This window comes from Neomonachus schauinslandi, chromosome 12 (genome assembly GCF_002201575.2).
Source record: "Neomonachus schauinslandi chromosome 12, ASM220157v2, whole genome shotgun sequence".
Taxonomy (NCBI): domain Eukaryota; kingdom Metazoa; phylum Chordata; class Mammalia; order Carnivora; family Phocidae; genus Neomonachus; species Neomonachus schauinslandi.
Window position 1 is genome coordinate 48,506,566 of NC_058414.1, and position 288,358 is coordinate 48,794,923.

The following is a 288,358-nucleotide window of genomic DNA, read 5'->3' on the forward strand; positions in this document are numbered from 1 at the left end:
AAAACTGTGATGAAAGGCAAAACAGTGCCAAAAATGAACGTAACTCTTCAATAGTATCACAATATTTATACTGATGACCAGAAGTATTTGAGAGCTCATAATCGCAGACTTCCCAAACTCACTACAGATACCCGTACAAACTGTTTCTATCACTTCTTTAAACAAAACTCGTACTGCCTTGAAAGTGCATATGCTAGAAAATAGACTTGTTTAGGTTTAGTTGCTGACTTTTTACATACTGGTAGGTTCATGTTTTCATGAGAATTTTTTTTTAACCATAAGTTAGTATGTGGTTTATTTTATTTACAGTTGAATAAGGAAAATGTCCCTTCCTGAAATGTAAATTGCCTAATTTTTTATTTACTAGAACCTAAAATTATATCTTCATATAATTAGGTAACCATCTATTTCTGCAAACTCATTTTTCAAATTTATGGGTTCTTGAAATTATTTTTGGGAAAAGGGATTGCATATACTCGCCTTTATCAATAATTACATTGTCTTAATTTAGATTCCCCCAAATGCAGATCCTAAGACATGGAATTAGATTTATTTGAAGGGCAGTCACAGGAAGCAGAAGAAACAGGAAGAGAGAGAAGACAAGGAGAGGCCAGTCCAGGCTTGTGTGTCTGAGACTGCTGCTGTAGGAAACAGAGACTCCATATTGCCGGGACCTCAGAGACAGACAGAAGGCCCCCTTTTCCTTTGGAAGGACAGGTGCTGAGTGTTGATCCCTTAGCTACAGTTCTCCATTAAGTTGAGGGTTCCTGCTGGGACATTAAAACCTTTTCACTGCTGGGCTGCAGAGGTACAAGTTGAGAAAGCTCCCATGGCTTCAAAAAAAGCTCCAAGACAGAAAAGTAGAGACCTTCCTGGCTAGGGGTGCCAGTAAAGTACAAGATGCCCAGTTAAATTAGAACTTCAGATAAATAGTAAATACTTTTTCATTATATGTATTACATGAGACATATTTACACTAAAAAATTATTCATTATTTTTCTGGGTAAACTGTCTTTCTTCTTCTTTTCTTCTTCTTTTTCTGTTCTTTTTCTTTTCTTCTTCTTTTCTTCTCTTCCTCCTCCTTCTCCTTCTCCTTCTTCTTGATTTTCTAAATCTGGTAACTCTTCTCCTGGCACATGCCTGAGGTAGGATGCTGTCGTCACGAGTCAGATCGTCCAGAATCGTCCACCCCTGCCACGGTTAAAATCAGAGGTGGGCCAAGGGCAAGATGAAGCAGGGCACCCAAGCATCTGCTACATGTAAGTATTCTTTATTTTAGATGCCTAAATCTACCTCACTTTATCAGACAGAACACCACATATCCCATCCTTATGTATCTTCATTTTTCAGATCACACTTCCATTGCCAATAGGACTCCTCTTACAGTCCTCATAAATAATCTTTGATTTGTTTCTAAGCACAGCACCAGTGTTGCCTAACCAAAATTATACAACCTGTTACTTATCTTCTGAATCCTCCCCAAGTCCTTTTAGGTTTGCTCATGACATCTTGTCACACTGTCATCCCAGATGCCCCGTGTGCTACCATACGTGCTAGTCCATGCCTTCTAAGGAGCAGATGCCAGGACAGAACTAAATATGCAAGAGATAAATTTGAGTCAACAACATCTGTGAGGGGAATCTGGAGAGGGACAGGCGAAGGGGGTGCCCGTTAGACCCTAATGCTTGTCCCACCTCAGGTGAATGAGAGAGGCAAAGAAAAAGAATGGGAGGGAGAGGCTTGGACTGCGGTGTGGTAGTAAGAGATTTTGGCAGGGCCTCATGGAGTCATCCGTCAGAGGGGTCCTGCAGCCCACAGAACAAAGCTTCCCATTTGTGACCCAGCCAACTCACTCACTGCCCAGGAATGGCTCCTGGGAAACATGGCCTCAGCGCAGACAGGGACGGACAGAGGAGCACGGAGCTGGTGCCCTGGCTCAGCTGGGCTCCCTGCAACCGCAAACACAGCAGGCTCTCTTTCACAGGCCAGGGCGACACCCCAGCTTTCACCGGAAGGGGTACAAAGCACGCACCTGCTGAACATATACTCATTAACTGACTGACTACCCTGTGTAGAGATAATTTTGAAAAACACTTAAGGCTCATACGTATGAAACTGAAGTAACCGTGCTATCTGATTTGTAGGCATGTTTTGGGGTAGAGAAATTATGTAGCATTTTTTTAAAAAATCACAGCTACTTAGACATCGGCTTCTTTCATCCGCTCCTTCAAGGTGTCTACTCCTTTTAAGTAATAGATTCTGTGGTTGTGGAGTGATGGCTCTAAATCCACCCACTCTCCCTGCCATGTCATCTCTGGCTGCCTGACCAGTCTCTCTAAAACTTAGTGGTTTGAAACAATAATAAGCGTTTATTACATCTCAAGTTTCTGTTGGTCATGAACTCAGGGCTTTTGTGGGCAGTTTTCACTCGGAGTCTTTCCTTCGGTTGTAGTTAGCTGTCGCCTGGTCCTGCAGGCATCTGAAGGTGGGGTTGGGACTGGCAGATACATTTTCTTTTTTTTTTTTTTAAAGATTTTATTTATTTATTTGAGAGAGAGAATGAGACAGAGAGAGAGCATGAGAGGGGGGAGGGTCAGAGGGAGAAGCCGACTCCCTGCCGAGCAGGGAGCCCGATGTGGGACTCGATCCCGGGACTCCAGGACCATGACCTGAGCCGAAGGCAGTTGCTTAACCAACTGAGCCACCCAGGCGCCCCGGCGGATACATTTTCAAGGGGACTTCGTCATGAGACTGGCAAATTCGTCTCGGCGGTTGGCTGAGGGCCTCGGTTCTCTGCATGGGGCAGTTGAAGCTTCCTCACAGTGCAGCTCTAGGGACCTCCAGAGCAAGTTCTTTAAGAGATGAAGGGAAAGCTGCACGTGACTTATACGACTTAGCATCGGAAGGCACACATCCTCATTTCCACCATATCCTGCTGCTCACACACAGGAACACACAAGGGTATGAACACCAGGAGACAAGGATCACCGCGGGCCATCTTGGAGCTAATGTGTACATTAAAATCTCCTGCAGAATATTTGCATCCAGAAGAAATTATATTATAATAAGAGTGCTCAGAGGACTGAAGAAAACAGATGACATCTTTCACCAGAGTTAAACTAAGACTCGGTTTTCCACTTGTATACACAGCCAAATGCAATCTTACTTCCATGTTCTACCCTTCTAGGAAGGTCTAAAGCAAGGATGTTAAGTGGGTAGCTCATAAGCAGAATTCACCCCAAAGTCATATAATGTGCATATAATGACTATGCAATTAAATGCCTTCAAAGGAGCACTGGTTCTCCACTCTGACACCACTCCTTACAATCTTAAATCCTTTAAGTTAGATATTATCCATCTGATCCCTAAAGGCATTGCACTCCCTGCCTTAGAAAGTGAAAATTATAAGTATAGAAAAGGCGGGGGGGGGGGGGCCGCAAGGGGAAGAGAGGGACAAAGAGTTCCTGAAGCAAGATGAGTCGGCTGTCCTCCTTCCGTGTAGAGGAAATTATAAGAACAAATAAAATCTTGGCAGTATCATGAAAGATTTAACATAGGCAAGAGAGCAGTGTTCTTGAGAGTGAAGCCTGTTAAATACTAAAGTAAGGAAATGGAAACTCCTTCTCAGGAGGTCTTTAGAAATAAGAAAGATTCTAATCTGTCTGGAAGAATTTAGGTGTGGTTTTTCTTAGGGGTAAATGGGTTGGTTTATATAACTCACAAAGTTTCTTCTATGATTTTTTTTACCTCTTTCTATGACATTTTAAAAAGTTATCACCCCCTCCCCTCGCCCTCCCCACACACAGAGGCCCCTTAGGTGCAGAGTACATCATGACTATCATGAAGTTCAACAATTCTCTATTCTGGGAAATGGGAGACCACCCAGGCAAGCAATGATAGGCTACTACCTAAAATCTACGTATCTGGCTTGCTGTAAATTGTCGTCTTATTCTCCCATTTGTAGAATAATTGTCAGAATCTGATCATTAGTATTATTCACAAAATGTTTCTATTATTTTATATCTTTTCTCCCCAAAAGTATTCCCTATGCAAAAATATTCTGATTTTTAGAATACCCAATAATATATGCGTATTTTTTAAGCTCAACCCTTCTAAGTAAGGAAAAAAGAGCTGTAATTTATGCTTTATCCAAGCCTCATCATTTTCAATGTGTGTGTTCTCATGTGAAGAAATCCAACGCTTCTAACATATTCTTCAAATGTTATGTTTTCTTTTCTAAACAAACAATGTGATGATCAATTTCAACCTTATGCCTAGGCTTCTATACAAGTATGTTTCCCATTAAACTTCATCATAACTTTTCAAAATGTGTTTCTCAAACAAATCAAGATTCTTTTATCCCTGCATAGCTAAATAGTCTTGATTTAATTTGAGAAAAATTTCCCATATCAGAGGTCAACAGACCTTGTAGATGTGTGAGTGCCACTATGAAAAATGTCAATGCACTAAGGGAAAGATAGACTATACATCTCCTTCTATACTCAAAATCTAAAAACTCCTTAATTCCTTTTCTCTTGTGTGATGCTACAACTTTCAATGCATTCACTAAATGAGGCTTTTTCTTCCAGATTTATTGAAGTATAATTGATAAATACCATTGTAAGATATTTAAAGTACACATCGTAATGATTTGACATACATGCGTATTTTGAAAGGATTCTCCCCATCAAGTTAATTAACAGAGCCATCACCTCACACATTTACCTTTTTTGCAGTGGTGGAAGGGCAGAGAACATCTAAGTTCTACTCTTTTAGCAAATTTCAATTATACAATACAGTGTTATTGACTATAGACACCATGCTGTAACGTTAGATTCTTGAACCTTATTTATCGTATAGCTGAAAGTTTGTATCCTTTTACCAACCTCTCCATCACCTCCCAGCCCCTGATAACTACTTTTCTACTCTCTGTTTCTATGAGGTTCCACACAGAAACAACACCATGAAGCATTTGTCTTTCTCTGTCTGGCTTATTTCACTTAGCATAATGCTCTCAAGGTCTATCCATGTTGTCCCAAATGGCAGGATTTCCTTCTTCCTTGTGGCTGGATAATATTCCATTGCATATATATGCCACATTTTCTTTATCCATTTATCTGTTGACAGACCCTCAGGTTGTTTATATATCTTGGCTATTATGAATAATGCTGCAGTAAACATGGGAGTTCAGGTATCCCTTCGAAATCTTGTTTTTATTTCCTTTGGATACATACCCAGAAGTGGGATTGCTGGATCATATGGTAGTTCTATTTTTAATCTGAAGAACTTCCATACTGTTTTCCATGGTGGCTGCACCAATTTATGTTCCTACCAACAGTGTACAAGAGTTACCTTTTTTTCCATATCCTCACCAACACTTGAGATCTCTTATCTTTTTGATGATAGCCATTCTATTAGGTATGAGGTGAAATCTCACTGTGATTTTGATTTGCATTTCCCTGGCGATTACTGCTGTTGAGCACCTTTTCATGTACCTGTTGGCCATCTTATGTCTTCTTTGGAAACGTGTCTATTCAGGTCCTCTGCCCGTTTTTAAATAGGATTATTTGGCTTTTTTGTTATTGAATTGTGTGAGTTCTTTAATTTTTTTCATATTGACCCCTTATCAGATATAGGAGTTGCAAACATTTTCTCCCATTCTGTAGGTGGCCTTTTCATTTTGTTGATGGTTTCCATTGCTGTGTAGAAGCTTTTTAGTTTGATGTAGTCCCACTTATTTATTTCAGAGTATTAACTTAGTATCCAAGTCATTTATTTTCTTACTTGTGAAAAATTTCAAACTTATAGCAAAGCTGAAAGAATTTTATGGTGAATACACATATGTCCATTACCTTTTACCATAATCTTATCATTAGTTTTTTACCATACCCAGGCCCATTTTCATAAACATAAAACAACTACCAACCCCTACTCATCATAGTCTGACACACAGGTGACCTTAAGATTTTCTGGTGTGTTACCTGTGTGTGCCCACCAGATAAGAAAATTTGGAAAAACCTAATATACTGTTATTTGAACTATAATGACAGTAGAATAAAAAATAAGAATGACTACAGTGGATTGAAAAACATGAAAATCCATGAATTCATACTAAAACTTTAACAAAAATTCATTGGTCATCCTTGGAGGTTTCTACTACCAATCCACCGTTCTGAAAATGAATCAATAAATTGAAAAACATAAAGCACTTTTTCTGTTGTGCCAGTACGAATGGTATTTCTGGGTAACACATCGTTGACAAGAGAAAGTTATTTATAGAGCTAATAAGTACAGAGAGACTGCAAGAAAAGTCACCATTTTGCAACCCTTGATGGAATAAAGAAATTAGGCAATATCAAAGGTGCTAAACCTTTAGGGAAAAGGTGGGTAAGAATGTTACAACGGGATCATCTGGCTGGCGACTCCTGAATCTGCAGATCCTTCTTAGGATCACCAAAAACAGGGACACCTGGGTGGCTCAGTCGGTTGAGCATCTGCCTTTGGCTCAGGTCATGATCCCAGAGTTCTAGGATTGAGTGCCACATTGGGCTCCTTGCTCATCAGGGAGCCTGCTTCTCCTTCTGCCTACAGCTCCCCCTGCTTGTGCTCTCTCTCTCTCTCTCTTTCTGACAAATAAATAAAAAAAACCAAAAAAAAAAAAAAAAAAGGATCACCAAGAACAGGTCAGAAGACATTGTAGGTCCCCTGAATGATGTAACAAGACGTACAAAATGCCATCTATAAAGTATTTCTTTAATAGGATGTTAAGAATTTAATGATCTATTTTGTAACAAATGTGAACCAAGTAAGGAATTTTACACTGACCAGTAACAAAATTGACTCTATTTTGAGAAAAATAAGATTCCTTTAAAAATTTTTGCAGTTAGCCAATATAAAATTACTGGAGCATAACTTTTTTTTTAAAAAAGCAAGACTTTTTGTTTATTTTAAAAATATACAGTAATCTTATAATAGTGAAAAGTTTTTAAACGATTTCCCAATTCCAGGGATTCTGAGAGGTTCTGTATGCTCTCCCTCCTACCCCAACTTCCCCTCATCACCAAGTTAAGAATCCTCATTTAATGGCAGGGGTCAGGGAGACAGCAGACAGAGAGCCGAGAAGCAAGAGGTCCCAGGACATCAAAAAGTGAGATACAGAGGCAGAATGAATGTGGGAGCTACCCCCAACCTCCTTTACCTGAAACATCGCCATTTTTTTTTTCACTACAGGATATAGAGACAAAGCATCAAGGGAATCATGCCCAGACAGATTTCTGGCAGGGTCTGCCTGTGGCTGGAACAGACAGAAGAAGAAGATGATCTACTAGATCCAAAGCAAGCAGATCAAGGAGAGGAAATAATGACACTCTCAAGTGGGGATTGTAGATATCAGGTTCAGGGAGCATGCAGCCCCTCCATCAGCCTCCTTAGACAAGCAGGAGCTTTCCCTAAACATGGAGGGCTCAAGTGACTCATTTCTTGGGAATGCTAAACAAAGCTTCATTGGGTAAATCACTGCAAGGAGTCCTGGGGAGATTTAGCTGCAGCTTCAGGCTTCTCAGGGGTCTTGTGGAAGCCGCAGAGAAATGAGGTCTCACAGATTAGGCAAAGCCTCCTGACAGAGGCAAGAATTTGAGATTAGAGAAGAGACACAAGTGGCCAGAAAGGGTGGTAGTGATGATGAATGGAATAAATGAGCAGAAGTTAGGGCAAGTGCTGCCCAATGTGCTGATCTGGCGGGTGGAGTCTCCGTAGCAGGCAGGGGACCAAAAAAATGCTGAAGGCTAGAGAAAGATGAGAAAAAAAGGAGAGAAAATGTCGGGGGGTAAAAAGGATGTTAGGAGGGAGAAAGGAAAAGCACATAAGCATGGAAGTGGATACTATAGAGTATCTTTATACATCTTTGAAGTATAAAACACTTATCCCCCAACATACCCTAGTAGAATTACGTTGAGGTACAATATCTAGGTGGACTCAGGTTACTTTCTCCCTAAGATGTGTCATTTTTATGAGATATTCAACTGCTTGAGGTTTTTTTCCTCATAAATGAACAATATTCTTTGCCTTAAAAAAAAAAACCCTGTAATATAGCCCTATTGTATTATTCAAGGAGAATAAATACAGAAGCAATTTTGCTAGAAGGCTGTTCTTATCACTTGTTAAGGATTGGTTTCTATTTCAAAATCTGCCCCATGCCATCTGCTCTTTCCTCCCAGCCCGGGCTCAGCATACTCTCTGACGGTGGCTGTCCCAACAACGGAGCTGGGTCTCTCCAGCCTAGCTGTAGCCTGGTGTGGGAATTCCATCCTTCCCTCTCACCTTTGCTCAACTCCCCGACTCCATTCCAGTGTCTTCCTGATTTTTCATACTTCAGGCTTTGCCTCTCTCACTGGACTTTGCAGTATGATTCTGTTCACCTAGATGTGACTTTTAAATATTTGCTAGTAGCTTTTCATGCTCTGGCTGCAGCAGGAGAGAGGAGAAGAAGCCCGCACAAATTATAGAATCCTGGCAGTCTTCAGGTGGGTCTAAGCCCAACTTCGTTGCATGTCAGGAGCAACACTTATGGCAGGTCAGTCTTTGCTGGGGGGCCCTGCAAAACTTTATCTCCTAGGCCTTGTTCTCCTCTCGGTCCTCCTACTGCTAGTTACGGAGGTTACCTGCCTTCATCTGACCCAGCACTAACGTCTGAAAGAGTGATTCTCAACCTCGACTGCCCATCGGAGTCAAGGGGTGGGGGCGGCTTTAACAAATACTGATGCCAAAGTCCTGGCCTCAGTAATTCCATTGCAATCAGTTGGGGTGCTGCCTGGGCTCTGAGATCTTTTAGATCTCATGATTTTTATCATACAGCCAATGTTGAAAAATACTGCCCTCAAAACATACCCCAGAGTTCTAGTTGCCTAAGTGGTCCTCCACTATTACCAATCCCCATTCATTTAAATTATGGAGGAAAGTGGACAGGACATAGATAACTAAAATATCATTTACTAATAAAGTAATAATGCTGGAAATGATAGTCAGCCTAAGTGTATCAACATGCATTGGAACAAAGTAGTATTACCTTAGCCCACTCAGATAAATTAACATGTCATCTAGACTGTCCTTTTTGGCTGCAAAAAAAGATGTTCATGTTGTACTTGGCACAGTGTAGCATATAGAAAGACTGAAACCAGAAATAGACACCTATTCACAATAAAAGGTCAAAGCCAGATCCAATTCAAGTGTTACAAAGTATATGAAGAGACGGTCTCAGGCACTAAACAGGGAAGGACCCAGAGCTGTGAGCACAGAATGTGGGGCCAGTGATCAGGAACAGGAAAATGGAAAAGACAAGAGACAGTTACTAGATGATTCCAGTGAATTCTAGTGGAAGGAATATTGTACAAAGCCTGATCAGTATCTGCCTACTTGTGCTGTACAAGTATAATTCCACACCTGATGGCTTGCAGGTCCTCATATAAACTGTTTCACTTCATTTTCCTTCAAACGTGTTCTATCAGTGGGCGTAGGCTGAGCTATCCTGCAGTAACAAACAATGCCTCCCCCACAAAATCTCAGAAGATCAGTATCGGTATCACAAAATGTCTCAGCCATACTCTCGTCGGTTGGGAGTAGCTAAGGGGGAAGCTGTCTTTTTGTGTAGTTGTCCTTCGGGAGCCCAGACTGATGAAGCAGCCACCGTCTCAAATGCCGCCCACCCTCATGTCGACAAAATAAGCGTCCTGGATGATCTAATACCTCCATTTAAATGCTCCCACCCAGAAGTGACCCAAATTATTTCTATTTACAACTCATCAGCAATTATTAGTCACCTGGCCCCATTCAATCAGAAGAGAGCAAAGAATTTAACCACGTGCCGCAAAGGGCGGGGCGGGGCGGGCAGAAATAAGACACACGGCTTAAAGGGTACTACACCTTCACTGGGAAAGAGTCAACTTCTTCCTGTTTTTCGCAGACCCATCTATGGACAAAGATACATCATGCTGTATCACTGAATTGTATTCACTAAAATGTAATCTTAAGGAGATTTTTATTTTTTATTTAAGTCCCCAGGGCTTAAAACAGTGCTTCTAATATAGGAGAGTTTAAGCAGATATTTTTGGGTAAATAAAATTCTTGTGAGAAATAAGAATGGACAGAAAGAAGAGAGCTAATAGTAATGCTATTTAATAAAATCACTATGGCTAACTTGCTATTCATTATTTCAAAAATCACCATGTAAGAAACTTCCAGAGTCAAAGGATTCACCAAAGATAATTGGAATAATGCTATCACCACTTCCTCAAATTGCTCCAGAAGGCTTACCCCAATTAAGATCAAGTACAAATTCTGTCATGGACTATGCCCAATATCCCATGTTTAACCACAAATAGCCAAGTCAGCCTTAAAATTTAAAAAAGGGTGGGGGGGGGAAGCAGAAGATGATCTTGACCTCTGAGATATCAATCTCAAATCAAGTAAGATTTCATGCTCCTGCACCTGGCTGGGAAATCACAGTAATTTATATTGATCTGAATTTTTCCTAAATTAACCTATAAATTTAACACAACCCCAATTGGACTTTTTTCTCCATAAAATTATTTCTGTTTCAATTTCATCAAGTTTCTAAATTCCATAGGTTATCAAATTTTACCCAAAATGGTATTTGCTAAACAGACAGATTGATTTAGGAAAATGCTGAAACTGAGTAGTGAATTTGCTAAGAGATGAAACCATATGAGGATAACCACATTACCATCTTGGGAGAAGCCTTGGAGCTCTAACCTCTCCCACCCTGGGGCCACCGTCAGAGGGTAGCAATTGGAGACTTCAAGCATGGGGACCTTCCCCCTTTACCAGTCCCCAGGACTCTCCCGACTATGTTGTGGACCTTGTGACCAGTTAGAGGGGCCTCAGAGGGGCCAGGCTGAGTCTTCCCTTTGATCCTAGGCTCAGGTTCTTGGCTGCATGGGGATAGGATCTGCCTTTGTGCAGTTTAACTCCAGTAGGGAGGCCCAGTGTTACTCATATGTTGACAAGTAACATCGTATGATAACTGATATGAAAACAGAAGAAGCTACTATGACAGAAGGGCTCCAAGACTTACCTATTTGACCCGGCATTCTGGAAGTTGGTCCTCATCGTCAGAAAGAAAGCATGACCTCTCGAATGGAATGGCACAAGGTTCAAAGGCAAGAGACTGTCAAATTAACCCTAGCCACTCACTCCCATGCCAAGAACTGAGTCTCAATGCTGTGTGAGGCCCCCCACACCAGCCACCTTCCCAGAACATGATGGAGGTTCCTGAATTCTCCTGAAGCCAGGTGAGAAGATTCTGAGTAGACCTTTCATGAGTGAGGGCTGGCCAATCCCCAATAGAAGCTCCACAAGGGACAGCTGAGTCTCTGGGACCCATTTGAGCTTTTCCATCTGGTGAGGGACCCTCCACAGATCCAAGCTCTGTGCAGCATTTATCTGAGATGGGCTGGTAGGCACAGGTTTCCTGCTAACCCTGAAAAGATGAGGGACCCAGCTGAACACACCTGGCCTAGATATGCCTGATATCACCTTGGATCTGGTCTGGGCAGCTGATCTCCATGCATGAAACTGAGATATGAGAGTCCTCACCTCCAGCCTGTGGGATCCACCCCCATCATCCGAATAGCATAGACCTCCTGAGCATTATTCTTCTTCAGCTGACCTGTTCAACCTTTCCTTTCTGTTGATACACCTCCATCCCCTGACATTCCTCTTTTCATATCCCAAATTCTGCTCTCCTCACCAGACTGTCCACCAGACTGTGGACATTTGGCTGGAATCTTTCTACCCTGCTTTGGGCATTTATGGGTTTATCCAAATGGCTCTCTTTATAATCTGTAGATGGTCCTTACTCAGTTTTTACAGCAAACATTGTGAGATAAACTAAACATCTTTCCCCGTCAATAAATGCAACTTGATTGCATCATTCCTCAATAGCTGTTTCATTTCCACAGAACGGATGATTCATTAATCCTTTCTCTTCTACAGTTACTTCCCAGTTTTCTCCTATTAAAGATAATAACCGCAGTCAGGTATTTTTCCCACAGATCAGCACACACTCTAGAGAAGAAGGGCAAAGGAGCCAGGCTGCTCGGGGGTGGGTCCTGCCTGTTCTGTTTCCCTGATGTGTGACTCTGCACCAGGTACTTAACCCTCTGCGCCTCATCTGTAGGCGCTCATCTGTAAAATGAGCCTGTTGGGGAAATCTTGCAGGTAAGGTAGCAACCTCAAAGGTTAATTGCCGCTCAGAGTTGCCTTCTTGCAACACACTTATGCTGGGGACTGATCAGAGGTACCATGACATTAACTCGTAAAAAAAAGCAACTATTTTCTTTTAAATTCAGTGTGGGGGCCAATGAGACCACATTCTTATTCTATTTCCAACTTACAGGGATCACTACCCAGTTTTAAAAGTTAAAATGTCCTTTGAAATTGCCATTCTCCATTTCTATAACTTGAGATACTGCTGATGGGTGGGGAAATAGTTATATATTTGTCTTAATGTATGAAAACCACACTTATTAGCTGTCTGTACTCTAGTGACAGGGTGCACGAACTATCGCAGCTTTCTGTTCTGACACCTTTTTTTTTCCTGTGAGTGGAAAAATTTCATTGCTTTTTTTTTTTTTTTACTTTGTACATAGCTATTTGCTGTTCTTTAAATAGATAGCTATTTGTTATTCTTTAAATAGACTGCTATAAAAATTGCATTGAGCAAAGTTTAACTCTTTCTGGAACAGAACACTGTTGGGCCAGCAGTCGGTCTCCGTAGGATGAAGGAGGGCACAGGTGTCGGAGCCCAAGGGGGTAAAGAAGGTGTCCACGCATACAGCGGGCCCATATGGGGGATTCAGAGCCTCGGCCCATTGCCGGAGCAGCCCCAGGGGTTGGGAGAGGGTAGATGGGAAGACAAGTGTGTACAGTGTGAGAGTTCAAGCCACATGAGGATCATGTCCTTGTGGAAGAAGGGCAGCCAATGGGTGGTGTAGAAGCTCTAGCAGGGGGAGGAGGGCATCTATGTGCATCTATGTGGGAGTCCAGGCAGATGGGTGTGAACTATCCACTTCCAAGTGAAGTGAGGGATGAGTCCACCTGGCAGGGCAACTTGAGAACACATCAGAGTGGATTTTGATTATCTACCAATCATAGCGATACCACTCCCCCTGTCAGTGACTGATTTTAGGCAGGCATGTGACCCCATTCTGGCCAAGGACACGTGGAAGGGAAGCATTCAGGGAAATGTTGCCCCTCTCCTAAGGTGAACATAAAGGAAGCCCTCTTCTTCCTCTCAATAGTGGCATATCAGAATGTAAAACCTGGAGCTGCTACTACTGTCTCGTGAGGGGAAAGGCTAACTGAAAACCTGAAAACAAAGCCAACTTAGAGGAGTGCAGGATTTATTTTATTTATTTATGTGATAGATAGCAAGAGAGCATGAGCAGGGGGAGCAGCAGGCAGAGTGAGAGGGAGAAACAGGCTCCCCGCTGAGAAGGGAGCCCGATGCGGGGCTCAATCCCAGGACCATGGGACCATGACCTGAGCCGAAGGCAGACGCTTAACCTACTGAGCCACCCAGGCACCCCGAGGAGTGTAGGATTTTTTTTTAATCTTTTTTTTTATTTTATTTTATCATGTTATGTTAGTCACCATACAATACATCATTAGTTTTTGATGTGGTGATCCACGATCCATTGTTTTCATATAACACCCAGTGCTCTATGCAGTACGTGCCCTCCTTAATACCTATCACCAGGCTAACCAATCCCCCTTACCCCCCTCCCCTCTAAAACCCTGTTTGTTTCTCAGAGTCCATAGTCTCTCATGTTCATCTCTCCCTCCAATTCCCCCCCCCTCATTTTTCCCTTCCTTCTCCTAGTCTCCTCCATGCTATTCCTTATGTTCCACAAATAAGTAAAGCCATATGATAATTGACTTTCTCTGCTTGACTTATTTCACTTAGCATAATCTCCTCCAGTCCCATCCATGTTGATGTAACAGTTGGGTATTCATCCTTTCTGATGGCTGAGTAATATTCCATTGTATATATGGACCACATCTTCTTTATCCATTCATCTGTTGAAGGGCATCTCGGCTCTTTCCACAGTTTGGCTATTGCGGACGTTGCCGCTATGAACATTGGGGTGTATATGGCCCTTCTTTTCACTACATCTGTGTCTTTGGGGTAAATACCCAGTAGTGCAATTGCTAGGTCATAGGGTAGCTCTATTTTTAAATTTTTGAGGCACCTCCACACTATTTTCCAAAGTGGCTGTACCAACTTGCATTCCCACCAACAGTGTAAGAGGGTTCCCCTTTCTCCACAACCTCTCCAACATTTGTTGTTTCTTTCCCTGTCCATTTTTGCCATTCTAACTGGTGTAAGGTGGTATCTCAACGTGGTTTTGATTTGCATTTCCCTGATGGCTAATGATGATGAACATTTTTTCATGTGTCTATTAGCCATTTGTATGTCTTCTTCAGAGAAGTGTCTTTTCATATCTTCTGCCCACTTTTTGACTTGATTATTTGTTTTTTGGGTGTTGAGTTTGAGAAGTTCTTTATAGATCTTGGATGCCAGCCCTTTATCTGTAGTGTCATTTGCAAATATCTTGTCCCATTCTGTGGGTTGCCTCTTTGTTTTGTTGACTGTTTCCTTTGCTGTGCAGAAGCTTTTTATCTTGATGAAGTCCCAAAAGTTCATTTTTGCTTTTGTTTCACTAGCTTTTGGAGATGTATCTTGAAAGAAGTTGCTGTGGGCGATGTCAAAGAGGTTACTGCCTATGTTCTCCTCTAGGATTTTGATGGATTCCTGTCTCACATTGAGGTCTTTCATCCACTTTGAGTTTATCTTTGTGAATGGTGTTAGAGAATGGTCAAGTTTTATTCTTCTGCATGTGGCTGTCCAGTTTTCCCAGCACCATTTATTGAAGAGACTGTCTTTTTTCCATTGCATGTTTTTTCCTGCTTTGTCGAAGATAAGTTGACCATAGAGTTGAAGGTCCATATCCGGGCTCTCTATTCTGTTCCATTGGTCTATATGTCTGTTTTTGTGCTAGTACCATGCTGTCTTGGTGATCACAGCTTTGTAATATAGTTTGAAATTGGGCAACGTGATGCCCCCAGCTTTGTTTTTCTTTTTCAACATCTCCTTGGCGATTCGGGGTCTTTTCTGATTCCATACAAGTTTTAGGATTGTTTGTTCCAGCACTTTGAAAAATGTCATCGGAATTTTGATCGGGATGGCGTTGAAGGTATAGATTGCTCTGGGTAGCATAGACATTTTAACAATGTTTATTCTTCCGATCCATGAGCATGGAATATTTTTCCATCTTTTTGTGTCTTCTTCAATTTCTTTCATGAGTGTTTTGTAGTTCCTAGAGTATACATCCTTTACCTCTTTGGTTAGGTTTATTCCGAGGTATCTTATGGTTTTTGGTACTATTGTAAATGGAATTGTTTCTTTAATTTCTCTTTCTACAGTTGCGTTGTTAGTGTATAAGAAAGCAACTGATTTCTGTGCATTGATTTTGTATCCTGCCACATTACTGAATTGCTGGATGAGTTCTAGTAATTTGGGGGTGGAGTCTTTTGGGTTTTCCACATAAAGTATCATGTCGTCTGCGAAAAGAGAGAGTTTGACTTCTTCTTTGCCAATATGAATACCTTTTATTTCTTTTGGTTGTCTGATTGCTGTTGCTAGGACTTCTAGTACTATGTTGAACAATAGTGGTGAGAGTGGGCATCCTTGACGTGTTCCTAATCTTAAGGGAAAGGCTCTCAGCTTTTCCCCATTGAGGATGATATTCACTGTGGGTTTTTCATAGATGAATTTTATGAACTTGAGGTATGTTCCCTCTATCCCTATACTCTGAAGAGTTTTAATCAGGAAAGGATGTTGTATTTTGTCAAATGTTTTTTCTGCATCAATTGAGAGGACCATATGGTTCTTCTCCCTCCTCTTATTAATGTGTTCTATCACATTGATTGATTTGCGAATGTTGAACCACCCTTGCATGCCGGGGATAAATCCCACTTGGTCATGGTGGATGATCCTTTTAATGTATTGTTGGATCCTATTAGCTAGGATTTTGTTGAGGATTTTGGAATCCATATTCATCAGGGATATCGGTCTGAAATTCTCCTTTTTGATGGGGTCTTTGCCTGGTTTGGGGATTAAGGTAATCATAGAATGAGTTTGGAAGTTTTCCTTCTGTTTCTATTTTTTTGAAACAGTTTCAGTAGAATAGGTATTATTTCTTCTTTGAATATTTGGTAGAATTCCCCAGGGAATCCATCAGGCCCTGGACTTTTGTTTTTTGGGAGGTTTTTGATCACGGCTTCAATCTCGTTACTGGTTTTTGGCCTATTCAGGTTGTCAATTTCTTCCTGTTTCAGTCTTGGCAGCTTATAGGTTTCCAGGAAGGCCTCCATTTCATCCAGATTGCTCAGTTTATTGTCATATAGTTGTTGATAATAATTTCTAATAATTGTTTCTATTTCCTTGGTGTTAGTCGTGATCTCTCCCCTTTCATTCATAATTTTATTAATTTGGGTCCTTTCTCTTTTCTTTTGGATAAGTCTGGCCAGTGGTTTATTGATCTTATTAATTCTTTCAAAGAACCAACTTCTAGTTTCATTGATCTGATCTACTGTGTTTCTGGTTTCTAATGCATTGATTTCTGCTCTAATTTTAATTATTTCTCTTCTAATGCATGGCTTAGGCATCATTTGTTGCTTTTTCTCTAGTTCTTTAAGGTGTAGAGTTAGTTGGTGAATTTGGGATTTTTCTAATTTTTTGAGTGAGGCTTGGATGGCTATGTATTTCCCCCTTAGGACCACCTTTGCAGTATCCCATAGGTTTTGGACTGATGTGTTTTCGTTCTCATTGATTTCCATGAATTGTTTAAGTCCTTGTTTGATTTCCTGGTTGACCCAAACATTCTTGAGCAGAGTGGTCTTTAGCTTCCAAGTATTTCAATTTCTGCCAAATTTTTTCTTGTGATTGAGTTCCAGTTTTAAAGCACTGTGGTCTGAGAATGTGCAGGGAATAATCTCAATCTTTTGGTATCAGTTGAGACCTGATTTGTGACCCAGTATGTGGTCTATTCTGGAGAAAGTTCCATGTGTGCTCAAGAAGAATAAGTATTCTTGGGGCGCCTGGGTGGCTCAGTTGGTTAAGCGACTGCCTTCAGCTCAGGTCATGATCCTGGAGTCCCGGGATCGAGTCCCGCATCAGGCTCCCTGCTCGGCGGGGAGTCTGCTTCTCCCTCTGACCCTCCCCCCTCTCATGTGCTCTCTCTCATTCTCTCTCTCTCAAATAAATGAATAAAATCTTTAAAAAAAAATAAAAAAATAAAAAAAAAGAAGAATAAGTATTCTGTTGTTCTAGGGTGGAATGTTCTGTAAATAGCTATGAGGTCCATCTGTTCCAATGTATCATTCAAAGCTCTTGTTTCCTTGTTGATTTTCTGCTTAGATGATCTGTCCATTGCTGAGAGTGGAGTATTGAGGTCTCCTACAATTAACATATTCTTATCAATATGACTCTTTATTTTGGTTAACAGTTGGCTTATGTAGATGGCTGCTCCCATGTTGGGGGCATAGATATTTACAATTGTTAGATCTTCTTGTTGGATAGACCCTTTAAGAATGATATAGTGTCCTTCTGTGTCTCTAATTACAGACTTTAGTTTAAAATCTAATTTGTTTGATATAAGAATTGCTACCCCAGCTTTCTTTTGAGGTCTCCTGGCATGGAAGATGGATCTCCATCCCTTCACTTTCAGTCTGGATGTATCTTTAGGTTCAAAATGAGTCTCTTGTAGACAGCATATGGATGGGTCCTGTCTTTTTATCCAACCTGCAACCCTGTGCTGTTTTATGGGAGCGTTTAGGCCATTCACGTTGAGAGTGATTATTGAAAGATATGAATTAATTGTCATCATGTTGCCTGTGAAGACATTGTTTTTATAGATTGTCCCTATACATTTCTGTTGTATATCCCTCTTGGGGTCTTTCTCCTTTTATAGAACCCCCCTTAATATTTCTTGCAGGGCCGGCTTAGTGGTCACATATTCTTTCAACTTCTGCTGGTCGTGCAAGCTCTGCATCTCTCCATCCATTCTAAATGAAAGCCTTGCTGGATAAAGTATTCTTGGCTGCATGTTCTTCTCATTTAGTACCCTGAATATGTCTTGCCAGGTCTTTCTGGCTTGCCAGGACTCTGTGGATAGGTCTGACGTTATTCTGATGTTCCTTCCTCTGTACGTAAGGAATCTCTTCCCCCTGACTGCCCTTAAGATGGTTTCCTTGGTTCTAAGATTTGCAAGTTTTACTATTACATGCCGGGGTGTTGGCCTGTTTTCCTTGATCTTGGGAGGGGTCCCCTTTGCCTCTAGGATGTGAATGTTTGTTTCATTCCCCAGATTAGGGAAGTTCTCAGCTACGATTTGCTCAAATACATCTTCTAGTCCTCTCTCTCTCTCCACTCCCTCTGGGATTCCAATTATTCTGACATTGGAACGCTTCATGGTGTCACTTATTTCTCTGATTCTATTTTCATGGATTCTGAGTTGTTTTTCCCTGGCCTCCTCTTTTCCCTTTTTATCTATTATATTGTCTTCCAGGTCGCTTATTCGTTCTTCTGCCTCAGTTACCCTAGCTGTTAGATTATCTAGATTGGATTGGATCTCATTGATAGCATTTAAGATCTGCCAATTCGCCTTTCATTTCTGCCCTTAGAGACTCTATGTTGCCATTAATTGATTTCTCCATTCTAGCCATTGTCTTCACAATTGCTAGCCTGAATTCCATCTCTGACATCTTGGTTATATCCGCATCCATTTGTAAATCTGCAGCATAAGTCATAATCTCTGAGTGTTCTGTTTTGGGGGCTCCTCCTCCTAGTCATTCTGTTGATGGGTGTTTGAGGGAATGTATAGAGTCCAAATTATTGACCAGAACCCAAGCAAGATGCACCTGTTTTCTTGGGACCTTAGGGTTGCTGGCCTCTTGTTTTCACAGCCTGTCTTCTGCGGGAGGGGCCTGCCGCGCTGTTACTCAGGCCACCCTGTTTGGGCGGAGTTGCCCTGTGCCCCTGTGATGGGGGATGGGCTCAGCGGGAATCAGTTTTGGGGGCTTTTGTTCTCTGGTGCCTTTCCCTGGTGGCTTCCTGTGTCTCTTCCACGTGTCAGAGCAGAAGAGACCGTTTCCAACCCTCTGCCAGAGAGACCTCAGTCTGTTCTTCAGTGAGCCTTCCAGGCCACACAGTCTCCGTTTCTGTCCGTGCTGCTATAAACTGCAGCGTCCTGGGTTGTGCGCCCCTCCACAGCGCTCCCAGTCCTGCCTCCAGGTCGGGGCATGTCTCTGCCCTTTGTGCTTCTAAAACCGCCAGCCGCTCCCAGTTCGCGACCGTGCGACCACACCGCTCCGGGTTTCCACCCCGGGGGCTGCCCTAAAGTCCTTTCCCCGCTGTTACCAGTCTGCGAGTCTGTGCCCTTCCCCAGTGGGCGAGGCTGTCGCTCACCGGAGGTGTAGGATCCCCACGGCCAGGCTCCCTCCCGCTGCCGTTTATCCTCTGATATCTGCCCTCGGAATCACGGCTCTCCGCTTCGTACCTCAAAACCAACCGCCTGCGATATTCTGTTTGTAGAGATCCAGATCTTCTTACATCTCAGGTTGGTTTCGTGGGTGCTCAGAGTGTTCTGGTAGATATCCAGCTCAATTCTGGGGACCAGTTGAAATAGGGTCCCCTACTCCTCCGCCATCTTTCCCCCCTCCAGAGTGTAGGATTTAAAACAAGCAGAGATCTAGAGCTCTGGTCCTAACTATTTAGAGCCTAGAACTGATCTCCCCCTGGACTTTTTGTTAAGAGATGCAAGATATTTCCATGCTGTTTAAACACGTAAAGCTTAGGGTCCTGATACTATAATAAAAAACATCATAGCTGATGATAATCCCTTTACTCCAAAGCTGACACCTGTCCCTGACAATGAGTCTGCTAGTGGTAGTGTGCATGATGAATCAGAGGGACTTACACTCAGGGTTCCTGGAAGGAACCATCAAGAACATTTACAGATAAACAGTATACAATCCAGTGTATGGAAGCTGCCGTAGGAAAAAACTATAACTAGACTGTGATTTTCCAATGGGTCTCTCCTAGGTGGAGTTCGAGATGACAGCCTCAGGGTCATTCTATCAGTTAAATAAAGCTTCTTAAATTATCTTAATTCATACAAAGTATGAACTTGTTATGTTACCATAGCTGTACAGTTTAGGTATGATCCATATCAAAGTAATAAAATGAAGTTAATAAAAAACAGTTTATTCAAACAAGAATAGTATATGAAGACAATGATGCGGGAGGAAAAAAATAGCTGCAGGGTAAGAAGAAGTTAAGCTCTGGAAGCTAGAATTTCCTAGCAAAGAAACTGTCAAGTTTACCAGTGCAGTAACGTCTTTGGTAAATTTCCTTGTCAAGGGATTTCCGACAAGCAATTCCTGAACTTTTAGAGAAAACATAACCAAAAAAAAAAAGGAAGAGATCATGTCAAAGAAGAAAATAATTTTGATAGTAGCAATAATATTCAGCATGGGCCACACCAAGATAAACAATTATGGGAGTGCACATGTAATACCTTGAGTCACTAATTTGTAAATGACAAAGATCGGAAATAAGGGATTTTCTTCACCCAAAGACATCCTAGTTACTAAAGCTATGATACAAAATATAACAAAAGTCAACAAAAGGAAATTGAAAAAGAATGTACAGAGACAGGATGCAGGACATTTTTCACCACCTAATATTATAATAGGTAGATGGATTAACTAACTATACAATCTGACTTTGAAAATATAGAGAAGATTATTTAAAATAATGTTATATAAAGGGCTTAGTTGACTTCCTTTTGTTGAATGGTATTCACACTTTAGTGACAGAATTTTTAAAGTTTATGAGCAAAAGTAGGAATGCAGTGAAATAGTTTTTAGACCACCTACATTTAGCACACATTAAATTACACAACACATTCCTTTTAGTAAATGCTCTTTCTATAACATTCATTCCAGTTACTGATAGAAGCTGCAAACAGGATTATGATATTTAATTAATTCAAAAATGCAGCTGTACTTCAAGCTCTTGGCAGTTATCCAATTACTGTAATGTAGATTTTTAGAGAGAAAGAGAAAGATACAATGCTACCAGAAATAATTTCACATTTTCCTTTTAGTTATTAATTTAGTGGAGGGGAGGGGCAGAGAGGTCAGTAGATACAAGCTCTAGGCAAGTGTTACACTAAAAATTAGGGTCAGTGTGGGCCAGATGTAGACCCAAGAAACAACATATATATGTGAAAATGCCATGACATTGTGAGGTTCACCCTCACGATAATGTTACCACATCAACGAACTTGGTTGGGCTTTCGATTTAAAGTAGGGAAATCGAATGCAAACTAGCTTAAATCAAAAGGAACGTATACTGACTTGCGTATAACCAGACTGCAGTCAACCAAACACAGGTGTGGAGCCACTGGCAAAAGGGGGGACTACCATTAGACTTGACCTTCTCTTGTTCTGTATGTTAGCTGTATTCTCTTCTACTGCAAATCCACTCTCTACATAGAAACATGGCGAACAGCAGCTTCTAGGCTCATACACTAGTAACTTAATGATAAGACAATAAAAAGATCTTAGGCAAAAACTCTGATTGTACTGGCTTCTGTGGCAGACCAGTACTTATGGCTAGGTTGTGAAATACAGTTACATTTAGGTCCCCACATTTGGACCAAAAACTGTGCCCACGGAGGTAGGGTCACGTCCTGCCTCTTCTAACTCATTTATGCTTTAACCAAACTTCTCATTATAAGGATAAAGTATAAAAAAGAATACTCAATAATAATACACATAGGATAAGTTCTAATTAGTATTAATTAGAGAAGGGGAAGAAACAGTATGTAGAAAATCATCGAGTTATAATGATAACCTGGAGAATGGGAGAAGATATTTGCCAGTTATGTATCTGACAAGGGTCTAGTCTTAGGAATATACAAAGAACTCTTAGAGCTCAAAAACCAAAACCAACCAAACAAACAAAACAATTTAAAAATGGGCAAAAATCTTGAATAGACATTTCTCTAAGGAAGATACACAAATGGCCAACAAGCACATGAAGAGACTCCCAACATCTTTAGTCCTTAGGGAAATGCAAACCATATTGAGTGCTGACAAGGAACAGGGAAATTCAAACCCTCATACATTGCTGGTGGAAGTAAAATGGTGCAGCCACTATAGAGAATAGTTTGATGGCTCCTCGAAAAGTTAAACAGAATTACCCTATGACCCAGTAATTCCACTCTTAGGCATATGCCAAAAAAATTGAAAACAAGTGTTCAAACAAAGATTTACAAATAAATTTACATAACAGTGTTATTCACAATAGCCAAAAGATAGAAACAACCCAGGTGTCCACCAACAGTAAATGAATAAACAAACTGTGGTATATCAATACAAAGGAATATTATTTAGCTTTAAAAAGAATGAATTTTTGATACATTGTAAAACATGTATGAACTTCCAAAACATTCTTCTGAAGGAGAAAAGATAGACCTATATTATTCCATTTATATGAAATATCCACAACAAGTAAATCCATAAAGAGAGCAGATTAGTGGTTACTGGGGTGGGGGTGAGGTAGTGGGAAGGGAGAAATGGGGAATTACTACCTAATGGGAATGTGGTTTCCTCTGGGCATGATGAAACTGTTTTAGAACCAGAGAGAGGTGATGGTTTCACAACACTGTAAAAGTACTAAATACCAATGAATTGTTCATTTTTTAAAGATTTTATTTATTTATTTATTTATTTATTTATTTATTTATTTATTTATTTATTTATTTGATAGAGCACAAGCAGGGGGATCAGCAAGCAGAGGGAGAGGGAGAAGCAGGCTCCCCACTGAGCAGGGAGCCTGATGCGGGGCTTGATCCCAGGACCCTGGGATCATGACCTGAGCCAAAGGCAGACGCTTAACTGACTGAGCCACCAAGGCACACCTAAAATGCTCATTTTTAAATGATGTTTATGTGAATTTCACCTCAATAAAATTTTTTTTCTAATGATCATCAGCATATAAACTTTAAGACCCCTTCATTTTCTAGACAGAAAAACCATGGGCCTTGCAAAAAGAATTTCAGTGCTTTTAAATATAACTACTACTTGATAGGTTATATTCTAATTTCTTAATACTTGACTTTCCACATGGGTGATTGTTAGGAAGGTGATACCTTCCTATCCCACTATAGAATATACCTTATGTATCTAGAGACCTTTTTTTCCTTGTTCATGGTATTGGATTATCACTAGCCTTCAATACCTGTTATGTACTTTCTCATTCTAAAAGGAATATATAAGTCACACACATTAAGTAAATAAAGGCCATTGATTTGTATTCAAATAAAGGCAACCAAATATTGATTTCACTGATTAACACTGAGGTGACTGTTACTGGTTCTCTATTCCAACTGACCATGTACAACTTTTCTTTTTTTCTTTTCCTTCTTCCCCCTCTTTTCCCTTCCTGCTTGCATCCATCTGAACTCTTGGATGCCCTTGAAAGAAACCCTAATCAAGCAAGGAGAAGCAAAAAAAAAAAAAAAAAAAAAGAGGAAAAACTGTTGGAAAGGCAGAACCTCAGTAGTGATGGAGACAGAAACTAAATCTGCATGCGTCCCTCACCCATTTTCTCCCAATTCTACCACTCTTTGTGTGCTGGCTTTTCATTCCCAGCCCTTTACATGGCTGGAAACATACCTGGCGGCTCCCAGTTCATTGCCTTCTCTTCAACTCATTGGGAAGAGAGGGAACCCCAACCCGGGCTTCTGGGGATGACCAAATGCATGACACCTGACTCTGGAGAGATGTGACTGACAGCAGTTTATCAGTCCCCTGTCCTCACAGCCCAGGGGAAGAGGTCACTGTTGGCCATGCAGCACTACATGGGGATTGTGCTCTGGAAGAGAGTGAACAGCCAGGGCCTTTGGGAGGCAGACTTTGTAGTAACAAGAGGGTGAGATGCCTTGGTTCCTACACAAGGAGGTGACTGGATTGTTGGAATAATTCTTTGAGCTTGCAGGGAAGTGAAACCTGCTACTGAGGGGTAAGCGGCAATTGTATTTGTTCTGTTGGATAAGGATGGTTGCTTGGCTAAGAGACTGTATCTGTAGGAAGAGAGTAAGGAAGGGAACATGCAGTTCAGTCATTTTAGGCCCTCCCAGTTTTAGATATTAAGGCAACATGTAATATTAACTTTAGGTCTTACACCACATAGCTTCCTTTCCCCTTAATTCCAACTTGAAAAATCTAGGAGTAATTATTCTGCTTAGCCTATCTTGGATTATATTCCCACCCTTGATGCTAGGAGCTTTGAGAGCTATAATTATCAGCCTCCCTGGGCCATATAATCAGGGATAAAGCAATGCCCCTAAAGAAGGACATCTCTTTTCAAAAGATGAGAGGATGAGGGCGATCAAAAGACAATAATATAATTCCTAATCACAATTATGTCCCTTCCTTTGCTACTCTCTTCCCTTTCTCTCTCATCAGCTTCTCTACATTTGTTTTCTTCTCTTTTTTCTTGTCTTCACCCTCTGTCTTCTCTTTTCTCTCCACCCCCTTCCCTTCTGTTTTTCTTCCCTTTTGCTCTCTCCTCCTTCTCCTTTGTTCTATTCTCTCACTCCCTCTCCCTGATTCCCCCACTGTTTTTAATAGTCCCTGCTTGCAAAAGCCACTCACAGCCATCACCTATACAAATAGTAGGAATCTGGTGGCCTTGAGCTTGATTTCTGCTTCTTACTTCATAAGCCAGATCACTAGGTAAAGGGTAAAGAATTGGGCAAAACCTAAATAAGCTGTTTGTCTATCTTTTCTATCCAAATTTAAGGAAAATTGCCAAACTTCTTGGAAACTGTACCCTAATTGTGGAAACACATTTTCTTTCTTTGTTATAATGTAAAATGAATTCATGAAACAAAAATTATTTTCAAAACTTTAGAAGCATTAAACTTGCAATGCAAAAAGCCTCTTCATGTCTTTGTACTTCTTCTGAAAAAGATTTCTTCTGAACTATTTCCAAAATGTAGTGCCTATAATTAAAATGATTATTGAACTTTTGTCTCCTATTTGCTTTGTGTGAAAAGTTGGTAAAGAAAGCGTCATTAGTAAGAACCTTACAACTGAATAAAGGCAATAAAGGGCACACAGTTATTAGTCAATAAGACAGTTTGGAATTCTGTACCAGGGTAATTGAAACACTTTGGGTTCTAAGCAAATAATAATAACATCTTTAATGATCCTTTTGAATGCCAGTCAATATCAAGCCGAACCAAGCACAATTAAAGTATATTTACAGCTATGGGTGCTAATACTATTTGCTTTGTAACTTCCTTTCTTTAGAGTGTCTTATTCACATTCTCCATTCCTTGGGAGAGAGTGTGATTTATGGGAGGGATTCAGTCAATTTCAATGCCTGACTGAATGAATGAATGCTTAAATGAAGGATGTAGGGTCATGTAAAGTAGCTTCCTCATGCAGAAAGAAGAGCTCTTTAAATGGCTTGATGGCCCAAGTCTGGCCACACATGGTAACCCAGGCTTCCTGGAGCTAGTTTGGGAGTCTCTTCCTGTCACTAGAGTATGTAAATAAGAGCAACAAAAAATCTGTCCCCAAGAATTTTGGATGCCACTGCTAACAGCGATCTTATTATGCAAAACTAATCCAGGCCGTAAAGGAAAATGACTTCCAAGCTGAGTCTTCATTCTCAAATGTACTTTAAAAGTTATGGGAGTATGGAGAAGAAAATCTCAGCAGTTTCAGATGCTTGAGTTAGAGTCTAAGAGAAACCTGTTATGTTAAGAGGTGAAACGGAACCCCAACATTTTAAAGTATATATCACGTTTGAAAAAGTTTTCATAAAGAGATGGAAAAAAACTTATTGACTTGCTAATAGTATTCATTCAGTAATGGTTTTTTTAAGTCAACACAACTTAGATTAAGTTGTAGTTTAATAATAAATATCTTAAAAATTATCTTTCAAATTAATTTACCATCTATTATGGTAAAAGAGTTAGGTTTATGTTTACATCTAAGCATATGGTTGCATGTAGCTAACATTCCAACAGTAAATTTGGCTTTCCAGATTTAAATATTAATCTGGAAATTGTTAGGATGAGAAATTTTGTCAAATTTTTAATACATATGGTAACAGGGGACAAGAATTTTTTTGAGAAGAACTGAGTTGACCATAGAAATATAGCTTTTCAGACCTCTTTGTACTTGTAATTTAAATTCATATATACATATTTAATATACATGTAATACAAAAATAGACATATAAATGTATAATTAGTTATGTATTGCTGCATAACAAATTACTTCAAAATTTAAAAGCTTAAAACAACAAACATTTATTATCTCCATTTTGAGCGTCAGGAATCTGGGTGTGGCTCAACTGGGTGCCCTGGGTCAGAGTCTCCCACAAGGATACAAGCCAGACGAGGGCTATAGTTATCTGAAGTCTTCAGTGGGGGGGATCTACTCCCAAGCTGACTCACATGGCTATTGGCAGGCTTCAGGTCCTCTCCAGCTTTTGGCTAGTGACAACAATACCTTCTCACGTGGACCTTTCTCTGTCAGCTCACAACATGATAGCAAGTTTATCTCAGCAGGCCAGAGAACAAGAGAGAGGGGGCCCAAGACAGAAACCACAGTCCTTTTGTAATCTAATCTCAGAAGTGATATCCCATCCTCCTGCCATATTCTGTTTATCAGAAGCCCATAAATCTGGCCCACACGCAAGGGAAGGGAGTAACACAAGGATGTGAAAACCAGGAGGTAGGGATCACTGGGGATATTTTAGAGGTTGTCTACTGTGTGTGTGTGTGTGCATGTGCATATGTGTGTGAACATGTATGTACACACACACATGCATGCATGCACTCACACATGTGTGTGAGTATATATGGGTATATATACACACAATCCCCACACATTTATATAGAGAATTTATGCTTCAGATGCCTGATTGTGACATCATATGTATGACAAAACACAGCCCTCCTGCTAGTATTATCAAGACTTCTCTGCCAGTTTAGGATAAATTTCTCTCTATCAATAACTCAAGAAGTCTAAATTGAACCCAGTGAGGGAAGGGTTGGTAATTTTAATGATACCACACAATGAACTCCTATGATGGAAATTGATTTTAAAGAATTGTATGACAGACATTTCCACCCAGTTGCCATTTCTAATTTCAGGCAAGAGGTCTTCTGTCCTAGGCCCCATGATTCAAAAGCCCTGCTCAGGTCTTCCTCTGAACTCACCACCCCCAATCCTGCCCACCCCAAGGGGCAACTGGACGAACCCACCTGGAGCTCTTTCCCCCTCATCTTTTTCATAGTCTATATCTAGAACCCTGATGGGCATGTGCTCCTCTAGGCACAAGGAATAGTCAAAGGGTGGCTATGTGAGGTCATGGATAGAGCTTAGACATGGGACCCATTGATCTTGGGAGAAAATGTGAAATCACACCAAAACCAGCACAGGTTTGGAATTGAAAATTATACTATTTGGTGAAGCTGTAGTTCTGTCTAGAGGTTTTTAGCTTTTCCAAAGAGTATAGAAATGTTTCCAAACTTGAACCACTTCCTGTTCCTATTCAGGTAGCTATTTGGAGGATTGTGTGTGAATTTTGAGAGGAAATAAGGTATGTAAGGAAGAATTGGAAATGGCTATCTTTCCGCGAGAGTTCAAGAACTAATATATATGGGCAAAGTTCCTTCAGAACCATGATGATAAAACATGTCATGGGGTTGGGGAGAGATTGATGCTTCCCTATTAGCTTAGAACCCACCATCCTTCCCATAATTTAAACAATGGCAACACTTAGAACATCAGGTGATAGCATCCTGGGCATGGATCCCAGAGATCAGTGAAAGAGTACTTTGGGGACAGAGAACTAAAGTTTATCTCAGCAGTCTGAAGTGCAGCAGGCATTAGCCAGGGAGAGAGAGCAAGGGAAGACAGTTGTGCAGGATGCTAAAAGATGACTTGAGTCATTGGGTGACTTCAAAGAATAACTGGGAAACTCTATAGACCTGGCTTGTAGGGCTTCAGTCATTTCGATCTGCGTGTTCAAAGTTAAGCAATTAACATGAAATGACAACTCACAGAAAAAAATACAAAGGACCAATAAGCATTTGAATGACAGTCAACTTCACTAAATAAGTACAAATTAAAACATCGAGATAAAATTTTTCTTCAATTAGATTGGCAAAATTCAACAAAATGTCATCCTATAGAGAAAGAGACACACATATATACCTCATTAATACCATCAAAGAATTTCACCTGATGTAATACCCAGGAGCACAAAGACGCTTCTTACGGCGTTGATTACCATAGCAAAAAGAAAAGAAAACTGGACAACATAAATGTCCATCAATAGAGTAATGCTTAAATAAACCATAAGAAACATTACAAGGGAACATTATGCAACAATTCAACTCAGTAGTTTGGGTTGAAAGATGGAAGTTCATGAGATGGTAAAGAGAAACATGAAAGCTGAAGAACAAATTAGAAGGATGTATTCCATTAAACAACAACTTCAACAAAAAAAACCTACACAGGCAGAAGCAAGTTAGCAAGCCACAGTTTCATATGTGCTGGCAGATGATAGGAGACTTCTGGGTCAGAGACTAAGGACAGTTTACTACTCACAGTAACAGCACAGCCCAAGTATCAGTATTTGTACCAATTCCTCCAGCCACAAATTCCAAAGGGCAATGAGAAGCAGGCCAGGTGATGTGGTCACATCCGTGGGTTGTGTTAGAGGAGAGGAACACTAAACTTAGGAATCTAATCTTTTACACTGGGCAGTAAAAGCCTGCCTGATCTTATCTTTATTATAAGGGAAGGAGACATTGCCTTTACTATACTGCTTAGTAAAAAAAACAAAAAACAAAAACACACCAACTATTTGTTCAGGAGGTAGACACTATATCTTCCAAGGGTGTTCATTATAAAAATTTAAAATATAGTGCTGAACAAAGGCAGTCAGTGTCTCTTCCTATAAGACTTAGAGTAACATGAAAGACTCATGGAGAATTCCAGGAATTCTCAATATTCCATTTCATTCTCATTTTGTGTAAGCAAAAAAAATTGTAACTGTCAACTAAAATGATATTTTACCTAAACTTATAACAATGAAAATGTTGACACTGTGCTTATCAAATATCATAAAAAAGATATATTTTTATACATATAAGAATATGTTTTGATTGTGGCTGATATGTTGCTCATTCAATGCAGATTCTCCACAGTAGAAAATGGCTGATAATGATTATTTCATACAATAAGTATTTTTTCACTCACTTGGAAAAATAGCATCCAGGCTGATTATTGGAATTACTCAAGGCAAAATTAAGAATATTTTTTAAAAATTATTTAGCTTTCATGATAACCATCACACCCATAATTTTTTTTCTCACACATTTTCCACTGGAAAATTCTTCTTAAAAAACAATCGCATGTCAACATCTCAACATGAACCTTTTACTCTGTGAACAGTACATACTATTTGTCTAGAGGAGTGTTAAATAGTAGATTTTTGAGCTAAACTTCCAACTTGTTCATTTTGCTACTGAAGACACTGAAGCCCAGAGACATTAAGTGACTTCAAAATGGCCAACAACTAGTTAATGTCAGAGCTCAGACCAAACCCCACATGCCCTGACTTGGAGCACAGGCTCTTTCTTCTTATCCAAAGCCACATACATGATATGATAGAGCTTTCAAACTGGGGTATGCACACCCCTGCAGGCAATGGCAATATGCCAGGGAGGTAAAGCCACAGGATAAACACAGGGTGTCTTGCTTCAGTGTAAATATTACTCAAAGATTTGAGGGGAGGTAGGAGAGCAACTTTATTTTTATATTAAAAAAAGATTGATTGTAAAGCAGAATGTACATTTTACATGGATTTTTAAAATTTCAAGCTGAATTCTTCAGGCTCTAATCCCATCTCACACGAGGTAAAAAAAAAATCTCTCTGCTCACTCTGCTAGGGATACTTCTTTTGTAAAAATTTTGTGCCGCCAATGTGAGGATTTCTAGGAAGTTCCTTTTTACCAAAAAAGTGCTTCGCTAACCTCCATCTTTGACATTCTGTAATTAAATTTGCATTACTTTAGTCCTTGTGATCAGTTAAATTGTGAATTTTGGGGTGCCTTGGTGGCTCAGTCATTAAGCGTCTGCCTTCAGCTCAGGTCATGATCCTGGAGTCCCAGGATCAAGCCCCACATCGGGCTCCCTGCCCAGCGGGGTGTCTGCTTCTCCCTCTCCCACTCGCCCTGCTTGTGTTCCCTCTCTCGCTGTGTCTCTCTCTGTCAAATAAATAAATAAAATCTTAAAAAAATAATAAAATAAATTGTGAATTTTTCTCAAAGAGAGAATACATTAAGACCTTATAATAAATGAGTTTCTGAGTTCCTTTACTAAGAATAGGGCTTTTTTTAAAATTCTTTTTCTCTTCTTAATATTGAGTAAAAAGATTTAAAAAATAAAGCTTACAATTTTTAAATGTGATTTTAGTAGACATTAACTGACTAGTAGTTTACTTATGTAAGACGCTCTGTAAAAGTATTTTGCATATGATTCTAAAACTCACATTTGTGTAATGTACGAAGTTGAACAAAATATATTTCCATTTTTTCATGTAGCAGACACATGAATGATATTTGAAATTCTATAACCCATATTTAACAGCAAAAATGGGAGACAAGAGACCAGAAAATTATTTTATGCATTTTCTCAGTGGATCATTCCTCTCAGCTGATTTTTATTTCTGGGATATAAAACCACTTCAACAATCGCTTTCAAATGATCCCTCCTTCTGTGATAACTTGGAAGACTTCTACCCACCCACCTCTACCAGACCCAAACACATTTCAGAAGTACTAAAAGAGTGTGTGTTTGATTTCCCCGAGACATTTTTAAACACTCTATTCCAGCACCAGCATTTTTTTTTAATGCAAGTAGCCTGACCCATTTCTAACAGCTACATTTAATTCTCGATTGCAAGTTCAAATTTGGACCCAAGAAACCAACTCATTCAATTGAATAAACATTTACTGAATGCAGTGTACTAGGCCCCGGGGCAGAAAATAGTGATGACACGGAGAGAATCCTGCCTCCAAAGTGTCCCAAGCTAGTGGGGAACAAAACTCACATAAATAAGATCATAACATAGCCTACACAAGAGGTTCTAAATTCAACAACAACAACAACAACTTGAACATTGGAAAAAACTTGCCAAATAGTGGCTCAACTTACCCATTTTCTGCCAGAGGGAGGACTTTTCAGCTGCTAAACCAAAATGCACTTACCCTTCACTATACGATCAGCCAAGAGTTGCAGTTTTCTGTGCGCCTGGGACCTGGGGCTCCTTGATAACTGCCACCTCCACCTGCATCCTGGGACTGGGGCTAGGATGAGCCAAGTAAGACACTGGCCTTAGTACAAAAATGTAAAGCATCCAAACTCAGCAATCAAAACAAATGTCTTATGCAATATTTTTTTTAGAAATTCAAAATTAATACAACAACATTCATGATGAGCAGAATGTCAAAATTTTAAATGAAGGCAGGATGAGCAGCCCTGATTTCTTTTTTCTTTTTTGCTTCAGGCTCCGCTAGGATTCTGCAGGGCATTCCTTCACCCCCACACTCCATATGCGGCCAGTGGTACATCTCATCTTGAGAAAGCTAAGTTTTCTGATATTTAGAGTTCAGATCAATGAAATGATTGTTAGTGGGTGATTGCCATTGGGGGTGCTCTGGCATAGCTGATCACCCGACCTCTGGCACCCACAGCAAGCTTCACCGAACACTGAAGAAACGTGACGGTGTCCGAGGTACGACACGGTGGGCACTGCAGGGCCACATGTGAAAACGTCATAGAAGGACCGGCTTCAAATCTTCCCTAGTTTGGATTGGCTTTTAAGTCGCCGAGATGGCGGTAACTGTTGGTAACGGAACAATGAGCTGTGGGGCTGGGTTGGGTGGATGGTAGGTGCTGCTCGTCTCCCTGGTGCCCCGATGGCCTGGGACCTGAACCGTCCGCCCCGCATCTCCCTGCACCCTATGAGCTTAGTCAGGGCTCCGGAAGTTGCCCTCGAGATCAGCCGCAGGGTAAGCGGCACCCCGTTCTCCAGGCCACGAGCCCCCCCCCGCCCGCGTCCCTGCGCCAAAGCCCCAGCCAGCGCGAGGCTGCCCCTGGGGTCGGCCTGAGGGGGTGGAACAATGGCAGACCCTGGGCCCTCCACTGGGGCGAGAGGTTTGTCATCTCCAGGGTAGCGTTTGGGGATACCTCTGATCCCCGCTGGTGGACTTAACGTGAACCTTTTCTGGCTTACCATCTGCCCCATATGTAACAATGGCCGTTTAGAGATCAGATAATAAAGCCCTAAATTTGGAGTCTTGACTCTCCCACAAATATAAATAACCCAGAAATGCCGTTCCCCTAAAGTGCAAGTGGACACACGGAGGAGGAAGGTTTCTTTGATGAGCAGTACAACAGCGTTGAGGGCAGTTAAGATCGAGGCTTCAAGAACGCTTGAGCGGGAAAAGCTGTCAGAATTGTTGGCCACAGGAGCTAGCCAAGGGCTGAAGAGTTCTGGGACGTGTCTGGGGAGGCTTGGGGCTGCCCTGTAACTCAAGGCTGGGGCTTCCGTAAGGATTTGAAAGCTGCTAGCACTGAGTCCTAACGAAGCTGCGGTGCGTGTGGGTTGCATGCAGCTATAGGAATCTATCATTACAGTACCTGAGTCAGCAAAGAGAATGTTTTCTTCTATAGATTTTCATACAGACTTCACTCTTCTGGGATTTAATAATCCCACAATTTTCAAATACATTTTTTCCTGTTTTATCTAGATCCTCAGGCAATGGGCAGGGGAGGAAACCTCTGTTCTCCTCCCTGTGCCAGAATCATCCACACCCCACTTCCACGTTGGATTGTGTTTGGTTCCCTGTTTGGTTAATGAGTTAATTTGAAATCTGACTGCCCCCCCCCCAGCACCCTCCCTCCATCAGACAACTGTAATTGTCCGAATTCAATACCTTTTCTGAGTAATATCCTCTACTCCCCTACACAACACTGCAGATTCAAATTCTACCTTCTTGAAATTTGCTTTCTGGGCTCCCATTGTGCCCTTGTTTCTCCTTCTAACTTTGTAACCATCCCTCCAAACCCCCTTCCTTCTGCTTTCGCAGCTTGACTCCCTACTCTCTCTAAATGTGTACACTTCCCAGCGATCGAGCCGGGGTCCCACTCTCTTCTGTGCACTGACCTGACTGGCCAGGCTGTCCATCCCCAGCCTGTTGCCTCTGCTGAGCTCCTCTCTTCCACAGGCAGCTTTCTGGTGGACGCCTTGACCCCTCTGTCTCACCAGCACCACAATTTCAGCATTTCCAGCTGAATTCATCTTCCCTTCCAAGTCACTTCTCATCATCACATCATCACATTAGCATCACCACTTGTGACTTTGCTCGCCCTTATTCTCTGCCCCACTATTTGCCAGTTTCTATCAATTCTCTCTGCACACCCTCTGTCACATCTGCTCACTGCTCCTTCCCACTTGCCACTCTCCTGGCGCCTTGCCTTGATTGGGCAGAGGCAGCCTTGCTTCCTGTCTGCAGTTCTCTCAGCACCTCGGCCCATCGTACACGTTGCTCTTGCAAAGCTGAGGCCTTGCTGCGTTGAAAGATCCATGCGACCCAAGTGTGCATAGACAGATAAACAGAAAAGCAAAATGTAGTATATACCTACAATAAAACATGATTCAGCCTTAAAAAAGAAGGAAAGGCTGACACGCACTACAGTTTGGATGAACCCTGAAGACCTTATGCTGAGCTAGATAAGCCAGTCCCACAAGGACAAATACGGTCTGATTCCACTTAGATGGGGCACCTGGAGTAGTCAAATTCATAGAGACAGAAAATAGCAGGGTGGTTGCCAGGGGCCGGGCGGGGGGGGGGGGGGGGAAGGGGAAGGGGAAAATGGGCAGTGAGTGTTGAATGCATACAGTTTCATTTGGGGAAGATGAAAAACTTCTGGAAATGGATAGTGGCCATAGTTCCACAGAACTGTACAGTTAAAATAGTAAATTCCACATTCTATATATTTTACCACAATAAAAGAAATAGTTCAGGGAAAGAATGCTTGTTGTGCTCATTTAAATGAAAGGACTATGCTGCTCGTGAAGTTGTGTGTTGATTGGGAACTGCAACTGTTCCACCGCAGATTCACTGAAATTCGAAACTTCTTGGCACATTTTTGGGTTCTTTGGTACTTTGACATTAATACTTGTTACTAGATTCATATGAAGTTTTCAGTTGGAAAGAAACATACCATGATAAAAAGCTGCGTAAATAAATAATTAATTATACCAGGGATTTACATATTCTGCTGCAAGTTTCAATTTCCTTTTTCATCTCTGAATTTTCAAAGTTTGACTTAAATCCTTAAATATTCATCCCATGGCTAAAATTTTCAAAATTTGTATTAATTTCTGAAGACTAACCTAATAGGTGTTTATTTTAAAATATTCAAATATTATTTTTATTTTTGTCAAATAATTATTTTTAAATGTATTGCTCAGAACATGAAAATCCCGCATGATTTCAAGTGATAATTTTATTAACAATTTGGAGTGTGTGCATTTGTATGCATATAAATGTCTTTGGTGGCACAATTGGTTAAGCTACGGGCCCAGGTCGTGATCTCAGGGTCATGAGATCCAGCCCTGCATGGGGCTCCACAGTCAGCACGGAGTCTGCTTGAGTTTCTCTCTCCCTCTCCGTCTGCCCTTCCCACTTGTGCTCTCTCTCTCTCTCTCTCCTTCTAAAATACATAAATAAATAAAAAATAAGTGTCATTGGTAACAAAAATAGTGTTAGACATATACTGCCAATGGCATTTTTACTTTTGGATGTGTAGATATCTATCTCTGTATATTTTTAAGCTACTACACAGGATTCTATTATGGAGTTACATGTTAATCTAACCTCTATTCCCATTAATGTGAGACATATTTCACAAATGTAGATAATGTATGCTGAGATAAACAGTGAAAATCAAATCGTGTATGTGTGCTCACGCACACCCTGCTATATTTTTGAGTGCTGGATGTAGAATGGCAGGATCGAGTTAAAGGCACGTTTATAACTTTCATAGTGATTTGCAAAGTTTTAATTCTACTTTGACTGGTCTTTGATATCCCAAACACTTTGACACAGCTGAGAGTGACTGTGTATAGTAGAAGCCGATAGTTTAGATGTTTAAGTTAAACCATCCAGACCCAGATGCGGAAGCCTCCTCCAATGGGCTTTTTCCAAGCCCTAAATTCATCTTGCTCTTTATTGAGTCACAAAATACCCTGATGGAAATGCCTCCACCTGAGCCAATGAATTCTCTGAGCCCCAAGATTCAGCTTGTGTGACAAGATAACAAAGGAAGTTTGGGATATAAATTAGCAGTGACACTCAATCCCTGATATATCTATCTTCCTCACTTCTTTTGATATGTGTTCATCCCATTAAATCTAACTTTTATTAAAAGTCTTCTACTAAATAACAGAACTCTTGTCAAAATTTCATCAATCACTTGCTGACATCACAACCTCACCGCCCACAACAAATCCCAACTGAAATTTGGTCACTGTTTTGACTCTGATAATTACAATGTTTTTCAGATTCCAGTAGTGCAACAATTATACTTTCCACTTTTGTTGTGTCTTGTTAGCTTTACTCCTTCATGGCAAATTATAGATGGGATTTAATTTTTCCATATCATCTTAGGCCATGTGGCTTGTAAATGTTATTTTGTAATCTAGCAAAGGCTCTTAAGAAAAAGCAAAGCGCTTAAATTGCTGTTGTTGGATTTGTATTTTCAAAACAAAGCCTATGGGAATAAAAATTACTCTCCAGCAAAAATTCCCACGGTGCAAGTATGTTAGTAACTGGTGAAAAATGAAGACACGGTTCCTTTGCAAAGAAAGGGAAATGACATTTATTCACTGATGCATTCATCTGACATTTATTGAGAACTCAGTGTCAAGCACCTATATGATAATGTGCATTGTATCTTATACTCCACCTGCAATCATGATACCAAATATCTTCCGTAAATATGAATTCTTCATGTTTGAAAGAACATTTAAGAATATTTAAAGACCAAATCACTTTGCCTCATAGAGAATCGAAAACTTGTGCATATGGACACATACACATTTTTTTCTCTTTGATTAAAAATTATTTACACATCTGTGCCCAGGATTAAGGATAATGAAATTCAACCACAAAAATGATTAAATAGTATATAATTGTAGTGTTGGAATTTATCAGTTTAGAGTGGTTGCCTCCATATTCACCTTTCTTTTGATCTTCTTGTAGACATTATTGTTATTGACTGCAAATGTCTCCGTATTTTTGCTCAGTGGAATGTGGCTTGACAGATTAATTATATGTTATCAGGCAGTTGAAGATCAACTAAAGATATGTGGCTTCAAGAGGGATGCTGATGTCTTTGAGCTGTTCCTTTCTCAAAAGTAAGTGTACTTTATATAAGAAGTAGAAGAGCATCATATTATGTTTCACAGATTCAAATGTTTTTTTTTTAAAAAAGATTTTATTTATTTATTTGTCAGAGAGAGAGAGAGAAATAGAAATAGAGAGCAAGCCCAAGAAGGAGGAGCGGCAGGCAGAGGGAGAAGCAGGCTCCCCCCTGAGCAGGGAGCCTGATGCAGGACTCTATCCCAGGACCCTGGGATCATGACCTGAGCTGAAGGCAGACACTTAACTGACAGACGCCCAGGTGTCCCAGATTCAAATGTTCTTTTCCATTGTTTTCCCCAAGGACTGGATAGGCAAGTACCACACTCTAATTACTTTACCATTCATTGGTGTCCACAGTCTCTATTAGAGAGGCAAGATGGAAATGGATAAAAACAAAGATTATGGAGCCAGGCTGAGTTTGAAGCCCAGCTCTGTCTCTTCCAGCTGGGTAATCTTGGGCATGTCATCAACCTCCCTGTTAGGGTTGTCAGGTTTAGTAATAAAAATACAGTAAGTCACGTGTGAATTTCAAAGAAACAAATGAATGTAATTCTTCTTCAGTATGAAGTTTGTCCCACACTTCCTTGGGTTTCTCTGAAATTCACATGTAAAAGGGTCTCGTATTTCATCTGGCAAGACTCCTGCCTGAGTATAATCATGCTATCTTCGTCACAGGGTTGTTAGGTGAAGATTAGGTGAGTTAGTAGAAGATAGAAGAGGGCCTGGTACACAGTAAGCGCTCAGTGAGCATTAATACAGTTAATAATATTACTATTATTAGAGAATAATGGCTCATTATACCCCTACATTATAATAATAATCCTATGATACTATACCCGTAGCCAACAACCCCTGTTCTATTTTACTAGTAAGTAGGAAACCTTCTGCTTATGTAACAACCCCCTCCAACTCCCCAAGGTGGCAGCCAGCAAAGTGGGTTCTTCTTCTGCAGAGCAGTCACAGGGCCTGAGAAAGAACCCAGGGGTAAGAGGAAGAGGAAGTTATGGGTTGGGTGGGACTCCGACCCCACAGTTTTTACTTGCCTAAAAGTGACATCTGTGCAGCTAGACTTTGCATTTAATAACAATGATCCTATTCCTACTCTTCTTTCCCCCTTCATGCTTTTTAATCTCTATGAACTCCATGTATGATTTTAAAATAGGTTTGACATATTTCTACTCATATGTAAACTTTGGAACTCAGCTACTCTTTTTCTTTTTTTTGAACTCAGCTACTTTCTCAAGAAGATGTCCTACTTTATCATTGAGGTTAATCACTTTATCTCTGGTGATATGAGGAAATCCTTTATTAATAAACATATTTCTTTTGTTATGTATATATATATACACATTTTCAGATTATAAGTGCAGAGAAAAATATTTATCTTGGTAACAGTCCCGAATCTCTTGGTAGTAAGGGGAAAAATAGCTGGCCAATTTAAGATTTTTAAAAATATATATTTTAGAATGGAACAGGTATGGTAGATAATTCTGACACACTTAAAGTCACTCTTTGAATCTTTCTATAGATAGTTTTACAATAACAATACATATTTTATGTGGTCAAAAGATTGCAACTCTAAGCCTTTCATGATTTTAACAACAGTACACTGCAAGGGTAAGTAGAGAACAATAAGAAAAGCTTTAAAATACTAGAAAGAAAATAGAAATATTGATCCACTGACAGTGGGAAATTAATGGTCTTCTCCAGTGAAAGACAATACATTTTATATCCCAAGAATACTAAGTTACCATTTAATCCATCCGGATACAAAAAAAAAAAAAAAAATGTTTCTCAGTCCAGACACCAATACACTGGGTAAACTAGGTTATTTGCCTGAGTCTCTGTTGCCCTGGGTGTGTGTGTGTGTGTGTGTGTGGAGGGAGAGATCTTATCCAATATCTCCTTGAGTAATCATGGAGAACACATACAACAGTGCTGACATACTGTTATCAGCACGAGTCATTGCCATCATTAGTAGAATTTCCTCTTTGTCTTCCATCGGTGTCACCTTGAAATGCAACAGCCCATTATTGATTTCGAACAGGTTTATGTGCAGGACTAACCCTTCTAACTTGAGTTAAAATCCCTTTAAAAGGGAATCACTTTATTACATTATGTAAATAGCTGGAAATTCAGCATCAATCTCACAGGAAAATTTACAGGAAAATTCATGACATTAATTTGACACAGGTGATATTTCAAAGTATTAATGTGTTAAAATATCTTTTCTGGGAAATCCTTGGGGAAATCCTCTAAGTGGGGCTTGAGTTTCTCTGCTACCACATAATAATTGTTTTATTTTTCATGGGAACGGATGAAGCCAATGTATTATCTTTTTTGCCCAATGCAATAATTTAGGTGTACCAGGATCTAAATGCTTCTTCCCAGAAATAGGCTACATATCTACAGTGAGAGAGGAGCATGCATTATGTGTATAAGTCTCCTATTAGAAGTTGCTTTTGGAGAGTCTGGAATATTTCATTGTGCCAGAGAAGCGCTCAAAGACTAACAGCACATGTCTAAAGGACATGTAGTCTGCTTGAAGTCTTTTGTTTGGGATAATTTGAGAATTAAAAAAAAATGGAAAAGGATTAAGAAAAAACTTCAAATACAAGTACGGTGGGAAAGAGAGAGACCAAAAGAGAGGAAGGGGAGGGGTGGATGTTCTTTCCAAGTTTTTATTGAAATCGCAGGTAGTTAACATACAGTGTAATATTAGTTTCACGTGCAGAATTTAGGGATTCCTCACTTACATAAAACACCCGGTGCTCATTACAAGTGCCTTCCTTAATACCCATCACCTATTTAACAGAATAACAGCTAATAAGTGTAAAAAGAATAAGAGCATAGGAAAAATCAGCATTGTATCATCCCAAATATTCTGACTGAGCAAGGACCATCAGCTGAAGCGAAAGCTGTGTTGTGTTTTTTCAATCCAGAATCCCATCGACATTCGAAACACTATTGGTTCCTACTTGGACAACGTCCAAGTAATATGTGGGTCCAAGTAATATGTGGGTAAGTGGTTGGGGCATGAGACATACACATGGTCGTTGGAGGTTTGACCCACGTATTACTTCTCAGTGACAGCATTTGTACCCTTACAATGGAGAGACTTGGCAGATGCAGCCCAAACCAAGGGGCTGACCTTCCTTCACCAAGAGGGTGGGACAAAGTGACATTACCTGCCTCCTCCCGTGATGCAGTAATCACCACCTTTGTTCCTGAAAAATGGTCCACCTTGAAGTTAATCATGAGGAAGCAAGCAGACAAACTGGGAACGTGAGACATTCTATCAGACAACTGTCTGGACTCTTCAAAAAGTCAATGTCAAGGTAATAAAAGGAGAGTATTCTAAATTTAAGGAGACTAAGGGATTATATCAACTGAAATGCAATGCATGAATGTCGATGGGATTCTGGACTGAAAAAACACAAACTATTAAAAAAATAGGGGCAACAGGGACAACTTGAATATGGAAAAGAACGTTAGATGATATTTTTGAATTCAATTTAATTTTTAGGTGTGATAACAGTATTGTGGCTATGCAGGAGGATGTCCCTGTTTGAGGAATATGCTTGCTGAAGCATTTAGGAGTGAGAGCCCTAACGATGATAAGTCAGCAATTTATTTTCAAATGATTCAGCAAGAAAATTATCAACCAATAAGTACATATATTACATAAATAAGAGAGAGTGACCTTAAGTGTGGCAAAATATTAAACATTATGAGGGCTATACAACCTTTCATTGTATTATTCCTTCAACTTTTCTTAGTTTTGACATCCTTCAATATAAAAACGTTGTTGAAAGGGGTTTCTTTCATTTAGAAATATTGTTTGCATGATTGAAAAAGTATGTTTTCCTAAAAATTTTCCTTAAAAATTTCATAAATTTTCATTAAAGTATTTAAAAAAAAATATTAGCCCCTCAGTATCTCAAAGTTAAAAAAAAAAAACACTTGTGAAAGGATGTTGCCACAAATGAGTTAATATATGTAACATTAATGAACCTTAGTATTGGTGAAAGGCTTGGAAAACTGCCTGGCACAGAGGGTGTGCTCCATAAGTGTTTGATGCATAGAGACATACATGTATACATACCCGACCTGGGCACAGTTTCTGTCCTGAGAAATAAAAGAGATCTGAATATTCGAGCCCACAGCAATCAAGGACCAACTATCCTCAGGGCTTTGCCCGATTTGCTGATCACTCCTCCTCCCCACCCCATGCCTGTCCCTTTGCTAAGAGAGCAGCATCAGCGACAAGGTTCAGGATCACCTGCACAGTTCAAGAGGGATGGTAATATTTTGACCCCATATTTAATAAACAACAAAGGAAGAATAAAACACTTCACCTGGTCTCTGTCTCTTGGCACACGGTCATTTCCACATCTTAAATACAACGTGGCCAAGATCTGGACAAGCCCAAAGTAACAACCTTGCAGACGTTGTCCAAGTAGGAACCAATAGTGTTTCGACATTTAGGCGCAAATCCAATGTCTTCCACACTTACTTTTCCCCCTCTGCCCTGTCCCCAGTAAAATCTTTTTTTTTTTCCAATTAAGGTCCCAATAAATGTAATCATAATGAGGTGTAAATTTCTAGTAATGTGATAAAGTGTTTCCTTCAGTATTTCCTTTAAACTGGTTGACAAAAATCTTAATCCAAATGAATGAAGTTTTAATGATGGTATTTCGGAAATTAGTAGGTAGATGTGCCAACAATTGTGAAAGAACAAAGAGAGAGGCCTTTCTAGTTATTCCAAAGTCCTACTATATAACCCACCTTACCCATGAATAAATTAATTATTGCTAATGCTTACTTTTTCTTTCCTTTCCAGGGATCTGACAGAGGTCATCGATCTATCTAGGTTTAAAAAATTAAAATACTTATGGCTACAGCACAACAAGGTAGTGTTATATTTTATCTTTAAATAGCTCTGTAACTAAATCACTATCTATTCTCATGTTTATAATGGAATTAATCTTTAAAAGTATTAATATTTTATACTCCTAACTTTAGGTAAGAAACTTTATACACACACACACATACATATACTGCTATATCGACTAGCACAATTTGTGAGATGTTATCAGATTGCAACTTTACTTTCGTCTCTCATGTCCTGTCAAAACTGCCCAGTGGAGGTTATTTCTTCCTGGACTCCTGGAAGAAAACTTCGACAGTCTTAGTGACTTTTCTCATCTCTCTTATGTAATTCAAAATCTTATCGTCCACTGGACTCCTAGTCATGGTTCCAGTTCAGAAATGAGACTGTCAGGGTGCCTGGGTAGCTCAGTTGGTTAAGCGTCAGACTCTTGGTTTCAGCTCCAGTCAGGATCTCATGGATCGTGAGATTGAGCCCTGAGTAGGGCTCTGTGCTCAGCGGGGAGTCTGCTTGAAGATTTTCTCTCTGCCCCTCCCCGCACTTGCTAGCTAGCATGAGTACCAAAATAAATAATAAAAGTCTAAAAAGATAAAATAAGTCTTAAAATAAATAAATAAATAAATAAATAAGTCTTTTAAAAAGGCAATGAGAATGTTTAGAAGAGTATATTAATTCACTTTCAATCTTCATTTGTAAATGAGACATCTCCCTACATCCCCTTGCTTATCCAGCTGGGGTTGACTGCAGGTGCCTTTTTCATTAGCTAGGAAGGTGTACCTGGTTGTTTTCCTCTCCTTTCCCTCTCCCCAGCCTTACCCAAGGTTGATATGGAATTAGGAGGTGTGGAGGAAGGGCTGGAGAGAAACAAAGTTCTTATCTGATCTGTACCATCTGGTACTAACAGATCTTCAAAGTCAACTTCTTTTCTCTCAATGGATTATTCAGAAGTAGGTTTCTTCAACTCTAATTCCTCTTCGCTGGCCACTCCTGACTTCCCCTCCCCTTTTATCCCAGTGGTACCTACAAGGGACAGTCCCCGGGCTGTGGCAGACTACTCTCTTGGGCGGGATTCCTTGTAAAGTACCCCAGATCAATATGCCTTCCGTGGCCTGGCATGCACTTTCCAGCACTCACACATCTTTGTCCGGCTGTCAGAAGCCAAGGGAGGTGGTTACCTCCCAGCTGCTACCCAAGCTGATCTAGTTTTCTCAGGAACTGCCAGACATTAAGCCAACATGTCCCCAACTGCAGGGAGCTCTCATCAAGGTCACTGAGTATGACCCTTAAAGCTTCTCTTAGAGGCTAAGGTACAGGAGGCGATGCCCTCCCACTGTGGGTGTCTGACTGGGGCTCCAAGTTCCCTCCACGGCGAAGAGCAGGGCTGAACTAAAATGCAAACCCAAACAATCATTAGAGTTAACTAGTCAGTTGGTTATTCTCAACTTTCAAAAATTTGATGTTCCAACAGCTTGTATTTTTGTTCGTTATAAATCGATGATCCAGTCTGAACATTTTGAATTTAGACTTTCAAACACTAGTTGATTAGAAAGAATTTCACTTTTCAGCAGTAGTCTGCTTGTCAACAGTAGCCCAGACTCACAGCCCTGAATCCCTAAGCAGCTATGTTTATAAAAGCATTGCAATATTACATGACATTTTCAGTCTTCTTTTTTTTTTTAACCAACTAAGTGGGAAATGGAAAATGAAAGTGCTTTTCGTATTAAGTGTAAGCATAAATCTCATAAGCTTGAAATCATTTCTAGGAGAATAAACGCAATTACCTTCAAGACCCAGGCGACTAGCAACTGAAATGGAAAGTGCACGCACCACTTAAGGGCACAGGAGTTTAAAACTCTTTTAAACACCCTGCCAGAAATTATCCTGGGTCACAGTGTGTGACCTCTGATTAGAAAAAGATGGAAATCATCAAAAGCATGGCACAAATGACTAATCTTTGTTTTCCACGTGTGCCTCTTGTGAGGGTTCAGTTCTTAAGGGAAGAACATGGGGGAGATATAATTAGGATTTTTAAAACTATTTTTTGGCTTTTGGTAGTGAACACTACCCCATCTCCAGCCATTGAATTTTCATACAATTGACACAGATACATTAGGTCCATAGGAAGGGATTGTATATGCTGCCAACTATTTCACTTTCTTCTGTTTCTAAAGGGCAGTGGGTGGGGAAGGAATGCAACAAGAGGCTGAATTCTCTTCTTGTGCTTGGCTCTTTCTGTTCAACAAACTAACTATATTATTTCCAAAATCATCATCATTTAACTTTGTTCTTTACAATAACAGACTTACTTAGTTCATAGAACACTGAAAGGATAAGCTATCCAAAATAAGTTTTAAGTGTTACTTGGGTAAGTAAAAAAGCTCATTTGAGTTTTCCTATTGGTCAGTAATTGACTGGTTGCTAAGCTGCCTGAGTACTCACATTTCATGAAAAATTAAAGTCTTGGTGCGCCTGGGTGGCTCAGTCAGTTAAGCATCTGCCTTTGGCTCAGGTCATGATCCCAGGGTCCTGGGATCGAGCCCCGCATCGGGCTCCCTGCTCGGCAGGGAGCCTGCTTCTCCCTCTCCTCCCCGCTTGAGCTCTCTCTCGCTATCTCTGTCACTATCTGTCTCTCTCTCTCAAATAAATAAATAAAATCTTAAAAAAAAAAAAGAAAAATTAAAGTCTTATTCAGAATCCCAAACTCTGGTGAGCATATTAGCTATGAGAGTACTTTACCAAAATTCATATGTAAAAATTTGATTATTACTTTTCTTTAAAATCGAGACAGCACTAGGATCACCACTAAGAAGTCATTATACCAACACAGAAATGGTGTGAGAAATATGGTGAAAAACATTAACATTGACATAAGAATGTAAATATTTAGAATTGCAACGTTTTGTTAACAATGATCTGAATTTGTGATCAGCATTGTTCTTAAACTAGTGAATATCTTAAAATTACCCTCTATTTGGGAAAAATGAAGGCACAAAGTAGTAAAATGAACCCGTCTTTGTTGTTTATTCATTTATTCAACCAGTAATTTTGTGGAGGTGTACGTACTGGATATTATTGGTTGTCCATTCAGTATCTATTTTCTCCTTTTACCTATCCAGCAGAATCTGGACTTAGGTTTTGGTATATATGTCTCCTTTTTACTCAGGTAGGTGACCCCATCCCCAGTTCCAGGGAGTGGATCCTGAACTGTCTAAGCCATTCAGTATAGTCCCATCATCCTTGTGAGTAGCTAGTCAATGAATGGGAACATATCCCAATTATGGTAATAGAGACATAGAATCTGCAGGGAGGTTTTGTGAGGGGCTTCCTCATTCCTAAAAGAGAGCACTAGAAGAGAGGTCCCTCATTTCCCTGATGTTTTCTTGCCTGGATATGAAGCAGGAACCATCCCATCATCCTGAGAATGTATGTGACATTTAGAGAAAAGCACAGCCCAGAGAATCATTGCAATACTAAGAGTGCGGCTCTCACAACCACTGGACTTCTTGGTATGTGAGATAATAAAGGTTCCATTTATTAATGGGCCAGTTTGAGTTGAGCTCAGAGATTACCTGGCGCCAAAAGCCTCCTACCTGATGTGGCCTGTTCTGTACTTGCATTAGGCCATTGATAGAACATGTAACAATAAATGTGACGGTACCTGTTCTAATAAGAAAATTAAGGGCAGAGGGAATGGCTATGCTTGTGGTGAGGGCACGGCATTTGCGAACTGCCCAGAATGGAATGCCAGAAAGTAATAGACTTGGGAGGCAATGAACACAGTTTGATGTATTTGGAACCTAACACGCTAGGAGAGAAGGCACTTCTCCCCATTATTACCTAGTGGGTGATCAAACTGGAGCTTCTGGTCTGACCCTGGACTAGTAAATGAAGTAAGTACAAGTTGTTTCCCATGTCCCAGCCTTGCTAGATTTGCTCAGGCAACTCTGGTTCCTTCAGGATGCTCTCTGAGGGCTTACTTGCTCCTTGTACGGCATCGTCAGTCGCTAGTTCTGCATCACCTCCATTTCCGGGTCACCTTTTGCTCAGCTCCCCTCACAGAATCAGTGGGAGGCAGCTGCTCTTAGATGCATATTGACTGAGGCCTTCTAAAGGCTCCCTTCCTTGTCTCATCTTCCAGTAAGCCTGACCGAGGGAATTTTAGGTCACCGTCCATCCTTTCCAACCTTCCATGAGAAGTAGAGTGACTTGCCTTTAACACTACAATTTCAGATGGTCTATTCATTTGATCCATTTGTGTTTGGGCTCATCACCTCAAAAATTTTCTTTTACACATATTCAATAATGAACTCATAATGCTGGCGCCACAATGGTGGTATTCTTCCATTTCTGGAAGAACCAGCAGTCCTTTGGTATATTGCATCTGGCTCAGATTAGAAGAAGCATGTGATTAGACCAAGCAACAGTCCAAAATGGAATCTGAGTTTCTGCCATGTAGCAAAGACCAAAGAGGTGACAAATTTTACAAACCAAGTTCAAATAAAAATACCTCTTCTGGCAAAGTCATTGTTTTTAAACTTCATCATCTAAAAAATCATTGAAATGCTTATTTATAATACCGTGTTCCATACTAACTGACCAGAGAATGCTCTGATTAAAATAAACAAAATCACTTTAAGAGAGATCCTGGACTCATTCTTCTATGCCATTAAGATATGTTACTGTTTCCCAAGATGAAGCCAGAGAGAGAGACAAACCGTAAGAGACTCTTAATCTCAGGAAACAAACTGAGGGTTGCTGGAGTGGAGAGGGGTGGGAGGGATGGGGTGGCTGGGTGATGGACATTGGGGAAGGTATGTGTTGGGGTGAGCGCTGTGAATCATGTAAGACTGATGAATCACAGACCTGTACCCCTGAAACAAATAATACATTATATGTTAATAATTAAAAATATATATATATGTTACTGTTTCCTATCTCCTAAGCAGTCAGCACATATTGAGAATTTGGTAAATAGCACAAATTTGTATATATTAGAAAGGAACACTGATGTACAAAATTAGCAAATCACAATTTAAAAAATGAAATAATAATTTTTAACATGCTATGTTAAATAGTTGTAAAGAATTCTTCGAATTACTACTTTTTTCCAAGTACCTGTACAACATACATCATGGAATTTTAGTTGGTTCCTTCAATAAGGTTTAGGTATCTACATATTTATTCATTCATTTATACATAACATACTTTGTTCTAAAAAATGATTTAGAGCCACACAAATCCCATAGTAGAGCACAAGAGCTGTTAAAGAATAAAATGAACTAGCATGCATTCCACATAATTTGGGCTCTTACATGTTTCTGTTGCCTCAGGGCAACATTAATTCTATCCTTTATGTCAACTTTGTTGAAAGAATTATATTTTGCCAAATATTTAAAACCTCTTCAAAAAAAGTAAATCAACATAAATAACCTAAATAAGCCTTCACTGCATGCTTGTAAAATTCATAGATATCTACACTATATATCTAGTTATGATTTAAAATGATTTAACCTTAAAATAAGGTAATAATAGTACTCATACCTCATGAGTTTGTTGTGAAGATTAAATAAGTATATATTTAATATATATATATACCATCGAGAAGATGTTAATTTGAAAATATTTTGAATAAAAAATATTAGTAGTTTGAGCAATGGAAAATTTTAGATTGAGTATTGGAAAATACTCCATATGCCAATATATACAATTTTAGTTCATTCCTTCAATAAGGTTTGGGTACATATATATTTATTTATTCATTTAATACCAAATATACCTTGTTCTAAAAACAGCTTAGAGCATTTGAAAAATTAAATGATTTTTAAGGTGCTATTTTAAATATTTGTAAAGAATTTTTTGAATTGCTACTTTTTTTCCAGTAACTTTACAACATACATTATGGAATTTTAGTTGGTTTAGTATATGTATAGTACTTTGCCGGACATATATGTTGAGAGATGAGTTTTCTATTTTTTCCCATTTTATGCCAAATATTTTTGGATGTATTTTAAGCATGATTTTTGGTGAAAGACATTGCTGAAATAGTAGAAAAAATAATTTATAGAGTATTTTCCATTACTCAAACTAACAATATTTTCCATTACTTCAAAGTATGTTCAAAATTAATGTCTTCTGGTTGCTTTATATAGAGGTTCCTCTATTTTAATGAACCCAATTATGATGTACTATATGACAGTTTTTGATCTGAGAATCAAACAGACTTGGATTTGAATCCTTGCTCTGTTACCTTGAGAAAGTTGTTTAACTTTGCTGAGCCCAGTTTCCTCCTAGGTAAATAGGGATAAAACAAGTAACACAGGGCTATTGTAAGCATCATATTAGATAATGTCTGTGAAGCCATCTAGCTAGGGGCCAACTGATAACTAGCAATTAATCAGGATGACTCTCCCCTCTTCCCTTGACTCTAAATCAGCAGTTCCCAACAAGAAGTGACTTTGCGTGCTCGCGCGCACACACACACACACACACACACAATCTTTCCCTTACAGCGGACATATGGCAATCTCTGGAGACACTTCTGATTGTCCCAAGTGGAGTGTGTGTGTTCTACTGGCATCTAGTGGGTAGAGACTAGATTTGCTCTTAAACATACTACAATGAACAGGACTGCCCTCCCAACCCCAACAAAGAATAATCTGGCCCTACATGTCAATTGTTAGAGAGGTTGAGAAGCCCTGTTCTAAAAGAATGCCTCCTTAATTTTAAATTCATGCTGGCATATTTTTTTCTCCACTAGTACCTCAGGGGCTACCTGTAAGTGCTTTACATTAAATGGAAGTACTCTCAGCTCTCTCTATTTCTCTCTCTCTAAAAAATAATGGTTAAGTAATAATTGCTCTTGTTTATTGAGCACTTATGTCCGAGCCCTGAATTAAAATAAATGTTTTGTGAAATGTCACATTCAATATAAATCCTATGGTGATCCTTCAAATTAATAGTGTAGATTTTTCTAAATGGATAATTATAACACTATATATATTTTATATATACCATTTACTTTAACAATGGCTTGAGTGTCAGAACCATCAGCATGTCTTCCAGTTCTCATTCCTAGATGTTGACTTCAACAGCTTGCTACATTGCAGTATCTATTCAGTCCTGTGAATTCTACCTTGGACCTGTCTCTCAATTCCCTCTACTTTTCTTCTCCCACTGCAATTACTCTCCTCTGGGACGCCACATAGTCTTCTGAATTAGTGTAACCCCCTTCTCATTCAACGCCTGCCATTATACTTACTCTCCCTTCTAAACCATGTTCTTCCCTGCCAATTTCTTTCTAAAATAAAATTAGACAGTCACAGTCCTCTGCACAAAATCTTGTAATAGCTTCCAGGGTCCTCATGAACTAGCTTTATCTCTTTCCACTCCATTCTCCTACCCATCCCACCCAACAAACCACGCAGTCTTGAAGTCCCAGTAGTCATGGCCCAAAGATTATTAATGCTCTTGGGAAAACCATGATTCTATAATCAAGATGAAACTATGGAGTTTATTGGTATTCTTCATGTGTTAATAAGTAATGCAAGAGGAATTAAAGTCTTGAGTCATTAGAAACGTTCTGTTGATGTGTGTTCGGGCAGGCAACTGGAAGAGAAGGGAAGAAGTCATGGTTCCAGCTCGGGTTTGTTGTCTATACTTGTGTCAGGTGTGGCTACCATTCGATCAGGGAGTGGTGAGCGGAAGGAAGGATGGAAGGCAATGAGTTGCCGTCAGGAGGCCAGTAGGAAGAGGAGAAAGGCAGAGGCAGCCAGTTGGGACCCCCGCACCCTCTTTGCGTTGCATGGTCTCCTACCTGGGAGGAACGTAGTCACTCTCGTGATGTAAGAAAAGCTGTGGGAAATTGCTGGTGGTCCTCCTGCATGAGGGCTGACATAATTGGGTGCAGATGAATCTGTGAAATGATGAGATGAGCAGCACACGTGCCTTTTATAGCCTCATAATTTGTGAATGCTGCAAACGCACATTAAAGAAAAACGCATTAAAAGAAATCAGTTTTGAGACTTTGCATACAAACCTAAAATAGCTTTTCTGAGCTATGTCTCAGGACCAAAATTTGCAATAAATCCTCTAAATCAGATGCATCGGCATCTCTCTGAATCAATCCATGGAAGGCCAAAACAGTTCTACTTAACTGATAACGATAATCGCTATGATAAGTTTTAATAAACTCCTAAAACTAGTTTATAATCATGAGCATATACTTCTGTATAGAAAGTACTAAGCACGTGGTCAGTAACTACTTAATGGGAATGTTCTCCCTGATAGATCCTGTATTAGGTAGAAAGATCGCCTTATATTTAACTTACCTGCTGCTTTTAGAAGATACCTGCCTCACCTCCATGGCTCTACCATCCTCATAACTCAAACAAATTGTTAAATTGTATAGAGGTCATAGAGTCAATATTTTTTTTTTTAAAACAGAGTTCTCCTTGCAGAGTAACAGTCACTTCTGACCCTCAGTCTAGAGTTGAAGACCCCGTTTCTTGTATACAGTACTTCATTTGGGGAATTTTCAAGACTGCTTTTGACTATTTGCAGTTCATAGAACTAAATTTCGAATCTAATCTTAAAAGTAAGATATGAGGGGCACCTGGGTGGCTCGGTCAATTAAGCATCTGCCTTCGGCTCAGGTCATGATCCTGGGGTCCTGGGATCAAGCCCTGCATCGAGCTCCCTGCTCATACTATATCCCAGAGGAGGGGCTCCATCCCAGGATCCTGGGATCATGATCCCAGCCAAAGGCAGACCCTCAACAACTGAGCCACCCAGGCATCACTTTGGGGATGTTTTTAAAATTTTGTTTATTTATTTATTTGAGAGAGAGCATGTGCACATGAGCAGGGGGAGGGGTAGAAGGAGAGCGAGAATCTCAAGCAGACTCCCCTCTGAGTGTGAGCCCCGAGCTTGGTCTTATGACCCTGAAATCATGACCTAAGCCAGGCGCTTAGCCAACGGAGCCACCCAGGCGTCCCTCAAGCATGGTTTGGTATGCCCTGTTGGACAAGGGCTGATGCTTAAGAATGATTGGAAACGTGGGACGGCTGGGTGGCTCAGTCGATTAAATATTGGCCTTCAGCTCAGGTCATGATCCCAGAGTCCTGGGATGGAGTCCCACATCGGGCTCCCTGCTCAACAAGGAGCCTGCTTCTCCCTCTGCCTGCCACCCCCCCTGCTTGTGCTTGCTCTCTCTCACTCTCTCTCTCTCTCTCTGACAAATAAATAAAATCTTTAAAAAGGGGGGGAGGGATGAGCCTGGGTGGCTCAGGCGTTAAGCGTCTGCCTTCGGCTCAGGTCATGATCCCAGGGTCCTGGGATCGAGCCCCACATCAGGCTCCCTGCTCAGCAGGAAGCCTGCTTCTCCCTCTCCCACTCCCCCTGCTTGTGTTCCCTCCCTCGCTGTCTCTGTCAAATAAATAAATAAAATCTTAATAAAAAAAAAAATCAGAATTGCACCAGGGAGAAAGTCACGCAGGCAAGAGAAGGCATGACTCCTACACAGATGCAGAAATGGCTTCAGCATTGAGGAGAAAGCCCCTGGCACATACCAGTCCCTAAATAATGTGTGATGGTGAGTTAGTGGGTGTGGGGGGCCAGATCCACTGCCAGGGGCAGAACTGTGAGAAGCAAGGTTAGAGCAAAGGGGTCAGGCCAGATTACAGAGGTATCTAAAACTATGCAAGAAGTTTGGGAGAGACAGGATGAGAGGTTTGTCTTCAATTAGCTGAAAACATCCTTTTCATTGCAATGCCCTCAAAGACAATCCAGATGGAAATTCATAGCCCAGACCAAATGGTCAGAAATCATCATAAGAGCAAACATCAAACTTCTATGATCTTATTATAATTTTATAAATATATATACTCACATTTATTTATAGATATATAGATATATATACACATATAATTACTATAGAAAGTATATTATTCTCTTTCATTTTCAGCTCCAGGGAATAACGTTTTTAACTAGAAACTATTGTCTGGTAGAGCTGTATCTGAACAACAATGCCATATTTGACATAGGAGGTATGTCTTAAATGTTTTCTGCTGATTGAATAGATTTTCAATTGAGTAATAACTGGTAACTATCGTACTGCTAATGGTATGCAAAAATCTATTTGAACATTTCTGTTGAAAATATGTGATGAAATCCATTTTTTAAAATGTTCTTATTTACATTTCATTTTGAAAAATGTGCTTCGGATTACAGTGTTAATGTAATATTGTCACGTGCCTCATTCAAAATGTAGAAGAATCTTTTTTTTAAATAGAAGTTTTGCCATCCTCCTGCACAGTTGGACACAAAGTGGGTATTAGGGAAGCAAATTTTAACAATATTTGGGAGCATTAATAAACATAACTTTATAAATGGTCTTAATGTTTTCAATGGCTATAATTTTTACCAGCCAAATTCTTTCTCTTTTCACTCTGAGTTAATTTTACATGTGTAACTATCTCTAAGTTGACAATTTCAAGTCAGGTACAGAAGTACATGATGCACTAGGATCATGAAATACAAAGAGATACAGCACAAAACATTTGTTTTAAATATCGTGTATCATAGAGTCAAAATGTCATAAATTTTAAGATCCACAATGATTCCATGTACCATGGAGAAGGAAAATCTTGCCAATTGAACTATGATGTGGCTTTGTAAAGACACAACTCACTTTCATTTCTGTTAAAAATGTGGGAATATGTGAAATTTAGAATCAACAACAGTGATATGAATATGTGGCTTCCTGTTGTGTAAAGAAAATATTAAGCTGAGCAATTTGGGGGAAGGTATTGAGTTAAGTGAGCAATTTTTCCCTTGATTGGCCTTCTGAATCTAACACTGACCAAACAAAACACAACAAAAAGAAGAGTATGGAAAATAACCCCTCTGAAATCAAACAAAAAAAAATTATTGCTACAGAGAAAAAAACAGAAAACAATAATAGTGGAAAGAAGTTGGCTCTCCATGTCCACATCACACTCAATTATTCGAATTCTTGTGCTTTGTTATATTCTTAATGATAAATCACATTATTATTAATAATGACTCCTTATACCAGCTGAAATGTATTCTTTGCTTTTGTTTAGTTAGCATGTTTAATTAGCATTAAAAATGTTTAAAATCTTGTAAAAAAATGTCTTTCAGGCCTGCACTCTCTGCCTTCATTGTACTTACTTCTGCTACACCACAATGAGCTAACAAACATTGACGCCACAGTGAAGGAACTAAAGGGGATGCCAAATCTGAAGATCCTAAGTATTAGTTTGTTTGTTTCTATGGCCATAAGTTAAAATAGTAATAACACAGAGGACAGGTGTCATTTTTTAAGTTTAAAATCGATCAGTGTTTATAGCAAAATACTTAAATATTCTTGAAAATAAGATTTAATCTTACTCTCTTTTAAAACATGTTGTTGCAAGAATAACAGGTGGAAAAAATGTTTTGAGAGATGACATGGCATGCCAAAGGGAAGTGACGAAAGCAACAAAGTTTTACCTGTTTAAATCTGTGTGTTTGGTTTTATCTCAGAAGTAAGTTTTAGCACGCATTCTGTGATTCCATTTACATGACATGTCCAGAATAGACACACCTATGGAGATAACCACACTGAGCACTAACTATTTTTAAATACATTCTTGTTTGTCCAGGACTGGGGGACAGAGGGGACTGGGGAGCCATAGCTAACGAATAAGGGGTTGGGGTTCTTCTAGGGGTGATGAAAATGTTTTACAATTGACTGCGGTGATGGTTGCACATGTCTTCGAATATACAAAAAACATGAATTATATACTTACAATGGGTGAATCGTGTGGTATATGAATTATATTAATAAAGCTGACACCAAAAGAAAAAAATTAAGTTTTTTTTAAGTTTTCCAGTGGGTAAACAGCAAATTTTATTCATGTATATTGAATCACACCCAACAAGGAGGTGACCTACATAGTGGAAGAAAGTGTGAAATGGGTTGGAAAAATAAATAATACAAAGTTCTTGCTCAATAAGCTTATAATCTTGAAGTGTAAATAACCCATGCACGATTGCAACAGAGGATAAATGTTTCTGGGTGTACCAAGGGAAAAGACACTCAGACCGATGAGTGGGTTTCCAAATTTGAGAGTTAGGAGACTTGTTTATATAATGTCATGAAATAGATGTGTTTTTTTTTTTTCTATTCATTTTCTATTCATTTCTCAGAATTGCCTGAAACAATGTTTTGAATATGTGCAAAATGGCGTTGATGGTGAAGGTTCTGATCAGATCGATACATAGAGTAATTATAGTTTTCATATGCTTTCAGTGCTAATCAGGAACATCTATTGTACTGAGGAGAAATGACTCATGTGCTTATATGTAGATTGTTCAAACCCAAATATTAAAATTATACCAAGTTCATGGGATTCCATGTTTTTGATTTTGTTTCTGTTTTTTGTTAATCTAAAATCGTGTTGATTTTCCCTTTGGAAAGAAGTTGGAGACAGATATTCATAAACATACAATAATCTGAGTTGATTCCCACATCCCACATCTCCCCTCAGCATATCCACTCAGGCCAGAAACTGGGCAATTGGTCAAGACCATCCACCCTCCCTCACCGTCCTTACTCACTCACTAGTTACTATGTACCTATCACCAGCCTTTCTTCTCTGCTCCCCCCCATTTAAATGGGTTTTCATTATCTCTGGTTACTTCCCATCTTGTTCTTCTCAGAGCACAGGTCCAAGGGGCGCATTTCTATTGACTACACACAGGATGATGTCCCCTGGAGCTGGCAACATGGCCGCCTTGCCACCTTAGACATCTTTTAACATGCAAATAATCCCATGCTTATTTTTGAAACGTGATAAGGTCTATGAAAGACTCAGGACCGGCCCGTGTACTGGAATTACCTGGCCCTTGCATGCTGAGCAAACACTTCTGTGATGAAAAGACTGACTATGCTAGGTCTGGAACTCTCACGTATCTTCATTTTTCCATAAAATGGGCTACTAGCTAGCTCTCAGGATCACCTCAATTATTAAGCTAACTCTGTAAGACATGTTTTTAAAGAGCATTTCTTGACATTAATGTTATTTTGAAGCAGCGACAAAAACAAAAATAGTTTTACTGTGGATTATGTAAATTAGATGATGAATTAAGATGCTCGCAAACTAGAAAGTCTGCTAAGTAGTAAGCAGATTTTAACAACATAACTGACATTTGAAATAATAATCGTTAAAACAACAACATATTTGATTGTCTTTCCTGTTGAGAAAATGCTTTCTTATTATAGTCTCATTTAAATCTTCACAGCAATCCTATGATGTGATTAGAATGATTTCCTCTTGAGCGGTGGGAATGCAAGTCTCTGAGCTTTAACCAAATGACTAAGAAATGTTGAAACTTAAACGCACGCCTTGTTTCTTTGTTTCACATTTATTCATTCACTTGTTTAATAAATATTTATCATTTATTCATTCATTCAGTAAATATTTATCATGCATTCACTATGTCACACTGTAATACATGGGGACACAGAAGTCCCATGGTTTATGGTTTTATAACATTCAGCCTAAATATTTTTAGAGAGCTGAAGGAGCTTGATATGAAACTAATTGGAAGATGTGCTAAATGTAAGAACTCAATAATTTAAGCAAATTTATTTTACAATACAAGATTTGGAAGTTAGTAATCAAGGTTGTCCTATCATAGTCAACAGGATTATGCCCTGAACAAAGGTGCCTGGCCTGGGAGTGAGCAGAGTCTGAAATCCAGTCCATGCCTCCCTTGTTAAGCGTGTGTGCGTGAACACAGAATTGTGTCAACCCTGAGGTGGCGTACAGTAGTGCCTTTTCTAGTTCTCTGAAAGGCTGTTCTGCCAGCCTGGTAGTATAATGTCCCTATCATTACTTGTCACAACAGTTTAAGCGACCTCTACTTAAAATCATAGTGATTGTGGCAGACTGCCTCTGAGACGTTTCCTGTCCGTAACAGAATCACCATGATTCTCCAGAGGCTCTTTAGGTTCTCCTCTCTCATTCGGTCTGCAGTCTCAGTTCATTTGAGGAGGAACATTGTTGTTACAGCGGTGGCATTTAATAAGGAACTTGATCCTGTACAGAAACTCTTCGTGGACAAGATTAGAGAATACAGAACTAAGCAACAGGCGTCTGAAGGACCCGTTGATACTGGCCCAGAATACCAGCAAGACCTAGAGAGGGAGCTTTTTAAGCTTAAGCAAATATATGGTAAGGCAGACATGAATATGTTCCCGGACTTCAAATTTGAAGATCCTAAATTTGAAATCATGGAAAAACCCAGTCCTGAAGAAAGAATGTAAAATTGATTTGGTAATTTGTCCTAGATTAGTTGTACAACTATATCAGAATAAACATACATTTCTCAGCAAAAAAAATAATAATAATAAATAAAATAAAATCATAGTAATTGTAATTCAAGTTACGTAACTACAATGGTTCCAACTGAGAATCTTTGTAGTGAGATCTTTTTTTTTTTGAAATGGAGCGAATGCTCTGTCCAATTTCCCAAAAAAAGCATTTTTAGAAAAGTTTTGGTAGCAAATAATGCACTTGACCCATTTTAGTTAAAGATATTATATGGGAAAAATGTTCCCAAGTACTAGACTACTAATTGTATTCGGGCAGTAATGTGCCCAGATTCAGTTTCTGTGAGCCTCATTTGCAATCACAGATTAGATTCAGCTCATTAATTAACATGAGAGATCCATGCACTTTCAAGTGTTAAAATTTTTGCCTTTTCAAGCCCTAAAACTGTATAAAATGCTAAAGTGTTGTTATTATTCCACTCCAATTACAAGGTCTTCAGAGGGTGAGAAAATAGCCTGGAGGGGAAACCTTTAATCCATTTCAGCATTTTCCCCTCCACTGGCATTTATGAGGAGGATTGCCAAGAGATGGCCCAGGAGACACAGGGCTGGGAGCTTCAGGGAGGCCTAACGCAGCTGCCGAGTGTGAGGTCCTGGAAACTGAATTCCCGACTTCCAGGCTGAGTCAGGAGGGCCCCACCTCTTCTCTCCAGGCGGTCTACCTTTCCACACCCTTCCTCTCCAGCTCTGTTTTCCTCTTCCCTCCCTTTCTGCAAAGTCTTTCTAAGTCAGGATCTACTTCCTGGCTGATGACTTTCCCTGACCTCCGGTTTCTGCCTTTCCCAGCACATGGGGAAAACACCACCACCAGCAGCCACAAAATACTTTCTGCTGTTCCTAAAGTTTTACTCTCCTCATTTCTCTCAAGTTTTCTTTGTTTCATTAAGCTCCACTGTTGGAAAGTACACTTAGACACCTGCGTTCCTTAATTTTTAAGAGTTGCTTCCTAGCAATGCTTTAAGGATTCACCATAAGAGACAGGGTGCCCCTTTCAGGAGAGGGTCTCCATTTTCTTCAGGTTCTGCTCTTAAACGTTTTCTTTCCTTCTTCACTTGGCCCCAGTCCACTGCTGATGGCAAATAGCCAGGGGCTGAAGAGGGACACTGAGATCAGGGTGGGACTATGATCTCAGTGGTCTCTTCATTTGAGCCTCTACCTTAAATGCCCTTCAAGATAGGACAACTCCTCCCAAACAACAGAACAGAACAATCACCAAATAAAAAGACCCAACTGGGTCTTTGCTGTTTGTGTTGAAGAAGAGAATATTCTGACCCCTCCAACCCTCTTCATCCCCTGCTTTAGTCCAAGCTCGCCCTTCAAAAATCGGGGATGATTTCCATATTCAGTACAAGCATATGGTGTGCAGTGGCCCACAGATTTTAAAGCAAGATGGTGGTAACAATGGAGATGCTGACCTTATTAAGTAACCTTGAGCGAGAACCTCAGAATCGTAGTGTCTGAACTCACTCCTACAGGCTGTTCTGCATAGACATAGAACACAACTGCTTTTAACTTCTCTGTGTCATTTTCCCCACCTATTAAAATGGATTTTGGGGGCACCTGGGTGGCTCAGTCGGTTAGGCGTCCGACTCTTGATTTCAGCTCAGGTCATAATCTCAGGGTCGTGGGATCAAACCCCGTGTCAGGCTCCATGCTTAGCAGAGTCTGCTTCTCTCCCTCTCTCTCCTTCCCTCTGCTCCTCCCCATGCACTCTCTCTCTCTCTCAAGTAAATAAATAAATCTTTTTAAACAGTGGATGTTTTGGTACATTATCAATCACATCAATTTTCTTCAAAGGTGGTCTTAAACCATCATTTAAATGATGGTTCTTAACTTAGCTTTTAAAGTTTTAAAAAATTGACCGAAGTCAACTATCTAGATTACTTTTTTCTCCTCTGTTTCAATAATAAGTAGCTTCATACATGTGACTCATGTAATTCAAGCTTGTGCAGTAAGGTAGTACAGACATTTTGATATATTATTGGATAGATGTAAATTGCTTAGACTCAGAATCCCAAATTAAGATAAGCAAGACAGTGCTGGCGCCACCGAGGTGTACTCTATAAGTAGCCTAGAGGGAAAGTGGATTAAATAGTATTAACCTATTGAAAGTGAAAGTGTAAGCAATTTCGCTTCATAGTTTCTAAAGGAATGTACCCATACATCACGGAAAGCTTTCAGAACTTTCAGACACAGGAAACCGATTTCATATCTGAGAAACTTAATTTATGGTAATTTTATAGCATCAATCCAAAACTCATAAATCCAAAATGTTAAATGTTTAATAGTATGAAGGGGGGGAGAAAGAGTTGAAAATAAGATTACTTCTTTCTAAAACTTAAGAGCAAAGAAAAAAGTGAAAAATCTTAAAGGTGAGATGCCTCTCAAATTATTTAATTCTATTTTTTTAAGTTAATTTAAGCAGAGGCCGGGCTAACAGCCCAGTGTTCTGACCTGCTGTCCCGTAGATTTTACATTAGGATGAGATAAACGGAGGGCCACAATAAGCTCATCAAGTTTTCAGTATTGGGGACACGTTCTTAATAAGTCATGTAACAACAGTAAATCTAAATTTGATGTTTTGTTTCGCTAAAGCTAGAAGGTTTTCAATTTACATAAAGAAATGACTTAACTGAAGACTAGGAGAAGAAGCCAAGAAAAGAAATGAACTAGGAATGTTCTCAGAGGGAAAAGAGTATGAAGGGGAGGCAGAGTAAATGTCACTGGTACATGTCCTATGAGCATCACAGGCAGACTCGACTCCCGGCTGCTTGAACGCACAATAGGGTAATGAGTTGTCAGATGTGATTCTCCAACACAGCAACCGCAGAGCAGACTTCTGCAATAAAGCCTTTGTGACTTTTTCTTCCTCCTAAACTCTCATTAACAACGATTGTGTTTTGCTTTTCCATCACTGAAGGAGGTTCTTTTCTCTTTCTGGCTCAAACTACAATGCATGATCCCTGTGGATCTTTTAAAATCTGTCCTTATTACTGGTTTAATATACATCCGTTCTACTCTCTGTCCAGTTGTTATAATTATTGGTTACCACTTTAAATTCATTCCCTTTAAGATTAAAATGTAAACCCTTTTTGTCACTTGAGAAATCTTGCCAATCATCCATTTCATTGTTCCTCTCCTCTCCACCACTGCATACACATTCCCTCTCTTTTTAAATTCTTGGTTGCTCCTGGCTCTCCAGTTTCGTTTACGCCTTCCTCATTCTGGGAGCTTTTGTTTATGAGCTACCAGGTGTCTTCCATTGCCTGCTTTAAGTCCTCCTAAAGTTCAAGTTTTCCACAGGGAAGAGCGATATGTAATGATTTCATTAGCCAGAAAAGTTTGTGTTTATATGATAAATATCAAAATGTTTTATAATCTACAGGGAAAACATTAACATGATTAACTTTTTCAGTGTTTAGCAAAAATTCTCGTGCTCTAAGCACGCCCCCGTCTTCTTTACGTTGCCAATTGTTCTTTCCTGGGCTTCTAATGATTGATGTTTTCGTGCTTTTATCAAGCCTCTCTCTATTTTACAGTCAAACGTCACAGCACTACTCCTAAATTTAATATGTGCCATAAATGAGCCCCATTCCGTGATGTGGTCATACAATGGCTGGAACTCTTTCTACTACTGCCACCTAGTGGTTCTCCTCCCCACATGTATTTTCCAGAAGTGTCTGGAAATTCCAATGTAGGCAGAATCCAGGAGCTAAAGATGCCCTAGTGGCAATCATAATAGTGTTATTTCACATTACATTAAAGTAACCCTGTTTAATATATTCAGGGAAGAACAGAGAAGAGACTTTACTCTTTCCCTAAAAATGAAACTCTCCCGATTTCTAGGTGAGGGTTTTTAGAAATGTACCTACACGTGGACGTGTAGGGCGTGTGACGTCGGCCACGCCAGGAGCTCTTCCACCTGTGCTTGCCTCCCACCTGCAGCCACCGGCAGAGACAGCATGATTCATTAGCGATCCCGGCACCTGAGCGAAGGAAGTCAGAGGCACGTGCGTCTGGCCAGAGGGAGACACGATGCAAGATCAGCACCTGCTCACCTCAGCTCCTGCTGAGATCTGAAGCGGCTACTGACCTTTACGTACTCGGAACTCTGTGCAATAGTTTTAAGTGGAGAAAGAAAGCTATATTAGGTCAGTGTCCTGCGTCTCTGCCCATCTCCAGGCGGCACCTGTGCGATCTTTGAGACAAGAAGAGAACCAAGAGAACAAATCAAAGAACAGCATCAAGACCTCCACAGAGGGATCGCCTGGGTGGCTCAGTCGTTAAGCGTCTGCCTTCTGCTCAGGTCATGATCCCAGAGTCCTGGGATCGAGCCCCGCATCGGGCTCCTTGCTCAGCCGGGAGCCTGCTTCTCCCTCTCCCTCTGCCTGCAGCTCCCTCCGCTTATGCTCTCTCTCTCTCTGTGTCAAATAAGTAAAATAAAATTAAAAAAGACTTCCCCGGAGGTGTTTTCTTGCTCTTCCTTTACTAACTTATGGACATGTTAAAATTTTCCTCGTTGGTGGTAGATTTGGGTCAACACTATGTATGTCCCCAGCACCTGGCACAGTTCTTCGTATATATATATAGTAGGCACTCACAAAATATTTGTTGAATGAATGAATTTCACAAATGGGAAATAGAAGTGCTGCTCTGAATAAGTGAGATCAGTGGGGCCACTGGTTTGGTCTGTGAAGCAGAGTTTTACATGTTCAGAGGTTTCGTATTAATTCTGCAATTTCCTATATTTCATCAAGTGATAAATGAAACCAGTTTTGAAACCTGACATCTTAATTTGGATTCTTTCTTTGCAGCTCTCCACCAAAACCCTTTGTGCCAATACAACCTGTACCGTCTATATATAATCTGCCACCTTCCAGAAGTAGAATTTCTTGACCGAAAACGTAAGGATACCTCTTGCAGAGAAATATTTGAAAGGCAGTCTTATAACTCACTAGTTTAAAAATTCTGAAAGTCTTTGAAAATAATCCTCTTTGTAAGTGAAAGTTTTTCAATGATTTATTTTTGAAATTTTTGTTCTGTGAAATTTGCCCTAGGTTAGGAATTCATTTCTCTTGATCTCTGTATTGAAAAGGCCATCTAACTGAGTGTGAGAATAGGTCTCCTCATCCTGATTTTGACATGAATGTGTTGAATGCCAAATCATCTATTCCTGGCATTTTAGTGTTTTATTTCAAAAATGAGAGAATTGGACTAAATCTCTTAAGGCTTATTTAAGTTCTAAAAATTGTATTCTTTGCAATTCTCTAAATATATATATATTAAAACTTATATATTCAATGATAACTTCTTTATGAATACATCTTAAACATTATAGATCAACTAGTATGTCTGATTTATATAAGCCACAACTCACCTCATTACACTTTACATTTTGGGGGAACCTTTTTTACCTCCAAGTATATTACCCATCTCTCTACCTACCTTTCTATCTCTATAGGTTTGAACAGTCTTTTTTTTTTTTTTTAAGATTTTATTTATTTGACAGAGAGAGACACAGCGAGAGAGGGAACACAAGCAGGGGGAGTGGGAGAGGGAGAAGCAGGCCTCCCACTGAGCAGAGAGCCCGATGCGGGGCTCAAACCTAGGACCCCGGGACCATGACCCAAGCCGAAGGCAGACGCTTAATGACTGAGCCACCCAGGCGCCCCTCTTTTTTCTTTTTTTAAGATTTTATTTATTTATTTTGACAGAGAGACACAGCAAGAGAGGGAATATAAGCAGGGGAGTGGAGGAGGGAGAAGCAGGCTTCCCGCTGAGCAGAGCCAGATGTGGGGCTCGATCCCAGGACCCTGGGATCATGACCTGAGCCAAAGGCAGACACTTAATGACTGAGCCACCCAGGCGCCCCTGTAGGTTTGAACATTCTTAATAATTAATTACTAACTTCCTAATGAGGATATATAAAACCTACATTTATTCCTGTTACTCCTCACAGCCCTGAGGAAATGAAGGAATGTATCATAGTTGTGATTTCAGTCATCCATGGTGATGTGTTAGAAAGTGTTTGGGGTGCATTAGGAGTATCTGTGCCTTGTGACATGATGGCATATATTGAGCATCAGTAAGATCATGGAAATAACTGTGATTGCCCTTCACAGTTTTGACAGGGTGTTCACATATAGCATAGCCCAGATAAACACATTATTGAAAGTGTTCAATTGTATTCTGAAAGCCTCTGCATCTCTATAATGCTATGCAATAACATTACTATTTGCATTTGTCAGAAGTTACAGAAGATGAAAGAAGAGCAATGATTACTGTTTTTCACCATGAAAAAACTCATATTATTCAATCAATAGCATTCAGAGGAAGAGTAGATGCCTCGTGGAATCCTAGAGCACCATTTAAGCAAAAACCAGCCCGGAGAGTACCTCCAGGTATTTTGAAAAAAGAAGAAAAATGAAATTAAAATTCCTCAGACTTTGGCTAATTTGATTATAATAGTAACTGCAATTTATAATAAGCGAAGCACCTACATAGTGAAATGAATATTTTCCAATTTTATTAGTCTAATTAAAGTAATATGCAATTTTATCTTCATGTGTTTAAATTATTAAATTAAGTGAAGTAATGTGATAACAATGAGATATTATCTTGAAGTTCTTCAGTATCTAGTAGGCTCAGTAAATAAGCTGTGGTTGTTACTATTACCACTATCACTGGACCATTTCACCGATTAAATCTATAAGTTGTTGATAACATGGAAAAAAATATTAAGAAGAAATAAAGATCATCTGCAATTCCTTCACCCAGAAATAATCGCTGTTAATGTTTTGGTTCGATTCATATACACAGTCATCATATACAAGTATAACTTGAATATCTTCAGTGATGTTTCGTTTGTTGGAATTGAATTTCTTCTATGTAACAGAAATCCAAGTTCAATGACTTAAGGAAGCAGAGATTTTTCTCACACAGCAAAGAGTACAAAGGTAGGGTATTCAGTGCTAGTGCAAAGTTCAATGATATCATCAGTGTTCAAGAATATACCTATCTTTTGTTCTACTCTAAGTGTGCTTTTCGGTTACAAGGTGGCTGTTACACCACCAGGCATCACAGGATGTACAAAAAAAAGGTGCAAAGACAAAAACCTTTCCTCGCAACACTTTGCCCAAGAGACAAACATAGGTTTGCAAAAAATAAACCAAAAAAGATTTTCTAGAAAGGAAGGAAAAAAATGTGAATGGGGAAATAATTTTGAAGAAATTACCCAGAATGCAGAATAGAGAAAGCAAGAAATAGAAAATATTAATTAGCTGTTGACACAAGGAGACACTGGAAACAGAAGGTCCAGTATCAGCTTATTTTTCCTGCAAGGAAAATATAGAGAAATTGGGCAGAGGGTGATGTTTGAACTGATAATGACTGAGGATTTTCCAAATTTGATAAGCTATGAATCCTTACATATCCAGAGACATAAATACTGTACAATGATGACAAAAATCCACACCAAAGGCAAAATGATCTAAAAATAGAATGCAAATGGACATTACCTATAAAATAATAATTTATAGATTCACAACAAGCTCCCCAACTACAATTATGGAAGTCACAAACAGCGATCCAAGACCTTTAAAATGCTGAGGAAAAGTAATTGTCAACCAAAAATTCTACAACTAGCTAAGTTAGTCAAAAATGAGCAAGAGATAAAAAAAAAAAAGTCAAAATCAAGACTTTCCCCTCAACTTTTTAATGTGAAATTTTCCTAATACAGGAAAACTTGAAAGAATGTTAAATACCTACATATACCCATATATAATTTAATTATTAACATTCTGCCATTTTCACCCTTCATATATGAGGCTCTGCCTTTTTATTCATGAAGGACCCCCTCAGAAGATTCTCATTACATCTGATTGGACATCACCAAACTCAATGTAAACTGGAAAAATCAAAATATCACTGAACCATTTGAATGTTTCACTGGTAGACATCATGACTCGTCACTCCTAAATAATTTAGCCTATAAGTTTTAAAAATAAGGATAGTCTCCTATATGCCCACAATGCCGCCATCATACCTAAAAAAATACTTTTTGTACTCGTATTATTTAATATATAATAATATTCAAAGCTTCCCAGTTGTTCCAAGATGGTTGCTATCTGCTTTTTCAAACCAGAAATCAGTCAAGGTTCATAATTACATTTGGTTGTTATGGACCTTTATTCTTTTTAAATTTAAAGTAGATTTCTAAATTTGTTGCCATGCCTTTTTTAGGGACTCGGCCAGTTACATTGTAGAATGCATCAATTTGTATGATTGTTTCTACGAGGTGTCATTGAACTTGTTCCTTTAGCGACTCCATGTCCCAGAGAATGGAAGAAATGTCTGCAGGACATGTTCTGGATGCAGAAGTGTAGTGTAGCACAGTGGTTCTCAAAGTGTGGTCCCCAGACCAGTAACAGCGGCATCACTTAAGACCTCGTTACAAATGCAAATTCTTGCCCCCAAAGAGATCTACTAAATTAGAAGCTCAAGGGGGGCGGAGCAAGATGACGGAGGAGTAGGAGACCTGGATTTCGTCTCCTCTCAGGAATTCAGCTGGATAGGGATCAAACCATTCTGAACACCTACAAACTCAACAGGAGATCGAAGAAAAGAATAGCAACAACTCTCTGAACAGAAAAACGACCACTTTCTGGAAGGTAGGATGTGCGGAGAAGTGAATCCGAGGCAATATTCGGGAGGATAGACGGCGGGGGAGGGGCCTCCCTCAGTGGCTTCTGGCAAGTGATAGAGCCGCGGAGAACAAAATCAGAACTTATAGAAGTCTGCTCTGCTGAGGGACGTCACTCCGGTGGCTAAGCGGGGCGTGGAACCATCGCGGGACAGTGTGGTCTCAGGACCCTCAGGGTCACAGAAAGACCGGGGGTGCCTGAGTGCGGCAGAGCTCCCAGGTATCGGAACGGGGAAGCCGGCTGCAGAGACGGAGCCGAGGTGCGGGCTCTCAGCTCAGGGTTGCCATAAACCGTGATCTGCAGCACAGTCGGGCCACTGCTCCTCCAGCAGGGACCCAACAAGCGGCAGATCCGGGGAGACTCACCTTCCTCCCCCGGGAGGAGTGGTGTGGGAGCGCACCGCAGGGATCTGCTGGGTTTGGAGATTCCACCCGGGGTCGGGTGCCAGAGATAGAAACGCGCGGTCACAGGCCGGGTGAGCACGGAGTGTGGCCGGAGACGGGGAGACGGGAGTGACTGATGGCTTTTCTCTGGGGGCTCACTGAGGAGTGGGGCCCCGAATTCTCGGCTCCTCCGGGGGGGAGATTGGGAGGCCGCCATTCTCCCTCTCCACCTCCAAAGCTGTGCGGAAAGCTCACAGGGAACAAAAGCTCTGGAGAGCAACCAGAGCAGATTACTTAGCCCAGACCGGGCAAGGGCAGGGCAATTCCGCCTCTGGCAAAGACATTTGGGAACCATGGCAACAGGCCCCTCCCCCAGAAGATCAGCAAGAACAGCCAGCCAAGACCAAGTTTACTGATCAATGAGAATGGCAGAACTCCAGCGCTAGGGGAATACTACACATAGGATTCATGGCTTTTTTACCATGATTCTTTAGTCTTTCAAAGTTAATTTTTTTTTAACTGTATTTTTTTCTTTTTTTTTTTTTGAATTTTTCTTTTTCCCTTTTTCAACCAACATCTTATCAATCCCTTTTTAAAAAAAACATTTTTATTTTTCATTTTTAGAGTCATATTCTATCCCTTCATAGTAGTTACCCGTATTTTTGGCATATATATATAAGTTGTTCTCTCTTTAAAATTTTGAGATAGTTTCTTCTAACAGATCAAAATATACCCTAAATCTCTAGTACATGGTTTTTTTCTACTCCCCTGCCTGATCACATTCTCTCACTTTTTTTTTCTTTTTTCTTTTTTTAAATCCTCTTCCTTCTTCTTTCAAACAACTTCTTATCAATTCCTTTTATAAAATTTTTTATAATTTCCATCTTTACAGTCATATTCCATCCCTTCATCATATCAACCCTTATTTTTGTACATATATAAGTTTTTCTTTCTTTAAAATTTTGGGAGGCACTTTCTTCTAACAGACCAAAATACACCCAAAATCTAGTGTGTGGCATTGATCTATATACCAGCCTGATCATATTTGATCACATTCTGTTTTTTGTTGTTGTTGTTGTTGTTTTGTTTTGTTCTGTTTTTGTTTATTTTTATCTTTATCTTTTTCTTTTTCCTTTTTCTCTCTTTCCCTTTCTTTTCCCACTGTTTCAGGTCTTTTCTGATTTGTTTAGAGTATATTTTCTGGGGACATTGTTACTCTGCTAGCATTTTGTTCTCTCATTAATCTATTCTCCTCTGCACAGAATGACAAGACGGAAAAAATCACCTCAACAAAAAGAACAAGAGGTAGTACCGACTGACAGGGACCTACTCAATACGGACATTAGTACGATGTCAGATCTAGAGTTCAGAATCATCACTTTAAAGATACTAGCTGGGCTTGAGAAAAGCATGGAAGTTATTAGAGAAACCCTTTCTGGAGAAGTAAAAGAACTAAAATCTAACCAAGTCAAAATCAAAAAGGCTATTAATGAGGTGCAATCAAATATGGGGGCACTAACTGCTAGGATAAATGAGGCAGAAGAGAGAATCAGTGATATAGAGGACCAAATGATGGAAAATAAAGAAGCTGAGAAAAAGAGAGAGAAACAACTACTGGATCACGAGGGCAGAATTCAAGAGATAAGCGATACCATAAGATGAAACAACATTAGAATAATTGGGATCCCAGAAGAAGAAGAAAGAGAGAGAGGGGCAGAAGGTATAATGGAGCAAATTATAGCAGAGAACTGCCCTAATTTGGGGAAGGAAACAGGCATCAAAATCCAGGAAGCACAGAGAACCCCTCTCAAAATCAATAAAAATAGGTCGACACCCTAACACCTAATAGTAAAACTTATGAGTCTCATAGACAAAGAGAAAATCCTGAAAGCAGCTCGGGAGAAGAGATCTGTAACCTACAATGGTAGAAACATTAGACTGGCAACAGACCTATCCACAGAGACCTGGCAGGCCAGAAAGGACCAGCAGGATATATTCAGAGCACTAAATGAGAAAAATATGCAGCCAAGAATACTCTATCCAGCTAGGCTGTCATTGAAAATTGAAGGAGAGACAAAAAGCTTCCAGGACAAACAAAAACTAAAGGAATTTGCAAACACAAAACCAGCCCTACAAGAAATCTTGAAAGGGGTCCTCTAAGCAAAGAGAGAGCCTAAAAGCAACATAGACCAGAAAGGAACACAGACAATATACGGTAACAGTCACCTTACAGGCAATACAATGGCACTAAATTCCTATCTTTCAATAGTTACCCTGAATGTAAATGGGCTAAATGCCCCAATCAAAAGACACAGGCTATCAGATTGGAAAAAAAAAACAAGACCCATTGATATGCTGTCTGCAAGAGACTCATTTTAGACCCAAAGACACCCCCAGATTGAAGGTGAGGGGGTGGAAAACCATTTACCATGCTAATAGACACCAAAAGAAAGCTGGGGTGGCAATCCTTATATCAGACAAATTAAATTTTATTTTATTTTATTTATTTATTTTTAAAGATTTTATTTATTTATTTGAGACAGAATGAGAGAGAGAGAGAGCACACGAGAGGGGGGAGGGTCAGAGGGAGAAGCAGACTCCCTGCCGAGCAGGGAGCCCGATGCGGGACTCGATCCAGGGACTCCAGGATCATGACCTGAGCCCAAGGCAGTCACTTAACCAACTGAGCCACCCAGGCGCCCTGACAAATTAGATTTTAAACCAAAGACTGTAATAAGAGATGAGGAAGGACATTATATCCTACTTAAAGGGTCTATCCAACAAGAAGATCTAACAATTATAAATATCTATGCCCCTAACATGGGAGCAGCCAATTATATAAGGCAATTAATAACAAAAGCAAAGAAACACATCGACAACAATACAATAATAGTGGGGGACTTTAACACCCCCCTCACTGAAATGGACAGATCGTCTAAGCAAAAGATCAACAAGGAAATAAAGACTTTAAATGACACACTGGACCAAATGGACTTCACAGACATATTCAGAACATTCCATCCCAAAGCAACGGAATACACACTCTTCTCTAGTGCCCATGGAACATTCTCCAGAATCGATCACATCCTAGGTCATAAATCAGGTCTCAACCGGTACCAAAAGATTGGGATCATTCCCTGCCTATTTTCAGACCACAATGCTTTGAAACTATAACTCAATCACAAGAGGAAAGTCAGAAAGAACTCAAACACATGGAGGCTAAAGAGCATCCTACTGAAGAATGAATGGGTCAACCAGGAAATTAAAGAAGAATTTAAAAAATGCATGGAAACCAATGAAAATGAAAACACAACTATTCAAAATCTTTGGGATGCAGCAAAGGTGGTCCTAAGAGGAAAGTATATAGCAATACAAGCCTTTCTCAAGAAACAAGAAAGGTCTCAAGTACACAACCTAACCCTACACCTAAAGGAGCTGGAGAAAGAACAGCAAATAAAGCCTAAACCCAGCAGAAGAAGAGAAATAATAAAGATCAGAGCAGAAATCAATGAAATAGAAACCAAAAGAACAGTAGAACAGATCAACGAAACTAGGAGCTGGTTCTTTGAAAGAATTAACAAGATTGATAAACCCCTGGCCAGACTTATCAAAAAGAAAAGAGAAATGACCCAAATCAACAAAATCATGAATGAAAGAGGAGAGATCACAACCAACACCAAAGAAATACAAACAATTATAAGAACATATTATGAGCAACTCTATGCCAGCAAATTAGATAACCTGGAAGAAATGGATGCATTCCTAGAGATGTATCAACTACCAAAACTGAACCAGGAAGAAATAGAAAACCTGAACAGACCTATAACCACTAAGGAAATTGAAGCAGTCATCAAAAATCTCCCAAAAAACAAAAGCCCAGGGCCAGATGGCTTCCCAGGGGAATTCTACCAAACATTTCAAGAAGAATGAATACCTATTCTTCTGAAACTGTTCCAAAAAATAGAAATGGAAGGAAAACTTCCAAACTCATTTTATGAGGCCAGCATTACCTTGATCCCAAAACCAGACAAAGACCCCATCAAAAAGGAGAATTACAGACCAATATCCTTGATGAACATGGATGCAAAAATTCTCACCCAAATACTAGCTAACAGGATCCAACAGTACATTAAAAGGATTATTCACCACGACCAAGTGGGATTTATCCCTGGGCTGCAAGGTTGGTTCAACATCCGCAAATCAATCAACGTGATACAATACATTAACAAAAGAAAGAACAAGAATCATATGATCCTCTCAATAGATGCAGAAAAAGCATTTGACAAAGTACAGCATCCTTTCTTGATCAAAACCCTTCAGAGTATAGGCATAGAGGGTACATACCTCAATATCATAAAAGCCATCTATGAAAACCTACAGCAAATATCATTCTCAATGGGGAAAAACTGAGAGCTTTCCCCCTAAGGTCAGGAACACGGCAGGGATGTCCACTATCACCACTGCTATTCAACATAGTACTAGAAGTCCTAGCCACAGCAATCAGACAACAAAAAGAAATAAAAGGCATCCAAATCAGCAAAGAAGAAGTCAAACTCTCACTCTTTGCAGATGATATGACACTTTATGTGGAAAACCCCAAAGACTCCACCCCAAAACTGCTAGAACTCATACAGGAATTCAGTAAAGTGGCAGGATATAAAATCAATGCACAGAAGTCAGTGGCATTTCTATACACCAACAACAAGACAGAAGAAAGAGAAATTAAGGAGTCGATCCCATTTACAATTGCACCCAAAACCATAAGATACCTAGGAATAAATCTAACCAAAGAGGCAAAGGATCTGTACTCAGAAAACTATAAAATACTCATGAAAGAAATTGAGGAAGACACAAAGAAATGGAAAAACATTCCAAGCTCATGGATTGGAAGAACAAATATTGTGAAGATGTCAATGCTACCTAGAGCAATCTACACATTCAATGCAATCCCCATCAAAATACCATCCACTTTTTTCAAAGAAATGGAACAAATAATCCTAAAATTTGTATGGAACCAGAAAAGACCCCGCATAGCCAGAGGAATGTTGAAAAAGAAAAGCAAAGCTGGCAGCATCTCAATTCCGGACTTCCAGCTCTATTACAAAGCTGTCATCATCAAGACAGTATGGTACTGGCACAAAAACAGGCACATAGATCAATGGGACAGAATAGAGAGCCCAGAAATGGACCCTCAACTCTATGGTCAACTCATCTTTGACAAAGCAGGAAAGAATGTCCAATGGAACAAAGACAAGTCTCTTCAACAAATGGTGTTGGGAAAATTGGATAGCCATATGCAGAAGAATGAAACTGGACCATTTCCGTACACCACACACAAAAATAGACTCCAAATGGTTGAAAGACCTCAATGTGAGACAGGAGTCCATCAAAATCCTAAAGGAGAACACAGGCAGCAACCTCTTCGACCTCAGCCGAAGCAACTTCTTCCTAGAAACATCGCCAAAGGCAAGGGAAGCAAGGGCAAAAATGAACTATTGGGACTTTATCAAGATAAAAAGCTTTTGCAAAGCAAAGGAAACAGTCCACAAAACCAAAAAACAACCGACAGAATGGGAGAAGATATTTGCAAATGACATATCAGATAAAGGGCTAGTATCCAAAATCTATAAAGAACTTATCAAACTCAACACCCAAAGAACAAATGATCCCATCAAGAATGGGCAGAAGACATGAACAGACATTTTTCCAAAGAAGACCTCCAAATGGCCAACAGACACATGAAAAAGTGCTCAATATTGCTCGGCATCAGGGAAATCCAAATCAAAACCTCAATGAGATACCACCTCACACCAGTCAGAATGGCTAAAATTGACAAGTCAGGAAACGACAGATGTTGGCGGGGATGCGGAGAAAGGGGAACCGTCCTACACTGTTGGTGGGAATGCAAGCTGGTGCAGCCACTCTGGAAAACAGTATGGAGGTTCCTCAAGAAGTTGAAAATAGAGCTACCATATGATCCAGCAATTGCACTACTGGGTATTTACCCCAAAGATACAAATGTAGGGATCTGAAGGGGTACGTGCACCCCGATGTTTATAGCAGCAATGTCCACAACAGCCAAACTATGGAGGGAGCCAAGATGTCCATCGACAGATGAATGGATAAAGAAGAAATGGTGTATATATATACAATGGAATATTATGCAGCCATCAAAAGGAATGAAATCTTGCCATTTGCAATGACGTGGATGGAAGTGGAGGGTATTATGCTGAGCGGAATAAGTCAATCAGAGAAAGACCTGTATCATATGACCTCACTGATATGAGGAATTCTTAATCTCAGGAAGCAAACTGAGGGTTGCTTTAGTGGTGGGGGGTGGGAGGGATGGGTAGCTGGGTGATGGACATTGGGGAGGGTATGTGCTATGTTGAGCGCAGTGAATTGTGGAAGACTGTTGAATCCCAGATCTCTACCTCTGAAACAAATAATGCAATATATGTTAAGAAAAAAAAAAGAAGAAGAAGAAGGTAGCAGGAGGGGAAGAATGAAGGGGGGGAAATCAGAGGGGGAGACGAACCATGAGAGACGATGGACTCTGAAAAACAAACTGAGGTTTCTAGAGGGGAGGGGGGTGGGAGGATGGGTTAGCCTGGTGATGGGTATTGAGGAGGGCACATTCTGCATGGAGCACTGGGTGTTATGCACAAACAATGAATCATGGAACACTACATCTAAAACTAATGATGTAATGTATGGGGATTAACATAAGAAAAAAAAATTTTTTTAAATTAAAAAAAAAAATTAGAAGCTCAAGGATAGGACCCAGAAAGCTATGTTTCAACAAGCCTTTCAGGGGATCCTGATACACATGCTAGTTAAAGAACCACCAGTGTAGAGGCGAGAGCACAAGCTTTGGGATCAGATTACCCTAGGAACACCAACTGTGTTAGTAATTAGAAGTTTTATTAATCTGGACATTAATTTTCTTCAGCTTTCTGATTTTTAAAAATGGGGACCATATCTTCCTCTGGCTGTGATGACACTTAGTATGGAAACATTAGCACACCTGATCAGCCACCTATCAAGTTCATGATAAATTGAGCTGCTCTTAGTCTCGACCTTGGTTTTCCTTTCACTTCACGTTAAGATGCGCAAACTGAATGTTACCGGATTAGTGCAAGTGAGCCATGCCTGTGCTAGGCAATGACTCTCTGGATAGAAAATCTCCACTCCTAAAAATAGCTTACACAATAACAAGCAATGTAAGACCACCCCCTGTGTTACTCAGTGCTACAGTTGTTACAGGTGTGAGGAGAACCGCTGATCACCATGTTTAGCACTTTTCTTTGGTGCAGATTGCTGAAAAAACTATTAGCATTTTATTCTCTTTACTACTTTTCCATATTAAGCCTCCAAAAACAAAATCAGAGGAAGAAAGAATAGGAGAATGTTTTATTGCATTTGAGAGTTGTTCTTAATTCATAGCTATGTTGACTATAGCCCTCTTAAAAATTGGCATGACTCTAATCTTCTCGTTTCCTACAAAATGCCAGTATATCATAGCAACTACATAGTATTTTTATTCCAATACTTTAGCTTGGCTTACTTTAGCTTATCTTAATAGCTGACCATGTATAATGAAACTAATAAAACCCGCTATGTAGGTTTTTAAAATATGGCTTATAGTTTTATAGTTTCAGTATTTGCTTTGATATAAATCTCATCTTGTTGTGACATGAACATTTAGGATTCTGAATTCTTTTACTGGAAAGAAACCATACCTAAAACTGTCCATAAGGCAATTTTAACACCACATTTTGATTTCATTATCTTTAATCTTAAATTGGGAAAGAAACCAATTATATTCAAATAGCTTGAGAAGCAAAGGTCAGCTTGGAGTTTCTTCAAATCCCAGCTATCCATACTTGTCAAATAGATATGAGTAAAACACAGGCACCTGTTTCCATTAATGTCTTTGGTGCTTATTGATTGAAAACCAATAACCTCACAATCAAAATGTTGTGGGCTCTCTATGGCTTTAAAGAGGTAGATATTTGCAGGTTTCCCACCAGCTACCTAAACGGGGAAAGACATTAAGGGCGATTAAAAGAAATGAAAATAGGGGCACCTCAATGGCTCCGTCGTTTAAGCAGCTGCCTTCGGCTCAGGTCATGATCTCAGGGTCCTGGGATCGAGTCCCCCGATGGGCTCCCTGCTCAGTGGGGAGCCTGCTTCTCCCTCTCCCTCTGCTTCTCCTTCTGCTGGTTCTCTCTCTTTCTCTCTCTCATGCTCACTCTCCCTCTCTCTCTCTCTCAAATAAATAAATAAATAAAATCTTAAAAGAAAAGAAATGAAAATATCAATAAAATTTTTAAATGTCTACTAGTGGTCCAAGTCAAACTGCTGGGTTTCTGTGATATTTGCTCTTTTTCCCTAAACAAGACAGAACTCCAGGTGCTGAGACCAGGCTGGGGGATGATGTCCCAGAGCCTGGGCCTAGCACTGAGGCATGTGTTAGGAAGAGTGAAGAAGAAAACCAAAAAGAAAGTCAGGTAGACTGTTTAAAAAATGGTAGTTCATTACAGTGGGTGAATCCAGATACAAGGCAAAAGGACAGATTCCAGAGAAAAGTAAAAACTAAAAGTTTTTTTTTTCTAAAGATTTATTTATGTATCTGAGAGAGAGAGAGCAGGAGTGGGAAGGGCAGAGGGAGAGAGAGAAAATCTCAAGCAGATTTTGTGCAGAGCACGGAGTCTAACGCAGGGCTCAATCTCACAACCCTGAGATCATGACCCGAGCCAAAACCAAGAGTTAGATGCTTAACTGATTCCGCCACCCAGGCGCCCCCCAAATTAATAGTTTTGAGCTGGGGGATCGAAGGCTTGGGAAGCCAGCCTTTAAAGACATCTCCGATTCTGGGTAGGAGTGACACCAGGCATACCCCGGAAAGCAAACGCCAAGTGTTCTTTGAGCATGAAGCCTCAGAGAGGTACCAGAGGCCAGTGTAAGATCTGGAGATTGGTTGGGAATTGAGTAAAAACTGCAGAGTCAGAAGAATTTGTGAAGGCAAAAATCAGCAGTCAGCAGAGCATGCTGTGGAAGCCAGGTAGGCACCATTTACATAGAAAATAGTAACTGGGGGCCCTGGCGTTGTGCCATGGAGCGTCCTGGGCTAAAGACATAAACTAAAACTGGGGCACCTGGGTGGCTCAGTCAGTTAGCATTCCAACTCTTGATCTCAGCTCAGGTCTTGATCTCAGGGTCGTGAGTGCAAGCCCTGTGTTGGGCTCCATGCTGGGTGTGGAGCCTATTTAAAAAAAAAAAAAAAAAAAAAAGGAAGAAACTAAAACCACTTTCTTAGGGAGACATCATAAGTAAAAATACATTCCAGAGAGATTAAGAATCTAAATGTAAATGAATTGAAAAGTACTGGAAAAAAAAAAAAAACTTTTATAATTCTGAGAAGGCCAGTCAAAGCTTTACATAAAACCCAGGGCCATAAAAATGAAATGTTGACAGATTTAAACTACATATAAATGAAAAGCATTATATGATGTAGGAACAAAATTAAAAGACATAATAGAAATAAATCTTTGCAATATATACAATAGGCTCCCATTATATTAAAATGTTTCTATAAATCAATTTGTAAACTCCAAATTAAAAAAGTGACAAAAGCTATGGACAGGACATTTAGAGAAGGAAATAAATGTGTCATCTAATGATCAGCCTTACTAGTGAGCGAGTAAATGCAAAATAAAACAATGAGATATTATTTTCATCCTGCAGATACATAAAAGTTGAAAAGATTAATAAAAGTTAATAATTAAGAGAGAAAAAGCACAACTTACACATTATTGGTAAGAGTATAAACTAGTTCAACTTTCTTGGCAATAGGGCAGCATCCATCAACATACAAAATGTGCAAAGCATTCAACATAGCAATTAAATATGAAGTCTCTTTTACAGAAGTATTTGCACCTAAGAACAAAGATTTACATGTAAAGCTGTTCATTGAAACATTTTGTGTAATAGAAAAAATAGTGAAAGTACTCTGGTCCTTCATAGAATATTAAGTTACGGTACATTCATACAATATGAACTGTGGTATTTGAGAACTATTCTATGATAAATTGAGTATAAAAAATACATCATGGAGTAATGTAATGCAGAGTACTAACAAAATTGGAACTGGGTATATGTATGTGTGTGAGTACACGTGTGTATGCACATAGGAGGCTGGAAACATACATACACAACTCTCAATAGTGATACCTCTGATAAGAGGAATGAGAAAGGTCAAGAGAAGTTTCACTTTCTACTATTTTCCTGTTTATATTCATTATAAGCAAAAGGTGCACTTTGTAACTTAAAAAATGTAGGAGGGGCACCTGGCTGGCTCAGTTGAAAGAGCATGGGACTCTTGATTTGGGGTTGTGAGTTCAAGCCCCACAATGGGTGTAGAGATTACTTAAAAATAAATAAATAGAAATTCTAAAAAAAAAAAAAAAGTGTAGGAAAAGAGTCTGGGGAGATCAGAAAGGGAACGGGAGCCTTGGGTTACCCATTCGTGAAGGGAACAATGCCATGAACTCCTCTCCTAAGGCAGAGGCTGTGTGCTCCCTGCTGCTTGTGGATTGGCAGGACTCATACTGTGGGCTTTGGTGGCCCAACAGGTGCTGGTACATTCCATGTCTAGCCTGGCACTAGCCTTTGGAGAGGAATGAACAAAGCAATGACAGCCTCTGGAAGATACCATAAGAAATCCCGGCTTTGAGGACTAGCCTTTGAGCTCCCAAAGCTAGGGAAGATGGAGATTCTTGTGATCTAGGATTTGTTTATTCGATTTCTTTGAAGTTAATGCCAAGAATCCAAATGGTTTAAACTGCCCTAAGTATTTCTCCTCATTTGGTCTGTTAGTCCATTTATAGATGTGTGTGTCTATCTGAAAAAAAAAAAAAAGAATTTGTTTCTGCATGAGACTCAATATCTTACTTACAAAAATCCCCACTTGGATTCCACTGGTAACTTAATTGATTAAGCATTCTGTTCTCAGTTTTGAGATCTGTATTGAATTAAAGAATTTGCCTCAAAACCTAAGGCAAATCCAAGGCACTATAATAGAAAAGTTCAGTTTGAGTTTAGGTATCAAGGCATTTTTGAAGGATTGAACTATTCATCTAAATAACCATTCAAAAAGCAGAGAGTTGTGCTCTAGACTTTTCCTTGATAGCATTGTTCCATTGTTTTTAAATGCTGAATAAACATTTGAAAAATACTAATTTAGAAATGTATTTTTTTTTAGATTTTGCATTTGCGAATAATGTAGACAAGTAAGTGACTTTTTAACTTTACTTTTATTATCAAATTATTTCATGATTGTGTTGACTTTAAATTATCTTCATTTTCCAAAATAGATTTTAATGAGTTAAAAAATGACTAACTTCAATAGATGGGGGGTAAAATGCCATCTTTCTGTGATAAATAAGCTCAAGCTATTTATTCATATTTGATATACTTATGTTTTTAATATTATTATTATAACCAGAAAAAAATGAAAGGCTGATTCAATGCATAAAAAATGAAACCTAAGACTTACTAGCAAATTACAAATGTTTAATATTCCCCCAAATATGTTCAGTGAGAGCAGTTATGTAGATTAACATTTTATATTCTCTGGAATTTACGTTTTCAATAGCAAATACTTCATTAAACTATGGAAAACATTTCAAATTCATGAATATTGATAAACTTTAAAAATCATCATTCTTTTTCGATTTTGCACTTTGGTATTTTTTTCTTTGGATTCAGGTTGAAAAATATTATCCCCAAGCACATTTATAAAATAATAGCATAATGTAGAGAAATCATAACTTTCTAACAAAATGTTCTTAAGATACTAATATGCATATGACATCTACAAATATTTTAATCATCTCATTCAACACTGGTTTCAAATCATAAACACATTCACGTGTGAGACCTAAACTGGAATAGCCGATCCCAAATATGTTCAAAAACTGAATTTTAAAAAATAAACAATATATATGGTAAAACTAGCATTCCTTATTCTACAAGTCATTTGTCAGTAGAGGCCCAAAGTTATTTGTTAGCGGTATGAGGTTAAAAATAGCATAGAAAAATATGGCATTTGTTTGTCTGAATGAAAATTTCACTGTGGCTTAATGGATTTTTTTTCTGACGTAAGTGCCATTTTTGCAGAACTGTGTTCGATGACCCAGAAGATGCTGTGTTGGTAAGGTCCATGAAGAGGTCCGCTATGGCTATTACCTCCCTGAACTGGGACACAGTTCCAACACGAGAGGAAAAATACCTTGACGAGAAAGGCAGAGAACCTGCTCAAATGCTCACAGTTACACTAAGATAAACTCTAGTATTTCTAGAAATCCTAGTGAATTTCTGTTGTTTATTAAACTTCTCTGTGATTAAGCATGTTATACATTTCTTATATTATTTGAACCACGTAAACGCAAGCAGAAACACCAATAATATAATCCCTACACATTTTATGTTTTTGTTAAAGTAAAACATGTATACAGGAATGTACACAAATCATTAAGTGTTCAGCTCAACAAATTTTCCAAAAATGATCATGTTCATGTAATAGCAGTCTTGGATTGGGAGAGAGACTATTACCAGCATGTGAACGGCCTCTTCATTCCTGTTACCAGTCCTATTCCCTATTAGCCACCCTTGAAGAGGAATCACTGTTATGAATTCTAAACCATAAATTAATTGTGTCTGTCTTTGAAAGGCATATAAGTGGACTCAGAGAAGTTGAATTATTTTGTGTCTGGCTTCTCTTACTCAATACTGTAAAAATCACCCATGTTGTTGCTAGAGGCGATAGCTCTATCATTCTCATGGCTGCATGGCATTCCACTGTACGAGGATACCACAATTTATTTATCCAGCCTCTTGTCTTTCCACGTCGCCTTTGAAGGCATTTGCCAGTTGCGGGTGTGGGCTAATGATGTGAGCTTGGCCTCACCGGAAGCCAGAAGCTCAGGGGAAAGAGAAACCAGAAAAGCTTTTAGCAGTTGCCTGGTGCTGAGAGACAAAATGCCTTGCTGGTTTTCCCCGGCTGAGCTAAAGAGCTAGATCAAAAGCTTACAAAAAGCAGAGTGACATCTCCTTCTGCTCAGACCACCACCACAGTGTAACACAGACAGGATAGAGACACACTGGACAAGTGGGGCTGAAATCAGACAAGGGACGGAAGCCCTAGAGGGAACAGTGAACTGTCCCTGAGAATCTCTAACCTCCTTTCACCCGTGGGCACTTCCGATTCTATACAAAGCCAGGGTCTGAAAATTCAGGTATGATCCCTGGCAGAGGTTAAGAACAGGCAGAGATTTGGGCATCGATGTGGATGAGTGGCTCGAGACAAAAGTGATAGTGCTTGGCTTCCAAGATTTGGTCACAGAAAGGATCGGCATGTTCTCTTGTTCTCTCTTCTGGATCACTTATTCTGCAAGAAGCCAGCTACCATGTTGTGAGGACATTTAGGCACTCCTCTGGAGAGGCTCAGCGGGGAGGAACTGAGGCTACTTTCCAAAAAGCCAATGAGGGACTAAGGCCTGTTTCCACAAATATCTGAGGGAGCTGTCCTTGCCAGCAGATCCTCCAGATCTCACCAAACCTTCAGATGACTGAACTTCTGGCCAAAAGCTGCTCCACATCCTCCTGAGAAACCCCAAGCCAGAATCACCCAGTTAAGCTGTTCCTTTATTTCTGGCCTGCAGAAATTATACGAGATAATGCTTATTGAAGGTTCAAGCTGATACATTTTGGGGTAATTTCTTACACAGCAATAGATAACTGTTAGGATAACTCAGTATAATCCATGGTGCTAGAAGTATTTGTGGTAGGTAAGGAGGCTTTGTGGAGTCTTGCAAAGTCTAAGAAGTCACGGTGCAGTCTCAAAAGGTTCTTGAATAAGGCCATTCTACCTTCAGCAGAGAACTGGTCATTGTTCGAAGAGCAGTTTCAGGCATGCTACTTCATCCACCCCAGTACTAAGAGCCTGACCAACAAACATCAAGTAACTTTGACCGAAGTTACTCACCATGAGCTGAGTACTATCAGCCCCATGAGGCAATAATGTTGGGTGGGCAGAGCAGTAACCTATTTCATGATGGAAAAGGTGCATTTGGGATCAGACTTAAGCTGGCCCGTAAGTTGCATAAGCAATATTAATTTTGAATTGGATTGCAGTAAATTGGATATTATAATCCCCAGGTTAACAACTAAAAGAATTGTAAAAGAATGTGTAGCCTGATATTCTATTTTTAATCCTACAATCACTGAAAAGGATGAAAAAGTATTCCAATTACAAAAGTATAGCTAGCAAATTTTACTTACTTTCCTTTTTAAAGAACTAATGGAAATATGTCTCCTTTGTATGAAGAAAAAGATTTGCTTTAAAATGCACTCCTCAGTATTTTATATTCAGTAATGAAGGGCTACTGAATGGCTGTGATTTGAAAATACTGTAATAAATACCATTTGGGGAGAAACACAAAATAGAAGACAGGGATCCTTACTTAAGTAACCTAAACTCTACCAAAATGCAACACACAACTGAGAGGGTGTTTTAAATTCTTTAAGCAACAGAGAACCATTCAAGCTGATTCAAGTGAAAGTCGATTTCAGGATCTATCAGGAGCTCTCATGACCAAGAAACCAAAAATACTATTTTATAGATCTATACAGGGTAGCAGCTAAAAGCTGGTGCTCTGGAATCACACCTAGCTTAGCTCTTCACTTACTAGTTGTTACTTGGACAAGTTCGCTAAGTTCTCTAAGCTTTCATTTCCTCTTATTTAACATGGTAATCATAATTCATAAAATTTCAAAGATTTAAGTTAGATAATGGATGTAAAGTGTCAGAGCGGCTTTCTCAAAGTTAGCACCTGATAGATGTCAGCTAATACTGTGATTCTTATCCCTAGAGCAGTTGTGCCCTTTAGGAACTATGCCTGATATCATAGACGGAAGTTTGTGTCCCCACCCAAAAAATCGGTATATTTTAATCTAACCCTCAACATGATGGTATCTGGAGGGGGGGACTTTGGGACCTAGTTAGGTCATGAGAGTAGAGCCCTCACAAAGGGGATTAGTGTCTTTTTAAGAGGCCAGAGAGCTGGCTACCTTTTTTCCACCATGTGAGGACAGAGCAAGAAGACGGCCCTCTGTAGACAGGAAGAGGGTCTCCACCAAAAACTTGACTATGATCTCATCTAGCCTCCAGAATTATGAGAAATACATGTTTATTATTTAAGCCATGCTAGTCTATGGTAATTTGTTAGTGGCCCAAAGTAAGACACCTGGTGTATTAGTCAGGGTTCTCCAGAGAAACCGATCTAATAGGGCATATGCATAGAAAGAGAGTGACTTGAGAGAGTGACTTATTTTAAGGAATTGGGGGCTGGCAAATACAAAATTTGTAGGGCAGGACAAGGCAGACTAGAAATTTAAGAATGAGTTGATGTTGCAGTCCTGAGTCTGAAATCTGCAGGGCTCTGCAGGGCAGGCAGCAGGCTGGCAGACCTTTGTTGGGATTTATTTTGGTCTGTAATGTTGGTGTTTCCATGTTGTCAGTTTCTTTGGCATCGTGACTGGGCTACATGAGGCAAAACAAAAACAAAAACAACAACAAAAAAACCAACCCTCAGAGAACAAATGAAATGTCATTGCCTGGATCCCGAGATCCCCAGCCAGTCTGCCTTCTTTCTCCCTCTTACAGAGAATCTTCTTATGTTTGTTTGATATATAATGTCCAGGGATTTTAGTTTTACTTAGCAGAAGGAATAGAGAAAAGTATGTCTATTCTGCTTCCCAGAAGCAGAAGTGTTCAGATTATTTTTTTAAAGATTTTATTTATTTGAGAGAGAGAGAGAGAGTACAAGCAGGGGGGAGGGGCGAAGGGAGAGGAAGAAGCAGGCTCCCCATTGAGCAAGGTGCCTGACATGGGGCTCGATCCCAGGACCCTGGGATCATGACCTGAGCCTAAGGCAGATGGTTAACCGACTGGAGCCACCCAGGCACCCCAAGAAAAGTTTCTTGATAGCATATTGAAAATAATTCAACATGGCTAAAACCAGAATGAATGGGATGACCACCTATTTTGTTGGTATAATAATGGAAACACCTATTTGAGATTATGTATGACGAAGGAAGGGATTATAATCAGAACCAACCCCATTGTCTCTTAAACTCCATTTTCAGACCACCTCTTCCCTGAAATACAAGGGTGGAAAATTGTAATGTTGACATGGCTTATACCTGAAGTCCTCTTCATCCCCTGGCAGTTACAGCGGTATTAGATTCTGATTTCTGTCAGCATTCCCTTCAACAAAGGGAAGAAGTTCCTCTCCACTGCCACATGTCTCAGCTTTCCTATTTCCTCCTGCTTTTTCATAACCCTCTATGGTATCCGAAGACAGGCATGATAATGATAACACAAAATGGTGGTAACGTGAATACAAAACAACAACAACAACAACAATTAAAAACCAGATAATGGGGCGCCTGGGTGGCTCAGTTGGTTAAGCGACTGCCTTCGGCTCAGGTCATGATCCTGGAGTCCCGGGATTGAGTCCCGCATCGGGCTCCCTGCTCGTTGGGGAGTCTGCTTCTCCCTTTGATCTTCCTCCCTCTCATGTGCTCTCTGTCTCTCTCATTCTCTCTGTCTCAAATAAATAAATAAAATCTTTAAAAAAAAAAAAAAAAACCAGATAATGCACATGAAAACACTGGTGGGAGAGGGCAGCCTAGCAGGATGATTTTACTCATCAAAGAGGAATGTTTCTCAGTGTGTAGATGCGGTACCTTGACCGGTGAAGACAGGCTTGTCGTGAGTGACAAGTTTAGGTGCAATCCGCCTGCCGAATTCCTCCCCAGCTAACCCTTCACACTGAATTCACTCATAGGAAGTCTTCGTGTAACAGCACGCCAGAGGGCGTGCAGAAGGTGCGGAAAAGTCACTGAGTGTAGGGAAGAGGAGAACCAGCAAAACAGAAGAATATGATCAGCGAAGCGAGGTGGGTAGTCATTTTGATTTGCAATTGTACACATGAAAATACTTCTTTCTTCTCTAGTATTTGCTGAATTTCCTAAAATGTAAGTTCTCTAATATTTCTCTAATATTGGCCATCCCTCAACAGCAATAAGCCAGGAAACAAGATGTGGAGGTGGTTATATCAGTAGGCATGATTTATTTTACAATCATCACAAGAAACTCTGAAACAAGCGCTGTCTTCGGTGATCAGGCCCTAGCTCTGCTTCCATACTGCATACGCTAAAAACGGGTGTGAGCACGCTCTAAAAGTGACAGTTATAAATCAGTTGCTGGGCAAGAAGAGCCCCACGAAAAGCTCACAGGAAGAAAAAAGCCTTTCAGGTGGAATATGGCACAGGAATTGGCTTTATAACTGGGGACACACTATGGTTAGCCATTATTTAATGAGAGATTTCATGAAACATCCTTTTTAATGCACATGCTGAGATAATCGTGGCTGTGCTTTAGTTCCGACAGTTATGAAGGTACAAATACTGTAGATAAAATGTCACCGCAGGAACTATATGAAGTTCAGACTGCTCAGGATCATTTCTATATAAAAACTACAATGAGCTGAACTGTGACAGAGCCTGTAACATACAACTTTTCTTCATTTCACTGCATCTAAGTAAGTAGGACTTCACTATTCTAAATGCTATTTATATGCATCTTATTCACATATAAGCTATGATTCGTTTAACTACCCATCTCAGTGGCTAGAAAATTCTTCTTTCCTGAAAATCTCTCTCCTACACCTGTTCTGCTTGCCCCTCTGTTCCCCAGAGCCTATATTTCTTCTTGAAGGGGATCTCTTTTGCTTTGAGAACAACTGCTGGGAAGCTGGCCTCAGAAAGGGAATAAAAATGTTTCTGCGATACTTTGAAATACAAATTTCTCCCTTGGACTATCTGTCCGACTACAGTACAGAAATCACTGGGAACTCAGGGCATGGTAGACAGAGCTTTGCCTGAAGGCCTCTATTCTAGGAGACATGGAATCCTGCCACGGTGCCATGCAGGGGTCACAAGGCATGAGGACACAGTCACGTGAACTCTCTGGCTACCTGCTAGGGCACGAACCGTCCACACCGGCACCTACTCTGCCTTTCACTCCTCAGATTCCTGTGGACCTGCAGGAGCATCCGGTAAACCTTCCAACCCGCCTCCATTCTGAGGACAGTCTTTCTCCGCCTCCACAGACTCCTTCGGCTGACAATCCTCTTGGGAGACCCCCGCTTCAGCCTCGAGCTGCTCTGCACGAACACAGTTAGAACTGACATCAAGTCTGCCATCTGATAAAAAGAAAAAAGGAGGAAAAAAAAAAAAGGTCATTTTGTTGTTCCTACCACGTTGTTGGGCTCTCTTCTGGATGCTTTCCGAGTATGAAATTATCGAATCCCCCAACAGCCACGTGAGGAAAATGATCCCTATTATCATTATTATCATGATTTTTACAAGTGCGGAAACGGAGAAGAGAAGGGTTTGGCAACTTCCTCAGAGCTTCACGGCCAGCGGAGCAGCAGAACCAGGGTCTGGACTCAGGCCTCTGGCTCCGCAGCCAGGCCTTGAGATGGACATGCTCGTCTGGGAGCTGCCTTCAAAGACGGCTTTGCCGTGAATGAGCTTGAGGCCTTTGGGTAGGTAACTGCCCACGCAGGGTGCTTTCCTCACCTGTAAAGTTGGGGGGGGTGCGGTTAATAAAGCCTCACCTACACCGGTGGAGAATAAAGGTGCCTGTGACATTTAGAAGAGTGTGCGGCACCTGCTGACGCTTACCAACCGGGAATTCCCAATCTCCTGACCATCTTACTCTTTCCCTCACTTGGTAACAGTACCGGAGGTCAGCCTCTGTCCTCCACACGCAGGCTACAGAAGTTTGGCCCGGAAAACAGGAGAAGCATGGCAGTCAGAAAGCCTGATGATTCTCTTATAAATTTATTTATATGAATTAAATTTTGTACAACTCGTTCAATCCTACTCCTAGTGTTTCTCAAGCAGGTGGTGAAGGCAATTCAGTCTGCTGAGGAAGGGTGGAAGTGCTTTGTATCAGTCAACTGGGCAACTTTTCCACAATAGATGCGTTCCGCAGAACGTACGATACATTCTCCGGGGTGGGGCGCAGGCGTGGAGGTGGTTTCCACTACAGTCTGTGAATCACTGCTGAAGCAACTCACTGTTTCTGATGAAAATGAGTCATATACCTCATGAGGGAGGGAGAGAAAAAGTAATGTGGAATTCAATGCCCAGATACTTGGAGAAACCTTATCTGTACATTAGAGCTGCAAACTAATCTGTAATTTATAAATTTACTCTGTAATTTCACCTACAGCTTTGGACTTTAATTAAAAAAATTAAAGGTTCCCAACCTTAAGATCTTTGAGTAGCCATGAGGGGAAATTTAACTATTTCCTTAGTCAAAGACCTTAACATCCCTTGTTAGTCGGGTGTAAGTGAACACTCATTATGAGTCCCACCGTTGCAGGGCATTCTCATGAGTCAGGAGGTAGAATACGGAATAAACCATATTCTTTAGAATTCTATGCCTCTCTGTTTTCCAGCAACTTCTAGGCTAACCGTATTCTATACATTATCCCAAGAACCCCAAAGAGGGACACACTTAAATGTGATTCTTATATTGGTTAACTCCAAGTTTCCTCGGTCCCCAGAGAAGACTCAGTTCCTTGGGGCCTGTGTTAATATCATTAATAATATCAATCCTATTCCCAATGAGAAGCAGTATGAGCTCGCTTTTTATATACATACTGTTTTCCTCTTCACTCTTTTCTTTGGCAGCTTCCGATTGTTGTTTTTCATAAACGTCCTTTAGATCCTTACAGATTTTCTTATGTGCAAACCAGTGTGTTTTCTGGCAGGTTTGATCACAATATATAACCTGAAAACAGTCGTAAGTTTACTTCATTTCAAGAGCTGTGATTGCATGATATCCCAACCATGACACTACACCAAGAACTATGCTGTAAAAAATGTTGTTTCCTATGCTTTCCTTTATTTTTATTTTTAAGATTTATTTGTTTTGAGAGAGAGTGAGCAAGCGAGATCGGCAGTGGGGGCGGGCAGAGGAAGAGAGAATCCCAAGCAGACTCCACACTGAGTGTGGAGCCCAACACAGCGCTTGATTCCACGATCCTGAGATCATGACCTGAGCCGAAACCAAGAGTCAGATGCCAACTGACTGCGCCACCCAGGCACCCCTATGCTTTCTTTTAAAACCGTGATGGGCACTAATTTATATTTGTAATTTTTAGCTTACGCTTCATAACAATGGATATATAATAAGTGGTCTACCAAAGACTCTAACAAATGATTTATGGAGAACCCACTATGTGCCAGGATTATACAATGACAAGAAGACATAGCTGTCTCGGAGGAAACTAGGGTTGAGAAAGAGCTGGATGGAGCAGCATGGAGAGAGGCAGATACCCAACAACATGATTCACATCCTAGTATAGGTTGTAACAGCAACAGGGGCAGAGAGGAAACTTGACTCACTCTTTATAAAGGGAGTCAGTCGACAGAGAAATGGGAAAGAAGCATTCCAAGCAGAGAGATTATCTCATACAAAAATGCAAGGGAAGTGAATTATATGTTCAAGGACAGCAAGGAGTTTCTGTAAATGGAGCTTAGGTTTTTTGCAAGATTATATGCCAAGCACTGTGCTAAGCCCGTATATACAGAGGACACGTATTGTAGATTGTTTCATTGGTCCCGATTCTTTAGTTTTCCCTTCATGTGTACACTTTCTCATGAGATTTCAAAGTTCTTTTCACCGAAGGGAAAGGGAATTCACCTTAAGTTTGGCCGTGTGACTTGTTTGGGCCAAAGGGATTTGAGAGCACGGCAATTTCAAGACTAGACTTCTAGGGACCTCGTGTGTTTCTACTTGTCCCCTTTTACCTCTGCCACCATTATTAGAACAGCTCAGCCTGGCCTGTTGGTCCAAGGAGGATAAGAGACACATGGAGAAAAAGCGCCCTGGCTAATCCCAGCCAACCGCCAACATGGGAAATTAGCAAATGATTGTCGTTTTAAGTGTTTTACGTGGAACAACAGTTAACGCATGTAGATGGTCTCAATGAATTCTCACAATGCTAACCCCATTTCACATACAAAGAAATTGAGGTTCAAAGAAGTAAGTAATTAAAGGAGATGAAGCTGGAGAAGTAGGTTAAAGCAAAATGTGATGGGTATTATTAATATGCTGAAGAATTCCAACCTTGAAAATAGGAGATTAATATAATTAAGTAAATTAATTAATATAACTTATAGGGTAACGTGAATGTACAGATGAATGCTTGTGGGTAATATCTGTGAGGAGAAGATATGCCCTTTACAAAGATCATGCTGGCAGAAGTGGGGCCCGAAGAGCATAAAGATTGGTGGCAGTAACAAGGGAGTTGGAGTTTTACAAGGAAGAGATGATGAAGAGTTTGTAGTTCAAGTTACCATCAGAAGATTTAAGATGGCATATTTATGAACTGTCCTGTTCTAGGCTCTCATATCTGCACCAGCCTCAATCCCTTATGGATAATCTTTCTCTCATTCATTCACTCAGATTCTTTCTTTCTTGGAGGTGGTCTGCACAGAAGCTGGGGCAGCCTGGAAGTTTGACAGAAGGTAGGGCACAGAACTACACAGAACTACATTTATCCCATACTGCTCTTTCAAAATTACTTTTAAGTATTAGATGCACAGAATTAGAATTTATATTAGGATGTATTAGAAAACTAATGTCAACCATTATACTTAGAGAATATTAAAAGTCAATTATCAAGTTGGATATAAAATCTAAACCAGATCAATGAACTTCAAAGAACTTCATTCTTACCATCTTGCAGACGGAACATCTTTTACTTGCTCCCTTTTCTCCACAGGTAGTGCAAAATTCCACATCCACAAAACCCACCTGACCCGTGATGGCTTGGGTAAGTACAGAGAATGCAGTGGGATCAGAACCCTAGAGTAGGTATGAAGGAGAGGAAAACACACTTTAAAATCACTGTGGAAAGACTACAGAGATGACACTCCATGAACAATGTTGTCCAGAAGCAGGCACACAAGAGCCAAAGTCCTGAAGGCTGGCGGTGACACAGACTTTATCTAAGAGCATGGCTGTTAGCGTCAACAATGGCTTCAGAAAAGAATCGATGGTACAGCTGAAGAATGACATGGAATCTTTCTTGTCATTGCCAGGTGGCAAGAGCTCTTTCTTGTCATACAAAATCTTGTCACCTACTTTGTTAAATAAGAATTTGTTTAGGCACCAGAGCTACTCCCATGGAAAGATAGTCAACTTAAAGACAAACAGGATGCTTTACTCAACATAGTCTGTAAAATCAGAAACATTTAGCTAGTCTTCCAGAAGTCAAATTATATGCTGGCAAGTGATAAAGCAAAACATCTGTAAGAGTATACTCTGTTACAATGCGGATGCAACACTTCTTAAAGGCAGCCATGCCTCACACTTCCTGCGGAGCTTTGTGATAGGGAGAAGCCGGAGGGGACCCGAACCTCTGCAGGAGGGCCCAGGCATCAGCACTATCATTAAGTGCCACGGATGATCCTCCTCATGGCAGCCAACCCTGAGAATTACCCTGCAACAGGAAATGGTGAGTATTGCTCCAGTGGCTTGTGAACTTGTGAGTGTAACAAAACCCATCCGGAAGTAAAAGGCGGCTTCCTGGGACATTCACAACCACAGGCACTCCAGATAAATAAAGTTTTCCAGAGAGAACATATAACTCTTAAAGAACAATTTTTAAAGAGAGAAAAGTTTTCAAAGATGCATTATATCCTCTCTTCTCTCTATTGATAAACCTTTTCTCCATGACTCGGATCACTAGGATAAACACTAACAATTATACTGCATCATCTCGAACGACAATTATTCTATGATGCAGGGCTACAGTGAATTGTTCAACCCCACATTGGTCTGCTTTGACTTTTTTGTAAGTACTCTGGGCTATTTTCAGTTTTGCTGTTTTCCCCTTTGAGGGTGGAATGTCAGCTACCACTTGTTAATGTTGGAAACAGCCCACAGCCGGCAGTCCTCATTGTTTCTCTGATGTCCATTCCCCCAACTTCTGCACTGAGAGAAGCACAACTTCATTCAGAGTAGCAGGGTCTAGACCAGCCGAAACTGCTCATTTCCCCAGACAACCTATGAAGCTAAGAGTGGTCACACCGCTCAGGCCGTGGGTTTCTGGGACAGCTCGTACTGGCCAGCTATAAACCCCCTTCCTTTACTTGCCTGCCTGGGATAAAAATGTGAGCTCAGCATTGCAGCCCTGACGTCATAAGCACGTGTATGATAATCTATATGGCTAAAGAATATTGGGTGGAAAAAATGGGAATCCATTTTTGAGCCACTGTGACAGATCTGGTCTGCCTACCTCTGAGCTTCTGAGTATACGGGAATGAATAAACCCTATTGATTTAACTCACGGTTAGTTGGAGTTTGATATGTGTACCAAAACACATTCATAATTGATAGACCACTCTCAAAATTTGCTAACTTTAATCTTCCAAAAGCTCAAATACCAAAGAGCCAAGTATATTAAAAAGAAAGGGTAAAAAATCTCTACATTAAATCATGGAGAACTCTCAGGGAGAAATCAATGCATGAACTTCATGAAATCATCTTGTCTCTTCAGGTCTTTCTTACTGCGTAGCTCTGAATAGATGAAGTGTTAATGTATGAAGGAGCACCAAGATCCCACCTCTCCTCATTTCCCACCCCGAGAGGGACGGGACAGCCCAGAGAAGGCAGAGAAGAACCAACATTGCCGGAGGGCGGGGAGGAAGCCATGGACAGGACTAGTGTCAGGATCAGCTTCTTACCCAATAGACAAAGGCCGATAAAGGATTTGACTGAAATGTAGAAAAGCATGACTGGTGTCGATATGGTGAACAGAAATGCGTTCAAAACAGGGAAGTCAGGGAGTATCTTATGAAATACTACTTAAGTAAATATATGATAAAAGGGCAATAAATAATTTAAAGAACAGAGAATAAAGTTGAAATTTGCTTCCTATAGCTGGGAAGTATAAATGGAATTTTAAGTATGGAACATTTATAATCAGAGGCATTAAGTGGAATATGAGAAGCTGGGAAATACTTTGAGACTCTTTATCGGGACATACATTGAGCCTCCCCACGACTCATCCCTTCACATCCCCACCGACCAGAAACCATCAACCTAGACAATCAATTCCTACTTCCATCTAGTGCGGGACTTTGTACTGGTTTTTCACGAGCTGCAAGTGTACATGTGTGTATCTGTATTACCCACCTTTACAGGTTTCACAGAGGTCTTTAAAATGTAATTTTCCATGTAACCATCTACATTCCGACATAGGGGAATACTATTTATTAAACCATGAGCTATATAAAAATGAAAGAAGAGGATCAAGAGAGGGGAAATGGATGAACAAAAACAGGGTTAACAGGTACACCTACCACCATGTCTGTTCCTGAAGACTGTCTAAAATAACAAATAATTATTTCTCTACTACATAAATAAATTATTAATAAATTAATGCTAAAGAGAACTTGCCTCTAATTGTACAAAATACGGTAATTAGGTCTTACTGGTAGAGTTAACTTAGTTATGAGGGGCCTTACAATTTCAACAGGAGCAATGCTTCGCACCAGCTGCTGGAGGAGTGTGGCTTCACAGTAAGGAAATTTTCTGATACTTTCTCTTATGATCTTTTCTTGATATACCGGAAAGCCATCTGAAGCTCGGCCTTTTAACAAGCTGAAAGATATTTTTTAAAAAGTAACTGGAGTTGAATATCTAAGCATTTCCTCCCAGATGAACCCATGAACTTTTAGTAGTTTCTGTGCTACCTGAGATTTTCACTGTCTCTCCCAATCAGGATGATAGACTTAATTCAAACTGCTGTTCTACCTGCAGGTTAGGCTAGCCCTTATCGAGTTTACGGGCCCTGGGACGAATTTATAAAAGGGACCCCTGCCATAAAACACACTAACTGCCATTATCAGGGCAACCAGTTACTTATTACCATGCCAGTTATTTGTACAAAGAGTGAAAACTCTCATTAAGTTACACCTTTCTGACACAGTTCACTCTTCTCAGTAAAACTATGTGGGAATTTGACCCCTGATGGTCAGAGGACAAGGATAACACGCAGCTCTCCCAGGTTCAGTAATGGAGATAGGTGGAGCGCCATGATGAACTCAGAGCAACAACCTAAGGAAGGCATGGCATACCAGTCCTCAAAGCTGGACTTGGGCTACTTTCTACATCTTACACATGCTACCTAAACTTCTCCAAACTTCAGATCCCTCACCTGTAAACCGGGGATGACAAAAGCATCGTTGTAAAAAGTAGAGAACTGAATAATCACTCAACCTAAACATAACACTGCTCTTGTTTCTTGCAGACTAAATGTGAGCCCAACAATAACAAGTGCTGCTAAAATGCTTCATTTTTTAATCTACGAGGAGGCTTCATATAATAAAACATTATCTATTTGAGTATATTTTGCACATGACATGGTAGAAACGGTACCTTTTGACCAGAGTGTCCAGTTTATTCTCTCCATCTTTTAAGAAGTTAATGCATTTCTGAAAGATACAGCTGATGTAATGCATTTTCATAGCCAATACTTCATTCATGTCTCTTTGCTTCATACATTTCTCACAGATCAAATCCATCACCTTGTAGCATTTATTCAGAGCTGCTTCTTCTGCCAGCAGAGGATTCTCATTTACAAGCATCACGATCTAGAAGAAATTCCAGTGAGCTTAGAAATTCCATGAGAGACTTTTCCATGTACATATTAGATACTTAGTTTTGGTTGATGTCAACAGATTACCAAATAAATTCTTTCTCAGGGTCATATGTTTACTATGTTAATTCAAATTAGAATGCAAATTGCCAGTGATCAAAGTTATAAAACTAATACAGAAGGACCTCGGCATCGTGAAATCTCTTGAACTCTGTACATCTAAGTTATCCCGTGATCTGCCATCAAGCGAAACCAGGGTGTTAGTATGCTACTCAGAGTCATGGTTTTAGATTCTCTGTTAAAAGCACTTTTACTGGGGCGCCTGGGTGGCTCAGTAGGTTAAGCATCTGCCTTCAGCTCAGGTCATGATCCCAGGGTCCTGGGATTGAGCCCCACATTGGGCTCCCTGCTCAGTGGGGAGCCTGCTTCTCCCTCTCCCACTGCTGCTCCCCCTGCTTGTACTCTCTCTCTCTGTCAAATAAATAAATAAAATCGTAAAAAAAAAAAAAAAAAGCATTTTTACTAAAGATAAACATGACATATTTACATATCCTTTATATACAGAGTCAAATCACCAAGCAATCACTACTTCTGGCTAACATTACTAGAATTTCATGGCTAGGAGTACTGTGATTCTCATTAATTCTTACTAATTATAAGAAAATGAGATTTTCACAGACAGATGTCTAAAAATAAAAGGTGTATTACTTTCCAATTAACTACATTTCTCTGTGGAAATTTTTATGATATGCTTCTAATCATCTATGGTAATGAGAAAAGGTCAAAGAGGAAATCAAATTAAAAGGCTTCAAGGAGGAATATTAGACAGTTATCAAATCTGATGCATTATGAGTCCCACACTTCTCATATAGGCACAGATTTAAGCACAAAATCAGTGTAATGAGGAGTACTTTTTTTTTATTGGCTTTGTTATCGGGTAAAATTACCTACCTGAAGTAGGTCTGAACAGGGCAACTGTAAACATCCATGGTGACATAACAGTAATGTAAACACATGTGTAACAGGGCACAACTGTATGCACGGGGCAGAAAGTCAGTGTTTGCTAACCTATGTGTTATGGTGAAACACCTATCCTGGGGAATGTAAATGTCAGGGAATCACAGACAGCAGATTTCATGAATTAGATCCTTTTCTTCCAAGAGGAAGGAAGATCATTTGTTGACTTCTATGAATCCCATGCCTAGCCTCCTACCTGGAAATTTAACAAAGATTAAGTGTTCTTGTGAAATGTATAATGAGAAGCTTTGTTGGTAAATTTGCCGGCGACTTTCCCTACAATAACATGCATCAAAAATTAACTTTTGGCAGAGAAGTCTCATTAATTACATGTTTATATTTCTACTGTCAACTGTAATCATTTGAAACTGTTCAATATTTTTGTGTAAAGCATTTATAATCAAAGCATAGGATCTTAAACTTACAAGTAAAAACTTCAAAAAAATCTCAGAACCCAGACTAATGGTTTTTTTTTCTTTGTTAAGACATTAGGCTTTACTTACTTCAGAGTATACACCACTATACCCAAAGAAAAATGATACATAACCACAGCTCTACTACGAGCTTACTGAAACATCTCATAGATACGCACAAAAGAATAATACTTGAACTAGCTTCCTTCCTCTAATTTCTGCAGCATTATAAGTCATCCATTATAAAGAAAATCTCATTATTATTGAAGAGGAATAAATACATTCCATTAAGTAGAAAAGCCTGATACAGCTCATCTCCTGAAGAATGTTAGAATATGTTTATACAGTGGCATTTTGAATTCTTTTTATTTTTCAAATACCCTCTAAGAAAAAATTACCGAACCAACAATTCTGGGCTTAAGAAAGTTAATAATCAGAGACAGGATCACTTGTGTACATCTGTTTCCTGACCACTTAGAGACTCTGCTCACTTCTGTTGTCATTTTTCCTGTGATTTTGGTTTTTCTCCTTTAAAACCTCTGTATTCTGGGCATCAGCACAACTGCCCGAGTCCCTGCTGAAAACAAATATCCGTGATGCTCCAGGAGCTGCTTACCCTTGCCACAAATGCAGATGTGTTAAGTGCACTGTAGTGAAAAGGTGCGTTGTGTATCGAGGAGGATTTCTGTGCTGCTTTTAAAAGGTCTTTGACTTTATAGAATGGCTGTTACTTTTTTATGATATACCCCGGGAAGACCGTTGCTGGCTTGGAAAGCGGTAAAGCACGAAAATAAGGCACCACAAAAGCGCTGCACAACTTTTATCTGAAGTGTGGGGGGAGGGGGGAGAGGTTTTCAAGTGAATAGATCATTTATAGCTACAAAGAACAAGGTCTGGTCTGAAGAAAGGTACTATAATCATAGAATAATATCTCTTATAAGACCAAGTGTACTAAAAAAATAGAATTTAGGTTATTTCGGTGTCTATAACTTTACCATTTATTGCCTGTATAAATATACCCTTATTCTAATTTACTCAAACAGGTGCTCTTAAAGATAATTAGAGATACACTAATTCTTAGAACATTTAACCCTGGGAGTCTAGGTTCCTTGTGAACACCAAAAATGACTCCACAGACTCAATTATCACAATTATTGAGATTAGTGCAACCTCAAAGGGTAGAAACATAGATATAAAAGACAGTAAATCAGAAAAACACAGGGAATTTCTTCAAATCTGTCTAAACCTGAAGATCCTATAATGCTCAGGACAGAGGGAGAACAAGGACCTATAAAACCACACACATTCTCTACACTGAGAAATACTATATCCCTAGGAAAAATCCTGTCTTCCCACCCCAGCCTGCCCCACCACTAAGAGAAAGAGTGCCATGGACAGGGATAGCTCCTATATGGAAGTTCTCTCTTCACCTGTGTATGCCGGGAAAGGAAAACAAAAACAAAACACCACTGATACAGAAGAGGCTGAGTACTTTTTAAAGGTTAAATTCTGAGTTCCATATAATCACCACCATAAATACAAACATATGGTTCATGGCTGAATTTCTTTTTTGCCCTCTTAGGATCACAAGTGTTACCTCCTGGGGTTCTTTCAGAATGTGAAGGACATTTGAGTTTTGAAAAATAAAAACAGAACAGGCTCCATTAGTCTATCTTCTGGAAAAGGCTCTGAGAGTTTGTCATCTCTCTTGCTGGCCCAGAAAAGTAATTCGGGTGGAAAGCCACAGGACAGGTATGTTTTGTTGGTTTGTTTGTTTCTTGAGCTTCAGAGTCTGTATGCTAAGGGAAGCATCAATAAAGTAAGAACAATACATATAATTTGGAACTTATATCTTCAAATGAGTGCCAATCTCCAAAGAGTTACTTTATGAGAACTGTCCACTTATTTTAATGGTGTTTGGTATGTTCCACAGACTCACTGTAATAGACTTTAAGGGAAATATAATTTTACTGCATTTATAATAACATTTTGTATTAAGGGAAAATCTCAGTGTTTGATCCAGTTCACCACCTTGCTCACCAAACAGTCCTGAATTACTATCAAATCTACACATTATGAATGAAGATATAGATGAGTGAAATTTGAAAAAGAACAGCATCACTGTAGCATACATAGAGTTTTCTGTAATGATTCATTGAGGAAATTATACTCATTTGGATTGATTTATAAAAAATAAAGATAAAAAAATTGTAAACAAACTAAAAAGGCTATATGTAAACTATGAAGAAAAGAGCAATGAAAATAGTTCAGAATGGCTCCTGAAGTTTCTCCGTTAAGCCAAATGAACTTCTGGGTTGGTCTAAAAAGTTTGAAAATCTGTGTGATTTGACTAATACTGCAAGAACTATAATACTTAAAGGCATCAAATAGCTACTTGCATTAAAGTATATGCTCATGATCACATTTCAGAACATTTCCTGGAAGGATAAATATTGTAGTAGATGCTGCTGATTCCCCACCCAAATCCCCTTACCAGCCTAGGTACCCGGTCCCAGCTTCTGGGAGTGTTGGCTGCTAGGGGCTCAGAGCTGCCTCCTGCTCTAGGGAACTGCCTTCATCTATCAGAAGCCACCTTCCTGGGCACTACATGGGAGCCTGTCCTTTTCTTCCGGGAACAGGCTTCAGCCAGTGGCAACTGAGTGATCCAAAAGCCTGGTTCCCTTGCTTCTCTGGAGCCATGGACAGTCCAGAGCTCCCGGTGAGGTGAGGTGGAAGGCAGGCTTCAGCTGAACCCACCTCTTTGCCTAGCTTTTCCTCCTGGCCTAGCCTGTGTCTCTCACTCTCTCTCAGGCTTAAACCGAGAGCAGTCCTTCACTGTGCCAACTGAACAACAGAGCCCCATATCTCAAGCGCTGTATCCACGAAACCCAACCAAGACAACTACGATCTTATATAATTAAGAGCAGTTTAAACTCTGAAGGAATATTTAAATAAAAAGCAAAGACCATAAACACAACACTACCTTGACAGGATGAAGATTGGTTGTGGTAATAATTTTGTGCAGTGGGCCCGCCAACTTTGGAGGCAGTTTTGGCTCTTTATCCAGCCCCTGGGGTTTAGTGTAATAATCCAGTCTCTCACGAGGAAAGAAATTATTGATGATAGTCACACAATCATGTTGACCTTTTAATAGAAAAACAGGAAATTTGTTATTTTATTATTCAAAATACGACATTTTCCCATTTTTAATTAATTATGTTGCTGTGTTCTCATGAAGTAAACATGAATCAACTTCTTTAATTTTCAGGAAAAGTGAGTAGAAGAGGACAGGGAGAGGTAAAATGTTTTGAGGAACATTTATAAGCATGCTTTGTGAAGTCCAAAACATAATCCCCTTTTAAAGACACAGAATCCACAGTACATATGAAGATTATGTGCATTACAAAAAAATGGAGTTCAATTTGCAATTAACCCTAAATATATATATTTGATAGAAATTGCTTGTTTTTAATTAAATTTAAATGTCTCTTCTTCCACCCCTACAGAAATGATGGTCATTCTTCCCTAAATCACAGCTGGCTTTCTTTACACAGAATATAAATCTATTCTATATAAAGCTTATTATTATTATTATTACACTAATCTCCCCTCCCCTTGAATTTGAGAAAAGCTTGGCCTCTTTGTGAAATAAATTAGAGAAAAAGCTTTTGCTGGCATAAACTCGGAATTCACATTATGGCTTCTTACAGCTCCCTATGCCACTTGTCTAAGACATCTCCAGAGGTAAAACTGGTTCTAGGGAAGCAAAACTGTCCCTGGAGAAGTTGGTGACCTGAACACGTGTTCCTGTCACTTCCCCCTTCCCAGCTCCCTCGCCACTAACTCCCTGGGGCAGGGAAGTGACCGCTCTGGGCAAACAGGCAGAACCTGCTGGGCACATTGGCAGGTGCAGGCTCTTTTGGGATCTCTGTCCAGAAGGCAGAGGGACCAGCAGCAGAGAGTTCTGAGACCAGGCACGGGGGCTCCCGGAGACTGGTCTGCCCTGGCTGGCCCATGTGGCCCCAGTCCACTTATGCATGGTCCTGGGAGCGTCTGCTCGATCCTGCTGACAAAGTGACTGCACCGTGGGCAGGGTGGACTCTGGTACTTGAGGCTGGCAGAGGGCTCTGCTTGCCTGGCAGTTCTTGGAGTTCTATACCCACAGGTATAGAGACAGTGGCCCTTCTCTTCACTGCTCCATAACCGCTGTCAGCTTAACCCGGCTGCCTAGGAGAAAAGGAGTGAAGTACCCAAGGGGATCCAGCACCATGGAAGACTTATGCACTGCCTCCAACAGATGGCTTCTTTGGTGGGAAGTATACTTACAACATGGGCCACAACCACAACCAAACCATAACCATAATCACCAAACAGGAACACTTAAATTAAGTAGACCAATTACAAAATGTAAAGTTTCATGGACTGCAGAAATATTCAAAATTCTAAAATTAATAGACAAAAAAAGTAAAAATTAAAATAAAATTAACAGATAAACTGAAAGAGGGAATCCAGGTTACTACTGAGGACTAAAATAGTAATGTAGAAGAAGTGGATGAAATATCTAAAAAGAGAAAAATGAGGAAATGGAAATCATTATGGAAGAGATGAGAGCTGAAGGGCAGATCCAGGAAATGTGAAGGTGAAAAATAGTAGAAATCCCTGAAAGAAAAAGAGAAATGGATGGAGAATAACTAAACAAATGATAGAAGAAGAACACGTCCCTGATTTGAAGGGAAATTTTAGTAGTGATCACAATCTCATTTTTGGTATTTAATGCTGTTCTTAAGTGCAGAAACACCAGGGTTTTGTTTTGTTTTGTTTTTTCCTTTTTGCCTTTCCTTTTTTTTTTTAAATCAGAAAGCTCTGCTATAGGTATCTTGAGGAGAAGTCAAACAATAATAGCATTCATTTAAAGATATGAAGTGCTCTGTTTAGCAAAAGATCATCTCTACCTCCATAACGTTCATGAAGGGAAAGGCAACAACAATGAAGCAAATCCCCTACTACAAGCAGGACATGAATATGATGGCATTGAAACTAACAGGTCACTGTGTGTGGGAATTCACAACGCTGCAGGAAGGAACCAGAGCTGAGGACAAACTACACTGTTTCCTTAAAACACAATCTACATCCAGCTTCAACAAATAGATGTGTGATGCTATTTAATAAAAAAATGTATATATTCTAAAATAGCTTCTACAAGGGGGGTGGAGGGTGGGGTAACTGGGTGATGGGCATTAAGGAGGGCACGTGATGTAATGAGCACTGGTGTTATATGCAACTGATGAATCACTGAACTCTACCTCTGAAACTAATAATGCACTATATGTTAGTTAATTGAATTTAAATAAAATTAAATTAAAAATAAAATAGCTCCTACAAAAAATCAAAATCGACAGAGAATGAGCTAAAGATAAAGGAGTTGGGGGAAGTATGGAATTAGCTTGTTACTCTACTTTCTCATCAATCTCTCCACTAATACAGTCAGGAAAATCCCTCTGAGCAGTTGGCAATATTTGTACATAAAAATACCAGCTCCATAACAGTGACACTATCACAGGAGTAGAGGTCTCTTCAGATTACACCTTTGTAAGAAGGACAACATAATATTACTTTACTTTTGGGCGCCTGGGTGGCTCAGTTGGTTAAGCGACTGCCTTCGGCTCAGGTCATGATCCTGGAGTCCCAGGATCGAGTCCCGCATTGGGCTCCCTGCTCGGCAGGGAGTCTGCTTCTCCCTCTGACCCTCCTCCCTCTCATGCTCTCTGTCTCTCATTCTCTCTCTCAAATAAATAAATAAAATCTTTAAAAAAAAAATATTACTTTACTTTTACTTTATTTCAGGGTTAATCTTTTTTACATTTTTACATTTTTTATATTTTAGATAGCGCTTAGATTATTTTGATATTTTATTTTAACTAATCTGCTAATAATTTCCATTAGAGTGATATATATTTAAAGTTCATAAATTTTGGGCGCCTGGGTGGCTCAGTTGGTTAGGCCACTGCCTTCGGCTCAGGTCATGATCCTGGAGTCCTGGGATCGAGTCCCACATCGGGCTCCCTGCTCAGCGGGGAGTCTGCTTCTCCCTCTGACCCTCCCCCCTCTCATGCTCTCTATCTCATTCTCTCTCTCAAATAAATAAATAAAATCTTTAAAAAATAAATAAATAAAAAATAAAAAAAATAAAGTTCATAAATTTTTACTTAATTTATATTTAAATATTTATAACGGAAACAACTAAATATTTAGTTTTACTGATAATTAATTTAATTAATGAATTCTGAATAAATACAAATAAAATAGTACTACTATTACAGAAAATAAATGCTGGGCAAGGGTGGGTGGGCAGTGCATCCGGGGCCAGGATTACCATCGCTAGACTTGAGTCTTCCTGACTGAATGGGCTCACTGAGTCAGTCCTAGGCAGGATAACCAAAAACATGCATATACACAACTAAACACATCTTAGCAAAACTTCTTATTTCTTAGGATAAACTGAAATTGAAACACACTTCCAGAATGAGATATGGAAAGTTTATAAAGGAAAATAAATTCTCATTTCCAAGCATTTAGAAAAGCGTGAAGTAACTTCTACGTACGACTGAGGGAAAAAAACAGTGATACAAGGACCGTGAAACTAGCCCGGGTACAACTCACATTTCAGAGAGAAACAGAATTTCGGTTACGATGGGTTTCAAACCATATTCAACCTATAAACCATGCGAGAAGGTCCTGTAACCCAAACCTAAATGGGAACAGACAGCTGAAGGTGGGGCAAGGGGGAAGGAGAGGGGCGTGGACCAACCCCTGGCAGCAGAGATGGTTAATCTGAAAAATGGGTGGAGGCAACTTGACTGAGGAATTGTCTTGTTGACTGTGAAGATCAGTCAAAGAGAAGTAACCCACAATGGATGACATTCAAATAACATTTTGGTACTAAAAATACTAAACCCTCTCAGCCAAGTCCACGGCTGGTGGCAGTGCTGGAGGAGGAAAGGAAAAGCGTGTTGTCTGACGAGGCAAAAAAGAGAATGTGGAAAAATAAATGAGTTGGAAGGATTTCCTCATGTTGAAACTGCTAAATGGGCAAATGCAGTGCCTTGGGGGTGGACCATGGGGGATAGTTTTGCTCTTGCTTTTAACTAACTGACAAATACGGGTTAAACTGAGAGTGTTGTGAATAGGAGAGTAAGCATTAGTGGAATGGGAAAACATTCTCGATCTTTCAAGTTAATAAAAGAAATAAAAGAAATAAATGTACTCTAACATGACCAGGCCAGGCACATTAAGGAAAAACACACACACACACACACACAAACTACACCCAAGCACAAGCAAAAACCACCAACCACCAAGTAAAACAAAGTGTAAAAAAAATGAGGTGAAAGAGGAGGAATGCAATCAAGTTTATCAGTAATCATACATATGCCCAAGATGAGTACCTGTTAAAAGCCAGAGAGTATCATTTGGGTTAGAGAACAGAGCACACCTACATGGGTTTATAGACATATAGGTATAGTAGTAGTAATTACCCTACTAAAATGAAATAATAAAGATTGAAAACAAAGAGATGGGCAAAGAGATTATTGACAAATGCAAAAACCCAAAAAGGAATCAAGAATGGCTATAATATGCAACCTGGTGCAGCCACTCTGGAAAATAGTATGGAGGGTTCGCAAAAAGTTAAAAACAGAACTGTCCTACCATCCAGCAATTACACTACTAGGGTATTTATCCAACGGATACAAAAATAGTGATTCGAACGGGCACATGCACCCCAATGTTTATAGCAGCAATGTCCACAACAGCCAAACTATGGAAAGAGCCCAGATGTCCACGGACTGATGAATGGATAAAGAAGAGGTGGTAAGTGTGTGTGTGTGTGTGTGTGTGTATACACACACAATGAAATATTACTCAGCCATCAAAAAGAATGAAATCTTGCCATTTGCAACGACCTGGATGGAAGTAGAGGGCATTAATGCTAAGTGAAATAAGCCAGTCTGAGAAAGACAAATATCATATGATTTCACTCATATGTGGAAGAAACAAAATTGATGAACACAGGGGAAGGGAAAGAAAAATAAAATAAGATAAAAAAAGAGAGGAAGGCAAACCGTAAGAGACTCTTAACTATAGGGAATAAACTGAGGGTTGCTGGAGGGGAGGGGGTGGGGGATGGGGTAACTGGGTGACGGGCATTAAGGAGGGCACTTGAGGTGATGAGTACTGGGTGTTATATGCAACTGATGAAACACTAAATTCTACCCCTGAAGCTAATAATATGCTATATGTTAACTAACTTGAATTTAAATAAAATCTAAAAAAAAAAAAATGGCCTATCAGAAAAAAAGTAGAACTAAAAACTGAAACAAGACAAAGAGTGGCATTCAGCAATGGTAAAACCAAAAGCAATATCATAAAAAGTGAAGAGCTAAAAATATTTCCATTAAAAATAGAAAAAAACAGACATGCCAATTTTCACCATTATTATTTCTTCTTACTTTGAAGCCTGGAGCTAATTCAAATAGAAAATAAATGAAACTGAATAGCTGTGAAACCGAGGATGAAAATGACAAAGAAAAAAACAAATCAATAGCTTTCTCCTTATTACCCATAACCAGCTAGAAATGACAGAGTGTGAAAGTGGTGGTGGGAATTCTCCTTAACAATATGGGTAATAACTACCAACTATTTAGAAATAAACTTGAAAACAATGTAGTTTTATTTCAAAAAGACCTGCAGTGGAGGAATCTAATGAATATGACCAAAGGACCAAAAACAAGCAAAAGAAACAAAAAAGCAATATTTAGGCATACCATGCAATTGAATAGGATGTCATATCATACAGTTGCCAATAACTGCAAATAATTACAAAACCATTTAATGAAAGTCCAACAAGAACCAAAAATAAAAAACAATAAAAAAAAAAAAAGAAGGGAGGGAGGAAAGCATTAAAAGAGGAATAAGTGGGGACGCCTGGGTGGCTCAGTTGGTTAAGCGACTGCCTTCGGCTCAGGTTCATGATCCTGGAGTCCCGGGATCGAGTCCCGCATCGGGCTCCCTGCTCGGCAGGGAGTCTGCTTCTCCCTCTGACCCCCCCCCCCCATGTGCTCTCTCTCTCATTCTCTCTCTCTCAAATAAATAAATAAACAAAATCTTTTAAAAAAAAAGAAAAAGAAAAAGAGGAATAGGTGAAGGTAACACTTGCTTTAAAGTCAATGTGATCAGACAAAGTGGTATTAATACACAAAGTGACAAGCAGCCCCATGGAAGAGAATATGAGATCCAGAAATAGATAGCAGTTTTTAAGAGAATTTAACTTACCACAAAAATGGTATTTCATTTTCAGTAGGAAAATGTTGAGTGGTTTCATAAGTGGTGCTATCACAATTAACTAAATATCCAGGGGAAAATGAACTCTAAAAAATCAAATCTTGAAAATAAAAAAAAAAAAAAAAAAAATTCTGAAGGAAATTTAGGAGAATACTTATCTAACTCATGCTCAAGAATTTTTTTGACAAGACAAGAACCATGGAAGCTATAAGAGAAAACTAAGATTATTTAAAAATAAGTTCCCATGAAGTCAAAAGAAAAATATATAATGAGCTATTTGAAACACATTTGATAGACAAAGGATTAGCATCCATAATACAAATAAAGCTCCTCAAAGCAATAAGAAAAAAGACAACCCAAAGGAAAAATACGTAACGAGTATGAGCAGCCATCCACAGAAGAGAAAAACATAGATGACCAACAACAGAAGCAGCTGAATTTCATGAATAATGGGGGGAAAGCAAATTCACAATACAGTATCTTTTCAACTACCAAAAATGAAAGAGTGAAAACACCCAGTTCTGATGAAGATGCTCACAGGAGTATGAATTGCTATGCTCTTTTGGAAAGCAATCTAGACTTACACTAAAATTAGAAATACAGACCCTGTGTCTCAGCCATTTTACTTCTGAGAGTATGTTTTACACGTATTAAAGTAGTACTATGTAAAAATATAAGCTCAAGGATAATTATTACATTATTTATAGTGATTTTTAAAAATTGTGCCATTGGGGCACGTGGGTGGCTCAGTCAGTTGGGCATCCAGCTCTTGATTTCGGTTCAGGTTACCGTCATGGGACTGAGCCCTGCATTGGGCTCTGTGTTCCGCACGGAGTCTGTCTGTCCCTCTCCCTCTGCTCCTCTACCACCCCCTCCCCCGCTCATACGTGCTCTCTCTCTGAAATAAAGAAATAAATAAAACCATTAAAAAAAAAAAAACACTGTAAAATTCATCCGTAGGGGAGAGCTAAATGAACTGCAGGTGCTTGTATCATGGAATATTAGGTAGCTGTTGGAACAACTGAATTTAGCCCTGCTGAGATGAGACAGACTTCCACAGCACACTGGTCAGGGAAGGAAACAAGTCACAAGGAATATATCTGTATGATAAATATTTTTTAAAAGATAAAAATCTTTTTTAAAAGAGAAGAATCTTGCACACGTGTGCACGTATTTATATAAACCTTTCCGCTTGCGGGCAATAAAAGGGGACGATGACTTTTTCAAAAGACTAACCATAATGGAAAACATAATGTCGACCAAAAGGGTTTAATCTTTGTCTATGAAATTAATCTATATAGATTAAAATGGAATGAAAACATCACTCTTATTTCTCTTATTTTAGGATGGGATTGTGGACAATTTCTACCTTAGATTTTTATGGATTCTGTATTGTCAAGAAAAAGAAAAGGAAAAGAACACTGTATTGTATTTGAAAGAACAGGCTCCTCAACTTCCAGCCCTGTGAACTGAGGAAAGTTACCAAATCTCTGTCTGAGCTCTGTTTTGCTACATCGTGGACAAAAATGAAAACTTGCAGAGTTCAGAACTTCCTATGATCGAATTGCCCGGCCTCATGGCACAGATCAGAAAACAGGAGGCCTGTGGAGGGAAGGGATTTGCCTGTGATCTTGTAATGACTTAGCTGCAGACACGAACTAATATATGAGAATCAGGATTCCTAGATTAGTCTTTTCTTTTCTTTTTTTTTTTTTTTAAGAGTTTATTTATTTGAGACAGAGTGATTGAGAGAGAGCACAAGCTGGGGGAGAGGCAGAGGGAGAGAGAGAAGCAGGCTCCTTGCTGAGCAGGGAGCCTGATGCGGGGCTCGATCCCAGGACCCTAGGATCATGACCTGAGCCGAAGGCTGATGTCCAACTGACTGAGCCACCCAGGTGCCCCCTTATTTTCCCCTTGTACTGACAGCCTCAACACTGGCTTAGAGGTGAGTTGGGGGCAACTAGGGGGCCCCTAATGGTGGGAGATAAATATTATTTCTCTGACGTTTGCACTGCAAGGCCATACTTTTCTCAAATCCTCCTGAAATCGAGGTAAAATAAGAATATTTGCTCTGACAGAGCTGTCACAGAGTGACTCACTGACTATATGACTTAATCACTGGTAGCTACTATTAGTAGTTTTGAGATAATTTAATAACAAAATTTAACAAAATATACGGTTACTGCCTCCTATATCAGACTAATTCCCACTATATTTCAACTTAAATGTGCTTTCTCTCGAAACCCCCTTGGAATAGGATAAAAGATCCCTCTCTTTGATATATTTCTATGAAACCCTTAAGTTGTCCCTTGGAGTGTATTTCCACAATGCCTGTCACTGCTGCTAGTCTCTAACTGCCATGAATACATGGACAGCCTCTGTCTCGTTCAGCACTGTAACCAAAGCACAAAGTTTGGTATATACACTGTAAACATTAAGTATTTGTTTAATGATTTATTCGTCCCACAAAGGCCACTTGCTGCATTCCCAATAAATCAGATGTTTATATATCTGTTTGTCCATCTCTAGACTCTCCTTAACTGCCAACTCAGTGGGACCAAAATACCAATGACCAAATATTCACGCCATTCTCTTCCAAACCCCTCATATTATGTCCAGGAACAGGATGAATATACCAAGAAATACTGGGCATACACAATAAATGTTTGTACTTGAGGAGGATGATAATGAAGCAGCTATATATTATATTATTATTAATGTTCCTTTCTAGGAAAAAATTGCATTGTTGACATTTTTTATTAGCAACAGTAACTGATGGCATCTATGTAGTGCTACCCGTAAAGCTCCTTTGGTCAGTATCTCATTTAATCCTTTCAGGAACCATGAACCAAGGTGCAATGAGGAAAGTGAAGGTCAGAATGATTAAGTAACCTGCTATTGAGTGGCACAGCCAGAATTTCAAGTGAGGATTACTGACGTCACAGTTCATGTTCTTGACTTTAGGTTAAACTACTTCCCTTAGAGAAATAAAATATACTCATTCAAAGCATTTAACTACAACCAAAATGGCCCCACTATCTTGGTATCTCACAAAGTGGAAATTCCAGATAACCTCCTCATTTTCTCCAAAGTGTCACTGTATAGTTCGCTAAGTCAGACAAAACCTAGCAAACTGTAAACATTTTGCTTTTTTTAAAAAATAAACATGACGGTATTTGTACTCTGAGAAGCAAAGTGGTATGTTTTCATGAAGGACATTTTGGATAAAACTTAAATTTAAAGCAGCCATAAAAACTCACCCACAAAGGCTGCCATCTGAGCTGCTGTTCTTCCTACAGAGTTGACAACATCTGTCTCGGCACCGGCCTCCAACATTACCCATGTGATGTCTTTGTTACCTGACGTTAAAAAGGAACATGTCAGTTAATACTAAGGAATGCACAATTCAAATACCTCCTTCTAATTTATCTGGACGCTTTTTCCCCATTTAGTTTTAGGTTTCTATCTTGTGAACATTTTCATTTTTTTCTAAAATGTAAATCATAACCACAGTAAAGAGGAAAATGATACCAAAAATCCACACAGAAATTAACCTCATTTTTTTTAAAACCCCTCCCTCCAGGCAATACACAAATGGTATGGAATTATCACTTTTTTTTTTTAACAAAATATATTTTTCTTACAGATAAAGCTTAGTGTAAAGTCAAAACGAAAAATAGCAACAATAAAGAGAGAGAAAATGAAAAGAAGTCTCCACTTAGTATCTACTAACCCATCCCAACCCTCACACCTATAGGTCCTGGGATAATGATTTAACAGGTGATAGTCTCTCTTTCTATACTCTTTTCTCTCTAAACATCCATTTGCCTTTATTCTACTTGCATTCTATCACTAACGTAATCATTACAGACATTTTGCTATTATAAACTATACTCAGTGACCAGCTTTTTCCATTAATTTTAGCAAGTTCGAACTATCATTTCCTTAGGAACAGTTCCTGGAAAACACTGCAGAAATCAAAGTTATGCATTTTTTTTTAAGATTTTATTTATTTATTTGAGAGAGAGAGCACAAGCAGGGGGAGCTGCAAGCAGAGGGAGAAGTAGGCTCCCCGCTGAGCAGGGAGCCCAATGTGGGACTCGATCCCAGGACCCGAGATCATGACCTGAGCCGAAGGCAGCCGCTTAACCGACTGAGCCACCCAGGTGCCCAAAGTTATGCATATTTTAAATGTAGTTTGCCAGACTGACTTCCAGCAAGGCTGGGCTGATGTGCATATCCCAAAATGGTGCAGAGAAGTCCCTATGCCAATGCTGGACATTATCACTCTTTCTTATCCTCTGCCAATACGGTAAGTGACAAATGATTGTTTATTCTTCCAATTTGCCTTTGTTTATTGGTGAAAGTGTTTTATATCCTTATGAGCCAGCTGTATTTCTTTTGTTTTCTGTTCAATTTCGGTCCAATTTTCTATTGCAGCACTTGTTTCTAAATGATTTATGAGAACTCCTGATATATACTGATATGACCCTTAAAGACACATAATAAATATTTTCCTTAGTTTTTCATTTGTATTTTACTCCATATATGGTATATTCTATATTTGGAAATGTTAAAATTATATATAATCAAATTGGTCAATGTTATCCTTTTTGAATTATATATTTCATATATCACATTTAGAAATGCTTTCCTTTTATCCCCCAAGTTTTTATTTAAATTCCAGCTAGTTGACATATAGTACAATGTTAGTTTCAGGTGCAGAATATGGTGATTCATCACTTATATACAACACCGCTATTATGTAATGTTGCTCAAGTGCCCTCATTAATACCCATTACCCATCTAGCCCATCTATGCCCCCCACCGCCCTCCCATGCTTTCCTGTTCCAGGCTTATAAAAATACAGATCACTCCTTTTAAAGTGTGAGAATATTATATTACATCTTTATTTTCTTAAAAAAAACCCTACAATTATAGATAACTCCACTTAATTTTAAATGTTTACCAGTTGTCTTTATTCACAAATCATAAGCAACATGAATAAGAGTAAGTTTCTAACTGGATCAGCATAATTAGTACATAAATGTCAGGGAAGCACAGAGACAGCTCTATCATACCAGCTGTTTTCTCAAGACAACAACAAAGACATTTTCACATTACTTCAAAACACAAGGATACAGTACATCAACAGAACTAACCTGAAGGATTAACGATCTAACTCCTTAACGCTACATAAGACTGTCAGTACAATCAGGTGACTTAAATATGTAAAGAAACATTATCACCAAATTAACTATATAACATATTTCATATATTATAACTTCAAAACCCAATTCCTACTTTTTCTGTAAGAACTGATCTTAAAATTACTGTAATAAAAAAAAGCATTTAATTTAAATGTATGTACTTATACCAAATTGGTATGGATGACTAATATTAATATATTAGAATAAATGCTAAAACTTCACCAGAAAGTGCAGCAAACATGAGGGCTGTGTACCCATGCTCGTGTTGATGACAATTTACATCAGCTCCATGTCGTAAAAGTAATTTGCACATATCAAGTTTTCCTTTATAGGCCGCATGCATTAGAGGAGTCATTCCATTCTTTAATAGAAAGGAAAAAAGTATTAGTTTTACTTATTTACCTTTTCCCCTGTGAACAATTCCTGCAATTAATTTAAAAACAGAAAAGAAACATGAATTACTAAATTCATCTTTATAATCCGTAAAGTACTTTTATGTTTATTTCCTCACTTGGATCTTCCATAAACTGCTGAGGAAAAACGATGGTTTTGTTACCTGATTTTTTTTTTATTATAGGTTAGCAGACAGATTCAGAGGAGACTTGCTCAACCTCACATAACCAGTAAAATGGCCAGGCAGGCACCAAACCTAGATCATGGGGGCTCTCATCTCTACCACACATAGCTCCTGGGAAAACAAATGAACCAACAGATACAAATGCATAAATACTAAAAAAAAAAAAAAAAAAAAAAAAACCCTCAAAACAATTAGAATGCCTGTCAAAGAGAAAGTATGAATGAAGTATGTTATATCCACAACATGGAATACCATGAAGCTACTGACTGAATGCATCTATATCTAGTGAACTGGAGAAATGTCCACACATTACTGCTGATGAGAAAAATAAGATGCAGGAAATGTATATTATCATGATATCATTTTTAAAATAATGATCCCCAAACCCCATGTATATTTTAATTACATATATGATTTGATCATATAAATGATTGTATAAATATCGAGAAATGGTTGGTAGTATTTACACTACATTGTTTAGTCTCCATATGTTTTGTACAGATCCAGTGAAACATCCAAACTTATTTGTTGTGGGTATCTGATACTATTTGGTAGATAAATGAACAAGCTGTTCTAGATAAGTGAATTTTCAAAGTAAACCAGGACAAACTATATAAATGCTAGCATTTCAAAGCTGTTTTTGATAAAAACCTCTCCAAAACATTAAATCTTTTACTGTGGTAAACCTCTGAATACTAACATACTTTGACTTGTTCTTTATGATTCCACACTATTATTATGAACAAAAGCCATCAATATTCTTTTTTTTTTTAAGATTTTATTTATTTATTTGTCAGAGAGAGAGAGAGAGCAAGAGAGAACATAAGCAGGAGAATGACAGAGGCAGAGGGAGAAGCAGGCTCTCCGCCAAGCAGGGAGCTCAATGTGGGGCTCGATCCCAGGACCCTGGGATCATGACCTGAGCTGAAGTCAGATGCTTAACTGACTGAGCTACCCAGGTGTCCCAGATTCAAATGTTCTTTTCCATTGTTTTCCCCAAGGACTGGAGAGGCAAGTACCACACTCTACAAGGATGAGGTATTTCAAGGTTGGGAGTGGCTCGGGTGGGTATGGCAATCAGGATCTCACTACACAAACGCAGCTTTGAGGAAGTGGGAATGAACTATATGGTTATTACCTTTTGAATGAGGCAAAAATGTATTCAGAGCATGACTAGGGTGATGGCCCCCGAAGGATGCTATAACCTGGACGTAAGAAGCTAGCATGCAGCCGGGGAGGTGGGGGCAGGACACAGTACAAGCAGGTGGGCAGTCAATCACACAGCAGTCCCATCCTACAAGGAAAGCTTATCTAGCTCTGAGTGAATAAGCCTGACACTATAATACTGTCCTATATGTAAATAAGTCTAAAGCAGCATTCAATACAATGAGAAAAGATGCTTAAGAACGAAGGAGATGTGCAAAATTTTTGGAGGTTACATTGCAAAGTGTCCTCACCTGTTTATGTCTGCTTGTGTTTTAACTGTCCTCTGTGTTGATCACTTCTGTCCATTTACCTGTCTGCCTCCCTGCTTACTGATCCTGTTTCCTCTTTTTATTTTTTTTAAATTTCCTTTCTTTCTCTTTGCTCTTTCTTATTTACCAGCAGTCTAAATAGGGATTGGTGGGGCGCCTGGGTGGCTCAGTCGGTTGGGCGACTGCCTTCGGCTCAGGTCGTGATCCTGGAGTCCCGGGATCGAGTCCCGCATCGGGCTCCCTGCTCGGCGGGGAGCCTGCTTCTCCCTCTGACCCTCCCCCTCTCATGTGCTCTCTCTCATTCTCTCTCTCTCAAATAAATAAATAAAATCTTTAAAAAAAAAAATAAATAAATAAATAAAAAATAAATAGGGATTGGTTTTTCAGAGCCAATCCATGAGAGCTTTTTAAAGAGGCAATGAGCAAACCCAATCATATCATCTGCTATGCAATCTCTGAAATTGTTATCTTTGTCATGTCTATAATGCAGTGTATGTTTTTCCCATATCAAGTCTCAGTGCTGGGCTGGTTGATTCTGGGTAATAGAAGCCAAACATGTGTTAAGTGATAATTTATGGTAAGCTTTCTTTTCTTTTTTTTACTGAGGTAAAAATGACATACAATGTTGTATCAATTTCAGGTATACAACATAATGATTTGATGTTTGTATATATTATGAAATGCATAGAAGCTTTCCAAGTTAAGTGGATATCACATATACTTTCTTATCTTAGTTCAATTTTGGATTATAAGAACAAAAAGAATTACAAATTTTGAATGTAATTTTTACTGTGCATTATCATGGTTACAGTACTGCCTGTTATTTGTGGAAACATTTCAATGTGCAAAGAAAAAAAGGAAGTGACATTAATAAATCTTAATGTTCCAAACAGATATAAAGCTACCGTCCTATAAATTTTCTAGTCTTTCTAGTACTTTTATATATTCCAGTATAAATATCAAGAAAAGGAATTGAATAATTTAAGGGGCACCTGGGTGTCAAATAAATAAATAAATAAATCTTAAAAAAAAAAAAGAAAAGGAATTGAATAATTTAAAATACTATCAATCTACTAGACATAGAAGAGAATATCCCATGTTCAAAATAAACTGAAAATGTCTTGTTCTAGTTATAAAAATGGAACAAGTTAGTATCAGTTAGAAAAATAAAATACCTAATGTCCATCCCTGCTCAAATTAGAAAAGAGAAATAAGGTTTCATAAAATGTTATCATAATGTTATATGTAATCCATCAGTTATTTATTTATTTTTTTTTTACATTTTATTTATTTGACAGAGAGAGACAGCAAGAGAGAGAACACAAGTAGGGGGAGTGGGAGAGGGAGAAGCAGACTTCCTGCTGAGCAGGGAGCCCGATGCGGGGCTCGATCCCAGGACCCCGGGATCATGACCTGAGCCGAAGGCAGACGCTTAACGACTGAGCCACCCAGGCGCCCCTGTAATCCATCAGTTTTAAGAATCACTTTATTTTCATATTTTAAGATCTCTGAAATTGAGTTGTATTTCACAAATACTAGAATCTTACAAATTATCACCAATCTCCACCCCCTTCATTTTTTTAATATCTCTGAAATCTGGATGAGTCTTAAAATCCATGGCATCTTAGAATCACTGAAACGCCAAGAGTAAAAATCCTCACTTCCTTGTAATTTCCCAAAGGCAACTTTGGAAGAAGTCTGCTTAACTGCATGAAAAACAAGCAGCTAAAATTCTTTAGATATTAATGACCCTAAAAAGAACTGAAGCTTCTGTCCCATAATTCTTAAATGAAAGAATTTATCAATATTAGCCTATTATGTTACAATTCTGGATCATTACCTAAAGCATTCATTCATTCAGCAAATATTTATTGAGTGCCTAATATATGTCTGACACAGGTTTGTGCGCTGTGGGTAGCAATGAACTAATTCCATGCCCCTCCAGTCTAAGTCCCTGACATTTAAATTTTAGTTGAGGTGACAAGGCAGGTGGTAATGCAAGTTCTAGGAAAAGAACATCGATAACAGGGAAACAATGCCAGAGAGCAAGAGGAGATTATTATTTGAAAAAGGACAGTTAAGAAATGTCCCTCTAGGCAGGTGGCATTTAACAAATCCTTTCCTGAAAGGACTGAAGACACAAAGGGTTTAAATAACCCGTGGAAGAATCCTCCAGGTAAAGAGAATGCAAGTGGGAAACTCTCCGGGAGAGGAGTATTGCCTTCAAGGAATATCAAGGAAGCCAAATCTGTCCCCAGCATCTCCAGGAATCTCCTTGTCTTGATCCTCATTCTTCTAAGGTTTTAACATTAAATATGAGAGTGTGTCTAATGTTTTAACATTAAGTAGGATGCTATTGTTTATGGAAGGTTTCCACAAACCTTTTATCTTTTATCAAGTTACCAAAGGAAAAAAACAAACAAACCCTATTGTATCCTAATCTGTTAAGAGCTTTTACCATCCATGGATGCTAAATCTTATCATCTGTTGAGATGGTCACATTTGCTTCTCTTCTATTCTGTAATATAATAATTGAAAGATTTTCTAAAACTAAACCGTCCTATCATTTTTGGAGAAACCTTACTGGGTTATTTATGTCTAATTATTCTTTTGATATATTACTGGATCAATTTGCTAGTATCTTACTTAGTGTTTTTGCATCTGAGTTATAAACTGAATTGAGCCCAAGGTTTTCTTTGGCTTTTTCCTGTTTTGGCATGAGTGTTATGCTAGTCTTATCAAATGAGTTGGGTATCTTCCTGTCTTTCTATGAACTAACAGTATAATCTGTGTAAAATGAGAAGTCCTTGAAGGTTTTGTAACGCTTACTCAGGTTTGCAGCTTTAGAAAGTGGTTGGCATTTAAATATATTTACACAAATTTTCCTTAATTATTCCAGTTTTCTGGAATCTCATATTCTATATGAGACGAATATATTCATTTTTATTTTTCTATGAAGTTACTTTTATATAGGTTTTCATATGTATTGGCTTAAACAAAAACTTATGAAAATTTCCTTTATAACTGCAGTCATGCTCTCTCTTAGTTTCTTGGTGTTTATTTCATTATTTTCTTGCTTAGACTTTTCAAACTGTGTCTAATATTTTGGTCGTGATAACTGCTTTTTCTTTCATTTTTAAAGAGCATTATTGAGATATATAATTCACATACCATATAATTCACCCATTTAATACACACAATTAAATAGTTTTCAGTACATTTACAGAAGTTATACAAGTATCACCACAATCAACTAGAATATTTTTGTTACCCTCACAAGAAACCACATACCTATTATCAGTCATTCCTATTTCCTCCCTGGCCCCCTACTCTCTGACCCAGCCCTAGGCAACCACTAATCTACTTTCTGTCCCTATAGATTTGCCTATTTTGGACATCTCCTATAAATAAAATCATATAATATTTAGTCTTTTGTGACTGGCTTCTTTCACTTGGCAAATATTTTCAAGATTCATCCATGTTATAGCACTTGCCAGGACTTAATTCTTCTTTATGAATGAATATTCCACTGCATGGATATACTACATTTTGTTTATCCACTCATCAGTTAATGGATATTTGGGTTGTTTCCAACTTTGGCTAGTAAGAATAATGCTGCTATCAACACTCATGAGCAAGCTTTTGTGTTGATATATGCTTTACTTTTCCTAGGTATATACCTAGGATTACTGGGTCATATAGAAACTCTATGTTTAACCAATGGAGGAACCGACTACCTGTTTTCCGGAGTGGCTGCATCACTCACCCACCAACAATTAATGAGGGCTCCGATTTCTCCACATCCTCACCGATACTTGTTATTATTTCTTTTATTATAGCCATCCCAGTGGGTATGAAGTAGTATCTCACTACAGTTTGTATTTCTTTTTTAAAGATTTTATTTATTTATTTAACAGAGAGAGACAGCAAGAGAGAGAGAGAGAGAGAGTGAGCGAGCACAAGCGGGGGAGTGGGAGAGGGAGAAGCAAACTCCCTGCTGAGCAGGGAGCCCAATGTGGGGCTCGATCCCAGGGCCCTGGGATCATAACCTGAGCCAAAGGCAGACGCTTAATGACTGAGCCACCCAGGTGCCCCATCTCACTACAGTTTTGATGGCAGCTAATATTGAGCATTTTTTCATTTGCATTTCACTTTCATTTTTTTCATAGCCATCCCAGGGGTATGAAGTGGTATCTCACTGCAGTTCCCTGGCAACTAATATCAAGCATTTTTTCACGTGCATATTGGTCATCTGAATATCTTTTTGGAGCAGTATCTATTCAGATCCTTTGCCCATTTTATAATAGGGCTGTCTTTTTTATTATTGAGTTGTAGAAGTTTATAATAGTTTCTAATTATAAGTCCCTTATCAGATATGATTTGTAAAACCAATCTGTGGATTATCTTTTCACTTTTTTAATGGTATACTTGAAGCATAAAAATTTTTATTTTTTTCTTTTGTTGCTTGTACCTGGTGGCTTTTTCAAATGTTTATTTCTATTTTATTTCACTGGTTCATTTCCTTTACCCTCTGAGTATAGCCAGTCTTTTTTTAAAATTTCGAGTTAAAAGCTCAGAACACCACTGATTGAAAGTACAATAATAAATGCTGCAAAATTTCCTCTATCACTTTGGCCATATAACCCAGATTTTGATAAATGGTAGCTTTTGATAAATGTTGTTTTTAGTTCTAAATAGTAGACAATTTCTACTTCTATTCCTTCTTTAACCCAAGAATTACCTAGAATTAAAATAAATTTTTCAGGTTGTTTTGTTATTTGGATCATATTTTTGTTTATTTTCAGTGTATTCTACTGCATTAGGTGAACTTCTTTGAAATTAGCTAAAATTTCCTTTATAAGATAGTATAATACATAGACTATTTTTTATCAATGTTCCACATAAAGAAAATGTACTATTTTTTTTCCATTTTACACACAGTGCATTGACTGTCAATTAGTTATCCAAATTTTCTGTTCCCTATATTACTTTTTTGCTACTTAATCTGGTGGTTTCTTAAAGGTATTATTGTGACCTTACAAATTTCTCCTTTGAATTCTATCTTTTTCTTTATGAATCTCAAAGCTTATAAGCTTATAAGGAAGGCTTAAAGCTACTATATTCTTGGTGGGTTAATTAGTAATCTAGGAGAAAAAGTCATCTTTTTAAAATTTTTTAATTTTTTTGCTTTAAACTTTATTTTGTCTGACATTAATTTTGGTACACATTTCTGGGTAAAGAGTCAATAAAACCACTTCCCCTTTTGCATGAGCAAGTGATGTTCATCTAACTTTCTAGCACTAGAGCCACCCTGTATAATAAAGTAGACACTAGCCCCACATGGCTAATGGCTGATATTGTACAGGTCAGAAAAGACACCACCATCATTACAGAAAATTATTTTGAAGAGCAATTATTCTAGGAAGTTGAGTTTAGGTTTGATTAGCTTACCCTAGAAGTAGAATTGCTGTATCAAAAGTATGCACATTTAAAAATGACACAGATTCTAAAATTTTCCCCAGTGTGTGATGTCAATTTACACCTAATCCATCAGTATATAAAAGTCCAATGTTTCTCAAGAAATGGTATGATTTGGTTTAATTTGGACTTATTTGATTAATACAATTAAATATGTTTTTACATGCTTATTTATCTTTTGTAACCTGTCTACTTACATTTGGTTTAGAGATTAATATAACTTAAGCACAAATGCTAGAAAACTGTTACCATTACATTTCATATATTATCCATTCTTATAAAAAGTAAAGCACTTTATTCAACTTTTTAAATTTTACCTCATCCAAACAGTTGACATGGACATTCTTGCTGGCTAATAGTGTTCCGGCTTCTTGGACAGTACCTTTAAAAAAGAAAAAAAAAAAAAAAAAGGAAGGAAGGAAGGAAAGAAAAAAAAATGCAAAATAAGGTTATTTATCATTACAACAGGAAAAAAAAATCTAGCATCATGGAAACAAATGTTAAAGGGTTATATATAAAACTAAAACTAGTCTGGTTAGATTGTTAAGAAATAAAGCATCAACACATAGTATTTTTTCCACCAAGTAATTAACCAGAAGAACAGATTTATAGAAACTAAAATAGCTCCATCTTGTTTTTACTTCCACTGACCTTAGGGTATATTAAATTGGCCATATTTTCCTTTTGGCAGTGATACAATAACCACAAAGCATAAATAAGACTCTTAATACTGAAATCTTGAAGGGCATCTAGTCCAACCCACCATCTAAACCTTAAATTCCAGTCAATGTAATAATTGGAATTCTAAGTACAGTCAGTATTTCTATACTCTGTCATCACCAGACCCTGTGACTTGATGGCAGCATACTTATAATAGAATTCTTGGTTTAGAAATGCTTAGGTAAACATTTCTTTGAAGGCTGGTTCCATAGAAAAGTGCCTTATGGTCAGTACTCAGACTGTCATAATTAACGTCCTCAAACATAAACCTGAAGGTTAGTCCTTTGTAAATTTGGAAATAAGCTATAATGGGGCCACAACCGTCAGGTTTTTCCAGTCTTCTGTAAGGCATACTGACACAATCAAGTAGTTGCAAGAGAGAATGTTGCTATTATCATCGTTAATAATAGTCAGCTACTCGTTCTGCCAAAAAAATTCTGGTTTGACGGGGAAAGGAACAATGAAATTGAACGTTCTCAGGAAGAAAGGATGAGATGAGCCTCTTCTCCACAAGGACATAAAAGAATAGGAGCATCCCACAACTAGGAGTTTTTTCTTTCAACTGAAAATTATAGTTTAGGAACGTGCTAAATTCTGCTAGTTTTCCAGAGTTAAATGTGGAATGCAGAATAAAGATTAGCATGCTTCTCTCTCCCTCACCTGCTCCTTAGGCAAGTCATCTGGTTGCCTCACACCAACAGGGAACAGACAGAGAAATGTCTCCTAGATTGACAGAGAAATAGCTCTGCTGGGGAAATGTGTCAAGTGAATGATCTACAAGTCCCCGGATTCTGACAGCAGCTATCTTGTAAAAAGCGCATTTTTCTGACCCTGTACTCCATCTGAGGGCAGTCAGTATCACGGACTGAAGGGCTACGGAATGAATGGGGGAAAGCTCTCAAGCACGTAAGCAAGTTCTACGTGGAACTTATCCATATCTGGCCTTCTCATCAGAGACTTTCTCCTACATCTTTAGAAAGGAATTAAAATAGAACAAAAACTCCGGCACCCCAATTTCACTTCAGGAAGATGCTTTGGTTGATTTCCATTATCCAGTGAGAAATGACTGAAGTGATTTTCCATCTGATCAGGAGATGTTTACACAGGAAAGGGAGAATACTAGAGGGACTGTGAGCCCGTCAAAGCATGCTCCATGTTGGGAGAGGGTGGGGATTATAATAATAAACATTTGGCTCACTGTGAGAGAACAGGTCAATAATTCTATAAAATGTTTAGCCCAATGGCCAACAGTCTAAGTTAAATCTGTCTTGTCAGGAAGCAATTTAAAATAAGTAAATAAAGATGAGGCATGCACACATATACCCCTGAATACCAGTTAGCCTTTTAAAATGCAGGGACCAAGATGAAAATTTTTTTCTCAAACAGATTTTGGAAAATAGATGAGCAAAATACCCAAAGAAAAAAACTTGTGATGACTTCTAATTTTATTTTCCTAATTTAATGACATCAGTAGAAAATTATAGAAGGTTTGGAATACACTTAAATATGCACCATTTATCGTACTTTATATCTCAATATAGTTGGCTAAATAAACCTTATTGTCCAAGCCTGTTTCATAATTCCTCTTATGTAAATAATGAAAAAAAAAGCAGTAAATTCATTACTTTCTCTTTAAGTCCACAATCCCAGAGATTGCAGGTACTAAACAAGTAATGAAGATCTTCTGGTTTATACCCTTAAGGAAAGTTTAATTTATTTTGAAATAGTGCTTCCTCACTGCTTAACAAAAGAAATATCAGAACTTAGAAGAATGGGTCAATCTGCATGTCATATAAGCCCATTGGATGTGCTTCAGTGATTTCAATTTTCTTTTCTTAAATGTCATTGAATGGGTGCCATCATTAACTATGATATGAATGCTATCTATATATGAAAGAGCTTCTCAGTTTTATCTGGAACTTCTTCTTGGCATTTCTAACAAATATACAATCTATAAACTACCTAGCACATGAATTCACTTGAAGAAGAAATCATTCTAAAAGTGTCCAGGATCAATATATAGCATTCTCTAGATTGTTAAGTATCACTCACAGTCTGCTTAACTTCTGAAGGGCACTGACTGACCGAAGAGAGATACTCAGTAATTTGCTGAGTTTATTTTGGATTGGCCAAAATGACAGGTTATACTTGGCTGAAAATTTATTGTCAGTTCCAGGTACTAGTGCTGACTAATCTAGTACTTCCCAAAGTCGAGAAATATATTAAAGGGGAAAAAAAAGAATTAAGAACTCTACCCACCCACTTAAAAAAAAATGTTTCTTATGAATATAAATATAAACTTCGCTTAGGACCTTCATTCCAAAAAATATTTTACAAATTAAATGCACACAAAACCACAAAATCAGTAACATTTAGAATTAAAATGAATTTAACTTGACAGATGATACTGCGTTGCTGAAATTAAATTGCCTCTAGAAGTGACTATGGTATGGACTGCTATGGTTCTGGTTTCATTTTTTTGCTTAGTTTGTTTTCTTTTCTTTTTTTTTTAATTTTATTTATTTGACAGAGAGAGAGAGAGATCACAAGTAGGCAGAGCGGCAGGCAGAGGGAGAGGGAGAAGCAGGCTCCCCACTGAGCAGGGAGCCCGATGTAGGGCTCCATCCCAGGATCCTGGGATCATGACCTGAGCCGAAGGCAGATGCTTAACCGACTGAGCCACCCAGGTGCCCCTGTTTAGTTAGTTTTCAAGTCCAGTGCATTTCTAGGACTATAGGCCAAATGCTATCTCTGCTTTGCCACTTATTTCCTGTGTGACACTGGACAAGTTATCTAACTTCTCAGTTCCTCAGTTTCTGTGTCTATAAATTGGAGATCACTGTCTTTACCATAATAACAGACAAGACAAACAGCACTTTAAATGCTTTACAGACACTAACTCATTTGATCCTCCCAACAATGTTAACCAAGGAGAACCGGAAGCTCAGAAACAGTAACTTGCCCAAGGCCACATCACCAGCAAATGATTGTGGTAGGATTCCAAATCAGACCTGCATGGTGAACCAACACCCCATATAGTCTCTCATCATGCTGTTGCTTAAAAATAATTCCTAGCTCATCAAGATCAAATGTATCAACATATGTAAAGTGCTAAGAATTATGCCTGGCTCATACCAACATTCAATAAAGGCTGACTATAGTTGTTATTTTCTCATATCTCCCATTATTTTTCTTTGAGAGTACAGTGATGTCCCAAGGACCTTCACTTGACAAGAATGTATCACAGACTAAGTCCGTCTCAGTTATTTTCTCATGGCTTGGGCCAATGAAATTGGTGAACCACGTTGTCTCGGCTCGAATGCAACTTGATGTACAGTGTGGACCCAGAAACATCACAGCACTAACCAGACTAAACTTGACATTAATTCTCTTTTACACCATCTTTAAAATAAAAACTGGTGTACACCTAAGAAAATATCCAAGGATCCCTCCCCATCCCTTCCAGAAACCCACTTTATAAAACTGCTCACTTGTTTATACTTTGAAAAACTGATAGCTCTGGACTGTTTAAAAGCAGAATGTGGGTGGATTTTGAGTGGATCCTGTTTCCTTTTGCCCAGCACAGTACCTGGCACACAGTGGGGGCTCCCATGATTTCTGAACTGAATCCCAGAGCCACTGAGGGAAGGGAGAAATTACCCAGAGACAGGAGGAACAAAAGACTGCAGTGCTAAAAAGGTCGGCCAGAACTGTGCAGAACAAACAATAAAAGCACCAACTCCACATCCCATAGTTCTAGGCAAAGAAGACTTGTGATAAATGTAGATGTGACTGATTTAAAATTGTTGAGATCAGATGAGGTGGGCTCAGCTCATCAGCACCTGCTGGGTTCAAATCTGATTTTTTTTTCTCTTTTACATTTAGACTTCCCTTGTCAGTATGAAGAATAAATTTGCCTTACTCTCTGGGGGGTCCAGATTTGAGCCTGGCTGCTTAAGAGAAAGAAGACTGGAAACTGGGAAGCCTTTATGCTGCGATAACTGGCCTCTCTGCCATTCCAGGGCAGATGTGGCTATCTCACTCTTGAGCGTAAACCAACCACCTTAACTCTGTCCGCAGTCCCACCCATGCCCATCCCCGAGCTGTGACTGTGCAGGAGAAGCCACGTAGTCACGCCCTTGGCACCTGCCAGGTAACGGGACTCAGCAGGGAACTCCTCCGGGACATCCACTCGGGGACTGAAGGAGAAACATGGCTTCTGGCTCGTCCCGGCGGCCTACATCTCCCTCCCCAGCACCCGAAGCGGCGGAAGTGGGACAGGCGTTGGGAGAGTGGAAGGGAAGGCGCAGAAGAGCGCGGGGAGAAGATCGAAGCTGTGCTAAGTGCGCCGAGGGCTGTGGACGCCTAGCCTACCTCTTCGCTTCCCTGCGGGTTCCTGCGGGGGCCGGGGGCTTCTGGAAGGAAGCCGGGGAGGCCCGGACGCAGAACCCTCAATGTAGCGAATTACAGACCTAGTTCTGTGCCCTTATAAAGAACCCTTCTCCTTAGGAGTTCCCTCCACCCCCAGGCGTGGGCGGGGACAGCTATGGGATCCAGATCTTTCGGCCTCCGGAAGTCGAAACGGCCCTTTAGACACCCTTCTAAGAACCTGAGGCCACTGTCGCCAAGACAGACGGTGGTCAAAATCACCTGGAGAGTTTCGAAGCATGCGCATCATGGGACCCACACACAGAGGTCCCTCATTATAATCTAAGCTGCGGCCTGGAAATGTGTATCTTTCCTAAGCTGGTTTGGGAGACGAACCCCTGCAGCCTCCGTTCTTGTCCCAGCGTCTCGTCCCCCTTCTCCGCCCCCGCAACCGGTCCCAGGCCACTAGGAGAAACGCTATTTCCCGGTGCGAGGCCACGAACCTCGCAGAACCGCAGCGGAGGTTCAGCCCGGCCAGGGGCGCCCCCAGGGCTCCGCCACGCCCCCAGACCAGGCAGGCAGCGCCCCGTTGCAGCCCAGCACCCATACCTTTCCCGATGACTTCTAGCAGCTCCTTTTCTTCCTGGGTCAGCTCGCCTTTCGTTATATGAACCATTGCTCCCGCCAGCTTGAAGATGATTCTGTTTCTTTGGAGGTATTAAAAAGAAACTATGTGTGTGTGTGTTAGGAATGCCAACCGCAATGGGGCAACTCGAGACCAGGACGCTGAGTAGCCGACCGCGGAAGCGTTCGAATTCTCTCCTCCCTCCCGCGGGCTGGCGAGCAGCTGGCGAGCTCCAGCGAGCCGGGAGGTCTGTCGCTGCAAGCCCAGCGACAGTCACCGCCCGCCCGCGCGTCATTGGCCAGGCCGGGAGGAGGAGCTACAGGAGGTGGCAGCGAGAGACTCCTATTGGAGCAGCCTGGCAAGGAAAAACCCAATGGAGAAAATCAGAGGGGGGAATCAAATTCCTCTTCCACCTTCCCCACCCCCTTCCTGCGCTCTGTTCAGATATTTAGACACACGCAGTATTTAAATTCTCTTTTCAGAAGTTCCGGGTCCGCCCATGGCTGCTCGGGGCGTGCAGAGGTCCCTGGCTGTCTCCACAAGCCCCCACCGTTTTCCCAGGAGTGGCGCAGCCCGGGACGGGGGCGGGCTGGGAGGCGGGGCGGGGCTGGAGGCGGGGCTACGCCGGGCTCTGTGGGTCGATGTCAATGTGTCTGTCCTTCACTCCTCCATTGTCTGCCGCCGCCACTGCCGCGGTTGCCACCGCCGCTGCCGGAATCGCCGCAGCCTGCAGCCTCGCGCGTCGCCGCTACCTCCTCCGACAGGTGAGAAGCAACCCAGGTGGGACAGGGGAAGCCTGGAAGGCTGCGGGAACCGCGGCCGCCGCCCCGCCGGGGGCTTCCATCCGGGCGGGAGCTGGCGGGCAGGAAGCATGTGCCTGCTGGGGCGGCTTCCTGTACCCCGGTGGGGAAGCCTGCCCTCTACCCCAGTACCATCGCGTATACCGCGTATCAGTACCCCAGATTGAAGATTCGCCACTTGCCACATTTGGCCGCCCGGGGAGACCCTGGGACAGAGCCGGCGGGGGCGGGCCACGCGGTGGGAAGCGGCGGGTGCATATCGTCTCGTGCGTGGCACCGCCAGATGCGGCTTCCCAGAGGCCGGGACTGGGGCTTGGGGCTAGGGGTGGGATGGGGAGGAGCGCTCCCCAGTGCGAGAGAGGTGGACGCACCGTGAGAATAGTCTCTGAAGAAGGTAGTTCTCTTTTGGCAAGCCTCGACCGCCACCCCCTTTCCCCCCTACCCCCGCTGTCCAAAACACACACACTACTTGTCATCTCTGGCCTCTGTGGAAGCTACAGAAGAAAACCGGATCTGTTCGCCCTATGGTGCCTGTTAAGGATGTTTGAAAGCAATTTACACTTAAACTAATACTTCGTTTATGAGAGATGGCTTGGGGGGGAAGGGGGAAAGGAGGACCTCTGCTCTGCTAGAGTTCCCAGTCTCTTTGTAACTCAGATCTTGAGATTTATGGAAATAGGGAGGGGAGGGGAAGGGGGCGGAGATTAAATTGGTGTTGCTGTCTATATATAGCCTTAGATTAGCCTCTTAATCCAACCTTCATTCAACTGTAATATGTTGCCTCGAGCTTTGAGCTTCCACCATAGGTACCAAGGTGGTAAATGCAAGTGTGTACCCTCTTGTGGCTCAGAAGCAAGACTTGCTGGCTAATACGAAGTCAGTCATTACTCCAGGGCGCGCATCCGTGACATATTTACAGCCTCAATGAAAGCTTCTTTAGAAATAAGTGTTTATGTGTTACTGTTGTTTCTGTATGGACTAGTATTGATTTTTCTTCCTAGACTCATGTACTTCAAAGAGAAATACTTGAATAATCATCTAGACTTTTTTGTTAAGCATCCCCACCACCCTCTTTCTCCCCACAGTGCCATATATTAAATGAAATGCATTTTCTTCTGGCCTTATGCCTTCGATCTTTCTTTCTTTTTCTTTCTTTCTTTCCTTTTTTTTTTTTTTTTTTTTTTTTTTGGCATTCATAACACTTCTGAAATCCTGGAAGATGTTCATCATTATTTCCTGCATTTAACAAAATCTTTTCTAAACTCCAGCTGTTTTCTTTTTAAGGCTTCATCTTTACAGGCTGGGGCAGATCTGAGCCAGAACATCTCACATGAAAATACTTTGTAATTATTCATCTCAATGTATAACAAAGAAACTGTTGTTTGATGATGCTTTAATAATGATGTGGCTTGTTCAGACAACAAGTAGTAAGGCTTTTGAGAGTGACCAATATTTTGTAACACTTAAAATGCTGTTACTGCCACAGTTACAATTGATTTAAAACACAGTATCATGCAGAAGAAACCCAGGAACCTAAGAAAATGCTTGCAGAGTAACCTCCTCTAACAAGTGACTGAACATTTTATGGTGGATGTGTGTCCAGATTTGGGTACTTCATTGCCAGTATTTCCATATCTTGTGCCAAATTGGGGCCATGGTTACTTGAAGGTCACACCTGTTTGTCCCACTGAAGTTGTTAGTTCCTCGAGGATAGCAACTTGTTACCTATTTTCTTGGTGCTTATTGGCATCTGGTTGGTATTTAGTCCTCTGAATACATGACTTCAGTAAATTTAGTCAATGCCATTTAAAGACAAAAACTAACATCTACAAAGAAATGCAGATAAATAATATGTTGTTTAAATTCCTAGAAACAGATGTGTAATGGATAGCATTCATCAGATGGATTACATTAATCATTTTGTACAGAGTAAATATTTAATGTAGGAATAAGACTAGCTGATAAGCATACCTTAAACTTGATCAAGGAACTTTTCTTGTACTAAGAATGTATTAGAAGTTTTATTGGTAATAAAAAACCACCACCCACTTATGGAGTATTTAATTTGTGCCAGATATTCTAGCAGATGCTTTCTATGGGATTAAATTTAACCATTGTTAGAGTGACCTGAATTATAGTAATCTCTCTTTCAGCAAATAAGAGGACAGAAACTAAAAGAACTTAATAAATTTGCCCACCAGTTAGGAAGTGTCAGAGCCAGAATTGGAACCCAGATCTGTCTCCAAAACCTTTTCTCTTTCTATGATTTTCTGCCTATGTGGCTGGCAATAAGGGGGAAATTATATATTCTTTCCACTAACCAATAGATAATACATTCATGTGGTTCAGCATGCCACAGGTACAAAAGCCTCCTTCCTACCCCCTTTACCAGTCTTTTCTCCATGCCCTGCAACCATTGGTATCTGTTTCTCTCATATCCTTCCTGAGATATTTTATGTGTTTATGGCTTATATGTATATTCCCACTTTAGGACAGAAATTGGAACATAGAAACACACTTCCACACTGCATAATAATATTTGCATGATGCTTTGGTCTCTCTTCTGTTTCTTTTGTCACCTTTTTAAAAATAATGTTTTCTGAAATGTCTGACATTTTTGTGTCTCCTCTCTTTTCTATTACTGCCACCCTAGACCTCTTCTGGCCCATTGCCATGGATTCCTAAGTAGCCTGCTTCTCTCTCACCTCAAGCCCATGCAGCTAATTCAAGGTGCTACCAGTTCAGTAAACCTTGAGCACCCATCACCCCCCAAGAATGAGACATACTCTGTAAAGACAGAATTGAGTTACTTAAAACGTGTCAATAGCTTTCCACTGGCTACAGAACAGAGGCCCAGTTCTTGCTTGGAAGGCTCCATCTTCTGGTCCCAGCCTGCATTTCCAGTCAGCCAGCCCCTCCCACACACTCTAAGGTCACCACACTCACTGCTGGTTCCCTCACATACCAGTAATTTCCACCCCTTTGTTCCTGTTTTTCTCTTCCTGGAATGCCCTCCCTTCCTTCACCACTAAGTCTCTTGTCTCCTCCTCAGATCTGATGGACTGCTCAACTTTCAAAATACCACTTTTTTTCACGATCACCTCTCCCACCTTATCCAGTGAGGGCATCACAGATGCTAGGAAACACATTTCTTCTTGTGTTTGAGGGGGATAAGTAAAAATCTTTACACAGGAGTCGCTGGTAGCATTATTGGCATGCTCTAAGCCTCTCCTACCTTCTTAGGAGCCCTAGTGCCTCCCCACCCCAATCATTGCTTCTTCCTCTGGCTCCCCATGAAAATACCTGAAGCAGGTACCTTTTCATGACATTCTGGTATAGTTCTTATGAATCTGTTTGACCCCGTCTCCTTCTCAACTCTGAATTAGCTAGCACTAATTTATCCTTGTTTCTCAAAATCGTATCCCAGTGTCTGGCACCTAGTGTATACTCCATGCTTGCTGATTTGAATTTAGTTTGATCTCTAACTTATTTTAGGTGGATTTGTTTCCCTACTTGACTAATCCTTCCTGGCCATGTGAGATGATGTGGCACCGAGCACACACAGCCATAACTAAGGGCAGAAGGTCTTTAAATGTTTCATTCTCAAGCTTCTTGACACACTGATTGATGAATGCTGTCAACCAAGAAAAAAAAATTGTCAATTTGTACATGTTACAGATTTCGCATACCATTCCTGGATTTCCCCCATTAAATCCCCAGACCTCCAATTCTCTGCTTTTAGAGATTGCTTTTTCCTTTTTTTGCAGGGCAATAGCTCGTTTTTGAGCATTATATCTTTCTGGGTAATGTTTCCTTGACATTTGATTTTCTTTTCTTAGGTACATTTTTTTGACTGAGAGAGTATTTGATGCTATTATGGAATTTTCTTTTACGTTTGAAAAAACTATTGTAGATATATTTTTAAAAGATTCCTTGTCTTTTAGAGATATGTACGGTATTATTTAAGGAGGGAATTATATGACATCTGAGATTTGCTTCAGTATAATTCTGTGACCATGGAGGACAGACACTGAATAAGAGTATGAATAAGGAAATTGACTTGTTAACACTTGAAGCTGGACGATGAGTACATTGACTTAATTAAACTGTTCTCTCTACTTTTGGGTATGTTTGAAATTTTCCATAATGAAGTTTTTGAAAGGAGAATTTGGAAGTATTACAGCCTCTAAAAATTGTCGTTGTTGTTTAACAAAGCAGAAGAAATAATATGAATACAAATGTTCTTTCTAACTCTTGGAGTTTAGCTTATGCAATTATTCATGTAATGTTAAAACAGTTACACCTCAGTCTGCAAAGGACTGTATTGTGAACAGTGCATTTCCATAAACTTTTCATATCACATTTTAGCTTCTCCACAAAACTAAAAGGTAGGTGGCATTGCTCAGTGCTTGTGTCAGAGGCTTATGAATATCTCACTGGAAGCTCATTTTCATCTTTTCTGAAAAATGACAAAGTAATTTGCAGACAGTCTGAACAAGGTACGAAATATTTAACTTAACTGAAAAAAACGATATGTGAATGGAGATACTGGTTTTCTTCTATGTCTCCTAAACCATTTCCCAAAAAAGAAGTACCAAAACTGTTGTGGGCAGTATCAGCATTGTTAGGACAAGTATATTAATGTAGGAATAGAAGGGCCAGACTCAGAACTTGTGCCTGCAGGATTCTTACTCAGGGTTTGCTTAACCAAATGCTTATTTTCACACTTACTTCCTGGATTCTTACAACTTTATAACTTAATGTTTCCTGATATTTATGTTTCTTTTCGTATGTTTTGGACTTTTTAAATGTTGATGTTTCCCAAGGCCAACATGGACTTTTTTTGTGTCATTTTTTGACACGTCTTCCCAGACTTTGAAGGATTTTTGAAGATTTACTTAAGCTTCAAAGTGAAGTAGTCTAAGGACCATGTAGCCAATCCATTATCACTGCCAGATATTGTTGAAGCACACATTAGTATATCTCCAGCTTCAACTCGTATTTATATTAACTATATTGCTGCGCAATTTAAAACTCTAGGCTGGTGCCTCTTATCTGAGTATAACAGAACTGTTCCAGTAATTAAAAATAGAAAGCTATTTCTGCATCAGAAGGAAAAAGTATTCCCTTTAATTCCCAATTAATACATTTAGGCTAGAAAATTGGTGGTTTTGTCTCTTGCCATTTGATTGTCTATTGTGCAATTGTGTTAAACCCAGAAGACAAAGCAGCCCTTTAAACTACATTGATCACCCTCTGAGCAGGATCTCTTCCTGGTCTGTTGATCGTGGAGTAAAGCAGGCCCAATAAGTAGCCTCTTGTGATCTGGTAGGAAATGATTATGGGTGGTCTCTGGGAGACAGCCAAGCACAACCAGAGCCCTGGGAATTGGAGGGAGAAAACCATGGCTCCAGCTTCTGGGATGAGATGTATTTTCCAAAGCAATCTCCCTTGCTTTCAGTTTCTTCATATATATACAACAGAGATGCTCACCAAGCTTATAGGGTGACTTTGAGGATGCTTGAGGATACCCTGTACTGTAAAATGTTATATTAAAGCAAGTTGTTATTTTTAGGGCCAATTCTGTCTGTTTACAGTTGGGAAAAACACAATTATAGGACAGTTGATAAAACATTTCAATATAAAATTGTCTTGACATTAGTATTTGGTATACACCTATCTTCCTCGATTTGGGAAGATAAAAATTATTTTTTTAAAGATTCTATTTATTTGAGAGTGAGAGAGAGCAAACAGAAGCAGTAGGGAGAAGCACAGGCTGAGCAGGGAGCTGGACCTGTGGCTTGATCCCAGGACCCTGAGATCATGACCTGAGCCGAAGACAGACACGTAACAGACTGAGCCACCCAGGCACCCCAAGATAAAAATTATTTTTAAAGAGAGAGTCATAAAAGATATAATTATATCTCAGAATTGGTATGTTAATAAGAAAAATCTTGGTGTGCATCTGTTATGATCAATAAATCCCAAAGAATAAGACATGATCTTTGTCCTCAAGAGGCTTATACTATCCTTCAGGAGACAGGCCAATCCGTGAACCAGTAGGGACTGAATGAAGTAATCCTCCTAAAGCTCTGTCCTGCTTATGTCAGCCCACAGGTTAGATACCTTTGAGAACCTTTTGCTTGTTCAAGTGCCTTCCCTGGCGCCTGCCATCTTTCAGCTCTAATTGGAACAATGTTGTTACTCCTCTACCCACCCACTGGCTTCCTGATCCTGGAATGCCCTCCTCCACCCATTTCTGCATATCAAATTTTACTCAAATCCTTCTCAGCTCAAATGACCCCTCCTCCACACAGCCTTCAATCTCCAACCAGAGCTGTACAGACATGAGTATGAATTCCAGAATGGGTGGAGCTCAGTGGGAGGGCTAATTCTTGGAGAAAGTGAGATTTTGAACTGAGTCTGGAAGGACTGGTGAATTTGGCAAGCCAGGGAACGGACAGCATTCCAGGGAGAACAACCCCCTAGAAAAACAATTATAAAAAATATTATAACATTATAAATATTTATAAGATAAATATGGGCTACAGTTTCACAGCCAACCATACTGGAACTAGCAATGATTTCACTCAAAAACATGTTTTCCTCAATGTGTCGACTTTTCAAGATCATAAAAGTAGTAGATTATATTTTAAAGCACACTTTGATGGTGTTCTTGCCTCAAGTACTTTATAAAACGTGATATCACATGTTTCAGACTAAATTCAAAATCACAAACCACTGTCTTCAGCATTGGTGTTAGCAAGAAGTTGATAATAGACATTAAAACAAACAATGGAAGAGAAAATCATACATCTATTAGAATATTTTGCCCTTAATTACACAGTGATTTGAAATTATTCAAAATAACTAGAATATAAATAGCTGGAAAATAAGTAGGAAATTCTTTGTGAGGTTTATTTTTTAAATAAAATCTATCTGAATATCTGATCCATGGAATTTTTTAAATCTGTACCTTAAAGGAATTTTAGGACTTTTTTACTCTTTCGATTTGACTTTTTTTTCCAATCAGACTATTCTGATTTTTTTTTTCCTACTTTTACTCAGTGGAATGCTGAAACAGTTAAACCCAAGAGATAGGACAGGGATTTAATAATCAGATTAATGTGAATCATTTTAATGCAGGATTGTGGTTGTCATTAGGAGTTTCAGCAGCATTTTCCTTTGGTATCTATTAGGGAATAAAATACTTGATGGTTTAGAATAATTTTTGGATTTTTAATATAAAATGTGCAAATATTAGCAGGATATACACAAGAATACTTTTCATTCTTAGCTCACTCTCATGTTGCTATTGATGTCATGGGTCTCTTTAGTAAGTTTTTTTTGGGCAGTTAAATGCCAAATGGAATGATTTGACTTGTTCTGAATTTGGCATGTGTTGAGTGAAGAGTGCCAAAAAAATGTTCTGATAGTCATATTTGTAAGCCATCTATTTTGAAAATAAGGTTTAGGTAACTTACTGAATGAACTATTCTTTTGGCAAATGCCAAAGAGACAATGCCTTTGTTATTCTTTCTTGATTTTTAATATCAGGTGTATCTTTTGTTTATGTCAAAAAAGGAAAATATAATGATAACATATAAGAAAGCATAATGCCCCACATTAATATTGAAGATAGTGTTTTGGGGCACTTGGGTGGCTTAGTCGGTTAGGTGTCTGACTTTGGCTCAGGTCCTGATTGCAGGGTCCTAGGATTGAGCCCCGCGCTAAGCGGGGAGCCCACTCCTCCGTCTCCCTCTGCCCCTCCCCCCACTTGTGCTAGTGCTCTCTCTTTCTCTCTCTTAAATAAATGGGTTCTTTAATACATAGATACATATATACATAAATATAGTGTCATTTTGGGCTGCCTTTAATTTTCTTAATTATGCAAATAGTATTTTAGTAGGAAAACAATAACTTAAATCTGTGAAAGATGTAGAATTATATTTTGTCTATTCATATTTCAATTTATTTTTATGTTAAATGAGGACTTTGAAAAAACAGTTGTTAGATGTACTGTTATCTTTGAGGACTTCTAAATAAATCATAATAAAACCCCCAGGCAGGGATAAGTAATAAGAAGGAACACCAACTCTTAAACACTGCAGAGAATATATCATAAGCCACTGTGAGGTGAGCAGTTTTAGAATATTCTACTGTCGGGGTGCCTTGGTGGCTCAGTCGTTAAGCGTCTGCCTTCGGCTCGGGTCATGATCCCAGGGTCCTGGGATCGAGCCCCGCATTGGGCTCCCTGCTCAGCGGGAAGCCTGCTTCTCCCTCTTCCACTCCCCCTGCTTGTGTTCCCTCTCTCGCTGTCTCTCTGTCAAATAAATAAATCTTAAAAAAAAAAAAATTATAAAAAAAAAAAAGAATATTCTACTGTCATCCTGTTCTTATACATTTCCACAAACGACCTTATTACTTTTCAAACTAACTTCAACAGCTTCCTGGATTTATGATTTTTTTTTTTTTTAGATCTTTTTTAAATCAAGTTAGTTAAATACAGTATATCATTAGCTTCAGGGGTAGAATTTCGTGATTCATCAGTTGCATATAACACCCAGTGCTCATTACATCAAGGGCCCTTCTTAATGCCCATCACATAGTTATCCCATCCCCCCACCCACCTCCCCTCCAGCAACCCTCAGTTTGTTCCCTATAGGTAAGAGTCTCTTATGGTTTGCCTCCCTCTCTGTTTTTATTTTATTTTATTATTCCTTTCTTTCCCCAGTGTTCATCTGTTTGTTTCTTAAATTCCACATATGTGTGAAATCTTATGGTATGTGTCTTCCTCTGATTGACTGACTTCACTTAGCATAATACACTCTAGTTCCATCCACACCATTGTAAATGGCATGATTTCATCCTTTTTGATGGCCGAGTAATATACCACTATATATATATACCACATCTTTATCCATTCATCAGTCCATGGACATCTGGGCTCTTTCCATAGTTTGGCTATTGTGGACATTGCTGCTATAAACATTGGGGTGCATGTGCACCCTTGAATCACTATGTTTGTATCCTTTGGATAAATACCTAGTAGTACAGTTGCTGGGTCATAGGGTAGCTCTATATTGAACTTTTTTGAGGACCCTCCATACTGTTTTCCAAAGTGGTTGCCCCAGTTTGCATTCCCACCAGTAGTGTAGGAGGGTTCCCCTTTCTCCTCATCCTTGCCAACATCTGTTATTTCCTGAGTTGTTAACTTTAGCCATTCTGACCCATGTGATGTGGTATCTCATTGTGGTTTTGATTTGTATTTCCCTGATGATGAGTGATTTTGAGCATCTTTTCATGTGTGTTTGCCATTTGTATGTCTTCTTTGGAGAAAGACATCTGTTCATGTCTTCTGCCCATTTCTTGACTGGATTTTTTGGGTTTTGGGCGTTGAGTTGCTAAGTTCTTCATGGATTTTGGATACTAGCCCTTTATCTGGTATGTCATTTGCAAATATCTTCTCCCATTCTGTAGGTTGCCTTTTAGTTTTGTTGATTGTTTCCTTTGCTCTGTAGAAGCTTTTTATCTTCATGAAATCCCATGTGATCATTTCTAAGAAAAAAAAAAAACAATAACATGTGTTTTTCTTAGTATAGAAGGTAAGAGAATTGGGTTATTATAAACAGGAAGGAGAACCCCACATTGCTGGGACAGAGGAAACTGCTGGCTAGGGGGAAGGGACTTGGCATCAGTATTCAGGAGTGTGAAGATTATGTTTTTGTTAGAGGTGAGCCTCTACAGGAAACAATATGATAATCAGCTTCTGTCGTACTACAAGCCATGGTGCCATAAATTTCCTATTATTTACATGTCCCTGAGGGGCAGGACTTCTGTTAATTCCTCTTACTAAAGATAAATGTTTTTTCCTTAATAGAACTCCATGGAAAACGATTTGGCATTTGGGAAGTAGCGTATGCCAATTCAATTTATAAAAGTGCTGAACTAGACTTGAAAATTAACATTTATGCTTTACTCTTTCTAATTCTAAACCATAAAATCTATGAGGTAAATAATGAAAAAGCTGCCTTCGAGTATCATAAAAATAATTGCCCAAGACACGGCAACAATTTTGGTTGGCTTTTTGGAAAGTGCACTAAGTGGAGATTGGGTTGATTAGGTTCTGGCCCTGACTATTCCCTGAATGTAAGCCTCCTGATGGAAGGAATTTTTTGCTTTCATCTCTGCCTTATCACCAATGTTAGGATGGAATGCATGACCTCAAGCAAGTGGTGTGATACCTCAGAGCCTTCTTGGATTGTTAGATGAGGATCTAGTGTTAGGTCCCTGGTTTTCAAAGTGTTCCATGCTTCATGGATATCAATTAAGAAACACATTTAATTATTAAAGCATTAACAGACACAACTGCAGCTCAAATGCATCGTTTGATCACTTTAACATGCTAGAGACCCTTACTTGTTAACTCACACTGCCTGGCTTTTGTGCAGTGCTTGGGTCAAATCTCCACCTGCTAGAAAGTGAGCACCATGCAACGTTTTTGGCTGGCCCCTGTTGAGTTTCTGTTGACTAGTACCAGTCATACGCTTGATAAATAAAGACAAATACATGATTCGCTTTATGTTTAAACTTTTAAAAAATGTACTTGAGAATTTATAGCTCTCTTTTTGTTTGTTTAGTTTTTGGTGTTTTTTTTTTTTTTTTTTAATTTGAGTTTGTGTAGTCCACTGCTATAAAATTATGTCGGGCAATACAGTCCTGTATCATCAGTGTGCTGTGTATCATTAAGTCCTAGGCTTGGCTTTGGCATTTCTATCCAGTTCATGCTCTGCCCATTGTGAAATACTCGTGTGTATGGTAAGTGTTTTTTGTGTGCAGCCCTTCAAATACGGCTTCATCTGCTAGAAAGGCTTGGGCAGGTCCCCTCCTGGGAGGATGAGAGCAGGAGTGGCTTGGTTGAGAAAACTCATAAATGTGGAAAGTTGGATGCCTGCCCACCACCACCTTTGAGCTTCCTGAAGGTCCATTATGTTTTTTAAGCAACTGCTCCAAAGCTAAATTCTCCCACGGGTTATTTGTCGGGGGTGTTATTTTTTTTTCTAGAGGATCCGATTTTCCTCTCCTTGATTAAAATCCTGAGAAAAATGAAATACACTTCAATCCTCCTTGTCATAATAACATCTTCTAACTTTCCACTTGAACTAGTAGTCATATATACTCTTATCAGTTTTGCTTTTGATACAAAATCGGCTTTAATAAACTGACTTACTCTCTGGCATTTGGCACCACTCCCTGCTGATTCTTTTTTTTTTTTAAAGACTACCTTTTTAGAGCAGTTTTAGGTTCATAGCAAAATTAAGAGGAAAGTGCAGAGATTGCTTGAATACCTTCTGCCTCCACACATACATAGCTTTTGCCATTATCATCATCCCCCCACCAGAGTAGTACATTCGGTACAGCTGATGAATTTATGGATCATTTGATAGCACATGGTCTGACATATCTTGGGTTCCCATTGAAAATGTTCAAGTCATTTTCTTTTCTTTTTTAATATTTATTTGTTCGAGGGGGAAGGACATGGGGGAGGGAGAAAAGTCTCAAGCAGGCTCCGGACCCCAAGAAAGTGACGTGAGCTGAAACCAAGCATCTGACGTTCAGCCAGCTTGCCACCCAGGCCCCCTCAACCCATTTTCTATACACATGTGTGGGTACTTGTTGACATATATGCATAGGCATTTTCTGAAAGGATACATAAGACAACCTTAAAGTATTTATTTTTTCTATGGAGTGGGATTCCACTTAATGAACATGAGATCACAAATGAAAGTTGGAAAGTAGTGGTCTTTATTTTTTCACTTTTATGCCCTTTTATGCTGTGCTAGTTTTTTTTTTTTCCATCAGTGTTTTAGTAGTGCTTTACAGCTTAAAAGAGCTCAATAAAATAAAATGTTTCCAATTTTCCTAAAGTGATGCATTAGAACACATGGCTTTTAAAATAAAGATCCTAGAGGATCATTGAATCAGATTTCATCACTGTGTGTTCTAATGCAATTTTGTTAAAGTTGTTCTTTGCTGTGATATTAGAAAAGACAATAGAATTGGATTTAAATGTTTTCTGCATGTATGCACTCCCCCAATGGAGAATTAAGCAGTATGTTAAAATGTATACAGTGGTCATTACTTAAAGTTAGAATTATAGATATTTTTTCTCTCTCTTTTTACCCTATTTTCCCTAAATGTGCAATAATGGATTTATGATGAGCTGATTTTATTATCAATTTTTAAGGGTATGCCACCCACTCTCAGACGGTCTGCATACATGCAGTGATGAAATCTAATTCAATGATCCTCTAGGATCTTTATTTTAAAAGCCATGTGTTCTAATGCATCACTTTAGGAAAATTGGAAACATTTTATTTTATTGAGCTCTTTTAAGCTGTAAAGCACTACTAAAACACTGATGGAAAAAAAAAAAAAACTAGCACAACATAAAAGGGCATAAAAGTGAAAAAATAAAGACCACTACTTTCCAACTTTCATTTGTGATCTCATGTTCATTAAGTTCATTAAGCTCTTGGTTACAGCTCAGGTCATGATCTCAAGGTTGTGAGATCCAGCCCCAAGGTCCACATGTTCAGCATGGAGTCTGCTTGGGATTCTCTTTCTCTCTCTGATAAATAAATAAATAAAATCTTTTTTTTTTTTTTTAAGTATATTCATTGCCTTTGAACACTATATAAAAGAAGGAATTTATAAAAATATTAATTAAAAGGGATTTTGATTAATGACAGCATAATTAGTTTAATGTATAGTTATCCTGTATTGAAGGAAGAAAGTAACTTGATAGGTAAATTCTGGAATATATCTTTCTAAATCACTTACTATATAATATTTTGTACTTGCATGTTTTTTGCTTTGATGAATTTTTTTTTAAATATACAGGAAAAAATAATGGACTGTTTTATTTAAAAATTTTAAAAGCCTTTTCTGTTCAGGAACCATAACTTTGCCTTTAGGTATTTGTTTTGAAATAGTAAAAGTTAGAACTTCTTCTCTTTAAAAACCTCACATCTTATTTTGCATGCATACATACACATTCTTTTTTCCGCTGACTTTATTCTTTCTATGATGGTAATCTTTAATAATACTCAGTTTCATTTTATATACTTCTCAATCTCTCCTCAATTAAGCCTGTAACATAGAAGACTATTTCCATGGCAGGAATAATACCCATAGTGCAGGGCATGGTTAAGCAGGTCATAGCTGGCTCATGCCAAGGATTTTGTGTAGTCTCTGTATGCAGCAGTGTAAATCCCCATTCTGATGTTACAGTAAGGGTGTTTGGGGGGACTGTTTTCTTGCACATGGGACAGTCAAATACAAGGAGATGTATTAACCAGAGTAACATATTATAAGCATCTTCAAATCAAGATTTGATTTTTTGCTTTATTTATTTGCTTTTTTACTGGGATGTGCAGTCCATATGCAGCAGGGTTATTTCCTGCTTCCCAGCTGACCAAATTCTGTAGGATCTGGGAAGTTACAGTATAAAGAATCCCTGTGTTGTTTAAGTGCTGGGCCTTTTCAGCTCCCCAAATTGTTCTCCTTGCTCAGCCTCATTCACTGAAGTCTGTAGGACTTCCAATGTTTGCCTTTGCTCCTTGGTTCTATACGTATATATCCACTTTATTTCTGAACCGTCTGAGAGTGGGTGGCATACCCTTTGTCCCTTATTACATCAGAGCGTATTTCCTTAGAAGAAGCTACTTCTTGTAAAGAGCCACGGTACAATAATAAAATTGAGTGAATTTAACATAGATACCATACTTATCTCCATAGTCTATACTCCAGTTTCATCAATTACCCCATTAATGTCATAAGTATATTAAAATATTTTTACAGGGCAGTACAGCATCCAGTCAAGGATTGCATGCTGCATTTAGTAATGTCCTTTTGATTCTCCTTTTATTTGCTACAGTTCTTTGACTTTTACTTTTAAGACAGTGACATTTTTGAAAAATACAGGCCAGTTGTTTGGGAGAACGTCCCTAGATCCGCCTTGGTTTCCTCGTCATTAGATTGAGATCATGCATTTTTGTTTGGAATGCCGCATAAATAATATCCTGTTCTAACTGTAAGCATCCAGAGCCCTGTGGTGTCTGTTGTCTCTGGGTTTAAGGTGTTACCTTGTTTCTCCACTGTGGAGTTACCATTTTTCTTTTTGTAATTTTTGCGAAGATGCGGTGAGGCGATTTGAATATCCTGTTGATCATCAAGCACGCCTGCCCACATGCACACGTGTCATGGCACTGTTAGTATAGCTTGATGATTCTTGCAAGAATCAATTTTTGGTACAGTGATTGCAAAATGATGTTTTTCCACTCCATGTTTCCTTCTCTATTTATCAGTTGGCATTCTACTGAAAAGAAAACTTTCATTTCTTCCCAATTACTTTCCTTTCCCTTGTGCACTGGTATATTTGCTTTCTCTAAAATAAATGAGTATGGACTTGTAGATTCTTACTTTATTGAGTGAGTTATGATCCATGCTGTTTTCAATTACTTTAATGGCCAAATTGTCTCAGCTGATGCCAGTGGATTGTCCTCGGGATGGTTTCTATGTTGTTTGATCTATTTTTATTTTTTTGTTGTTGTTGTTGTTAAAAGCAGTTCACTTTTCTGACACAAGACTGTCAGGATCATATGGAATCTTCCATGCTCCAACCTTGGAATCAGCCATTTTATCCAAGAGACCTTTGTTTCTTTTAGTAGGAAATGATATTTAGATCCTTTGTCATATTTCTCTTTATGCACAGATAATATTATTACTTGTGACCCCTTGGGGATTGGTTTAAACTTCAAAAGAGTTTAAAGTGTTTCCATTTAAACACATATAATTTTTCTAATTAAAAAGTTATATATCCTTATAGAAAATATAGAAAAGTAGTGTAAGAGAAATAAAATGCCCTTTGAACTCAGTGCTCATGTTGACCACTGAGTGCTAATGTGCTTTATGTAGCTTAGATCATACCATATATATATATAGAACTTGTTGAGTGGTTTTTGTTTTGTTTTGTGTTTTGGGTTGTTTTCTTTGCTGTTTCTACTTAACATATCACTATTTTCTCCAAGTCTGAAAAATTAAACAGTGGCAGTTTTCAGTCATATATTTTATCTTTTCTTTGTTGTCTTTCTGTTCTCACTACTGTGATATCCAAAAGTAGGGAAAATTTATTTGCTCATCCTCCTCTTTTTCTGCCTCCCTCTTCAATCCCGTATTGTTGCCTGCCCTCCATCTTCCCCCCCGATTGTCAGAGGGTGTAAAATTATCAATGTCGAAAGACGGCAATTAGTATTAAAGACTGTGGGAAGCATTTATTTTGTATACTAATTGCACTTTTGATTTTAGCTATGACAAGCTACTCAGTGATAAATATGTTTTCTCTAAAATTAACATCAATGTTTGGCAAACAGAAATAAGTCTCTTGAGGAAATATCTGCCTGGTGGTTGATCTGTATGTGCACAATTTTTAACTCTTGAGAGCAAAGACCATCTCTGGTTTTGGTCACAGTTTTTTCCTTTTTGGTGTAGGATTTTCCACCCTTGGCACAATTAAAATCTTAGACCAGAGAACCCTTTGTTGTGGAGGGATCTCCTGTGCATTGTCCATTACTTAGCAGCATCCATAGCATCTACCTACTAGACATCAGTAGTGTCCCCACTTCCCCAGCATGACAAAATAGAGGTCTACAGACATTGCCACATGTCCCCTGGGGGGGACATAATGACCCCAGAATGAGACCGCTGTCCTTAACACATAAGCACCCCCAAAATACAAATTAATAAATATTTAAACCACAGCTGCCTAATCTTTGGGCATTTCCTTGTCTTCTACCACCATTTCCTCTAAGTTCTCAAAATTTATGGTTTGAAATATTGTAGGTATGCAGTCATCACACTGCTGGTGTCTGGTAGACAAAAGTTCTAAGTGTCTTAACTTACCTAGAACAGAGGTTTGGGGGCATTTTGCTATTAAAATACTTTGAAACATTATATTTGAGGGACTGGTTTTCTAAAAGCCAAAGTGTGCTACAATGTCTGTTGTGTATGTGTGCTTGCATCTTTCCAAGTGTTGAGAGACTTAAGAATCACATCAGCAAGATTAGACCATCTGTAAAGTTGAATGAATATGCCTGGTCAGTTATTAAGGGAAGGGAATGCTCTGGGAGAGATTGCCTCTGGGGAAAAGGGAAGCCCAGAGAAGGGAATGCACATGCCCAGCGTACTTTGTAGAATTGACTATAAGCAGAGGGTATGAATTGATAGGATGAAAGCATTTTAAGGTTTTATTTTCAATTCTTGACGGTTTTCTAAATTAACTTTACTAAGAGGAAATAAATAACATTACACATTATCTTCATTTATTTCTATGAAGAGGTTGTATGGGATACTTAAAATGTAATTTGTAGAATATTTCTATTTTTGCTAAAAGGAAAGCAGAATATCAGCATTCACAAACAAGGTAGGTATACTACTAAGTTTAAGGTGTGAAATTGGGAAATGTGATAATGGAAATTTTATCACGATGCCTTTATATCTTAAGATTTAGATGAACAGTTAGGTCTTAGTACTCTTTTTCAAAACGTAATTCCTTTGGGCATTGGTCATTCTTTCCTTGTCAGGTGGTTGCTTAGCACAATTTAAGTTTCCACCATTAATGTCCCTCTGGAAATACACAGCTGTAAATTTTTGAGGAGTGAACTATTATTAAGTTTGGTGCTCTTTAAGAAAGGTTATTTTTGTGCTTTTATACCAGTAAGGATAAGAAAGAGTAAAGGGATATGAATATAACAGTAATATTTTTGTACTAAAGAAGGGAATATCTAATTTCATTTAGAAACATTTTTCTTATATAGGTAGGCTACTATTTTAAATTTCATTGTTGTTTTTTTTTTTTCAATTATTATAAAAACTAAAACCTACATAGAATTTGCTTGGAGATACAAAAGCATTTTGTAGAGGCTGGCTGATTTTGATTATAGAGAGGCTGTTTGGTACAAAATCATGATAAGGGCATTAAACAAGCTTATGCTATTCTGGGCAACAAAGTGTAGTGTTATTGTAAGCATTTATCTGGTCTATTGCTTTAGAATGTTAATAATTTACACTTGCAGAGTGCAACTTAATTATTTTTGCTTCTTTTGAGATCATTGTTATCAACCCAAATGACTCCTGGACATGACAACTTTCTGTAAAGGATTTTAATGTTGTATGTTCTTGGAGTTTTAGCTTTAATGAAAAGGAGAATAGTTTATAACTATGGGCAATTTTTAGTTTGTTGTTTTTATGGTACATTATTTTGCTCATTTGGAACATAGAATAAAAGGTAGTTCTTGAAAGTTACTCCTAAACACAAAGTACGTCCTGAGAATGTTGCAATGAAGTGGCTCAGTTACATTACTGGTTTTGTGTGCTAGTGTTACTGTATCTTTATGAAATACTTTATACTTTGGAGATGATATTGTTTTCCTATAACTTTTATTTTCTTAGAATTGAAAGTCTTTTTTTCTTCTTGCTGCCTCCAGGATTATTTATTACACACAGAGTTTCGCTTTGTTTTTTGTTTGTTTGTTTGGCTTAAACAACAAACATTTATTCCTCACAATTCTGTAGGCTAGAAGTCTAAGATCAAGGATGATACAGATTGAGTGTTTGGTAAGAACCCACTTCCCAGTTCATAGATGGCCATCTTCCTGCTGTGTCCTCACATGGGGGAGGAGCCAGAGAGCTCTCTGGGGTCTCTTTTATAAAAGCACTAATCCCATTCAGGAGAGCTTCACCCTCATGACCTAATCCCCTCCCAAAGGCCCTACCTACTTCCTAATACTATCACATTGGAGGTTAGGATTTCAACATATGAATTTGGGAGTTGGGGGGGCTGGGGGTGGGACACAAACATTCAGTCCATAACAGAGGCATATAATGTCAGATCATCCCATGATTAATCATTTGATTGTTAGGTTCAGGTGGTGACCTCCAGATATCATTAAGGTACAGTTTTCCTTTTGCAATTACTAAGTAAATTGTGGAGTGATTCTTCAGCACCATGTGAATATGCTTTTCTCCTAACAACCTTTTTATCCAATTGTTTTATTTATTTATTTACTTACTTACTTACTTACTTATTTATTTATTTATTTATTTATTATGAGTTATGCTTTGAAGTGTGGTATTTCTTTTCTTTCTCACGATAGCCACCTGGTTTTGAAATTTGGGCAAAATGCTCCTCAGAGCTACTTTATTTAAAAAATTGATTTAAAAACTTTCTATTCTTTGGATGTATTTTCACCTCTTTTATCAAAATGAAATGTGTTGGGCCATAATGAATTCTTTAGAACTGGGTTGCCCAATGTAACCACTAGCCATACTGGCTATTTTCATTTTAATTAATGAAAATTAAATACATTTAAATTCCTCAGTTACACTAGCCACATTTCAAGGGCTCGAGGACTACATGTGTCTAGTAGCTTCCATATTAGACAGTACAGATACAGAACATTTCCACCATCATAGACAGTTCTGTTGAATACATGGCTTTAGAATGGGAGATGGCAGACCACAGCCTGAGAGCCCAGTCTGATCCACCACTTGTTCTGTAAATAAAGTTTTATTGGAATAACTTGTTTACATATTGTCTATGGCTGCTTTCAGGTTCTAACAGCAAAACTCAGGAGTTGGAACAGATACCATGTGGCTCACAGCACCTCAACTATTTTCTTTTATCCCTTTATAGAAGACTGTGATCCCACTTTAGCATATGCATATTCATAAAGTTGAGGTTGTTTGAATAGCCTAGTTATATGTATATATTAGCAGTATAACATATGATATAAGGCAGATTTTCATAGTTTAGAGATTATCCAGACCAGAACAGTCATCCCCTTATAGGAACAACAAGAAAATCAGTCCTTCTCTGCTAGATCAGATTCTTTCCAAAATGAAGGGAATTAAAGAAGAAAAATACCAGGCAAGACAATGCACAATGTGTCAATCTACTCAAGGTGTGCTGGGCAACTGGCAGAATTAGTACACAGTTGCCAAGAGGCCAACCCATCTGAGCTGCTGGCCCATTGTCACACTTGGGCCCAGAGTCAGTTGGGAGTAAGGGATGGAATCTACAAAGGGGGTGCCTGGATGGCTCAGTTGGTTAAGCGACTGCCTTCGGCTCAGGTCATGATCCTGGAGTCCCGGGATCGAGTCCCGCATCTGGCTCCCTGCTCGGCAGGGAGCCTGCTTCTCCCTCTGACCCTCCCCCCTCTCATGTGCTGTCTCTCTCATTCTGTCTCAAATAAATAAATAAAATCTTTAAAAAAGAATCTACAAAGGACCCAGGACAGTAAGAATAGTGACAGAGGGACGTGGGTGAAATTTTATTTCTTATATTTTAAACTGAAACATCTTTCAGTTGGGCCTTTCAGCTTAGTTTATTCAAAAAGATGTTTATTTCATTAATAGGGTACTTAGTTTTGAACTTTGATTGATTGAATCTTTTTAATATTTTATTGTCTTTTCTCTTGTGGAATAGCCAAGAAATTTAGTCTCTGAGATGACATGGGAAATATTTAAATCCAGTTGTGTTTTACCATTTTGCATACAGTTTTCTTGTAATACTATTTTAAACCATGGAGCTTTTCCATGGGGGGGGTGGCATGAGCTTATTTTTATTTTGTCTGTGTGTTTGGCTGATAGTTTTTTGAATGCATATATAGGCTGTACCCCAGATAAGTTTTGTCTCTGAGGATTCTGTTAAACTGATTTAACATATGCATCTATACATACCTATGTGTATGTATTTTTAGTTAGTTGTTTTCAAGTTGTGAATTGTAGTGCAATCTAATCAAAATAAGCATTTGACATTGGCCTAATAGAACCGTCTTTGTTACTCTTCGTTACTTTCCCAGGTTGAAACTAGCACAGTTTCTTATTCAAAGTGCCCTTGCTTCTCTCCCGCCAGGGCTTCAGTGAGTACCTTATGAAGCAGATTATAATGTAGCTCCGAGGGCTAAATTTAGAGACAAGCCAAGCCTCTGCTCTAAATAGTAACAGCTAAGCGATAGAGACTTTTGGTGAACAGAGGTCTTCATTTAGTCTTTCAATAGCAGTAGGTGAGTTGCTGTTGGTGTTTGTTTTAATTTTTGCTGCTGTGTATGTCAGAATCTTTGTATGCTTTTTTTGTTTAAATGTTACTATGTTGTTTTCCACCTGCGGTATACGGAAGGTGTGCAAAATAAGGTCACAAAACGAGACCATGAAGAAACAAACTTTTGTGTTTAGAACTGAAGAGATTATAAATGGAGCTAAAGATTTTTAAAATAGAGTAATTCTCTGATCGGTAGGCTGTGTTTTGTGGTAATTCCTCATTAGCAGAAAAACAGCAACAAAATGCTAAGCTAGAGTTAGAGAGTTCGGTGAGTTTATATTCCGGACTGTAAAATAAAACTTTTAGAGAAGGCTTACACTTTTAAAATATTTTTTATTAATTCCATAATAGAGACATCTTTAGCAAAGAGTAACTGCAGCATGTTCACCTGCTAGAAAAGCTTCAGGCTACTTGGAGTCTTTTTTTGTTTTTATAATACCTCAGTATGAGACCTAAACTCTTTAACAGGTATTTTTTCTTTGCTGGCACAGGAAAATATTTTATATAATATTTGTAGTGTTTGGGGAGGTGAAGAAACAAGAAATACACACATCCATTATGAGTACCCCAATGAAATGTTTGCTAATCCAGAGTGAATCTTTTGAAAATGCCAACAAGAAAATTTCTGAATGAAAGAGTCTTGTAGTGACTGTAAATAATGCATTAGAAGCTCTATTTCCAACTTCCATCAAATGAGATTTCATTAAGTTTATTGCATTTGTAACTATTTCAGTGTGTAGCTGCTGCCCCCCACACACATAGTGATCACTTTCTTTATCCTTTGTTCTAGATCTGTACTGCTATTGTACTGTAAATGTTTGTGGATTTTATCTCCTCTAGGCCTCTGCTCCTTGAGGGCGTGGAATCTGGCTTAGTCACCTTTGTAGCTCAAAGCATGATACATTAAGTTCACTTTATGGGATTGATGAAAATTATCTCTACTTAAGCCATAACAGAAAATCCTTTTTGTGTTACTTTTCTTTTTAATCCATTCCACTTTTTAAATTATGATTAAAGGTTTAAGTGATAAACATTACTTTCCATATGAATATAGATTTTCTTCTTTCATGGTGTGGAAAGTTTGGGTATATAAACAGAATCATTTTTATATGTTCTTAAGGATCTTTTTAAACTTTGAGACATAATTAAATAGTTTACTCGGATACAGCAGATTTTCTTGATTGTTTAATGGTGACTTAATTGGAAAAATCTAGACATTCTCAAATCACAAAGAAAAAGAACTTTGAAAGGTAATTAAATAATTTGCTTGACATTTTCTTAATTGTGTGGTCTTCATAATTTTGGTAATCTGGATATATTTTCATATTATAATATTAATGCCACAAGGTTATTCTTAATTTCTAAGAGATCTTACAGAGCAGGTTCTTTTTTACTTTTTTTTTTTAAAGATAATTTAATCTTAAATTTTCTTTGCAGAGAAAAGCAAATATTATGTATATTCCCTTTTTAACCAAAAAATTACACTTCACACTTTTATTCAGCTTGCTTTTTTCCATTAACAGTATGCCTTGAACATCTTTCCATGTCTGTGCAATAGCTTATTTGACAATTATTAACTAAATGAGAACTCTTTACTTAGTGTTGTTTTAGATACTAAAGATACTGCTTTGAGTAAAACCTACAAAGTCCCTACTCACGTGGGGGTTACATTCTAATGGGGGAAATGAACCATGGGCAAACCCATCATAGTGAAATGGCAGGTGCTACTAAGGGCTGCGAAGAGAAATAAAGCTTGGTAAGGAGAGACGGACAAGGGACACCATTCGTGGGGGTCACCAGGGAAGGCTTCTCTGAAAAGGAGGCACTCGAGTGAGGGCAGAGAGTGAGCCACGTGAATGGCTGGGGAAAGATCCTTCCCAGAGGAGAGGCAGCTTTCTCCGGCACATTGGAAGAAGAGAACAGTACGGCTGGGGTGCAGTGAACGAGGGGGAGGGATGCAGATGGCCGAAGCGTGATCAGAGAGGGAGCCAGGGCAAGAAATGTAGCACTGCATTTAGATCTCATTCTTCTGTAAAGCTTCATAACTTTCCGTTTGATGGCTTCTTAGAACTTACTTAACCAGACTACTGTTTATGGGCATTTAACTTTGCAAGTTTTTATTCAACAGTGCTGCGACTCAGTCCTTTTGTACACACGCACTTACACGAGTGCATGCAGGTATAATTATGCATATTTGTGTGGGTAAAACGGCAAAGTAAATTTCTAGTAAAAGAATTTGTGGACTACAGGTTATGCACATGTAAATATTTATATTCACCAAATGCTTCTCCAAAGTACTGCATGGAGTTTATTCCCTCTGTCAAAGTTTATGTCTGTGGTCGTTTTCCCTATGTCTTTTGTCAACACTAGATATTATTAAATTTTAAAAGTTTTGCTAGTTCAACAGTTACAATTACACCTTGCTTTTAAAAGTATATTCAGTATAGGTGAGGTGGAACGTATGCTTATTAGCCATACATTTTTATGTGAACTGCTTATTTGAAGTAATCTTTATTTTCTTTGTTTTCAGAAATTTTATGAATAAGCATCAGAAGCCAGTGCTAACAGGCCAGCGGTTCAAAACTCGGAAAAGGGGTAAGGTTGTGCTGTGCGTTTGCGTGAGTATGGGGGTTGGCAGAGCGGGTGAAGTTCTAAGCAAGTTAGGAGATTTGCAGAAGGATTAGAATTATCCTTGTTTCCACTGAACCTCCCTCGTTCTGTTCTTTTAAGCTCTGGATATAGAATCTGAAGTTCTGCATTCAAGCCTTTGAATAGTTCTTTACGTGTTTGATTTTGGACAAGTCATTTAACTCGTCTGAACTTTGTGTCTTTATCTACTAAAGGAGGATGATTCTATCTGGTCAAGGTTTCCTCACTCTCCTGTGAGGCTATGAAGACAATAGATAAACTCTGCTGTTTCTGACATCCAGCATTTGTATTTGAGTTTTGCTTTCTTTGTTGTTTTTAAGGAAATGTTGAGAGCAAAGGTGGTAAAACTTAGGAGAAAGTAAATTAGGGAAGGAGATATTGATGAGTTTTTACACTTGAAAATTTAAGAAGTCAAATTAAATTTACAGCCTAAATATCTTTAAAGCTCAGGATATTTTCACATGTCTTTTATTGTGGAAAGGTAGTGATAGACCCCATTTGATGACTGGTAACAAATTTATTTGGGTGAGTGACTTCTTTTTATGCTATGTTCATCTTATCATCCTTTCTGTGTAAAGAATAGTTGTAAATTTTTAATCAGTTTTGCATAATTATAAAGAAGTCCTTTGACTTAAAAAAAAAAAAAATAGTTGAGCCGTAACGTGATAAGGAAACTTTTTTTAAAAGGAAACATGATATGAAATTATTATGTTGACTAACACTGAGGACAATAACTGAAACATATTTAAGAAAGTATCATGCAGAAACATGAATGACAATTAGATATCTCTGTGAGGCCTCACTGCTGATTGCAAAGGTTGATGGCAGGTAATGGTCACCAAGTGCTAAATTGTTGAATTGATAGCCCATAGTATATGGCTTTGGCATTTCCAATGTTGAGGTAGGCCCTGCAGCTTATGCTGTCTTGCATAAGTACTGTGTCTGCATAAGTAGCAAGTCTAGCCTTGCAGAAGGAAAGGAAGTCTGAATGCAATCAGTCATTTGGAGTAGAAGAGTTCGTGAGAGTCACTAGATAGCAGTGGAGGCTGAATTTAAAACTGTAAATGCTGCTTGCTGGGAATTCACATTCCTACTAAAAAAAGAAAATTAAAAAACTGTAAAGTAAGCAAAATGTGGTTATTTTGTACAGTATTTTTGTCTTGTGCTTTCCCCTTTTCTATTTTTTTTTTTTTTCATCCCTGGCTCATCCCTATAAGCTAAGGCACATGGCCTGAGCCATCTCCCTCTGCTTGGTCCTCGTCTGGGTCCTTATCTTGGTCTTACAAATTGCATCCCCACTACATTTCCTCATTGAAATCCAGATGTTGATATCAATACAAGGCGTTACAGTCAATGTGCCTTCATTATCTCATGGTTTAAAAGCAGTCATGGGGGAAAAAATGATGTGGATGATTTTAAAAGGACTTCATCAGGAAGGAACGATACAGTTCAGAAAGTTAATTGTAGTTAAGGTATTGTTGAGCCTGGTAATGTGATAATATCTAATATATGCCCACCTGTGAGGTGCAGAAAGGTTCTCCTTCCCCTGCCCACTGGGGGAACGTGTTAATCTCAGACCTGGATCCCCAACTCGAACAGCTTTACCCGTGTGATGCTGATTCACGGTAACTGAGCTTAAAAGCCAAGAGAGGGCCCAAGGATTGCACAACAGCCGACATGACTCAACAAGTAAACTGGCTCTTAGAGTCAGTCTTCAGTTTTGAACTGGAAAGGTTTTCTCTAATTCTGAGCTGGTTTGTCTCTTGATTCATTCGGTGAGCAAGATTGTGCCTATGTCTTTCTGCTCCTGGAATACTCAGAGAGAGCTACCCAGAAATATATATTATTTGTCAGTTGATCGGGATTTATATAACTCAGGTCTGTTGGGGATTTCAGCAGCACTTGAGCTATTTTGTGCCAGACTGCTGGCTGGGGGGAAAAATGGAGTCAGCCTCATTTTCTACACTTCATAATAGTGAATTGCCTCCTGATGATTTATCGTGCTTTGGCTTTTCTTTTGCAATTATGATAGGGCTGACTTCAGATAAATGGTTGGCAGTTTTGTAGAGCTGAGGCAAAAAATCTAGTGAGGTTATTTCAAGGTCATTTTCATAGGCTGTCTTCTGAGGATCTGTCTTCAGTTTGAAACTGTTTGCTAGCAAAGCTAATAATGCTCTTCCATGCCAAGTTAGTAAAAAAAAATGTATTTTCTATTGCTTAACATCAAAATTAAACATTATGATAGGACACATCATTTAGAAATCTACTCAGACTGTTTTCCTTTATGAAATATACACATCTTATTTATGATATTTTCTTCAAAGAAATTGTTTTCTAGTGTGGCTTGTGGGAATTTGAAACAATAGAAATTTCTCCCCTGTGCCATTGTTATGCTTAGCTAAGTGAAATATTTAATAACTGAACTCACCTCCCTATAAATTTTGTAGAGAAATTGGATTAAAATTAGTGAAAATAGGAGAGAAGAAAAAATGACCGACTACAGGCATCCAGAGTGCCCACATACCCTGGGTTCTCCCTGAGACTTTTCATCTGTCTTGGCAGTTTTCAATCACTCTTAGATTTATAATAAGTGTTAGCAACTAATCTAGTAAACCTTCGAATGCTGAAATATGTATGTTTGTAAATATATATATGTAAATATATGTGTATGTGTATAGTTAGAAAACCCATGATTGTTCGAACTCGTTTACTATACTTAAGTGACAGTCAAAAAAGGATGTAGGTTTTGTTATTTATCACTGACTCAGTGGTAGGAAAAGTGTTATATTAACCAGATACTATGGTTCCCAGAGAAAGCAGTGTGTTTAGATAACTTAGAGGCATATTTGAGCATCAGAAATAAGCCTGTTTCTCTGTGTCAGTATAAGGGCCAGCATGACTAACTCTCTAGTGTCACACTTGTGATTCACCAACACAGTATAAATTTGAGACCCTAATTATATACTTCCCGCTTCAAGGGAGGTTAGACCTGTCAAATGGAAACGCAAGGAAGTAATAGCATATTTTCATTAAGATTTTGTTAGTATTTTTGCTAGACTGTCCTCAAGTGAACTACAAAGTACATAGAATGTCTAGTTTCAGATAAAAAAAGAACTTTGGGGTAAAATATGTCATGTTTCCCCAAATTTTCATCAGTGTTCTTGCCATTTTCTTGTTGGGGAATTTTGTATTCCTCTGGATGGACATGTTATCTTAGCAGATGGGCGCTTCTTTTCAGCCTGCAAAAGAATGATTAATCCTGGCATGCCATTACAACTTCTTAAGATGCCCAAGCTACGAGCGATCATTTTGACCTAATGCATTATCACTCACTGTTGAAGTATCTTCGGCCATGACATGCTGTCTTCATCCTCTTACTTCCCTCTTCCTTGGCAGATCTCTTAGGAAGATAGAACTGAAATGAAGGGCTTTATACAAACACAAGTTTTTGAGTTGTCTCTCCGATTCCAAACAAAGTCCTCTGCGTGAATTCTTAGCATGGTCTAGATTTTTTACCTGTTTACTAACTTTCATTTTCCAATGCCTCAAAGTTACAATTTTCGAATCATCAAAGCCTGTTCTACCGCCCGAGTCGACATTCAAGTGCGTCGTAGTGCCGTTGCGGGAATGGCCTCAGTTGGTTTTGAAAGCTGATTACGAGACAATAAACAACTTGTGGTGGTTTTGCTTCTCATGTTCTCATATAACAGGAAAGAAATCTTTTACTGCCAAAGGGGTTAGGAGAATTACCTTTTGGCTGGACCCGGAGTGGGGGGTGAAGTGTCCTTCGCTTGCCATTGAGTTCGTCCTGCGTAGTCACAGCTCCCCCCTCCTCCAGCTTCTCCTCTGTTCCCCTGGAGTTCCCGTTCTCATCCTCCCCCTCTACAAAACAAGACCTTAATTATATTTTTCCTGCAGTCAACATTTGCATGTTCTTGGCTGCGTAATGTTTTGCTTATGGCATCAAAAGGACTTTTATCTCTTGTTCGTGAAAAAATGGCGTTCAAGTTACATCTGTCTTTATGGCATCTTAAGCTGTGTGACTCTGACTGGTACTGGGGATGCCGTTCTTTGGTTCTGATGCTGTGGGGTTAACCCCTTACAACTCACCCCTCCTACTAGACCAGTATAAACAGTCAGTCTGTACAAAACAGACAGGTGCTATTCTGGTCTCCAAGTAGTTTTTTAAATGTATGCGGGTCCCATGGTTTAAATAGTCAAACCATCCTGCAAGACATGTTATAGCAACAGCAGGTAAATTCCCCAGAGGAATGCCTTCTGCTCTTTATATGCTTCTTTTAATTTTACATTCACTTAACCAAGTAACATTCTTACATGGTTATTTCCTGACTTTTCTGGGGGAGGTATTATATCTGCCCTTGATACTATGGAAGATGAGGATTTAGCTCTCTTCACTGCCCTATCCACCTGCAGACCTCTTCTTTCTTTTTACTGTAGCCCAGTTTAGCTAGACCGCTGTGTAGGGTTTCTGTTACTTTGACTTTGTGCAAGCTCTTCACAGTTCAGCTGTTACTGGATTACTCTTTTTTCTGAGCATCATTTGGTCTTTGGAGTTAATGTTTCATAATTTAAATGTCATAATTTATCCTTTTTTGTTGCTGTTGTTGTCAGTGCCTTAACACTACACAATACCAACCTTTCCCTTCCTTATGTAAACCTTTTAATACAGAAACTTGAGGATTTCTTATCATATGTCGTATAATGCTATCATAGTGACAAACCCTCCCCAGCGGCTTGCCCTCTAGGCCAGCAGTACAGCTCACGATGTGAGATGTTTGCAATATCTTTTCACCGCTGTCCCGGAGAGTCCTGTTGCCTGTCTCCTATTTTTTTCTCTTTTGGGGATCTCATGACTTAATAAGATCATGTGATCATGAGTTATTCTCTCATTTTGGTGTGGAGTGTCTGCTTCAAGCCTTCTTTTTAGAAAGGAGTGTATGAGAAACATCATTTTTGAGGCCTCAGATGCCTCAAAATGCATTTATTCAGCTTTTACGCTTGGCTGACAGTTTGACTGAACCCCGGACTTAGAGTTTGGAAACTATTTTCCATCAGAATTTTGAAGAAATTTCTTCTGGTTTCTGGTATTTCTGTTGAGCAATTTAATGTCATTCTGGGGTGCCTGGGTGGCTCAGTCGGTTAAACGTCTGCCTTCGGCTCAGGTCATAATCCCGGGGTGCTGGGATCGAGCCCCACATTGGGCTCCCTGCTCAGCGGGGAGCCTGCTTCTCCCTCTGCCTGCCCCTCCCCATTGCTTGTTCTCTCCCTCTCTCTGTCAAAAATAAATGAATAAAAATCTGTAATGTGATTCTGTTTTTGATAGTTTATATGTGATTTGGGTTTTTGCCCCTGAAACTGCTGACAGCTGCTTTGTTCCCAGCATTGAGATTATGCGATAACGTTGACATCTTATCGTGGGCCCACTTTGAATCCTCGTGTGCAGACAACTCTTTACTGAGAAACTCATGTCCTTCAACTCTGTAAAACTTTTCTTGAAATTTTTAAATCATTTCTTTCCTTAAAAAAAAAAAAAAATTCTCAGGGCACCTGGCTGGCTCAGTCTGTGGAATATGTGACTGTTGATCTCTGGTTGTGAGGTCGAGTCCTGCATTGGGTGCAGAGATTACTTTAAAAAAATAGAAAATCTTAAAAAAAAATTTCTCATTAAAATTACTATGTGGACATTTGACTGGTGTGCCCTTTTTCTTATTTTTTTGCTCCTATTTTCTAGGTCTTTTTTCCTTGACTTTTTTTTTCTAGTTTCTAGGAGATATTCTCAGCTTTCTTTCTCAGCTCTTCTATTGAGTTTTTGACTTTTTCTATCATACTTTCCATTTCCAAGAACTCTTTTATTCATGACATGTTTCTTTTTTTAGCATTTTATTCTTCCTTTCTTCTTCCTCCTCCTTCTTGTTTCTTAAATTTGCAGTGTCCACTTATCTCTCTAAAGGTATTTATGATGGGATTTTTGTGAAGTTTCTGGTTCATCCTTTACCCCTCCCTTTCCACATCCAAACTCATTCTCTAAAAGGGGAGATGAAGGTGAAGTCCTGTGAATTGAATCCTACCTTTACCTTTAATTTAGTCATTTTTTTTTTTTCCTGTCTCTTCTGACCTCTGGTTTGTCATCTTCACTTCTTTTCAACAGTGTATGATCCTTGCTTTGTTTAGGATCTAGCTCCAGGGGCCCCCGGCTGGTTCAGTTGGTGGGGCATGGGACTCTTGATCTCGGGGTCATTCATATTCAAGCCCCACATTGGGCGTAGAGATTATGAAAAAAAATAAAAATTAAAAAAAAAAAGATCTGACTCCAAACTGACCTTCCACAAGAAGTCTCTCTTGAGTCTGCTGAGGGTAGGAAACTCCATATATCCATATCCCTACATCCTCTGAAGCCCTTTCAGGGCTTCTACAAATTCAAAACTGTTTCCATTAAAATACTAAGATTTTATTTGCCTCTTTCACACATTCACTCATGGTGTATGGTGGTTTCCCAGAGGCTACATGATGTGTGATATCACAACAGATTGCACACAGTGCTTAAGGGAATCCATCTCTCTGCTATTAAGCCAGGCATTAAAGAGATTAAACAAAGCCTGTCTTCACACTAATTTTTTTAATTTGATAAATATTTTTAAATTTTGTTTTAATTTCTATAAAGTAAGTATCCATAGATATAACCTCCTTACACAGAAAAGCTCTTTGGAATCCTCAGTACTTTTTAAGGGTGACAGGGGGTCTTGAGACCAAAATGACTGAGAACATCTGCTCTGAAGCTATAAATATACATATATAGTTCATGGTATATATTAAATATTTAAGTGCCCTGGAATAACTTATCTTGTAAAAAGAAATAAATGTTGAAATACATGTGGAGAAAAGGAGAACTTCATGAAATGTTGGTGGGAATATAGAGTGGCATAGCCACTACGGAAAATGGGATGAAAGTTCCTCAAAAAATTTAGGGGCACCTGGGTGGCTCAGTCATTAAGCGTCTGCCTTCAGCTCAGGTCATGATCCCGGGTTTCTGGGATTAAGCACCGCATCGGGCTCCCTGCTCAGCGGGAAGCCTGCTTCTCCCTCTCCCACTCCCTCTGCTGTGTTCCCTCTCTCACTGTGTCTCTCTCTGTCAAATAAATAAATAAAATCTTAAAAAAAAAAACAAAAACAATTTAAAGGGGCGTCTGGGTGGCTGAGTTGGTTATGTGGCCAACTCTTGATTTCGGCTCAGGTCATGATCTCAGGATCCTAGGATCCAGCCCCACATTCCGCATTGGACTTCACGCTCAGCAGGGAGTCTGCTAGAGGATTTTTTCTTCCTCTCCTTTCCCCCCTTGCCCCCTCATGCACACACTGTCTCAAATAAATAAATAAATCTTTTTAAAAAATTTTAAAATAGAACTACCATATGATCTAGTAATTCTACTACTGAGTATTTATCTGAAGAAAATGAGAACAGTAATTTGAAAAGTTATAGGCACCCCTGCGTTCATTGCAGCATTATTTACAAATAGCCAAGGTATGAAAGCAACCTAAGTATCCACTGATGGATGAATGGATAAAGAAAATGTGGTATATACATATATGCAACAGAATATTACTGAGCTATAAAGAGAAAGAAATCTTGTCATTTGGGACAACATGGATAGACCTTGAGGGCATTACGATAAATAAGTCAGACAGAAAGACAGATACCGTATGATCTTACTTATGTGCGGAATCTTTCAAAAGAAAACAAAACAAAACCCCCACAATCATAGATACAGAGAACAGACTGGTGGTTGCCAGAGGCAGGGAGTGAGGGGCGGGCAGAATGGGTGAAGGTAGTCAAAAGGAACAAACTTCCAGTAATGAAATAAATAAGTTCCAGGGATGTGATGTACAGTTTGGTGACTATAGTTACTGATACCGTGTGGTATAATAGAAAGTTGCTGGGAGGCTAAGTCTTAAAAGTTCTCGTCACAAGAAAAAAGAATTATAACTATCTATGGTGGTAGATGTTAACTATACTTACTCTGGTTGGTAATCATTTTGCTGCACATCTGAAACTAATATGTCAATTATGTAATTGATACATTGATAATTGAAACTAATATATGTCAATAATAAGAGTAATAATAACAAATAATAAAGAGATGTCCCTCTTTATTTCCTCCATCCTAATCTTTATTTTGTTGATTTGTATATTCTCCTTTATTCTTAGGCAGTTCTCCCTGAGTCATTTTCTTTATCCTAAATCAAAGAAAATTTTAAGTTTTGATTGTTATACTTTATTTTTTCTCAGGTGGTTAGGGTAAATAGATTACAGTGGCCTATCCTGTGGATGGCAGAAATGATCAGTTATCAATTTTATTATGTATTAGATAGAGTTAACGTATTTTTGTGGCCCCTTTAAATAGGAAATAAAAAATTTGATTGAATAAATGTTTAAACAAGGAGTTTCAGAACATGTAAATCTAGCAGAAAAACTTAGTTGTCTTCCAACTTTTAAATAATCACACTGTCAAGTAAAGAATGATGGACAAAGGAAATGTATGGTTGCATTTGGGAATAGGATGTGTTAGTAAAATGATTAATTTTGTAACTTACTTATTTTAGATGAAAAAGAGAAATTCGAACCCACAGTCTTCAGGGATACACTTGTCCAGGGGCTTAATGAAGCTGGTGATGACCTTGAAGCTGTAGCCAAGTTTCTGGATTCCACAGGCTCAAGATTAGATTATCGTCGCTATGCAGACACGCTCTTCGATATCCTGGTGGCTGGCAGTATGCTCGGTAAGCCACGCGTTGTAGAGTCTTCTTGTAGTACTTGAAATTCCATTGAAATACTTCCTTATGAGGTAGAATCTTTATAAATTTACATTTATGAGAGTTGATAAAAAATACAAATGGGAGTCTGTACAGTTTTTAACCTCGTTTACAAGTTGGGATGGTAGTAGTGTGGCTGTAGAAACAGTTACTGGTTAAGAAAGGCATAGAAATGGGGCGCCTGGGTGGCTCAGTCGTTGGGCGTCTGCCTTCGGCTCGGGTCCTGATCTCAGGCTCCTGGGATCGAGCCCCGCATCGGGCTCCCTGCTCGGCGGGAAGCCCGCTTCTCCCTCTCCCACTCCCCCTGCTGGTGTTCCCTCTCTCGCTGTGCCTCTCTCTGTCAAATAAATAAATAAAATCTTAAAAAAAAAAGGGGGGGGCATAAAAATATCGATTTTTGTTGTTGTTGATGTCACCCCATGGTCACTTTGCTTTATAGCTCAAGGCCAGCTTCCCATGTGTCTCTAATTCTTAAATGTTTCTGAAGCAGGCAGAGGAGGAGGAGTAAGTAATTCATGTAGTAGAGTACGGCTTTGTGTGTGTCCCCTAGTTCCTTCCGGTATATTTACTCAACCCCCAATGCCATAGCACCTTTTCCTTTGACGCCCAGCCTTTTTTCATGCAGTGAAATTTAACTGTGTCAACAAATTTCAGAGTAATTCTCTGTTTTTCATTAAATGCTGTTTAATCCGTAAATAATAAAATGTCAAAAATATAGTTCAGATCTGGTTTTTAAAAAATGTGTAGTTATGAGTATAGAGCTAAAAGGATTAAGGATAGAAGTTTTAAAATTATTAAAGATAGGTTAAAAGCAAAATAAAAATTAGAGAGCAGAGGCATCTAGGAAGAAGGCTTTAGAATACTATTTCAGTGACATGGTATGTTGGTCTAAATGTTGATGAGATGTCATAATGACCCATTGTTTCTTTCATAGTTATTCTTAGAACTTAGTTTTTATAATTAGTTTCTGTGGTAACCATAAATCACGAGGAGTGGTCAGACCCCAGGCTAGGGAATTTCAACTGCCTAGGGGCCATTTGCAAGTGTGTAGAAATGTCTGGGTTGCTACAAAGACTTGGTAGTGGAAACAGGTACGCCTCCTACTTTGCTATACAGGGGATATTCAAAATAATGAAAAATGGCCCTGTCCAGTGTGATGTATCAGTGCCTTTCATTGAGAAACACAGTTTAAGCCACCCTACTTAAGGACAAGGTACATACTTTCATCCATATTGAGGTAGAGCCACACTTAAATTCCTCCCTCTGAGAAATCTCTCCGTTTGGCAACATGGCTCCACTTAACTACCAGGCCCCCTTTTGATCTGTACTGCTGCTTTTCACTACGTACCACGTTAGTTTTGTTGCTATTACTGTATCTAAAGATCTCACATTCTCACTGCTGATAATTCAAGTCCAAGTATAAGAGCTATATGTAGTGTGTTCAAATCCCTTTACCCAGAGATAACTTGTTAATATTTTGATTATTTCCCTTCTGTCAGTCTCTTTACCTACATATGCTAATTTGTGAGAATGGGATGATATTTTACAAGTATGATACTCTGCATGGCTGTTTTGTATTTATTCAACAATATGTTGTTGCCTTTCATGCCCAGGGGTGTTACCTTGGATGATTCCAAAAAGAACCAAAATCATACCGATTTTGAAGCATATTTAACTTGTTCCTCATTTCCTTTATTATAAGTAATCAGTGTCTGTATACACATAGATTTGTACTTTTATCTGATTATATCTTTATATATTTAACAAGGGATTAATGAATTGAAGAATAGAGATATCTATATCTATCTTTGTCTTCCTATCAGAGAGAGAAGACTGGCCCTCAGAAGGAATATCCTAATTAACATTTTACCAAAAATCATGTGTTCCTACATGTTTATGTACACCTTTAGCAATAATATTAGGTACTCTCAAGCTTGTCAGTTTTTTTAAATTTTGCCGATTAGGTAAGTGATGTTTTCATTCAAAAACTTTTAAATCAATAGTGAAGTTGAACATCTTCTGATGTGATGATTGGCTTTTTGTATTTCATTAATTATGACATACTTTTATTGATATACTGGTAAATTCTACACAAGAATAGTCTTCAGCGAGTTTTGGTTCTTGCCAAAGTCACTCATGACTCTAATAGTCAATCCTATAGACCTTTTTCAGTTCTTAGTGTCCTCCTGGCAGCTACTGCTGACCCTCTGTCATTCTTGAAATGTTTTATTTTCTTCCCTTACACGAGACCGTTTCAACTTGTATTTCTCTGGATGCCTCTCACATGATTCTTGGGTTTCCATACTTACTGCCCCCATGTGTATATTAAATTATCTGTACACTTTGCATTAATTATCTCAAATCTTCATTAACCATCTGTATAATGATGATCAGCAAATTTATATCTGCAACCCAGATTTTGCTCCTTCACTCTACATCCATACGTCCAAAAAGGTAGGGCAAAGCGTATGGTAAGACTTAGGAGCACAGTTGTTACAACCCCCAGATATCTACCAGGGCCAGACCTATGATGTAATGAAGAAAGCCAGCCAGGCACATTCTTTTTACATAAACACTTTGTTTACTTAGTAAGTATGGGAATTGTCTTCATACGCACCAAAAAAAAAATTTTACCTTCTTCCATTGTTCTTAAAACAATAGTCATCTTGGTTTTTCAGTTGTATTCTTTAGAGTAGATACAAGAACTATTTTTTCTTTTACTTATATTTTGAGGAGAACAGCAGGCTCACCAAAATTTTAGAAAGGGCAATTAATACTTGATTCCGGTATCAGGGGGAAAAAAAATTAATGCAAGCTGTAGCAATATTATCAATGTGTAACAAATCTTTTGTAAAAGAATGCAGTTTTTTAAAACTTACCTCTTAAGAGAAAACACTATAGTTTCAAAATCAGACTTTTCAGTTATGTAACTTCTGTCAGATAGGAGTCATTAGCCCAGAGTTTTTAGAAGATTATCATCTTAATAAAATTTTGTTCCAGGTGGTTGTATTCATTACAGAGAGCTAATTAAATCTTAGGCATAAATTAATTGCATGAAAATAGATTCCTGAAGGAGCTGACTTTTCTGAAAAGTAATTTGCTTACAAAATGGTATGCTGGAGTCTGAAAAAGGTTGACTAGGTATAGCACTTTCATCCAAAGATCTGAAATCACAAGTTAAATCAAGGCAGTTACATAAATCCATAAAAGAAGTGGCTGGTGCAAGTGTATGTTCTTCAGATATTTGTTGAGTGTATGAAAGGCATTGGTCTAACTTGGCTTGTTCAATGCCCCCCCCCCCAATTACAATGAAGTAGAATCAGAAAACAAAAACACCTAGTGTTGATTCCGTTCTTCTAATCACCCAGTGTTTGTAATGGCCATCGTTGAAGCTTCCAGGAGGAGCCTTTGAATGTGCAAATTTGAGTCATAGAAAAAAAGACATTCTTTTGTTCTAGTCCATTTATTCCATGATATTGTATAGGCCATGGGGAAAAAAGATGAGAGAGAATAAAATACACTCTTTCCTAGCCAACACAGCTGCCAGGTCTTCCAACACAAATAGCGAGGAGTCGGAATGTGGACTGATCAACCCTGCATGGATAATGGCGTTAGTGGAGGAGGGAAGTTTTAAAACCTACTCACATAGAAACTAGCAAGGTCTGCTATAAGAACGAAGTCTGGCCAACCTCCGTGTTGGTGAACTGGAGTCCCGCAAAATATTATTAAGCCTGAAAAAGTGAACCATGTCCTGATGTTGCACACATCAGGAACAACATTGAGAATCATTGAGTCCAGACTTAGAGTGATAAGATTTTATAGTGATAGGATGCTGGTAGAACATTAATCTCACACACTATGGCAGTACTATAAAATGGAACAACCAATTTGCTTTATATTAGAAACATACACAAATAGGTAACAACATATGCATCTACACATGCACCCCATCCTATGAATTTTTATGTGATTCTGGATTTTTACATCTACTTTTACTATTCTCAATGTGCAGGAATTGATCTGTTCTGCAAATGCTCCTCTCATTTCAGTATCGTCTTAATCATTACCTTTCTCTTTTCAGCCCCTGGAGGAACACGCATAGATGATGGTGACAAGACCAAGATGACCAACCACTGTGTGTTTTCAGCAAATGAAGATCATGAAACCATCCGAAATTATGCTCAGGTAGAACCCCTCACTGAGATTGTTGTGTAAGAAGGGAAACATTTGAGCAGGATTTAGGGAAACAGTGGGTTCAGAAATTCTACAGGCCACTTTTTAAATAGGAATGTTAGATTGCTCTTAACCCTATGAAGAGATACTCAACTGCATTCATAGTAAGGCAGTGGGTATTAAAACTTTGCAAAGGTAGACTTTTTTTACTTTTCACGTACACAGAACAGAATCAGATGCTCACATAAATTTTTTTTTTTTAATTTTATTTATTCATCAGAGAGAGAGAGCAGAAGCAGGGGGAGCGGCAGGCAGAGGGAGAGGGAGAAGCAGGCTCCACGCTGAGCAGGGAGCCCGATGCGGGACTCAATCCCAGGACCCTGGGATCATGACCTGAGCTGAAGGCAGATGGTTAACCGACTGAGCCACCCAGGCATCCCATAGATGCTCACATAAATTCTTATGGGAGTATAAACTGGTACAATCCTTAGGGAGAGCAATTTGGTACTATCTTTTAAAACTAACACTACACACTCCCTTTGACCCAGCAGTTCCGCTTAGAGGACCTTATCTTGCAGATAAGCTTGCATGTGTGTAGAATGACACAGACAGTGGGAGTTATCTGTGTCACTTGTAAGAACATCACAGCGTGGAAACAGCACAAGAGTCTATCAGTAGAGTACTCGTTAAAGTTTTCTAATTCATGTTAGTAGATTATCGTGTGGCTATTAAAAAGAAAGAGACAAAAAGGTATTTGTAATATGTAAAATCTGTAAAGGAATCACATCCAGATTAAATAAAGAACTGCAAGTCAGTAAGAAAAGGACAAGCAGCCTATTAGGAAGGGATGTGTAGGCATTTCAGAGGAGAGGAAACACAAGTCTCCCCCGAAACAGATGAAGACATCTTCAAACTTATTAGTAATTAGGGAAATTTCAATGAAAATCGTGAGATATCCTTTTGCTTTCATTGGATTGGTAAAAAAATAAGAAGTCTTTAGGCCCTAGTGAAGGTCAGGAAGTGATGGGACTGTAAAATGGAACAGCCTGGTAAATGTGACCTTGTAAAGCTGAACATACTTGCGTCATGACTAGCTGGTTTGGGATTGGTGTATTCCTGTGTTGTCACTGGCTCTTAACAGTCGGGTGTTATTCTCAGCTAGACTAGGAGTGCAAGTCCCAGGACTCAAGTGACTGTGCAAACTGGAAAGCAAGTTTGCTGGATTTTAATACCATTTATTCTTTTTCTTTTATTGCATTCTGGGTCATTATTCTTTCCTCATGGGGCACCAGTGTCATTTTTACCCTTGAGCTCCCCCGTCTTGATCATACTAAGCGATAAGCATACTAAAAGTTTTAGATGAGAGCTTATCATGTGGGATATAAGAGAAAGGAATTAGATTCAGAAATCATTTTCAGTTATAAAAATAATCCACATTTATAAAATCTCTATTTAAATAAGAACACTGTATTATTTTATTCAGGCTACCATAATAAAGTACCATAGAGTGAAGAACGGAGAACTTTATTATTCCCAGCTGGGAAGGCCGGGGAGGCCCGATGGAGGTGTCAGCCAGTTTGGTTCCTGGTATAGACTCTCTTCTGGCTCTTAATAAGGTCATCAGTCCTGTCAGATTAGGGCCCCACCCTTATTTAACCACCTCTTACAGTCCCTGCTTGCAAATACAGTCCTGTTGGAGGTTAGGGCTTCAACATATGAACTTAGTAGGAACACAAACATTCAGTCCATAGCAAACATCATTCCACTTTAAAGAAACAGCCCAGAATTCCACCGAGACAGTTGCAAACCCTGCTTGAATGTTCTAACTAGATTGTGGGGGCCAGTAATCTTTTATTACTAAGTTATACCAATTTTTGCTTGTCTGCCAAAAAACATGTTTGTGTCGGTCTAAGAGTAGAATATCCCTGAAGTCTGCTCTCCTCTCCATCATATCCATGGTCTTTGTGATGATAAATGCAACCCCCTTCATTTCAGTTGTTTTTAATCTCTGCCTCTCACAGTTTTAACATTATGGTATTTTCATCAAAGTTAGTTTTGATTTCTTACCTGTTTTACTCTTGACTGAATTTCTTTTATTCTACATGGATGTAGTCATCCTTTTTTTCCCACAGGGGTCGTAATAACTTCTTTGAAATGCTTCCAGTTCTTGTATCACAGAATGCACATATTTAACTCTAATTTTTTATTATTATTATTATTATTAGAGGCCCATGTTGTGGTTATGGTGACTTTCTACCCCTATTGTCTTTTAAAATTGTTTACATAATATTGAATGGTTCTCTTTTATATTTAGGTCTTCAATAAACTCATCAGGAGATATAAGTATTTGGAAAAAGCATTTGAGGATGAAATGAAAAAGGTAAAAATTCAAATGTAATGCCTTATCTGTATAAAGTAATGAAATGGAGAGGGACAAAAATTTTACATATAGAATGATAGTGCAGATGTACCATGGACATAGTAAGTTTTTAATAAATGTTTCTTGAATGAATGAGTGTGACAGATCATTAGCTAATAGCTATAGGGTAAAATACATGATTAGCCTAGACTTTGTTCATTCATGTTTAATGTAAGACAGCACGCTTTATTCCATAGGAATGGTTTTATAGCATCTGATTCCTGACCTCGCAGGGCTTAAAATAAAAACTAGAGATTCCAAATATGCAAGAAAAATGATTATATCAAGCGAAGAGTTGAGGTATGTGATTTAATCAGTTCAAGCATGTGAAATAATATATGGACAGCAGCTAATAACCAGCAAAATTCTTTAATTTCCAAAAATACAGTTTAGCAAAGGGAATAAAAGCATTTCTTGGGAGATAATATGTGAATGTCAATCTCAGTGATGTTTGTCATCTGTAAAATAGCTGCAATAAGATGACATACCTCATGGTTTTGTAGGAATAAACGAGATAACATATAAGGTGGTTGATAGAGTTAAGTGGCCCCTAGTAAGTAGGGAAAGAAATAGTAGCACCTCATTAAAGAAGCCCTGCTTTCAGTAATTGCAACATGTTCCCTCTTCCAATTTCTAACTCTTGTGTGTGTATATATAGCACTCACTGCATTAACTTGTTACAGATTTGCACGTTGCTTTTTCATTGTTTCCAATTTTAGATATCTGCCTAAATTATAAACCAAGAGAGTAAAGTAACCATAACATCTACTTTGCTACTTAAGTACTTGCTTCCCCCTATTCAAAGTGAATACCTAACCCCCCCCCCCCCCCCCCCCCCCGCCAAAAAAAGTGGATCCATACATTATGGAAGATTGTGATAGTAAAATCTTGAAACAATGAAGGGTAGCCACTTAAACTGACTAGGGAGAATGTCCATGATAAATTGGAGAAGGTGCAAAGCAGCCATTTGGTGGTTTAACCTCAGGCAAATTACTTAAATTTCTATAATGTCTCAGTTTACTTTTCTGTGAAATGAGGATCAAGGCTTTTGTAGGTATTGACACACAGAAAGTATTCAGAAAAATAGCTGGTACCCTTGACAAGTTTTAGCTGTTAGGAATGTATAATTCAGTTAAAACAATACATGTTTATATATATAGTTATTTATAGTATGTAGACCTATATAAGTGCATTTAAAAATCTGGAAGGACACCCATTAAACAGCTAATGTTAATTCTAAGGAAGCAGGATTAGAGAGGAGATCACATTTTTATTATTCTGTAGTGGTAGATTTTACTCTTACTATCGTGTATTAAAACTTTTTTAAATAGGAAAAGATTTAAATGGGAAAAAAATGTGATCCATTACATTGCTGGGTGCCTACAAAAAAAACAAGCACTTGATTAAATAAGGGAATGGAAATAATGGGGGGAAATATGTAAAGCATTTAAATAAACACTTTACCACTTTTGTCTAATAATACCATTCATGCTTTACTTCTCTTAGCTCATTTGCACCTTGAAAACTTCCTTAGCTATTATATTCATGTGATGAATATGCTTCCAAGAACTATTTATTTTTCACAGTATATCCATTTTTCAGGGAATGTTCTGGAATATATGCAGCATCTGATTTTAACATTGATTAATATAATTGATCAATGTGAATATTAATTTAAAAAATCTAACTTTTGCCCTATTTTGTTATAATGGAGTATTTTTAATGAATGTGGGTATATTGATGTGCTTAAAAAGTAGTGTTTAAAAGTTTATTTTGGAAGCCATTTTTCATTATTCACTTGAGTCTTAATCATCTTTACAATCAGAGGAAAAGGCCAAACTGATGTGAAGTGTCTGTGATTTTGTCAGTCCTTTTACTCTGCCTCATTCCTGGTGTTCCCTGGAGCTTTACCCATTGATGCTGTCATTCCCTCGGTGTTTTCTTATGAACATTGAAGGTGACTTTGTCTTTAATTCATTGAGACTTTAATAGGCATAACCTGGGAATTAAATGGACTAGTTTGATTCCAGCTCTGCCACGTACTCAAATATCTAGAGTCACATAACTTATCTGTAACGTACTAATCCTTTAACTGTCTGGGATAGTAAATTAATATCACCCTACGCAATGCACAGAGTTAATGGCATTTTGTTGGTGCAAAGTAATGAAAAGTCAGCAAGGCCCCAGTAGTGATAGTGAGCCCTGGGGATCTTGGTAACATGCCCAAGGACTATGAAACAGAGAAGATAGTCATAGAATAGGGTCAAAGCACTAGGTGGGGGAGCCTTAGGAAAGAGGAGGGCATTGCACATGACTCAGTACTCTTAGAATTAAAAATGGAAAGTGGGGTATAATCCCCTTTGCTTTGGTTTTTCTTTAACCATTCTGGGGTTGCTACTTTTTCAATTACCCCTCCAAAATTGCTCTTTCCAGCTCGTATCAGTGGCCTTTTCTCCATTAAGAACTTGGGTCAGATCCTCCATTACCCAATCACCAGGGCTGGTAAAGCTGCATGATCCAAGAAATACCAATTTGAGTCTTGTTATTTTTAAAAGAGCATCAAGAACTTTCCTCATTAGGAAACCCCTTTCTCACTCAACAGTCTTGTTTTAAAGAATATTATATGCTCTGAATTCAGAAAAGCATATGCTGATGTCAAAGCTTATTGACTTTTTCCTGTTTTTTTGTTCATTGTGCTATAACAAACCCAAAGAAAATGGGTAGATGTAGTGGGGGGACCCCCCCAAAAAAAATGTGAAGGACAATAATCTATTTCAGTAAATGTTATGCTCATCATGTAAAACTTACCCTTTGTTCTGTACAAAGTCAGATGTAAATTTTTTATGTAACCTATTCACACTGTTCTCCAAATATCTCTTTTTGTTCCCGTGGATGTTATCTATAGCTATGTGTAGGTAAACTTGGAAGAAAGGAACCATGCCTGAGAAAGTCACTTTCCTTAGCATCCAGTTTCTAAGTGAACAAATGTATGTGTTTCTAATGAATAATAACTATGCTCTGCATCTGATCGACTAGTTCTTCACCATCTAGCCATGCATGTGTATTCTGTTTGTTATTTTCCTACTTTAGTCCTTTGCTTTATAGACATGGTTTCTTTTGTTTGACCCACAGCTTCTCCTCTTCCTTAAAGCCTTTTCCGAAACAGAGCAGACAAAGTTGGCAATGCTGTCGGGGATCCTGCTGGGCAATGGCACCCTTCCCGCCACCATCCTCACTAGTCTGTTCACCGACAGCTTAGTCAAAGAAGGTAATTGCTCTCGTGTTTTCTTACCTGGCAGATGTAAAACGTAAAGCCACATATGGTTAGAGAAACACCAGCACCTCTTCTTACTGTGTTCTGCTACCCACTCATCCTCCATGTAAGAAAATTTGTTTATCTTTAAACAATACAAATTGTACGTGTTTCTTGTAGGGAATTGGAAGAAAGAATATACACTTGGACAAAGACAAAAACTAATAATAAACTGAAATTTACGGTGTAAGACTTAATGCCTAGGTCAAATACCCTGAAGTTGATTCAGTCTAAGCTCTTTCTCTCAAGTTGTTACTGGCATATTTTGCTGGGAAAATGCTTCATTGTGCTTTGTGGGACATTTAACCTTTTTGCCCTCAGACACAAAATGCCAGCATGTAGCACCCACCTCTATTTAGCATAACGTAAAAAGGCCCCTTCATGTTCCCAAATGCCCCCCTCCCCCGCCCCAAATGTTTATTTCCCTGGTTAGGACCATTCTTCTAAACCATTACTTCTCAAAATCTTGTGCTCAGATGTTCATTTTGATCACATTTTAAGATATTCATTATCTCAGTTTTAGAAAGAAAGTCCAGATGGTTGCATCAAAGTCTTGCTTTAATTTTAAGGCATTAAGAGTTTGATAGGCATGTATACAATCACTTGGTTATAGAATACAACAAAAGTGGGCTCTTGGAGGAGGATAATGATATTCGAGTTATAATGCAACACAAAACAAAGAGTTATTTTTTTCTTAAAAATAAAAGAGCTTTTGTGAAAACATCTGTTTCTTCTTAGAACTTAGTTTTTCTCCTACAAATGTTGAAGTCCCAGCCTCGTTCATGCCTGCAGTGAAATGGATTATAGTTTTCTTGTAGCTGAAAAAAGATTAGTAAATTGAAAGTCAAGCAATGTTATTTATTTAGGGATTTTCTAGAGTTTTTGAATTAACATAGTTTAGATTTATGACAGTTCAGATTCTGTGATTGTTATTAGTGTGTTGTTAATATTATGACATTTTAAAGTATTTTCCTGAAGAGAATTGGTGATATTTCACATCTTATTTATGTTGTGAGCCATTTTACACTTAGATAAAACAAGGTAAAATGTAAACAGTAAATGTTAATTATATTAGATTATCCTAGCCTTTATAACAGAAAATAATTGTCTTTCTGGTTGTATTAAAATCCTTCGTGATATGTACAAGTTCCTTTGCAATGTATCAAAAATAATTATATAGATAGACAGACAGTGATGAAGCAAGTATAAAATATTAACAGGTATAAAATTTAGATAGTGGGGGAGCGCCTGGGTGGCTCAGTGGGTTAAGCATCTGCCTTCGGCTCAGGTCATGATCCCAGGGTCCTGGGATCGTCCCGCATCAGGCTCCTTGCTCACTGGGGGTCTGCTTCTCCCTCTCCCTCTGCTGCTGCTCCTACTTGTGCTCTTCCTCTCTTTCAAATAAATAAAATCTTAAAAATAAAATAAAATTTAGATAGTGGGTATATGAGTGTTTACAGTTCAGTTTATTCCATTTTTCTGCATATTTGAAATTTTTTATATTGAAATTTGAAGAAAGGGGGAGAAGAAAAGTACATTTGCTATGGAGGTGACATAGTGCTGTGTCATATAGTTTTTTCTTATACTCCACCATCTTTAGAAACTAGAGGCTTAAGCTTTTGCTTCCTAAATAGGAACATATTGATAAATTACACTTTTTTCCCAACCCCACACCCAACAAATAGCTTCAGAGGATAGGATTATCCCACTCAGGAAAATCTTGAGTACAGAGAGAAATTTCCCAAATTTTCCAACAAGAACCACTGTTAATGCAAAGTGATAGGTTTAAGCCAAGATTTGGATTCCTAGTTTAAAACTAGGAATGATTATGTTATTGTCCTAGCCATAGTTTCTGGTTGGTTTTTTTTTTTTTTTTTTTTTTGACTAGTTCCTCTGCTTTTATTCAAATGAAGAAAATTGGACAAAGTTAGTGCTTGTATAAATGATATATCAACTGGATGGTTTAACTTGCAACTAATTCGAAGACAAGACTCAGATTGTTGGATAAAAACATTTGTTGGCATACAAGAACATTTATTTCTCATGTAACAAAAAAATATAAAAGTCGGGTAGACTTCAGGGTAAAACAACAATGTCATCCAAGTCTTGGATATTTTCTCCCGTTATTTCTTGCTACCATTCATAGCATCAGCTTCACCCCAGGGATGATTTCCCTGGTCATTGTAAGATGTCTGCTGGTACAGTTAATGCCACATGCTCTCTTGTTCAGATTCAGTGGGAGAGTAATTCTCAACATAGAATAGTTTATCTTGCCTTCAGCTGATTGGCTGCCGTAGGCCACATGACTAGTTTTGGCCAAGTAGCAGTTGCCAGGGAGATGCCCTGGGCAGATGGGCTTCCGGTGAGGTCTCTAAACTAATCATTGCAGAAGGAGTGGTACCAGGACTTGGACTAGAAGCCACCTGGCCAAAGCAAAATTGGAATTCTCTTAGGAAAGAGGAAAGGGGAATAGAGCTTCTTAGACCAATAATAGTGAAGCCTTCAATTGAGAAAAATCAGTTTAATATTTTAACTACATTTTAACTCTTCATTCAGTAAATGTAACATTAACTTGGAAATTTGAAGTGTTCACAGGAGAACTGTCTACTAGCGATTGTCACTTATATTTGGAAATAAATCCTAATGTCAGTATGGATATGTAATTGAGTGGATTTCTGATTAACATAGCTCTTTTAGTCATCTCTTTAAAAATACCAAGAAAAAAGTTCAATTTGATACAGCATCAATATTTTTATAGCTTAAGTCATGAGTATTTTCAAATGCTTTTTACAAAAGTAAAATTGTAAGGTAAATAGTGTACTTTCTCGTATAGCTTTATTTATATCCATCACTATTAATGGTTCTTAACTGGTATCATTTATCAGCAAATTAGTTGACATGTTACCATTCCATTTTATGTCTCAAGATTTGTTTGTTGTGCCTCAGGATCATTGTTATACACATGAGATTTTGGTGAGCCACAGGGTGAAGTAGAGGCAAAAGACACTAGAAAATACTGGGCTTTAAATGTGTTTTGAACCAAGGTAAAAATAAATAAATAAATTTACAATTATACCAGGTTAGAATCAGGGAGACCCACTTTGAAAAATATTTTGACTCTTTTTCCTTCTCATGAAAATGCTCTCTTTTGAGTAATGAAAATAAACTGTGCCTAATGAAGAGAATAGAACTGTACCTAGAGAGCTGTCTGTTTTACCTCTACCAAATCAAGTCTTTGAGCAGTTAACTCACTTCAGGACACCTAGTGGGCAGGGTGGCCTTGTCCATCATCACAAGTGGTTTTGCTTAGGAAAGGAATGAAAACTCACTTTTTTCTTTCCCTTTTTTTTTTTTTTTAACAGGCATTGCAGCCTCATTTGCTGTCAAGCTTTTTAAAGCATGGATGGCAGAAAAAGATGCCAACTCTGTTACCTCTTCTTTGAGAAAAGCCAACTTAGACAAGAGGCTGCTTGTAAGTGTTGTCTAGACAAGGGGTTGTATGCTTCATGCTTCGGTCGTGGCTTTGACGATGCATGACTGAGATGCTTGGGTCTATGTTAAATTGGAACATGGTTCCTTTTATTTCTGTATATTTGGCAGATTGAAACGAATTCCATCTCCATCTTTATTTAAAAAAAATGGAATGATAAAATTAAAGAGACCAATGAGACTTTCAAATTTTGTCGTTTGTTGAGACTGAGTTAACATTTATCAGAATTAACACTTTCTTTTATAACTATATAGATTTAAAGTTGTAATATTAAAAAGTCCCATCAATCCCACCTAATTAAACATTTATGTGTTAGGTTAGACATGGATGACACTGATCTCATGTAGTTGTTGATTTGTTAACTTAATAAGAGTTTCAACAGGATTCCTTGTTTATACCAAAATACTTGGAAATACTTAGGTATTTAAGAAAGCAGGTAAGTTTATTATGGTTGATTTGAAGCTCTGATGATCACGGATTGATTATATTTTTATTTCTCTGTCTTTGTTTTTCCAAAAAAAAAGCAAAAGAAATATCTTCTTCTTACATTTCTATCTGCTCCCTGAAATTTCTTTCTGCTAGAAGCAACAGCTATGCAGATGACAGAGATTTCTCCAAGTGACATTGCTTTTACAATCTAGAACAAAGTCTAAAACTGAAAGACACCCTTGCCATCTTCTGTTCACCTGGTCTCTCCTCTGTTTTTCACTTCTGAGGTGTTCTAGTGTGCACGGGTATCTGTCAGTCCGTAGGGTAATTCTAAAAATGGGCTCTTCCCCTCAGGAAACCCAAGAATAATTTTAACGGTAAATGCTTATGCTTTTACTTTCAATCACTTAAAATTCCTTTGTCTCTTGAAGTTTACCTTAAAATAGCCCTTTTGGGTCTTTAAAGTCTTTAGAATGCGATAAAAAAGAAGAATGAAAAAGTGTAGAATTTAGTTAATTTCTGCCGCTGATAATAATTTTTAGTCAGCATATGTTTGAGTGTCTGTTCTGTGCCGGCATGGCCCTAGAAGCTGAGGAGGCGGGAGAGAAGAGGATAGAAAAGTTCCCTGCCTTCAAGAACCCACTTTCTCATGGACTTAGGGTAGATCCTTGTATACAGAAGGAGAAATCATAAGTGACTAGGTGGGCTCAGCAGGATGGAAGCTTACGTGAAGGCAACATATTCTTGTCCCTGAGTCTGTAGATTAGCTGTATCTGGGCCAGGTCCCCCTGTGATCCATACACCTTTTCATTCTGAGACCCAGCCTGCAGGAGCACCTCCCATGTGGGCCGTTCTGTCCTCATGGCGAAGGACAGGAAACAGAAGTGAATCACTCCAGTGCATTAAAAGCTCATCTTCTACTGGCCAAAAGATGTGATAGTGAAGCCTGGCAGGGGGGTGGGTGGGAAAGCTCATTCTATCATAGCCTACTCTTCCACTTCCGCAGACAGACACAGCAAGGAGGGGCATCTCTCAATACTTATTTAAAGGAGAGGGGCAAATGATTAGGAACAAATATACAGTCTATTACAACTTGCCACAGAAGACTGTTAATGCATGCTTCCTTAAAGATGCCAGTAGGCAGAGCTTGGTTAACTTAATTAGGTCACTTCATAAATTTTTTTTAAATGTCTTTCCTTAAAAAAAAAAAAGTCTTTCCTTTTTTGAAAAATATATCATTTAACTGTTCCTACTAGGTTTCTGTGTCTGCATATATTTGGGGTATGAGAAGCACAGGTAGAAGTTTCTACCAGAAACACTGTAAGCTCGGGGAGGGGAGGGTAATCCTCTGTGGACCCTGCTTCCTGATATTTGCTAACTCAGTAAATGAATGAGGAGCTAGAGGGTCAGTTTCACCGTCAAGGAGAACATTTTTGTTTCCTTAACACAACAAAATTCTCTCTGGCTGTGTACTAGTACATTTTAGGGAAAAAAGCGTATCTCAGAGGTTAGCAGTTACTCACTTCTGTAATACAGAGGCAAGAAAAATTTATAGCAACTCTGAAAAGGGGATGGAAGGCAACAGACGAAATCAACCATTAACTAATAAAAAATGAAAAGTGCTATGAGGAAAAAATGACGGAAGCTCTAAGGAGCGTCAGAGAAGGATGCAGTTTTCAGTGGTAGGGGAAGATCTCTCTGACAAGGTAACATTTGTGTAAAGACTTGAAGGAGGTAAGGAGTGAACTATCTAGATATCTCTAGGCTTTGGGGCATGGCATGTTGGGGACAGAAAGAGGAAGAGTGTTCGGTAAGAGCGAAAGTGTAGACCAGCTCAGTGATGTAGCAGGTCCCATATCATCTAGTAACTTTGGCTTTTATTCTGAGTTAGATGGAAAGCTTTCGGGAAATTCTCAGCAGAACTGTGTATAATGTGTTTAGGGTCTAAATGGGATCACTTTGGCTTTGCTTTGGGAATAGACTCAGAAGCAAGAGCAGAAGCGGGGAGACCTTAATCTGATGGATGTTTGTACCTGGGTAGGGTTTTTCTAGCAAACACAAACCATGTTCCAAGCCAGTAAATGTCATGATAGGATTCAGACTGGCTTGACTTCAGTTTAATCTGAATAATAATCTACAATGTATTATATGCCATTTATTAGGACTTTGGATATAGTTCATAAATAAGCCACCAGTAATATATTTGATGCCATATTGCTCTGAACATAACTTTAGATCAAACTTTGCAGTCCCATTCTTCCTAAATTGAATACTGAATGCTGGCATGGGGTAACAGAATGATTATCGGCCATGGGCGTACTCAGCTATGTCCTTAAATATATCTGGCTGCATAATTTGGCTCAAGCTACTTAGCCTGTTGAGACTCAATTCATCCTCTGTAAAAATTTTTACTTTACATAATTATGAGGAGAATGCCCACCGCATTTTGATTCATAGAGGAAACTCAAATTTGTTCCCTGCATCCCAAATTTGGAAGACCTCTTGAACGGGAGAACAAATGTCGTGGCAGAATTTTAGTCTGATATGAAATGTTTGCTTTAACATGAATGTGTGTTTAATAGCTGCTCCCACCAACTCTTCTGACATTTTAAAACTTATAACTCAACAAGGGAAGTTTTGGGATGATGATACAGAGAATATTGAAATTTGAGTCCTGTCATAGAAGGCTTTGGCTCTGTCCCTGTACGTGGTGGCAAACTTATTACAGATTTTTCTACTGAGATTTTTTACTGGAGCCATATAGACACTGACCATACATGTGCAAATCTAACCACCATAAAAGTTTGGATCTATTTTTTTAGACTGCAGCAGTCTGAAAAATGTGAGAGCTTTGAAAACTGTCTTAATATCTTAGTTGGGTGTTGAAATCACACAGGATTAGAACATGACTAAGTGTTACTGAGATTCTGCCAAGCTGTGTAAGGTAAAATGGAAATGAGGTAAAAAATATGCAAGCAGCCATGGTGTATTGCTCTCTTTAAAAATTTCCAACAGAATTATGTAATGAACTGAAGAGTTTGGTAAGGTGGGTTTAGATTAGATCTTACTGTGACTTCATTTAGAGCCACCATCATTAACAGATAAGACAAAAATTCTCTTTAGCTCCAAGCTAGTATTAGAATAATAGCATTTTCTCAGAATGTGAATAGAGGTTCTTGAGGTCAATGTTGTTTCTCTAATGTTATCTCAAGTTATCTCAGCATTATTAAAACTGACTTTTGTCTATTAACTCATAAGTTATCATGTTATTTGCATTTAATTTAGCAAGATTACTTTTGTATTCATACAGCTACACTCTGATTAAAGTGAAAAAAAAAGTAAATAATGGTTCAAAACGGGTGAAGCCAGTTTATGTAAGTTGTTTAGCATTTTTTTTCACTTTCTCTGTAAAACTGCCTAATTTTAGAAGGTGCTTAGCGAATGCTCAAGAAATATACCCAAGATTTATTCTTTTGACAATCATTCTCTGTTCTCGTGTTCCAAATACGAGATATTCTAAGTGCTGCTTTTTGTTTTTCTGTGTTTTTTTTAAGATTTTATTTATTTATTTGACAGAGAGAGACACAGCGAGAGAGGGAACACAAGCAGGGGGAGTGGGAGAGGGAGAAGCAGGCTTCCCGCGGAGCAGGGAGCCCAATGCGGGCCTTGATCCCAGGACACCGGGATCATGACCTGAGCCAAAAGCAGATGCTTAACAAAGGCAGATGCTTAAGGACTGAGCCATCCAGGCGCCCCATCTAAGTGCTGTTTTAATACGAAAATGTTGTCCTTTAGGCCTGCTGAAATTTGAATGGTTTTTTTGTGTAACAGTCTTCTTCGTTTTGTCTTTCAGGAGCTCTTTCCAGTTAATAGGCAGAGCGTGGATCATTTTGCTAAATACTTTACCGACGCAGGCCTGAAGGAGCTTTCTGACTTCCTCCGCGTCCAGCAGTCCCTGGGCACCAGGAAGGAACTGCAGAAGGAGCTGCAGGAGCGTCTTTCTCAGGAATGCCCAATCAAGGAGGTGGGAAACCATCAGCTTCCATCACCACAAAACCCATGCATGAGAGGAATAGCGTTGTGTCGCACAAGCTTGACCTTCCTAAAGGAGACCTCCATTTGTCTACTTAATGTGAACTTTGTGTACTTGTGTATACCATTTAAACTAGCTCAGTGTCAAAGTTTTGATTGAGAATCCTCTAGCATGTTCCAGAAATGAATGGTCATTTCCGCAGAGTTGATGTATTTTATCTGGCGACTGTGATGAGCAAAATAAAAATAGTTCATCTGGGCGCCTGGATGGCTCAGTTGGTTAAACGACTGCCTTCGGCTCAGGTCATGATCCTGGAGTCCCGGGATCGAGTCCCACATCGGGCTCCCGGCTCAGCAGGGAGTCTGCTTCTCCCTCTGACCCTCTCCCTCTCATGCTCTCTGTCTCTCATTCTCTCTCTCTCAAATAAATAAAATCTTAAAAAAAAAAAAAATAGTTCATCTACCAGATAGAGTTGCCATCCACTATCAGTATACACCATTATATGGTGGTTTTTCCATTTTATCACAGATAATATAATATGGTTAAGTATATGGTTAGTGTTTGAAATCAACACTGGGTATTTCATGGATCACCGTGTATGAATATGTAGAGTTTTTTCTTTTTTTTTAATTTTAAGACAAATTTTGATGGTTTTTGAATTCATATCATGGGAAAAGGCCAGTTGGACCAGTGGCTTGTTGGATCACACTCACTGTAGCTGGGCATCCCTGTAAATGTAAATACTACATTTTTTTATAACAGTAGTTCATAGAGCTATGAGTGTATCTTTTTATTTTTTAAAAAACTCCTGTCTGCAGAAAACTTCCTATTTGAACTTTAACATTTTTACATGATAATCCAAAATTAAATCAAGTCCTTTCCTTTTGCCATTTGCTTCCAAGTCCCAAACCCTTAGCACTCTGCGTGCTCTAAGCCCCACACGGCACCTTACGTGGTTTGAATGGAGAATTCCAGACCGATGCTATCCAGCAGATGGAGGTGTTGGGACAAAAAATATTTCTAAGTCTCATGGCAGTAAGATCAGCAATATATTGAAGTAACATTTTCCAAGCAAGAACTTGAACATGATTTTCCATGGAGGAAAAAAGAAAAGCAAAACCAAAAAACACCGTGATGCTTCTGGACACAAAGGCGTCACCTGTCTTTGCAGCTTTCTTCAGCCAGCTCAAGCACTGGGACTTCCCAGTTCCTTCTGTTCTCGAACGTCACTTAACCCGTTCCTGACACCTCTGTATCCCAGGCCAGGGGGGACGAAAACGATGTCTTTTCACTAGCGAGCAAGGAGGGGGGAGGAGTTGTGCTATTCACAAAGTAATAGTCTCCTTGACATAGATTATGGTGTTTAATCACTTTTGAGGACCTAACCTGTCTTTGTGATTGTATTTTAAAAGGAAAAAAAATTTCTCCAAACAAGTTTGATATAAAATATATTAAGCTGGGCAGACCTTTTATTCCATGCCATCAGATTTGAGGATAAATTGGAAAATAACCTGTCCAGAGTTGCTGCATTGATATGTATCATATAAAAAACATTGCCTTTAGGGCGCCTGGGTGGCTCAGTTGGTTAAGCGACTGCCTTCGGTTCAGGTCATGATCCTGGAGTCCCGGGATCGAGTCCCGCATCGGGCTCCCTACTCGGCGGGGAGCCTGCTTCTCCCTCTGACCCTCCCCCCTCTCATGTGCTCTCTGTCTCTCTCATTCTCTCTGTCTCAAATAAATAAATAAAAATCTTAAAAAAAAAAAAAAAAAAAAAGAAAAAACATTGCCTTTGCACTTGACAGTTTATTCACATGGGGCATGAGGGTCATCAAAAGTAATCATTAAGGAATAAATTGTGGTGAATGGACTTGGACAAACCCAAGCCATTATTCATCAAGGGGTTTAAAGTTGAGAGTCTGAGGTAAAGATTCACAGCTCCGTTGCCTTGTTGAAACCCCAGGGAATCAAACCGGCTCAAGTAATCGACTCTGCGGAACCCAGAGGGGTTGCTGCAAGTAAAAGAATTACCTTCTCAGAAACAAAGATTCCCTCTTATTTCCTCTTCCCTAGCATCTCCTGGCCAGAGCCGAACCTATTAATTTTTGGACTAAATATAAATGTGCTTTGAGAACAAATCACAGTGTTTTTCTTCCCTCTTGTAATATGAGAATAGGTACGAGGAAAGGAGGGACAGAGCTGAATATTTATCCACCCAAAGCCTTTTACTAACCAGGCACAGTGAGAGGGAAACTCCCATCTGCCTGTTACTCTCTGACCCCCTTCTCCATGAAATGTAGGTGGTGCTCTATGTTAAAGAAGAAATGAAGAGGAATGATCTTCCGGAGACAGCAGTGATTGGACTTCTGTGGACCTGTATAATGAATGCCGTTGAATGGAACAAGAAGGAAGAACTGGTTGCAGAGCAGGCCCTTAAGCACCTGAAGGTACAGGGTCAACAGGGAACAGTCTTGGCTGCAGACCAATTGCAGCTCTTAACTGTATGCATGACACGTGCGTTCTAGCTGCAGTTCACCCAGGTTTAGGCCAGAGATAGATTTCCTGGTGTTTTGGTTTTTTTGTTGTTAGGTTTTTTTTGTTTTTTTGTTTTTGTTTTTTCAAATTTGCCACTACCTAAAATGTCTCAGATGTAAGGGCCTATGAAATATATTGTAGAGTAAGTTCTTACTAAATACAGTGTCGGGCACCTGGGTGGCTCAGTTGCTTAAGCGTCTGCCCTCGGCTCGGGTCATGATCCAAGGGCCTGGGATGGAGCCCCGAGTCAGGCTCCTTGCTCAGCGGGGAGTCTGTTTCTCCCTCTGCCCTTTCCCCTGCTCATGGTATCTCTCTGTCTCTCAAATAAATAAATTAAAACATCTTTAAAAAAAAAATAAACACAATGTCTAAAAATTCACAGACTAATCATATATTCAGTATTTAAAGTGAAAAAGAAATACAGTCTAACTATTGTTTTTTGTTTTTTTTTTCATTCTACACGACAAAAATTCTTGGTAATATTTTTAAGTACACTACAGATTGGTATTAGAATTTGAAAAGTATCTGAGTGGTGGAAGAAATCAACTCATTGTGTAAATTGCATGTTTTTGTGCATGGATACATCTTTTTGCTCTTATTGTTGTCTCCCTATAAAACTATGTTAAGGTGAGTGAAAGACTTAGATCCTTCCTACAGAGTTTACATTTGAACTGATAAGTCAAAGACTACCTAGTAGGAACTAGGTAGGATATAAATTAAAGATAACTCTCAGTGTTTAGAACAGAGCAGTGATGGGATGCCTGGGTGGCTCAGTCGGTTAAGCGTCTGCCTTCTGCTCAGGTCATGATCCCAGGGTCCTGGGATCGAGCCCTGCATTGGGTTCCCTGCTCGGCAAGCAGGCTGCTTCTCCCTCTCCCTCTCCCTCTGCCTGCCACTCCTCCTGCTTGTGCTCTCTCTCTCTCTCTCTCTCTCTGACAAAGAAAATCTTTAAAAAAAGAAAGAAAGAAACACAGCAGTGAGTAAAATCTGCAGGTCAAGCTGATCTGGGAAGGCTCCTCGGAGGAGATTCGTGTTGAACTGTGTTAAGTCTTAAGAGAAAACAGTGGCTGTACATCAGTGACTAGAAACAAAGGACAGTTGGGACAAAGAGAATAATAGGAACAAAACCACAAAGATGACCTGGGGCGGGGCGGGGGCGGGTCTGGGACGTCTGGGGAAAGAGAACCCCACACTCCACCAATACTAATCTGGCCACTCCAAGGCCTCATCTACCTTCTTTTTTTTAATTTTATTTATTTATTTGACAGAGAAATAGAACCAGAAAGCACAAGGGGGAAATGGCAGAGGGAGAGGGAGAAGCAGGCTTCCCGCTGAACGAGGAGCCCAACGCGGGGCTCGATCCCAGGACGCTGGGATCATGACCTGAGCCGAAGGCAGACGCTTAACGACTGAGCCACCCAGGCGCCCCTAAAATATTTTATTTACTTATTTGAGAGAGACAGAGAAAGCATGAGCAGGGGGAGGGGCAGAGGGAGAAGCAGGCTTCCCGCCGAGCAGGGAGCCCGATGTGGGACTCGATCCCAGGACCCTGGGATCATGACCTGAGCTGAAGGCAGACGCTCAACGACTGAGCCAACCAAGCACCCCTCTACCTTCTTTTCATAGTGCCCATTAGACAGACGTAGTAACACCACCTTTAAAGTCAGAATTTCATATTTGGTCTCTTCTTTTAGCGGGTACAGTGAGAGAAATCTGGTAAGATGCTAGGATAAAAAATTAATTTTGATTGGACACAGTGTTATAATAATAATAAGATAGTCCTGAAAGTGAATGCTTTCTAAGCACATCTCCAGATTTCTGCTGTGATTCAAGTATTGTTGGCCCTGTACCTCCCATGAAAATTAATGGTTGATTTTACTCCCCACTTCTGTTCCAGCAATACGCTCCATTGCTGGCTGTGTTCAGCTCTCAAGGCCAGTCAGAGCTGATCCTCCTCCAGAAGGTTCAAGAGTATTGTTACGACAACATCCATTTCATGAAAGCTTTTCAGAAGATTGTGGTTCTCTTTTATAAAGGTATCTCTCCATGTTGCTTTACCACTATGTTTCCATGTTTTATTGAAACTCTTTGAGGCCCAGCGCAGGGGGTGAGGCAGAAGGGGACATTGGGGTCCATGCTATTTTTGCAAGTTTGAGTGAGGCAGCCATATTATGTGAAGAGAGAAAGTGCAAATGCCATATATACGTGATGAGGCCCCTGGGCACATTGCCAGGAGACTGGTGATAAACCGGTTATTATTTTTGGAGGGGAGGGATGGTGAAAAATACTGTAGTAACAAAAAGTAATTAGGTCTGCCTTTGAATTGTAAGGGTTAGCTCTAATAACAATGACTACCCAAGGCTGCCTATAGTATATTCAGACCTTCTCAGGTGCTATAAAGCTGACTAAAATTACTGAAATAATTAGCTTTTTACTTTGTATTTTAATTATTTGGCCCGACCATTCTCCTGTTTTTCAATGAAATTACTATTTTTAGATTTTTCACTTTACTGTCTTTTCATTGTATTTGTAAGGATTAGGTTGTCGTGGCAACTGGCACTACCTTTAATAAATGAACGCTATTAGAATTTTAACTGCTCTCAATCTCTATACCTGTAGTATATAGAAAATGATCCTGGACTATTCTTTGGTCTGAGTTCGTGCAGTTTTATGGGGGGCGGGGAGGGGGGAGGTGCACTGAAGAAATGATACATTCTGGACATTATAAAATGCTTATTAGAAGGTACTGCAATCTTAAATGGCAACTTAATATTTAAAAAAAAAAAGTACAAATTAACATCACCAAATGTTTTTTTTCTTTTTGATGTGTTCTTAAATTTGTCTCTTTTGAATGATAATTTGGGCATGTGGAGTGTAAAAAATTTTACATTGTTGATTAATAGCTATTTTTACAATGTTCGAACGTCTCACAGAGTTTTAATGGGCCGTCCAGATTCTTCAGATTCATAGATCTTGCCCACGGGTGTTTGGGTGGTACTTTACTCTCTCGGCATTAAGGTACTCAGCACAGTTTTTATGTCAATAGGAGAACGTGCTGACTGCCAAGTCCATCTGAAGTTCAATAATTGGTGTTTTTCTCTGGCCAGATCCAAATGAGGTCCTCTTGGACATGGTCATGAGATATCAACATCCTAAAACTAGGGCTTAAAGGACGCCCAAGGTGACCCATCAGAACAAAACCTGCAGGTCATATTGCCAACCCACCTGTGGTACCCAGCAGCCAAGAAGGAGAAGCTGAGCCCAGCCAGCCCGTGGCCATTCTGTCTACACTGGCCATAGTTGACTCCATTGTAAACTGGTAGAGAGACCTGTGAGACAGGTTTCACGTTCACTTTGTGAGTGGCCATTTTCCCCTACAGAAAAGCAAACTGTTTATAAACTAGTAGTCTAAGCACACAATTTACTTTCTTGTCACTTAATAGCTAACCCAACTAAACAGTGTCTGTAACCAAATCTTTTTGTAATTGAGACATACATGTTTAAGACGCATCTGCAGGAGCACCTCATTTTATTATTGGATTTACTTCACACACACACACACACACACACACACACACACAACTTTTTGTCAGTAATGGCATCTATTAAAATCCTTTTTCAAATTTCTCATTTTAACCATTAATGCCAACATCTTCCCCATTGTGCTCCTTACAACAACTACTGATAACAGAACTGGTTACTTTGAGTTATTTCCTATTCTTCAGCCCCAAATGCTAAAGAACAGTGACCTGACATTATAAAGTAACCAAGAAGTGGGTACCAAGAAGTAAAAAGAAGAAGCATTAGCTTTTCCTTAGGCCTTTGATTTATTAGGTGGTCAGTTTTTAAATAATCAAAAATCAGGTCTGTGGAAAGTATGAGCAAACCCAAGGGAACACAGGAAGATGACAACATCCGTTTTATCCTGGCTTAGTTATTTTTGCAGATGAAATCAGGGAACTGTAAAATGGCAGCTGAAAATACATCACTGAGAAGTGAAAACTAAATGTTATTTTCTAGGTAATTTCATAATTTCCCACAAAATTACACATATAGTCTGTTTTTCTGAATGAAGTAATTACACTGTTTTTTTCTCTTGGAAACACGGAATCCGCGAGGAACGATTTTTCCATCCTACTATTAAAATAATTACTGTGTTTAGCTTCTTACCTTTTTTGGATAGTAGTTTTTTCTTTGACCTAATTTCATCTGACGAACACCTGTGCACCAGGAGATGTATGTTTTTTTTTTTTACAAGGACTTGGACGTTTTTTTTTTTTTTTTTTTTAAGATTTATTTATTCAACAGAGAGAGACACAGCGAGAGAGGGAACACAAGCAGGGGGAGTGGGAGAGGGAGAAGCAGGCTTCCCTCTGAGCAAGGAGCCCGATGTGGGGCTCGATCCCAGCACCCCGGGATCATGACCTGAGCCGAAGGCAGACGCTTAACCAACTGAACCACCCAGGCACCCCGGACTTGGATGTTCTTGTTCTGTATTTGATCTGCCTAAAAAGGCGTGCTGAACAGTGTGTATGTATTAACGCACTCTCGTCCCAGTGCTGCTGCGTATATGAATCACCTGAGAGCTTGTTAAAACACAGATTCCCTGGGGATTCTGGTTCAGAAGGGCCAGGGTTGGGCCCGCAAATTTGCATTTCAACAAATTTCCAGATGATGCCAAGACTTGGTCAGGACCAGTGGTCTAAAGGGTTATTGAATGCCAGAAGTGAAAAATTCTGTGAACTATAGTAACATATTCCAAGATTATACTTCTCATTAATTCCATGTACACATACACATTCAATAGATATCAAACAGTACCTTGTTTGCTTCTTTTATGTAGTGATGTGGGTTCCTTTTATTTATTGTAAGGAACATTTTGCTTTAAAGCAGGTTTTTAAAAATGTAATAGAAATAATTTCTCCTTTCCCATTTAATCTCTCTCTCTGTTTGTTATGTACACACATACCTTCCCTGTCTTTCTAGAACTTGAGGATAACAGAAACTTGGAGATATGATTCCTCCTGTCTCCTTGACAAACTGGACTATTTTAAATGAATGCCATTATTGAAAGATTTTTTTAAACATGTAAATAACAAGGGAATAAAAGTGAATAAACTGTATGATAGTGCTTTTCAGAAATGAAAGAAAAAAGTAGAGATTGGTCCTTTAGTAAAGATTCACTTTCTGTATTAAAACCTAGATTTTTATATGTCTGTGCAATAGGAAAAATATTAAGTCCATCACTAATTTTCAGACATCACATTATTCACTTCTTAAAATAATTTTTCTTCCGGGCGCCCGGGTGGCTCAGATGGTTGAGCATCTGCCTTTGGCTCAGGTCATGATCTCAGGGTCCTGGGATCGAGTCCCGCATCGGGTTCCCTGCTCAGTGCAGAGCCTGCTTCTCCCTCTCCCTCTGCCACTCCCTCTGCTTGTGCTCTTCTGTCTATCTCTCTGTCAAATAAATAAAATCTTAAAAAAAATAATAATAATAATAATTTTTCTTCCTTTCTTCCTAAAGCTAAGTATCATATTCTTAGCATGTAGATCTGAAAAATATTAGTCTCTTCTCAAGTACTGTCAGTACCTCTATCATGGATTGTATTATTTGCAGATATTTCTTAGGTTAAGTTCTGTTCCTCATGCATATTTTTCTGAAAGAAACTTTCTTTTCTCATCCTAAAAAAAAGTGAGTGAGCCTCTCACCATATATTCTCAGCATTCTTAAGGTAAACTATTTTTGACTTGTGTCCCTTTGTGATATCCCTAATAAGATGAGTCTCTTAAATTCCAAGTGACATGGTTTTGGGGGTTTTTTAAATATATTTTTAAAAGATCTTATGTATTTATGTATTTATTTTAGAGAGAGAGAGGGTGCACGTACGTGTACAAGTGCGTGAGTTGGTGGGGGGGGCAGACGGAGAGGGAGAATCTTGGGCCGACTTCATGCTGAGTGAGGAGCCTGACTCAGGGCTCAGTCCCACAACCCTGACATCATGACCTGAGCCAAACCAAGAGTAGGATACTTAACCAACTGAGCCACCCAGGCACCCCACAAGTGACCTGGTTTTTAACTTAAATATCTAAGTAATGTTCCCTATAGCTTTGCCATTCTTAAACCACTTGTACAATATTTTCTCTTTGATCTTCATGAAAACCCAACATTTAAATTATAACTCTGCAAATTGAGAAATAATGTAGTTTTTCTCATCAAGTTGATGAATTTGTCCATCAGACATTTATGAAATGCATAGTAGATGGCAGGGCTTCCATTAAATGCTGGAAATGAGATGATAAACAGAATAGATCCTAACTTCCTAAATTTCAGAGTGTAGAAGAAAACCAAGGTTTACAGTCACCATTTCATTTCTAAAATAAGATTCACACAGAGGGTGATGAGAAGTGATGGAATGTTGGAGGAAGGGCGCACAGTATTCGGCCTGATAGAATGGAGAAAAATATTTTGTAATCTGAGGGAATTCTACATGCGCTTATAGAATGTTTTTCTTGCTGTATTTTTACTGATATTCTATATTCCTATCAGGCATTTCTGGGAGATCCCAACAAACACTGTTGTTTTTCAGTGTTAATTAACTCCTCTCGCACTTTTCCTTAGTGGGGGGGGGGGGGAAGTTCTCTCTTTATACCTCAGGAAGTTCTCTCCTCTTTAGATTAGACTTTTCACTAAACAAAAGTTGAGTTTCTTCTTAAACTTTTTGATATTTGTGCTTTCCCTCCAAAGTTGTCCCGTGTAGTTGCTTTTGTCTCTTTTTTATTGTTTATTACCTGGTACTAGAAATTTGGTTTCGCTGAAGTATTCATTACTAAGTTGGGCTCTTCTAAGAACTCATCTTTGCAGTTTGTCTCATTTTCTGTGGACAGTGCATCTGATAAGTGTTACCTAATGATTTAGGGTCTGTGGTTGACAAGCGTTTTAGTAGTTGCATGGCTTCTTTCAGCCTCTGTGGGGCAATAAAGCACATGAATGAGCTCTCAATCTTCAGAAGGAAAACCTGAAACAAAGAGTCACCTTCACGTGCAGTCTAATTCAGCTTTCCAGCATGAGCATTGTATCGCACACAGTTCATTAAAGTGAGGAGATAAAATAGCATTTTTCTGCGTGTTTGTTATATTTTAAATTCCATTTATTTTATAATAGTAATAGTTCTATAGTACTTGCATATAATTTATAAACCAAAAGACATATGTTGGGTGTACATGCTCAAAATTGTCTTACTGATAAGGAGGGTGACCAAAACAGGTTGGAAATTAAGTGATCTAAATCACAAGCATCTTGGGACGCCTGGGTGGCTCAGTTGGTTAAGCATCTGCCTTCAGCTCAGGTCATGATCCCAGGGTCCTGGAGTTGAGCCCTGCATCGGGCTCCCTGCTCAGCAGGAGAGTCTGTTTCTCCCTCTCCCTCTTGTGCTCTCCCTCTCTCTCTCTCGCTCTCTCAAATAAATGAATAAATAACATCTTATCAAAAATAAATCACAAGCATCTTAAAAATGTTATAAAGACAAATTATATAAAAAGGACTTAAAATCCATGTTTGATCCAATAAGTGTTGTTGAGAAATCTGTGCAAACCAGCCTTGCACAAGAACAAGTCACTTCCTCGGGCTGTGAAGTGTCTGCTCCTCACCTCTACAAACACTGGGCTTTGATGGCAAGTGGCAGGAAAGTTCTTTCATCACTGTGAGTGGAGAGTGGGAGCTGGAAATGGAAGCTAAAAGACCAGAAGCTAAGAGTAATTCTATAGGGCTCCTGATTTTAATTTTTACACCCAGTTCTTATGAATGAGTAAATCCAGCCTTTTTTCTTCCTTTGCAAAATGTAGTGTATATAATGATGAAAATAAAGAAAACAAACTTGATATTTTCTAGAAGCAATCGTGGGCACTTTTAGTCAATTCAGTCTTTTCCACTGAATCCAAGCCAGTTATTAATTTTGAAAAAACTTTAGGTTTTGGTTATGAAAACATCAGTGATGATTACAGTGAAAACACTATCAAATTATTTCTCTCATTTTTGTAAGTTAAAATCATATTTTAACTGCAAAAACATCATTAGCATGATTTATCAGCATTTATAATGGATTGGGCAGGCATTAGGGACAATAATAAATCCTTTTTATCTGCTTCCCATCTCATTTCTCACTCTGAAATCCCAAAAGAGAACCCATTGGAACATTGGCAAAATATGTAGACAATTATTTTCATATTCCCCTTCCTATTCTTAACATTAAATAGTCTAAATTAATGGTAACTTGAGAGTTTCAACACATCTGTGAAATTTAGAATTTAAAGTAATGGGTAGTTAATCGATAATGCTTTTTGCTAGAAACCTGTAAGAAGTCTACCTAATGCCTCTGTTTTTCTCTTAATGGAGTACAAGGAAAATATTACTCTTGTGATTTGGGAAATTATGTTATAGGTAATGCATGTGACTTAGTGGTAGAATAAATGTAGAATTTTGAGTAATATGTGTATTGGTTCTATGATACACCCAGATAGCTCATCTTCACATTTAATTATTAATAGCATTATTACATTTTACTTATGTGGTTTTATTTGCCTTTTCTTTTTCTCCTAAGAGAGTAATCCCCTTAAAAGACCAGTCATTTGAGGTTGCTGCTTAATCGAGACGTGTGTGAAGTTGGCAGAACACAGAGTGTTCTGAATTGCTGGAATTGCTGATTCATTTGCAAATACAAAATAACCCACTTTCCTACCAGCACATTAGCACTGGGAAGGATTTCCAAGTCCCGGTAGTGATTCACAGATAAGCTTGCAATATATCATGCCTGATGAGATGTATATCATCTTCATCATCATCATCATCATCATCATCATCATCACTAAAGTATTTGCTGATCGAATTCCCAAAATACAGCACTGTGTTATATGGAAATGAGCTTGGTTCCTGTCTTCTTGATAAATTTCAGATATGGATTTCTTTGATAACAGAGCTTTTGATATTTAAAGTGAGTGCTTTCTACTAAATTAGAAGACATAAAGTTGCTTTAAAACATGACATTTATGTAGTAACTTTGAAATCTCTGATTTGAAATTGCAGCTGATGTACTGAGTGAAGAAGCAATATTAAAATGGTACAAAGAAGCACATGTTGCCAAAGGCAAAAGTGTTTTTCTTGACCAGATGAAGAAATTTGTTGAGTGGCTACAAAATGCAGAAGAAGGTATGATTCCATTTAACAACTTTGGTGGCCGTTTAGCACACATTTTCTCATTCTAATTTAAGGTATCTACTTCTTCCACAGATTTTTCATGCTTTCCTAAAACTAAAGTTCTTAGGGTGTTTTCCATATCAAACATCTTGCCTGCAAACTTAGCCTTCCTTTCTGAAATCAAAGCAATGAAAAGTTCTACATGGTAAAAAAACAAAACAAAACAAAAAACAACAACAATGAAAACAAAGCCTATTAAATTATCCACTCTAATAGGGGACAAAGGAATAAGTCATTAGCTGTTGTGAAAGGAAAAAAAAATTGGCTTACACATTGTGGGATTATATAGATTTTTATAGCACCTTAACCAGTTGACTGGTACTTAAATGGGAGCACTAGGTGGAAGAATAATGGATGAGAGTGAATCCCACTAAGCATGAAAAGTTTATTTTAGATGACCCAGAAGAGTAAAAGTAATTACAGTCTCTAATAATATTTATGAGCATGCTGCATTTTTAGAAAGGCAAAATTCATTGAAAAGCAAAAAGGAGCCAGAGGTTGCTACTGCCCTCACATATTATATGTCTGTCTTCCCTAGTAAATGCGTGCCTATGACAAAAAAATGTCTTCTGGGGGTTGGGGTAGGGTAGCAGATTAGAAACTCTTTCATGACTTTACTTAAAGGAATCTCTGGGGGCACCTGGCTGGCTCAGTTGGCAGAGCATGAGACTCAGGGTCATGAGTTTGAGTCCCACGTTGGGCATAGAATGTACTAAATAAAAATTTTTTTAGAAGGACAGGTGCCTGGGTGACTCAGTCAGCTAAGCCTCTGGCTCGTGGTTTGGGCTCAGGTCATGATCTCATGGGTTGTGAGACCGAGCCCCCACATCAGGCTCCACACTCAGTGGGGAGTCTGCTTGATGATTCTCTCCCTCTGCCTACCCCCCCTCATTGATGCACGCTCTCTCTCTCTCTCAAAATAAATAAATAAATCTTTTTAAAAAATTTTAAAAGGAATCTCTGAATAAAAACCCTGACTTTTCTCTCTCTTCTCTCTCCCTAGAATCCGAATCGGAAGGTGAAGAAAATTAGATGGCTCAAGAAGCACAATACCTAGGCTACCACACAACACATTTACGGGGAATGCTGAACCATTCGAGAAGAGAAACTTGACTTCTGTTTTCACAAAGGAGAAAAAAAAATAGGATAGGCTTCCCTTGTGCAGAGGGGGAAATGGTTTTTGTTTTTGTTTTGTTTTTAAATGGAGCCCTGAGGCATCAGCTATTACACTTGGGACTCTACCTCTCACTCACTATATGCTAACTTAAAGCCATTCAACAAGGAGTCAAGTAGGTATCTGAAATTAAATACTCAACAGACTCCTCTTTTTTAGCTGTATTTTTCAGGTACTGTGTGGTGAACGCCCCCACTGGTGTCTATAACAGGGCCACTTTGGTAGTTGTGTATCTGCTCGTGTATGTGATTTGACAAACCAGTTTTTTAAAATAAATGGCTTTTTAAAAATCTGGGCTTATATTCTCAGAGCTTTTATTTCTTTAGAGCACATGACTTCTTACGCAGTTGACCTTTCATTGTTATGCTTTTTTTCTCCACCCAGCATTGTGAATGTTTACGTTTCTTGTCATCTGTAGGAACAACCCTGTTCCTTTTACCATCATTAAGTAGCACATTTCACTTGTCTTCATACTGAAATAGAAATCGACCCAAAATACATGCACATTAGCACTAATACCATGAATTGATAGTATTGATAATTATTAGGTATATAAATTTATAGTTCCACATTTCTCATGTTTTCCTCAGCGCTATTTCTTCCCTGTTTGGAGGAGAGCTAATTGATGTACATATGTAAATAGATCTTTGTTTATGTTTATCACTAGGTGAGTTTAGTCTTTAAATTATCTTGTTCTCAGTAATAACAGTGAAGCATCTTACTGCTTGCAAAAGCTCATAGTTTATTACATGCTTCTTTCTTAACTCTTGAAAAACTTGAGGACTGCCCCTGTTGCTATTAGGGCAGTGGTTATCTCCAAGACAAACATTTTCTCTGAGTAAGAGTTGAAACAAGGAGGATGCATGGCAAACAACATTCAGCAAGTCAAGTATATAAAGAACTTTATCATTGTCATGTCATCATCCTGTATCAAAAGACAGTTTTCTAATTACCTATGTGTCCTCAGGAAGAAAAGGAAATCTTTTCCCTATGACTTAACCACATACTTAAATCTGTAACATGATGGATTCCTTTAAACACTCAGCCTTTGATTAATTCCTTTCTTCCCATTAGAGCATTCAAGTTCTCTCTCCCAACAATGGACAGAGAAATATCAATTTGAATAGATCCTTTTGAAAAATTATCTGTATGTGAGAATGTCATTTTCATTACAGAGGAAATAGTAAGGACACAATAACTAAGCCAGGAATAAAGAGCTTTACAGCACCTTGAAATGATTAAATACCGCTGGATGTACATATGTCTTGTTCTTTCTTGAAATTCTGCTGAGCACTGCCCCTCTTCCAGACTAGATTTCTTTTCCAGTCTGTCTGTTCACAATTGCCCTGCTATTTTATAAAAGAAAATATTAACTCCTCATCCTGTTATAGGACCCTGGGATGAAAACCACCTGGAACTAAACAAAGCGGACAATTCTAGAATGTGTCGTTCTTCTAGAATAGTCCTGTGAGGGGAAAGCAGGAACCTGAAGGGAGAAGAGTCTGATACCTTCCAGGCCATCGATACATGACAAGCCTCCATTATCTAGCTACCCTTTCGTCTAGCTAAAAATTAGAATTATGAAGTGGTAGCCACATCCTAGACTTCACGCTAATGTGTTTATTTGAATGGAAAAAAATGAAAAATTTTAGTTGGAACGTAAGTTTGGCCATCTAATTTGGTAAGTGCTGATTGCCAATTAGGATACATGGCATATTTCAGAAGTGTATTAAGTTAAATATGTATCTGATATTTTGACAAAATGGATTTATTAAAGGTAAAATTTTGAAAATTAATGGAATTTGTAATAAAAATTTTGTCAATTTTTATGTCTTATTTTATATATGTCATGTTTAACTTTATACATCAATGTGTAAGACAATTTCCCCTTTCATTTTAGGGGATCTCGAATAAAAAGTATGTTAGAGAATATTTGACTTTGTTCCCACTGTATCAAAGGTAACCACACTGAGACCTAGAAAGGCACAGAGTTGTCCAAGGCCTTGAAGTTAAGTGTCCAAGATGGAACTAAAGACCCATCTTCTGAGTCCCACACCCCCATACTCTTTCTCCCCTATGTTCTGCTGTCAAATTAATGAAAGTATTATTTTCATTTTCTTCTTTCCAATTAATGAAAATGAATTACAGTTCAGGCAAGTGTTTTTTTAAACTAGCACTTTTATTGAATAAAATCTGGAGACATCAGAAGATCAATTTTCTAAATTATAAAATGTAACAATGATAGGATACTAAATACCTAACACTTTTTAGCACAGAATATTTTTCCCAAACAGAATTAACAAAATTTGAAATAGTGATTTTAAGGTAAGCAAGCATGGAGGGAGGGGGGAAATGCTCAAATAGCAAAGATTTCCTGCATCGATAAAGAAGATACAGTATATATATATATATATACACCTGCCATTTGTGACAACATGGATGGACCTAGAAAGTATTAGGCTAAGTAAAATAACAAAGACAAATACCATATGATTTCACTGATATCTGGAATCTAAAAAACAAAACAAATGAACCAACAAAAAGAAGAAACAGACCCATAAATACAAAGAACAAACATGGTTGCCAGTGGGTGGGGGATGGGTGAAGGGAAGTGGGAGATAGAGGCTTCCAGTTATGGAATGAGTAAGTCATGGTAATAAAGGGTACAACATAGGGAATACAGTCAGTGGTATCATAATAGCATATGGTGAGATGGTAGGCACGCTGTGGTGAGCAGAGCATAATAATGTATTGAGTTGAATCATACTGTACACCTGAAACTAATGTAATATTGTGTATGTGTCAATTATACTCAAATAAAAAAGCATCTTAAGTATTTTTAAAACTGACAAAAGTTTCTGGATAGATCACAAATCTTCATTTAATGTTAAAACAAAACAATGAAAGCACTAAAAGAAAATGTAGGAAATACCTTTTAACAGGCATGGAAAAAGCATAACACAAAGCCCCCCAAAAAATCTGATTATAAAATGTCAAAACTTTTTCCATAGTGAAACAGTTACATGAGTAAAAAACACTAAATGTATGTGGGATCAGTAGAGTTTCAAAAGATTAGATGAAAATGTTTTTTATAAAAATAATAGAATTAACAATACAGCATAAATAGCATCTATAAATCAATAAAAAATTGAGAAAGTGCAAAGTATGAAAAGTCTAGATGCCCAATCCTACTGTTAATCAGAGATGTGCAAAATAATAAGATAAAATATTTTACTTACTGTGTTGGAAAAAATTCCTAAAACCAATAATCAGCAATGGTCTGTGTGGAAAAAAAATGGGTTCTTTCCTTTTGCACATGGCCTTTAGAGTTAAAATTTGGCAATAAATATTAACACTTAAAAAAACGCATATTCTTTGACTCGGCACTCCCGCTCTGGAATCCATCCCATAGGTGTACCCACAGACATTTGTGCAGTGATCATTCTATTAATAATGAAACTGGAATGGGGCTCCTGGGTGGCTCAGTCATTAAGCATCTGCCTTCGGCTCAGGTCATGATCCCAGGGTTCTGGGATCGAGCCCTGCATCGGGCTCCCCGCTCTGCAGGAAGCTTGCTTCTCCCTCTCTCACTCCCCCTGCTTGTGTTCTCTCTCTCACTGTGTCTCTCTGTGTCAAATAAATAAATAAAATCTTTTAAAAAGAAAATAAACTGGAATGAACTGAGACATTCTTAAAATGTCTGTGTCTAAATGTCTGAGAGGTGGCGCCTGGGTGGCTCAGTCGGTTAAGCATCTGACTCTTGGTTTCAGCTCAGGTCTTTATCTCATGGGTCGTAGGATCGAACCCATCCTGCATTAGGCTCGTGCTCAGCAGGAATCCGTTTGCATATTATCTCCCTCTCCCCCTTCCCCCATGCTCTCTCTCTCTCTCTCAAATAAATAAATCTTAAAAAAATAAAATGTCTGAGAAAGGAACTAGTAAATTATGATAAATCCATATCAGGGAATGAGGTAGACTCAAAAAGTTGTCCATAATATATCATTAAAGGAAAATACAAGTTAAAAAGAATATTTTCCCCATTAAGGGGAAAATTATATAAAGCTGTGTTTATATAATGTACCTTTACAAATACATAGAAAGGGAATGATGTTTTCTAATATTTGTTATTTCTGCATTAGTCTTGGGCAGAGCTGGAAGAAGGAGGAGAATTTTCTTTTTACTCTGTATACTTGAATTTCTTTAGAAAGAACATGCAATACCTTGTTAATTTAAAAAATTAATGGATGTTTATTTTAGAAAAATATAAAAAAGCTTTTGGAAGAAACTATTACATAGCTTTTTGCCACAGAGATGAGCACTTCCAATATTTTTATATTTTTACAAATACGGTTTTGCTTAATTCTTTAACCAGTAAGTCCTTTCTACATCAATTTTATGTCCCGCTCTTTATTAAATATTATTCTGTAACATTTTACCACATCAATAACTCTTCAAAAACATGATTTCACAATACATATAATTGTTCTTGCTATGGATGGGACATATTTATAACTCTATGTTTCAATATAAGATATTTTATAACTTTTTGCTTTTAAAAACAACCATTCAAAATATTTTCCCATACGTCTTTGTTTATCTATGATTATTAGAAAAATAGAGATGGAATTTGGGTCAAAGAATTTGACTATTTTTAACACAAAGTGGTCTTATTTTCTGAATTTGCATTTATACATATGAATGCATTTTACTCCCATCTTGAGATAGTTCAAGGCAATATCATTTTAGTCAGAAATCTTAAAACCGTTAGCCTCTAAAGATCTGGAAGTTTAAGCTTCTGAAATTCAGCAGATCCGATTTATAAAATCGTAAGAGTAGGGGAAAGTAAAATATTTCATTTTTAAGCCAAGAAAACCAGCAGTCTGGAAACACCTCAGGTCTTGCCTGGCTATAGAATTGTCTGATTTGAGCCGCTGTGGTGTCCTCAGCTCAGCTGATTCAACATCTCTGACCTTACTTTATCCGAGCTAATGGCAATTACTTCTCTCCACGCTGTACTTTTGAAAGATGGTAGGCTTCAAGGTCCCTCCGGATAGATGCTTCTCCACTGCTGTGACCCTCTTCTTGTAAAATAGATGTAAGTAAAGCATTTCTTCCATGAAAAACACATTTTTAGAGCTAATCTTTGCACATTTAAAATCTCTACACCTTAGTTTTGTGTGTTTCAATTATTCATTGGTAAATAAATAAAAATGCATAGTTTATGGCTTGAATAGAAACAGCACACCTGTGTAACTAGCCATCAAATGAGACAGGGAACATTAGCAGAGTCCCAGAAGGGCCCCTATGCCTTTGCTGATCTCCACCTTCACCTCCTCAACGTAAATCATTATCCTGCGTTCTGATAGCAGAGAGTCACTTGGCCTGTCTTTGAAGTGGATGCAGACAAGGTTATTTTGTTTATCCCTTCTTTCATTCAATTTTGCTTTACCCGTTTTGTTGTTGTCCTTTGTGTTTAGTTCCTTTCTGGTATGTAATTAAGTGAACACAGTCTGTCTACCAACAGTAATACCCAGCTCTTTCAGCAAGAACATGGGAAACATGAGAACTTTTTTTTTTTTTTAAGGGAGGCAGGGAGGGGCAGAGGAAGGAGAGAGAGAATCTTAAGCAGGCTCCACACCTACCGTGAAACCTGATGCGGGGCTCCATCCCACAACCCTGAGATCATGACCTGAGCCGAAATCAAGAGTCGGACCCTTAACCAACTGAGCCACCCAGGTGCCCCGAGAACATTATTTTTTTAATGAGCCAAAATGTTGCACTATTTTATTTTGGCACAGAGAATAATATCTGTTTTTCAGAGAGAGTTTTGGAATGCACACATTTCCTCACGGTAGCCATTAAAAAAGAAAACCATGCCTGCCTTCTCTGAAGGATTAGTCCCATTTTTATGTGGGCAAGATCGATTCCTTAAAAATTAGATCATAGATTACTGTGGCTTCAGTTATGTGTTCTGCCTCCCACATTTTGCTTTTGCTGCTGTGTAGGCAGAGGAGTATAGAGATGAATTTGGGATTGTTTGGCTTGAGCTTGGAGGCAGCATTCTGCATTAATTAGCTGTTTAATTAGCGAGTCACCTAACTCTTGGTATTTACTTTGCTTAATTGTAAAACGAGGGCCTGGACACGATCATGCCTTAAACTGGGACTTCACAGTACACACCACCCAATATTATATTCAAGACTGTCTTCAGCAGCTTCTCTGAGTGGTCTGTGACTTAAGAAAGGTAAAATATAATTAGGCTAGGTTGATGGTTCTCAAGCCTCAGCATGCATCCAGATCACCTAAAGGGCTTAACCTGGATTGCTGGCTGTGCCTCCCCCCACTGCTGCACTGGGAGTTTCTGACTTGGTTGGTCAGAAGGGGCAAGGTCTGCAGGCAAGTTTCGGGTAATCACTGATCCTCCTGGTGTCAGGACAGTACTGAGAACCACCAGGGCAGATGGTTTCTAAGGCCCATTCCCATGCTGATTTCTGCAGTCTCTGATGTCTTCAGCAAAGGAGGTGGGTTGTGTTCTACTCAGCTGTGTATCTTTGCTGCATAGCTTGGCAAGAAGTTGGTGTTCAGTAAATGTTTGAATGAATAACTGAGCGAATGTGCCTTAAGAATTTCCTTTTAGGGCGCCTGGGTGGCTCAGTTGGTTAAGCGACTGCCTTCGGCTCAGGTCATGATCCTGGAGTCCCGGGATCAAGTCCCGCATCGGGCTCCCTGCTCGGCGGGGAGTCTGCTTCTCCCTCTCCTGCTCCCCCCTCTTGTGCTCTCTCTCTCTCTCACTCTCTCTCTCAAATAAAAAAAAAAGAATTTCCTTTTAAAAGAGTTGATCATAAATTCATTCTAATGTTTTCCTATACTTTTTTTTTTTTTTAAGTTCAGCATTGGGACCACAGCCTGACTGCTAGTTAGTAAGAATTTGGATTATTGCACTCTACAGAAATGCATCATTATTGATTGTGTCATTCTCTAAAACAGCCAATAGCATGTGGGCCCATAACGTACAAAATGATCCTGAAACATCCCTTACCTGTTTCCAAAACAAACAAAAATACTTTGTTGTGAGTACTGTCTAGCCAGACTCCATAAGAGTGCATTGTGAGTGTTGACAACATAGTGTTGAACAACTGTGAGCCCCTCAGCCCACGCCCCCATGCTAGAACAGATCTAAGAAAGGTAGTCTCACTGGGCTAGATCATTAGCACTCAGACTTTCCTGTGCATCCGAATCCCCTGGAGGGCTTGTGAATTACGGATTGCTGACAACAGCCCCAGAGCTTCTGGCTAGCACACCTGGGGTGGGGCCTGGGGATTTGCATTTCGAACAAGTTCCCAGGTCCTGCTGCTACTGCTGGTCCAGTGACCACACATTTAGAACCACTGGGATAGGGGCACCTGGGTGGCTCAGTCGTTAAGCATCTGCCTTTGGCTCAGGTCATGATCTAAGAGTCCTGGGATCGAGCCCTGCATCAGGCTTCTTGCTCCACGGGAAGCCTGCTTCTCCCTCTCCCACTCCCCCTGCTTGTGTTCCCTCTCTCGCTGTTCTCTCTCTGTCAAATAAGTAAATAAATTCTTTAAAAAAAAAAAAAAGAACCACTGGGATAGATAGTTTCTAATCCCTTGGTAACTGGGATATTGAAGCAACCCAGTCCCATAGAATGGAACCTTGAGTTGGACTAGCTTGAAAGCTTTTGAATTTCTATAATTTCTTCCCTAGCTCTCTCAAACGCCTGTCTCCTCTGAAATTCTCAAGTATTCTTAAGAGGTGTGAAAGGATGTGAAACATCTCAATTCAGACAGTCTTCACTTCTTACAAGAGAAAAAAATCTGTTAGGTAAATACTGGATCCTTTCTTAGCACATTCTCTTTCTCTTTGAACAGGAAAACCCTGTGGTTTTCTATCCATGGACCCCCAGAACCAACAGCATCAGCATCACCTGGAAGCTAGAAATGGATATTGTCGGAATCCACTGTGGACCTGCTAAATCAGAAATTCTGGGGTAGACCCTCCAATCTATTTTAAGCACTCTGGTGATTCTGATGCAGGCTTAGTTTTAAGAGCCACTGGCTGGACCTAAACTTCAAGTGGAAGATCACCTTGGCACACATTCCTAAAGACATAGGGTAGGAGGACAATTAGAACAGAGGCAGGACCAGGCATTGGCACAAATAAGAGGTTAGTGAGGTGAAAAACATCACTTTTTTGGAGGCTGATCAGAGACTGAAAAATATCTCTGGAGGCAAGATGACCTGGCATCCTTCAGTGCTATAGAGAGGATAGATGTCAGTGCCCTGTAGCTATATGATCTAGATCAAGCCATGGAAGTACCTGGCAGCTGATATGAACTCATTTCCAAGTGCGTGGGAATGACTTCTGAAAAGTAATAGTTCTTCTGAACACTGATTTTTTTCTTTTTATCTTCTTATTGAGCAATGAAATGAAAATATATTTCATTTTTTCTTCTTTCCAGTATGCTCATCACCAAGCATAGGTTTTGTAGTAAAAAGCAGCAGCTTTTCCAAATGCAATGGAATCTAGAAGATAAGTATTCCCAACATATCTCAAACTAGACTTCTGGATAATGGAGAGGAACATAAGGGCAACAGAGTAGTGAAAGATGAACTCCATGTGTACATGCATAGATAGGAGAATTACATTTAGGTAAAGTAGCTTGTAACAAAAGATTGGTAAGGGGTGCCCTGGTGGCTCAGTCAGTTGGTCATCCAACCCTTGGTTTCAGCTCTGGTCATCATCTCAGGCTCCTGGAATCAATTCCTACGTTGGGCTCCACGCTCACCGGGAAGTCTGCTTGAGGATTCTCTCTCTCCCACTTCCTTTTCCCCTCCCCCTGCTTGCTTATTCACTCCCCCTTCTCTCTCTAAAATAAATAAATCTTAAAAAAAAAAATTGTGAAGTTCTGATGCCGTATTACTGCTGGGGATAAAATAACAGATGAACTGGCTGATCACTGATCTTCTTTTTGGCCAAACCTTAAAGTTTTCCATGGAGCTTAGAGAAGCTGTTTGTTTACTTTGCCCATATGGCCTCTAGTCTTTTGTTCACATCAAAACCTGTTTCACATCATAGCATGTGAATACTCAGTGGCTTCTGAAATATTATGAACAATGGCAATGGCCCAGGGACTATTTACAAGTGCATTTTAAAATTTCCAGATACTGGGGCGCCTGGCTGTCTCGGAGCATGTGAGTCTTGATCTCAGGGTTATGAGTTCAAGCCCCAAGTTGGGTATGGAGATTGCTTAAAAATAAAATCTTTAAAAATAAATAATTTTTTAAAATTTCCAGATACTTGTTTTTTTAACATGTTGTTGCTTTCTACCGTAATTTCATTGTGGTCAGAGAACATACACATTATGATTTCAGAGGTTATACATTTATTGAGACTTGTTTTATAGCCTAGCACGAGGTCTGTCTTGGTGAATGTACCATGTGCACTTGGAAATCATGTTTAATCTGCAGTTGTTGGATGGAATGTTCTATAAATATATATGAGGTCATGGTGGTCGATGGAGTTGTTCAGAGATTCTGTCTTCAATGATTTCTTTGTCCAGTAATTCTATTAATTGCTGAGAAAGGGGTATTAAAATCAACCCTGATTGTAAATTGTCCATGGCTCTGTTTAATTTGACCAATTTTGCTTCACATACCTAGAAGCTCTGTTATTAGATGCGTACACATTTATGATTGTTATGTCTTTCTCGTGAATTGGCCAATTTTCATTATGAAATGTCCCTCTTTATCTCTAGTAACAATCTTTATCTTGAAGTCCACTTTATCTGATAGTATAGACTCTCCACCCTTTTTAAGGATACTGTTTGTATGGCGTATCTTTTTTCATCCATGCTATCTGGGTCTTTGTATTTAAAGGTTGACTCTTGTGCATGGCATAAAACTGAGTCTTGCTTTAAAAAAAAAAAAAAAAGGGTGCCTGGGTGGCTCAGTTGGTTAAGCGACTGCCTTCAGCTCAGGTCATGATCCCAGGGTCCTGGGATCGAGTCCCGCATCGGGCTCCCTGCTCTGCGGGGAGCCTGCTTCTCTCGCTCCCACTCCCCCTGCTTGTGTTCCCTCTCCCGCTGTGTCTCTCTCTGTCAAATAAATAAATAAAATCTAAAAAAAAAAAAAGAGATCAGTATTTAATAAATAAATAAATAAATAAATAAATAAATAAATATCCATCCTGATAATCTGTGCCTTTTTAAATGGCATATTTGGTCCATTACTGATATATTTAGATTTAAGTGTACAATTTTACAGTTTTTTCCCTATTTCTGCCCTCTGGTTTTTACTCCTCTGTCCTTCTTTCCTACCTACCTCTATAATTAATTGATTTTTTTTTAGAATTCCATTTTAATTTGTTGCCTTCTAGCTATACCTCTTCATATTATCTTTTTAGTGGTTGCCCTGGGGATTACAATGAACAAACACAAATTTTCAGTCTATTTAGAGTTAATATTGTAATACTTTACTTAAAATATAAGTACCTTATAACTGTACAGGTCTATTTACCCTCTCTCGCATCCTTTCTTGTAATAGTTGTCATATATACTGTGTCTACAAACAGTAAACACTCCAGAAGTATTATTACCTTTTGTTTTAACAGTTTTGCGTATTTTTTTAATTAAAAAAAACTTGTATACCTATCCATTTATGTACCATTTCGGTTAAAGAGCTTGTTTCACTGCAATCTGGCCTCCATTTTTTTTTGATGAGAGGTGGGGGGAGATTCAAATCAATGTTTTGGAACTGTCCCCAAGCTCAAAGCTTTTACACACACACACACACACACACACACACTTTTTTAAAAGGATGGAGGAGACACCCAGTGCTCTTGTCTTCCTCTAAGTGTCAACTCCTCCCATTGTTTGCCCCCTACCGTATCTGCCTGATTTTTTGGTCATTCTCTAGTACCTTCAAATAATTGTTTTTCTTACTTTGTTTGGAGTTTGGAGTTGTTACCTATAGGGAGTTTGGTCTTATAGACACTACTTGGCCGTTACCAGAAGCAGGAACTTTAACAATGAATTCTTTTAGGAATCCTATTGAACAGCCCACCATTCCAGCTTACAGCTCTATACATAACAATACCCGCACCTATCCTTGTTCATGTATATATTTACTGCATGTAAACTTTTTTTGACTCTGTTATATTTATCTCATTAAAAAACCTGGAGGAAAAAAAAAAACCTGTAGCTTCCACATCTGGAGAGCTAATATGAGAAACAATTTATCATGTTATTGTTAATGGCTTAAAGTGGGGTTCAGCTTACCCCAAAAGTCACAAGAGACCTAAGAGATAACAAGGAAGAGCCTATGTCTGCTATGAACTTGGCATCTGACTTTACTAAACTCAAACAATAATTCACATTCTATTCCATGCCTAGATCCTACTCAGAGATATGCATGAAAGTCAGTTAACTTACGTTCACTTGATTGCTCACAGCTCCACAGAGAAGGCTCTGGTTCTAGAAACGCTTTTTTACTTGAAATATCATCTCCATTGGGCATTCGTTACTTAGCAGAAGCAAGAAAAGCAGATGTTTTATAAAAATCATTTTTAAGTTCCATAGGACAGAAATCTCTATTAAAACTTAACCAGGAAGGCGGTTATGCTCACTCTATAAAAAAAAAAAAAAGAGAGAGAGAATCAGGGACTGGGAATTTATGCTACTGTGGAGAAGAGAGAATTCCTTGAGGTCATAATTGATATAACAGAGTTAATATCACAGAGTGAATGAGCATCAGTATCACACCATGGGAGATGGGGGCAGTTATCAGGCCTCTGATTGTTTTGTATCCTGATAGGCACCTTAAAAGCTATTATACCTTGTTATTTTCTAGTTGATAGGAAAAACACAAAATTATAAATAATGCCTTATTTCCTGGTAGTTTTACCAGGAAAACTGGTAACTTTAAAAATAGACTGATCTACTCTAAAAATAGACTGATGATAACTTTAAAAATAGACTGTGGGTTTCATTACATTACAGAACTTATTCAATGACTCAATTGTTTTTATTGTAATGTGATATCAAGATATAAGGATACCAAAATCTGTGTTGGTCAGAATTCTACCAGAAGAATAAAACCACTAAGAGATAGATGATTGATGGATAGATTGGTCAATTGATCTATATCATTCATTTATTCTTATAATAGCTTTGGAGGACTATGTTTGTTTATGTTCAAAGTCTGAAGTAACATCATTTTTGGGACAGGTGCATCATATGTGATTTAAGAGACTGTGGTCTCCCCCTCCAAATTTTTTTAATTAAAAAAAAAGAGACCAGTGCTGTCTGTTCTTCACTCTTATCTTCTCTTGACTTGAGTTACTTCTCTTGCAAAATCAGATGGTTAGATATGATGAACTCTAAAAGTACCTATCTTTCTAAGTGTGTATGATTCCATAATTTCAAGCGCAAGACCTGAGACTTGGAGATTCTCCAGAACTTCTTTCTGACCCCTCTGAGCCCCATCCCTATGCCCTCAGAACACGACAAAAGAATGTTATAATAGAAAGATTTAAAGACTCAATAATGCCACAAACCAAAATTTTTTAAAATGCTCAATAAAATTCATAAAAGCCACTGACCCGTTCCTCCACCATCCTGTGGTTAAAAATAGTCAAATGTTAATTCCTGAAGTTGCTTTAGATAGAGTCCAAAGATTTGTTTCTTGGCCTTGTGTTTGAAAGAAAAAATATTTTCCATAGACAATGACCAACAAAGTTTCAAGTAAACAAATTAATTCCCCAGAGGTTTTTACGATGTGTGCATTGTTTTAGATGTGGGGAAAATATTCCGGTTCTTGAAATCATGCTGAAAATAAAGAACGATTCTAGTAGTGAAAGATTTGCAAATAACTGAATGAATACAGTAGATGCTTCTAAGGTTGGACTACAAAATATGTTAGAAATGTGTACATTCAGGAAAAGTATATAGAACTCATGCAAGAATATGCAGATTCAAAAACAGCCAAATAGCGGTAGCAAGTTAACTCCTGGCAGAGTTACAGCTGGGCGGGCTAACTCCCATATGAAATGTGTGTGCATTGTCAACGCCCCCACTCGCAACACATTTTTGTCCCAGGCGCTAGTCTTCCCTCCTTCTGACATAGTCTCACAAGGGAAAAATGAAGAGCAAAGGGATCTCAGGGTAGAGAGAACTGAAGGGATGGGCAAAGGAAGAATCGGGGCTGATGGAATGAAGCCCCTGTTCTAGTGATCCACTGATTTCTGTCCATCTCAGGAGTTGGCCTCAGAACACGACAGGCACTGTTTCAAAAAAAAAAAAGTCATAGCCCATTTTCTAAGAAATATGGAGTAGGTTAGGTAACTCACGGTACATTTTTTACTTTAAAAACTCAGGTGATAAACTTGAATTGTTCAAAACAATAGTGAACTAAGGAATACAGCCTATTTGTGTCCGTTTTGGAAGGCCGCTCTGCTCACCACTATACCAAAGCTGTATGTACTAGTGTCTGCTTGGAATAAATTGGATTCTTTTTCTCTTTGCCTTATTCACACTGAAAAAAAATTTAAATTAAAACACACAGTGCTAAAGATCTGATTTTCGAAACTTGATGGGGATGTTTGGAGGTGGTGTTAGCATCTAGAATAGTAAAACCCAGAGTGAACTAAATATAACTTCATGCCTTGCCTTATTAAAAATCTCTTCTCTTACAGGCCATCTTTCAGCAGGATTTCAGCAGAAAAAAACTGGAGGACAAGGACACACACACACACGTATACATACGCACACACGCACACACACCCCGGCTCTGAGGTTATTATCTTGGAAGGCAAATGAGGGATGAGATGAAAAAGCAATCACAGAATCCAGCCCAGAAGAATAAAAGGAAACAGAATAATAGTCTTAATTCTACGTGGAAGCAGAAGTAAGCCATAGACAATCTGGGCTCTGAACCAAATAGGAAAGAGGATAATCAAAGAGAAATGTTTAATTATATCAAAGATCGATATTTAATTAAGGAGAATAAAAGTATTGCAGTCGGGAAACATTTTTCATATCAATTTGGTCTGACCCAGACTTATCTCGAAACAATAAAGGTTCAAGATGAGTATATTCTACTCAAATTTACGGGAAACTCAAATGACATTAAGCGGTGATGAGCAGTTGAAACTTACTGATTAGAGTCACTAATTGGGTTTAGGTATTGCCATTTCCTTGAATTGTCCTCTAGAATGTCTGTCTTATTTCAAATTAATTTGTTAGTGTTTTTATTATAGTGAACAGCTTTCTAATCTATATCCGAGGTCATCACATGTGGGAGACACCCAGCTATTTATTAGAAGGCAGCTTACGTGGCACCATTGCCTTCACGTTTCAACCACGTTTTGGGCCACTAACAAGAGGCACTTGTGAGCAGTACTGGCCTCACAAACACACCTAAAAGCAACACCACAGGCAACATGTGGGGATCCCACAAAGGAGAAGAATGAAAGCTGCCTGCAGACCATTCTTGTATCAATTTCCTCCTGGCGCTGTAACAAATCACCACAGACCGAGGGAGTAGAACTGTGCTCTTTGTGTGGGCTCTAGAGAAGAGTCCAGGTCCTTGCTTTTATCAGCTTCTAGAAGCTGCCTGTCTTCCCTGGCTTGTGGTCCCTTCCTCCCTCTTCAAAGCCAGCAACATAGCCTCTGTTGTGTGCATCCTGCTCTCCCTCTTACAGGACTCTGGTGACTCCCTTACACCAGGATAATCCAGGACGCTCTCCCATCTCAAAATCCTTACTTTAATCACATCTGCAAAGCTCCTTTGCCCCATTAAGAAACATATTCACAGGTTCTGGAGATTAGGACATGGTATCTTTGGGGGGTGGGGGTGCGGGATGGGTAGCATTATTCAACATACAGCAATGGTCAAAATGCCAATAGGATATAAAGAAGCTTGGTTATAATGCTCACTCACAATGAACCGTGATAGGAGGAAAAAGAAATGATTAGCCCAGGGTACTTTAATTCAGCCTTGATTAAGTTAAAGAGAAAAAAGCTACTGTAGATAATGATTCCGAAAGTGAAACCTGAGGACGAATAATGAAACAGTACTGAAACAAATTAACTCCAAGAACTCAAAGCACCAGATCAGTCATTACTATATGTTTAGAGAAATAAGGAAGAAAGATAAAGAATACTTAGCCCTTATTTGCCATAAAAAGTAAGTTAAATCAACATTCAGTCTATTCCTTATCATCCTAAAGTATCTTAGTCTGTTTACTAAAAGAAGGGAACTTCCCCTAATATTTCAGATTTTTATTTTTTTTGTATTTATATTTAATATTGTTTTATTAAATATGCTCTAAGCACTGTTGACCTTAGAACTATTTTGTTTTATGGAAAGCAGTGTTTGTGAAAATATGTGTTTTGGGGAATTGTGTTTGTTCACTTGAAGTTGTAAACAATGTTTGTTTTCAGAGGTTGAATTGACTCACCAGCCCTCATGATTACTCTAACTTAACTGATCCTGTTAGAAGCAACTCAGCCAATAGAAAAATAAGTTTAGTCATTTAAATGAGGAGAGTGTCCCATAGCCTTCTTATTGGTAAAATTTGGTTTTGCAAGTAAATACTTTTGTTGATTTTAAAAAGAGTTGTCTTCAAAACATAACATTCTTTATTCCTCAGTAGCACAGTATTTTTGTGAGTCTTCTGACCCATCAACAACTTCAATAGTGTGCAAGTGAATCTTAAATATGGATATCCAGTTGTCCCAGCATCTCTTTTACTTTTTTAGATATTTGAAATTTTTCATAATTCAAAGTGAGAAAAAATTAAGCTATTCTTACAACTATCCTAAAATATACACTTAAAATTTTATTTTAGACTCTACTGGGAAGTATTGCCAAATGTAATTTTGAAATTTCTGGGATAATGCAAGTGCATTTCAAATCCACACAAACTTCTAAAATATCAAGTATTTCAAAATCACATTGAAGCTTTTATTTACCACATGGATTTTAGAGCAGCGGCATTTCAGCTCACCTAAACCTACTAGTGCACACCCTCAGCCAAAAAAACAAATTCAGGGAAGCTCCAAAACATAGGTTAGCTCAAAAGTCAGTGACATTTTACGTTTTGATAATCTGAGAAGTATGAATGCTTCAAAATCTTAAAAAAAAAATCATTTGAAAATGGAATCATTCACATTTCTTACACTTTCATGCATCACTGAGAAAGTTTGAATGATACATTTTTTGTTGTGGTAAAAAGCTCATAACATAACATGTACCTTCTTCACTGTTTGTTAATGTACAGTTAAGTAGTATTAAATATATTTACGTTGTTGCGCAACCGATCATCGGAACTCTTACATCTTGCAAAACCCAGACGCTGTATCCAATAGACAACAACTCCCCATTTCTCCCTTGCCCCAGCCCCTGGCAATCACCCTTCTATTTTCTATTTCTATGAATTTGACCACTGTAGATACGTCAGAGTAGCGGGATCATATGGTATTTGTCTTTTTGTGACTGGCTTATTTCACTTAACATCATGTCCTAGAAGTTCATCCACATTGTAGCATGAGTCAAAACTTCCTTCCTTTTTTTTTTTTTTTTTAAGATTTTATGTATTTATTTGACAGAGAGAGACACAGCGAGAGAGGGAACACAGCAGAGGGAGTGGGAGAGGGAGAAGCAGGCTTCCCGCCAAGCAGGGAGCCCGATGCGGGACTCGATCCCAGGACCCCGGGATCATGACCTGAGCTGAAGGCAGACGCTTAACGACCGAGCCACCCAGGTGCCCAAAACTTCCTTCCTTTTTAAGGCGGAACAGTATTCCACTGTATATGTGTTCCACATTTTGTTTGTCCCTTCCTTCACTGACGGACGTTTGGGTTGCTGCGCCTGGCCATCGTGAATAGTGCTGCCATGAGCGTAGCTGTGCAAGCATCTCCTCCAGACCCAGCTTTCAATTCTTTTGGATCCATATCCAGAAGTGTGATTCCGTCTTCAGTTTTTTTGAGGAGCTGCCATTCTGCTTTGCACAGCGGTGGCATCATTTTGCATTTCCACCAGCAGCGCACAAGGGTTCTAATTTCTCCGCATCCTTGTCAACGCATGCTATTTTTTGTTTTTCTTTGTTGTGGTTGTTTTTATAGTAGCCATCCTAACAGGTGTGAGGGGTCATACCATTGTGGTTCTGATTTGCATCTTCCTAATGATTAATGATGTTGAGCATCTTTACATATGTGTCTGGGCCAAATAATATATATATATATTAAGATTTTATTTACTTATTTGAGAGAGAGTGAGAGAGAGCACCAGCAGGGGAGAGGCAGAGGGAGAGGAGGGAGCAGGGAGCCCGATGCGAGGCTCGATCCCAGGACCCCGGCATCACGACCAGCTGAAGACAGATGCTTAACCCACTGACCCACCAGGTGCCCCCCAATAATATATTTTTAATTTAATCTTTTGTTTTAGTCAGTGTCTGCCACTAAAAAAAATTAACCATTAATTTTCCAATTTCAAAACTAAGTAAGTGTAGAGAAGTTAGTCTTCCAAATGATACCCATTTTGTAAGTTTGTAATATCTGTACTACTGAAGGTAGTAAAACTTAAAACTGAACTAAGACTTTTGGGATACTGTGTATATAAAAAGAGATAATCAGGCTTACCATGTGAAGCTGTAGCTGGTGAGAGCCCCCTCTGCATCTCCGTGCTTCTCAGTCCCAAACAGCCACACCTGGAACTACTTGACTTGCTTCTACCTGGAATATAATACCTATGGCTCCTGCCTGAGCTGCTTGTCCATGATGGGCAGCATCACCCTCGGTAGCTCTCCTCTGCAGTAGACGTCCGGGTGGCAGAACACCTCTTGGACATCATCAAGGTATCAGAGAGGAGTGGTGAGTACCCATGTCATTCATTTTGTTTAGTGTTTTGGGAGACCATGGCATGTGCTTAAACTCTCCTCCCTTAAGGAGCCCCTAAGGCAACTGACCAGGGCTGGAAGCCACCAGACTGGGGCCTCCAATGGCCCCAGAGCCTCCCTGGTCACCAAAGAGCTGCAGATGCCTTGTTGCATTAGCTAACAGAGCTGCCTTCTTTTCGTCAGTGTGATGATTACTTCGCTCTTCAAATTTGTTTGTATTGGAGCGCCTAGCCAGCTCAGTTGGTAGAAGATGCAACTCTTGGTCTCAGGGTCTTGAGTTTGAGCCCCATGTTGGGCATGGAGCCTACTCAAAAAAAATTTTGTTTGTATTATCAACATTATTGTTCTCCTGCAAGCTGGTAAAACTTTTGAGATCCAAATTGCTCTAGACTTTTGAGTATTCAGAATACATCCCGCATCTTCTTGGCTTTGATTTCATTAGAGAATGCATTAGCTGACAGCTTTGTCTAAAGGCTAATAAGACAAAGACAAAGAAGGCAAGTCATGATAGTATTCTGAATTTGCCATGGGTTGTTGTGTGTCAGTGGGCCCAAACCTGTAAAATGTGACTTGCTAGTTCCTTCTAAATCATTTGAATACTGAGTGGTACATAAATAATTGAATAGTGACTTTTAATTAAGGCTCTGTAGTGAAAGCTGCTTTATGCAAAATTAAATGCTTTTTAATAGCTAATTTAGAAATCACTTTTAAACACTGGAGGTACCATACCAGGAAACTCAGCAAATTACTAATTTGATTTGGCAAAGTGTTCTCAGATGACACTTTGGATTCAATTTCTTTTTGTAAATGAGTGTTGCCTTTCGTTCACAAAGCTCAGAATTTTCTTTCAATTGCCTGTACTTCTCACAAAAGAGAAGATATGAAGGGAGAAAACATAGACCACATCATATATTAAATAATAATTTATGGTAATGTGAAAAAATAATATAGCCTATGAATACCTGGGAACTAAATGATGTTTCATTACCTTATCTAAGTGTTGTAGATATTAAAGGTAACTAAGTGTTAGGGATTGAACTGTGCTCCCTATTCAAATGTTGGTGTCCTAACCCCTAATACCTTAGAATGTGACCTTCTCCAGAAATAGGATCACTGCAGATGTAATTAGTTAGGATGAGGTCATTTTGGATCAGGGTAGGCTCCTACTCCAATGACTGGTGTCTTTACAGCATGGGGGAAATTTGGACACAGACACAGAGGGAGAACAAGATCTAGCAGAAGCCAAAGAATGCCAGAGGTTGCCCACAAACTACCAGCAGCTGAGAGAGAGGCATGGAATAGGTTATCCTGCATGGCTCTGAGCAGGAACCAGCCCTATGACATTGATTTCAGACTCTCAGCCTCTACATCTGGAAGACAATAAATTTCTACTGTTGAAGCTGCCCAGTTTGTGGCACTTTGTCATGGCAGCCCTAGCCAAATATTATAGACTGAATGCTTGTGTCCCTCAAAATTCATACTGCTGAAGTCCTAACTCCCAGTGTGATGATATTTAGAAGTGGGGCCTTTGGGAGGTAATTAGGTTTAGATGAGATCATGAGGATGGGGCCCCTATAATTGGATTAGTGTTCTTAGAAACAGAGACATCAGAGAGCTTGCAGTCTCTCTCTCTGCCCTGTGAAGACACAGTGACAAAGTGGCCATTTGCAAGCCAAGAAGAGAGCTCTCACCAGAACCCAACCACGCTAGCACCCCAATCATGGACTTCCTCAGATCTGTAAGAAATCAGTGTCTGTTATGTCAGCCACCCAGTCTATGGGAGTTTGTCACAGCAGCCTGAGCTGACTAAGACCCCAACTAATACTATTAGGGAATCCACATGGAACTCTGAGGATGAAGCACCAGCAGCTCTGTTGGCTCTCTGGAACCAAGTTTACCTAAAAAAGTCCTTTAAGGTATTGGATAGAATTATGAAATGTCAACTTTTCAAGCATCCTAAAATTGGTCAGAAATTGCTTTTAGAAACAGATGAATATAACAAATACTATGAAATACGCAGTATCATACCATTTTCCAAAATTCTTCAATATTGGGAATGCTGTCACCCAGAGCTAATTTAAACATTTGCTAAATTAAAACCTATAGTAATCAAATAAGGTTTCTATAAATGTGACTAGGCAAATATAATTTTAATTTCTGTAATTATACTTAATTTCCTAAGGCCAAATAATGATGTTCTCTTTTAATATCAAAGCAGCTATTATTAATCTGACTTTACAGCTGATGAACCAGATTAGGAAAGCTAAGTTATCCAAATTTTTACAGAAAACAAGTCATGGAAATCTGACTTTATTTTCTTTGACTTGACTTTGCTTTCCCACAAATGTTCCCCCAAGCCTCCCTTTATTAATGTTATTATAGTCACTATTACAAAAGTCTATTAACTTCTCACAGGGTCGCAATTGAATGAGATGAAAGTTATTTCCTAGTACAATATCTCATATACAAAGTTATGCAAATTACTTAGCCTGTTACAAACTTGTAGTCACAATTAGATGAGAAAATGCATATAATATGCCTAGCACATTGTCAGGCACAGAGTAAGCACTGACTACATATTAGTTGTTAATAATAGCAACAAGATCTTTGAATAATGGATAAAGAGATTTATGTTATAATAATGGGTCATTATTATGTACACACTGATGATAGTTAACAAAAGAATGGTTAAAAAAGGGGGGAAATAAATCTTTGGCCTATGCTCAATAAATTTAAAAATATATAATGTTTTCTTTTTCTTTATACCTGTACACCTTTGTACTTTTACCTGTGTATCAGTAGGGATAACCCAGAAAGTAGAGCAGAGAGACCCAGATTGCTCATGGAGGCCTGGACGGCTGTTGGACTTGGTGTCTACAGGTGTTTCATGATGTGTCTCATTCTCCACGGCTCCCCTGAGATTAGAAAATAGGTTTCCAAGCTGTGGATGACTATTGGTTGACTGCCCCAAGATTGCTTCCTGTGCATTATTTGCTGTCTGGAGGTGCTCAATATATTGAAATGTACAGCTCCTCATGCAGATGACTGAGCTCATGATATCAGATGCCTGGAAGGATGAAGGCTACGCATTCTTCTGCTGGGTTATGATTTTAGAAGTCCCAGAAGTTTCCTTGGTGAGTTCTAGAGCCTAGTTAACGGTGCCAGTGCCAAGTGGCTGAAGCTGGATTGGTTAGAAATTATGCCCATGCTATCTTCCTACATAATTCTAGGTACTACATGCTTACCCCCCCCCCCTTTTTTTACACTTACTGTTTGCCATAAAAAAACTACATTGTTTTTTCATTGGTGATTAGATTATTAGATGATTGCCAAAAAAAGAATAGATTCCTCTTTGATTGTTTTAATATCTTTGGGCCAGAATAAAAGTGGCAGAAGCATTTTATATTTCTGTGAGTAGCCTGTGAAACAGAAATGACTAGACTATCCTTACTGAATAGAAACTCTAGTTAAATAGCTAATATAATACTGGAGGAACTTTAGAAATGTCCATGTGGTAGAAGGTAAGGATGATTCTAGATTGTATAGCTCCTCAAGAAGAGACGTGTTAGTGTTGCTGGACCAGGAGATGGAATCACTGAAGGATGTTAGTGATTGGAAATCTCCTGCTCCCTGGTGTCAGCGGGTGACTCCAGTGGTATTCTTAACTGTCCTACCTCCCCTGCAGCTCATGTTCTATGAGCTACATCACATCTTGTGTGACAGATCTCTGCTTTAGAATAACACTCAACAGTAATCCACCAAGACCTTCTGGGCAAACAAGCACATGCTTTTTAAAGGAAGATAATCTATCAAAAATAGACTAGGTAAAAGTACACAGATTACTAGGAAACCTCAGTGCCGCACCTACCCAGTTAGGATCATGTCTAAAGTTTCTTACAATCTTGATGTCCTCATCCTCAGCTCTTCCCTGTTAGAGCCAAACTGGGAATCATGAGTATTTATCAATCTTCCAGTCAAGAGAATCTCATGGATACTGATACCATGTAAAGAGGAAGCTCCACTTTTAATCATTTGTTTAACAAATATCTAGTGTTCGATGACTAGGAGACCCATACTGTGATCCATGGTGGGCACTCAGCACTAAGGAGACAGACCTAGTCTGTGACTTTGTGGAACTCAAGTTTTACTGGGAAAGAAAAATATGTAAATACAAAAATGAATACTTAATTGCAATGATCGGAAATGGTTTGAAGGAAGAATACAAGGTGTTAGAACACTTATTAGATGGACCTAATTTAGTATGAAGGTAACATTTAACTTGAGAAGCAAAGGGTGCACGGAATTTAGTCAGGCCAGCATGACAGGGAGGTGGTGCAGGGAACAGGGACGTGGGGTTGGGGGAGAGAAGATGGGAGGATGGATGGTTCTGGCAGAATGAACAATGATCCTGCATGAAGGCCACACAGGAGACCAGATTCAATGTGGCCTAGAAATAGAAAAAGGAAAAAAGTCAGTGAAGACACAGAAGCAGGGGGAGTTAGGGGAGAAGGTTGAGAAATGAGCCTGTAAAAGTGGACTGGGCCAAATTAAACAATTTGGGTTTTATTCTTAGAGCAAAAGAGATATCTTTTTTTTTCCAGCTTTATTGAGATATAATTGACACAGAACATTGTGTAGGTTTAAAGTGTGTAACATATTGACATGATACATTTATATATTGCAAAACGATTACCACCAGAGCATTAGTGAACACCTCCATCCTATCACATAATTACCATTCTGTTTTCATGGTGGGAACATTTCAGGTCTGCTCTCGTAGCAACCTTTAAGTATATAATACATTATTATTGGCCCAAACCACTATGTTGCACAAGGATCCTCAGAAATTAATGTTATAACTGCAAGTTTGTACCCTTTGAGAATGAATGCCTGTGGATGACATTACCAAACACAAGAATCACGGGGGAAAGAAAAATGCTCTTGCCATGCTGTGTCACATCTCTTTTCAAAGGCAAACATCTCAGATGCTGGGGTATCTTTTACTCATTCTAAAGAAAAGGTGGACAGCCTCAGACTGTGCCAGGACTTACCCCATCACCTCCGCTCTTCAGTCACCGTGAGTGCAACCGAAAGAGTAATTTCCTGCCTGGTGAGCTGCTGTGGCTTGAAAATTTAAGTATGAATAACAGGTGTCAGAAAGTCTTTAATCAGCGAATTAGCATTTCAAAAGATCAAAGATAATAGACCTTGAAGTCTCTCTCTGCTCTATAGAGCTGTCACCAGGCTAATAGTTTAGATACTCCTGTCTCCTTCCTTTTTGTCTCTTCATAGCTGTCCTGTGGCTCAGAGGGGGGCCCCCCCCCCCCCCCGCCAGTTTAAGGAATGTGCTGCTCGTTCCTTTTCCCTTTGTGGTTTTTCTATGAATGTCTTTTTCTATTTTCTGTTCTTGTCCAGTTGTCCTTCCTCCTGTACCTTTCATGACAAATATTTATTAAGCGTCTACTTTGTTTTAGGCTCTGTGCTAAATTCTGGATATTTAACAAAAAATAAAACAGATATGAGCCTCGCCCACGTATGTATATATCATGTTTGCATTTTCCCTTTCCTTCAGTCTGTCTACTTTTTCTTCCTATTTTGTTAAAAAGAAAACCCCAGGCTCAAAATGGCATCCGGTTAAGGCCCCAAGTCAGTAAACCAAGACTTAATACCTAACTTCACTGCAGTTCCAACCCCCCAGAAATGTAACCTTTAACTAGCCAACATGGGAAGTTCCTGGTCAGCACTAGGAAATGTACTGATAGTTCCCTTCTGTTTCCCTTAGGAGGGCCACCCTGCCTACAACAATGGAATCTTTGCTAATAATTTCCTTTTTTTTTAACACCTTCTCTACCTTCAGAAACCTTTCCTTTTCTGTAGTCCTGGAAGCTGCCCTCTACTTTCTAAAAAGGATGCTGCCTGATTCATGAATCAATTAATAAAGCCAATTAGATCTTTAAAATTTACTCAGTTGAACTTTTGTTATTTAACTTCTTACATCTACATTAACTGGCTATAATGTGGCATTAAATTCTTTAGAAATGCAATTTATGTGTATTGAATCTGATCTCCTCCCTTTCACTGTGCCATGTTTTAATGCTTTTTTTCCTTCAAAAATTAAAATAAAACAGTCACTGAAGCTAACTGAGCAGAGTCTGGGATATTGTCTGGTATTCAAGCACATTAATAATTCTCAGTAAAATGTGTTAAAATTATTCACAGCAAGTGGAATAAATAAGACTACACTTAGTCTCGTGTCATTTTAGGTTGTTTTGCTACAGAAAGAATCTCTGCACCAGACTTATAACAACTTTATAATTTTCAGAGCTTTTTAAATTTTTAGAATAAGAATAAAGGACTTTGGATTTGCCCAGCACATGCCTGCCCGTAGTAGACATTCCTAGAAATATGTGTGGAATGAAATTTCATCTACTTTATTTTCTTGGACACTAAAATAAAATATGTACATCATGTAAAGATAAATATAGTTAAAAATAAGAGGCTTGATTCACTCTGTTGAAAATAAGAGATTTTCCTCCCTTTCTTTTTCCAGAAAAGTTGTAATTGGAAGTACTTCTCCTCTCTTTGAAATGCATAGAAATTCTTTTGAAGACTAGATTGGCACTTGGTCAGTGGTATGACAGAGAATGTGTTTTTCAAGGACCTGGGAGTCATCTCTTTGAAATGTGAACATCAAGGGAGATAGGACCCCTCTCAAGTTCCATGGGATGATGGTAGCCTAACTTAGGTGGGCACCTTGCTCCAAGTTGCAAAACTACTTTCTGTCATAAAGATATATGTTTTTCTTCTTGATAAAGCCAATTAGCTAACATAGATGGTCCTCCCATTACCAGGTAAAGTTAGGATGAACTATGTGTGACAGATGGTGCGGTCACATCTTCTTAGTTGAGGACTAGGTATTATTTTTCTTGCAAATATGCATATGATGGGTTGTGTCTGCTTAGCTCCATAAAGGCATGTGAGTCCTTTCTGTTCTTGCGGTCACTTAGAGGGTTGCCTATGACGTGTTTCACATCCTGGTTTAGTGTTTATTCAGTGACAACAACAAAAAAGAGTTTTCTCTACTACCTTTGTGGAGAGGATTTCTGGGTTGAAAGAGGATTTTGTTTTTAATTCTATTTCCCCAACAATTTATACCATGATATAGTAGCCACATTTTAAAGATAATGTTCAGGGGCACCTGGGTGGCTCAGTTGGTTAAGCTTCTGACTCTTGATACCAGCTCTGGTCTTAATCTCAGGGTTTGAGTTCAAGCCCTGTATTGGGCTACAATGCTGGGTGTGGAGCGTACTTAAAAAATAAAGAGAATGTTCAGCCAATTTTAACTCCTTCCTACCAAAATGTTTGTTTCTTAATGATAAATTTCAATTAATGGTAAAGAAACTCCTTGCATAAAATAAGGGCAGTTGATAGGTGCCACTTGTAAAAGTCATATGTGTACCTCTTAAATATTGCTGCATGAGTCAGAGACTGCTGGGATGGAGTGGGTAGGGAATGATATTTGAGTAAAATGAAAGAAAAGATAAGGAAATTTTCTGAAGTCAGGAACAAAAGGTAAAGAGAGAAAAGGAAAGGATCAGGGCTGAGCTTGTCTGAGAGGTTATTTAATGAGTGTGATGGTTAATTTTATGTGTCAACTTGACTGGACTATGGGAGGCCCAGAGGGCTGGCAAAACCCTATTTCCTGGTGTGTTCCCAAGTGTGTTTTCAGAGATTAGCACTTGAATTGGTAGACAGAGTAAAGATCTACCTCACGAAGGTGGGTGGGGGTCATCCAATTGTTTGAATGCCTGAATAGATCCGAAAGGCAGAGGAAGGTCAAATTCACTCCTTTTGCTGGAGGTCGGACATCCATCTTCTCTGGAACCTTGCACATCAGCACTTTTAGTTCTCCAGTTTTCAGACTTGGACCTAGATTTAAACCATTGGCCCCTCTCTGATTTTGGGGTCTTTGGACTCAGACATACCATTGGCTCCCTTGGTTCTCAGGCCTTGAGACTCAAACTGAATTATACAAGGGCTCTTACTGCTTTTCCAGCATCAGACAGCAAATAATGGGACTTTTTGGTCTCCATAATTGTATAAGCCAATTCCTATAAATAAATCTTCTCTCTCCCTCTCTATGCTATTGGTTCTGTTTTTTTTCTGGACAACTCTGACAAATACAACGAGCCTCATTACAATGTTCCTGTAGAGTTATCAATTTTAATTCAGTTAAGATCACAAACACATGTGTTCTCATGTAAACTTCGTTTTATCCAGGCCTTTGAATGAAGTTTAATTGGTCACCTCACTGCATATATTTGAACTTGCTGTAACTATTGTAGACCTGCAGGTATTTTCTGAATTTAAAATTCAGAAATATCTTTGGTTGCCCAGAGAATACTTGACTCAATGGCCTTATGAAGACTTATGCAAGCTCCTGTGTCTGCAAGTTCAGAGGAAGTACAGGGCTTCAGGATTGACTAAATCCAGTGACTCAGGCTATATTTCTTTTTCATTCTATTGGTTGTGATTTCTTTGTGTTACCATCATCCTCAGGTTTATCACAGCAGGTTTGCTTTACATCTGCCTACTATGAAAGGAAACTTTTGCCCAACTACTTCAAGCAAGACTACTGAGATTCTCCTTAATCAGACCATTTTTTTTCACATGTCTACATCTGAATCAGAGCTGCTGGCCAAGGGAAGGCTATTAAACCACCAAAAACTCATCCTTGTAGATAGAGTGAGATTACCTTCCTCTGTGTTACATGTGCTGCTTGGGAAATTAGTGTATACTTTTATCAAGGGAGAAGGTAGTTGGAGTAAATGGATACTGGGGAGGTATGCAACCCATAATGCATAGTATAGGCCAACACATGTCTGTTACATAAAATTGTACAATGTACAATCTACCAAGGAACCCAGGAGTTTGCCATACTAGATTCTATAAGGTTGTTTTAAAAGAGATTTTATTTATTTTTGAGAGAGAGGGAGAGCATGAGCGGGGGTGGGGAGGGGGAGAGGGAGATACAGACTCCCTGCTCAGCAGGGAACCTGATGCGGGACTTGATCCCAGGATCCTGGGATCATGACCTGAGCTGAAGGCAGATGTTCAACTGACCCAGAGCCACCCAGGCGCCCATGTTGTCCTAGATTCTAGAGAAGACTCAGGGTATGCCTGCTTTGTGTATCTTCTCATAGCAGTATTGTCATACTTGCAATGAGTCATTACCATGTGACATGCCTGTGGGTGACAGGCACAGTGCTGACTACATTTGGTTTTCTGGGCAACTTCATGGTCCCTTGCAGTAGTTACTTTAGAAAATGATCTATAAGAAGTGGCTGGGGCATTTAAGACGGGGGTAAGTTTGCCATGCTCCCTCTTCCTGTGCTATGAGAACCTTAGAAGCCTCCATACTGGGATACTCACATCACTAGAGGATAGAGCCTCCATGAACCCCAATCAGGTTACAGTACAGAGCAGAAGGCTCTTCTGTCTCTGATGGGACAGCCTGAGCAAGAAATAAACTTTGGTTTCATTAATCCATGAGATATCCAGGTTAATGTTACCACATTATAACCTAGCCTATCCTGATTAGATATTATGTCATTATTACATCATACATGGGATTATCTGAGTACTATTATAACTTTCAAGTGTTTTTATCTCCTATTTATCATGCAATATTTATATTGGTGGATGTCGACTGCTGGTTTATTGAAACATTTTCTCTTTATGGTCCAATCTTTGTCGCTTTTAGAGCTATAAATTAATATATAAAACATCCTTTCCTTACCCAGCCTTGCCACTGGGTCTATAGTTTAACAACAGAAGTATATGTTATTTTTATGACTAAAATTATTAAGTTTTTAAGTCTGAGTTTCATGGTTAAGGATTCAGTAACTACTATAAGAGTCCACTTCAGAGCACAAATGAGTTACACTGAAAATACTGCTTTGTTGCTCCTAAGTTGAGAATATATAACAAGGTTTTATATTCACATACTGCTTTCATGTTTTTAGATTTTTTTCTTTATGTTTTATCTCGTTTTCTCTTCACTGTGATTTAATGAGGTATTACAAGAAGAGTATAATTGCAGGTTATAGATGAGTAAACTGAGGGTCAGGCTTAACCAACGTCTAATCCGTGGCTAAAACAAGATTTATAGACTCCCAAATCAGTGGTATTTATATCATGCCACATGTCAAAACCACTTCTCTAAATAAATATAATAGTCGTATTTCCTATGATTTTCTAAAAAAATGAGGCAATAATTAGACTTACTTTTAGCAGCATAAACTTATTTCCTGCATTTTGCCTTAAGATAATTGGTTAGAACTGGAAGTTTACTTTATGCTTGCCAAGAAACACAAGAATGATCGAAAACTCTCTTATTTGTGCTGTTTTGTAAGTAAACTCCAAATCTAAAACTATGTATGTCTAGAAATTAGCATTGGAATGTTTTATTATACAAATGTTAATTATGAAAAGCATTCATTTTCCGACTGAAAACATAAGTTTACAATGAACATACTTTAGGACCTGGCAGCGTAGTTAGCATTGTGTATTAGATATTGGGGGGGGGGGACAAACCCACCCTCAGGCCCCATGAGTCACTAGACAGATTCAGAAAGGCTGTTATATGCATGGTTGTGGTTTCTTACAGTGACAAGATACAGACTGAAATCAGCAAAGGAAAAACGTACATGGGGAGAGGGCCAGGACTAATCAGGTACAAGTTTTCAAGAGTTCCCTCCCAGGGTTGTCTCACAGGGACACATTTAATTCTCCCAACAATGATGTGTGACGACACATGCCAAGTGTTGCCAACCCGGAAGCTCACCTAAGCCTCCATGTCCAGGGTTTTTATTGGGGTTCAGTCACATAGATGAGCAGTCCAGTGTGACTGACCACAACTCAGACTCCAGTCCCTCCCCTGTCCCCATCTCCTGCCAGAACAAAACAGACATTTACTATAAAAACAACATAGCCCATGGCCTCAGACATACAAACACACTTAGGTAAGCTATTCTAAGGGCTCAGACCATCTCCGAGAAACTGGTCCAGGGCAGTCCTCAAGACTGGCTTTTCTTGGGCGCCTGGGTGGCTCAGTTGGTTAAGCGACTGCCTTCGGCTCAGGTCATGATCCTGGAGTCCCGGGATCGAGTCCCGCATCGGGCTCCCTGCTCGGCAGGGAGTCTGCTTCTCCCTCTCCCACTCCCCATTTGTGTTCCCTCTCTCGCTGTGTCTTTCTCTGTCAAATAAATAAATAAAATCTTTAAAAAAAAAAAAAAGACTGGCTTTTCTTTGGAATGCAGGGTTTGAGTGACTCAGGCCTGCACAAAATAATGAACCCTTTTGTCCCTAGATATAGATTGGGACCTGGAATTAGAACAAAGCAACTCTACTGTGTGCCCAATAACGAATCCCTTACGATCCCTAAAACCTCAACTTTGTGATCCTTAAAATGGAGTAAATAACATAAAATATTATAATGGTCTCATTGGAGTATCATAAAAAACAAGTGAAGGAATAGGTAAAAATAAGTTTTATAACTTATACTTTATTCGGGTGATTATGGAAAGTAGGGGCTAGAAATCTTGTAATAAACACGTGATAGTGTCAATGTTTTGTGCATTTGTTTATTCATTCAATATGCATGAACCGAATGCCTAGAATTTGCTGAGACTAGGAGAGAACAAAATGTTAAACTTTACTAATATGCTTCTTTCTCTCACAAAATTTATGATCTATTAATAAAGCATAGGGAGATAGGTGAAAAGACCTGGGAACATTGTAATAAAGATGGCAAAGGGGCTGGGAGATGGGGGTTGCTTCGATGAATAATGTGACCAGGTTAGTGGTGTTCAGCAATTATTCCAATTATTCGATTCATCTAGTCAAGGGACAGTGAGCAGAAGGTGATGGATCCCTTCTGACTGGAGACTTTAACGGCAGGTGTATGTTCTCCAGGCTCTTGGGTCACTGCATGGAAGACAGCTGTTCTGACTTCGAATTTTGCATGTGTGAGCAGGCTAAAGTCTGAAGCGAGGAGGCTAGTTTTAGACGCTAGCACAGCTAACCTTAGGAAAGCTATCCTGAATGGATAGAGAGACCGGGGATGAAGGGTGGGGGGGGGGTGGAGAAGAATATAAATAAACCTTTTCGCAGGCTTTGGGAGGGATTCTAGCAATGTGTTCAAATAGTTCAATGTTTTTGTGAAATTTGCGAACATACGATATTTTAACCCTAATCAGCTGACTCTCTCTACGCCAACTTCCCTCTCTGTTAATCTGCTCCTTCTTGTTGAATGGTTTTGTAGAGACTGTCAGCATATTTGGATTGAGTTAGGGGAAGTGGAGTTGGGGATATATTTAGTTTGGGTTTGGTGTGAATAGTTTTGTAGCCCGCAGCCACTTCCATATGTAGTTAGTTATTCCATATATATTTCATATATAGTTTAGCCAGTCCTGTGTAGGAATGGCTTCCAGGAAAATTCATATTGAGACGGTGTCACCTCACCCCATGAAACATGAAGGTGCAGTGCCATAAGTCATAGTGTATTATGGATTTATCCTATAGAACCCAGCACAAAAAGAATATGAAAAATAAAGTTTGTGATGTATGGGGCCAGAAGTCTGTAGAAAATTTTTTCAATCATCAGATATGTAAAATTGTAAATGGAAGATTTTGTCTCAGCCACACCTCATCAAAATGGAAGTTTTCTCCTATCAGAGAGAATTACATAAAACTCCTGATATTTCACTACACATGGATATTAATGCAAACTTATTGAGTGTTGTCAATTCAAGAGTATTTAAGATTATGAAATGCCTTGAAAGGAAAGAAATTTGTTAGGGGGTAGCAGCTAGCATCAAAGATAGTCCCCAGTGCCTGGTGGGGGCTATGACCTTGTATAAGGGCTAAGTCTCCTCCCCTGAAATCGGGGTTGGCCATATCAGGGTTTTGACCAATGAAGTATGGTAGACTGATGGAGGTGACTTCTGAAGCTACGTTCTAAGAAGTCTTGCAGCTTCTGCCTGGATCTCTTGGAAAGTGTACTCCAGGAGCAGCAATACATTGTGTAAGAAGTCCAATTACCCTGAGATTGCCATGTGAGGAAGCTCATGCTAGTCATGTGAAGAGCCTGCATGCCCCACCTGCTTCCATCCCAGCTGAGGCTCCAGACATGTGGTGAGGAAGTCATCTTGTATGTTTGGCCAGTCTGAGCCTTCAGATCACTCTTAACATTTGCCTCCAACTGGTAGCAGCAGGATGAGAAATCTCAAGTGAGAAATGCCAAGCTGAGTACACTGTGGTATAATTAAAGACAGCCACAAAATCTTTGCCACACTCCTATCAAGAGTTTGGGTCTATTTCCCTCTTCCCTTGAATTTGGCCTGGCCTATGACAGCTCTGCCCAGTAAGTCCAGTGGAGGTGATACTGTGCCAGTTCTGAGTCCCATCTTTAAGAGGATTGTTAGTGTTCACCTTGCTCTTAGAGCACTGAGCCACTATATGGTAAATTCACAGAGACCGCATGGAGAGGCCCTGAAATGACATGGAGAAAGGATGTCCCAGGTGAACCCCAGCCTGTAAGGATGGACCCTCCAGACCAGCCTGGCTGCTACCTGAATATCACCAAATGGCCCTGTCAATACTGTATGGAGCAGAAGAATTGGCCAGCCAAGCCCTGCTCAAATACTTGACCTATAAAATTGTGAGATATAATAAAATGGTTATTGTTTTAAGCTATTAAATTTGGGGGTAATGCGTTCTGTAGAAGTAGATAATGATGAGAGGTTTTCCACAAATTTATATAGCATTACCAATAATGAATTGTGACTGTAAGTTGTAAAGCAGAAAATGCTCATCTAAATTATTCATAATAAAAATAAACTTCAATCAACCATGCTAGAGGAAAGATTGAATTACGCTTCTATCCTTTTTGTTGAAAATGCTACAAAACGGTTGTCATATAAAGAAGAAAGTAGACAAAATATAGGAACAATGTATTATAGAGTTGTATAAGGTGGTTAATAAAACAATATGATTTTTTTGGCATTTTGTGAGGTTTGTAGTACTTATCATTTATTTTAAAAATTTAGAATTTGTTTTCTTTTTCCATTTTAGACAATTATTTTTTTATACCTAAGTTCATTTTTTTTTTTGTACTTTGGTATTCTTTTTCTTAAAGAGTTCCTCCAAGTTTTCAGAAAATTGAGGTCAAAGGGAAGATTTTACAAGCTTCCAAAGAGAAAAAAAAATACAAATTATCATAAGCAAATTATCAGGAGGGGCGTCTGGGTGGCTCAGCCGACTGAGTGTCTGGCTCTTGATTGATTTCAGCTCAGGTCATGATCTCAGCGTTGTGGGATCAAGCCCTGTTCAGGCTCTGTGTTCAGAGTGAAGTCTGCTTGAGATTCTCTCCTTTTGCTTCTCCCCATGCTTGCACTCTCTTTCTCTCTTTCTCCCTCTCTCAAATAAGTCAATAAAAAAAAATCTTCAAAGTATCAGGAATCAGAAAGACTGTGGACTTTTCAAAAGCACTGCAAGATAAATTTATTAGAGAAAGACCTTCAAACTTACAAGGAGAAACAATTTCCAACCTGGAAGTCAGTATACTAGGAGCTGTTAATAAAATGACGAAGAAGAATGAAAATATTTTCTGACCAGTGTATAGTCTCAGAAAATTTACCATGCTCCCTATTTCAGGAAAGTTTTAAACAACGTGTGCCAGTATATTTAAACTTGTGTAAACAGGATATGACCTAACTCTGGCACACTTTTAATTCCCAAAACTAGGTCTCTTTGCCCTAAATTGTACCTGGTAGACTTTGCCAAAAATATCATGAAGACACAGTTGGCACTTTATGGCAATAACTGCTAATATACAAAACCCTCTGATGTGAAAAGACAAAGGTCAATTTAGCAGCTCCATTCCCCAAGAAACAGTTACCGTGCAAGTGAAAAATTTGTGCAAGAAACCAATTTTGAAAAATACACATGGTTTTACTATTTTTTTTCTGGAATAACAAGAACATTGTTTATATAATATAAAATCTGAGATTACTTCAGGTTGTAAATTTTTCTCCCCTCCTCCACTATTTCACAGTGTAATCACAAAGGGATCCTCTAGGACCATTACTCACACCCCAGGAGTGCCCCTTTACCATTTTCCAATCACTCTTTCCACACATACCTCCTCAAATTCTTGACTCTCCTGACATTTACGGTTCTCAATCCCTTGCTTTTATTTCTAGTTTGACTCTTTGGCACTCATCTCTAAATATTGCATTAGAATTGGTGTTTTTGAGCTTTATATAAAAGGAATCATACAATATACAGTCTTGTATTTCTACTTTCTTTTAACCCCGTGTTTGTAAGACGTATCCATATTGTCAAGGTAGCTGTATTTTGTTCACTTTCAGTTTGAAGATAGATTTCCATTATGTGATTGCAGCATGATTTCATTATCCATTTCCAGTATTGATGGATATCTGAGTGTTTCCAGCTTGAACGATATCCACTGTACCAGGAGCTGCATTATACTATATCAGTCTTACTTTTAGAACTCATAAGCTGTTTATAGATAAGAGGCAAAAAGATACTTTTAAAAAAAATTTAACATTTGTTCACCCTTATAAATGTCCGGTTTCCTTCTATTTTCCTCAAACATAATGACAGCTTATTGAAATAAATTCAGTTGACCCCTTTAATTGCATCTTTTCCTATTCATTTTTACCTATTGTTCTCTGATATATGTGTATTAACTAAGACAGTATTATTAGCTTTCAGATATAAAAATTATGCATTTACTGAAGTAGCCTTTGGACTAAATAAATACAATACATGCGGATTTACAATACTCAAAATGGAAACAGATTCAGGCCTTAGAATCAATACAGTAGATTTCCAGAAAGTTCTTTCAGGTGTGATGGAACCTTAAAAATATCAGTTCATTTCAAATTGTACTCTCATTGGTACACCACTAACATAGCCCATGAAAAAAAAATTTGGAAGGGAGGATGTGGAGAAAACAGAGGCAAAGAGTAAGCGGATTATCCCCTCCTGAAAGCTGATTGTACCCCCTCATTAGAGGCAGCTGATCAGTGGTCTGGTTGGATTTGTCTGGCCGTCAAGCTGCATTTGCCCATTAGGCCCTGGAATTGTATGCAATGCTACCATAGCTGAATATGCCACTAAAAATAGTCGCAGAAATTCAGAATTGAGATTTTAATGCCATAGCATATGACAAGATGGTCCTATATATGCATACTTTTAGTCCCGTTGACATCAAATGGAAGGAAAAAAAGAAGTTGGTAAAAGCCAAAAAAAAAAAAAAAACCTTCAAGTTTAATTTGTGGTCAGAAGAAAAAAATTTTCTGTAAATGAATTGTTATTTGAAATCCTTTGACATTAATAGTGAAACATCCTGCATAGCAAAAGGGAAACAATATTATTGTAGGATGGAAGAATATGTTGTATTCAATTGCTAAGGTCTGGCATAACATCAAAAAGGGTAACACAGGGAAAATAGCAGAAGAGATAGACTTGGAACAAGAGGAGCAGCTATTGATCAGCTTCTTTGTCTTATTCTTGGCCAAGTAACTCCCTTCTTATGCTTCACTGAATCCAAAAGATTACAAATCATTTCAAAGGAAAGATTCTGCAGTTCTTTCCTTTATTTGTCCTGGAGACAGAAGAATATCAGAGGAATAATGGATGAAAACAAGGTGTAATAAAATATCTATTGGTCATTAAAAAATCATTTACCTGGATCAATTTTAGTTAAAACCTTTGACAGACATTTTAAAAATTGGCATTTGATTTATTTAATAATATTTCAGGAAACATACAGGGGTTTAGCATAGCAAGGTGTACTGTAGTTGAAGTGATTTTAAATTTGCTATATCACAGATATTTTATGTGACTATAAAATGTGCATGAACAATTTCATGTTTATCTAATTTCATGTTTGTATTTCTGAGAATCCCAGGAAGTCTTTTGGTAGAGCAGTTAACAATGCTGTACAAAAGCTTAGGAGTCATTTTGCTTAAGATTTATTGAACACAGGGCACCGGGGTGGCTCAGTAGTTTAAGCAGCTGCCTTCGGCTCAGGTCATGATCTCAGGGTCCTGGAATTGAGCCCCGCATTGGGCTCCCTGCTCTGCAGGGAGCCTGCTTCACCCTCTCCCTCTGCCTGCAGTTCCCCTTGCTTGTGCTCACTCTCCCTCTCTTTTTGTCAAATAAATAAATAAATAAATCTTAAAAAAAAATTATTGAACACAATGAAGTCCTTGTATTGAATTATTAAAAAAAATGTTGACCTTAAACTTGAATGGCAAAAAAATAATAAAAAATTAAGACAATGTCAAGCTCAATCTAAACCATGAAGAGTTTTTATTTATTTAAGTTTTTATTAAAATTTTTTAACAGCCATTTTTTTTTTTTTTTTTTTGGTAAACTCTATACCCAGCATGGGGCTCGAACTCATGACCCCAAGATCAAGAGTCACATGCTCTACTGACAGAGCCAGCCAGGCACCCCCATGAAGAGTTTTAAAATGTTTGTTAAAACCTGAAATGGATTACCCAGAGGAAGTTAGAGGATTTCCTTCCCTGATAAATGATGAGGACTGAAAAATTGAAAGACGGTTTGAAATGTGACTACAGAAATATTTTTAGGGCATAAGGGGAAAATGTAGTTAGAATTATTTTTCAAGAAAATGCACATCTCAGATCTATTGTGGACAGCATAATTGAAGCTAGTCTCAATGTTATACTTTGATATCCATCATTGCATTTATGCTGATGTTTCCAGCCAATGACTGAGTGTGGTAGGGATACTGAGGCAGCTACATTCCAGAGGAATGTGCTAGATTTTTTGGACATCTGACCTTGGCTCAACGACACTCTTCTGGCCTTGCCAAATCTTAAAACTTCCCTAAGTCTAACATCTTTCTCTCTCCCTCCTCCTTCGTCTTTCTTCTTCCCTTCTGCCTCCCTCTCTCCTTCCTCTCTCTTCTTTTCTTCCTTCTCTACTTCACAGAGGTCAGATCTCCGTTATGTTCTTTTAGCGCTCACAACTTCCTGTAACTCCTAGGAAAGCTCACAGATGTGTTTTCCAATAAATTTCTTGCACATCTCTTCCAGTCCTGGTGTCTGCTTCTCAGAGGAATTGGACTAATGCATAAGAATGCTGTTTCCCTGGCTCAAAAAAAAAAAAATTAATTAAAACAAAGGACTAGGAGAAGGAGAAAGGAGTGTACCAATCTTCTGAATTGTTAAAAAATCATTTCATATTAAAAATTTATTTAAGGACCAAGACATTACATGTAAGACTGATTAAATTTAGTTTATCTTTGTTACTCCCATTTAAAAATTCTTAAAAACACTTTGCTTAGGGCGCCTGGGTGGCTCAGTTGGTTAAGCGACTGCCTTCAGCTCGGGTCATGGTCCTGGAGTCCCGGGATCGAGTCCCGCATCGGGCTCCCTGCTCGGCGGGGAGCCTGCTTCTCCCTCTGACCCTCCCCCCTCTCATGTGCTCTCTCATTCTCTCTCTCTCAAATAAATAAATAAAATCTTAAAAAAAAAAAAACCACTTTGCTTAGGAGACCCAATTTTTAAAGAAAATAAATTTCAGTTATCCATTCTATTGATTTTATGGCCAAAGATAAATTTATCATATAAACATAAAACTTCCTCTTCCACTTAATAAAATATAGTCTCTTATCTTAGTCTCCATTGAAACTCTGAGAATTACAGTCCAATGTCCTGTTCTTTTTCTCACATAAACAAAGGTAATTTGTAGGGTGGCTCAGTCCGTTAAGCATCTGACTCTTGGTTTTGGCTCAGGTCATGATCTCATGGTCTTGAAATTGACCCCATGTTGGGCCCCATGCTGAACATGGAGCCTACTTGATTCTCTCTCTGCCCTCCCCCCAACACTTGCTCTTGCTCTCCCTCTCTAAAAAAAAGAGGGGGGGGGGACAATTTGTCAATAAAGTGGCAGTTTGGAGGCATAATATGGAAAAAGGACATTACTTGTGGCAGATTTTATTTTTCAAAGACACACTGCAGTGTTTCCCATATATGAGCTCCTCTGTAATGTGACCTTGCAACCCTCCCATCATAGGTGGAGTCTGTGTTCCCCTCACGTTGAATCTGGGCAGGCTCATGTTCCTTAGATCAGTAGGGAATGGTGGAAATGACCATTCTTAGATCTGTGGGTTGATATCTGTTACTAAGTTTAGAAGATTCCTAACCATTATTCTCTTTATATATGTCTTCTGTCACATTTTCTTTGTCTTCTCCTTCTGCACACACACTACTCGATTTTGTCCCACAGATAACAGAGGCCCGGGTGCCTTTTTTTTAACTTTTTATCTTTGTGTTTTAGTTTGAGTAATTTCTTTTGACCTGCTTTCAACTGATTTTTTTTCTTCCATTTTATCCAGTTTGCTTAAATCACATTTAAAAAAATTTCTGAGTGTATTTCTCATTTCATTTAAATTTTTTCCAACAATCTTGATTTCTGCTGAAATTCCCCATATGTTCCTGCATGTTTTTCACTGAATCCTTTAACAAATTTGTCACACTGAGTTTTCAGGACCTGTCTGGTAATTCTAACATCAGGATCATCTCTGGGTCTGATTCCATTGACCATTTCTTCTTTTGACCATAAGCCCCAATTTTTTGATTATCCACATCTTTCATAATTTTTGATTATGTGTCAGATGGTATATATAAAAGAACTATTGAGAATGAATTAAGGAATATTTACTCCCAGAAAATGGTACATGCCTTATTCTATCAGGTTGCTACTCTGGGTGCCTAACTCAGTCTAAACTATAGTTGAGCTGGGTCAGAATTTGTTACAATTTTAATTAAATTCAATCAGCATTGGCTTCAAATATTTTTGAAGGCATGATCAAGACTTTTCTTCTATAGGAAGGAGGTCTGTGTAGAGAGCTCTTGTACCTTATGCCCAGTCACCAGCTTTCTGAGCCTTGGAAGGTCTCTGTGCTTTACAACATAGTTGTTAACATTTTGTTTGCTGGGGAGTGGTCTTGGTTCTCCAGTCATGTTCATTCATGTCCTTGTGAGATTTCTCCTTATCCTGCTGTTCTGTCTCAGATTTGGAGGGCTGTTACAGTATACCATAGAGGGATTTTTCTTAGTCTTCAGCAGTCAATGCCTTGGATTAAAGACCTGGATTGCTCTGTAGGGGTCTTTCTCATCTTTCCTGTCCTGACCCCAGCTGTTAACCACTATTTTTCTTTTTTGGTATTTGGGAAAGATCTGTGAATCTTGAGATAGTTGGGGAAAGAGCACTCTTCTCTGACCACAGACTTTGTTTTTGTTTTTGTTTGTTTGGTTTTAAGATTTTATTTATTTATTTGATAGAGAGCAAGCACAAGCAGGGGGAGCAGCAGGGAGAGGGAGAAGCAGGCTTCCTGCTGAGCAGGGAGCCCGACATGGGGCTTGATCCCAGGACCCAGGGACCATGACCTGAGCTGAAGGCAGCTGCTTAACCGACTGAGCTACCCAGGCGCCCCTGACCATAGACTTTGAAACATGTAACCCTTGTACTAAGTGAAGGTTCATGGGTTAAAGCTGGCAAGTAGTTGTTGACTCATTCTGTGGCTGGGGCCTCCTGGAACTGTCATACTAGTTCCCATATGGGCATTAAAAGATGGTTAAATGATCAACTAGTTTCTCTTTGTCTCTCATTCCATGCATTCTGCTTTCTGCAACCAATGCACACAAGATAAAAGCCAACTGTGAACTCTTCTTCCTAAGAATGTCTTATTTCTCCTTGGATTTTAGTTCTTTTAGGTGTCTTTGGGTCTTCAGTTCTCTGATAGTTTGTTTTTTTTTTTAACTGAATTTGTAGTGTTTCTGGCTCATTCTTGTTAGGATGGGACTAAATGGTCTTTTATAAATCCTAAAGAGAAATTCATTATGTTCATTTTTTTTCTAATTTGTAGTAGTTCCTCGGTTTTCTCTATTAAAGCCCGTAACTCTTCTCAGACAATGCTTCTACAGCTACAGCTCTTGCTAGAGTTTTGTAATTGTTCCCTAAATTGCTGTTCAGACTTAAGGGAAATCGCAACTACCTGTTCTTGCTAGATCTGAGCTGCTCCACTATCCTTTGTTGGCTTCCTTTAAACTTGTCCACACTTTTAAAAATAATCTCTTTACTAAACTCTTTTTAATCATGCTATTTCAATGAGCTATATCCTTCCTGCTGGGCCCCTCACCAATATATTGGTGGCATTTCTCTGAGATAAAGAAAGAGATTCAACCCACACGGAGATAGGTGAGGGTATTGTGAAGAAGTCAAAGAAGAGTTGCCATGGTTGGGGGAGCAATGAAGTGGTAGCAATGTTGGCAGCATCCAGGAATGAGAAGAGGAAAAATAGATCTCCCTGCTAGTACCTCTTTAATAAGTCTCTGGCTTTTTAAAATGGAAAGCTGAGCAGCAATGTATTGGTTGGGTTGGAAGGTCATTTTCCAGATTGATTTTTGGAATACCTCTGGGTATGTACAAAAGGTTAATGTGGAATACAAAAGCTAAAGAATCAATGGAGCCTTCTTGGTGTGGTGGGGTTTGGAGAGGTAAGGAGAGGTTAGAAGAGGGAGCAGAAAATTAAACGAACACTATTTTGATCAGCTGCAGTGTTCTGTTTAACACATATTTAGCATTTGCTATCACATAATTTACTCAACATGAACCTTTAGGCTTCACATAAGTATCTGAACATTTCTTCATATAAAAGGAACCTTTTTTTTGGTAGAAGGTACTAGGAAACAACCAAGCCTTTATTGGCTTAGTTTACTGCCTGGAACATAGCAGGTATTAAAAAACTGTTAGACTTACTAATACTAGCTGATATGTATTGAGCACTTACATTGTGCCAGGCACTGTGCAATAAGTGCTTAACATAATAACTCACTTTATGGTTGGCGAATCTGAGGATACAAGATGTATTTCCACAGTAGACAATAGTGTTAATGGACTGACTGAGGTGAAGACTGTATCATTTAAAAAATTTTCATAATCCCTACTGGTGAAAAAAGAGAAGCTTATTGAAATTCAAGATTGAAAGACAAAAATTATCTCTCTTGATTTTCTCTTGCATGCACATATTCATAGTTATTAGTATTTTGCAAATCCCCATAGAATAAATTTGACCTGACAGGAGTCACATTTATAGGCCATGTACTTGACCTATTTTCTAAGAGTAGCAGAGATTTCATTCTCTCCTTTTATTCTTTCACTTATTTTCTTCCTTTCATTTTCCCCCACTTCATTGTCCCTTTTAAATCTTTCACATTCATTAATTTATTTCTCCGCTTATTCCTTCATTCAAACAAGGCCAGGTGCTTAATTTTAAAATCTCATTCAAAATGGTGCCACGTCATTCACCAGGGTCAAGAACCGAGAGGTGCTGTCATATTTCTCCCTGCCAGCGTGGATCTCCGTCGAGCCCCGCCCTCTTCTCCTCACCTGCTCCTCAGGAAACGACCGCGAGGCCACTGTCACACGCTCTGCCCTCGAGCTAGGTCCCCTACGGCCTCCGCCCCCTCCCCCTCGCCCCCGGGCCGCCCCGCCCCTCCCGGCTGCCTGCTGGCGGAGCGCATTTATTTGCATATTTCTACCTTTGTTCCCTGCCGGCGGCCAATCAGCGCGCGGGGCGAGGCGGGGGGGCTGGGCGGGGCTCGGGCTCCGGCTCCAGCTGCGGCGGCCGCAGGTTCCAGAGCGGGTTCGAGCCGCGGCGGGCGCGCAGCGCACTGCAGCCCCAGCCCAGGGCCCCCCACCCCGGCCTCGGCCAGGCCCCACAGGCAAGGACAAAGAGGCTGTCCCGGAGGCTCCGCCCGAGCCACGGTTACCTGCGGTTGCGGGCACCGCAGGCGCCAAGATGGTTTGCGGGGGCTTCGCGTGTTCCAAGAACTGCCTGTGTGCGCTGAACCTGCTCTACACAGTGAGTACCCTGAGCCCGTTCCTCCCCTCCCGGGGGCTTTCCACCTGCTCCGTTGCTCCTCGGTTTTCCTGCCTGACCGGCGACTCTGACTTCATTCCGCACCCCCTTCCCGTCTTCCCACGCTCTGCGCGCCCCTGGCCTCCCCATCAGTGCCCGCCCGAGACCAGGAGCCGGCGCTTGTCGCAGTCTCTTCCTTTCCCTCATTGTGAAGCCGTCGTCTTTCTGGCTCACTGGCCGCGTCTCTGCCACATTGCTCTACCCCGCCCCCTCACCCACCGCCTTGTTTTTCAGTCATTTGACCAGACCTTCCCACTTTCCCATCGCTATCCCTTCTGATACTGCCTCCTGGCTTCCAAACCCATCTGGGGCGGGTTTGGAGGCGGGAGAGCCGCCTCAGGTTTGAGGACAGTTTTGCAAAAATAGCGTGGTCTGAAACTGACAAGGCAGCCTATGGATAGTGTGCATCTTGGTTAGCTCTACGTGCTCTTGTGATTTGAATTGAGGTCACCGAGTAGGTTCACAGGATATCCGCAGCTTCCGAAGTTTGTTTCATGCTTACATAAAGGGTTCTCTTTTCTTTTCTTGTCAGTTTGCTCATACTGGATGCTTTTTCCATGTGGTCTCCCGTCTTATTAATATCCTAACTCCATTTTAAGCGAAATCTTCCAGTAAATAAGCAAGCCTCCACCCAAGTCATTTCTTTGCTAACAAGCGTGGGCCTTTTGGTTTTAAGGTGCAGTCTATCTCTATGATTTTTGAGGCGCAATTCTGGGCGAACAGAATGGGGGAGCAGGCTGAGGTTTATCGATTGCCTACCACAACCCAGGATTTTGTTTCTCGTTCTGACAGCCATCCGAGGCAAGGGCCATTGTCTACATTTTATACGTAAGATAACAAACCAAAAAGGGTTTTTAATAAGTTTACATAGCTGGTAGTTGGTGAGTGAGGAATAGGACCTAGACTGTGGGATCCAGATCTTTCCCCAGGCTTCTCTCCCAGGTGGAAGAAACTTCCTGTCATCATCCCTCCATCCTCCTCTTGCTCCCTTCTATAAATACACCTGGCGGTTTGCAGCACCCACCCTGAAAGCAAACCCCCCTCCCCTGCATTAGCAGAGAGCTAGGCCATCTGTGCAAGCTTAGGGTTACATCCTTGGAATGGAGAGGATGCCTTGTGGTCACCAACAGGAGAGCGAGGCTGGATCGTTTTACCATTACTGTTCCTTTGTATTTGAACATGCTTGCAAAGCTCTGAAGGCGAGACAGTGGAATAAAGTATGCTTTTCTGGCTAGTTAGTAGGAATCTAATCAACTTGGTCACTGATAGTAGACATGGGGGGAGGGGAATTGTAAAACACCTGGTGATTCAGCTCCTTGTAATTGGAGAGCTGTGTCAAGTTTCCGAGCAAAATCCACCTTTGTCTCATCTGAAGCATGTTGATCATATTGATTGTTTATTAAGTGCTGACCAATTCTCCAGGTATTTTCTTTTATTAGCATGAATGGCCTACTTAGAACTTCAAATTCACCATTTTGTGTCCTGACTTTTGCCCCGCCCCCATGATTTAGTCATCTGTTCACCCGACATTTAGCCTTACAATGTCTGCTTACAGTAGAAGGTCTACTTTGCGTGCTTACTTGACTGAGAGGTCTATATAAATTAATGTGCAATATATATATAATACAGTTAATTTATATAGATTAATGTGCAATGTATATTAAAAGGCAAGTTATTTTTAAGTCTAGTTGTTTTCAAGATATGTCACTTATAGTTGTGTTTACTATGTATCAGGAAAGCGAGGAGAAAGGTGATTCTAAAGGAACATTTTAAGACTTTTATAGCTAATCCAACTTATTGACCGTCAAAGTGTATTCTATTGATTTTAATAGCTATGCAGTAAACCTTAATTAATTAGAAATTCACAAGGTTATAAAATGGTTAGCATCCTTTTAAATCCTAGACTTTTTAGATAAAAAGGATATTTCTTAAGATGAATTAATGTCTACTTCTTATATATTGTGAACAAGCTTAAATAAGGTCAGCAGTTTAAATTGGAGGTGAATGAAAGTTAAAAGTTGGACTGTCTTAAATAGATGATGAAAATGAGCCACTACTCTTACTTAGATTCTGTATCTTCCCTCGTCTGTCCCTCAACAATTTAAGATGAGAAATGTGAAGTAGTTGGGGGCAGGGTTGAAGTTGAAGACTTGGGAGACATTTCTTTCTAAGGTACAAATAGGTGGACCTTTTATAGGTTCCAATCCCACCAGGGTAACTACCTCTAAAATATGCATAGAGTTGCAGGATTGAGTCTGAGGTCATTTCTAAAAGTGTTAGTAAAGCCAGGATTGCATATGGGAGTAGCAGGTAAGGCCATGGCCGGCAGGACTCTACGAGCCAGACTGTCAACATGCTCAGGTGGCCTGTGGATGAGCCTCAGATGAGAGCAGAATTCATGATCGGGCCAGAAAGCCTGTCACTAAAATAGCATGGAAGGAACATCCCCCAAACTTGTCATGGACTTCTGGTCATTAGCCAAAGGTGCAGTTGATTCTTGTTATTTATGGTTTGGTCATTTTAATCAATAGAATCCCTAATACTGAATAAGTTAGTGTAGTGAATATAGACTATTTATAGATATGGTAGGAAGAGGAGAAGCAGAATTCTCTTCCTTGTACCTTCATGGTGTTGTAAGAAAGAGACTGGCTTCAGAACTTCAGTATATTTCAAGAAACTGAACGTTTCTTTACTCAATAAATATTTATTTATTTATGACAGGCACTGTTCTCAGTTTGGGAAGACATCAGTGAACCAAACTGGGCTTTAAAATCAATATGGCTTTATGAAGCCTCTTTTTTTTTTTTTTTTTTTAAATTTACTGTCTTTTCTCCATATGACCTCAGGAGCTTTATTTAGTCAATAAACATTTGCCTAATGTGTATACTCTGCTGAGAACTGTGGGAAGTAATAAACACATACAAAGGCAAATACCTGCCTACTCTGGGGAAACAGAATCTAGTTGGGATTCATGGAATGGGAAAATTAAATGTTATATAAGGGAATGACTGACTTTAGGTGCCTTAAAATTTAGGACGAGGGGACATCTTTGTGGGTTAGAGAAGTTGGGGGAGTGAAGAAGGTACAATGAAATTGGAGAAAATGTAGAAATAGCGTGTATCTTTTTCAAACTCCTTAAGATATAAATGCAAATGAAAATTACTTTGGGGAAATGGTCTATTTTATGTTTAATAGTTTTTTTCAGAATACTTTTGATTGAAAATGTTTTGACAAATAGTCACAAAAAACTTTTTAAAATTGTATGTATGATTTCTGGGGAATTTTAAGAATATGAAATAAAGGTTATTCTAAAATATGTTAACACTTAGAAGATGTATAACTTATGTCCTTGTGCTTCCTAAGCAGAGAAGAAGAGACTTTTAGGAGTTGCACTGCTGATTTTTAATATATGTATTAAGTATTACATATATAATACATATTCCTTTATATGAATAATTTTAATTGAGAATGTAAAGAACATAAATAACTGTGCTCTTAAAATGAGAAGGGTCATTTCAGAAGTTTGTTTCTTTTTCCATATTCTCCTGAATTCTTTCCAAGTTTGTTTTATTGATTTTTTTTTTTTTGCAGTTTTTTTTCCTATACCTTTGCTTGCTTTGGGAAAAATCCCCATATAGCATCAAAAATTATACTGATTTACATCCATTCCCAGACCCTGATTTATAATAATTTACATTTTAATATCTCTGAAACTGGATTGTCTTAAAACAGATAAAACATACCATATGTAAAGGTAAAAAAAATTATCTCTGCGGTCTATAGGGAGAGAAAGAATTGGGTTCAGGAAGAAAACTTAAGTTTGAATATCAACTCTACAACTTGCTTGGAATTTAACCTTGGGCAAACAGCTTACTTTATTCAAGCTTCAGTTTTTCCATTTATAAACTGGTGATGATATATTTCATTCTTCCCTCATGAGTTTTTAGGATAAAATGGAAAAATGTGGATAAATGCTTTGGATGCGCTACAGAAAAAAAAAATTAAGTTGTTACAGCTTCAAGAGGAAAAAGTTTATTTTTTTTTTAAAGATTTTATTTATTTATTTGATAGAGCGAGAGAGTACAAGCAGGGGGAACAGTAGAGGGAGAGGGAGAAGCAGGCTCCCTGCTAAGCAGGGAGCCCAACGAGGGACTCGATCCCAGGACCCTGGGATCATGACCTGAGCCGAAGGCAGACGCTTAACCATCTGAGCCACCCAGGCGCCCCGGAAAAAGTTTATTTTAAATTTCTGAATTACAAACCTGCTTGTGATAATGAAGATTTTTAAGCTATTGGGATTTCTAGCCCTTAACGCTAGCTGGTGTTGACTCAGGCAGGCCCTATGGAGGCAGGAGTTCATACCCTCAAAGTCATAATATTAATCTTTTATTGTATGAAAAAAATGACTGAGGTTCAGTAAGTAAAAATATGGAATGATTTACCTGTACATTTTTCTGAGTCCCATTCTGGTTATTAGAGTGCTGGAAAACTATAATTTTGTTCAGTCTTTTTTTTTTTTTTTTTTTTAAAGATTTTATTTATTTATTTGAGACAGAGAGAATGAGAGACAGAGAGCATGAGAGGGAGGAGGGTCAGAGGGAGAAGCAGACTCCCTGCCGAGCAGGGAGCCCGATGCGGGACTCGATCCTGGGACTCCAGGATCATGACCTGAGCCGAAGGCAGTCGCTTAACCAACTGAGCCACCCAGGCGCCCAATTTTGTTCAGTCTTAACTCCAAAATAAATGAGAAACACTAGTAGTACTCCAGCAAAAGAAAGATCTCCTCATTGCTGTTACTTCCAAATGATTGCACTGATGTCATTTTTCAAAATTCCGATCATCAGTTTTCAAATTATTCTTGTTTAATATTTTCATGTGTGGTTAGGTTTATGTTCTTTCTCTCTGTGTTCTCGTTCAAACTACTGAATGAATTTAAAATATCTAAGTGGTTCCTGGTTATTTTCTTGCATTTTGATTTAAAAATGATTCACTGTTTATAGAACCTGAGATTTTCATGTGATGCTGTTGTGCTGATATTTATAGTCTGCCGTTTTGCCAAGTTTGTAAAATTTCCCAACTTTTGATTTAAAGACGGTAACAAAAATGTGCTATTTATGCCATTTCTCACTTGAAGTGAGGTTATCGACTTCCATAAAGTTCTGCGACGTAAAAGGTTATTACAAAGAAAGAAACAATTCATTTTGGGAAAAATTGTATTTCAGCCCATATTCAAAGTGTGAGATTTGAATATTTCAGTGGCTTGATTTACATACAGTTTTAAGTGGTTTTAAAATGGGCCATTATCACTTCAAATACATTTGAAGGACTGGTAAAGGCAGGTTAGGTTTAGATCCTCTTTGTTCATGTCACATTTCATCTGAATTTATACTCCACATTATTTTACCACTGTAAAACGAGTGATCCAAACCCATTTGTGATAATAGATGAAAACTCTTAGAGAATCAACCCAAATTCTTTAGCATGCTCTTCAAGATCTTTCACCATCTGCCTGTCCCATCTGCAGCCCTTGACATCTTTTAGCCACAGAGAATTCCCCACACAAAATGCCCTTTGTTGCCCTTCTGTTTTTGCTGATCCTCTGCCCTCAACCTAGAATACTTGCTCTGTGTTAGTAAAGTTACTCAAATAAAGCCTCTTATTTCTTAAGTCAGAAGGCATTGCTTCCTTACATTTTTACGCGGGAATCTTACTATTTGAGTTCCACTCCAGACTAATTCAGTCAGATCTGGGGAGAAAGGGAAGACATGTGATTATTTTTTTCCTACCTAGTTCTAAATTACAGTGAGGGCTGAGAGTCAGTATTGTAAGATTTTGTTTTACTTTGTCTTTGCCGTTGACCATCCTGAGTCTCCATATCGTAGATAGCTTTGTGTTTGCTCTTTACACCAGCTAGACCATTAACCATTTTTTTTTGTTGTTATTGTTGGCAGATATCATAGCTTTCTCTTTGTTAGATCCTTCAGTGTGTAGCATTTTCTTTAAAACAAAACAAAACAAAAAAAAACCCCCACAAAAACCAGAAGCTATACTCTCTAAATACTCCTTGAGTTAAATTTACAGAATTGGTTATTCCCTTTTCACCAGGGGCAAAACATACCTAATGAAAACTTCATAAACATGATAAAATGATTATAATATTGAATCATAAAAATGATTAAATACTGGGGGTGCCTGGGTGGCTCAGTTGAGCATCTGGCTTTTTTTTTTTTTTAAAGATTTTATTTATTTATTTGACAGAGAGAGACACAGCGAGAGAGGGAACACAAGCAAGGGGAGTGGGAGAAGCAGGCTTCCTGCTGAGCAGGGAGCCCGATGTGGGGCTCGATCCCAGGACCCTGGGATCATGACCTGAGCCAAAGGCAGATGCTTAATGCCTGAGCCACCCAGGCGCCCTGAGCATCTGACTTTTGATTTCGGTTCAGGTCGTAATCTCAGGGTTGTGAGATCGGGCACTGTGTTGGGCTCTGTGCTCAGTATGGAGTCTGCTTGAGATTCTCTCTCTCCTCTCCCTCTGCTTCTCCCCCTGCCCTCATGTTCACCCTCTCTCTAAACAAATAAATAAAATCTTTTAAAAAAAAAGATAATTTATTCAAAGTTAAATCTAGAAGGCAGCCACATATTTTAAAACATTAAAGTTAGCATTGGGTTAAAAAATAATAAGTAGGGACGCCTGGGTGGCTCAGTTGGTTAAGCGTCTGCCTTCGTCTCAGGTCATGATCCCGGAGTCCTGGGATCGAGTCCCACATCAGGCTCCCTGCTCTGCGGGGAGCCTGCTTCTCCCTTTGCCTCTGCCTCTCTCTTTCTCTGTCTCTCATGGATAAATAAATAAAATCTTAAAAAAATAATAATAATAAGTAGGCATTACTTTTATATATCCCTGGTAGGATCTAATACGTTTCTTGAAATACTCTTTCATCCTCTGTTGTTGGCCAACCTTTCATACACTTCCCAGGTTTTCCTATAACGTTTCCCATGGACAAATCCACTTCCTATAAAACTGTACTCTAAATCATAGTTGGCTAGGGTTTTTTACCTTATTAGTCTAATACATTATTTTTAGTCTTATGTAAGATGAACCCAGATAATGTTTTCTTTTATTCATTCCAATAAAAAATATTAATTGAACATCAAGAGCAGTAAACAAAACCAAAATGTGCTGCTTTCATGGGTTTTACGTTTATGGGATGCAGTAGATGGTAAGCGAATAAGTAAGTAAATTATACATCGTATGAAAAGGTAAGAAAGTGCTGTGGAGAAAAATGGAGCAAGAAGAATGAAGAGTGGTGAGGCCGTGGGTGGATAGGGGAGGATAAGTACATATTTAATATATGGCCAGGATTGCCCTGCTTGGGAAGACAACACTGGGACAAAGATTTGAAGGCAATGAAAGACAAATATCTGGGGAAAGTGTTTCAGATAGATGGAACTTTGAAAAGATAGAGGAAGGAGAGTATGCCTTTTATGCAAGGGACAGAGATGAGTCCATTATGACTGGGACAGAGTGAGCAGGGGGTGGAGTGGTGTAGGATGTGAGTCAGAGAAAGTGTGAGATGCAGATGATGAAGGGCCTTGAGACCACTGGAAGGATGAGAGCTTTTATACAGAGTGAAAAGGGTAGCCATTGGTGGCCTTGGGCCTGATTTTTCTTTTAAAAGATTGTCTGGCTACTGAATTGAGAATGGATTATAGACAGCCACAGTGGAAGCAGTGAAATCATATGTAAGGCTACCGCAGTAATTTAGGCAAGAGATGTGGAGAGCTTGGACCAGTGTAATATCAGTGTAAGGGAAATAGTCCAATTTGGGGTGTATTTTGAAAGTGGAGCCAGCATAATTTTCTGATGGATTGGAATGGGACATGAGAAAAAAAGAGGAGCCATGGATTACTCATGTTGTATGGCCTAACCAACTGGCAGGATGGATCTTCTATTAATAGGAATGGAGAGACTGTGGGTGGAAAAGGCTTTGGGAGGAAGAAAAGGGGTTCGATATTAGATGTGATGCCAATCAGATACCCAAATGTAGATGTCACATAGCAGTTAGGCTGACAACAATGGAGTTCAGGGGAGAGTAGTAGCTGGAAGTTTAAATCCTGGGAGCCATCAACATAGAGAATGGAATTTAGGGTTGATGCTGGATGAGATCCACAAGTTAGTGAGAATAGATAGAGAAGTGCACTTCACTCTGTGGAGTGAACCAAGGGCCCTTTTACAATAAGAGCTTCAGAAGACAAATGGGAATCAGGAAAGGAGCCTGAGAAGGTCAGAGGAAAACCTGGTGGAGGTCGGTGTCCTAGAAGCCAAATGCAAGTCATTTTAAGGAGGCAGAATTGAACATCTGTCTCAAATGCTGCTAAGTAAGATGGGGACTAAGACTTGGTTCTGGAATTGATCAATGAGGTCGTTGGAAAGAGCATTTATCCTTCTGCTTTTCATAGGACAAACTCTGTGCCCCTCAACAGTATGGACAGGTCCTCATCACTTTTCCTCTTCTGACTGCCCAACACAGCCCTGGCATATGGTTGACATTTAGTTAATTGAATGACAGAATCAGTGCAGGGCTGTTGCACCCGTAACCCCACTTCTTGTCTCCCAGAACTGCCCCACAGCAGGCAGGAGTAGGGGGCGGTTGGCACTTGGTTGGCAGCTGTGCATGCCACCTCGAACTGTTATTCTTGGAACATGACAAGTCAGGATTCCTTACTTTTGAATTCTTTTATATAACTTCTTCTTAGCAGATATTATGTAACATGTATATGTGTTTTGTGCCTGGTAAGTAGAAAATCTGCTTGGCACCATGGAGAACATAAAGAAGGAAAATATGTGACAATGGCATGTGAGGCTTCTTTGTGTCATTTGAAGAATGAAAATGAAACAAGGAACTGAGGTCCTGGCTTCAACACTAAATGTCTGGATATTTAGCAATATCTAGATTATTTATAGAATTTTCAAATTTCTATCCAGATGTTTGGCATCATAGAAACACATGCTTGATCATCGCTGAGTTGTTCTTCAGTTTTCCACACTGGGCAGAAGTTCAGAGGGAGAGTTTAGTGTTCAAGTGTAATTGCTCATGATGAATGTTGAAGCAGATACAGGGAAGACGGTCTGGGGCCTTTGCTTTCTTCATGTGTCTGTGGATGCTGGGGTACATTTTGGCGGTACAGTCCCTCTGAGTCTTACTCCTGTTTTAAATTTCTTATCCTCCACTGGTATAACTTCTCTCTCTTATTTTAGTCCTGACAAAATATTTTTGAATAATTTAATACAAAATCGAATCCAGTTTTGTCAAATGTTCTATATTCCTCTTTCATCCTCAAAGCAAATCATTTACCCTGGTAGAATTCAGATGCTAAATATATATATATATATAATATATATATATTTTATTTTATATTTTATTTAAAAATAAAAAAATATAGAGAGAGAAGTAATGAGAAATATTTTTTTTTTTTTTTAAATTTTTTTTTAAGATTTTATTTATTTATTTGCGAGAGAGACAATGAGAGACAGAGAGCATGAGAGGGAGGAGGGTCAGAGGGAGAAGCAGACTCCCCGCCAAGCAGGGAGCCCGATGCGGGACTCGATCCTGGGACTCCAGGATCATGACCTGAGCCGAAGGCAGTCGCTTAACCAACTGAGCCACCCAGGTGCCCCGAGAAATATTTTAAGAATAGTTCAAGTTGGGGCACCTGGGTGGCTCAGATGGTTAGGCTTCTGCCTTCTGCTCAGGTCATGATCCCAGGGTCCTGGGATCGAGCCCCACATCGGGCTCCTTGCTTGGTGGGGAGCCTACTTCTCCCTCTCCCTCTGCTGTTCCCCCTGCTTGTGCTCTTTCACTCTGTCAAATAAATAAATAAAATCTTAAAAAAAAAGAATAATTCAAGTTTCTCTTTGCATCTTGTTTTGAAATGTGGATATTTGATGAAAGAATGAAAATGGTTTTTATAGGTTATATAGAGAAAGAATAATCTGGGACATTAGGCTGAATTTCTTTCCCCCAAATATTATATTGGTTAGGGAAGAAGCATTTACCTGTCCTTAAAGCATCATGAGCAATTTCATGAGCTCTTTGATTCAGCAGTGTATTTTGAGTACCTCTTCTGTACCAGACACTTAGCCAGCTGCTAGCAGTATCAGAATAATATGTGCTTTGCTTATATGGCACTTAAAGTATAGAAGGCTCGTTGGAAGAATTTGAAGTATGGCTGGAGGTGGGGAATAGTGGCTAATGAATTACCTCCTGCAGTAATCCAGGCTCTTCGTATCCTTGGATTTGTTAGCCTGGGATTTGGACTTTATTCTCAGATTAGAAGCAACAGATCACTAGCCTGGGAATGACCAGATCTTACTGGCTTTGGAAAAAGACCAAAGACCACCATATTAGGAATAGAATCCAGCTCTAGGTAATAGAAACCCAGCTACCCCTGCTTTAAATAGTAAGCTTTATTATTTTCATGTAGGTAAATGTTCAGAAGTAGGTAGTCCAGAGCAGAGGCATGATTCAAGGATCTTATCAAGGTCCCAGTCATCATTGTTTTCCTGATCTACCATTCTTGGTGTGTAACTTTCTTCCTTTCCACCAAATCACATTGGCAACTCTAGGCATTATGATTTGTTCCATTCCCGAAGAAGGAGGATACTGTAAAATGCTTTTCCTTGGAAAGGTGTGTCTTTTGTTGAAACAGTCTTATTGAGGTATTATTTACATACCATAAGCTGCACATGTTTACAGTAGAAATTTAGTAAGTTTTGATATATACGTAAACCTCTGAGCCCCATGGCCACATTCAAGACCTTGAACATATCTATTGCCTCCTACAGTTTGCTTATCCTCCCTTGTAATCCCTCCCTCCTGCTCCACAACCCCTGCTCCCAACCTGCAAGCAACCACTGACCTGCTCTGTGGTAGAGTTTAGGCTGGAGTTAAATTTGGTAAGTCTAGAGATGGTGTTTGCAGACAGAAGATCGTGTAGGGCATTTCTCTGGATCACTGATTTACCTTCTTGTTTTGTCCTTAAAGTTTCCAGGAGGTCTTTTCAGCTAAAAGGAAGTGCTCATATTTTTTAAAAGCCTACATTCAAGGTGAACGACTTAGAGTTAGTCTATGTAGGAAAAGTGGTTTCAATTGTGAAGGTAGACAAAGTCTCTGCGAGTTGGAAGGTATTAAAAAATTTATGATAAACACTTGGAAGATGAAGCTTGTATTAACCAGAATTCTTTATGGGTTATAGATGAGCTTAGAAGAATACGTTTTGAGAGAGCACAAACTCTTGAAAGCATACATAGAATTGGGACATCCAAATAGTTGGATTGTCAAGTATGGCTGGATCAAGGGGCTCAGAAAAGGTCAGAACTCTCTTGCTTCTTTTATCTACTTCTCAGCTCAGCTTGACACTGCTTAGATTCTTTTTGAAGATAGAACTTGCCATGTACCAAAATGACCACTGGCAGAATCAATTTTAATTGTTCTTATAGCTTGGTATGCCAGAGGAACCCATTTATTTTTCTTTCAATATCCTTTCATTATGGAATGGAACAACTGATTGACACCATTGGTTTATGGACCCATCCCATGGACCAATCACTGTGGATAGGAGGATGAGCAACCATGATTGATTGATAGGCCTATGTTGTGTGTCTCTGCTGCTAGTAGTGGTCAGATGGGGCTTGTGAAACACCATGATTAAGCGGTTTACAAGAGATGAATGTGCTGGATTGTAAAGGCAACATACGTCTATTACAGAGGTCATTCCTCTTCTGGGTAGTAATTTGGTTCTTCTATTCCTCATTCTAGAATATTCTAGCAACTTCATCATTTTAAAAGCTTAGCGTAGTGGTTTAATATTTTAACAAACACCTGGGTGGCGCCTGGGTGGCTCAGTCGTTAAGCGTCTGCCTTCGGCTAGGGTCGTGATCCCAGGGTCCTGGGATTGAGCCCTGCATCGGGCTCTCTGCTCAGCAGGAAGCCTGCTTTTCCCTCTTCTGCTCCCCCTGCTTGTGTTCCCTCTCTCGCTTTGTCTCTCTCTGTCAAATAAATAAATCTTTAAAAAACAAAACACTTAAGCTAAATTATAAAGATCATTATGCACAACGTATTTTTTTTCTTTGTTCTGTAATGGCGTTGCATGTATCCACAAATGGACAAATACATGCATGCTTACTAGTTTTGAACAATTTTATGTGCTAGAGTACTGCTGAAGATAAACACTTTTAATTCTTGCTCCCTTACTCCGGGCAGTGCACTGTGCGCTTTTGTGTGAATATAGGTGTATGTGACAACATTTCTGGATTGGGTGAAAGGAAAATAAAAGCACAAAATGAATTTGGTAGTTAACAAATGGAAAAGTCATATGAGTAGAAGACTTAACGGTTCTTTTGATACATGGTTATGTAGCCAGGTCTCCTAGAGAGTAAGTTAAAGAGATGCTGTGCAAACCAAGGATCTGGCTACAAAGCAAGAACTGTGTCTTATGCATGGTAACATTGTCGTTAGTATTATATCTCAGTGTTAAAAATTACTTAAATATAATGCCACGCACTATGATACGGTTCCACAGGGAGGAAAAAAACGCACCAAGCAGAAAGTTTGCCACAGTTCTGCCTCTGTGTCATTGGCGTGTAATTTTGCTACTCTGATTTATCACCTGTAAAATGGAAGGAAATAGATGACTGGCCGGGTAGCGTTGTGCCTTGGTGTTCCGTGAATTTCTGCTGACTCGTGAGCCCTGCTTGAGCATTGCCATGCCCCTTCCACTAGCACCTTCCTCACAACCCATCCCCGCGTGAACTGTTTGCTTCTGCCACCACCACCTCCTTTCAGGGCTTGGTTGGGCAAAGTCATGCCACTTGTAGATACTTTACTAATCCTGCTTTGGTGTGTCTTTTCCATTACAGCTCCTCTAATCTCTCTTTTTAGAAGCTCTACTTCTCTTTGTTTTAAAGAGAAAACAGGAAAGGTTGGTGCTTCCTGCTCATAAAAACATTGCTATCAACGAGTTAATAGATCCATAATCTGTTTTTATCATTATTTCATCTCCCAAAGGAAGGAAACTATTTGTCATAGGTCTAAATTTACTTTCTATTACAATTGGTCTCATAGGAAACTGTTGTTATTATTGAACAAAGGATTCTTGCAGTTCCTTTGTCTACCAAGTTCTAGTGACAAACTTAGGCTTTTTAATTATACAGTTAGAATTAATTTTATTGGAATCAATAATTTTTAGATCACTAGTTTGGAAGACTTCGTATAGCCCCATTCTCTTCAAAATTACAAACCAACCAGAACATATAATTACCGCTACTCAGAAATAAATAGTTTCATTACTATCTTTAAAGGGCTTCTTTACAGTAAAAGTTAAAGAAACTCTGATAGGCAAATTTAATTAAAGGCCTATCATAAACCTTTGGGTGCTATTTCTAATTTTAAAAATTAATTATGAATGCTTGAGGGCTTCATGCTGCAATGTGTTAGCAACATTAGCCACAGAGAACGTAACATTTATGTTGTTTTCAATTATTTTATTAAAAAAAACCTAATGTATTTTGGGGGTTTATCAGAAAATTGACTAGCCCAAATAAATTTATGTTTGGACAGTTTTACTGTTGTAATTATAATTGCAGAATTTGTTTGGGATTGGACAGTTAAGTCAATGTTCTCTCCCACCTTACAAATGAGAATGTGTATTCGTGGGTGTGCCAACATACCTGTGCTTGGGAGTTGGGTGCAAGAAGGAGAGACAGGGTGGTGTCTTTTTCACACATGAGACCATCCAAGTGTGATCGATCCAGAACTTGGCTTTCTGTTGTAAACAAGTGGAGATACAACAAATCATTGGTACTGTCTTCAAGTATATACCACCTTCATTTGAAAGCCTTTCTTTCTCCTAACTGGGAGCCCATCATAGGAGAGAATGTGGACAGTCCTTGAAGATGTGCAGATGAAAATTAATGTGAAATATTTGAGAGATGAATGAGAATATCTTGATTTCTGTGGCTTTTTTTTGGGAGAATAGTAGAAACAAAGGCTAGATAAGGAAAGTTGGACCAGCTGACAGAGGAAAGCAAAGCAGGAGAATTTAGACTTAGTGCCATGGTAGGAAAGGGGCTGTTAAATTTTCAAGGCTGGTTTTAATTGGGAAATATTTCATGTGCAGAGAAAATACTGTGGGAACCCAATATCTTGGGAACCCAACAGGCTGATTCCCCAGATGCCAGTGTTTTTGCCACATCTCCCTGTTTTTTAGAAGTTCGGTGTTAGACAGCGAAAGGCCCACTCCATCCCTGTTCCCATTTTCCACTCTCAAAAGTCGTCACTATCCTAAAATCAACATCTGTCATTTCTGTGCACGTTTATATACTTATGACAATTTGACCTATACCACAAAGACTATAAGGTGACTTTTTGTGGGGCATCTGGGTGGCTGACTCAGTTAAGTGTCCGACTCTTGATTCCGGCTCAGGTCATGGTCTCAGATTCATGAGATGGAGCCCTGTGTCAGGTTCTGTGCTGGGCGTGGAGCCTGCTTGAGGTTCTCTCTCTCTCTTTTTTTCCCCTCTCTCTCTCTTAAAAAACATAAATAAGGTGACTTTTTGTGTGCTTGAAAATTTATTAAGTGGTATGTCTTATCAGTATTTATATAATTTGCTTCATTTCTTTTATGTTTGAAATTTATTGATTTGATAGAAATAGATCAAACTCATTTGTATTCTACTCTGTGAGCACATCAGGGTTTACGAATTCAACAGTCATGGTTCTGAGGTGGTTTTCAATTTTTTTTGTGACAAGGCTGCAGCAAACTCCTGACATATGATGTCTGGTTGGGGATGTGGGTATTTCTTTTGGGTATTAATCTCGAAGCAGAATTGCTGGTTTAGTAAGGGATACATATTTTTAATTTCCCTAGGTGCTTCCAGATTGTTCTGTGAAGTGGCTGCAAAAATTGACACGTTGACTTGAATGGGTTCTAGATTCTCCACATCCTTGGTATCATCAGGCTTAATTTTTGCCGATCTGGTGCATGTGACATGCTATCCCATTGTGGTGATTTTTGTTTTCCTGATATATAAAGAGATTTAACATCTTTCAGGCGTTGATTGCCTTTTGTATTCTTCTTTGGCGGATCGCTTCTTATTACCTTTGGCTGCTTTACTGTGTGCTTTTGTCCTTTTAAATTGATTAGTAGGTATTCTTTGATATATATGTGCTGGAAATATCTTCTAGTTCTAGGCTTATCCTACATTTGTCTGATGATTTTTATTGTGTAGAATTTTTAAATTTTAATGTAGTGTATAGTGTGATAGGTAAGAACACCGAATCTGCAGCCATACAGCCTGGGTTCATATCCCAGTTCTATCCCTTCCTTGCTGTGTAATCTTGGGCAAGTTACTTAACATCTCTGTGCCTGACTTTTTCCACATCTGGAAAATGGAGGCAGTAGTACTACCTACCTCTTAGGGTTATTGTAAAGATGAAACTAGCTAGTGAGTGTAAAGCACTTTTAGAGTACTTCCTTGCACACAGTAAACACTACGTTAGTATGGTCCTTGATTTTGGGGGGTTTTGTTAAAGAAGTTTTTTTTTTTTTAAAGATTTGATTTATTTATCTGAGAGAGAGAATGGTAGACAGAGAGCATGAGAGGGGAAGGGTCAGAGGGAGAAGCAGACCCCCCGCTGAGCAGGGAGCCCGATGTGGGACTCGATCCCGGGACTCTGGAATCATGACCTGAGCCGAAGGCAGTTGCTTAACCAACTGAGCCACCCAGGCGCCCTAAAGAAGTTTTTCTGTAACTACAAAGTCAAAACATTTTTCTCTATTTTTTTCCTAAAAGTTTAAGTTTTGCTTTTATATTTAGGGTTTAAATCTATGCCGTGAGGTAGGGACTACTACTACTCTTTTCCAGAATGCGAAGGTATTGTCACAGGGCTGTTAATTATAGCTGCCTCTCTCCTTACTGATTTGGAATTCCATCTTCCTCCAAGCCTACTACACTTTTGGTTTATTTAGATGTATGTCAACTACTTGGTTTTAATTATGGAGCCATTACAACAAGTTGTGATATTTGTTTGGATTTTTAACTTATTAAATTTTTTAGTTTTATTTGTATGTTTAATTTTACTAATTAAAAAAAAGTAAAATCTGTCCGAAAGATGTAAAGTCAGGCCCAGGTTTTGCAGAGCATGGTGAAAGCAGCAGCAAAGAGAGAGTCTGGAACGGTTAGTTGAAGGCACTGACAAAGGTTGATTGGCTACTAAGAGCATTTCTTAGGCATGGTGCTGGTGAGAGCGCAGCTTGGCTGAGAAAGAGTGAAGCAGACACGGCCTTTCTGTTTAATCTTAAAAATGTTCTAGACCTTTGGCGACCCGGGACACTTATTCTTCCATGGAAATTAATGAGTCATTGTATCAAGTTCCACCCTAAGAAACCTTATTGAGACTTTAACTGGAGATACGTTGAATTTGTAGGCTAAATTGGAGGTGAATTCATGTATAGTGTTCCCACCCTTGAATGTGTTATGTCTCTTCATTTAATGCAGTTTTCTTATGTTCGTCAATTAATTTCACAATTTTCTCCATGAAGGTCTTATAATACTTTTCTTAGGTTTACTTATATGTACCTGGTATTTGTGGGGCCTATTACAAATCGCATCCTAAAGAAATACATTAAAAACTTTTGGGGGAGTGCATCAGAATGCTGTTGACATTTGTATATTGTTCCTATTTATAGCAACTTTTCTCAATCCTACCAGTTTTAAAATATTTGCAGTCTCTTGTTTTATTTCTCATGTGGATACTCCTATTAATATGAATAATGACAACTGTGTTTCCTCTGCATTTTTGTTCAGTGTTCACTCTTACTCAGTTGTCTCAGATCTCCACTACAATGCTGAATAGAAGAGCAGAGGTGATAGCACCCTGGTCTTATTCCTGAATTTTGAAGGCAATATTTCTCAGGTTTTATCATTGAATATGATTTTTGCTTTGGGTTTTTGATAGCTATTCTTAATCAGTTAAGGACATTTTGGGGGAATTTAGCCTTATTCTTTTTCTTAAAAACTAATTTTGCTGAAGGCCTGTCATTCTCTCCTTTTTAAAGGAAGCTTTATTTATCCTTCCTATAATGTTTCTCTTCTTTCTACTTTCTTTGGCTTTGCTCTGTTGGCTCTTTTTCAAGTCTCTATTTTTTTTTTTTTTAAAGATTTTATTTATTTGACAGAGAGACACAGCGAGAGAGGGAACACAAGCAGAGGGAGTGGGAGAGGGAGAAGCAGGCTTCCCGCGGAGCAGGGAGCCCGATGCGGGGCTCCATCCCAGGACCCTGGGATCATGACCTGAGCCGAAGGCAGACACTTAACGACTGAGCCACCCAGGCGCCCCGACAAGTCTCTATTTTTAAATATGGTTTTGTTTTGTCCATATTGTTTTTATTCTTTTATCTTTTTAGTCAGTTTAAACATAATAATTTTAGTCTCATTTGGTTAGTTCTATTACCTCAACTTCTTGGGGCCCTAATTCTTCTTTGCTGTGTCTGTCTTATCTCTCTAGTTGTAGATTTTTTTTTTCCTTATGTGTTTTATGATTTTTGATTGACAGCAAAGTTTTTACTTTTTTCTTTGGGAATGGTGTGAGGGCTAGGATTAGCAGATGTCCCTCCTGAATCATTTTGGATTTGCTTCTGTGAGTTTTCCTTCCCTAAATCCCATCACTGCCAGTGATCAGCTTTTATCTGAATTGCTTGGCTGATTTATCAGAATCAGCTTCCTGCATGCCTGGGTAGTGACATTTAGACTCCAGACATTTAGACTCTAGGCTTAGAGTTTCTTTTTCTTGCAAAAAGCTTTTTGAAGGGACTCAAAAATCTTTGCTATCTGCTTGGGTGTGGTGGTGTAGTTTTTCTATAACGCCTTACACTGAAAATACAGCTTTCTAGAAATGCTTGTCAATGGTCTTAGTTCTCCTTCCCAGTCCTGCCTGGTTTGAAACCCAAGTCCCTCCTCCTTAGGGACTGCTCTGATCTAGGAATTCCTTCCTACCCTCCCCATCCAGAACTCCTGCCCCACCCTCACCAGTTGTATGCTTACACTTTTGACTTTGCATCTTCCCTTCTTTTCTGGCCTGTAGGACCTTCCCATTGTTTCTTGGTGCTCAGGTATATATTTAAATAAAATATTGCAATCTTTTATAATATTTTAAAGTATTCGGAGCAGGAAAGATTCTATAGTAGCCAAGTTGCCAATGACCCCAGAACCCTCTAAGGTGGCTGAATAATATCCCTCTGTCCCCAAAGGTGTACGTCCTACTCTGTGGATATAGATCGTTATGTGTAGCAAAAGGTACTTTGCAATGTGATTAAATTAAGCATTTTGAGATGGGACAATTATTCTGGATTATCTGGGAAAACCCTATGTAATCACAAAGGTCCTTATGAGGGGGATGCAGGAGGGCTATACTCAAAAGAAAGAGATATGCTTAGGGAAACAGGTTGTAGACTAAGAGATCTGAATATGCCACACTGGCTTTGAAGATGGAGGAAGTGGTTACAGGCAATGGAATGCAAGGGTCTTCTAGAAGGTGGAAAAGGCTGAGAAAGGGATTTGCCCCCAGAGCTTCCAGAAGGAATGCAGCCTTATTGACATTGTGATTTAGCTTAGTAAGGCCCATGTTGGACTTCTGACCTCCAGAATTGCAGCAGAATAAATTTGTGTTGTTTTAAGCCACTAAACTGGTGGTAATTTGTTAAAGTGACAAGAGGAAACTGATAAACTCTCTTCAGTGTTTTTAAAGGAGGCGCACTTTGTATTAGCGATAGGGATAGACTGACACCTATGTGAGAGATAGAGTGAACTTGGTGAAAAATACTTTTGACAGAGAGGTCTATTGATGGGAGTAGCCTCTTTTTTCCCCTACTTAGAACAAAAAAATCAGAGCAGAGTTACTTGTGAATGTTCTAGATAATGTTTTCAATAATAGCATAATGCCTGGTCTGAGACCTGGAAGTTCTTTTTGCTGTGATATAGTATTCCTCTCTTTTAGTTGTAGATGTTATTTTTCAAAAGGGAAAAGATTCTCATTATTAATGACCCTGTAAGTTGGTAACTGAGAGAGCAAAAGATAGTTATCACATTTTACTGAGATGTTGCTGCTATAAATAAAAGATTTGGTCTTCTAGGAGGTTGCTGACAAGGATACCTGAATACTTCACTCCAGCCGCATGGTAGGACTCCATTAGTGGTAAAATATCAGACAGCTTTCTGTAATAGTTAGAGGTTCCTGACTTGTCCAGTGCCCATTGTGTGAATTGTTTTGTATTAGTTTCCTAGGGTTTCTTGGACGAATTACCACAGACATGGCGGCTTAAATACAGTAGAAATTTATTCCCCCAGTTTAGGAGACCAGAAGTCCAAAATGAAGGTATCATCAGGGTTGCACTCTCTCTGAGACCCCTGGGGGAGAATCTGTTCCTTGCCTCTTCTGTCTTCGGGTGACTGAGGGCATTCCTTGACTTGGAGCCACACCACCCTCTGCCTCTGTCATTACGTGGTCATCTCCTCTCTGTCTCCTTCTGCCTCCCTCTTATGAGGATACTTGTGATGACATTTAAGGTCTACCTGATAACCCAGGATATGCTCCTCCTTTTAAGATTTTTAATTTTTAATTTAAATCTTTTGCCATATAAAATAGTATTTATAAAATATTTTATAAATATTTTATTATATATTTATTATAAATAATAGAATATTTATATCCTTTTCTTTTGTTGTTTAAGGTAAGATTCACAGTATGGTCATTTTTTTCAGCCCATTACCTGCTCCTTTACTATTTCTTTGCAGTCTTTGGCCTATTCTGTTTATCTGGATTTTTTGGATTATTGTTCTGTCCTCTGACATCTTGTAAAAATATCTGGTAAAGCAACTATTTGTCCCATTTTAACTTTTTAGTCTCTGCTACCCTGACTTCTAGAGCAAGGGTCAGCAAACTATGGCTCATGGGTCACATCAATTCCAATGCCTATTATTGTATAGCCTGCCAACAAAGAATGGCTTTATATTTTTAAGGGATTAAAAAAATCATAGGAAGAATAATCTTTTGGTGCACATGAAAATTACATGAATTTAAATTTCAGTATCTGTAAATGAAGTGTTATTGGAACACAGCTCTGCTCATTCGTTCACTGCTGCTTTTGTGTTACAGTGGAAGAGTCTAATAGTTGTGCCAGAGACCGTGTGATCCACAAGGCCAGATGATAAATATCTGGCCTTATGCAGAGAAGGTCTGCCGGCCTTTGTTCTAGTAGGGATATCTTGTCTCTGGCTTCTAGTGTGTAGTGGGCAGTAGTCATTTGTTGTTGGCTATTTGACGTGTAAGAATTTCGTTAATATAGTAAGGATTTGGTAGGATTCCCAAAAGGATTCTTTAAAACTATAGGGCTAGAAGAATTGTAACTATCATATGATTCATGCTTCTGATCTTTTTGGCTCCAAGACTCAAATAAAGAAATAGAGAGTGACAATCCTGCTCCCAAATTTAATTGAATTAGGAAATAGGCATCAAACCCAGGAACTGAAGTTGGCAAGTGTCCTGATTAATTTTATCTGTCAATTTGGCCAGACCATGTGCCCAAATGTTTGGTTGAATGCTAGTGTAGCTATTGATTTGAAGGCATTTTTTAGACTTAACATTTACACTCAATTGACTTTAAGTAAAGCAGATTACTCCCATTGTGGTATGCCTCATCCAATCCGTTGAAAACCTTGAGAACAAAGACTGAGGTTTCTTTTTTCAAAAAAGATTTTATTTATTTGAGAGAGAGCGCGCATGTGCGCGCGCAAGCAAGCGCAGGAGGAGGGGGGAGGGGGGAGGGGCAGAGGGAGAGAGAGAAGCAGCCTCCCCGCTGAGCAGGGAACCCGATGCCCGATGCAGGACTCCATCCCAGGACCCTGGGATCATGACCTGAACTGAAGGCAGATGCTTAACCCACTGAGCCACCCAGGTGCCCCAAGACTGAGGTTTCTTAAGGAAGAAAGAATTTTGCCTCAAGACTGTGTCAGAGAAAACCTGCCTGAATTATCAAGCTGCTGTCCTCCTCCAAATTTTGGACATGCTGGCCCCATAATTGCATAAGCCAATTCCTTAAAATAAATCTCTTTCTAAATATATATCCTGTTAGCTCTCTTTCTCTGGAGAACCCTGACTGATAGCGTGAGTTACTCTGATGTGTTGCAAATGCAGAGCACCTTCAGCGTTTGGTCCCACGACGCAGTGAGGATGCTGAGCAGAGCCGAGGCGAAGACCTGTCCCTGCATCCTCTCACCTTCTTCTTTCACCCCTCATGGAAGGAAACATGCTATATTTGGATGCCACAGAGTCCGAAGTAAGCTCGCTGGTGACGGAGCAGAGGACTTTTTCTCAATCCAAGATAGCTGGAAGTCATGAGACAATAGTGAGTGAGCAGATAAAAACAAGACAGAAGCAAATGGACCTGCTGATAAGGAGCACTTGAGAAAATGAGGGGGACCAAGCAATTTCTGGGTGGCAAAGATTCTGAGAATTTCTTCCCTCTCCTTCTCCCTCTGAAAACAAAAGCTTTGTGTGTGTACTAACTGCTATGGGGAACAGCAAGTCAATGTAACTCCATAACTTGGTTCTATCATGCTATAGGCAGTTTCTTTCTTCTCAAGATCTGCTTTGTAATAAATGGATAAAAATAAAATAGGCGGGGCACCTCGGTGGCTCAGTCGGTTAAGCGTCTGCTTTCGGCTCAGGTCGTGATCCCTGCGTCCTGGGATTGAGTCCGGCGTCAGGCTCCTGGGATTGAGTCCGGCGTCAGGCTCCCTGCTCTGCGGAGCGTGCTTCTCCCTCTCCCGCTGCCCCTCCCCACTGCCGTGCTCCGTCTGCTCTCTCTCAAATAAATAAAATCTTTTAAAAAATACAAATGTGTGTTCTTTGTCAATATTTAGCAGTTTTACTTATATCTGTACACATGTAAGAGGTTTTAGATATCAAGATATTTAAAATTTGCATTGCTAAACTATGATTACATGTATAAAAAACTAAATATTTGAGTAAAAATCCTTTTGAGTGAATGGTGATTTACTTTATGTTTAGAAACAAAGTTTATTGGGTCGTGAAATGGTGCTAGAAAGTATATTTTATGTATTTTGATTCCTCTCAACTGTGTATTATACTGTCACGTTGCTCCAGGAAATGGCTGACTCTCGATTAGAGATATGCCTCCTTTTTGCCCCGCTACCCCAACCCCCATCCCTCCCACATACCTGTTCCAGCTTTATCTTCTCTCAGTTCTACATCATATTTACATGGTATGTTCTTTATTTGCTATTTTAAAGAAATAATTGTAACTTTGTGTTTTACAGGTAATGACTGATTTTGAGGCATGCATTCTACCTCTTGGTTTTATTTTATAAGTATATAAATAAATGGAGTATAAAGTAATTTCGCCTTGCTCAGAATACCACTTTACTCAAAATAGTTAAAGTCTTAGATTGTTTTTGTCCTGAGTTTTAGTGACCTCTCTGTCTCTGAATTCTGAAAGGATACATGATGACATCTAAAGCAATTTTTTCCCACAATTCTTTGAGAAATTTTTGATTGTTTTCAAGGCACGGGTTCTATGATAGGTTTTGGGGATACAGACAGATGAGAAGATGGGGCTTTCCTCTAAGGGTGCTCCCAAATCTCCTCCGAGAGACAGGCTTGGCAACAGACTGAGAGTGTGACAAGGGGAACAATAGAACCATCTTCGAAGAACAGTTTGTAGAGGATGAGGAAGGCATCACAGAGAAGGTTATAGTCCATCTGGCTTTGAAGGAAACCTAAGTGATTTCCATGTGAAGGAATCCATAGTTGACTGCGATGTATTGGCATCTAGGAGTTTCACATATGCCATGATTTCAAAAGCTTAGGTAGAAATCATTTAGGCTTAGTAAACCAGATGACCTCTGAGGCTTCATAATAATTTCATAGATGATTAGTTTTTTTTGAAGCATGCCTGAGGATTAATTTAATTTGTTAAAATAATACTATTAAGATCTTGTTATTGAGTATGAGCAGTCATTCGTGAGATACTGAAAAATGTTTTTAACGTTATTCTATAAATTGATGTTTTCCTCTCCTCTTTCTCTTCCCCTGCCCCCCACCCCATCCCTGGCCATTTTGGTTGTTTTTGTAGTTGGTTAGTCTCTTGCTCATTGGAATCGCAGCGTGGGGCATTGGTTTCGGGCTGATTTCCAGCCTCCGGGTGGTCGGTGTGGTCATTGCAGTGGGCATTTTCCTGTTCCTGATTGCGTTGGTGGGGCTGATTGGAGCCGTAAAACACCATCAGGTGTTGCTTTTTTTTGTATCCTTTTTTAAAAGCAGAACTTTTACCCCAATTGAATTTGTTCTTACTTTTATTGATTACTCTTTTGATTACTATAACTGATTTGGAGTTATCATTAGGAAAGAAATTGCCAGAGAGCAGCTCCTAGCATGCCCTTTGTGTATTTGTTCCACAACATTAGGAACATTTCTTAGGGTGAAATTATTGTATGCTTATATGTTCCCATTTTCTCCTTTTCACATCATGAAGAATGTATTCTGCAAATTCAGTATAGTCCTATTTATATCTTGCAAATTCAATTACATTGAACTGATTTGGTGACCTCTAGGCCCTTTCCGAAAGGTCAATATGTGGTTGAGAATTTCAGTGATTGTTTTTTAAGATTTTAATATTAAGAAACCTTAAATACATTTATCTATACTTATTTCTTGTTTTATATATGTAAGAATTTTTATTTTAATCTAAATGAAATTCTAACAGATCAGCTTTTAAATATTAGTATTTTTATTATGAAATATCTACAGTGTATTAATGAGAAAAATAACTGTGTATATTCCTTGTAAACTTTCTCTAGGTGCCATTTGTTCTGTTTTCTGGTTGAAATCCTTCTAGTACATTCTGAAGTTGTCAGTACCTCTATTTTATGTAATTTTAAGAGTATCGAGAAATACCTTAACTTGAATTCTCAGTACATGATTATTCTCTTACTTGTATTTATTGTTCAGTTTTCTGTATCATGTGCTTGCTTAGCCCTGAACCAGGCGCAACAGGTAAGCAAAAACTTTTTTCTTTTCTTTTATTAGGCCTCATAGTATGTGTAGGAAAAAAAGGGGAGAAATGATTGGAATATAAGATAATTCCTCTTTGCTCAGAATGGCATTTCACTGGAGACAGCTAAAATCTCTTGTTCCTGATTGCATTAGTGGGGCTGATCGGAGCCCTGAAGTGCCATCAGATGTTGCTTTTTGGCCCCCCGGCCCCCGCCCCCCACCCCCACCCCCGGCATCCTTGAAGTGGAATTTTCCCTTCCTTGGGTAAAAAGTGCCACTACTGAAAGATGTTCATGCAGCCTTTTCCCACCATGATGCAGTGAAACGTTTGTGATACCATTCTAGCAATTACACTTTCTGAACTCTTAATTTGTAAAAGAATACGCATCTCTGTTTAGGGCAATGGAAAATGTGTCTTGTTTCAGTCTGAGAATCTTTTGAACTAAGTGTTTCTTTTAAAATGCATGGAAAAGTTAAGATTTTTTCATTCTTGGGATAGAAGCAGTGCTTTAATTTTTGTTGCAAATTTAGGTACTACCCTTTGAAAACTTTTAATCGTCTTACAAAGAGTATTTATTTTGGGTACACTCATATTAAAAGTTGTAGGCTCTAGCTTTATACATTTTGTGCAGGGATAACACATTTCAATGTATATATTAAACGCATTTTCTAGGGTCAGCTTCTGGAAGTGGGTTGGAACAATACAGCAAGTGCTCGAAATGACATCCAGAGAAATTTAAACTGCTGTGGGTTTCGAAGTTTTAACCCAAATGACACCTGCCTGGCTGTAAGTACAAAGTATAAAATATTTTCTGGAGATGTATTACATACAGATGAATAATGGTTAACATGAAAGAAATGGAATTTCTGATGCTGAGTTCTATTTTTAAAATGCTTTACATATACCTATCTTATATTCCATGTACACCATTACATCATTTGTCTGTTCTCAAGTGTCCACTCCTGACAGTACTAAATATCCTAGAGCCCTGCCAAACACAGATACTCGTGGTTCTTTGCCCCTAATTCCTTCCCATTCAATTCCTCCTAGAACAAGTTGTGAAAGAAAAATAAGAACAGATTAGCCGTAGAGGTGTGGAAGAGCTGTAGCAGTATCTTGGTTTTGAAGCGTATCAGGGTAGTAGGAGGAGAGTGGTCTGTCCTAAATTTTGGGGCTCTTTAACCAGTTAAGCATCCCCAGGGAGGAGGATACATGGAAATAACCCTCTATCCTCCCTCCCTTCTTCCCCATTACAACTTCATGCTTTTTCTGTGAGAGCTGGATTAGCGATGGACAAATCAGAGCCATACTGTTGTCCCAGGCCAGACCCCAATGTGAGGATAGACTTGGAGTTTGACTGTCCTAGGAAGTTCACATGTGTTTCTATTTTGGGGAAACTCCTATTACCGTCTCTCTGAGCCCTGAGCTGGATTTTCCTTCAATGGGGCGTCTTTTGTGGGATTATTCGTTTTCTAGAGCTATGTGACACATGAGCACCACCCATGTATTACCTCAGTCTCCATGGATCAGGAGTGTGAGAATGGCTTAGTTGGGTCCCCCACTTAGGATCTCATCTGGGTGAAATCAAGGTGTTGGCCAGGGCTGCAATCTCATCTGAGGCCTGGGGTGTTCTGCCGAGCTCAGTGGGTGTTGGCAGAATTCAGCTCCTGGTGGTTGTAATGCTTTAGTCCCATTTTATTGCTGGGTGTTCCTCAGTTCCTAGAGGCTGCTCTCAGGTTCTAACTATACATATACAACCATCTCACAACATGGCAGCATCCAAGTCAGCATGATAATTGCTCCATTCTGTTAAGGTGATGTCTTACATAACCACACGGTAAACATGGGAGTGAGTGTTTATCATATTCACAAATCCCATCCACACTCAAAGGGGGGGGGTGCGATCACTCAAGGTGTGTATGCTGGGCTTGGGAACCTTGGGAGCTATTACTAAACAGCCAAGGCCCAGATTGGATGTAATACTCCAGCCACTCATTTTTAGGTGGGTTCAGTGTTTATCTGCTTTATATAATTGTACTTTGAAATAAAAGTTCTTTTTTTTTTTAATTGATACAGAGCTGTTTCAAAAGCAGCCACCCATGCTCACCATGTGCTCCAATAATAGGAAAATATGCTGGAGAGGTTTTGAGATTTGTCGGTGGCATTGGCCTCTTCTTCAGCTTTACGGAGGTATGTGCAAATAACTCACTCTCTTTCCGCTTTTGTCATAGGGTTTTCTGTTTTATATGGCAAGAGGGCATGACATTTTACCTTAGCATGGCCCTTAACTTAAGGAATGTATCGATGAATATCCTCATTGAGAACTAGTATTGTAATTAGAGGAGCCCTGGCTTGAAATCAGAAGACCTCACAGATCTAGCATGAATTTTATACAGCGTGAGATGCTTGATTATTAAATTGTTTAAAATTTAATGAACAAGTGAAATGAGTTTAGGCTGGGTTATTTCTAGAATCTCTTCTATTTGTAGAGTTGTATGATGAATTATAATTTTAATTTTGGAATAGGTAGGACATTCGCACTGTTTAATATATATAGTATATAACACACACACATACATACTTATAAAGATATGCTTTGAAAAATGGCCTTCCAAGCCCATCCCCCATTATTTCTAGCCCTCCAAAACCTACAGGTAAACACTATTACTAGTTTCTTATTTATATTGCATGTATTTATACTATATTAAAATATATTGATTAATACATTTATGTATAATATATGTATCTGTAAGCAAAACCACACTCATTGATAATTTTAGAGGATGCTAATTCCTTTTTCAGTGTCTTTATTAAACTCCCAATACCTGTGGATGTTTTTTGATACAGCTGAGTTGACAATATGTATCAAAATTAAATTTTTTAAATTCATACATTCTACTTACAGTGCTTTATTTCATAGAGATAATCATATGACTATGTAAAATGAATAAAAAAGAATGTTTATTGTGGATAACAGCAAACCCTTGGGCCAGCTTGTGTTCTTCAATAATGAGCTGGTTAAATTAGAGTGGGTAGGAAGGGACATTTTTCTCTGCCCTTCAAGATCCTTCTAGCTAGACTAAGAGTCAGACTGACATTAGACATATTAACAGGAGAAAATCAAATTTAATATTGTATATATAATGTATATACTGCATTTGTGTATATAATGTATATACTATATATGTATATGATGTAGGGTCAATATATAGCACATTATATATACATATATGTGGATATATTATATATTCCATTCAGTTTCCTTCTCTTGAGAATGAAAAATTCACACTTGGTTGTTCTTAACAAAGTGGAGATAAAGACCAAGGTTAATATTCATTTTTTAAAAGAAGTCTCCCCTGACATCTCTTCCCATTCTGAGCATTTTTTTTTTCATTTTACTTTTTCTCATGAAAGAGCTGTGTTACTTGTGGGTTGGTTTTGACAGTGATTCAAGAAAATTGATGTACTGTTTAAAAACAATTCTGTGCATTATTCCTTTGTTTCCTTTTAAAAGTATGATTTTTTCCATGAAAACTTAAAAATATAGATAGGAGAAAAACCGGAATGAGCAATCTCCATATAACACATTAGCCAGATTTTGCCACATGGTTTCCTTTTTATATTTAGAATTTATTTTGAGAATTTAATTGTTTTGAGCAGCTCCATTTTCTTCTCATGAGGTTACATTACTTTCAGTTATGCCTATTTTTTTTTTAAGGACTTTTTTTTTTTTAAGAGCAGTTTTAGGTCCATAGCTAAATTGAGAGAAAGGTACAGAGATTTCCCATATATCCTTTGTCCTTACATAGGCATGGTCTCCCCCATTATCACCATTAACCAGAGTGGGATGTTCTTTACAACTGACGAACCTACATTGACATATCATAATCACTCAAGGTCCATAGTTTACATTAGGGTTTACTTTTGTACATCTTATGGATTTGGACATACTTATAATGACATGTATCCATCATTAGAATATAATACAGAATATTTTCACTATCCTAAAAATCTTCTCTGTTCTGCCTATTCATCCCTCCTCCTACTGTTTTTTAAAAATATTAATACTTTTAAGAATATAAACTCATAGGGGCATGACTGGATGGTTCAGTCAGTTGAACGTCCAACTCTTGGTTGCGGCTCAGGTCATGATCTCATGAGTCATGAGATCAAGCCCCACCTCTGGCTCTGTGCTCAGTGGGGAGTCTGCATGAAGAGTCTCTCCTTCTGCCCCTCCCCCCACTCAGATGTGCATGCGTACGCGCTCTCAAATAAATAAAATTTTTTTTTTTAAGATTTTATTTATTTATTTGACAGAGAGAGACACAGCAAGAGAGGGAACACAAGCAGGGGGAGTGGGAGAGGGAGAAGCAGTCTTCCCGCTGAGCAGGGAGCCCGATGTGGGGCTCGATCCCAGGACCTGGGATCATGACCTGAGCCAAGGCAGACGCCCAACAACCGAGCCACCCAGGCACCCCTCAAATAAATAAAATCTTTAAAAACAAAGAATATAAACTCATGAGTCTTAGGTGTCTTAAAAGCTAAGAAGACTTGGTGTTCTTTCATGGAATCCTCCTCTATATTTTAATATTTTATACACCATGTCCTTTGAAACCTGGCTAGAGATTTTAATAATAACTTATACAACCTGATATTTTCTGGATAGTGAATATTTTATAGCTATACTAACTTTAAATTTTTTGTTTTATTCAATATTTCACAGAATCATAGGGATGAAGCTAACCAATGATTTCCTTTCCTTGGTGAAACAGGCTTGATTTTGAACTATTTATAATAGCTGAAAATAAATGTAAACCATAAAAGAAACTTTGATTTAGAATCTGAAAAATAGCTGAGACATGTTAACTTTTAACATGTTAAAGTTAGCACATGTTCTTTGTAGAAACTTTAGAAAATACAGAAGATTTTGAACATGAAAAATTACATGGATTTACTAACTAAAAATGACAAATAACCAATGTTTATATTTTGGCTTATTACCTTCCGCCTTTCTATATTTAATAAATAAACATAAAAAATAATGTGTAGGCTCATTACACATATTTCTATGTGATGAGCTATATACTTTAGTGGCCTGCATATTAGGCCTAGGTTCTAGGATCTGCGGAGTTCGTGATCAGTTGTAGTCAAAGTTACCCTTGAGAATCTTTAGATCATTTTAAGCAGCTTTGTAAGCTTAGAATCCATTAGTTATCTAACTTTGATCTTTTTGCATTTTGGGTGTGGCGTTCCTTCCAGACTCTCCTAGGGAGGGAGGGACGAGATCATGGTTCAACAATGGGGCAAAGGAAGAGAGTGTCTCATTTTGTCACTTACCGCTGAAATGGAGGAATGAAGTTTTGGTAATATGTGGCTTCAGATGTTGAGTGTCTAATGTACCCATTTGCTTTGTTTCCCCTGTACCTTACACTATTGGCCTATATCCAGGGCTGATAATCAAACGATTTAAAACCTCAAAAATTCTCACCCAAAGCTGTCTCCCTGTGTGCCAGTGTTTCTGGGGCAGGGGAAAGGAAATGATGCTTGGGCAGGTTGGGGGTGTCAGAGGAGTTGCTGTCCGCAGCAGGTGTGCACGTATCTCAGCATTGTGAAAACCAGCCTGGCTGACATGGTAGGTAGAATGTTAGCCTGAGAATGGCCTTCAGTACATCAGATTGCACATACAACCCCAGATGTGCTAGAGGGCATGGATTCCACGTTTGAACCACAGTTCTAGCACTTGTGACCTGTATGACCGCTACCCTCTTATTTAACCTCGTCACCTCAGTTCCCTTGCTGGTAAAATGAGGATAATGTTCCCATCATTCAGGGTGTTTGGGGAGGATTGTTTGAATTTGTAAAGTGTGAGGAACAGAGCCTGTCACAAAGTACTCCTCATGTGTTTATTAAATAAATTCCTTTTTTTCCCCTGTTCTATATGCCGCAACCCAGGCTTCCCACTTCCTTAAATTAGACTTATCTTTCCTTGATTCAACTCACAAACTATATTTCCTTCAGCTCTGACATGTTATAACTGTAATCACTGCCAGTCGTGAATTTTAGAGTAACACAGGGATTATTACTGTGGTAATGGAGGCAATTTTGGATTGATCCTAATTCTCTAGAAGTAGTTTAAAGGGCTAATGAGTAGTTATGAAGTCAAATAAACAAAATTTAGATGAAAAGTTGGCACAGATCTAAAGTGGAAAGTATAATTTGAAATTCATTTTGTTCCATTAAACATTTGTATCTTTTTCAGTCTAAGAATTTTTGATTATTTTAAGTAAATCAACTTTGAGGTAGCAGAAACAGAATGAATACATTTCTTAATTAAAAAAAAAATTATATTGGTTAAGGCTTTTGTGAACCTGGTTTGGGAAACGACACAGTAACAACTTAGTATTTTTCTGGAATTAGAGATCCCCGGTTCTTGAGAAAGGCAGGAATTACAACATTTTTTAAAGATCTGCATTAGCAAAATTTGTTATTGTGGGGTTTTCGTTATTACTGAATTCTTTCTCAACCCAGTTTGTTTCTCAGTTATCAAAATTATGTGATATTTTAGCTATCCAGACAGTTTAGTGTTTGTATTAAGTTCCTATTGCTGCGGGGCGCCTGGGTGGCTCAGTTGGTTAAGCGACTGCCTTCGGCTCAGGTCATCATCCTGGAGTCCCGGGATCGAGTCCCACATCAGGCTCCCTGCTCGGCAGGGAGTCTGCTTCTCCCTCTGACCCTCCCCCCCCCCTCATGTGCTCTCTCTCTCTCTCTCGTTCTGTCTCAAAAAAAAAAAAATGTTCCTATTGCTGCTGTAACAAATAATCTCAAATGGAGTTGCTTAAAGCAACACAAATTTATTCTCTTCTGCTAGAGGTCAGAAGCCTGAAATACAGGCTCCCCCGGGGGGGCTGTATGGGAGAAGCTGCGTCCTTGCCTTTCACAGCTTCTAGAGGCTGCCTGTGCTCGGTGGCCTTGTCCTCCATCTTCAAGGCAGCCATGCAGCATCTTCTCTCTGACTCCGCTTCCTGCTGCTTCTGACGTCACACTGTCTTTTCTCTATGTCTCTGATTTTGTTTTGCCTGCCTCTCTTTTGTAAGAACCCTTGTGACTACATCAGTGAGCCCACCCACATGATCTCCCTGTCTCAACAGCTTTAACCCAATGACATCTGCCCAGTCTCTGTTACTATGTAAGGTAACCTAATCCCAGGTGCTGGGGATTATGATGCAGACATCTCTGGAGGGCCAGTATTCATATTAATTGTTTTTAGGGTTTCTAATTTGGGCTACTTACAACACTTTAAAGGGAAAAAGAAATCTCTTCCCCTTTGAACAAATAATGCCAAGTGCTTCAGAGGTTCCAGATTGTTTATTGATAAACTGAAGAAACAGATACAACTGTTACTTTCTCTTTCTTCTTTTTTTTTTTCCTTCCATTCCAGATCCTGGGTGTTTGGCTGACCTACAGATACAGGAACCAGAAGGATCCTCGTGCTAATCCTAGTGCATTCCTTTGATGAGAAAACAAGGAACATCTTTCATATTTGGCTCTTGTTCACTTTCTCTAACTTAAGGTTCAACTAATTTGCCTGTTTAAGGAAGCAGTATCTGAAAAGTTACATTATTATTGACAGTGGAATTATATATTTTTACTCTTATGTTTCTCTAAATGTTTTTCTTTTCCCATTGCTGAAAAAATTAGAAACTTGTGGTCTCCTCTAACCCTCGGTGGTACCTGTAATCTGCCGTATTCACAGTGTCTGGCACTGTCCACTGTGGCCTTTCTTAGCATTTTTACCTGCAGAAAAACTTTGTATGGCACTATTGTGTTGATCATATTGTAAATCTAAATATACATCTCACTGGAATAATTAATTGTATGTAGCACTGTGCTGTGTAGATAGTTCCTACTGGAAAAAAGAGTTGAAGCTTATTAAAGCCAGAAAGTATGAGATTCTATTATGTTAAATTCAGTAAGGGAAATCCAAAATCCTGCATTTTTTTTTTTGTCTTTTTAGGAAAGCTGTATTGTGGTGAAAATTGTTAACATAAAAGTGATAATTTCGTTCTAGTAGTCTTTTATGATTACACTACTGTAGCCTAGAAATAGCTATGTCTTTAGGAAAGTGTGGTCTAGCTTTTGATTTTTATAGGTAAGTACGGAGGAGATACAATCTTATGAATGTTCTGATGCATAACATTTGCCTTCAGCTTTTGAAACGGAATGGGTCTGAGAAATTCAGAAAGTATAGCTATATAATCTTCATATTCTTTTATAATAATTTGAAGTCCAAAAGACTGCATTTTTAAACAAGTTACTCTTAATGCATTGGCCCACGTAGCAAAAAGATATTTGATTATCTTACAAATTGTTAAATACCTTTTTCATGAATTTTCTCAGTATTGTAACAGCAACTTGTCAAATCCAAGCATATTTGAATGTGAGCTCCCATAATTTGAAATTGAAATAGTATTGTGGTTCTGTATATTATATTAAAAAATTAAAGAATGGAAACCTTTCCTCGTGTATGAATGTTTCAATTAAAAGAAAGTAACAGAAGAAGTGCTAGATGGATTAAGTGAAGTGGAATTCTTTCCTTTATTGCTTTGTTTTCTTTGACTTAGAGCCGAGTGCTGCTATTTTCGTGTATAATCCAGCCACCGAAATGAACTTCCAGCACTAATGTCTACTGGTAGTCCTCCCCAAATTCTTTCTTGAAAATGTGTCAGTGTTTAATATTTTCTCCATAGTGAGAACTGTTTTTTAAAAGAGAAGTCATTCGCATTTATTTGGGGACAATATGTAAGTTCTTTCGTGTTACTGACAATTATTCAATTCTTGTCTTGCATTCTATGTAGAATATAGTATTTTACTGGTAATTGTCATTATGATGGGTTTTAGGCCAAGAAAGAGGGCAAATGGTCGATCTGTAGAATTTTAGAGCATTCTGTGGTTGTTTCACCTCCATGATTCTGGAAGACTGGCTGATCTTTCAAGAAAACCCAGTTGTGCAATTCCCATGATACAGTAAGGGAGGAAAAATAATTTCCCCTTTACTCTTCTAAGTTCTTGTCTTAGACCCTATCTAATACAAGTCAGATTAACAAGAGAAAACCAGGTTTATTAACATGCATACATATCTATTAACATGTATACATAAGATATTACCCAAAACTGAGTAATTCCCCAAGATGGCCCAAGACACCATATTAGATACTATCTTTAGCTAAAGACTAAATAAAGGTGTGTGTGTTGGGGTGTGAGAATTGGAGGGAAGGACAGTTAGGGTTACCAGGAAAAGCACTATAAACAAAGGTAAGACTTGTTACATAGATTTAAGTCAGTGACTTCTGCAGTGCTAAGTTTCTTGTGATCTAGAGTCATCCTCTTCCTGGTACAGAGAAAAGGAGACACTCTAACATATAGAGATTTCCTTTATAAGTATAAATTTCCTTTAATGAAGGGTTAAATTCTCTGTTTACAGAGCTCCTCCTATGTCTGCATTTTTTCAGAAATAATGAGCTCAAAATAATCTTGATGCCAGAGAGTGGCATAGTCTGCTATCCTTCAATGCCATATTGAGCTCTGGGCAACCCTAACAATGTTCCTACTTATACCGTAAGATGAGAGTATAAGTGACACACGGAGCAAGTGAGATTTTTGCATACTGTCTTGTCATTAAGGCCTTCTGTATTTTCCTTGTTTGCTTTATTACATCTTGAAGTTCCCATGAGATTCTGGTGCCTCTTACTGTAATACTTTTCTTGGTACAGATGACTATATTGGAAAGAGCTTTTCCATAGCTTTGGCTTGTGCTCTAATTGCAGTGGCCTTATTTGGGTCAACCCAATTACAAATCAGGGCCTGGGAAGCATGAATCTTTAGGGCTACTGAACTATAGGATTATGAGAGTGGGTCATAACTAATGACTAGCCACTCAAGAAATAATACATTTTCAAGTACCAAGAGTAGCCTTGTTAGATTAATTTGGGCTTTCTGTTCCCGCAGGCAGATCTGAAGATGATAGATTGTCCTGGGAGGTCTCCTGCGATCTCGGTTTGTGTCCGTGTGCAGAGGTACAGCTCACATTGCACAGTTTATTATACACCTGCTGGGAAGGCCTCTGAATAGGTCTCTCCTGATTCCCAAGTGGCTGCTAATGAGGCTGCAGAAGTCAGGCTGATCCCAGGATTACAGGAGTGCCTCTGCCTGTGTGCATAGAAATGTTGCCGGTAAACACACAGGATCAGAGGAGGGGGTCAGAGGAGGGTCTGTCCTTGAATTAAAACAAATGTCCATAATGCATACTCAAGAGCGCCTCTCTCTCTCGCCACCTAGCATTTATTTAAAAAGGAAGCTCTACTCATTTTTAAAATTTCTCTTATTCCCTATTTAAATATTCCATTTGCCCAGTCAGCTTTGGTGTGAAGGGTGAAACTTTAGTTAATAAAATGCTAATACAAAGGAAAAATGTCAGGCTACAATTTCTAAAATCAGAGTTCATGTGGCATAAATTCATCTCAGACACTCTGTGATTGAAACAACCAGTTTGGTCTGAAAACCAGTTCTGCATGTTCAACCCAAGTCATATGCTGCTGAGAAAAACCTTTCAGAGAGGGAAAAGAATCCAGAAGTGGGGCTTTAAGTTCTTAGTTTCCTTGAACCAAAAACCTCCTACACTTTTTCTAAGTATTTGTTTAACCCTGTTTAAGTTTATTCATCCTTTTGAAAATGCACCAAGTAAATATATGAAACAATTTCACTTTATAGCTGGTACTGAACAAATTAGAATTGCATTTTTTTCATAATATTTCATAGGAGAAAAAACACTTCCAGGCATGTGATTGTACAAATATGATCATTCGCACGTCAGTTGTTTTATTAGAGTGGACAATAAAGTTAAAGACCAAGTTGTTCAGGTTTCTGGAAATGTGGAGGGGATTTGTATAAAGTTACTAGGCACTCGTTATGTTTGGGTCTGGCAGTTAATTTTTACACCTGGCTATGCCAAATGCAATTACGGTATATGTTGCTGGTCAGTGTTTTCTAAACAACTTTAGGGAGCAATCCAGTAATGCCCTTTACCCCATTTCTCCACTGAACCCCCAGGGGGAGACAGAAGAGAACAGAGGTCTTCCTCTGTTACAATTACCCATCACAACTGGGTAATTGTAGTCCTTGACATACCTCCTGAGACAGTGGGCAAGGGGGAAAAATCAGACTCTTCTACCATAGGCCAGGCTACTTCTCATCCACTCTCCTCAGGAAAATCCACTTTTGGAATTCATTTTCAAATGAGGGCGGGAGGGAGTTGCCTGAGTTAGATTATATGGCAAACATTGGACCGTGATACCACTTGGAGGGTGAAACCACTGTTGTTTACTTTCAGGATCTGGTTTTTACGGTTGATGAGGTGACAACTTGACAAGTGGCTTTTTAAAAACTTAGGCTCACTTGGATTTTGAACTCTGCCTCCTTGGTGAGTAACTGAAGGAATTTCTGTTCTTGCCTTAGAGCTTTTTTTTTATCTCCCCCCTTCCCCCACCCCCCCACCCCCACTCCTGTGCTCACCAGTGACTGCTCAATATAAGGACCTTAGAAGCTACTTGGGATTAGTGAATGCCTGAAACACGCAAAAACCCAAAGCAGAGCTAAACAGTGGTAGATGATTGAAGACTGCAGTTCTCAAGCGGATGAAAATGGTTTAACCAGGCATGTTGATCATCTGTGTAAATGACTCACAGATGATTTATGTTACCAAGTTTTTTCTAAATTACCCTTTTCCCCCTAAGATGAGGGGCCTCCGATAAAACTGATAAAACATTCTTTCTTTTTAGCGTGGTAAAATACACATAGCATAAAATGTATCATTTTATTTTTTTTTAAGATTTTATTCATTTATTTGACAGAGAGAGCGAGTGAGCGCAAGCAGGCAAAGCGAGAGGAAGAAGCAGACTCCCTGCTGAGCAGGGATTCCCAACACGGGGCTTGATCCCAGGACTCTGGGATCATGACCTGAGCCGAAGGCAGATGCTGAACCGACTGAGACGTCCAGGCGCCCCTCATTTTAACTATTTTTAAGTGTGTAATAAAGTGTCATTAAGTGCATTCACAGTGTGACCCAACCATCATCCCCACGAGCTTTTTCATCTTCCCAAGCTGACAGTGTGCACCTGGCAAACGATCCCCCCACCCCCTTCCCCCTCTTCCGTTAGCCCCTGACAACTGCCATTCTCCTGTGTCAGTGAATCTGACTCTTCCAGATCCCTCATGTAAGTGGAAACACAGTGTTCGTCCTTATGTGACTGGTTTCGTTATTCACTTAACCTAATGTTTTCAAGGTTCATCCATGTTGTAGCAGGTGTCAGGATCCTTCCTTTTAAAGGCTGAATAGTGTTCCCTTGTTGGCATATGCCACATTTTGTTGATCCATTCAGCCGCCGATTGGACGTTTGGGTTGCTTCCACCTACTGGCTATTGTGAATCATGCTGCTACAAACGTGAATGCACAGATAGAGTTTTTTTCCTGCTTTCAGGTGTTTGGAAGTGGAATTACTGGATCGTATGGTAACTCTATGCTAAAGTTCTTGAGGAACAGTCACATTGTTTTTCACAGTGGTTGTACCATTTCGTGTTCCCACTGTGTTACCAACATTTTGCTTCCGTTGTTTGAAATAATGCTCTCTAGGCTTACAGCTTTCTTCCAGTTCTGTGTAATTAGAGAAATAGTCAAGGTATGCTTTTGCTTCAGTTTATTTGAACACACAGGAAAGATTGTGGGGTGACAAGAATGAACAGGCTTTGCTAATGATTTCCATAAGCTTCAAGCAGAAGTTCTTCTCTTTACAGCTTCACTTCTCACATACTTCCTGGAATTACAATTACAGCACAGAAAGACCTATATTCTTGTTCACTTATTCTTTCTGTTTCTTCACACTGTTTATGTTTATAGATGATGACATAGTGCACTTTGTGTTAATACACGATGTAACCACTATATTTGGTGGTTGCCATTTTTTTTAAGTATGTTTAAATAATGTTGCCATCGGCATCTTCACAGAACTTTGTCTTGGATGATTTCCTGATTTGCAGGAGGACAAATTCTCAGAAGTAGAGGAGACCATGTCTGTTTAACACTTTTCTAAGGGAGATTCATCTTCCTTGCAACCTTAACATTTGACTTCCCAGAGATGTATTTATATCTTAAAAATTATATATGTTGTTCAAGTAACATTTTGTCATTCAACAAACTTTAAGGACTTAATTTTATATCAGCTTGATAAAAAAACCAATTTTTTAATTTTTATTCTGCTAAACTATAGAGGAAACCTGAACATCTTAGTTGTCATTCAAAATATTTGTATATAAGTGAAAACTTTTTTCCCCTTCATTAACTCTCAGAGAACTTTCTAAATATAATATTTAACCTTTTTAACATATGTACCTACTTGTTTGTTTTTTCGTTTTGTTTTGTTTTTAAGATTTTATTTATTTATTTGACAGAGAGAGACACAGCGAGAGAGGGAACACAAGCAGGGGGTAGTGGGAGAGGGAGAAGCAAGCTTCCCGCTGAGCAGGGAGCCCGATGTGGGGCTCGATCCCAGGATCCTGGGACCATGACCTGAACTGAAGGCAGACGCTTAACGACTGAGCCACCCAGGCGCCCCAACATATGTACCTACTTGTAAGAAGAGAGCCCAATCCCTCTGCCAGTATTTTTACTGAGGATTTGTATGTCATTAAATCAACCATATGTACACAGACCCTATTAGTACATAGTTTTTTGATAGTACTGTGAAAGAGAAAAGAATTTAAAATGTATATTCCGCCCTGGAAAAGATAATAATGCCAAAGAAAAGTTTGTCAAGACAAGCAATAGATAATCAATATATCAATATTCAAAGCATGGTACGGACCACCATAGCCATTCATGGGCCAAAGAAGTCAGTGGGGGCTGGGTGATAAAGAAATTCCATGTGACAATGAATGTGAGATTCAATATGTAGTGAAGAAATTAATACACAGTTCTAATTTTTGTCATTCAGAATCAAGAGTTGAAAGTAGCAAAAGCTGCTCCCCTATGGAAAGCCACCACCTCTCTCAACTTCTCCAAAAGTAAGTGGTGACCTCTGACCTCTGCTCATAGACATGATGTCATTACATTACCTTTGCTCTTCTCCCAGCTAGTCACATTTTAGTGAAGATGGGAACAACTCAACTAAATTTATTCCAGGGCGGTGCTCTAAAATCTTTAGCCACCAAATGTATTATAAGGCGAATTCTTAGGCTTTCTTTAGGGTATGTTCATGGGTACAGATGTTCTTTGACCTTTTCACAAAATTAGGGCTCTGATGGAGAAAGCTATCTGTCAGAGACTTTCTCTGAGAGGGTTCAGTTGTGCAAAATCCAACTAAAATTGAATTCTTGAAGTAAAGTGTGTACATAGGAGTTTCTGGCCTGGGTGGGGAGGGGTTGTCTTCAAGGAGGTACCTGATCTTCTTGGGGTGCCTTTCTACATATTCTTTTAAACACATATTCTTTTTTGATACTTATATTGACTAAACTCATGTCTACTTCTAGTCACCCAGTGAGAAACTATATAGTGATGTGTTAACTTGGACTGTCTTTGGTCTTCATTGCTCCAGTTAAGTCAGTTTTTCTCCTCTTTGAATATTTGGTGTGTCCAGAAGTCCTATTTGGTGAATGAACTAAATAGGTTTTCTCTGAAGGACTAAGTTGGAGGAAAAATAACAGTCTGAACACCCCCAAAAGGATTTATTTATTTTTTTTAAAAAAAGCATGGCTTACTCTGGTAGTATGCAATATTGTTTTCATGCATGTATACTTGAAACCAGATTTAAAAAAAATAGCTGTTGTAACAATAACCATAATCCAATCAGCATGTCCATCAGTGTGCATGCATTCTCCAGTGTCTTCTAGCATCTCCTCTGGTTCTAAGTCTCAGGGCCGGACACAGAGGGAAAAGCTTGCAGACGTTTTTTCTCTACAATTCAGTCTTCAGCAACTTGAGAGCTTTCTTCATGTTGTCGAGCACTAATGGGGAAAAAGTTGCCACAGTCAAGATGCCACCAGAAATTATATTGATAGCTCTAGTAAACCCCTAAATTTGGGTACTTTATTCATTGTTGAATGGGGTGCTATTTCATGATAGGGTGAATAGTTGGTAATTTTGTGAGACATTTTTTTCTAGAAGTATGTGACATGGCTTTACTACAATCCAGTTCTCTTCCAATATTTATCACGTGTCTTTTCTACAAAGCCCTGTGATATTACCTGTGCAGGATACATGCCTTTAAGGAATCCAAAGTTGTACTAAGAAATATGCCATTATCTCGAGAATGGCCAGTACTTGGCATGTACTTCCCTGGTCCTCCCGCACCCACTGGAGGCATCGCTCGCTAATGGACTGTGATAATCTTTGCTGCGGCCGAGATGCAGCCTCAAGTCTTCTCCCCAGCATGCTGTTCTAGGTCAGTGCCACTCAGTAGGTATTTCTGTGATGGTCAAAAATATTCAGTGCCTGTGCGTTGGGTACTTAAACTGTGGTTAGTGTGCCTGAGGAATTGAATTTTAACTTTTTTTTTTTTTTTTTAATTTATTTGAGAGAGAGAGAATGAGAGACAGAGAGCATGAGAAGGAGGAAGGTCAGAGGCAGAAGCAGGCTCCCCGCCGAGCAGGGAGCCCGATGCGGGACTCGATCCCGGGACTCCAGGATCATGACCTGAGCCGAAGGCAGTTGCTTAACCGACTGAGCCACCCAGGCGCCCCTGAATTTTAACTTTTAATTAATGTAACGTTAAAGAGCTACATGGAGTTCATGGCTCACCTATTGGGCAGTACAGTTCCAGGCAGCTCTAGAACTAGTCATTGAGCAGGATTGGTTCTTAGGACGAATCCCATTTGTCTTCCCAGAAGGACTAATTCGATGTCACACCTATAGCTACAGTCTCCTATTGAGGTGCTTTGTCTGCCCTGAGTTTCTTAACTTTTTTTTTTTCCTTTCCATTTTATGGCAACTCCAGGGAAAGTGAGTATCTTGCCAAGTCCTGGGAACCATCTTTCCTACTGATCTTTAAAACTGAACTTAAACTCAACGTCAATGCACGGAACTACGTTATTTCGCTTTCATTATTTGGAAGAAGTATTTAGGGCATGCAGATTCCTACTACTGGTGTAATAACACAGTTACCGTTGCCCTTGATTCTGTGGTAGGACTTTGTACGAGAGGGCGCCTAAGGAAACATTGAAAAGCAGGTAATATGGTCATAAAATCCTTCTAGAGAAAAAGATACCCAATCTAAAGAATCTTTCATTGAGATTTAAATAAATGAGACCACAGTGATGGGGCGCCTGGATGGCTCAGTCGTTAAGCGTCTGCCTTCAGCTCAGGTCATGATCCCAGGGTCCTGGGATCGAGCCCCGCATCGGGCTCCCTGCTCGGAGGGAGGCCTGCTTCTCCCTCTCCTCCTCCCCCTGCTGGTGTTCCCTCTCTCGCTGTGTCCCTCTCTGTCAAATAAATAAATAAAATCTTTTAAAAATAAATAAATAAATAAAAATAAAAATAAAAATAAAAAAGCTAAGTTATGGCGCTCCTGGGTGGCTCAGTCATTAAGCGTCTGCCTTCAGCTCAGGTCATGATCCCAGGGTCCTGGGATCGAGCCCCACATTGGGCTCTCTGCTCAGCGGGAAGCCTGCTTCTCCCTCTCCCACTCCCCCTGCCTGTGTTCCTGCTCTCGCTATCTCTCTCTGTCAAATAAATAAATAAAATCTTAAAATAAATGAATGAATGAATGAATGAATGAGACCACAGTGAATATGATCTGCCTGAGGGACACAAGGCTAGTCAGTGTCAAACTGAGTCTCTGTGTGTCGGAGCCCAGCTTTCTCCCTCCTCATCATGGACTCTACTCTTAGTGCAACAGCAATAGACATGTTCACAGGAGGTGACACTTACGTAGAGCTACATCTGAAGGTTCATAAGCATAGAGACGATTCGAGTATCTTCCAGTGATGTCAGCTCTAACTGTCAGGGATGGGTCTGCAAAGAAAAAGTGAACAAGAATGGAGTCGATGTTTCCAAGTAAGCTCTGTTGCATGAGGAAGCCCACATACTTGTCCATGGCCAGGGAAAGGAACACAGCGTGCGATCCGCCTCATGGAGTTCTAGTCCGTCTCTGCAACCGGGCCTGTGGCTGCCAGTCCCCAAAGCAGGGCCCGGAGCCCTTGACAGCTGCGCAATGCTATTTGTGGGAAAGGTTATGAACCCTGCTGTCCTATCTATAGCAACCTGAAGACAGAAGAAGACATCCCGGCAGGGGGGTGTTGGGTGCTTTGGTGAAAACACTGGCATTCTCTACTAAAGAACTATTTTAAACTTTTGAAATGCCCATGTTGTAATCTCAGTGTGTTACCAAGAGCAACCTAGATAATTAGAAACCCACATCCAATGCTAGTTTTTAAAACCCAAGGTTGTTTTTAATGAGTAAAAGAACGCAAACCCATAAGAGTGGCAAAGGTCAAATAAGCATGTAGGGCCCTCTCTATTTTTCACTCTATTGATATCTAGCTGCATTTAAAAAATAAAGATTGAGTTACTCACTTTTCCTGGGTCTCTGCCATGTATACAGGAGGTATGTATGTCATTGAACTTGTTTGTCTTTCTCCTATTAATCTGGGTTTTATTATGGGGGAGGGGGGTCTCAGCCAAGAACCTCAAAGGATAAAGGGAAAACTATTTTTCCTTTCCCGTGCAGGATCTCATCATCACAGGCATTTGCAAACCTGCCTTTCGATTTCTTTGGTTTTCAGATTCTCTCTAACATTTAATAAGCTTCTGGTCTGTTTGCTACTTGTCAATTACATATAGCGGAAACCATCCCCGGGGGTCAGCCTCAGGGCAGTAAGAGTCCATCTTGGCCATGAACTCCTCCGGAGGAAGGAGGCAGGAAGCAGCAGGGCCTAGGGGTTGAAGGGATCACAGACGCCGGGAACCTGACCGAGATGTGCAACTGCCCAAGACTCTGTCCCATGCCCTGCACCCCTGCGTGCCCTCCTGCAGCTGCCCTAGTTCCCCCGAGGGGGCGGTGGGGGGGGGGGTTTTCCCACCCCCCCCCCCCCCCCCCCGCCCCCCACGTCTGACTAGCTCTGGTTGTGTCCATCCCTCTGTAGGGTGTTGCTAAAAGCAGCAAGTTGCAGCAGACACTGTTCAACATTATAAATGTTTCTTATTTACCCCAGTGCTATTCTTCTGCAGCCTGTGAGCTGCTTTCCAAGATCTGGCTGACCTTTGTTAATGCTGTGCCTAGCTGAAATTTCTATTTCCTTAGAAGAAAGCGAAAATGGATGTTGGGGCAACTAGCACTCTCTGCCACAAATGCCTATTGATTCAGACAGGTTCTTAATTCCACTCCATAAAGTGAGTCAGCAACTTGTAGGAGGCATGGGGCCAGTGAAATAGAAAACTGGCTCCCTCAGATAGCCATATCGTGCAGTGTCCTAGGACTCACTATGAAAAAGGAAACCCAGACAGCCCCAGCTCCCCCACCCCCAAAAGTTGCAGCTAAACTTTTGCTAGTTTTGATATGATGGATATAAGTGCTCAAAGATGATGTTAAAACTAGCAGTAAGGCTGATTTTTCTGGGCCCTGTCAAAAACTTGACTTTCAAAGTCTCGTAAAACAGCTACACAGTGACTTTAGAAACTCAAGGTGGGAAAACCCATGTACTGTTAGAATTTTTCAATAGGGTTGTCAGATTAAGTTACTTCTGCAATTCTTTTATTCTCTTTTAGATACATTGAATGTGGATCTGTAGCTTGTAATATAGTCTAAATACTTCATGACGTTTCCTCCCTTCTTACAATGTAAAATAAACCTTTACAGAGAATGAAAAATGAAAAAAAAAAAATAAAAATAAAAAAAATAAATAAAAAATAAAGATTTAGGAGTCTTCCCTTATGCACAGCTACATCCCTAGAGGTTTAAATCTGTTTTCCCGTGTTTTATATTTAATTTGAGGCTATCAGCTAATGAGAAAAGAAGGCATTTTGAAAATAAGGTGTATCGCCAGGGGAGGTACTAGGATCTACACAGGCCTAGAAACCTTGCCTTGTCAGGGAGGATTGAAGGGGCCTAAGGTCCACGTCCTGAAAATCAGATGAAGGAGGCACAGGAGAACCAGTGGCTTGTATGCACGGTCGGCCACTGGTACTTTAGTGGACAATCTGTCATTTCAGAATGTTGGAATGGGCCCCGCTGACGTTAATTACAAAAAGCAGACATTTATTTGTTCAACAAAGACTTAAAACCTATTATACTTCTGCTACGTGCGGAGGATACAAACGCAGGGTCTACTCTTTGTAATAAATTAACATAAGAAAAGCTTTTGAAACAGGCAACCATGGGCTCACAGAGCTGCCCCCCTGCAGCTGGCTGCAAACCTTGAACCACCTCCAGAGTTTCAAGAAATGCCTTCTGCCTCCCATCCCGGCAAGATTCTGATTTAATTGCTTTGAGGTGTGGCCCCGGCAGCTTGATTTTTTAAAATCTTCTAGGTGATTCTAATCTGTAGCCAGCGTCTACACTCCTGAGCTGGAGTTGGTTCTTTGGAAGGAATTGAATGTGCGTTAAAATGCCCTTAGACGGGAATAAATCCTATGAAAAGAACTCCTGCACAGAGTGTCACTGGATGACCTATAAAGTCCCAATTTAAACGTTGTAGATTTTCTAAATCCAAACATAACTGAATCTATAAAATTAGCTCGAGTTCATCCTTCCTCCTTTTGATCCTTCACTTGTTCCTCTCCCCTTTTCTGTGCATTTAGTGTGAACTTGGATGGATCACACAGGTGCACCACTTGATCAGGTGAGCTCTGCCATGTGATGGATTTATTTATTCATTGTCCTTAAATCAGTATGACTTGGCTCAAAGTCAATCTCAATTCATGTGTCCAATCATTTAACGAATATTTATTGCCAGCCTACCACAGGGTCACACTGAAAATATGATGGTCAGAAGAAACACAGTCCCAGCCACAAAGAGCTGCATATTTCCCCCTATGGGGGAAAAGAGATACTAAACAATCACCCAATAAATACAAAATTGTATCTGAGAAAAGAGTGACTATTGAGAGGGGCACGGTGCCACAAGAGCACATAATGGCGATTGTGCCAGGTCAGGGAATGACAGTGATGACTAGGTCATGGGCAGGTGCATGGGGGAAGCAGGAAAAGCCTTCCAGCAGAGGGAACAGCACATGAAAAATACCAGTGGCTGGAAGGAGCATGGCTCCTCTGATTTCTTTTCTGCCAGCCATATTCCTAACTTGCCCACAAATAATTACAAAAAATGTCAGAAAGAAAAATCCAACATACAAATTGGAAGTTTGCCTGATGAAAAATAAGAATTTACTGGCCTGATGTATTCAGGAAAATGGGCAATACATTTAAATAGTTAACAGGGTGCTTCCTTCTCTGATGTATTTGTGACAGGACATGATAAGTTTACTTTAGTAGATGAGAAACAAATGTGGAAATAAGTGGAAGCTTGAATTTTCTAATGAAGAAATGCAGAGAAATGTAAAGGAATGTTCTACCCCTTGCTAGGCCGTGGCAATGGCATTGGCCATGATGGAGTGGCAGATGAGGGAGTGGGCGTCGGAAGACGAGATATCACGGCACTTGGGCAATTATCAGTGTGCTTAATCTCATTGTTATTTTTACTTACCAACAAACATGATCCTGGGGACATATTGGCCATCAGGAGAAAGGTGTTTGTCAGTTGTTTCATACTAAGATTAAAAGAAAAGACAGCTTTTAGTTTGTCTATTCTTGAGATATTGTCAAACTTGTTAATACAGAAATCTGTCCATTACTGGGGGAGGCATCTCGAGATACTGTAAGGCACATCTCTTCCACAGAGAGTTAATAATACAGATGAGGGGCAAGCTACACACATGAAATAATAAACAAGAGAGCCAACCATAATACAGAACCTGAGGTAGAGAGCTGAATGAACATGATAAAAAGCAAAAAAGTTCAAGAAGGGAGACTACGGAGGGAGTTATGGCATTTGGGGAAGACGTCTTGGATGAGATGGGAGGAAATAGAACAGTGAAAAAAACCAAGTCATTTTTGGAGAAATTACAGAAACAAATAGGCTTATGGCACTCATCTTTAAGGAATGCACATCAGTTGAGAGACACAGGTAAGAAAATGAATACTGAGGATCCAGTTGGTGCGGTGTTATGAAGGAGGACGCGAAGGTGCCGTGGGTGACCAGAACAGGGCATTTAACCCTGTATGCAAGGTCAACTAAGACTCTCTGAAGTGGGTGGGGAGGAGTCTTAAAAAAATGAATAAGAGTCAGGTACATGGAAAACAAGGTTACTCCAGGCAATGGGGAGAGATTGCACAAAGGTAGAGGAAAGGCACGGCACTTTCTGGGAGGACCATGTGTTTTGGGAGGATTGAAAGAGGACGCACGAGGCAGTGGTGAGAGAAGATGCTAGAGAGCTGCTTCCGGGGCCGGCTCGTGAGAGGTCTTGCACACCATGCCAGTGTTTGCGTGTGTTCATGAATAGATCAGAACCACTGGAGGGATTTTGAAGTACCATGATCCCAGTGTAGTTTTTAGAGTCAGTCCCCTGATGGCCACGTGGGATTAGCTGGGATTTATTTTGTAGGCAGGGAGCCACTTAGTAATACTGTAGTAAACTAGGCAAAGAGAGAAATTCTTACATTAAACAGTGGTCCTCACTTGATAGGGAAGTGACCTACAGCAAGAATATTTAGAAGTTAGAACCACAGGGTTTCTTGACTGCTGGAGGTGAGTAGGAGAGCGCAATCTCGAATGAAACTTTCAGTGAAACATGGAATAAAGAACAGAGAGCTGTTGGAAAATCCTGCACCAAGCAATAAATTCAATGTTGAACACGTTGAGTTTAAGCTAATAATGCAAAATCTGGGCCACGGTTGCACACACAAGTTGGAAATTGTTGCGTGTTCAGGTAAGATTTGGCAATTACTAGTGCATGGGCATTGATTAAAGGCAGATGTAGATGAAGTTATCCATAAAGAATATAAAATAGGGGCGCCTGGGTGGCTCAGTTGGTTAAGCGACTGCCTTCGGCTCAGGTCATGATCCCAGGGTCCTGGGATCGAGCCCCACATCGGGCTCCCTGCTCGGCGGGAAGCCTGCTTCTCCCTCTCCCACTCCCCCTGCTTGTGCTCCCTCTCTCGCTGTGTCTCTCTCTGTCAAATAAATAAATAAAAAAAAAATCTAACAAAAAAAAGAATATAAAATATTAAAAAGAGAATACAAAATATTGAGAAGTAAGTCAAGCAGAGATTCACCAAGTCACTAGTATTAAAAGGTAGGAAGAGGAATAGGAGCCTGTGGAAGGGAGGTGAGGAAGAACTGACGCTTCTTCTTTGAAGAAGCCAACCTTTGTCAGCTTGTGAAGAGTGGAGAGAGGGAAAGAGAGAGGGAAGGGGGCAAAGGGGGAAGGAGGGAGGGAAAGGACATAGGGCTAGGGAGAGTAGTTTTGTGAGTTGTTTATTGTTCGCTTGTTTCCTTTTGGAAGGAAAAGTGGAACTTATTTGTAGCTGAATAGAAAGAACTTGCAGACAGCTCGACCATCAGGAAGGGCATTGATGGTGGAATGCACATGCGAGGGGAGGCTTAAGCCCCTGCACTGATTTGCTTTAGACAGCCCGGGAAACTGTCACTCCTGGGGAGAGAGGAGCCAAGGACTAAGAAGGGATGCAGGGAGAGAGAAGCCGAGGTCTAAGAAGAGGTGTAGAGCACCAGGAATTTAGGGAAAAGGGCACAGGAAGAGATCTGCAAGGACAAAAGCCTTCCAATTTTTACAGCAACTGAGAAAATCCTGACCACAGAGGCTATTTTTCAGACAGCCTAAAATCGTCAATTACTAAATAAAAGCACAGCCATGCAAGATAGATTATTAGTAAAATATCTTTTTCCTCCGTAATCTGTGAGATGAGATCTCTGGAACAGACCCCAGTCAGTGCAGTGTGACTAACAGGCATAGGAAAAATGAATCATCCATTTCAAATAATGAGCCATGGAGAAATGTCAGTGATGATGAAAAGTGAACTTACAACTAGATTGAGGAGGACAAACTGCTCTGCCAATTTCTGGATTTCTTTATTTTCAGCATACACTTTCTTTAAAGCTAGAATAAACAGAAGAATCGTAAGTATCCATCTCCTCGCTGACTGACACCATTGCTCTCTCTCATATTTTAAGCTGAACTGTATTTTTAATGTAATATCCAATTTTGCCTTTTTAGCAAATGAGTAGTGAAGTAATATCCAGGCCATTGACTACCTTTGCTGCTTGCCATTCACTCATTCAATCATTCATTCATTTGTCCTTTTTTTTTTTCAATCCATATTTACTGAGTGATTATCATGTGGTACAACCGGCTTCATGAAAAAAAAAAAGAAGAAGAAAGAAAGGTAATGTGCTGTCTTCCTAAAGCTCAAATGCTTATGTGGGAAACAGACCATAAACAAGTAAGCAGATTATCTAATAACTTCAGGTGGAGATATGCACTTTAAAGAAAAATAAAGCAAGGCAAGAAGTTTAAGAGCTCTAGAATGTTCAAGGTAGAGCTCTCAGAGGAGGTGACATTAAAGGAGAGAATGATCTATTTGAAGATTTTGGAGGTCTGTCATGCTAGGCAGAGGAGCTGCAAGAGCAATAGCCCTAAGGCAGGAATGAGCTTAGGTCTCGGGAGGAGGAAAAATGCAAAGGCCAGGCTAGACGGAGTAGAGAAAAAACAAGGGCAGAATGGTAAGAACGCAAAGATAGCCAGGGGCCAGATTATGTCCAGCCTTGTAGGCCATGATCAGGAATTTAGATTTCGTTTACTTGTGATAAGAAGCCACTTGAGCACATGAGTGAAAGGGTCTGATTTATGTTTAACAGCCTCACTCTGGTTCGGTATGGAGAGCTAAGTGCACAGTGACCAGTTAGGTGGCTGTTAAAATAGTCTAGACAAGATGTGATCTTGGCTTGGATCAGGGCGGTAGAAATGAGTCAGTAGGAAGTGGCTGGATTTGGGCAGGACCTACATGATATATGGAGCCCAGGAGGAAACAAAATTATGGAGCCCCTTACTCAAAAATTACTACGAATTTTTAAGACAGCAACAAGCAGAGTTTTAAATCCAGCATAGGAAACTTCCAGGGCCTTGTGTGACTGCACAGCTTACACACCCATCAAGCTGGGGTTGGCTTCTGGATATATTTGGAAGGTAAAGCAGTGGTATTTGCTGATGTAGGAGATACAAGATACAAGAGAAAGCAAGAAGTCAAGGATGGATCCTAGAGTTTTTTTTTTTTTTCAGAATGTGCACCACTGGTTAACACAAAGTATGGAAATATTTCAATTTACTTTAAAATATGTTTTATTACATAAGATATTCTGTTTTATTTAACTGTGCTAGGCGCTAAGGATAAAAAGATGAGTGACCTGAATCTTGTCCCTAAAGCTAAAAGCCTATAAAGGAAATTATATTTAGAAGAATAAATTACCTTGACTGTGTGGGCATTCATCCAAGTGATGAATAATCATTAAGGGCTTGTTGCTGTAAGAGACAGAGATGGGGTAATTTTTAATTAGTAAGATTTTATGTAAAGCTACATATCACTAGAGGGTGCTCCTGGGAGCTTTAAGAGAACTCTGTGACCCTCGTCTTTACCTTGTCTTGCATTTGTATAAAGCTTCTTCATAGGTCTGAGTCCAGATGAGTTGATCACCCCAACCTAGAACAAAAGGAACCAGTATATTTAAAAGCTATTGCAATTTCAGACTAAAGCTGTTGAAAAGCAATGGTAAAGACTGGGCTAAATATATACTAGATACTAATCGAATGCAAAACCCTCTAAAGAAAGTAGAATTAATGATAAACTTTGATACATTTAGAAGAAACACGTTCAAGAATATTTTTGGCACACAAGCCTCAGCTTCTCAATGAAGTGGCACTGAAAGGCGACCAAAAGCTGACTCGTACCTCTGGAGAGTGTCTGGGGCAGTTTGGGTCCAGAGTCCTTGGTGTCTTTCTTAGCCCCTGATTTTGCTGTGATATCTTTGGCCAGAGTGTAAGAGAGGGCGACAAGGAGCAAGAATGCTGACACCGAGATCTTCTCCATGGCAAATCTGATATGGAAAACGAGGAAAATATCAGTAAAACAAAAGGGAATTAGCAGCCTTCACAGCCTTCGGACTGTATCACAACCCTGGGATACAAAGGAATTGACGCTTAGTTGAGACTGAAAACATGCAGCTGGTATGAAAAACTCCCTTGTGCAGAATTTTCCTAAGAGTGCTAGTGTGAATATCTACTGACTTTTGTCTCTATCAACAGATACAGACCCATGTAGATATAAATATACTGATGGAGCTCTCCATAGAAACCTACAGTATAGAAATAGGTATATAGATATATTTATGAAAATAAATGTATATACTCTTACAGCTAAGGGAATTTACATTTAAATTTTATATTTCAGAAATTTTACTACTGGAAGGCACCTTAGGGGTTACCTCCTCCATTTCTCAGGAGATGGGTACAGAACCGAGTCCTCCGGATCTTGCCAGTTTGCAGTGCTGGCTCCCATTTTCCCTTCTTGAAACAATTCCCCTAAACACACATACTTCTTTAGCCTTCTGTTAAAATGGGGATGTTGCCATTAAAGAATAAGATCTAAGTAAAACGAATTCTTATTTAAATTCAAACTGCCAACTTTGTCACTTAACTGAAAACTTATACCCAGCTAACTCTCTCCCTAGTGTAACATTTACTCAAATTCCATTTATTAGTTCTGAGGTGACGAAAATCTGTCCATGCAAGTTCATTCCACTGAAACAATTCTCTGACTCTCTCCATGGGCTTGTTATCGGTAGGTGATCGTGGGCATGTATTTTTGGGCACAAAAATATCCTGTGGGGCTTAGGACACAGAGAAACCAAACCCGTGTGTGTCTCTTTGTTAATTTTTTTTTTTTCCCTTCCAGTATTTCACAGTTGATTCTTCAGGAAAGTTACAATACTACAAGGCAGAGGCCTGTAGACAGGAAAGAGACCAGTTAGATAAGATCGATGAGTGAGTGGGAGAGTGCACTAACTAGGAGAGTTGCACTAGTAAATCACTGCGGTTATCTCTCACGTGTAGAATTAGAGATGGATTCCAGGAAAGACAAAGACTGAAATTGCTTCACAAATACCACGCTAATATGGGTGTAGGTCTCCATAAACTTGCAAAGGAAGCAGGATGGGCTGTCAATGCTTAGTATTTTTAAGGGGGGTGAGTTTCTCACGTTCTGATAGCTTGAGTGGGAATCTTTGCTAAGCGTTAGCTGTTTTTAAAAAAAGCGTTTGAAGCTACCCAATTCCGATGATGCCTTGGCTTCAGCCGACCAGTTATCATCTATCCAAATCATAGTATGTGGCCACAAAATGTCTTACTCAAAAAAGACATAAACAAAAAGCAAAGATACACTTTCTTCATTTTCTACTCGGATAAGAATGTGTACTCTAGGTCAGCAATTCCCAGCCTTCTTAGTACAAAGATTTCTTTTTAACATAGAGGAGAAAAAAACAAAACAAAACAGGAACTTGGATGTGAGCATAATTGTACCTTTAAAATATGAGTTGATTCAGAAACATATCATGGCAAATAACTACTTGGAATTTATCAACAAACATTTGACTTTGTATTTTATTTATAGCAACAGCATCTCTTTATATCAGAAAAAATCGTGACCCCCGGGTGAAGCATTTTATCTATTTGGCTCATCGACGGTTCTTGCTGCATGCCCCCTTGTCATCGCTCCGCAGCTCACCGTTGGAACTACTGACATAATCCATGTGTTTATGGCAGGATGACTCACTGAAGCCAAATGCCACTCCTGCTGTATAAATATACTGCTGTAGGCTCACTTTCTGAGATTCGTTCTATCAAGTTTTCATAATAAGCGGACTCGGACTCGGCTCTGCAAGGGTCCTGCCTAAACCACCTCAAAACAGAACGCTAACCATGGGAGATAGAATTTGGATGCACACGTGTGCACACACACACACACTCTATGGAACCACCCCTTTTTACTGGTCACTGTATGTCTGCTTATCTTTAGCAGGGAATGAACTTTCAGGAGGTTTCAGGATCCCTGTTCATAAATGCTTCAGGAAAGCAGCCAGATCTCTCCTCTTAGAGCCCATCCCATGAATTTCAAGACTGAAGATGTAACAAGAGTATCTTTACAGCAGATGGAGAAAGAGAACTGTGTTTTCTGATGTGCAGTAATACTGTGAATTGCAGCTCCTAGCGGGCAGTCCGAGCAGAGATTTGCCAGGCCTGTGGGCCTGTGCTCTAGCCAGTGGGTGAGAAGCAGAGCAGTTGATGGTGAGAAGTGCACGGTGACGTGACAGAAGACTCTGGGCCCTGTCCCAGGCCTGAACACGGTTAGAGCTCACCCACGCTTAAACCTCTTGTTTCTAGAGGGAGAGAGCTTACCTTGAAACAGCTCAGGAATGCAGCCCTTTACCAGCTCCGGCCAAACAAAGGCCCCAGTAAGCCTTTGATGGAAATTCCATTATTTCCCCTCCAAACCCTTGGGAACTACCTTGCACTTCCCTCTCTGTTGATTCCTGCAACTTGACAAAGTGATCAGAGCGAGTGCCCTGTGGAGCCTTACCTGATTTCCCCACCCACCTGTCCGTGTGAGCCAGCCGGCCTCAGTGCGGTCCAAGCCTCCTAGTGTGCTGGCTCAGCCCGAGCCTCTATTTATGCTCAGAGCACACCTCAATCCCACCCACTAATCCTGTATTTACATGTTGCAAACTCAGAAAGGAGCTTTCCTTTTCCCCAGCAATGATCTTCCCTGGGCTGAAGAGTTCCTTGTTTTTAAAAATAACATTGTGAAGGATATGTTTTTCAGTATGCATGTTTTTAACTGTTTGTGAAAGTATATTGTTAAGAGATTTGGAAAGATGGGCAGAGTGCCAAATCCAGGTAAACTTTAAATGAAGACATTTGATTTGCCTGAAGGCTGATTTGTCTTTATATGATTGGATGGAGTGTGTGGTTTGCAGATTTTTTCCCCTCCCCCTTGGGCAGATTGCTTTTATGTAGTTGAGAACACACAAGAGATGAGTCACAATTCTAACTCCTCCAGTCACCTGACCTCCATTGTAGTACAAATTATTTTCCACCATACATTTCCTCTTCCTGACAAACAAAATGTTCATTCACAATGGCTATGAAGAAATTACAAATCAAGTATTCACAAAGTATTTCAAAGCTGAGGAAGTTATTGAAAAAAGATACCTAATACTATGAGTTTTTATTAATTACATTGTAGTTGAATTTATGTAGCAACTTCCCTCAAAAAAGTTCAAAAGTAATTCACAGGTATTCTCTCATTTAACGGCAAACTTTCCTGCAAGGCCTGTAGAAAGTAATTTACCTCATTTTTCAGACCTAGAAACTAAGGTCTACAACTAGTTTATTTCACTCAAGATTAGGCAATTATTCACTAAAGATTTTAAGACTGATTTTCTATAAAAAATTTCAATCCTGAGTTTTGTTCATGAAGCTATACGCAATCCTTAAAGCTCAGAATGGGTAAATCTTTAGCAATAGAAAATTAACTAATGGGATACAAACCCTATAAAAATAACTTTTTAAAATGAGTTAAGACCATAATATTTCAAAACATTTTCAAGTATATACATACATATATATATATATTTTATTGATTTGACAGAACGAGAGCAGGAGAGCACAAGCAGTGGAAGCCGCAGAGGGAGAGGAAGAAGCAGGCCCCCTGCTGAGCAGGGAGCCCCATGTGGGACTCGATCCTAGAACCCTGGGATCATGACCTGAGCTGAAGGCAGACGCTTAACCAACTGAGCCACCCAGGGGCCCCTCAAGTATAGATATTTTTTGATAAAGCCAAAATTCCCATGGGCAAAATAGTGAATTTTCTTTCACTTCCAAATGAGTTTACAGAGGTAATTTCTTTAGAAGTTTGACCGAAGACTGGTTGGCTCAGTCAGCTGAGCTTCCGACTCTTGATTTCTGCTTAGGTCATGATCTCAGGGTTGCGGGATGAGCCCCACATGGGGCTCCACACTCAGTGGGGAGTCTACTTGAGATTCTCTCTCTCTCCCTCTGTCCCTCCCCTTCTTGCACGCATCGTGCACTGTCTCTGTCTCTCTCAAATAGATAAATAAATCTTAAAAAAAAAAAAGTTTGAAGAATGATTTGAGCTGAACTTTAAAACTGCAAAGGCTTTTATATAAACCCTTAGTCCATTCAGCCCGTAGAATATTCAACTCAACCCCCTCAACTGTGCAGATGAAAAAACAAAGATGTTAAAAAGCTAATGACACTGAAGATCCCCACGACTCCTTTAGAGCATTGCTGGGACCAAAGCCCAGGGGTCCTCTAATCTATCACCTGCTCAGAGTGGAAAGTGGGCAGGATTTGGGGTCACAAGATTTCAAACTGAATCCTGCATCCTGGTGCATACTCACCAGACAAGCAGAGATACCACTTAACTTCTCTGAAACTTCGGTTTTCTTGTCTATGAAGCGGGGATAGTGTTAACGGTATATAACTGTTTTGAGTACTAAATGAGATTTTAATGAATTAAGAAATGAGAAAGTACCTGGTTTTATTAGTTTGCTAGATGTGCTGTAACAAAGTACCACAGAGTGGGTGGCTTAGACAACAGAAGTTCATTTTCTCACAGTTCTGGAGATTGGAAGGCTGAGATCAAGATATTGGTGAATTTGATTTCTTCTGAGGCCTCTCCTGGGCTCCTCAATGCCGTCTTCTTCCTACATATTCACATGGCCTTCCTTCTGTACCTGTGTCCTAAATTCTTCTAAGGGCACCAGTTATCTTGGATTAGGGGCCGTTCTAATGACTTATTTTACCTTAATTACATCTCTAAAGACCCTATCTCCAAATATGGTCATATTCTGAGGTGCTGGGGGTTATGATTTCAACATGTGAATTTTGAGGGGACAACTCAGCCTGTACACTTGGTAATTAAAAACATCTTGCGTTTGTTATAATTCATTATAATGGTATCATAATTATTCAACTGTATTCCTGTGCCTGATCTCGTGTCATTAAATACCCAGTATTTGTTGTAGTGACTAAGGTATGACAAGGAGGAAGTAATTATTAGAACATACCTTACACACATCATGATGATTGTGGTATCTTCGGCATACGTAGCTGTCTTGGTGTGAAGCAACGAGGGTTTTGTAGATGGAGCAAGTTTTTCTTATATGTTATCATACGTCATTACTTTTAAAACTTATTTTTTTTAAGATTTTATTTATTTATTTGACAGAGAGAGAGATAGCGAGAGCAGGAACACAAGCAGGGGGAGTGGGCGAGGGAGAAACAGGCTCTCTGCAGAGCAGGGAGCCCGATGTGGGGCTCAATCCCAGGACCCTGGGATCATGACCTGAGCCGAAGGCAGATGCTGAACAACAGAGCCACCCCTCAACCATCATTACTTTTAACAGTGACATCATGTAATCAGTCTTTCAGATTTGCCAAATACTGTAAAAATCTGCTGTTAACAAATTATTTTGTTTTTTTAAATAGACTCCACACCTAGTGTGGAGCCCGACGTGGGGCTTGAACTCATGACTCTGAGATCAACACCTGAGCTGAGATCAAAAGGGAGATGCTTAACCGACTGAGCCACACAGGTGCCCCAATAAATAAACATTTTGATTCCCCAAGTAGGATTTGGTAATGTGATATATAAGATAATGTTTGGCAAGTGAAACTACACATAGTACCAACGACCTTAACAATAGGTTAATTAAGTGCAGGCTATAGGTTTGTGTTTTATACATTTATGTCACCATACTTTTAGAGGTGTTTATTAAAGCAGATTTTAAAGTAGATTATTTTCTATTTTTCAGCAGAATTTGGAGACTTACAACAATAACTAGCAATTATTGAGTATCCGGTAGGCACTGGGCACTTGACTATTTCATTTATTCATACATTCTTTTGTTTCCTCACCAAATAGTCATTGAAACTATTTGTGTAGCAAATAGTATGCCAGGCACTACAGATATAAAGGTGAATAAGAAATTGTCAGTCATTGAGGTAGCCAGACATATACACAGAAAATTGTCATTTAGGGCAGTAAGCCATGTCATGGGAAAACCCAAAGAAGTTGAAGGCATTGTCCCTGCCCTAGGGTTACTTATGATCTGACTGAAAAATGAAGATAGAAACTCACTAAAAATTAACCATCCATGTGAGAATATCATGCAATAAGGGACAAGTAATTGATATAGACATCAGCTGTTGTTATTTTAAAGAGAAGGTAGAGATTGTTATCCGCTAGAATGTTTACAGTGATAGCGGAAAGCAAGATTTCCAGCTGGAGAAAATGATAAAGAATTTGCAAAATATGTTTGTTAGATATTTTTGTTTGTTTGTTTATTTGTTGGATATTTAATGGGACTAGTCTACCAGAGTGAGATCTATCTGGGTAACGCATAAACAATAGGTTCAGAAAGGAGTTTTGAGGCTATGTGCCTGTATCCTTGGATGTCATTATAAGTTTAGATTTCACCCTTAAGAGGAAGTGTCCTGCGGAGGTAAAGAAGGCCAGTTGTAGATTCAGAGTGGTTTGAGTTCAAATCCAGCTTTATGATTATTGCATTCTCTAATAACCCCTGCAGATCACTTAAACTCTCTGTACTTTAGTCATCTCACTTGTAAAGTGGGGATAGATAGCAAAACCTGCTTTCTATTATCTGTGGAAGACTATATAAAATAACTGAGTGCTTTGAATGGTACATAGCATATAGTAAGGGTTCAGAAATATTAGTTACCGTTACAGAATGTATAACTGGCTTCTCTGGGTCACAATCGTTTAGGTCTCAGTCCATTAACTCCATTATGTAATATTAAGTTGGTGAACTCCCTGACAGCAGAATCTTTGATTCCTCTTTGATTATAGCCTATCATGAGGCTTAGATTTTCAACACACACTGTTGGAAAAATGAATTTGTTATCATAACAACCTCACCAGACATGATTCTTTTAAAGGATAAGGAAAATAAATTCAGATGTGTGGACGTAATTGACCCAACGACACAAAACTGATGAGTGGAGAGATGACCGAGAGCCCCCATAATTGCTGATAATTAATCCAATATTCCTTCCTGTCTACCAAGCTGCCTTCTGATGTCAGGAAGAGATAAACCTGTAAGCAACTGTTAACCCTCCCTCCCCCAAACGGAATAATGATGAGCTTTATGTAGAGGAAAAGGAGAATAGCTTCTTGTCCTCAAGGACTTCGCCTCTAACGGAGGCTTTTCAAAAATATTTATCTAACTGCAGACCAGGATGCTGAATGAATATGCTTTCCCTAAACTCTAGCTTACAGAAAATAGACATATAGCATTAGTGTTTTGACATACGGGATGAGTTGATTGCTGGTTTAGTTTATCTTGATGTTTGATGGGGGCTTTTGCATATAAAAATAATTGTTTCCCACTTTGTGGGATTTAATTGCTATTCAGTGTATTAAAGGTAAAAATTTAAAGCCTAGCTTTTCCTAAATCTACAGGTTTAAGGATTAATTTCAGTAGATTAAATTTACCAGATTAAATTTAACCTATGTGACTTCAATAGATTCAATTAAATGATCACAAATTGATTTTTCTGAGTCAATAGATTTAAATTCAGTGGATCAATAACCTCTTTAACAAACTTTGCTAATGGGGCTCCCCCAAATACTTTTAACTACAATTTACAAATTTAATACCAATATATCTAATTCTCTTAAACTTTTAAAATGCCCAACAGGGCAGATTTGCAGACATAATTAGGAAAACCTTTCTAAGCACTTTAGCAATTCTTGTAAATATCAGAAATAGAAATTACTGGATCTTAATTTCAGTTCTATGAACCTTTTAAATATTGCTCACAAACAGTCAAATATATCTTTCAAATTAAGATTCTAATTTTAGTTTATTTTTAATGAGCCACAGACTAATATTCAGATTCTTTAAAATATCACCTTTTCTTATATCTTACAAACACTTAAATAACAAACACATGAAGGTTATCCCAATACTTTCAAAACTTATTCTTCAGCTTCACACATAGAAGTCTTAATCCTGATCTGAGGACTAATAAGATCTGAGGAACTTCATCAGTTTTAGTCTTATTTCCATTCCTTCCAGGGGCCGGCAAAGAGCAGATTTACCTCTCACAGGGACAAAGTTTCCTCGGTCTAAAGTCTGGGGCTATGATACGCATCAAAGGCTGCAAAGTAGTCATTGACATGTTATATTTAAAGTTGTACGATTGGATGTGTTTCTCAAGGGAAAGTATAGAGCAGACAGCTCAGCATGGAGCCTTGGTAATACTCGTCCATTTAGGAAGGTGAAAAAAAAGTGCTTGTAAAGCACAATAAGAAGCAGTCAGAAAAGTCTGAGGACATCCAGGATAGTGCCATGCCCTGAATCCAAGTGCAGCAGGACCCACAAGCTCGAGTCAACAACAGGCATGAAATGCAAGTGAGACAGTTTAGGGGGGCCGGAGAAGGGTACCCACAGGCTTTTAAGCATTCGAATGGTTTCCAGAGCTGTCTGATTTGTAGCCAGACACTTGAAGAAGACATCTGATTGCATAAAATTAATTGCCTTAAATCAAAATTCATGAATGGCATGGGTTGAAATATTGAAAAGCCAAATTCTCTGCTAGAGTAGTGTATTATCTTCTTGGATCATGAATACAGTGATTGTCCCAGTTTGTCCAGAAAAGTCTCATTTTAGGCCTGTTGCTGAGTATAGTAATTAAAAATAGCCCCTTTTTCTCTCAGAAGTAGTATGATTTGGACAATTATTCATATGGTCTAGATGATGAAATCTATCAATGTTCTCTGTAGGAAAAATGCTCACACACGTTCCTCCTTTGAGGAACCCGTATACCCCAGCTTAAACACTCTTGTTCAAGTGTTCATATGTCTATTAGCCATCTCAAGGAGTCCACAGCTTTAGAATTTTGCATTTAGCTCTCTATACTTGTTTTATAGCACAGTCTAACATTTCTTCCTGGTTATCAGAAATGTTACACCTTGTACTCAACTGGAAGGAATCCTAGTCTCATAGGCATTAGAGTCTCTTGTTTTACCTGAATAAAGGTCCACATTCAGAAATCCTTTTAGATCATGGTAGGGATGTGCCTTATAGGGAAGAAGACATAAAAAGTAATAAAAAAAAGTTTGGATAGGCTGGAAACAGGGATAATTTAAAAATATATAAATTTGGATCTAGTAACTTCTTTAGCCATATGTGAAAGACGGAGTTCAAATACATTAAGGAGACGTGTCCTTAGCAGTTGGAGTCTGACCCGAGAGTCAATATTGTTACATGACAAATACACTTCTGAGGGTGAGGCCCTGAACAAGCAGAGATGTCGTCTGAAGCTGTCATTCCTCCTTAGGCAAGTGACTTTTTAAAAGCCTAATCCTGCCTTCTGAGATACATTTACTTTGACTTCAGTTCTAGAAAATTTATTCTGGGAATTTTTCAAGCTTTCCTTCTTCAAAAACTATTATATCATTATTTTCTTATCCAAAGTGAACAAGCACATTGTTGTGTGGTCACGACTAGAGTTTTCTCTCTTATTATCCGGCTGTCTGTGCACTGACATGGCAGGTGTTTTGTAAGGGACAGTGGTAAATGAACCCCAGCATAGTATGGAAACAACAAAAACGTTACATATCAATAGTAGCTTGGTAAATAAAACACATGGTATACGCTATCATATGATATAATACTTCAAAGTTGGCGAAGTTTTCTTTAACAAGCAAAAAACTTGTAAATTTTAATATTTTCACCTCCAGCAGAAAACACTCATTACTATTAAACAAGTGGGCTCAAAAAAGAAGTACTATTATGCTTATAATTTTCTCATCTGTCAATTAGTATAGTAATAAATAACTTTCCAAACCCTCAGTATTTTTTGTGCATATAATTGAATATATAACTGTGAATATATTTGATCTTTCTTGGAAGATCAAAATAATCCTTTGTGATCTATGATTCTAAATTTGCCTTGAGTGTGTTTGTGTGTCTTTTACATACCAATTAATTCTGTTATATTGTTTCTCCAAATGGAAGAATTGGTTTCAAAATCTGAGTTTGGATAATTTTGAGTTTAAAAAAAAAAAAAACCTTCTCTAATGGTTATTTAAAGAAATGCAGAGGAGTCTGGGTGGCTCAGTCAGTTGAGGGTCTGCCTTCGGCTCAGGTCATGATCCTGGTCCTGGAATCAAGCCCCACAGGGCTCCCTGCTCAGTGAGAAGCCTGCTTCTCCCTCTCCCACTCCCCCTGCTTGTGCTCTCTCTCTCTCTGCCAAATAAATAAATAAAATCTTTTAAAAAAATGCAATTACTTATTGCTTTCACAAATTAATCTTTTTGGAACACTTTGCAGTATCAAATTTTTATGTTTTGTCCTTAAAGTTAAGTACCAATGAAAGAATAACACGTACTCGTGTTCTCAGCATTCTTCTATTTGCTGTGTTTTCCAGGTGACTCATTCTGTAATAACTTTATTCTCATAGTCCTCAGCAATAAGTCAGCCCTGAAAGCAAACAGAGAACATTTACTTTCTTCCAGATGTCTTTAAGACCTCGTCATCATTTCAAGCCTAAGTTTTGTGGTGTTCACCACATTGCATTTTTTCTAATCTGTCCTTATAGGAAAATATCACATTTGTTCATTATTTATAGCCTTTTAGACTCTGCAAATGGGAAAAAATGGGTTCTAATTCAGTGAATATTTAGGCTGTAATTTTAGAAGTGTGTCTTAATTACACTTAAACCAGTTTTCTATTATTCTTATTTTATATTGGATTGGCAAATGAAAATCTTTAAGTAAAAGAACTCCTACCAATTAATTACTGTAAATGTTAAGCCATTTGATGAACTTGGTCAATTTCCTGAGGCTGTAAAGATAGTTTAAGGGATTTTGAATGTCTCCAGGGCACGAAATGCAGATATACTATAAGGAGGTTTTCATATGGAATCATTCAGGTCATTTTGTTTAAAATGCTAGAATTAATATTAGGATAGTTTTTGTTTTTTAAGCACCAAACTATGGATAGGAAATTTCTAAAAAACTCAAATGGATACATGGACATCTTATATACGACTTAAAGTCTAGTCTTATCTGACTCATTTCACTAGTCCTACTCATGCTCATTTTATACTGCTCTTAAATGAAAATCTTCATTTCCTCAAAGTGATTGCAAAAGATTTTTATGTGACATGTCCAAAATTTGTATCATCTGCAGCTCAGATTGGTTTAGGAAACTGAGGTTAATGGCTTTCTGAAGCTGGGGAAAGGAAATAAAGCAAAAGAATCTGTGAAAACAATTAAAATTTCTGAAATCATACATTTTAATGGATGTCTTAAGTTGTTATTAATAACTACTGCTGTGATTTCTGAAGTTTTATTAAGGTGCTAACATAAGCACAATTTTCTCAAAATGTAATTGGCTACTCATCCTGTGTTGAATATTCTCTTGATTCTTGGTAGTAGATTGGGTGCCATGGTTAGACCATTTTCCTCTCTCGGCCCCATTTGTCAATGTTTATCACAAGCTTTTCCTGCATAATTTTGCCTATTAGAGTCGTTTAGATAGTTTAGAACTACTGGACTACGGAAAAGTGGATAAAAGGACTTAAAATGATCGCTTTGGGATTACTAAACTAACCCATTAATTTCAATGAAGAATTTTCTTTCTGCAAAACTACTGTCAGAAGTAAAAATAAAATTTTTTCTTTTTATTTCTATTGGCTTTGGGTATTACTTTTGTAACCATTTCAAATAGTATACCTTACTGAATTTTGGCAAAGCTGCCTCCCTTTGTTGACTAATTACATGTTCTGAGCTAGATTAAACCAGAGATCTAGTATGAAGTAATATAATATTTATTTTGGCGTGTGATGCAAGAACGACCAAATTTAAAAAAACTAATCCCCAAAGCGTATTGTACTGGAAACAATGGTACATCCTCTGACATCCTGTCACTAGGAAGCACTTCAGGTTTCAGTGGAACAACAGACTGAGCTAGCTCACAATTTTTTTAAAAAATGACAGATTTCAGAGGGAGCTTTGCACACCATTCTGAGTTTCTGATTCTGTGGCCATTTTCCCTTTTGCAAGGCACTCGGGAGGAATATTTCAGGTTAGGAGATAATGCAACAAAGATGTATTATGCTCAGAAGAAGGACATTACTGATGCAAAAGTGGTGCCCGGGGGGCTACTTGATACTGGCTTATTGCCAGGTGCTGGGTAAATATAAAGAGTTTAATATTTTCTTTACAACCACAGGTCGGCATCAAAGATATGGCTATAAAAACGCGTTGTTTAGTCTGTCTTGTTATCTAAAGTCCAAGAAAAAAGTAATTCTTGGGTCATATATCTGTACTCAGCCCTTATTGCAAAAGGAGAAGAAATGAGACAGTGCTTCTTCCCCCTACCAGTGAGTCCCAGAAGACCCCTGGGCCCTCTTTGTACCCTCAGCATCTGTCTCAGCAGCTCAACTTGCTGTCCTCAAAACTCCTCTTCCAAGGATGCCTCTGTATTCACTAGACAGAGCACTATGTTATAACAAGAAGTTGTGTAAAACAGAACTGAGTCGGGATCCTCCTATGTCATTCTTCTGTCAGTATCATGCCCCTGGGGCTCTGAAGAGAATTATTGTGCTTTCTCATTGCTATAAGTGGGGCAGAGTGCTGCCCTTTGACATCTTGGAAAAGTTCCTTTTTAGAGAATGCAAATGGACTCACTTCAGGTTTTCCTGGAGAGCACCAGGGTGATGTCCCACTTTCACCACCCCAGTTCATGGATACGGTATGCACTGATTATTTGTAAATGATGTGATTTTTCATTTCTAGAAGTTTAATTCAGTTCTTTATTGGTCCACCTGTTTATAGCATTATACCATTATTGTTTCTTTCCTCTTAAATATTTCTTTAACAATTTTAAACCTCCTTATTTGAATTGGCAGTGCTAAACAAAACGTTTATTTGTTTTCCTTGTTGGGGAGCCTTTTTTTTGCAGAAGTCTATACTCTTGGGAACTCATCTTCCGTTGGGATGATTTTTCTGTGGGAATCCAATTGCTGGGTTGTAGATAAGTTTCTATAGAGGAGTTTTGAGTTTGTGTATGGCAGGTGCCTGAGTAGTATCTTTGGTGAGGGCAGTTTTTATGTTAGTTATTCTCCTCTAGAAGATTCCAGCACAGTGGGGATAGTGTAAACTTCATTTCCATACCCACACATAGGATAAGCGAAGAGCTTTGCTTTCTCACAAGACATGTTTGTTTTGACTTCCTTTACCAGGTCTCTGCAAAGACAAGTTGTTTTCCTGTGTTTCTTGGCCACAGGGTGGAATTTTCTAGCCCCTTTTCCCTAGGGCTCTAGTTTCAGCAGAGCTCTCAGTTTTAGTTCTCTAACTTGAACCAAAATCACTTTTCCTGAACCATTTGGCACTGTCTGGCCATGTCAGATGGAGATGAGTAGGGTATAAAAGCAGCCTGCTATATCCAGGTCTCAATTGATTTGTTTTCATGGAAGCTCTTGTGATTACTTTTTACTCAGTATTTGCTTGAAGTAATAGAGGATCCTTTGGGACCGTGTAGAGGGTGTTGTCTAAGGCATGATTGTTGCCATGGTGATGAGGGAGTGTCTTTATTTAAGGTCCTGGTGGAGCCAGCCCTACGCTTTACTCATTGATTGATGAGAGGGAGACTAAGGAGGGGAAGTAGGTGAGGAGGGGAGCTGGCAGCAAGCCTGGGATGAGCCAGGGGGTAATTACAAATGTACCGCGCAGCAGAGGGGTACCCAGATAGAGGCCTGATTTGGGGTGGGTAGAATGACGATACTATCTAATTCTTTCCTGCTTTTATATATTTAGTCTCAGAATGAGAAGTGATAACATTCAGGATATGTGTACCCCAGTGTAAACATCTAAGAAAGTAAGCTAATGGGATAGAGCATGAGTTAGAATATTTCCTAAGATGTATGTCTTTATTCCAAGAACACTCAGTGTTTAATATTAATCATGTTCTTAATATATCTAATATACTATCCAGGAGTATACGTGTGTGTGTGTGTGTGTATACATATATATACATATTTATATGTGTGTATATGGCTCTATCTATTTCTATATCTATGTACATATCAAGTGCATAAGCATTTTTGGTGGTAATGAATCATTAATAAAAGTGAAGGAAACTTCATTCAATCAAAAGGTAATTGTGATGTGCTACCATTTCCAGGTACTTTTATAAAAAGCATTGGGATTCTGTAGTGATTAAAGCAGCGACATTCTTGGCCTCATGAAATTTACATTCTAGTGCAGAAAGCAGACAATAAATAAAATAAGTTAGCCATATAGTGTGTTAGATGGAGGTAAGTAGGATAGAGGAAAGTAGAGCAAGTGAGGGGACATGGAGCACGACAGTGGGCATCTGTAATTCTAAATCAGCTGTTTAGGGAAGCCCTCACAGAGTAAAAGTAGGAGGGCCAGCCAGGCAGAGGCAAGAGCAAGGGCACAAGCGCTGAGGAAGGAGTGTCCCTGGAGTGGAGGAGGCCAGCTGGCTGGAGCTGAGTGCACTAGGAGGGGAGAGTAGGCGACAGAGCCAGGGAGACCCCGAGGGGCTGTGGAAATTTCCTGATGCAGCAGAAGGCACCACGTCCAGTCTCTATGGAACTGAGAACACCTGTAATGTTTGTGTGAACGAATTCTTCAGATTAAAGGGAGGAGCAGGTTCTGGGTGGGTGTTGGAGAGGGC

General features: G+C 39.1%; 6 protein-coding genes across 7 annotated transcripts; 4 read left to right on the top strand and 2 right to left on the bottom strand.

Annotated features, from left to right (window-relative positions):
• Positions 1 to 32,165: 32,165 nt before the first annotated feature.
• LRRC72 (leucine rich repeat containing 72) lies at positions 32,166 to 77,403 on the top strand. The gene is made up of 9 exons (XM_021689763.1): positions 32,166 to 32,258; positions 36,600 to 36,673; positions 41,524 to 41,593; positions 51,533 to 51,614; positions 52,732 to 52,842; positions 60,784 to 60,873; positions 62,218 to 62,370; positions 76,321 to 76,348; positions 77,238 to 77,403. Exons 1-9 carry the CDS (start codon positions 32,166 to 32,168, stop codon positions 77,401 to 77,403), a joined length of 867 nt encoding a protein of 288 aa, XP_021545438.1.
• Positions 55,565 to 55,903, top strand: LOC110579854 (ATP synthase-coupling factor 6, mitochondrial-like). Its single transcript, XM_021689517.1, has one exon. It carries the CDS (start codon positions 55,565 to 55,567, stop codon positions 55,901 to 55,903), a length of 339 nt encoding a protein of 112 aa, XP_021545192.1.
• A 4,829-nt stretch (positions 77,404 to 82,232) lies between the features above and the next one.
• Positions 82,233 to 120,353, bottom strand: ANKMY2 (ankyrin repeat and MYND domain containing 2). The gene is made up of 10 exons (XM_021689652.1): positions 120,078 to 120,353; positions 114,698 to 114,762; positions 107,073 to 107,211; positions 104,901 to 104,999; positions 95,285 to 95,445; positions 90,652 to 90,866; positions 89,739 to 89,874; positions 86,944 to 87,072; positions 84,861 to 84,990; positions 82,233 to 83,389 (listed from the first exon to the last, which is right to left on the bottom strand). The coding sequence occupies exons 1-10, from the start codon at positions 120,142 to 120,144 to the stop codon at positions 83,205 to 83,207; spliced, it is 1,326 nt and encodes a 441-aa protein (XP_021545327.1). The 5' UTR covers positions 120,145 to 120,353; the 3' UTR covers positions 82,233 to 83,204.
• Positions 120,354 to 120,721: 368 nt separating this feature from the next.
• BZW2 (basic leucine zipper and W2 domains 2) lies at positions 120,722 to 184,268 on the top strand. 2 transcript variants are annotated; one of them, XM_021689485.1, is made up of 12 exons: positions 120,722 to 120,857; positions 143,585 to 143,649; positions 152,323 to 152,499; positions 156,614 to 156,717; positions 159,020 to 159,085; positions 162,257 to 162,392; positions 165,800 to 165,909; positions 170,210 to 170,380; positions 172,687 to 172,833; positions 174,819 to 174,957; positions 182,001 to 182,123; positions 183,175 to 184,268. In XM_021689485.1, exons 2-12 carry the CDS (start codon positions 143,592 to 143,594, stop codon positions 183,201 to 183,203), a joined length of 1,260 nt encoding a protein of 419 aa, XP_021545160.1. In that variant the 5' UTR covers positions 120,722 to 120,857; positions 143,585 to 143,591; the 3' UTR covers positions 183,204 to 184,268. The 2 variants fall into 2 exon arrangements, with proteins under 2 accessions (XP_021545160.1, XP_021545161.1); XM_021689486.2 differs by lacking the exons at positions 182,001 to 182,123; positions 183,175 to 184,268 and adding an exon at positions 181,519 to 181,568 and having other exon boundaries at positions 120,785 to 120,857.
• Positions 184,269 to 224,044: 39,776 nt separating this feature from the next.
• TSPAN13 (tetraspanin 13) lies at positions 224,045 to 257,005 on the top strand. The gene is made up of 6 exons (XM_021689653.1): positions 224,045 to 224,254; positions 247,520 to 247,687; positions 248,359 to 248,439; positions 249,113 to 249,226; positions 250,517 to 250,630; positions 255,879 to 257,005. The coding sequence occupies exons 1-6, from the start codon at positions 224,192 to 224,194 to the stop codon at positions 255,951 to 255,953; spliced, it is 615 nt and encodes a 204-aa protein (XP_021545328.1). The 5' UTR covers positions 224,045 to 224,191; the 3' UTR covers positions 255,954 to 257,005.
• Positions 257,006 to 263,200: 6,195 nt separating this feature from the next.
• On the bottom strand, positions 263,201 to 273,637 carry AGR2 (anterior gradient 2, protein disulphide isomerase family member). The gene is made up of 7 exons (XM_021689761.2): positions 273,498 to 273,637; positions 273,186 to 273,249; positions 273,019 to 273,071; positions 271,579 to 271,652; positions 269,183 to 269,246; positions 265,413 to 265,496; positions 263,201 to 263,491 (listed from the first exon to the last, which is right to left on the bottom strand). Exons 1-7 carry the CDS (start codon positions 273,634 to 273,636, stop codon positions 263,442 to 263,444), a joined length of 528 nt encoding a protein of 175 aa, XP_021545436.1. The 5' UTR covers position 273,637; the 3' UTR covers positions 263,201 to 263,441.
• Positions 273,638 to 288,358: the final 14,721 nt, after the last annotated feature.

Excerpts from the sequence above, each read along its gene's own strand:
- LRRC72 (XM_021689763.1), top strand. The coding sequence starts at position 32,166 with ATGGCCTGGGACCTGAACCGTCCGCCCCGCATCTCCCTGCACCCTATG. Across the intron at positions 32,259-36,599 it reads CCCTCGAGATCAGCCGCAGG|GCAGTTGAAGATCAACTAAA; the intron begins GTAAGCGGCACC and ends ATATGTTATCAG. Across the intron at positions 76,349-77,237 it reads TTTGCGAATAATGTAGACAA|AACTGTGTTCGATGACCCAG; the intron begins GTAAGTGACTTT and ends CCATTTTTGCAG.
- LOC110579854 (XM_021689517.1), top strand. The coding sequence starts at position 55,565 with ATGATTCTCCAGAGGCTCTTTAGGTTCTCCTCTCTCATTCGGTCTGCA.
- ANKMY2 (XM_021689652.1), bottom strand. The coding sequence starts at position 120,144 with ATGGTTCATATAACGAAAGGCGAGCTGACCCAGGAAGAAAAGGAGCTG. Across the intron at positions 95,446-104,900 it reads TCAGATGGCAGCCTTTGTGG|GTCAACATGATTGTGTGACT; the intron begins GTGAGTTTTTAT and ends TTCTATTAAAAG. Across the intron at positions 90,867-95,284 it reads CCAATCTTCATCCTGTCAAG|ATCGTGATGCTTGTAAATGA; the intron begins GTAGTGTTGTGT and ends AATTTCTTCTAG.
- BZW2 (XM_021689485.1), top strand. The coding sequence starts at position 143,592 with ATGAATAAGCATCAGAAGCCAGTGCTAACAGGCCAGCGGTTCAAAACT. Across the intron at positions 159,086-162,256 it reads TTGAGGATGAAATGAAAAAG|CTTCTCCTCTTCCTTAAAGC; the intron begins GTAAAAATTCAA and ends TTTGACCCACAG. Across the intron at positions 182,124-183,174 it reads GCTACAAAATGCAGAAGAAG|AATCCGAATCGGAAGGTGAA; the intron begins GTATGATTCCAT and ends CTCTCTCCCTAG.
- TSPAN13 (XM_021689653.1), top strand. The coding sequence starts at position 224,192 with ATGGTTTGCGGGGGCTTCGCGTGTTCCAAGAACTGCCTGTGTGCGCTG. Across the intron at positions 247,688-248,358 it reads ATCAGGTGTTGCTTTTTTTT|TACATGATTATTCTCTTACT; the intron begins GTATCCTTTTTT and ends TTGAATTCTCAG. Across the intron at positions 249,227-250,516 it reads CAAATGACACCTGCCTGGCT|AGCTGTTTCAAAAGCAGCCA; the intron begins GTAAGTACAAAG and ends TAATTGATACAG.
- AGR2 (XM_021689761.2), bottom strand. The coding sequence starts at position 273,636 with ATGGAGAAGATCTCGGTGTCAGCATTCTTGCTCCTTGTCGCCCTCTCT. Across the intron at positions 273,072-273,185 it reads TTATACAAATGCAAGACAAG|CAACAAGCCCTTAATGATTA; the intron begins GTAAAGACGAGG and ends TGTCTCTTACAG. Across the intron at positions 271,653-273,018 it reads TGAATGCCCACACAGTCAAG|CTTTAAAGAAAGTGTATGCT; the intron begins GTAATTTATTCT and ends TGTTTATTCTAG.